Source organism: Myotis daubentonii, chromosome 5 (genome assembly GCF_963259705.1).
Source record: "Myotis daubentonii chromosome 5, mMyoDau2.1, whole genome shotgun sequence".
Lineage (NCBI taxonomy): Eukaryota > Metazoa > Chordata > Mammalia > Chiroptera > Vespertilionidae > Myotis > Myotis daubentonii.
In genome coordinates, this window is record NC_081844.1 from 76758388 (window position 1) to 76990127 (window position 231740).

The 231740-nt window shown below is 45.0% G+C and overlaps 7 protein-coding genes, 1 long non-coding RNA gene and 3 pseudogenes across 24 annotated transcripts; 6 read left to right on the plus strand and 5 right to left on the minus strand.

Moving 5' to 3' along the window:
- The first annotated feature begins 728 nt into the window (after nucleotides 1-728).
- Nucleotides 729-2759, plus strand: LOC132235636 (uncharacterized). The gene is made up of 2 exons (XR_009453067.1): nucleotides 729-867; nucleotides 2479-2759. It is a non-coding gene; the product is annotated as an uncharacterized LOC132235636 (long non-coding RNA).
- Nucleotides 2443-29594, minus strand: SEPTIN8 (septin 8). Of its 8 annotated transcripts, none has more exons than XM_059698361.1 (10): nucleotides 29044-29594; nucleotides 17106-17229; nucleotides 15894-16089; nucleotides 15433-15619; nucleotides 14126-14287; nucleotides 13516-13612; nucleotides 13145-13313; nucleotides 12799-12931; nucleotides 12500-12690; nucleotides 2443-3759 (listed from the first exon to the last, which is right to left on the minus strand). In XM_059698361.1, the coding sequence occupies exons 1-10, from the start codon at nucleotides 29071-29073 to the stop codon at nucleotides 3594-3596; spliced, it is 1455 nt and encodes a 484-aa protein (XP_059554344.1). In that variant the 5' UTR covers nucleotides 29074-29594; the 3' UTR covers nucleotides 2443-3593. The 8 variants fall into 8 exon arrangements, with proteins under 8 accessions (XP_059554344.1, XP_059554343.1, XP_059554341.1 ...); XM_059698360.1 differs by having other exon boundaries at nucleotides 15433-15613; nucleotides 29044-29300; XM_059698358.1 differs by having other exon boundaries at nucleotides 17106-17226; nucleotides 29044-29295.
- Nucleotides 29595-61402: 31808 nt separating this feature from the next.
- Nucleotides 61403-64988, plus strand: SOWAHA (sosondowah ankyrin repeat domain family member A). Its single transcript, XM_059698370.1, has one exon. The coding sequence runs from the start codon at nucleotides 61825-61827 to the stop codon at nucleotides 63451-63453; it is 1629 nt and encodes a 542-aa protein (XP_059554353.1). The 5' UTR covers nucleotides 61403-61824; the 3' UTR covers nucleotides 63454-64988.
- Nucleotides 64989-65615: 627 nt separating this feature from the next.
- SHROOM1 (shroom family member 1) lies at nucleotides 65616-78754 on the minus strand. 3 transcript variants are annotated; one of them, XM_059698369.1, is made up of 8 exons: nucleotides 77015-77110; nucleotides 74220-75219; nucleotides 74074-74126; nucleotides 73627-73836; nucleotides 72891-73430; nucleotides 72664-72790; nucleotides 72285-72557; nucleotides 65616-65785 (listed from the first exon to the last, which is right to left on the minus strand). In XM_059698369.1, the coding sequence occupies exons 1-8, from the start codon at nucleotides 77047-77049 to the stop codon at nucleotides 65660-65662; spliced, it is 2364 nt and encodes a 787-aa protein (XP_059554352.1). In that variant the 5' UTR covers nucleotides 77050-77110; the 3' UTR covers nucleotides 65616-65659. The 3 variants fall into 3 exon arrangements, with proteins under 3 accessions (XP_059554352.1, XP_059554351.1, XP_059554350.1); XM_059698368.1 differs by lacking the exons at nucleotides 65616-65785; nucleotides 77015-77110 and adding exons at nucleotides 71561-72200; nucleotides 78615-78754; XM_059698367.1 differs by lacking the exon at nucleotides 65616-65785 and adding an exon at nucleotides 71561-72200.
- A 16762-nt stretch (nucleotides 78755-95516) lies between these two features.
- Nucleotides 95517-102179, minus strand: GDF9 (growth differentiation factor 9). Of its 5 annotated transcripts, none has more exons than XM_059698376.1 (3): nucleotides 101838-102179; nucleotides 99158-99356; nucleotides 95517-96871 (listed from the first exon to the last, which is right to left on the minus strand). In XM_059698376.1, exons 1-3 carry the CDS (start codon nucleotides 101988-101990, stop codon nucleotides 95907-95909), a joined length of 1317 nt encoding a protein of 438 aa, XP_059554359.1. In that variant the 5' UTR covers nucleotides 101991-102179; the 3' UTR covers nucleotides 95517-95906. The 5 variants fall into 5 exon arrangements, with proteins under 5 accessions (XP_059554359.1, XP_059554362.1, XP_059554361.1 ...); XM_059698379.1 differs by having other exon boundaries at nucleotides 101756-101889; XM_059698378.1 differs by lacking the exon at nucleotides 101838-102179 and adding an exon at nucleotides 100649-100832.
- Nucleotides 102180-102275: 96 nt separating this feature from the next.
- On the plus strand, nucleotides 102276-104161 carry LOC132235642 (cytochrome b-c1 complex subunit 8). 2 transcript variants are annotated; one of them, XM_059698381.1, is made up of 3 exons: nucleotides 102276-102404; nucleotides 102571-102738; nucleotides 103681-104161. In XM_059698381.1, exons 2-3 carry the CDS (start codon nucleotides 102585-102587, stop codon nucleotides 103773-103775), a joined length of 249 nt encoding a protein of 82 aa, XP_059554364.1. In that variant the 5' UTR covers nucleotides 102276-102404; nucleotides 102571-102584; the 3' UTR covers nucleotides 103776-104161. The 2 variants fall into 2 exon arrangements, with proteins under 2 accessions (XP_059554364.1, XP_059554363.1); XM_059698380.1 differs by having other exon boundaries at nucleotides 102277-102413.
- Nucleotides 104162-105025: 864 nt separating this feature from the next.
- LOC132235641 (ubiquitin-conjugating enzyme E2 C-like) lies at nucleotides 105026-110270 on the minus strand (annotated as a pseudogene).
- Nucleotides 110271-110397: 127 nt separating this feature from the next.
- On the plus strand, nucleotides 110398-111874 carry LEAP2 (liver enriched antimicrobial peptide 2). The gene is made up of 3 exons (XM_059698382.1): nucleotides 110398-110547; nucleotides 110735-110874; nucleotides 111180-111874. Exons 1-3 carry the CDS (start codon nucleotides 110491-110493, stop codon nucleotides 111214-111216), a joined length of 234 nt encoding a protein of 77 aa, XP_059554365.1. The 5' UTR covers nucleotides 110398-110490; the 3' UTR covers nucleotides 111217-111874.
- Nucleotides 111875-113277: 1403 nt separating this feature from the next.
- AFF4 (ALF transcription elongation factor 4) lies at nucleotides 113278-202395 on the minus strand. 3 transcript variants are annotated; one of them, XM_059698371.1, is made up of 22 exons: nucleotides 201798-202395; nucleotides 175137-175228; nucleotides 174596-174722; nucleotides 171428-172222; nucleotides 170306-170350; nucleotides 166420-166506; nucleotides 146577-146613; nucleotides 144252-144300; nucleotides 141720-141774; nucleotides 140878-140915; nucleotides 140609-140771; nucleotides 139039-139956; nucleotides 134848-134936; nucleotides 134008-134248; nucleotides 130330-130424; nucleotides 129680-129743; nucleotides 129428-129564; nucleotides 128526-128597; nucleotides 127063-127156; nucleotides 125572-125615; nucleotides 123865-124085; nucleotides 113278-119083 (listed from the first exon to the last, which is right to left on the minus strand). In XM_059698371.1, the coding sequence occupies exons 3-22, from the start codon at nucleotides 174716-174718 to the stop codon at nucleotides 118956-118958; spliced, it is 3495 nt and encodes a 1164-aa protein (XP_059554354.1). In that variant the 5' UTR covers nucleotides 174719-174722; nucleotides 175137-175228; nucleotides 201798-202395; the 3' UTR covers nucleotides 113278-118955. The 3 variants fall into 3 exon arrangements, with proteins under 3 accessions (XP_059554354.1, XP_059554355.1, XP_059554356.1); XM_059698372.1 differs by lacking the exon at nucleotides 175137-175228 and having other exon boundaries at nucleotides 201798-202394; XM_059698373.1 differs by lacking the exon at nucleotides 201798-202395 and having other exon boundaries at nucleotides 175137-175244.
- On the plus strand, nucleotides 186140-187259 carry LOC132236149 (heterogeneous nuclear ribonucleoprotein A1-like; annotated as a pseudogene).
- Nucleotides 202396-203621: 1226 nt separating the features above from the next.
- Nucleotides 203622-212185, plus strand: LOC132236150 (phosphatidylinositol 5-phosphate 4-kinase type-2 beta-like; annotated as a pseudogene).
- Nucleotides 212186-231740: the final 19555 nt, after the last annotated feature.

The following is a 231740-nucleotide window of genomic DNA, read 5'->3' on the forward strand; positions in this document are numbered from 1 at the left end:
GCCACAGGTGGACGGGCCCAGCCGCCACCCACCTTCCCTGCCATCCCCACTGCCCGCTTTGAGCCGGGGGAGCTCCGCGGCGCTTTGCAGGAAGCCGTGCTGCAGCTCGGGAGGCTGCGGGACTTCTTCCCCTTCTCCCACACCACTTCCAACCTGGCGCTCCCCACCTGCCGCCGCCTCCTGGCTTCAGCGACGGTAGGGAGCCCTGGGAGGGATGGTGAGGGGTGTGGGGGAGGGAGCGGACCTCCCCATGCTGGGCTCTAAGTACCTGGCTGCAAGAGGGAGGCCTGGCATCGGACCCTCTCCGCACCCGCCTGTGCCTGCGGCTTAGTGCTGTGTGCTCGTCAGGGGGGCTTGGAGTTGGGAGGACCTCGCTGAGAAGGGACCTGCTGTGCCATAAGGTCGGCTGTGCTTGTCTGGACCTGTCCAGCTCGGGTTCCCTGAGAAGGTGTCCATTCCCCCTTCCAGTCAGTCCCCTAGTGAGGAAAGGAGGACTGACTAGGCATCGGTCCTTACTGATACCAGGAGCAGTTCCACTGGTCAAATCTAAAGCTGCCACTAACTTGTTTATGGAGGAATACAATCAGTCTTTTAAAAAGGGGGTTGGGGGTGGGGGCTTAATTTCTTTAAAAAAAAATCACAAGTGCTTCACAGTTTGTTTCTGACATCCATCTTCTACTCACTGGTTTGTTCCACCCTGCACATACGGGAGAGCTTACTCCCCATTGTCACCATCACCTGCTGGAGACTCGCTGCAATGGTCAGTGAAGAAGAGGAGGTACGCACCCTGGAGTCCACTCTGGACCGCGCTTGGAGGCCTCAGGGTGTAACACTGGGGCACTCAAGTTTCCTGTGTACTTGGGAGTGGTGGGCATTTTGCTTTTGTTTTAAATATATTTTATTGATTACAGAGAGGGAAACGTCAGTGATGAGAGAGAATTATTGATCGGCTTTTCCTGCAGGCCCCACACTGGGGATGGAGCCTGCAACCCCAGGCATATGCCCTGACCAGGAATCGAACTGTGACTTCCTGGTTCATAGGTCGGTGCTCAACCACTGAGCCACACCAGCTGGGCAATGGTGGACATTTTGAAAAAGTTATTAACTCCCCATGATATCTGCTGTCCTTTTTTAAAAAAATATTTTATTTATTTATTTTTAGGTGCCCTCGACGGGAATCGAACGGGTGACCTTTTGGTGCACAGAACGATGCTCAATCAACCGAGCCACACTGGCCAGGGCTCCCCTGTCCTTCTTAGGCTTGTCAGACTCTGGGAGCCCACAAATGGAGAATCAGAACAGCTGCATCTCCTGGCCCCACAAACCTGAGCTCCTGGCAAATAGATCTTGCCTCATTGGTTGATCCAGATGCCACCTCCCACTAAGCAGAGGCTTCTGCTGTTGAGCTAAGAAAATGGCCTCACAAACCATGTGGCCTAATGTCCACGCCTGGACACTACATCTCAGAAAGGTGCTTGAGACTATAAGATGTGGCTGTGCCCATGAAACTGGTCCTCAGGGACTCTTGGACCCCTTCTGGAGAGGGGCTGGGGTGGAGGAGAAGCCTCCACAAGACCTCCAGGCTTGCTTCACTTCTACGTTCCACTGTGGCTTCTCTCAGGAGAAGATCCTCTCCCAGTGCCCCTCCCAGACCTCCCTCCCTCCCTCCCCTTTGGGTATACTGGCACCACTGCCACTTCCACCGGGTCTCCCTTAGCTGATCTCAGGGTCTGAGGGGATAGAAGTCACTTGTGTCCAGTTCCAAACCTTCAATGAAAATACTTTTAATTTTTGTTTAATGTAATTTATGCCCCCAAAAGTTACTTTGCCCAACTAAAAATCAAGTAAGTGACCTTTAAAAGAAAGATTTCTAAAGGTTATAGTAATACTTTATCTAAAAAAGCAGAACCAAGTCTTTAATGTACTTGGTACTTGAATGTTTACATAGAGACAAGCCTTATTAGTCCGGGGGGGGGGGGGGGGGGATCAAAGTCTTTCCAAAACTGAACTGCCTTAAAACAAGGCTAAGGGGAATGTGTTTGCAGCTCTGGTGTTGCCAAAACTGAGGCTGTCTGGTGCAAACCACGGAACGCAAAAGCCTACTTTTTCTCTCTACCACAAGCAATCCTGGTAGGGCTCAGGAACAGGCCCCGGAGAGCTTTGGGTGAGTTCCTACCGCCGAACAGAGAAGATGGCATAGCCCCCGTCTCCAAAGCACCTTTGGGTGTGAGCTGAAGTGCAGGTGGGACTCAAAAGCTGTTTGCAGAGGGTGACCATGTGATATTCACTACACGTTGTAACAGCTACCGAGGGACTGGACAATCTAGATCTGGGTTGGGTTTTCCCTCAGAAGTATTTTCTGTCAGGTCACTTGAAGACAGTGCTATTAGGCTCACGGATGTCCAGCCCCATGGATAAGAAAACAAAAGCTACCATGCCGTGTTACAGGGCTTTGGCCTCTTTATTGTCTTTTTACAGTTAATTCCACACGTAAAGGACTTCATCGAGTACTGTGGCTCTGACTATACCCCAAGTGAGGTGCTAAGGATGGAGCTGGCTATTTTGGACAAACTGCACTGGGATCTCTGTATTGGGACGCCGCTGGACTTCTTGAACATCGTGAGTACAGGGAGTTTGCAGAGTTTACCCTAGACTCCTCTGTGCCTTTGGAACAGCTCACAACAAAGGACGGCCAAGCACATGCGTGCACACGTCCTTGCACATGCACCACAAAAAGGTGACCCACAAGGCTCATGACACATGGAGCAGTGAAAATGTATCTTAAATCCAACACGGTTCCACCAGACTTCCACTTCTAAAGGACGTTAGAGTAACTTTACAAAGAGTTTTAGACGGCACTATTATGGTGAGTTTCTCTTAAATACACATTGCAAAAATATTTAACTTTCCATTCTATGAATACTGTACATAAAAAGCTGTCTGCTCTTGTTACACTTTACACACATTCACTTAGCTGTCTTGATTCACCTACACACAATCCTTATTGAGGCTTTAGACCATATTGATCTGGCACTTAAAAATATCCTATTAGTCGGTATTTGTGTTAGTTAGGGAGTGATGGTCATCTTCAAGGATATGATTCTGTTAGTAAGGCAAAATTATGCAGTGTGGAAATGTCATGGGGTTTTGGTTGGTTATGAGGCATGAAGATTATATCACCAAGGGCTGTTTCATTATGAAAACTGGCCACTGTTGCCAAGTTGCAGTTTCTTCTCATTATCAGGCAGATACACGTAACTTTTCTGCTACTTTTCAGCATCGAAACATTGTTATCTGGGTACTTTGGGCCTCTTAAGGCCACGTGAGAAAGCAGACTGCCTTTTCTCTCCAAGGTTGAAACTCAGCTTGACCACAGAATGGGCATGAAGCCTCGAGCCCCTTGTGGGGCCGTGAACGGAAGTGAAAGGGACTGGGCAACATTTGATGCTCCCTGATGAAAATTTTAAGTTGTTTGCACTTTTGGTCATTGATATATGAAAAGTATGGGGTTTTCTGTTCTAACATTAAAAACCACAATCTCCAGTTCCACGCCTGGTGGTCGTGGGCTGGCCCCACGTGGTGGAGCTGCTGCCTCAGAGGAATCCTTCCCTCCACGTCGCGTCCCTGACCAAGCAGCTGCAGCACTGCATGGCGGGCCACCAACTGCTGCAGTTCAAGGGCTCCACACTGGCCTTGGTCATCATCACCTTAGAGTTGGAGAGGCTCATGCCCGACTGGTGTGCTCCTATATCTGATCTGCTAAAGAAAGCACAGGTAGACATCAACTTTGCGCCCAGACCAAGCTCTCAGTTTTGTTCCCTGAGCTGCCACGCTGTCTCCAAAAGGGGACCCATGGCCCTGCTTGGCCCTCGGCCCAAGAGGCTCTGGCCATGACGACTCTGTGAAGAGTCTGCCGGAGGGCGGGGCTCTCCGCACTCGCATGCCGCCTGGACGTGGGTATGGAATACATGTTCTCCTCACTGGGCCAGTCGGTGGGTTTCTCTGACGGTGAGAAAAGCTTTATCTCGGTGGCAGCCCTTGTAGCCAAGAGGAGGCGGGCCGTGGTGTCCAGTTCAGAAGGAAGCAACCCAGAGCTTAATACTGAGGAGTGTACATTTCAGACCGCTCACCATCTGTATGAGTCTATGATCCCAGGCACTGGCGGGCGGGGGGGGGGGGGGGGCGTCAGAATCTCTCAGGATGGACAGAGTAGGGTGGAATGCATAGTTAGACTCATGACAGTTTTACTGGGGTTGGAGATGGGTGTCCCTGAGGTGGTAAGGTTAATGTGCTGAGGTTTTGTGATTGGACCCCTTTCTGAAATTGCTCCCTGCTAACATCTGGACGCTCACCGCTCATTCCTTAGACTGTAAAGTGGTTCCGCCCCAAGATGACCACTCTGTTTTAATTACAGGTCGGCACTGAGCAGTTTGTCCACTGCAGGATATTGGTAAAGCTGCAGCTGACAGGTGTTTAGTCCTCCTCCCACACAGACAACCTTTCCTTTCACCTGCCGGCCTGCGCTCCTACCCCAGTGCCCTTCAGAGCGTAATGGCAACCTCTGTTGGCCGCCTCTGAATTCTAGGCTGTATGGATTTTGTAACAAGAAAGGGAACAAGTCCTAGAAGAACAACTGAGAAAAAAGTTCCTGGGTCCTTAGAAGAAAATAAAGGGAAAAAAGGTTGGGGTCACTAGAGATAAGGACCTTCTCCCAGGGAGAATGAATGAGCGCTTATGCTGCAGCTTGGTTTTCCTTCCCCAGCAAAGGCTGGTATCAGCCCCAAGCGAGCTGGAGTATGAAGCCAGAGCAAGGCCTTGCTCAGGGCTGAAGGGCTGGGCTGGTTGTTTTCCGTTTGAGGGCCAGGCTGGTTTTGACTGATCAGGTTTTGCTGCTCTACCCCCCAGAGCTGGCCAGGTCCTTCCGGCCTCCCAGGCTCATAGCAAGCACATGTGCAGCACCTCAAGCCCCAGCCAGCCTGCCTGCCACTGCAAAAATAGGACAGTCCCTCCAGATACAGTTACCCTGATTTGGCCATGACTTATGTCTTCTCTTCCCAAGGACTGTATTATAAAGTACGCTTTGTTTAACGTACGATAATTTGATCAAGCTTTAAGAATATTTGCCCTTACTCTTAAGCAATGTCGTTGATCGGCATAACTAGAGAAATTTTTATGCTGAAGAACATTACAAGGTGTGACCCCTGTGATGGGAGGTGCAGCTCCAAGAGCTTTTGTTGAGATGAGCAGGTTCTGAGGCCGAGCCTGCTCCAACCACAGTGCTGCCGGAAGGAGGAAGAGGAGGAGGAGGAGGTGATTGGCATGGCTGTGAGGGAGACGCCAGCTGCCTCTCTGAAGCTGGGACACTATAGAGCCATTTTTTAAGCAGTGGAGTCCAGCTGGCAGAGATGCCAGCTGGAGCTGTGTAAGTAGTGTTGGGATGTGAATGACTGAGCCACACATTTAGAGGTGGTTTGTGAAGTCTTTCCAATGTGAACAGTTTTTGTAAATGTGCTAAGCCATGGGGTGTATGACCTGCTACTGGGTGCAAAGTGGTCAAGGCCCAGATAGTCTATAATAGTTGTCTGCACTGTAGTCAGTACCAATCCTGACCTTTTCTTGAAGAAATGTGCTTGTTGGAGCTTTTGTTAAAATAAACTTTAAGTCCTTGCAACCCTGTCTGAATATTTTACATATAGTGGGTACCATGCACTTAGACTTGCTAGAGTCAGGCACAGTTGGAATACCATCTCCTGGGCCCCATCAATAATTGTCCTCAGCACAGATGGAGATGCCAGGAGCAGCATGTAGCTCATGGTCACAACTCTCATCAGTGGCCAGGACTGCCCTCTGCCTCCTTTCCTCCACTGTCAGTGGGCACCGCAGTGGGTGGAGTGGGGCTCACCATGAGCGCCCACACCAGCTCAGGTTACCTTTGACTTTGGGGAACTGGTGGGAGGTATCTGGACCTCTTAGATGGGTAGCTCTGGATGTAAGCTGAGTCCCTAGAGTGAATCCAACTCTGAATTTCAAAAGAGAAGGTAGATCTGTGAAGCCCAGTATTTGGCTAAAGGACAGCCTTGTGGCTCCATCTTTCTGTAAATAAAATTCCTCTTCTTTGGGGAAGCAAACTTCTGTATTGCCTAAGTACCATTTGTAAGTTAAAAAAATTTTTTTGATGCTATTCAATATTGAGCTGGGGTCCCATCTACTCTCCTCTAACATTTCCTTCTTTTCTTTCTCTCCCTCTTTTTTTTTTTTTTTTTTTTTGAATTAGGAACTCATATTCCACCTCAGATCAGAGATTGGGAATCATTGTGGCGGGAGAAATATGGACACAATCCATCTTCCTTTTTCCATCCAACACAGAAGGACTGTGGCTGCAGAAAATGGAGAGGGGAGAAGGCTCAGGCAGGCTAAGGGAAGTGCAGGGTTGGTGGGCATCATGTACCTATCTTAAACTTGTCCAAATATTTCTTCCCTCTAATGGGTGAGCCGAGTTGTACAGTGCTGTCCCCTTCACCAACAAGGCCCTTCTCCCCTGGCTTCGAGGAGAATCTGTCACTCAAATCTCGGTGAAGACTTTCCTCCCTGCTCCTTGCCTCCCCGGGGGTGGAGTTGAGCTGTACCTTCATTAGGGGTGTCTGCATACCAGTCTCCCTGCTGGGCTGTCAGCTCCCCAGACTTTAGTCCCAACCTCCTCATTTTGGTCTTCACAGAGATTAGTCTAGTGCCCAACAGAGAAAACTCAACAAATGGACCCATGCGCTTGTCATCACTTCCTTCAACCACAAAACTACCTTCCTTAACCAAATACCTGCCTGCCTACCGCGGCATCCCACCTCTACAAAACCATCTCAGGCCCATCCACCCACACTCAGACTGAACACTTTCATACTGGCTGCATTTCCACTGTTCTCCCAGCATTCATAAGGTTGCCAAAGAGCAGCTACAGCTCACGAATTAAGGGTATAGGTTACCAATACTCCAATCCCAATACCTCCAAGTTACTAGCTGTGTGACCTTGGGTAATTAATTAACCTCTCTGTGCTTAGGTATGAAATGGGGGAAATGGTACTTAGTCATAAAATTATAAGTTTAGAGGGATTAAGGCATGTAATGTACTTTGGAGCAACGCCTGGCACACAATAAGAACTCAGGTATTAGTGGTCCCATGTCAAGCCTCTTCCACAAGGGTGTAAACTCTTCAAGGGCAGGGTTTGCCTTCTTCGTGTCCTGCATAATCCCTGTAATTCCTATAGAAGCTGATCCACCCCACAAAGTTCACAGAAAAGACAAGCTGTATTTTACCACAGTGGTAGCAGATTAATAGGCTAGAAAACTTGTTAAATCAGAAAAGCTACAGCCCAAAAAAGACACCACAAAAAAAAACTCAAAATAAATGCAAAATTTAATGGGGGGAGAAAACAAGTACAAAGTGAATGGAAAGGAACAAAACAGTCAATGAATGAAGGAGTAAATGAATTTGACAAGGGGAGCGTTTTAGAAAAGCATGTTAACGTAACAGACTAGGAAGCCACACTTCCCTCAGGCCCCTTATCCAGTAATATGAGCCCCACTTAACAGGGAACCCACACAGAGACATGAAAACATCCATGCAGTCAGTCTGCACCATTACAAACCACCTAGGCTCCAGTTCCCCATAACTGGGGTGACCATACTTCCCGGTTTGCCTGAGATAGTTGTGGCTTACGCCTGTTGAGCTGGAATAATTAACAGCATCTCCTTTCACTCTGGAACCTCTCAGTTTGGACAATAAATTATATGGTGATTCTACCCCAAACCAACTTGATTCTTGAAAGACAAATGCCAGCATGATCCCACTGACAGCCCAAATAATGCCAATCAATGATACTGAGAAACAAGAGGAGAGGGAAACAGACTCTGCGGGCAGGGGCCACATTCCATGAGGGGCAGCCAGTTAAATAATGGCAAGTTTTAAACTCACCTTGTGCACCCAGAATTAATTTGGTCTCAGCTAATGATGACAAAATTCCAAACACACAGCGCAGGGAAAGAAGTGTAGTGAGGTTCGCCAAAGCTAATGAAACCTGTGGAGGCAGCTCAGACCCCAGGAAGTGCAATTGGAACCAGCCACCATCTGGCCTCCCAGCGTGCCCCGGGAGTGGCCCGCCAGCCATGGTGGATGGGTGGCAGAATCTGCCCACTCGAGTCTCCACATGGGCTCATGAACCAGGAGTCCTCATTTCTTATAAAACCAGTGAATCCACTGGGTCACCAAGCCTCTTCCTCAGAAATATATTAGCTGACAGCGGCTATATCTTCAGGTCATACTTCTGCCCAAGTTATACTTTCACATGACTCCAAAGACAAGCCACATCTGCCTTAGATATGCTGACCTTGCCTGTTTGGATACCCACATGATCACAACCAGAGGTGGATGTCCTGGGAGGCTAATGAAGCCCAGTCCTCAAGGCCCCGTACCTAATTGTGTATTCATGTTCTTCTTGAAGAAGGCTTCTCCAATAGTTCCGGTTCCTACCCCTTCAAAATCTGGATCCACCATGGTCATGGCATAACACTGGGAGAACTTACACTTTGAGCATCAATAACACCTGCTCTGCTCCTGGCACGTGGAGCCCCTCAGGTGCAAAGGCTGCCTTTTTCTGGCCATGCCTCAGTGGACACAGGTGGCTCACCCCTCCTCCCCACTCTGAATGGAGCACCATCTCAGAAGGGCAGGAGGAAGCCAAGACATGGTCCTGCAAATCAATAAAGCAGGCAATGGGGGGCTCAGGGGGAGGAAGAGGACATGAAAAACAAACTATCAAACCCCAAATCAATCAGCACGGCTGCCGAAGCTTCCAGCCCGGGAGTGCACTAGGCTGTGATGTCCTCGAGAGGTGGGCTGCGTGTTACTCTGGAGCCCGTGCCCAGCACAGTGCTTCATCAACATTCAACAGAATCCTTCCCTCCTTTCATTCATTTCTTGTCTCCCATTTTATCAGCCATATTGTCAACCCTGATCCTCTGGGTGGCTTGCCAACCAACAGGAACATAGAAGAATCAATGATGCTAGTACTTTCTTAAAGCAACCCCCTTAAGAATGCAGCTGAAAGGGAAAAGCTCTTTGCTGGTAGTTTTTTCTTAAATTGTCCACAGACATCAGACACCTTCATCTTTTGCCCTGTGACTCAGCCAGGAAAAAAGGAAAGAAGGACCTTGAGATAAAAACCTCTTCCCGGCTGAGCACTTTGTGTCTTAGGAACACGCAGGACTGGTTTGGGAGTCTTAGTCCGAATAAAAAACACTTAACACACACGGAGTTGGTCCCTGTTTACAGGTAGCACCTCAGGGGCACGGACAAGGGCTTGGGCTGCTTTTCCATTTACATTCACAGTGAACACTCTGGACGTGGTCCTGTTCATGTTCCGCTTTCATCCGTAAAGAAATTCCAAACACCGTCATTACAGGATGTTTATTACCACCTCTCCCTATATATTATAGGGATACTTTTACATAAAAAAAGGCTGAGATATTTTTAGTTTTTAAAAATCGGGGTATCTGTGTTACGTATGAAAATAATGGGAGAGGATATTATTTGTCTTTACACTTGTGACAAAATAAAAATTTAGAAGTGTTTTAAAAGTTGTTATTGAAATTAAACTCTAGGTTAGAAAAATTAAAACAAAGTGAATCGGGCAAATTTTTGCAGCATGTATACCACACCACACGGCCACACCTAAGGCACCACATGAGTTGCCATCTTGACGCTGAACAATTAGGCCGAGCATCGCCGGTGGGGGCCTTCGCTAGAGCGGCACATAACTGCTCCGTCAAGGAATAGTGACACTGTAAATGGAAGACCAGCCACTGGCTCTGAAAAAAATAAACCTCGTCAGTTTGGGATTCCAGCATTCGTATGGCTTTGTCATGTTTGCATAGAGAGGGGGGTGGCCTGCCAGGCCCAGACAGCCTGGGGCGGGGGTGGGGACAGAGCAAGGCTGTAAACACTGGAGTCTGTACCGGCTCCCAGTCCGTCCTCACACCATGTTATGGGAGAAGGGTCACAAGGTGTAACTCAAGCAACTTAACACATGAAAGTCTAAAGTCCGCTCTTGACATGTAAGTCTGTGCGTGCGTTAACTGAAAAATAAAAATAAAACAAACAGAACAAAAACAGACACATTAAAAGATACGCAGACGACCAAATCAAACAGAATCAAAAGACAGCAAGATGGACACTGGGAAAGGGCAGTCAGTTTGGCATTTGTCACGAGTAAAGCAGAGAATTCGCTTCAGTTTGTGTAGTCCCAGGCTGAGGGTCAAGATCTGATTGGGAAATAATTTTGCAAAATATGGATTAAAATTTAAAGAATAAATACAACCAATCAAAGCCATTTAACTAAATGGTCATAAGTCCCCCCTCCCTCCCCCACAAAGGCACTCCTGACTCACCCCGCTCCCCTGACCAGGGCGGGAGGGAAGGGTGCTCCCAGCCACCCCACCTATACCACTCCTGGCCTCCATAAGGCCAGCCTGGGAGGAGAGCTTTCTCTCCCAGAGGCCAAACTGACTGAAGCTTTCTGGCATGTCCAGTAAACAGAAAAGACTTGTTTTTCAGGCCCAGGCCACACGGGATAAGCAAGGAGACCTGGCACCAGTGTTCAGCCCCCACCCTGAGAGCTGTGCCGGTCCCATGCAGGCAGCCTGCGCCCACTCACTGGTCCTCGACCCTGACCTGGCCACAGGTCCTTGTCTTCGTTTCTGAGTGGTTTCTCCATCACTTATTTTCTAGGGGGACTCTGCCTGACTTTTCTTTATGGCCTGGGCCACGCTAGCAGGGAGCGGGACAAAGTCACTTTGGGTGTCAGCACCTGAGTCATAGACCTGTGTACCCCCTTCCAGGAAAAAACAGATTTCTGAGCCACTAGCTTGTAATCCACACAGATTCCAATTAACAGAGTCCCCACACCCACCAAGCCAAGAGCTGGACAGGGAATGAGGGCTGCAAGCAAAAGCCAAGCAGAGGGGACATCCATGTGGCTGCGGGGAGTGTGGGGCTGTGTGCTCCCTGGGGCCAGGCAGGGGCTCACTAGTCCCAGCAGTTGGGATGGGACCACCAGTCAGCCGGATGGGGAGACAATGGAAGAGAGGAGGGTCCGTTCCAATGCAGAGAGCAGGCCCTAGGAATGAGAACTAGCACCCAATTCCTAAATGCCTGGCTTTGTCCCCCTCGTCTCCCCCAGGGAGAAACTCTCCCAGTTTCATTTCCTTAGATGTGTCTGTGCTTCTGTGCATGCGTGTCTGGGGATGGGGTGTGTTGGCAGGTATGTGCCTGAGCCTGTGTATGTGATGAGGCAGGAGAGAAAGATAGTGTACGCGTACATGTATGTGTGTTCATGGGGGCGTGTTTTGGGGAATGTAATATAGCTATGCACTGCATGGCCTTCATCATGGGGCTCCACTGCCACCAAGAAAGGAAGGGCCTGGTACACACACTCCCAAACATTTCAGGAGGAAACAGGATACCTGCTTAGTTCCTAGGTTGGCAAGGAAGGAAGGTGCCTGACACAGGCCAGGGGCTGGGAGATGCAGGGATGGGCGAGATCCCCACAGTGTGATGTGGTGGGGGGCACTGAGTGAAGTGAGTGGGGGAGGGAGATCCCCAGGAGCCAGGGCATCTGGGCTCCAGCTGAAAGGGTGGAAACAGGCCATGAAAAAAAAATACCAAGGAAAGGGGACTCCGAGATGCCTGCACCTGGCCAACCTGTTGACTGACTCCTGGAGGCTGGGAAAAGTCCCCTCGCCATCCCCCCTTCTTCTCTCCTGAGTCTTCTCTCAGGAGAAAGACCTCCAGCCTCTACTTGAGGGGCAGCCCCTTCCCCACCCGGGAGCTGCTGTCCTTCCTTCAGCCAGGACGTGATCATGGGGTTCAGGGGGGTCAGTGCCGGCTGGGATCAAGTCTCCGCTGTTCTCAGTCACCACCTGCCAGCCAACAGGGATCCCACGTCCACTGCCTCAGGGACAGGGGTGGGGGAAGGGGAAAGCACCACAGCTGTCCAAGCAGAAACCACGGGAGCTTTTGGAATCTGTCAGGAAATGCTGACCTTCCCAGGCCCTGTCTTCTGGCCTGAAAGACCTGCCCTGAGACCCCCACACACTCTCTGGGGCCACTCCCTGCCTGTGTGGCCCAGCCTTCACCACCCCAGCTCTGTGGAGGCTGCAGGAAAATGAGACGAGGGAGGGAGGGAGGGAGGGAGGGAGGGGAGGAGGGAGAGAGAAAGAGAGACATTTGTGCAAGAGTGCGCAAATACCTGATATCTTGAGATATCAAGATCACGAGTGAAAAAGAAAGGTGAGCAAGTAGGAGGTGAAAGGGCAAGTGAAAATGGGAGGAAAATGGTAAAACAAGCAAGAGTAAGTGAGAATGAAAGTCAGCGTGAAGGAGCAGAGGGAGGGACAGGGTGAGAGCCCAGGAGAGAGCAGGAGCCAGGGCAGCGCAGGGGCCCACACCTACTTCTTCTTGTCCTTGTCCTTCCTCAGCGGCTGCTGCAAGGTGGTGTGCAAGGCCTGAGACTGCAGGGCCTCCACGGCAGCCTTCCTGCGGTTGAAGGTGCTGGTCTCCTCCTCCAGCTCCCGGCGCTTTTCCTCCACCTTGCGTTTCTCCTCCTGGTGGACCCGCTTGAGGTGCTCAAACTTCTCGTGGAGCTGGAGCAGAAGCGGGGAGCCGGGCTTCCATGTGGGCCGGGAAGGTGCCAGGCCCTCCGGCCACCCAGCCAGGCCCGGCCTCACCCCGGAACCCAGCCCAACACTCACCTCCCTTTCCTTTTCCTTCAGCTCCAGCTCTGTCTCCTTCACTTTGTTGACGAACATCTGCCTCATCTCCTCCTCCTTCCTCTGCAGCTCACTCAGGAACTCCTTCCTTTTGGCCTCGTATGTTTCCTGCAGGCTGTGGAGACCCAGAGGAAAGAGACCCAGGGTGGGATTACAGCGGGGTGGGGGCGGCAGAGCCCGAGACGCCGAATCATGTGAGCGCTGGGGGCAAGAGGATGCAGGATCCCGACAGCCTCACACCCTGGCTCACAAGGCCCCAGAAGCAGATGCCAGCACGGCAAGTGTGGCTGAGGCTGGGAAGACAGGTCCGCTGTGTTCAGGACATCACCTGAAGGGCTGGCTGTCCCCATCGCTGTCCTGGAAGCCCATCTCCTCCAACTTGCAGCGCCGGTAGAGCTCGTAGTGCCGACTGTGGGTCTGCTCGCGGAGGTCCTCCATGTTCACCCGGATCAGCATCTCCCGCAGCTTCACAAAGTCGCAGTGATTCTCGTTCTCCACTGCAAGCAGAGGGCACACGGGCGTCAGGCTGGCACGCGGATGGGCACAGGAGGACAGGGCACAGGACAGACTCCAGAGGCAGGACAGGCAACAGGGGGGCACAGGGAGGGCGCAGGACGGGAGGGCTACAGGCAGCAAGCAGGACAGGGGACTAAGTTTGGGCCCCCAGCTGGGGATGTGCTCTCCCCCCACAACACTCACCCTGCACCACTCCCCACGGGTACTGCCGTGCTCGGACCAGCTTGTTCCCCACCTTCACCTCCTCGGTGCTGCCCACCACGGCGAAGGGCAGGTGTGCCTGGAAAGGGGCCCAAGGACATGTGAGCTGAACAAGGTCTGGCCAGATGCTCCCTTTCCGGCTATCTTTTTTATAAATATCCTGGGACCTCCAAACAAGGGACCGGGCTAAACCCACAAACCTCCTTCCTCGTGTTCTAGGGTGTTCTTTCAGCCCTTGGGCTCCCCAGGGGCCATTAGAGCTCCCTCAGAGGGCTGTGGGCCTTGCTCTTCCTTAAGTTCCCAGCCCTGGCATCCTGCCTGCTCACTCCTACAGGTTTCAGGTCCCCACCCTGACTCCCTATCTTGTGAAACTCAACTCTGGGGAAGCCCCAGTACCAGCCCAATACCCAACTCCTCCTGTCCCTTGTCCACAGGACACAGGACTTGGCCAGCTCCCAGATGCCCACCCACCTCTCCTGGAGAAGGAGAGGCTGAAACCCTGGGGAAGAAGTCCCCCAGGGCTGTGTCCGAGATCTGTGCTGCCTGCAGGCCCTCTGGCCCCACAGTCCTGAGGCCCTTGCCCAACACTCACATTCATGACTGCATTAATCTCTGCAACTGCCTCGTCATCAGTGGGAAACTGGTAGATCTGGACCCCATTGCTGACCAACTCGCCCATGATCTTGATCTTGAACTTGTGGAGCTCACTCTTGGAGATGGTGTCAGCCTTGGCAATGATGGGAATAATGTTAACCTGCCAGGATCAGGCGAGAGGGGGCAGCATGTTAGTTATTCCCCGACTGTGGACAGCCCTGCCCAGGCCACAACCCTGGGCAGAGGGCAGGAAGCAAGAGAGATAGAGCTGCTCCATGGGGAGGCCCGGCCTGCACCCAGCCACCTGGGGCCATACTGATGGGTTGTAGCAGCACTTCTTAGAGCCCCTATTCCCCCAAACCCACCCCCAAATTAGTCTCCTGGGCATACTCAGCTTTGACCCAGAGTTCTCTGAAGGTCTTAACGGGCCTGGGACATGATACAAGCAGCGGTGGAGGGCTGAGCTCCCACCTAAGCAGGTAAGATGACCCATCAGCAGTAGCCACAGGAAGACCTCAAAATCTCCAGGGCTACCGTTACCCCATTTTCACAGTGAAAATGAACTCCTGAGATGGGAGGGCAGTCATGTTGCTGACAGTGGACGCCTTCAAGGGCCAAAGCCCTTCCCATCGTCCCCATGAAGCTGCCCTCTTAGTCCTCACTCAATTCTGGGCCTTAACTCTCCTCTCCCGAGTGGGCCCAGGAGACCCAAGGGAAATCCATGGCAGGAAAGACAGGGGAAGTGAAGGGAACAGAGGAACTAGGAGTTGAGAGAGAGGAAATGAGCAGAGAATTGGGATGCTCTGGGGAGAGGGTCAGAGGGTCGAGGACGGAGAGGAGGCCAGTAGCCAGCAGGCTGAGAATAAGAATTCAGCCGGCATATAAGCATAACCAATGGACACAAACACTAGGGGAGTAAGGGCCTGTCCTGGGGGGCAGGAGCGGATGGGGAGAGGTCAATGGGGAGAAAAGGGGACATAGGTAATACTTTCAACAATAAAGAATCTAAATTTAAAAAGAAAAAAAGGAATTCAGTTGGAAGGAAGGGGCTGAGGGCCAGACCTGGGGGACAGAGCTCTGGAGAAAAAACCCAAAGCAGGGTGTGCCCACCGGAGGAGTAGGGACAAAGAGAAAAGAGAGAGGACCGAGTCAAGGGGCTATCTTCTGCAGGCCTCCAAGCAGCAGAGCCCTGGGGACCGTAATGGACAGTCACACTGCAGCCAGCACACCCAACCCCAGCGGAGGACTGTGGAGCCCAGGGAACAAGTTGGGGGGTGGGGGCGGGGGGCCAGTGGTGAAGCACACCTTGCTGTCTAGTTTCTTCATGGTCACCAGATCCAGGGACTTGAGGGAGTGGCCGGTGGGCGTGATAAAGTAGAGGCATACGTGGATCCTCGTGTCATGGTAGTCGAAGAGCGAGCGGCGGATCTTCAGCTCCTCTTGCAGGTAATTTTCAAACTGCGCATCGATGTAGTCGACGATGGGCCTGTAACTACAGACAGCTCCATCACCTAGGAGGCAGGCAGCTGAGCCTCACCGCGGGGGCTTGGATCTCCGTCTGGACCCCTTCTCCTGATTCTTAAAGGGTCCCCAGGACTTTAGCGATTCCCCGACAGGCCCTCCCCTGGCCCCCGTGGAGTGTGGGGCTTGGTTTTTCACATGGGGACAGATGGCAGTGAGGAGTGCTCGGGCAGAGGGTTAGAACCACGGCCAACAAGGGTGGGACAGGGGATGAGGTTGGGGGAGCCGCCCTTCCCGCCTCTTGCCTCTCATCCTTATTGATCTGATCCCCGAAGCCCACAGCATCCACGATGGTCAGCTTGAGGTGCACGTTGCTCTCTTGGAGGTCGTAGGTCTGGGGCCGCAGGCGCACACATTCCTCGTGGTGACTGGCTTCCTCGGTCTCAAAGGTCGTGTTGAAGAGCGTGTTCATCAGTGTGGACTTGCCGATGCCGGTCTCCCCTGGGAGTGGGCGGTGGAGGGGAAGGGAGTTCAGAGGCCGGAACTGGGGCTGCCCCTGGCTGTTGGCTAGGCTGGGTGGGGCTCAGGCATCCCCAGCCTCCACAGAAGAGAAAGGGGCTGGCCTCCCACTGCATCCCTCACTGACCCTGTCCCCAGGAACCATCCCTTCTCCGTGGCCTCAGAAATAATGTGTGGAAGGAAGAGTCATAGGCTGACGTGGACATGACATGTGGCTGTGCGGAATGTAAGATGTTTCCTCGGGGAGGGGGAGAGGCAGAGCCAGGCAGCTGTGACGCTGCTGGACACTGACCTTTGCTGGCCTCAAGGGGACCCAATCACCTGCTCTGCATGCCATCCCTTCCAGAGCCAGGATGGTCCTGGGGCCAGCAGGGCCGGGGTCTGAAGCCCAAGGAGACTTGGTCCGGCTGCTCTGGGCGGCCCCGCACTGTTGGCTTTAAGTGGGGTTGAGGAAAGCTGCTTCCCAAGGGGCACCCACAGCCCGGCAGATGCTAAGGCTTAGGCACCGGAGATCTGGCCGAGCGCTTTGTGCCTCTGGGAGTTCCCATGCCCGGAGGTGCGTGGCCTCCCCCAGAGCCTCCCCGTTTGGGGCTGTACTTGTTCAGATGTGTGTGGGAGCTCTTAGTGCATGATGCTAGGATGGGGGAGAGTCTTGTTCGCCATGGAGTCCTAGACACATAGTGGGAACAAGTCAATGTGTTTTAAGTAAACAAACCACCTAAATCTCTGTGATAAATACTCCGTTTACAAAGCACGTTCACATGCCCAATCCTGTTTACTCTTCAAGGCAACTCTGAGTCAGGCCTGGGCTCCAACTCTGTCCTTGATCGTGGCAGAGGCACCAACCAAAACCTCATTCTGAACCCCCAAAGTGTGACTCTGCCTGGGACGTCCCCTTGCAGCTCAACAGGTGGCCAGGGCAGCAGTGCCCATCTCCCAGAAGGCCCTCGTCTGCCCTCTGTCTGAGGCTGCCCCTGGCCAGCCCATGATACACTTACCCACACAGAGGATGTTGAAGCTGAAGCCCTGAGAGACCGACTTGCTGACCAGCTGGTCGGGGAGGCTGTCGAAGCCCACATGGCCGCCCAGGGAGAGGCTCCGGGGCTCTGGCTCTGCGTTCTGCTGAGAGAGAAACAGAGCGAGGCAGTGAGCCCACTGGGGACGTGGGGACATTTGGGTGAGGATAAACCTGAGTCAGAACCCCCATCTGAATGCTCAGCAAATCTCAGGACACAACACAAGTACACCAGAGCTCCGATTCCAGGCCAGGTTCCCACAGAGAGAGCCCAAGGGGCCTCAAGGCCCCTGAATCCGTCTCAGAAAAGGCCCTTAAACCCATGGTTCTGCTCCACCTGGGCTAGCAAGGGGTGCTGCGGCCTAGGGCATCTCCTAGCTACTGCCTCTGAGGGCTTACCCGTCCTTCTGTCCAGAAGGAGGCCCCAGAAGGTCCCTGATTCTTAAATAAAGATTTTAGCCGTAACCGGTTTGGCTCAGTAGACAGAGCGTCGGCCTGCGGACTGAAAGGTCCCAGGTTCGATTCCGGTCAAGGGCATGTATCTTGGTTGCGGGCACATCCCCAGTGGGGGGGGGGGGGGGCGGTGTAGGAGGCAGTGATCGGTGTTTCTCTCTCATCGATGTTTCTGACTCTCTATCCCTCTCCCTTCCTCTCTGTAAAAAATCAATAAAATATATTATTTTTAAAAAAATAAAGGCCGTAACCGGTTTGGCTCAGTGGATAGAGCGTCGGCCTGCGGACTGAAGGGTCCCAGGTTCGATTCCGGTCAAGGGCATGTACCTTGGTTGCGGGCACATCCCTGGCGGGAGGTGTGCAGAAGGCAGCTGATCCATGTTTCTCTCTCATCGATGTTTCTAGCTCTCTATCTCTCTCCCTTCCTCTCTGTAAAAAATCAATAAAATATATTTTAAAAAAGAAAAAAAAAAGATTTTAAGAGGCCAAGACTGAAGAGTATTATGTTCTTGGGGTCCCCTCCCAGACCTTCTAGACCAGCGGTTCTGAACCTTCCTAATGCCGCGACCCTTTAATACAGTTCCTCATGTTGTGGTGACCCCCAAGTTCACTGTTACACATTGAACATAGTTAAAGCATAGTGATTATCACAAAAACAATATGTAATTATATATGTGTTTTCCGATGGCCTTAGGTGACCCCTGTGAAAGGGTCGTTCGACCCCCAAAGGGGTCTCGACCCACAGATTAAGAACCGCTGTTCTAGACCCTCCTACTCAAGTAGGACTCAAGCAGAGGCAGGTCTGGCTCTAACCCTCACTCAAGCTCCATGTAGGGACCTCTACGTACACCCCTTGTTTCTGATACACCCAAGTGTGGAATGCACACATGGGCCCTGCTAAAGGGGCTGGTGCTCACTCGGACCCACCACGGGATCTCAGAGCCAGTCTCCAAGGCATCATGACCCTGAGGCCTCCTCCTCTTGCCTCAGTGGGGTTCTCTAGGGACCCTCAGGCTCTGGTTCATGCCACCCTCTCCCCCACCTCACCCCTGGTTGTTTAGGAAAGGATTCGGATGAGAATGTGGAGACCTGGCCTTAGCAGAGAGGCAGGCGGCAGGTCCCAAGTAGCCTGGGGCCACGAGAGCAGGCCCACAGCACTGTGAAAAGAAACCACCACAACCCGAAGCAGAGAGTCAAGGTCAGACTCCAATTCACATGGCTACCCTGGGAATGGGGGCAAAATGCTGTCTCCCGAGAGGAAGTCCCAGGCTCAGCCTTCCTGGGTTTGGCCCCTCTGGAGGGCAGGCCCCAGACAGCTCCATGGTGGGCAGAAACACGCCTCCTCCATGCCCAGGCGCCCTGCCCTGACCGCCCGCTACAAAGAACAAGACAGGAAAGGGCAGTGGGTCAGAGTCCCATCCTGCCATCCTGCCATCCTGCCCACAATACTAGAGGGGAGGAAACAGGCCCAACTGAGAGCAGCCCCAGGCGCTACTGATTAGGACAATGGCAGCCCTTATGCAAAGCAGATACAGGCACAGTGGCAGAGGGGCCCTGGCTCCCTGCCCTCCCACAGAGGGGTGGCCCCAGCACCTGAGCTCTCCCTGACCTCTCTGCAGCCCTACCTGTTGCCTCAGCCTGAAGCCCTCCAGAGCCCCCTGGCACTCACACCCAACCTTCTCTTCTCCACTAATTATGTCCCCCCACCCCCCAATCTCACCCCAGCTAAGTCACTGTAGCCCTGCATCGATGACTCCCAAGTGTGTGTGGCCAGCCCAAACCCATGTGGCCCCCTCTGGGCAGTTATACTGTCCTCTCTAAAAGTCAGGGTTACCCCTAAACCTGCTCTCTCCAATGACCCCTTCTCAACTAGCCTCTATTCTTGTAGCTGACCCTTTTCCCTATCCCCTGTCCCCAGTGACCATGTCACAACCTCCCCACTCAAGCCCAGGTCCCCAAACATAACCCCACCAAGAGGCCCCAAGGCAGATTCCCATCACTAGTGCCCACATCAAATACAGTAAATGGAGCATGGGACGTGCTGGGTCAGGACCAAACCCCCTAGCATGGCATTCCGGCCCTTCACACAGTCTGAAGCCTTTCTCATGAGCTCAGTTCCGCCCAGCTGGTTACCTCTGAGTTCACTTTCCAAACTCGGCCCCTTCCCTAGGCTCCAGAGTTCACTCTACCTTTTCCCTGGCACGTGCTCTGACCTGGCCCCTAAGAACGTACATTCCTGACCCCTCACTTGGCAGTGACACCATGTCCTTGCACTGTTAGCTGTCCTTTTTCTGTTGGTGTTAATGCATCCTGGTCTTCCATCTCTTCAATAAACTCCCTGAACTTGGCTGCAGGCTGGGGGAGTCAGGTTTTCCATTCCTCCCCCCCCCCCCCCACTATGCCCAGCATACTAGACAACCCGACCATTTATAAATTAGACAACGCAGTCCTCAACCGCTACAACATGAGGTTGTCTGCCCACCTCACACCGAGCTGCACTATCTAGTCTCTGTTCTACCTGCTCGTGGCAGCCTGAGGGTCGAATGGAGGACAGAACAGTTCATCTAGAGCTTTTTTCTTTTCAGGCGAGACTGAAGGCGTGCTGTGCTTGCAGTATTTATTCATCCTTTCATTCCAAGGGTGACACAATCAGGATGCAATCCAACATCCTATAGTCTGCCGTCAAAACTCCCAGTCATGTGTCTGGGAACCACAGGTGTGCGCATACACTCTGGGCCAGGGTGCCTGCACAGAACCAGAGGCCACCCTGTTCCTGGGTGTCCCCTCATTCTCACAGTTCCAGGCTCCAGACGCTAAAAGCAGGGCGGTTACCACATAAGCCATCTCTCCACGCTCAGCAAGCCTGGCTGTCCTCACTCACATAGCGTGGTTCCCTCTGGGGACGCATGTGGAGTGCAGGGAGGTCTTCATCCCCAACTTGTCCCGGCTGCACCCTGTCACTCCAGGGCCCACAGCCCTGGGGCAATCAATGCCTGCCCAGGCGCCTCAGGGACCATGGGAGTGCCCATCTCCAGAGCCTGCATGTACACACACACACACACACACACACACACACAGAGAGAGAGAGAAGAATGGCCACTGGCCCTGACGGAGACTGAGTGCTAATCCCTGGTTTCAGAAGACCGATCTGACCTCCCTGCTCGCTAAGTCGCTAATGCCAACCTCCCTGATCCTATATTTGGCATCAATAACATCTGATCCAAGGTGCCCCGCTTATTCTGACACCCCAGGTGCCTCTGCTCACCTTTGTGGGATCCCAGTCTAGGAGGAGCCAGCAGCTTCCAATGCGTCACTGGCACATCTCAGCTGGCACAACTCAGAAAGAACCTTCATGTCCCCCACTGGCTACCTGGCTATCAGCCCTGCACTCTGGCAGGTAAGACCAGTTCCAACTCTGGGGGTGGGGCCTAACAGTCCTGAGCTAATCAGCATAATTCTACAATTGGTTCAGGAACAGACACATGACCCAAGTTCATGACCATCTTGTGGCCACTAGAGGAGCTAGCCTAAAGCTGAAGCCCACTCAGAGGATGGCAGATTCCAGAAAATCCCAGAGGAGAGAGCTGGTGTCTTCCCTCCCTCTGGGCATGTCCCTTGACCCCTGGCCATATCTCCCCTTAACTGCTTAAGCTAGCTGAGTAGGGCTATCTATGTCTTGCAACTGAAAGCATCTTGACTGCTACAGTCTCCAAATGAAACTCTTTCAATGGCGGAGGGTGGGGGGCAGAGGGTGGGGGGGGGGGGGGCAGAGTGTGAAAAGTAAAATGTCTCAGGGTTTACAACCAAAAGAAGAAACATCAAATGATGACACCACCACCTCGCTGAGGACCACTTGTGAAAATAAGCCAAGCGATCTTACAGTCTCCTACACAGTCCATTCCATCCTGTGTGGCAAACACTTACTATCCCCATTTATAGGTAAGGAAACTGAGGTACACAGAAGCTGGAGAACTAGTCAGGGCAGAGCAGGGGTGTGAGAGCAGCCAAGCCCTTGCCACAAACCACTCTGCGATACTGACTCTCCCAACTCCTTCATTCAGTCACTCAACACACACTCAGTAGGCACATCCGCCGTGTGCCAAACTCCAGGATGGCTGCCAATGAAAAGACGAGGACAGCGGATTCTTGACCTCAGAGGCCCAATCTAAGTCAGTCTAAACTCAAAAGGCTATAGAGGCCACACAGGTGATGTAAATGGGTGAAAGGGAACCGTATAGTAAAAACAACATCAGCTAACAGTTATCGAGTGCTTACCATGCATGACTCTAATCTCTTTTAGTCCACACATCAGCCCGATGAGGTAGGCTGCAATATTATCACCATTGTACAGATGAGACCATTGAGCCACCAAGAGATTAAGCAATTTTCCCAAGACCACACTGCTCAGAGAGGTGCAGCCAGGATCTGAATGGACCCACACCTCCAGCCACATAACTCCAGTGCTGACATAGCAGAGTGTGGGGTCCCCCAGGGAAAGGTGGGAACAGTGGGGAACGGCAGAGCCTCTGCTCAGTCCACACCGGCCATGATTCTGCAACTCCAGCCAAATGTGGGAATGCAGACCTTGTATTGCCATATCTTCCAATTTTCCATGAGAATCCAGATATCTAGATTTTTTTAAAAAACTAATATGACTTTTAGGCCCTCTTAGTTTCTTTTTTAAATATATTTTATTGATTTTTTACAGAGAGGAAGGGAGAGGGATAGAGAGTTAGAAACATCAATGAGAGAGAAACATCGATCAGCTGCCTCCTGCACACCCCCTACTGGGGATGTGCCCGCAACCAAGGTACATGCCCTTGACCGGAATCGAACCTGGGACCCTTCAGTCCTCAGGCCGACACTCTATCCACTGAGCCAAACCGGTTAGGGCCAGAAATCTAGATTTTTAAGTGGAACCTCTAATTTTTATTTTATTATAGTTTCATTTTTAAATTTATTTAAATTCTTTATTGTTTAAAGAATTACATAAGTCTCCTCCCCCCCCCCCCCATTAACCTCTCCCCAGCTGCTCCCTCCCCCTCTAATTTTTAAATTAGTTGAAAACTAATACAAATTGAGAATACCATGAGGGCACAACACAGCATGTCTGGGGGTTGTACCTGGCCCATGGCCTGACAGTCTGCAACCTCATCTACCTGGGTCTCGTAGGGAGGGACAATATACTCAGAGGATATGGAGACCCACAGGAGACTGCTCCACCGGAGGAGCCTTTGGGCTGGACAACTGAGCTTGGCTCCAAGGAGAGGCGGTGCCAGCTGCTTCTGCCACTTTCACACACCTAGCTCCCCGGGGTGCTGGCTCAGGGGGCTCCAACTGTCTCCGCAAAGCTCCAGGACAGAGAGCTGGCTCCATGCACGCAGTGGGAAACCCCACTGGGCCATTATCCCCTCTCTAATCACTCACAAGCTTTTGGCTCCCAGGCCAGGCTCCAGGCTTCTATGTCATCATTTCTTTGGCACATCAAAGACAACAACCAAAATAATAACTGCCCGGGCCAGCTGCGTTCCTCCATGCCCGGCCGTCCAGAACAAAAGTGGAGAATGGCATTTTGTTCTGCAGCCCAAGGGATAACTAGGACATCCTTTTCCTAACCAGGAAGTGCTCTGTCGGGCCTCTGGAGCAGCCCGAATCACCAGCGAGAGAAGCTGCCTCTTGTACCAAGAAGAGAAGTAGAATGCGGGGAGAAGCCATGTCTCACAGCCTGCCCACACAAAAACAGGTTTTTACGCAGAAGGAACTGGAAATCTGCTGAATGTCTGAACCGACAGGATCAAGGAAGCTGTGAGTGAATAAATACCTCGAAGATCAAACCTCCCAAACTAGATGGGTTGTTGGGGTGGGAGAAGAGGTGCTACCGCACCGTAAGTGTACTTGGCTCCTGAATCCAGGACAAAGAGCAGCCCCTACCCCAGGCCTCCCACAGAGGTTTCTTCTCTGGTGCCTTGGACTTCCGACACTTGTCCCCTCTCCACCCCCATCCCCCAGGCTCCCATGCTTGGCACCCACTGGCCTGAGCACCCTGCCAGGCAGGCAGGAAGTCCACTCCCAGGAGAGCTATCAAGTCCTGCAATGGACCCAGGAGTCACTATGCCACTGGGAGCTTCTCCACTCATGTTTCTGGCACAAGCCACCGACCCCCCACTCTAGCTACTCTTAGCAGCCTGGGCCGTAAATAGCCAGAGCAGAGGCCTCTGGCCAGAACCCATGGTCACAGCACAACTGTCCTTGAGTCTGACAGGAATCCTAGGAATTTTCCCAGGAAAGGCTTAGGCTCTGGTCCCAGGATTCCACAGCCAGCCACTAAGCTGAGGTCAAAGGTTACGGGAAATAACCAAGGGGATATATGTGGGAGGAGTCAGGGTGGAAATGCTGCTAACCTGGCCCAGGAAAGAAGAACAGAGGCAGGATATACCTGTCCCAAAGCAAGAGGCCACCTGGGAACCAAAAATGTCAACGAGTAGGGATCAACCTTCATGGCGCCAACACAGACAGCCAGGACTGCGGCTTAGTAATTTGGGGTGGCTTGTTTCACATTTCTCATTTCAAAATCAGGTTTCTAAGAAGCCAAGAGCACAGTTATTGGTTTCTGGGTCCACCCACCCCACTCCAGGCCAAGGACACACTCACATTCCTGGGCTTTGCTGTGTGGCCTGAGAGGGAGTGATCCATCCCACCAGGGAGCTGGCGGGGGGGGGGGGGGGGGGGAGCGTGTGCTTTGGGCCTTGGAAGGTACTGGAACCCCAGACAATCATACTTTCCCACCTGGCTCAGGGACTCCAGTGGCAGCCCTCAAGGCCTTGCAGCAGGGAAAGCCACAAGTGGTCTGGACATTGCTGGAAGGGGGCATCTGTGCTCCACAGTGAATGGGATCCCACCCTTGGAAAGGGGAATGGGGGCAGCAAAGGTGACCCTGACACCTCCAACCCCAGGATGGATGCTGGTGCTGGGAGGGGACAGAGGAATATGGGCACCAATATGGGCCAGGGGCAGCTCGGGTCAGCACTGCTACACTTCTCTATTGCTTGCCCCATTCACCCGAGCACCAGACAGAGTGTTAGACTAACACCCAGGCCCCACAGTCTGGTCTAATAAGTGCACTTGGGTCCATGTCCACAGCCCCTCCTGAACCCTAGGCTCCAGGTTCCCCAAGCCCAGGAGACCCCTCACAGAGTAGCCACTTCCTGAAATCTGAAATAGGCCCTTATTCCCTTCTCCCCTGATTCTGTCCCTCTAATGAGGCCTCCAGGATAGGGACCAAGGACCACCTGGAAGCCATATGTTTTGAGGAAGAGAAGATCTAATTTGGCCCAAGACCACTCAGGGCAACTGACGTTACAGTGAAGATGCCCCTTGCGCTGTGCTCCACCACCTCTTCCCAGCCATGGTTCCTCACACAAGCCACGAGGAAGCACATGGCTCCAGCAAAAAACACCCCAGCTCTGTCACAAGGGCATGCTGACCTTGGGAGGCATCCTTTCCCCAGGCAGATGTGCCTCTCTCCTGCCTGCACAGCTCCACATCTGGTTGTCTGGCAAAGCTCATGCCCTGGGGGCCACGCCTGGGGATCCTGTTCCCTAGCTAGCAGCACAGAGGCAGGAAGGCTGACCTGGCTACAAGGGGCACACGGAGGCCAGCCAGCCCTCAGGCCCTTTGCTCTGTCATCCTGCAGCTACTTGCTTCCAGTAGCTGGACTCAAGCCACAGAGGCATTCATGGTAGGTACCGCCCCAAATAGGGACCTTCACCTAGCCCACCCTGAGGGCTCAAAACTCAGAGGGCCCACCCTCTCTGCCTCTCAAGGGATACCAGTGTGGGCTGGGGTCTCAGTCTCAAACTTGTCCATGACCAGTCTGCATCCTTACCAACTACAGGCCGCTGGTATCAACGCGGTGATGGACACAAAGCACCCAGTGCCCTCCCTGCCATTCAACTTTTGACAAACGTCAGGCCCTGCGGTCCCAGCCTCAATCCATTCTCCCATCGCCTTGGCATTGTGATCAGTCTCCTTCTTGCTACCCTCCCTGTTCCTAGCCTGGTTGGTTCCTTGTCATGTGCTCCTTTGGATCACAAATGCCTCCCACCAGCCTCCCTGCTCTGACGTGTCAAGATCCCAGGCAGAACTTACTAACATGAGCACCCATAGCATGGCACCATGCCCATGAGGGAGGGAGGGCAGGACAGACCCACCTCCCAGGGAAAGGTGGGGCTCATGTATGACCCCTCAACACCATCAGGCACTGAGAGCTACACAGACGTCTCTTGCTCAGCTCTCATTTCTCCTTTGGGACAGCTCAGCAAGGTAACTGGCCATTTTTATAGGACAAGGAGATACCACTCTGTGACAGAGTCCCATGTGGGTGAGAGGGCTGCCTCCCACTGTCCCTTCTCACCAGCTCTAGCTTCAGGGAGGGAATAGGCACTCCCTAGATAGTCTGCTTCTTGGGGAAGTGTCAAGATTACAGGGGTGACAACAGGAAGTGACAGATGGTGCTGGGGATAGAGCTGAGATGGGAGGGGGGAGTGATGGGCTGGGAGGAATGCCAGGTGTGAGGCTGCCATACTGCAGCTTCTTCCCTCTCCCTCTCATATCTCTACTTGCCCCTACCCTACCACCACCTCCCACCCTTCCAACCCCGCCCTGAAGCCTCCCTCACCATAGTGTGGGAACCCTGCCCCATGGGATTCTGACAGGAGATGGCCCTCAAAGGCAAGACAGGGTAAGCCCTGGGACTGGGACCCAGTAAGGAGGAGGAGCAGAGCAAGAGTGGATAGAAATCTGATTGCCTAAGGAAGGCTAGAGGCAACGGAAATCTTCTGATGGCTGCCCCAGACGCACTAGTCCAGGAGATATTGACTGTAACCACGGCTGATCTAGGGTTGAGCAGGACCAAGCCAACATGTCAAGGCTGCTGAGCCTGTGGTGTTTACATCACGCCATGTGGGGAACGGGAACCCAGCACACACTGACCTCAAAGTACAACTGTGCATGCTCATCTAAGCTCCAAGTTTAGAGTTCCCAGCCCTCCAGGGCTGATCTGACCACTGACCCAGCCTGAAAGGCAGTGTAGACCTGCCATAGCCCAATTAGATCAGAGCCTCATGGCCACTGCTTAACACCAAAGTCAACCCTGGGGCTGGAGAGACACCTAAGCATATTTCTGAACATGCCATAGACGGCAATTAACCTTCAATGAATCCTTTGAAGAGTATTGGTAGGGTTGTGCCCATTTTACAGCAAGATAAAGGAAGAAATTATTTTCCCAGGATGACAAGCCAGGAGAGGTGAATGGAGTCCAGACTCCTAAATTCAGTCCCAAACCACACCCAAGGTCTCCACTCAAATTCAACCCTCTCCAAGTCCTCCCAGGAGTCTGATGGCCCGGAGTGTAGAGGGCATGGATGGCATCCATCCATCCAGCTGAACCTGGCAGTCACCCAGGCCCCAGAGCTCATGCTGTACACCCTCACCAGAGCCAGTCCCCTCTCTGTGCCTCAGCTCACCATGGGGGTAACACCCAAGCTCCTGCCAGAGAGCAAACCTAGGAATCTGAAGGAAAGGGCCTTTCCAGCCTCTCAGCTCAGCCCCTGAGGACAATCTCTGGACAGGCAGTGATGGGAGCCCCTCGGAAGGGTGCCATATAACAGCCAATGCGTTCTCTGCTGCCTTCTTACACAGGGCCAGTCTTCACACCCACATGGGCTCTGGGTATCATTTCTCATGTATTGTGACTTACCATGTGCCAGACATCGCTCTGAGCACCTCACCTGGATCCTCTCATTGGATCCTCACAATAACCCTCTGAGGGATGTAATATTTTCATCCTATTATTCAGATGAGAACACTGGGGGGTTAAATAACTTGCCCGACATGGCCAGCAAGTCAGGTGGTCCGACTCTGGTTACTCTACATACCACTCCCACCTGCAAGACCAACTGTTGGAGCAACCTCTGGCCACAGACAGACAAGCCTCAGACATAACTTTCTGGTCAGCTGGGCAGAGAAAATGCACACAGACTCACACACTCCCAGGTCTCCTGCCTCCCGCTAACCCGCAGGTCTGCTAGGACCCAGGCACTGCCCTCCTCGGGGACATAAATTCTGATGTGCAGTGCAGAGGTAAGGAGAATCTCGGATTTATCCAACCTCTGACTCTCTCCTCCTGTACCTACACTTACTTAACTGACACAGTCCCCTCCCCAGTGGAAACAAAACACCCCGGTCTAGAAGTTATGAAACCAAGAGCTCCTGCTTTAGTTATGCCTATTTCCAAAGTAGACCAACAAATGTATTTTCAGGTTAAAGGGAAAATTTACATAGATAAATTCAGATGACTGTATTTATAGCCGTAATTACATAAGTCCTGGCTCCCTTATTTAGCCCTAGGACCGATTCCTTATCAGTCACATATTCAGCATTCCCCCTACTCTCTCCCCACAACCGCCCAGGGCTCTCCCTCCCCCTGCTCCCGCCACCAGGGCTCACAGGCAGGCAAGAGGACACAGCTTCCTCCACTGTCACAGCCCAGCCTCCCAGACACACCCAGATCCAGCCTTAGACACCAGGGCACATGCAGACACAACCGCCAAAAAGGGCCCCTTCCCCCTGCCCCCGCTGAATTAGGAAAACCTTTCGGAAGTTGGCCATTGGAAGGCTCAGGCCCAGAGCCCCCTGCGGAGCCCTGAGTCCTGCAGAAAGCATACCCGAACTGGGGCCCAGACAAACACCCACTGGGCCGAGTTTGGCACCGCTCCAGTTCCTGGGGAACGGCAGCCTCAGACCCGACCACTGAGCCCGATCCAGCCTGGAATCGCACCAGGATTCCGTCGCCTGTTGTGGGGTGGGGGTGTGGAGGGGGGAGGAAAAGCAGGCGCAGGGTCGTCAGGACCCGGTCTGCCACTGCCCTGGGCTCATTTGGGGTCCCCCTGGGATCCCTAGGGCTTCATCCTCACTGGTGGTGCCCATCCAACAGCACCTGCGAGGCCAAGATTCTCCCCAGCAGCGCAGAGAGAAATGCCGAGGCAAACGGGGGTGCGGAGTATCGGGGAGCCCCCCTCCCGCCCCCGGGGTCCCAGTCTGCACTCGCACCTGGCCGGAGCCAGGCGGGTGGGTACAGGCTCCTTCCCGCGAAAGGGGCCTGCCTCTCCTGCGCCCCAGGAGGGCGACCCCCGCAAGCTGCCTGGCGAGGAGCCCCCGCCGACTGCCTGGCGAGGAGCCCCCGCCGACTGCCTGGCGAGGAGCCCCCGCCGACGCCCCAGGACCCCCGGCTGACGCTGCGGAGAGCCCGCTCCGGTGCCCCCAAGCCGGCGGGGCGTCGAGGCCCGCCGCGCGGCGCTGACAGCCCGGCTCGCGCCCGGGCAGCTGCAGGGCGGCCCCTCCTCGCGCCCCGCGCCCCCCGCCCCGCGCCCCCGGCTCCCGCGCGCGCCGCGGCCCAGCCCAGCCCTCACCGAGAAGCGCTCCAGGTCCGTGGCCGCCATGGCGAGCTCCGCGGGGGCGGGCGGGCGGGCGGGAAGAGCAGCCGGGCCGCGACGGGGACGAGCCGGCTGCGGGACGCGCTCCGCCCGGCGGCTGCGGCTGAATGGATCCAATATGGCCACTTCCTGGAAACTCCCCTCGGCGGCGGCGGCGGCGAGAGCAGCGGAGCCGCCCCCACCCCGCCCGCGGGACCGGCCCCCCCGCCCGGCCCCGCCAAGAGCGCAGCCCGAGCCCTGCCGCTGGGACGCCGGGGGTCTCCGCGGCGAGGCGGGAGGTGCCGGCTGCGCGGGCTGCTGGGACTTGTAGTCTGCGAGTTGGGGGGCCGGGGAGGACAGTGCTGGGGGGCCAGTGCCCGCCGGCCTGCCGCGTGTCCCTGGGCCGAGCCCGTGGGAGTGCTGCGCCCGCGCCCTAGGAAGCCGGTTCCGTGGGAGGAGAGTGGGGTGCTGCGTGCGCCCCAGGGGTCTCCCCCACCAAGCCGCCTTCACCACGTCGGAGCCTGCAAAGGCACTGGGACACCAGCCAACGTGTCGGTGCGCTGGGTGCGCCGCCTCCGCCTCTCAGCCGGTGCCCTGACCCCCACCTGATGCTCCGGTCGAAGCCAGGGCGGGACCCAGGGCGGGACCCGCGCGTCCGGCCCGGCCGCCTTCCTGGGCCAGGCACCAGCCTTCAGCGCCTTGCGCAATGGGAATGCGCGGGAGGCACAGGTCAGGCCCGGGATTGGAGCAATAGAGAAGGCGAGCTCGATGGTCAAGACATCAGATGGCAAGTGACCATCACCCCACCTGCCCCCAAGGGCTTAGCCTTAGGGCAACGTCTTCATGGAGTCTGGGCAAAGAGGACCACCGCTCCCAATGCGTGTGCATTCTCTCTGCTAATCTCACTACCCAAATCGTGCACAAAACTCAGAAAGCTAACACCGCTGCCCAAGCGGAAGTGGTCAGGGGGCTCTGATCCTTTTCACTGACTATCCCTATGACATCCAGCTCCCAATCCTCTGAAACCCACCTTTTCTTTTCTCTTCCCTCTGCTTTTCTGTTCAGCCTTTGAGAATGTGGCCAGCTCTGCCTCCTGTTCCTCGTCCGGCCTCATTCACACCACACACACACACACACACACACACACACACACACACACACACGCCTGGCTCCCCAATATCTTCCTGAAAAACAACTGGCCTGCCCTCCTATTCAGAAAGTGTGCTGGCTGGAGATGCCTGAAGACCACATCTGGACTCGGCACACCTGGCTTTCAGAGGGTGTCCTGGTCCTTCCACCGGATGGTGTTTCCACCAGCTTTCAGGCAGTTGGCCTTCTCACCCTGAAATGGCTTTCCTCTCCCTTCTCTCCCAGGCAACGAAAGCTGGTCCCTCAGGTGAACTCACATCCCCCTGGGCCTTTCTGACTCTGTTTTCATTTCGTTCCCCTCGAAATCATGGTGTTCCACGCGCTGCATTATGTATCTGCAAAAAATGGGCAGAGCAGTGGGTAAGGGAGCTGGACTTAACAGCAAACCACCTGGGTTGGAATCCTGTCTCCATCCCTTGCTAGCTTTAACCGTAGCAGTTTAGTTAAGGGTGCCTCCCTTTCCTCCTCCCCAAAATGAGAATAATTATAGTACTTAAGTCACAGGATTAAATGAGATAAAATAAGTAAAGGGCTTAAAACTATACTTGAAATAAAATGTTTAATAAAACCTCCCTCTCTAGACTGCACAGGCCTTACTGTTGAGTTGATCATCTCAGGCCATATCTTTTGTTTCCTTTTCTTTTCATATAACTGGTAAGAAATCTGTCCCAATTGCCATTTTCTGCATCACAAAGCCCTGGGATTTGCCCTAAAGTATCTTTAAAATGGTCTTTTTCCCCCCTAGTTGGGCATATTTCAAAATATCTGCTCCTAGCAGCCCAGCTGATGGCCATGAGTACTAAACACTCAGATTACAGCTGACTTCCTTCCATAGGCTATGTTCACTTTACCACCATAATTTATACCTACTCCCCAAACCCCAAATTTCTTTTTATTTCCCTTCTTTTTCCTCTTTTTCTCCTCCTTCTTCCTCCCCCTCCTCCTGCCTCTTCTACCTTTTCCTCTCCCCGCTACTCCCTCCCCCATTCAATACTACTGCTGATCAGAGCTACTGAAGGAGTGTATCACCTGTGGGGACATAAAGGTAAACGCAACAATCATTTTGCATGAGTCAAAGTGTTATTTCTTATGGCATCATTTCTAAGTGTCCCTTATACACCCAGGAGAAGTTCACAGATGATACATACACACCCAGAGTGGTCCCACAGTTAAATAACTACATGTATGGAATGCTGAGTTCCACACAGAAAAAGATTTCCGTGGAAGGCCTCAGAGATTATCAGAGATTTTGATAAGCTGCTATGCAGTGTCACTGTGTTACAGTGGAAGGGAATATGCAGCTCTCCTCAAACTTAGCTGATCACTCCTCTGACCCCACCCCATACACACCCAGCACTCACTGAGCTTGAATATGACAGGCTTCACTGTTGTTTGTCTTTTACTTTTGGTTATAGCTTCTTTTCATACAAAAGTTTAAAATGTTGATGTAATATTTTTCTGTTATTTCCTTTATGGTTTTCCCTATAATGCCACTTAAATAAAATAAAATAAAAAACCTTTCCCCTATCTCAAACTCATAAAGATATTCTCTTCGTGTTTTCTTATAAACATTAAAAACATTTTTGTCACATTTAGGTCCATCAGTGATTTGTTTATGTGTGTGCCAAGCCAATCGTTCCATTTCCCCCAGCGATCTACAATGCAAATAGTACCACAGACTAAATTTCTAACGTGTGTGGCAGTCTGTAGATGACTTAGGACTATGTCCATTTGCCTCAAGAAGACAGAAATGCCTTTTTTTCTCAGGTTACCCAGACAGGTAGTCCAGGGCATGTGACAGTCCACACACGCCTTCTACATTGCTTTGCTTTGAAAGGGATTGACCTCTTGGTCCAATAGAATGACTTTTGCATTCCAAGCAGCAGGAGGAGGATGATGATGACGCTGATGAAGAGAAAACGAGTAAACACTCTCCAATGATTCCAGAAGCTGCCACATGGCATGTCTGCTTACACCCTCTTGGCCAGGGCCGGGAAACGGGTCTTCATTCTAGCCATCATGTGTGCAGCTAAGAATTCCATACGATGTGAAGCAGGGTCACCGTTGAGAGATAGCAGCCATCTCTGCCAAATCTGTTTCTGGACTATGTATCTGTTCCAATGAGATGCCTGAAAATATTTTTTTCTAATATTTAAAAATCTTTGTTCATTTATTGGAATATTAAAATATTTAAAAATGACAAGCAAAAAAATGTAACCAGCTGTATGCCACCTTTGAGAATCAACTACACAATGACTATTCTATTTTATTTTTAAATCATAAAAGAAAGCTTTCTATGCTTGTTTGCAGATTGGAGGAAATTTCATTAGGGATATATTTATAAGAATTGGACCATAATACATATGCTATTTCAATAAAAAGTATTAAATTTAATTTTACTTGAATTTAAAAGAAGTTGAAGTGAAACTGAAGGAAGAGTTGAACTTCAAATAATGTGTCTTGACCACAAGAGATATTACTTCCTAAAAGATACCTCTGAGGTTAAACAGAAATTGTGAAAACCATTAAAAGATTGGAGTCATTTTTTAAAATATATTTTATTGACTTCAGAGAGGAAAAGAAAGGGAGAGAGAGATAGAAACATCAATGATGAGAATGATTGATCAGTTGCCTCCTGTACGCCCCCTACTGGGGATTGAGCCTGAAACCCAGGCATGTGCCCTGATGGAAATTGAACCGGGACCTACTGGTTCATAGATGCTCAACCATTGAGCCACACAGGCCAGACTGGAGTCATTTTTTAATTACACATTTCAATTATGTGTGTGTATTATTAGCTCCCATGATTCTTCCCATCTTTCCATCTCCTTTGACCCTGCCTCCTAACTTTTATTTCTTATATTATCTATAATAATAAAAGCATAAAATGCTAATTAGACCAGACGACCTTCTGGATGAAGCCAGGGCTGCGAGGGAAGCCTGGGTCCTGGGTGCCAGAGGGAAGCTGGTGCCAGCAGCCAGAGGAAGGAAGGAAGACCTACTCTTGTACGAATTTCATCCATTGGGCCTCTAGTTATCTTTATATTATCCAGGTTAATGATAATCATTTTATGTTCTGTAAAAACAAAATTGCATAGTTATGCAATTGCATTGTAATAATGGGGAAAATGGAATAAGCATTACTAAGAGAGTCACTTAAACTTTAATCAGGCCCTAGCCAGTGTGGTTCAATACACCAGAAGGAGTGTTGTCCTGTACACCAGAAGGTGGCAGGTTTGATTCCCTGTCAGGGCACATACCCAGGTTGCAGGTTTGTTCTCTCTCTCTCTCTCTCTCCCTCTCTCTCCCCCACCCCCTTCCTCTCCTGGAAATCAATGGAAACATGTCCTTGGGTAAGGATTTTTTAAAAATTGAGTCAGGAGGCTGTTAGGTTACTGGGGCCTTGGCAGCCTATGCATGGATTGTGCCTCAGTGGCTAAACTGTTGTTAAACTCAGCGCCAGGCTGAGTCATAAACACTCTGGAACTGCTGCATGGACACTTATGAACTTTACATCCTTCTTGTAGTTTTCACTTCCCTCGTTTGCATATCAGAACTAACCAATCCCTGTTAACCTAGTCAGCAACCCCCATTTGCATGAAATAATTATACTTTGTGATTTTTGCCTTTATAAAACCAGCCCTTCTTTGTTCTCTCCCCAGAGCAGTTTGGATTGTTACCTATATCTGTGTCTCCTGGGCTGCACCTTATTTTTGCTCAAATAACTGCTTTTTATTCCTTATTACAGCCTAAACTTTTTGGGTGACACTTGGAATACAGTGTAGATTTAAATGATGTCAATACTCTCCACTGGTCTTTTGATCGAGGCTTCCCCATTGGCAAGTGGTTTCAATTCATCTCTTAATAGACTGAATTTCCTTCTTAAGCTGTTTTTTGTTTTTGTTTTTGTTTTTGTTTTTTCAAGGAGGGTTTTGGTTATTAAAGAATGTCTTTCTGTTGCCATTACACTAGGACCACCTTGACTGCATGTAATATTGTTTTATCTCAATTTCTTTCCCGTTGAATGTGGTAGGTTTAGCTCCTTTTTCTTCTGGGAAGAGGCCTGAGACCAGCCTGAACTTCCCCCTCGTGGGTGACTTTTCCCCCTGCTTGTATTCCTAAAGACGTCGCTCTTCTTCTTCTTAACTAAGGGATGCCTTGGTGTTAAACATTCTGAGTCAAGCTTCTCTGGGACATTAGATGTCTCTCAATCTGCAGTGTTAGTCTCTTCTTTTTCTGCATTAGACATGCTCTTTTGTCTCAATTTTTGATTTCTCTTCTTTAGGGATAAAATACTCCTTATATGGGGTCATCTTCGCCCGAGTTCCGTTCCTATTCATTCTGATTTCTTAATCTCTTTACCTTGTTTACATGCCCCGACTCGGTAATTTGAGTCTCAGTGGGTCAGTTCTCTTTCCTATTAGTTCTAATGCATTTATTTGTTCTGTAATCATATTTTTTGTTCTCAATGTGTTTCCTTTCCATCAATTTCCTTGCTTTATCATCCAACCTTTCAGCTTCCAATTTATTAATTTCATGTTCTTATTAAGTCATTTTATATGTGAAGCAGTGGTGAAGATTTTCCTTTTGTGGGGTGGGGTGGGGGTGGGGGTGGGGGTGGGGGTGGGTGGAGCCCTTGTCTTTTTCCTACTGTCTTCCCTCTATTTATTTCCCTCTAATAATTTGCTGCCGTGTGTTTGCACCCATTGCTTGTCATCTTGGCTTGGTCGCTCTGTCCAGAACTTTTTGATGCTGTTGTAACACGATAGGAGTGGGGGGCTTGCCGACCATCTCCCCACTGTTGGAGACCAGTGTGTTTTTCCCTTGGAGCAAAGTGAGAGGCTGGGTATTTGGATTCTGTACACTCTTCGGTCGTCTGGAGGGAGGAGGGGAAGGGAGAGCTCAGCAGGAGCAGAGTGCAGTCTCTGCTGGAATCGCGAGCGAGCTCCTGCCCGAGGGTTCTGATTCGTGTCCTGCACAGGCTCGTGCCACCCGATTGGGGCTGGAGAGGAGGACACTATCCCCAAGGAAGGGGGTAACCCAGGCTTTAGCTCCGTTTCTCAAGCCGGAGTGTTGCTCTGGATTCTTTATTTCCATCGGCTGAGTCAGCGCAGATCATGTTCCCTGCTTCCCCTATTCCTCCCCACGCACATTTTAACGCTGCTCATTCAGAAGAGGAAGAATATAAGGGCACAACTCACATCTGTTTCCTTTCCTAGTCGGGCGCTAGGGAAATGTTCAGGATTTTGTCAATGTCTGGGCGTCGAGGGCAGGGTGGGAGCGGAGATATGCTGTGCCACTCCTCACCCCCCAAAGCCTTTTGGATCTTTCTTCGGGGGCCAAGTTTGAAGTTTATTGCATTGGTTGCTCACAGTACGTTTCCCCTGTGTCTTACCTACTTTCCTCTGTTTCGTTGGGAATTGGGAAAGAGCAGCTCTGGGGGACGCTTGAACCCACGGCCTGGGTTGGGTGCTCGCTGTCTCTGCTTTCACGCCTGGCCTGTATCCACGCCTGAGAAACCACACAGAGCAAGAGCAGACCCGCGGAGCCTGCTCGGTCCTAGGCCTGGGTCACACGGCCCTGAGATGCTCCAGCCAGGCAGGCAATCCTGCCCATCTGGCGAGATTTAGGGATTCCAGTGACATGGCGGCCCTGCCAGGCTGAGGCTGAGCCCAGCATCCTGGTCTGGTGGAAAGCTGTTCCAGAGAGAAGCAACCATTGTCTGACTCCTCCTCCAGGACGTCTGGCCAGAGTCTGCACCAAGACTGGATGTGGAGCCCTGGGGGGGCGGGGGCAGCCAGCAGAAAGCAGCCTCCCTGGCCTCCCGGTTTCTGCCTGTCCCCGCCTCAGAGTTCCACAGCAGATACTGCGTGGATGGGCTGGGAAGCCTGTCAAAACGTCGTCCTTGCTGCCTTCCGCCAGAGCATCTGGCATGGACGCCCGGTACACAGAGCACTAGAGATGCCTCGTGAAGTCCTGGGGATGAGAATCTCTGCCTGTTTTCACAGAAGAGGCTCCTTTAACACGCAGATCCCTGGGTCCCCTGGGAGAGCCCCGAGACCAGACTTCCCAGGGACACATCCAGGTTTTGTGGGGCCTGGAGTTTATAGAATCTGGAAGGCTTTCTTTGAGAAAAAGAATACACAATTATACATACAAGATTAGGGATGGAAGTAATTAGTCCTTCAGGATGAGAAAAGAACAGGACCAGGAAGGGACTCCATGCCAGGGAAAACGTGAGCTTCCTCTGTCGCAGGATGCCCTCAGGTAATGGGCCACAGAGACGCTCACGGGTCCTGGTCCTGGAGTCTACAGGGCCTCCTGAGGCAACCCCTGTGGTCCAGAGCAGCCGGCTGGGGAGGGAACCCCACTCCAAACCTGGCGGGGGGCTCGAGGACAGGGGTGGACACCAACTTTACAAGGGACTCCAGGGGACTTGTCAGAAGCTCTTGCTCATGGCTCTGCCCCACCCCCAACAGGCACATTGACACCTGGGCCTCCCTGAGGTGGGAGCGTTTCTGCTCCTCTAAAGTAGCTGTGACCAAAAAGAATTCTCTGGAAAAAATAGGTCAACTGCCCGGTAACCAGAGAGCTCAGCTCTGAGTGGAGAGGCCAAGTGATGTGCAGCTGGCTGGCCAGCCCATTTCAGCATGGCCTCCATCCCTGCAGCCATGAACAGGTGGGACACAAGCAGGTGAGAGGAAGCCCCACATGGCAACACATGAGGCAGAGACGAGGATGTTAAAACGTTGTGCTTTGGGGGTAAATGTGACCTTCAAAGAGCATGAGCCGAGTGAAGAGAGAAAAAAATGCTCATGTTGGCAGAGCCAATAGGAAGAGACAGTTAACTGAGGAGAAGCCAATGGGCAAGGCCAGGCTTCAAGTGGGCAGGGCCTGGCCTTCAAACGGGGCCCAGAGGGGCTCTGGGAAGAGTGGGGCAGCGGAGGGGCCCGGCTGGGGGTGCGGGCTCTACCCCCTCCCCAACGGCTCCATTCCATCTGCTTTATATATTAGGCTTTCATTTCAACCAAGGTTCTTCTGCAGCTAAAAATAAGTCTGAAAACCACATCTCTGCGGGGAATTTATTCAGACAGACAAAACGGGTCTGGAAAAGGCTGCTGCTGGGAGGAATCCAGGGAAACCACTGAGTTGGAGTCAAGATGGCCGAGAGGTAGAGTTTTACCTGGAACCACGGGGTAGGGAGATTGGAAGAAGAAACTCAAGGGAGCTGAGAGAAATTATTCTAACGTGAATTAGGAGCAGAATAAAAGTAAGTTGTCACTATAGGGCGCGCGCGCGTGCACACACACACACACACACACACACACACACACACGGATGGGGCCAGCTGACCGAGGAATGAACAGAGAACTAAGAACCTGAGCAATGTGTACAACCCAATCTAGATGAATGAATGCACACACACCAAGGCCCATAACTCCCCTGTTTGGTTCACACTACTGGTTTGCTAAGTATTCCTCCTCTGCTTGGGGTGGGTGGGGTTGTATGTGGGGGAGGGGAGAACAAGCCAGAAACCCTTAGGAAAGCAGGCAAAGGTCTGAGCAGACAGGCCTCCATTCCTTGGTGTGGGACAGAACTTGGGCCCTGTTGGTCCAGGACCTGGCGAGGTACAGGATACTGGACCGGCACAGGCAGGATGGTGTGGTAGTCAGAATAACGACCTCCCAAGGTGTCCTCGTCCTAATGCCCAGAACCGGCAGACATGTTCCCTTACACAGCAAAAGGGACTGCAGATGTGGTTAAGTTAAGAATCTTGAGATGGAGAAATTACCCTGGATTATCCAGGGGACCCAATGGAAACACACAAGTCTTCATAAGAGGGAAGCCGGAGTGGCAGAGAAGGGAATGTGACAACGGAAGCAGAGCCCAGTGATGCAGGCACAAGGCAAGTGATTCAAAAATAAGAACTGGAGCCCTGGCCAGTGCAGTTGGTTGAGAGTCAGCCTGTGCCCCAAGAGAGATCGCATGCAGGCTTGCAGCCTCAATCCCAGTGGGGGATGGGGGAGGGTGCAAGAGGCAGCCAATCATTGTTTCTCTCTCATCATTGATGTTTCTATCTCTCTCTTCCTCTCCCTCTCTCTCTCTAAAATCAAAGAAAACATGTTCTTAAGAAGAAAGAAAAAAAGGAAGGAAGGAAGGAAGGAAGGAAGGAAGGAAGGAAGGAAGGAAGGAAGGAAGGAAGGAAATGGTGAGGTACAGTGTTCTACCCCACAGCCTGCAGAAGATGGCAGGCCTGCCAACACCTTCATGTTAGCCCTGTGTTGGACTGCTGACCTCCAGAACTGTAAAATAATAAATCTGTGTTGTTTAAAGCTACAGAGTATGTGGTAATTTGTTACAGCAGCAAGAGGAAACTAACAGATGGCATCGTGCCAATGTGGGTGCTCTCTGAGCTCTCATCGTATAGATTCCAATTCCAGGCCACCACTCGCCAGCTGAGTGACTTCAGGTAAACTGCCTGATATTCTGTGCCTCAGTTCCCTCATATGCAAAGTGAGGATAATCACCACTTCCACCTTATACGGTTATTGTGGGAATGAACCATTTCTGACACAGAATGAACTTTCAAGAAATGTCAGCTGTTTATTATTATTATTATTATTATTATTATTATTATTATTATTAAATCATCATCATAAGATTCTTTTCTCCATTCTGCTTTCACTTTCCCAACCCTGGACTTAGAAATGAAGCTTAATTAGAAGAGGAAGCATGACTTGAAGTCACAGATGTAAGGCTGGACACCAGCATTACTCGCTCACTTATTCAACCAACTATTTGTTGGGTGTCGATTACATGCCAGCCATTGTTTCAGTGATGAAGTGATAGGAAGGGAGGAAGGGACAAAGGACTTTTTCCTCCCATTGCTCTTGTCTTTTATCAAGGAGGAAAATCTTTCCCAGATGTCCCCTAAAATCTTCCCCTGGGGTCTCATTGACCAGAAATGAGTCTTAGACCACATAGAAGTTTCAGGATTGCCAAAGGTTGGCCCAGGCTAATGTAATGTGTGTTGCCTATATTATGGGGAATATTTAGATTTGCTGTAGAAGGCAAGAAAAATGAAAAACAGGCAAAATGTCTATGACGTGTTAAGTATAGATAGTAAGTTGGTAACTTGCGAGACATGCTAGATTAGAATAAATGAAACATATGGACGTGGAGCCTAGATAAAAATGATACAGGAAGGAAGACAAGAGTGTTACCTGTAGATAGAAAGGAATGGATAACCCAAGTTATAAGGTAAGGACCATGCTAATTCCAGATTGACAGCTGTCACCCTCAAATCAGCCACCTTGGTGACCCCCATTATGGTCCCATTCTGGCCCCTCATGTGCTCTTCTCTAGCTGTCCATAGGGTCACCCCTGTGCCGTGGCTGTAGCCGGGGCACTTGCCCTGTGTTCTTCCATAGAGTGTGTGTTGGCTCCAGGCAGCATCTGTTTGTTGAGCCTCTTTGTTCTGTCTCGGTTCTGGTTCTCATAATCACACTGTCAGTGTGGAAGGCTGATTGGGGGGGTTGGGGGGGGAGTGCAGGGGGAGTGAGAGAGGGAGGGGGAAAGGGAGGGAGGGGGGAAAGGAGGGAAGAAAGAACACAGATTTCAGCCAGGGTGCTCCTTCCACACTTGCACACCTTACCCTACGAGGGTTCACCTACCCCAATTATTTCCCCTTGCTTCTCACTGCAAGCTTTGAATACATCATTAAGTGGGGTGATCTTAAACTGGCCTGTGAGTCCCTCGGCACATGACCTCTGGCCAGCTTGCTCAGTCAAGTACTTGGAAGTTTACAGATAATTTCCCACACAACAAACAATAATGATTCGGCCCCTCGGGCGGGGCACATTGCTAGAAAGAAGAAGAGAATGGCTGTGGGTAGGTGCCTGAAGTCGGATGAGTTCACTTAGCCTGCTCTTCTGACTACAGGTCAGATACGTTGAGTTCATTTCAGGTAAGAGTTCATTTTTCTGATAACTTGCAGATGTGGGGCCATTAGAATTTGTCTCATCTGTGAAGTCCCTCTTGGAGGGAAGGGAAAGGACAGGCTCACTTCTCAGGACCCTACTGGACCAGGCTATCCTATCTAATAAAAGAAAAAAATGGTAATTGGCGTACGACGATACCCTTTTCATTGGCTAATCAGGGCTATATGCAAATTAACTGCCAACTAAGATTGGCAGTTAACTGCCAACAAGATGGCGGTTAATTTGCATATGTAGGCACAATGCAGGGAGGCGAAAGGGAAAGCAGGAAGAAGCCCCCTGCCACTGACAGTGATCGGAAACCCAGGGGGGAGCTAAGAGCTGGGGGGCAGGGCAAAGGCGGCCCTGGGGCCGCCTTTGCCCTGCCCCCCAGCCATGATCAGAGAATCAGGTGCCTTTTCCGCCCTGGCCAGTGATAGCAGGAAGTAGGGGTGGAGCCAGCGATGGGAGCTGGGCACGGTTGAAGCTGGCAGTCCCGGGAGCTAGGGGTCCCTTGCCTGGGCCTAAAGTGAAGCCCACGATCGCGGGGCCGCTGCAGCTGCGGGTCCCCGCTGTCCGAGCCGGACGCCTAGGCCAGAGGCGTTAGGCCTGGGCAGGGGTGGAGCCTGCAACCGCGGGGAGCTGGGGGTCCCCTGCCCAGGCCTGACACCTCTGCCGGAGGCCTCAGGCCTGGTCAAGGGGCTGATCCGGTGATTGGTGATCGGAGGGTGATGAGGGTCAACTCCTCTGGCCGAGGCATCAGGCCTGGGTAGGGGGCGGAGCCAGGGGTTGGGGGGATATGATGGTCCCCTTGCCCAGGCCTGAAGCCTGGGTCAGAGGCGTCAGGCTTGGGCGGGGGGTGGAGCCAGCGATCAGAGGGAGATGGGGGTCCCTTGCCCAGGCATGATTCCTGGGCCAGAGGCCTCAGGCCTGGGTGGGGGCCAGAGCCAGTGATCAGGGGGAGATGGGGGTCCCCTGTCCAAGCCTGACACCTCTGGTGGAGGCATCAGGCCTGGGCAAGGGGCCAATCAGGCGATAGGAGGGTGATGGGGGTCTATGCCTCTGGCCGAGGCATCAGGCCTGGGCTGGGGGCAGAACCAGTGATGGGGGGAAATGAGGGTCCCCTGCCCAGGCCTGACGCCTCTGTCAGAGGCGTCAGGCCTGGGCAAGGGGCCGATCCTGCGATTGGAGGGTGATGGGGGTCAACGCCTGAGGGCTCCCAGTATGTGAGAGGGGGCAGGCTGGGCTGAGGGACACTCCCCCCCCCCCCACACACACCCAGTGCACGAATTTCGTGCACCGGGCCCCTAGTTATGATAATAAAAGTTCTTGGACTGACGAAACACTGAGGCAATTTGGTCATTCACGCCACAAAGATTCATCGAGCACTTACCGTGTGAAGGGGGACAAAGGACTTTTTTCCCATGGGCATGGGGATGATAAGGCATGGTCACCGCCTCTCAAACTTCAGGGGTCAACAGGAAAGCAACCATAAATATTATTATGCCCGGCTCATATTGCTCAACGGTTGAGTGCCAACCTGTGACCCAGGAGATCACGGTTCAATTCCAGTCAGGGCACATGCCTCAGTTGCAGGTTCCATCCCCAGCAGGAGGCAGCTAATCAATGACTCTCTCTTATCATTGATGTGTTAACGTAAAAAACCATTGAAACCTGTAAAGAATTTTTGTGAGTTTATTTGAGCTAAACTGTCGACATATGCCGGGAAGCAGAACCTCAACGAATTGAGATAGTGCTCCGGAGAATGGCAGGGTTACATCCGTATTTATACATGAAATTCATTGGTGACAGATTTAAGGAGGTGGGATTAAGTGAAGGGGGGGGGAACCTCTGTGATAGGATAAAAAGTAAAATGATGGACACATACTTAGGTGGGTGCAGGATCAATTAACATGATAATGAAGGAATTTGTAGTATCTGTCCTGGCGCCCAGAACATTTGGTTGTGCCCCAGGGGCTCCAGAAAAAGGGAAGTTACGAGTTACCCAGACACTTCAAAGGAATGTTATCATAGATGCAAAAAGGCAAATGGGTTCAGTAAGGATCAAAGTTGATCTTGTCAGTGAAGACACTGGCTTAGGACATAACTGCCCACCATAACTGCTTTTAGTTAAAGTTTAATGTCAGACCATCCTTTGTGGTTATTTTAGGTCTCTGAGTCTGCTAGGCTGCCACGCAGGCCTTCCCTGAGCTTGTCAGGTCAGCGTGTGGCCCCTTTCCTCCACAGATGTTTCTATCCTCTTTGAAATCAAGAAAAATATATTTTAAAAAATTTAAAAATATATTATTAATTATAATCATTTACTTGTCTACTCACCCCCCTTTAAGAACCTTCCCTCAGCAAAGCAACATGTGTTGGGAGTCAAATAGAAGGGCCCGTGCCCCAGCAATACTTAGCACAAGTCCTGAGCCAACTTGTGCCAGAAGCCTGCTCCAGCCTTCACTGCCCGCCTCCACCTGCTCCCCTCACATCTGCCTCCTTCACCGGGCCTGCCCGTGTGCCCTGGACTTTGGTTCTCTATGGGCCTCCAGAACCCCGTGTCCTGACAAGCGCTCTCCTCGGCTCGGCAACCCCACCGGTCCTGCTGGTGGAGCCTGATTGCTCAACCTGGCTTCCGACCACCCAGTATGTGCCCTGTCCTGGCAGCTCCTGTACCCCCAGCCCAGGCTTCCTAGTGGGACTCGCCGCACTCCCTGCCTGGGATCCAGGGGAGGGAGAGGCAGGAGAGGCTTCCCTGGCGGTGACATTTGGACCGAGGCTAACGCACTAATTTGCTCTGGTCACAGCAGCTACCAGCACAAAGGATGAGCCCACCCAAGGCAAGAACACTCTCTAGGAATGAAGCCAGGGCCTCGGGGAGCTACACGAACTCCTCCAGGCCTCCGCTGGGAGGATGACAGCAGGTCAACTCGCAGTACAAAACCCCATCTGCTTTCCCCGGCACGCTCCTGCAGGCCGGCGCTGTGTGAGAGAAAAATACCACCAGCCCCGCTGCCTGACAACATGACCTCCTGACGGAGCCTCGCTCAGGGACAGAGCAGAGCTGAGCCGCTTGGAAATCCTGCACTGGCTCCTAATCACCACCCTGTCCCATTCCCACGGCAGCTGCTCCAGAGTAGTCACTCCCCCGGCTCCATCCCTCTTCACTCTCAGCTGAGGCCTGGGCCTCCTTTTCACAAATAAAATCCGTCCACTCAGCCCGCAAGCATTAACTGAAGGCCTACTGTGTGCTAGAGCCAAGGGGATAGATACATCAGGCCTGGTTCCTGCCCTCACAGTCTAGCAGAGGGTCTGAAAAGTACCGACAGGAGAGCTGTGGGGCAAACAGGCCACACTGTCACTGAAGCTGCTGGGCGTGGGTCAGCTTCTAAAGCCCTTAACCCCACCGTCCACCACTCACCCAGCCCAACACGGTGTCCGAGAGTGCCGCCTGGACCACCCTCCGTCTGGGCTCCGAGAAGGTCGTCCCCCAACTCTTCCCCAGGGCATTTCCTTCCTTTTCTCATAACTTAAATCTCTCCCTCCCTCCTTCCCCTACCCTCTTATCTGGCCAATATCCTCAAGTCTCCTCCATCTAAAAAGCCTTTCTTTTTCTTCTTTTTTTTAAATATATTTTTATTGATTTCAGAGAGGAAGGGAGAGGGAGAGAGAGATAGAAACATCAATGAGGAGAATCATTGATTGGCTGCCTCTTGCACGTCCCTACTGGGGATCGAGCTCACAACCCAGGCATGTGCCCTTGACCAGAATGGAACCTGGGACTCTTCAGTCCACAGGCTGACGCTTTATCCACTGAGCCAAACCGGCTGGGGCTAAAAAGCCTTTCTTGACCCCCTTCCCTCTTGTGCCCCTCCTTATCTCTCTCTCCCTCCCTTTCCTGTCTGACTTCTTGAAAGAGCAGTCTACTTTTTAACTCACTCATGCGTCCTGTCTTTAACAATCTGTCCTTTGTCTCCACAGCTCCAAGGAAATTGTTCTTGTTGACATCGCCTCTTAATGGATCAACCTAGTGGCTTCTTTTTAAAACTGCTTCTATCTGCCCACCCTGCACTAGGCTCCTGTTACTTTCTCTGTGATTTGTGTGTACTCATGGAGAGAAAGAGCCACATATCTCAAAAGGACATAAAAAGAGAGGGAGACCCCTGCCCCAGCCTCCCACTCCACTCCCTGGGTGGATGCATATCTTTTAAAATATTTATCCAGAAATAAACAAAGTAGAATTCATGCAGAGTTTGGATTTCAAAATTTGTTAGAGCACGAAAAACTACAACTCATTCTACAGGCTCCGTCCCACCACCTGATTTCCCCGGTGGGTCTGGCTCCAGGCCCCACCTGGTGAGGAGTATTTTTAGCTCTTGGATAACAAGATCACAGGAGCCCAACTCCAGGATATCTCCACTGTGGCCGAGTCTCTGAATTTACGTTCTGCTCTGGTCCACAGAAATGCCTATCGGGTTTGAGTGTACCGCTGACTTCTGCATGTTCTCCTTCTGTGCTTTGTCTACCAGTGCCTTGGGCCTTCAGAGCATGAACTTTCAATGGCAATTCTCTTGCTCAGTGAGTGATTCTGTTGAAGCATGATCAGCTCCTGTTAGTCCCGTGCTCATAAGCCTGCAATGGCTCCCACCTCCCACAGAGTAAAAACCTCAGTTCTCACCATGGCCTGCAAGGCTGTACATGATAGGAGCCCTCTGACCTCTCTCCTCTCCAGTCACACTGACTCCTTGCCATCCCTTGAGCACTCCTGGCCCGTGCCTTTCCCTTCCGGGCACGCTCCTCCCCCAGATATCCACACGGCTTGCTTCCCCACTCTGCGTCTTTTCTCAAAAGTCATCTCAGTGTGGCCTTCCCTGGGCCACCCTGTATGAAACTGCAACTCTCCTACACTTCCTATCCCTCTCCCCGGCTTTGTTTTTCTCTTTAGCACTTGTCACCTTCTAACACACTGTGTATTTCATTTTCCTTCTTTGTCATCTGTGTTCGCCTCTGTAATGTGAGCTCTATGAGGACAGGGTTAGAGGCTGTTTGGCTCACTAATGAATCCCCAGTGCCTGGACACTTAGTAGGTACTCAATTAATATTGGTTGCATGAATCAAGTTGCTGGGTTCATTTAGCAAATACCATAGCCTGCACTTTGATTCTTGTCAGTACCTACAGCTCTTCTCGTTCATGTTCCAAAGGAATGGCCATGTCACAATTTAGCCATTTCCCTATGTCCTTATTTCTTAACACTCTTTTCTCCCCCGGCTTTCCTGCCTCTCCATGCACTCCTTCCTCTTTCCCTCCATGGCTTATTCCTTCACCTGCCCCTACAGGACTGGGATTCCCCAGGCTCGTACTGCTCCTTCCTGCTCTTCTATACCTTCTTCCTAGATGGGCTCACCTGCACCCTCATGTCCTCCACCATCCAGAAGTTCATAACTCCCATAGCTCCAGCCCTGAGGTCTCTCTTGAGCTCTAGATCCTCAATTGCAGCTACCTCCCTGGTGACCCACCACTTAACTTGTCCAAACTCAACTTGTACCTTTCCTTTCTTCAATCTTTCTACCTCAGCAAACAGCAACACTGTTTTCCTCTTCTCATAAGACAGACACTGTGGAATTATCTTTGAATACTCATATTCCCTCATCACTATATTACTAGTAAAGGTCACCAAATCCTGATTGTGTCCTCAGAGACAGCCAGGCTCTCTTCTCCGCCCTCCTGCCACTGCCCTAGTCCAGGGCCCTCTCACCTCCTGTGGACTCCAGCAATAGCGTCCTCATCAGTCTCCCTGACATAGCTCTCTGCAGCTCATCACCCACATTGCCCCCGCACGGACTGGTGGCTGCTCGCTGAGACGTCTTTGAAGCAGGACGGTAGCCCTGAACAAGGAAGATGAGACCCCGATGTCCAGAAGCTCCAAGTCTGAAAACAGAGACTGAACAAGCAATGGCGGGAGATGGAGACGCGTGGCGACAGGGAAAGCACAGAATGTGAGGGAACAAGTAAAAGGGGACCTGATTTAGTGGAGGATCAGAGACGCCTCAAGGAAGAGGCACAGACTGGAAGATGAGCAGAGCGTGGTGTGGGTGGAGGTAGAGAAGGAGAGAAGTTCCAAGATGAAGAAATTGAATTTAGAGAAAATAAGACCCATTCCAGGAACTGAGAAGAGCTGCAGGGCAGGTGAGAGTGCTGAGGGGCAAGGCCGAGACTCCCAGTTCATGTTTACCTCCTCTCTTTTCAAGATTCCTTTACAAAGATTGTCAGGGAAAATTTTAAAGTACCTTTACTCACAGAGGGGTTGCATCCCCTGTCCAGACACCCCTCCCAGGCTCTGGACTCCTAAGGCCACAAAAGCCATGGAGGCATCAAGACAGGAGCTAAAAGCCAGAGGCCAATCGATCTCTTGTATATGGAATACTTTTCCCCCATCCACCTTCCCAAGCAAATGTGGATCAAGTTAATCTAAAAAGACCCACACCTAGACATGTCATAGTGGGATTTCAGAATGGTAAAGACCAGATCCTAAAAGCTCTCCTAAACTGAAAAGAAAAAAAAAGGCCACATACAAGAAAAATGTTTGAAAGGCACTATACTTCTCATTAGCAACATTGCTTGCTTAGAAGAAAACAGAGCAATGTCTTCAAAGTTTTCAGGGAAAACTGTTTTCAACCCAGAGCTCTCTACACCAAGCCAGGCTGTCAATTCAGTATAAGGGAGACTAAAGAAATGTTCATACATTTATCTCATGTTGGGTGTTGGAGAAAGGAGATACAGGATCTAGGAGGTTAAGTAAAAACCCTTAGTCTTCAACATGATTCAGATGCTTAGCACAAATGTATGATGTATTTCCCCTTTAAAAAATGTATATCTAGCCCAGTCAGCATGGCTCAGCGGTTGAACATCCACCTATGAATGAGGAGGAGATGGTTTGATTCCCAGTCAGGACACATGCTGGGTTGTGGGCTTAATCCCCAGGAGAGGAGTGCAGGAGGCAGCCGATAAGAGATTCTCTCTCATCATTAATGTTTCTATCTCTCTCTCCCACTTCCTTCCTCTCTGAAATCAATAAAAATATATTTTAAAAAAATGTATTTCTAGTTGTCTACTGAAAAGGCCTAGACAAATGATCAAACCAGTATTGAGACATGGCTTATCCCAAGTTCATTATATTACTTTGTCTCCTTTTATACGTGTCTGAAGTCTTTCATAATAAAAAAGGTAAAAAAAATAAATTACCCTCTAAGCATCTTTTCTTAGGCAGTTACTTGATAGCATGCTTCAGCAATTGCCAAGAGAAGGGATAGATAGGACACTCAGACACAGTTCATCCAACCCACGAGAGCAGTAAGGGGAGTGCCCAGAGGCATGCTGGGAGCTGTGCAGCACGCCTGGACAGCCACCAGGACAGACTGACCTGAGGGCTCTTGGAGAGAGTTGGGACCTGGGGGAGGAGGGAAGTCAATAGAAGAGATAGGATGAGTGATGGCTTGGGAAACTCACAGAATGCAAAAGAAGGAGAAGGAGAAGAGAAAGGAAGTTACACTCTCAGACTTTTTTAAAAAAAAGTAGATGAAAAGGCAGGGGTCAAAGGTGCATCAAACTGAAACACAGCACGGAGGTGAACTGCAGTGAACACCTATGGAAAGTTTCACTATGGTTAAATGGAATGCAAACATCATCAAACTGCATAATGTGTACGTCAAGGTGCGGGCAAGGAGTGGTTGGGGTGTGGAGGGTGAATGGCTGGATGGGAGCTCTAACATTCCCTTCTTACAAAGTGGTAAGTTAGTGGTCTGCCCAAGACTGAGGAAGCAAGACATTAAGGTTTAAGTATATATTTTTGTGGTTTCCAAACAGACCTGAGGAGGAACTAGGAATACTCCGAGGCTGGATAAGAGAGATAAAAGGCAATAAAAGCCAACTGGACCCTTATTTATTGCACTAGGATATTCAAGATTGATAAGTCAAGAAACTCCAGTATAAGCATAATACCGGGATGTGGAGGTAACCAGCAGCAGTGCCCAAACCCAGAAGTGGTTCTGCAGGGAGAAAGGCTGCGGATGGGGAATGTCAGGGCACTACTGCTTTCCATATAAGCTCCTCTGTGCTTGTGTTGTTGTTTTTTATCCGAAGCCAAATTATAGAGGGTCTTGTGAGCCATTTAAAATAGAGTTTCACACAGACAGTGATATGAGTAGATCTGAGTTCTAAATGGATCACTGGCTGCAGGTAAGAATGGAGGGGAGGCAGTCACACTGGGACAAGAAGATTGGGTGTGAAGCGGGGGCGGGCAGGGAAGGACCACTGCAGATGTCCAGGCTGGAGATGATGATGGCCTGGCGCAGGGATGGAGAGAGCTGGATGGACTCAGGAGGCAATGAAGAGGGTGAGGAAGGATCACGCCCGGTGCGCAGGCCCCTGCCAGCCGGGTGGGTGCTGATCCCTTTCAGGAGCTGCAGCCCCTGGGGGAGAAGGGGGCGGGGGGCTGGGAAAGACAACCCGTTGAGTTTGGACATGTTCCGTTTGCGTCATCAGGGATGTGTGTGGCCCTTAATAGCCTGGCACCACCCACCTCCTCCAACCTGTTTCTGTACTTACTCCCATCCTCACTCCTGTCTCTCATGACCCTGAACTTCTTGCTGTTCTACAAACCCATTATGTGCCTTTGCTCGTGCTGACGCCTCTGCCAGAAGCCTCTCCCCGCCCTCTTCAGTCATTACTCACCTTGAATATCTTGTCTCAGAAGCTTCCAGTCTCCCAGGGAGAAGTGCTGCCTCCTCTGGGCTCCCCAGCACACAACACATCTGGGTCTAGTCCTAAGCACACCCTCCCATAGCTCTGTTGCTACGTCCAACTTCCCCACCAGGTGACTGCTTTATAGTCTACTACAGAGGACGGGAACAGTCACCTATGGTTCTTTACACTGGAAGTCTGAGATATTTCATCTTGTCTGTCAACTCTCTCGGCCTGGGGATGACCACCTGTAATGCCCTGTTTCGGATGGTTCCAGGGAGATGCAGGCAGTGCAGGTGGTGGTGGGTTCTGGGAAAGTGAGCCTGTCATGGGTGGAGTAGAGGTCAGGGACCTGCAGTTCAGAGAATGAACTAACAAGAAACACTCCCCGCCAGCCGCCCCCCCCCCCCCCCCCCCCCGCCACCAGGCGGAGTACAAGTGCTGGCTGACCTGCCATCTCATCGCATCAAATACCTGCTAGAATGAGGAGCCTGCCTCTGGGTCTAGGCACCTTGACACCAGTGGTTCCCAACCTTTTTTTTGACCAGGCCCCACCTAAGCATCTCTAAAATCCTGATGCCCCCCTCCCGTGACATATAATTCTTATTATTCAAAAAATGACCTCCTATTCATGTGGAGGAAGCCTAAAAGGCCATTAACTTGGTCTAAACAAGCTTCCAAAGAACATGGCATCCATGAAAGAGAAAAATAAAAAAAAAAAAAACACGAAAGGACAGTTGAAGTACTGAGGAAGAAATCACTAAGAAATTGTTAAAAAATAATCTATAATAATAAAAGTGTCACATGCTAATTAGACCAGATAGCCGAACGACCTTCCGGACATCATTCTGGATGTCTTTCCTAATGAAGCTGCGGCGGGGGGGGGGGGGGGCCAAGGCAGAGGCGGTTAGGGGCGAGGAGGCAGGCAGGCAGAGTGGTTAGGGGCGAGGAGGCAGGCAGGCAGAGTGGTTAGGGGCGAGGAGGCAGGCAGGCAGAGTGGTTAGGGGCGATGAGGCAGGCAGGCAGAGTGGTTAGGGGCGAGGAGGCAGGCAGGCAGAGTGGTTAGGGGCGAGGAGGCAGGCAGGCAGAGTGGTTAGGGGCGAGGAGGCAGGCACACAGAGTGGTTAGGGGCGATCAGGCAGGCACACAGAGTGGTTAGGGGCGATCAGGCAGGCAGGCAATTGGTTAGGGGTGATCAGGAAAGTAGGCAAGTGGTTATGGGCAATGAGGCAAGCAGGCAGAGTGGTTAGGGGCGATCAGGCAGGCAGGTAGGCGAGTGGTTATGAGCCAGTGGTCCCATATTGTGAGAGGGATGTCTGACTGCCAGTTTAGGCCCAATCCCGTAGTGGGGTCCTGGATTGCAAGAGGGTGCAGGCTGGGTTGAGGGACACCCACCCTGTGCACCAATTTCGTGCACTGGGCTTCTAGTAATAATATGAAAAAATAGCAAATAAAGTTTCAAATCATACAATAGAGAACTGAAATGCATAAAGTTACTATATTTATATAATGTATATGAGGCCCCTAGAATCATAAGAAATGCAAAAATTTCACTGTTAATAATTCATTCTAGAATTGCTCCCCTTAAAAATCAAATTGCCCCCCTGAGGGGCATGTGCCCCACACTGGGAACCACTGCATTATACCATCAGGGGACTTCTGCTCCTGAAATTTGGCCTACACATCAGGACTCTCCACCATAGTCACACCACGGGTTTGAGTTGAGCTATGCCTGATCTTCACAGCCCTGGGCCATCTAGTCCTAGGACCTCAGGAAAGCCACTTCAGGACGGAATCCTGCAGTTTGGTGAGATTTGGATAAATCCCCCAACATTCTTCATTAGTTTCCTATATCTACCTTAACAAATTACCACAAACTGGGTAGCTTAAAACAACAGAAATTTGTTCTCTCAGAGTTCTGGAGGCCAGAAGTCCAAAATCAAGGTGTCAGCTGACCAAGGGCTCTAGAAGAGAATCCTTCCTTGCTCTTTGGTTTCTGGTGGCTCCAGGGTCTCTTGGCTACCTTGGCAGCATTGCTCCAATCTCTGCCTCCATCTTCACATGGCATTCTCCCTTTCTGTGTCTTATCCTCTCCTGTCTCTCAGAAGGACACCTGTCATTGGATTTATCACCCACCTGGATACTCCAAGCTGGGTTCATCTTAAGACCCTTAATGTAACTATATCTGCAAAGATCCTTTTTCTAGGTAAGGTCACATTCTCGACATAGAGATATCTTGGCGGGGGGGGGGGGGGGCACCATTCAACCCACTACACCTTTTGGAGCAAAATGGTAATAGGACACGGGGTTTGTTACCTTTGAGACATAAACAATTCCTCTTAGTGGAGACATAAGCACTGTTCTTTAAAAATTTAGACTGAACTACCACGAAGAAGCAGCAGGAAAAAACCCCAGCCCTAACCAACAACATTAGCATGATTGTCTTGGTCTTTGCTGTCACAGACACACAGAAGGCTCTGTGCAGACTGTGGTCGTATTGTCTCTCCCCTGGAAAGTTTCTAAGGCCCAGTTATGTTGAGCTCAAAGGACATTAGGACATTGTGACATTTTGACAAAATTTTCCAGTTAAAAAAGAAAGGATTATTTTGCCCAGTAAATTCTGTCATCATTGTGAAAGAAGAGGAAGATTGGGGAAGGAAGAAGAGAGGAAGGAACAGGGTGCCACACATCATGAGCCACCCTGCAGCCTCTATCCTCTTTCCAATAAGACAGAAGCCCTCAGTGGTTTGTGCTTTAGACACGGGGGGGGGGGGGGGGGGGAGCCTTTCCTCTTGTGAGCGCCACAAGCACCTCTGTATTTTTGTTCCTTGCTCTTCCTCCAGCCATTCTATCTGGAATTGATGTCCTGCAGGACTTAGCGCAGATGTTTGCGTTGCTAACTATGCTATGCTCACTTCCATTCAATCAACATCTAAGAAGATAACCAGGAGTTTACAACCAGAAAAGCGGAGAAAAGCAGCCCTCTCCATAGCCACACTCCTGGCTTTAAAAATTCTTGAACTACGTACCCTTATTGTAATATAACCAAGTTGTTCACTGACTCAGATGAGAGGTGTGTAGACAGAAAACTCTGATCCCGTTTTATTTTTTATCTTTTTGGGGTTTTTTCCTGTTTCTTATATTTTTTATGACCCCGTTTTAAAAAAGAACAAAGTGGTGAGACTCACTATCATGTGAAAAATTGTTACTATTTTATCATTATCAATAGTTGCTGAACATACTATATAACTATTGAAGGTATTGACAACAGTGCCCTGTGACCCCATTCTAAAAAAGAAAACTCAAAGCTATGAAAGTCATTCTTATGTAACAAGTTGCCATTTCATCATTATCAATCTTTATTTTTTTAAAATATATTTTTATTGATTTTTTTACAGAGAGGAAGGGAGAGGGACAGAGAGTTAGAAACATCGATGAGAGAGAAACATTGATCAGCTGCCTTCTGCACACTCCCCACCGGGGATATGCCCGCAACCAAGGTACATGCCCTTGACCGGAATCGAACCTGGGACCCTTCAGTCCGCAGGCCGACGCTCTATCCAGTGAGTCAAACTGGTTAGGGCTCATTATCAATCTTTACTGAACATTTAGAACAATATCCCAACTGATGAGGACACAGCACCTTGCTCCTAGGAGCTCGAGCCACCTTGGGGATAGGTACCTGAGAAGAGACCTACATTATCCCTGCTTTCCTTTTGAACTGCTAGTATTTCAATGAAGCTAAGACAAGTAAGTCAAACCAGTACTGTTAGGGACTTCTTCCCCAGACCCCACCGCCTCAGAGGCAGAATTCATCCTCCTGTTTCTTGCTCATTGTTCAATGTCACAAATGATTACTGAGGGCTGTTCCTAAAACTGCTATTTACTTAGCTGATAGTCTCAACGCAGCAAGCAAGTGCTTATCTTCTGAGACTAGCCTTTTGGCTGTCTGCCCACCTCATTCGTTCCCCCAATTACCCCAACTTCAGCTTGACTCCTCCCCCAACCCATCCCATCTAGAAGGGAGGATCTCAATCTACATTCATACAACTTTCAGTCTCTTTCAGTCTTTTAGTCTAACTTATTTTAAATAATTTTATTTTGAGCTCTCTGTTAATGAACTCTAAGAACTATTGACTAGGAAGCTGGAGAATTGATGTGTAAGGATTATTTCTACTTTTACCCATGTTACTAAACAGAAGCTAAACCTACAAGTATACTAGTATAAGAGTTTAGGGAAGAGCTGAGCTATTTCTTAACTATCTGTAAAGCCAGATGCTGTTGGTGGAACTCTATTTCCAGACATTCAGTGCTGTCATCTCCAAGCCCAGCTGAGTGGAATACCCAAATGGGTTCCTGGCTTGTCCATCTTGTCCCAAGCAGGTGCTCCACTCTACAATGAAAGGAATGGTTAAAATAGGACTTTGCAGGCCTTTCAAACTAAGCTCTCCTAATTTAGATACCGACCAATGTGAAAGGAAAATGGAGCCCCAAAATGTCCCTCGTGGGGCAGAAGAAAAAAAACTTTTAAGTCAAAACTCACCTATAAGAGCAAAGCATGCATCACGGAGGGCAGCAAAGGGCAAGGTCTGCTCCTGATCCCCCAGCCAGGACACAGCCTTCCGAGTCTTTGCGGACCGGGCCTACTGGTTCCCTGCCTACCAGCCAAGCAAGTCTGAGGAGTCAGATCAGCGGCCTGAAAAGTCAACCACAGATACAAACACTCAGTTTACAACGGAGGCCAAGGGTCTGACATTTGTCACTGAGGCTTAGAAATAAACTCCCTTTGGCCTCAGAAAAGACTGGGCTTAAAAAGTCGCAGGCGTGAGAAAGAAAAGGCCCGTCTTGTTCCCCTACGCTGGTTAGCTGGAACAAACATGATTCCTTCCGGAAGTCCTGACTGCAAAGCTTGGTTATCTGGGCAAAGTCCCTTTACTGCCACTCTGAGGAGGCCACCCCACCTCATGTCCCTGAAGCTCCTGCCTACTGGGACCCCTGACACTCATGGTGATACTTCGGTGAGACACCAGGGGCCAGAGGAGCCAGACTGTGGTGGACTAAGCCTAATGGAAGAAAGCACCTCATGCTGTCTGAGAGGACAAGACATGACAATCACCCACAGAAAACATCCACTACGGCCCCCTGTGGGGTTCACAGGGTAGTGTGGGTTGGAATAGGCACTGCAATATAACATAACATAGCATAATATAATATAATGCAGGTTATGGATGGTTTTTGATTTCATATTTATTTAATAATGTGATTTTTAAAAATATGAAGTGCTTTATATCCTGACTGCCTCCAAATGTAAGATACTGAACTAGGAACAAATGGCCTCCCACTTGTGTTCACCTATATTCAAGACACATTACAGACTTTCATCCTTGATAGAAATAGACATTAAAAAATATTTTTATTGATTTCAGAGAGGAAGGGAGAGGGAGCGGGAGAGAGAGAAACATCAATGATGACGGGGAATCATTGATTGGCTGCCTCGTGCACACCCCCACTGGGGATTAAGCCTGCAAATAAGGCATGTGCCCTGACCTGGAAATGAACTGGGACCGCCTGGTTCATAGGTCAATGCTCAACCACTGAGACACGCCAGCTGGGCTAGAAATATACATTTTGTATTTGATTTTCCCAGTGTTTCTGGGCAAACGGCTGATCACTGGAAGAATTGATTCCATGGCCTCAATGACAGCAGGGTACTGGAAATTAAAAGCCGCCTGAGGAACTCAATGTCATTGGCATCCTTGCTCTAATGTTTGCTCAAACTAAATATAGACCAATCACTGAAAATACTAAAGCAGAGTATGTTCAGATGCCCACGTACAAAGGTTTAAGCTAGATTTCGACTTGAGGAGTTCCCCCTTATATTTGTTAACAGTCAGAACATTGATTTTAAGTGATCGGTGACCTAATTTTACACAGTAAATGAGCACAAGCTTTGGAATCAGCCTGGGGTCCAAGTTTGGGTTCAGCCAATTAACTGTGACCTTGGGCATGATTCTTTGTATAGCTCAGGGCGTGGAGCCTGTTAAGCACTGTCAATGAACTTGCTTGTACCAGCAATTCCTGTTCAATCAATACTTAATCCCTTGTCTATTCTTAGTGATCACAGTCAAAATGAGTTCAAAATGAGTTCACATAAATCAATAATGATCTTGAACCGGGGACGCTTCTCCCTCCTCCCAGTGGAGAGAGGAGGCAGGAACAAAATTCCAAGTTGACTGAGGCTCCTCTACCAATGAGGTCATGGAAACTATTTTTCCAAGGGAACCGGCAATTAGTCCCAAAAAGGCTAAGAAAAGAAAATATAAAAAGTGGCTATTGAAATGAAGGAAATGTGACTGTGAAAATGAAAACAGCCAATATAATACAAGTTCTGTTTCTGAACTATCTTTGGCATCCATCGCTGTCTTTCTGCCCGGACTGCCCTAGCTTGATGACCCTCAGCAGCTCTCCCAGGGAGCCTGCCATCAGCTCCTGCAGGGCCCCCTCTTCCATCCACACCAGCATTGGTACAGCAGGCAGTAAAGAAGCACGGGTGATGAAACAATGTGCGGTCCCATTCCATCTGTGTAGACTGTACACGTGGCTGTGTTTATATCTCTGGATGTATACAGGAAACCTCCCACAGTAAACCACAAATATTAAGAGTGGTTTTCACCCCAGCTAGTTTGGCTCAGTGGATAGAGCATGGGCCTGCGAACTGAAGGTCCCAGGTTCAATTCCGGTCAAGGGCACATGCCTGGGTTTCGGGCTCAATCCTCAGTGGGGGCATACAAGAGGCAGCCAATCAATGATTCTCTCTCATCATTGATGTTTCTATCTCTCTCTCCCTCTCCCTTCCTCTCTGAAATCAATTTTAAAAAAAAAAAGAGTGGTTCTCTAACATGTGATCTATTCCTTTTATCATTTGGAAACTGTTGAGAATTGGGAAAACAGCATTATTAATTTTATAACAGAACATAATTAAAGCAACATTTTTTAAGAGAAAAAAGAAGAACGCTTACAATGACCAAGCTTTCTATTTCAAACAGGATAAAGTGCAAACTAGCATTTAAGGTCCACCAACCATGACCCCAGATTACTTTTCCAACATGACCTTCTTCGGTATCTCTGACACATACCCTAAACTGAAAACACGTTACACACTGTTTACCCTGAATTCAGCCTTCACAGTCCAACTTCCTTGCCCATCCTGTTCTCACATGCCTCTTGAAGACTTCCCCATGTGCCTCTCTTAGAATTAACCTGGTGTAAGTGCATGGAGCATTCACTTCATTTAGACATGTAAAATAATAGTGTTTTTCACTCCTTCACTAAATGGTAAGCTCTTCAAAGACAGGTGTCTTCCTCCCAGGGTACCTGGCACACTGCCTTGCACACAGATAGTCAATAAATGTTTTTGGAAATAAATTACAGAAGTGAAAAGGATGGTACATTTGGGGCAGGTGCAGAACAGTTTACAGGGGTGGGATCTGAGCTGGGCATAAACAAGCGGTAATATTTACACAGAAATGATAGCTGATTACAGTTATCCTTGTATGTTAAAAACACAAGGACTTCTTCCAAGGCATTGTCATCAATCAGATGCAGATTGCTTAATATCATAAGGTAAATCGATCCTAAAAGTTCTCCTTTAAATGCGAGATGTACCTTCTTACTTTGCCCTTACATACTTCAGCTAAAAGTGTATCAGTATTGACAATTAAAAACTAATTGCCTGAAAATGAAAGCATCATCAGACAACAAAATTAAAAAAACAAATGGTGAATTGGGAAAATATCTACAACATCTTATCCTATATAATAAAAGGCTAATATGCAAATCAACAGAACCACGGAACAACTGGTTGCTATGATGCGCACTGACCACCAGGGGGCAGACACTCAATGCAGGAGCTGCCCCCTGGTGGTCAGTGTGCTCTCATGGCTGGTGAGCACAGCAGCAGTGGCGGAAGCCTCTCCTGCCTCCACGGCAGTTGGACAATCTCTGAGGAATCCTGGACTGAGAGGGCACAGGCCAGACTGAAGGACCCCACCCCCACTCCCAAACGCACAAATTCTGTGCACCAGGCCTCTAGTGTGTAATAAAGGATTAGTAACACATATCAACAAGAAAATATTAATAAATGGACAATTCACAAAAGAACAAATTCAAATAGGCAATAAATAAGTGGGGGAAAGCTTAACTTAGTAGTAATTAAAAAATAGAAATTAAGGAGATAATTTTTTTTTTCAAATGGACAGGTTAAAAGATACTACTCAATGCCAGTGATGAAAGACAAGGAGTTTTCATAGGCCTATAACTTTTCTGGGAAACAATTTAACAATAAGTTTCAAGAGTTTTAAAAAATAATTAATTCCCCTGGACCCAGTAATTCTACTAATAGGATTTTATCCTCAAGAATTAATAAAAAATGAAAACAAAGTTTTATATATAAGCAGCACTATTCATAAGAATTAAAAACCAGAAACACTATAGATTATCAACTACAAAAAAACAAAGTGTGATACTATGTTTACGTGATGCGATCATTAAAAATCATTTGTCAAGCCTAGCTGGCTTGATTAAGTGGCTAGAGCAGCGGCCTGTGGACTGAAGGGGTCCCAGGTTCAATTCTGGTTAAGGGCACATGCTCTGGTTGGGGGCTCAATCCCCAATAGGAGGCGTGCAGGAGGCAGCTGATCAATGATTCTCATCATTGATGTGTCTATCTCTCCCTCTCCCTTCCTCTCTGAAATCAATAAAAATATATATACATATTTAAAAAGACATAAATTGCATGGAAATTTTTATGCATAGAAACTTCCATTCCTCTTCTTTTTTTAAAAAAACACATAAGAATTATTTGATTCGGTTTTTTTAAAATATATTTTTATTGATTTCAGAGAAGAAAGGAGAGGGAGAAATAGAAACATCAGTAATGAGAGAGAATCATTGATTGGCCGCTGCCTTCTGCTCAGTCCCCACATGTCCCCCACGGGGCATGTGCCCTGACTGGAAATTGAACTGTAACCTCCTGGATCATAGGTCGACCCTCAGCCACTGAGCGACACCGCTGTTCTTATGGAAGGTAGCCATAGTGGATGATAAAATTATTCAAATGCTGGTAGAAACTACAAACACCACCCCATCCACAAGTGCACTACTTTTTGAAAACAATAACAGAGTTCAACAATATCAATAATTCCATCTTCTTGTGTTTCTGTATAAAGATTTAGGAACAGGATGGATATGAGAGAGGATTCTCTACTGATGGGCTATCCACTCCCTTCCTCCATAGAAGGGGAATCAGAGGCGAAAGCCACTGCGGTTTTGAGCAAGCCACAGGCTGTGTGCATGTCAGGAGCGGGCAGCAAGACAGCTCAGCAGCCATGGGAGAGCCTGGATCCATCATGAGGACAAACCAGCCTTCTCTGGTGAGTACAGATTTCCTATCAGCAGCCAGACTGTCCATTGTATATTTTTCCTTTTGTGAAACCTCGGGAAATTAGTAGACTGTTGCTGTTAAATCAAGAAAGTGTCTTGCCGAAACCGGTTTGGCTCAGTGGCTAGAGCGTCGGCCTGCGGACTGAAAGGTCCCAGGTTCGATTCCGGTCAAGGGCATGTACCTGGGTTGCGGGCACATCCCCAGTAGGAGATGTGCAGGAGGCGGCTGATCGATGTTTCTCTCTCATCGATGTTTCTAACTCTCTATCTCTCTCCCTTCCTCTCTGTAAAAAATCAATAAAATATATTTAAAAAAAAAAAAAAAAAAAGAAAGTGTCTTAACGCCATTTCTTAGGTGATAACGTTTAAGTAATGTTCAAAGTCTTGTACTTTTTTGTACATAAAACTTCCTTGGGTTAATAGGCCTGATGTATTTGTTTGTTTTGTCCTGGCTTTGTGTTTTATTGGTTGATTTTTTTTTTTTTTTTTTTTTTGAAAGAGAGGAGAGTGAGATCATTTGGTTGCCTCCCATTGCAGGGATTGAATCCACAACCGAGATATGTGTCCTGACCGGGAATGGAACCCACAAACTTTGGTGTATAGGACCATGCTCCACCAACCGGACCACATCAGCCAGGGTGGTTTTGCTTTGCATTTTTTGTTGTTATTATTTTAAATATATATATATTTGTATTGATTTCAGAGAGGAAGGGAGAGGGAGAGTGTTGGCCCAGGTTCCATTCCAGTCAAGGGCACATGCCCGGATTGCGGGCTCGACCCCCAGTAGGGCTAGCAGAAGGCAGCCAATCAATGATTCGCTTTCATAATTGATGTTTCTATCTCTCATTCTGCCTTCCTCTCTGAAATCAATAAAATATGTATTTTTTTAAAAAAAGAAACATTTGACAAATTACCCCACCTATTTTTACCTCTGTAGACCTATTTGTGTAATTAAAATTAAGTATACATAAACGTTTCATTTCACAGAAAACCTCACTATGTATTACAGCAGTTAGAAATATATGCTGAATAGATCTAGTAAATGAATGTCACCTTGAGCATTGGCCTGTAGGCGTTAAAACGGCTGCAGAAAGTCAGTCCAGGGGACAATAGCCCAATTACCTCCCGTGATGCAGTGTGATCACATGCTAATCATTCTCTGAACACTGTTGACCAGCAGTGACTTTTGGATTTAAATATGAAGACTATAGTTGTAGACATGTAATATTTATTAATGTTGGTAAAATTGCTACAGTGTTTTTTCCAACCTTTGGCCTATTCACTAAAATTTTTTAAGACTAACAGTGGCCCAGTCTGCCTGGCTCAGTGGTCGACTTGTGAACCAGGAGGTCACGGTTCGATTCCCAGTTTGGGGCATATGCCTGGGTTGCGGGCTTTATCCCCAGTGTGGGGTGTGCAGGAGGCAGCTGATCAATGATTCTCTCTCATCATTGATGTTTCTATCTCTCTCTCTCCTTCTCCCTTCCTCTCTGAAATCAATAAAAATATATTTTTTAAAAAATCATTTGTAAAGAATATTGTCATTGGGGAAAATACTTGCAATAAAATATAAAGTGAGGGGAAAACAATTAATCATGCATTCTGGAAATCATATGCATTCTAAAGACTGAAATAGGCTTTGGGGATTAGAGAAAGGGGGATCTTTCTCATGTTACTGTTCTCTTTTTCTTTTCAACAAGTAGTAATAATAGTGGCTACACTACTGACAATAATCGGAATGTCTACTGGGGGCCAAGCATTGTTTTATGTTTATTTTCTCACTTACTCTTCACAACAGCCTAATGAGGTAAGCACTATACTATTACTGTCACCCCCCTTTACAGATAAGAAAACTGAGGTCAAGCAAGTAGCTTAAGGTAGAGCTAGGATTCAAGTGTGGAATTTTGACTCCAGAGTCTTGCTCTCTCTAATTATAGTACTAAGGCATGGTGCCTCTGGTTTTATTTGTAGTATTCTTTTTTTTTTAAATATAGTTTGATTTTTTTACAGAGAGGAAGGGAGAGAGAATGAGAAACATCAATGAGAGAGAAACATCGATCAGCTGCCTCCTGCACATGTCCCACTGGGGATGTGCCCGCAACTAAGGTACATGCCCTTGACCGGAATCGAACCTGGGACCCTTCAGTCCACAGGCTGACGCTCTATCCACTGAGCCAAACCGGTGCTGGCTCTTTGTATTCTATTTGTAAATTAAGAAATTGACCCCACCTTTGCCCTGGTGGTTCCTTCTTCTGCCACCTAGCTAGTGAACTTCCCCATCACTTCAAGTCCTTGCTTAATTGCAACCTGCCCCTCCTCTGTTTTACTCCGTTGTTTCCATAGTATTTGTCTCGCATGTTATACAATTTCCAGATTCATCATATGACTTCTGTTCCCCAGCCCCACCACCACCTGAGCTCCACTAGATCAGGGGTTTTTATCTGTCTTGATAACTGAGGTATCACAACCCGAAAAGGTGCTGGCACATACAAGGTGCTCAACAAAGATTTGTGGATTAAATGAAGTTTTTAAAACACAGCATATTTTCAATTTCACATTCTTACTTTAAAGCATAAACATGTATATACGTATATGGGGGAGAATAAAAATATTTCAAAATGTTAATGGTGATTTCGAGGGATATTTTTTACTCGTTATGTTTTCCTGTGGTTTCATTCCCCAAAATCTGATGTGAAAATGTATTATTTCTTCATCAGAAAATTGCTTTTTTTGAAACATCTCCTCTAAACCTCGTGTAACATACATTGCCACGCACAGCGAATTGTCTTTGCTGCAAAGTGCATGAAGCCAGTATGAATGCCATTCGACTACTGGAGAGGCACTGATGGTCTTTGAAGAAAGGGCTGCTTTTGAATCATCGCCCGGCATTTTGTGGTAAATATTCCTTAAAGGAATAACATCCTAAGCTCCTTGTGAGTCGACTGCGGCATTCCTGGGAAACACACCACCTAGCAACCGGAGCCGAGCGGCCGCAGGGCCCTGCGCCTTTAATTTCTGGGGTGTGTGTATGGAATTGGGGGGCGGGGGGTGGAGAATTTCCGCTCCCTGGTGGCAGCTGTCACCTGTAAAGCGAGCACCAAACGCGGGGGATGGAGCCCGGCGCCCATTGGACAGAATATAAAGGCAGAAACCTACCCGAAGACGCGGGGCGCGGCGGGGCGGCGGTGGCGGGCGCGCGCGGGGGCCCCCAGCGCCTGTCTCCCGGAGACACCCGGGCTCTGCGGCGCGGGCGTGGGCGTGGGCGTGGGCGTGACCGCGATCCAGCTTCGGGGCGCGCCCGTTCGGCCTCGGTGGACACGAGCCGGTGAGCCCGGCGAGGCGGACCTGACTCCCGGAACCCCGGCTCCGGCGCGTCCCAGCAGGCGCCGCGACGCCCACCTGCCGCAGCCACCGGGAACCGCGGCCGCCGGACGAGGGCAGCCAGGCTTCCCGGCCGGGCGGGGACCGGCCATGGCGCTCGCTGCGGCCGCGGCCGCTGCCGCTGCGGCCGCCGGGGTGAGCCCGGCGGCGGTGCTGGGCTTCCTGCACGAGCACGGCGGGAAGGTGCGCAACTCCGAGCTGCTGAGCCGCTTCAAGCCGCTGCTGGACGCGGGCGACCCGCGCGGCCGCGCCGCCCGCAGGGACCGCTTCAAGCAGCTCGTCAACGACGTGGCGGTGGTGAAGGAGCTCGACGGCGTCAAGTTCGTGGTGCTGAGGAAGAAGCTGCGGCCCCGGGAGGCGCCGGAGCCCCCGCCCTCCAGCGCCCCCGAGCCCGAGAGCACGTCCATCCCACCGGTGGACACCGCTGCCTCGGGGGCTTCCACCGCCGGCTGCGCGGAGGCCCAGGATGGAGCCCCCGAGGACCCGGACCCGCCGTCAGCGCCCCCGAACACGCCGACTGGGGAGCTGTGGCTAAGCCCCGCGACCCCGCAGTCCGGGGGGCCCTTGGAGCCGGCCCAGCCCTCCGAGGGCCTCTCTGCAGACGTGGCCCCACCGGCTAGGGCACCGTCCGAGGCGGCCTCGCCCCACTCAGAGCCCCCAGACCTGGCACCCGGGCCCGGGGCGACGCTAGGGCCGCCGCCACCGCCTCGGCGCGCGCCTCCCCAGAAGCCCTGCATGTTGCCGGTGCGCTGTGTCCCGGGCCCCACCGCGTTCCGGATCCGAGCCGAAGAGCAGGGCCTGCGCCGGCAGCTGTCGGAGGAGCCGAGCCCGCGGAGCTCCCCGCTGCTGCGGCGGCGGCTGTCGGTGGAGGAGTCTGGCCTGGGCCCCGGCCGCTCCCCGCACCTGCGGCGCCTGTCCCGCGCCGGCCCGCGCCTGCTGAGCCCCGACACGGAGGAGGTGCCCTTCGCGCCGCCGCCGTCGGCCGTGCCCCTGGAGCCGGCCGAGCACGAGTGGCTGGTGCGGGCGGCCGGTGGCCGCTGGAACCACCAGCTGCACGGCCTCCTGCTGCGCGACCGCGGCCTGGCCGCCAAGCGCGACTTCATGTCTGGGTTCACGGCCCTGCATTGGGCCGCCAAGAGCGGCGACCGCGAGATGGTGCTGCAGCTGGTGGAGGTGGCGCGGCTCGGGGGCGCGCCGGTCGACGTGAACGCGCGCTCGCACGGCGGCTACACGGCCCTGCACCTGGCGGCTCTGCACGGCCGCGAGAATGTGGCGGTGCTGCTGGTGGGCCTGGGCGCGCAGGTGCACGTGCGCGACCACAGCGGGCGGCGGGCCCACCAGTACCTGCGGCCGGGCGCCTCCTATGCGCTGCGCCGGCTACTTGGCGACCCTGGCCTGCAAGGCTCTTCGGAACCCGATGGGACCGGTGGTGTGAATGGCAGCCTTGTGGTCCGGCGCCCGGTGCAGATGGCCGCCACCATCCTCAGTTCCACCACCAGCGCGTTTCTGGGCGTCCTGGCCGACGACCTGATGCTCCAGGACCTGGCTCGAGGCTTGAAGAAGTCGGGCTCCTTCAGCAAGTTCTTGGGTGCCTCGCCCATCGCTCCTCGTAAAAAGACAAAGACCCGCAGTGGCCTGCCGGCCTTTTCAGAAATCTCTCGGGGATCCATTCCAGGGCCTTTCGCTGGTCTCATGCCCAGCCTGCCCCCCACAACCTGACAGTCCTGAGGCTACTGCGCTGATCCAATCCGGCCTGCCCCTCCAACTAAGCCTGCGCATGACCGCGGCCCAACACCTTCGGCTCCATCCGGTTTCCAACTTTGTCCACCACAGTGTTTTACCCCGGTGGGCTTATGCCTCCAGCTTCTGTCCGTAGCTTGACCTGCCTTCAGAGATGGGATTCCAGGTCTCAGTGAGAGCTTCCTATGAAAAATGCCAGAAGTCAGGCTTAAACTTTGGAGGAGACTTGAAATTTAGGATCAAAGGTTAAGGGGCAGCAGCTGGTCTGGCCCCTTCATGAGTTAACCCAGTGCCTCTGCATCTATACACTCCCAAGCCAGAACACGTTGCAAGGGTCTCTAAGTGTTGTGCGAGGTGGGGTGGTTTGTCAGCTGTCAGATACTGGTGGTTTTGTAATTTGATGCTTTTAGCCCGTTTTTTTAAATTGAAATGAGGTGAAACAATTTTCATAATAACCTTTTGAAATTGTATTTTTCCATTTTTAGGCAAAATGCTTAAACATTGTTGATCTTTGGTAAAGATTTTGGAATTCTATTTAAAAACGTAATTACCGAGATCTAAAGGAAATTAGTCCCAACCAACAAAAATCTTAAACGTTTATCTACCTCGTTTTAGGCAATCAAGAGTTCAGAGAGTCTTGAACACAGAATATGACCATTGCAAATGTAATTAATTTCACTTGTACTGTGAATGCTAAATATTAGGAAGCAAGTGTGTCTTGGGAGTAAAGGTGATTTACTAATAAGAAAAGAGACTTTTGGACAAATACTTTTAATTTGTGGTTATCTTTATGGTGAAATAAACACATGTCTTTGGCACTGGTGGGTGGCTATTTTGATTTGGCATGAATATTTAATTAAATGTGATTTATGTGAATTGCCCTGTTGTACCATATTTCTCATTCTGTGGTTTTTAAAATCTGGCTGAGACTTTCAGTGCAGTAGGTGACTATTCAAAGTTGGGCTGCCATTCAAAACATATACATATGTATATATACACCAGAAAAATAACTGGTTAAATAGTAATGAATACAATTAAGGACCAACTATTTTACATGAAAGTGCTGTACAAATAGAAAGTATGTGACATCCATTTCTGAAAGCACCTGAGGAAGCAAACAACTTAATCCAAAATAACAAATGTGAAGTCTGCTCAGTAACCTCAGGGGGGTGACTTGATGTCTCTGGACCTTTGCTCCTTTCTATAACTGAGGTTTGTAGGTATAGCCAAGATCTCCCAGGTTCAAGACAGTGTCATTATAATGGCTTTTTGGGTTTGTCTTAAAGATGTGGAATCTATTTGCTCAACCTTTTTTATATCATATGGTGGTAATACTCTGCTTTTGCAAATTGTGTTTGCATGTCATTCGTTGTATCAAATAGCTTTTGTGGCACAAGGTGGGGCTCCTCTCCCACACAGACATATTTCAGTGAGGCTTCTGAAATTATTTAAGGCAGTCCTTCGTGGAATGTTTTGATTTAAGCAATGAAATAAACAGTCTCCTATTTTGTTTCTGCTTGTGTGATGATGTACTTCCCTTAAACCTTTTACAGCTCTTCCCACCGTAGTTTTCTTTCCTTCTCCTTTTATCTACTTAATCTCTCCCTTTTCTCCTCATCCTTCTTCTGCCACTTTATCATTGAAAGAGTTTGAATTGCTCTGCAAAATAAAAGGAGTCAACCCCACATGGTTATGGTAGCCAAAACTGTAGATAAATGTAAGCTCTGATCTGCCCTTCCTACCTTCCTTGCAAGAACTCTAGCTAAGCTGCATAAATTATTTTTAAATGCAGATGAAATCTTCTACCTCTGCAGGAAAATTGTGGGAGGCGATAATTATAGCAATCTGAGTGGCTGAAGGTCTAGAAAGCAATAAAATATTAGAGATTTTCCATGGTCAAAGAGAGGCTTGAGTGGACTAAAATAGGGTAACAAAGGTCACAAACACAACTATGACCCACCTTGAGAAAGATAAAAATCTAAACCAGCAGGGTAGTAATAATAATAACTAATGTTTATTGCACACTCACATTAGAGGAGGGTTACTCAAACTGCCAGGAGAATCTTCATGTTTCAAAAGAGTGTGCTGCAATCTCTCTAAATGAGGTAAAACAGCCCTAGCCAGTTTGGCTCAGTGAATAGAGCTCTGGCCTGCGGACGGACGGACAGACGGAAGGATCCCAGGTTCAATTCTGGTCAAGGGCACATGCCCAGGTTGCGGACTTGATATCCAGTAGGGAGCATGCAGCAGGTAGCCAATCAATGATTCTCATTATTGATGTCTCTATTTTTCTCTCCTTCTCCCTTCCTCTCTGAAATCAATAAAAATATATTTAAAAATAAATAAAAATAAATGAGGTAAAACATTTGACAAGAGTTTAAGATCACTAAGCCTAAAACTCCGGTGTTAGACACCACTCCTTTTCCTTGCAGGCCAACACTTTCTGAAATGATAATCATTAGGAAATTATGGTTTGACGTGCCTATGGAACGTTTTCAAGAACCATATATTGCCTAGCAAGGAGGTACACTGGCGGAAGGGTATTTCCAGCGGACACACAAAAAAATAATTATGTATAAGTTAAGGCAATGTAGCTGGTTAGAATTACCAGAGGGAAGAGAATCACTCCTTTTAAAAGGGAGAATTGTTGATGTAGATGCATGTGAGTCACATCCAGAGCAAGCTTTTTAATAAAGTTTTTATTTCTTTTATAGAAGGTTGGAGGTTGTCTTTGAGCATGCCTCACTCAACCAATGGAGACCAGGGTGAGGGCAATACACATAAGGCCTGTGTTTATTACGTTCCAGGGACATCGCTAAACACTTTGCAGACACTAACTACAACCTTAAAGGTGTGAGCTATTAGTATGCGTTTTTAAAGTGAGGACCTAGAGAAGTTGCAAGTGGCTTGTTCAGGCCCCACAGCCAGGTAAGTATCAGTGGGCTGGCAGCTGTGCTTTTCCCATTACAATATCCTGTTGCAGAAAAGCAAGGTGGCCTCAATCTCAGCTCTTTACCCATTTAGTGACTTTAGGAAAGTCACCCAATTTTCCAAGCTCCATGTCCCTTTTCTGTGGGACATAAGACTGGCAGTATCTACCCTACCAGCTATAGTGGGAAGAGCATAGGAAATGAGAGGGTAGAGTCCTTTGGAACTACAAACCAACCTGGTCCCACAGGGGTATCTAACTGCACTCCCAAATAGCTCTGATTGGTGGCTGTGCTTCACATGATCACCATTGTTTACCCTGTTAGTGATTGTACACATAAATAACAATCAAGCCCCGGCCAGCTTGCTTAGTGGTTAGAGAAGGGGGTCCTCAAACTTTTTAAATAGGGGGCCAGTTCACTGTCCCTCAGACCGTTGGAAGGCCGGACTATAGTTTAAAACAAAACAAAACTATGAACAAATTTCTATGCACACTGCACGTATCTTATTTTGAAGTTAAAAAACAAAACGGGAACAAATACAATATTTGTATTTGCATGTGGCCCGCGGGCCGTAGTTTGAGGACCCCTGGGTTAGAGTGTCAGCCCGAAAACTAGAGGGTCTTGGGGTTCGATTCCCGGTCAAGGGCACATACCTGGATTGCAGGTTTGTCCCCAATCCTGGTCAGGGCATATGCGGGAGGCAACCAATTGATATGTTTTTCTCACATCAATGCTTATCTCTCTCTCTCTCTCTCCCCCACCCCTACTCTTTCCCTCCCTTCCACTCTCTCTAAAAATCAAAGGAAAAAATCCTCTGGTTAGAAATAATAAAAATAAATAAATACCAATGGACTTTGTTAGAAAAAATGTATTCCACAAAAGAGAACTTATTCCATACTCTCTATGTAATATTGATTTAATTAAGAGGCATAACAATGTCTTTCTTAATTCATATTTCTCTAGAATCCCTACCCCCACCTTCCAGAACTAGACAATTGTCATTCAGCCCTCAACACACAGTCATAAAGCTAGGCACAACTAGTGTTATTGTTATATTGTAAATCAGCGAGCTGAACATAAGACACCTTAAGAAGCCAAATTAATTAGGAGTCTTTATTATGCCTTTGGGCTCAGAGGAATATTGTTTCCAGAGTCTGAGCAAAAAACATGGAGGAAGCTCTCCCTTTTTATATTTTCTAGGTCTCTGTATCCCAAATATGGAATGAGACTTCCGGATCTTTCGTAGGTTTTTAAAAAAATAAAATAAAAGAAGCCCTGTGTGCTGGGATGGGAGGACAGTGGGCTTAGTAACTATCTTGCAGGGAGCTTATGGCCTTGGGCACAGCACAATTCAGATATAACCAGAAGATACCTGGCATGGGAGGAACCAGACCCTTACGTTAGCAGAGATTCAAGCAAGCATGTTTAAAGAAGCCAAAATAGCAAAATTAATGAACAGAACAAGGGACCATCTGTTTTTTGTGGAAAATTTTAAACAGCAGTTTTTACAACATAGAGGCTACTGGAACAAGACGGCCCATGCTTCATTGTAGGCAGTTAGACATGAGCAGAGCAAGGACGATGGGCCAGGTACAGGTCACCAGGGCAGAAAGCCCTGGGTGCCTCGCAAGGGGCAAAACTGGGAAAACGAGAACCTCACCGCAGGGTAACATTTCCACACTAGCTAGCGTACTGCTGGTCCTGTGGTTGAGACTACCCCCCAGACCTTCTCCTCCTTAAAGATAACATCTAGGCATCAGCTGTATTTCAGCTCCAGGCCCCAAACAGCAGCAAAACCAGACAAGCGACTCCATGGCTGCCTCAGGACCAGCTGCACTGACTAATGACCCCCTGCCCTGGGCCCAGACCAAGCAGTGGAGACCGTGACCCTGAAAGAACACACCGGAAAAGCTGACGGACATTCTATTGAGACCCTCCCCTGAGGCCTCCCCTGAGCTTCCCACCTGCCAGAGTGAGATAAATACCCTCAACACCAAGGACCCAGCCTGTGCTCTCCTCGGAGGAGCACCCACCCCCCATTCCCTTTCCCACCTTCTCCCCCCACAGGCATGCTAAACTCTAATCTCCTACATTCTAAAGAACCCCATGAGGCTGGCGACCAGGGAGCAATGGGCAGTGGCAGCTCCTCCCAGGCTATTCCCTGAACCTGTCCCCAGGCCTCCTGTTCTCTGACTTCCCAGAGAGCTAAGGCAGCCGGCCTAGGCTCTCCTGGTGCTTCTATGTTAAGCCCTTCCTTGTCTTTCTGTCTCCAGCTTTAATAAATGTCCCCTCAGAGTCACCTGGACTCATGCTGTGAAATACCCCCTCCCCCCCAGCACACTACTGCTGGTCCCCTTTCCAGTAACACCAGGACATGCATTCTCCCCTCGTTTGGGCCTTTTCCTTTAATAAATTATTTGACCTTTTAAAATGTTTGCATAAATAAACAAACTCTATTCCTCTCCAGGTAGCTCTCTCTGCCTTCAACCTCTGCCCTGGCCTCACCATTCCAGAAGTGCCACACCTCTGGACTTGAACCTTGAAGCAGAAGTAGCCTCAGGTGTGGCTACAGGGACGTGGAAAGGAGGGGGAGGGGGGAGAGAGAGAGAGAGAGAGAGAGAGAGAGAGAGAGAGAGAGAGAGAGAGAGAGAGAGAGGACAGACCTCTCCTGCGGGGGGGGGGGGGGTAGTCCTCCTAGTAGGAAGTTGATGCTGATTGAAATTTCAAAGACATCGGGTAAGCACCTGTTGTGATAATGACACTGCAGGGTCGTAGAGAAGATTGCGTTATAACAATTGCCTCCCACCACCCCCACACTCCCCGTTCACCTCCCCTCTCTGCGGTTCTCAACCACAATTGATCTAAATCCCCTTTTAAACTTCTGATTTACAAGCGAGGATTCCCGAGGTTTTCGCCAGCCGCTCGCGGAGGTACGTGGCGTGCGGAGCCGGCTGTGCCAGGCAGATTGGCGCCGCTTTGGGGCACGCGGACACTGCTTCCCTATTCCGTTTCCAATCTGCAGTCTGAAGGTAAAAGTACACGAATAACACCCATATTAGGAGCAGCAGCGAGGGCGGGAGGAGGCGAGCCGGGGAGGCGATCGCTGGGCTGCCTGTTGCTCAGCAACAATCCCAGCTGCAGCCGCCCTGGCAGAGCCCGGAGGCACCACGGCGGGCAGCGGGGGTGGAGGCGGGGGCGGGAAGGCGGGAGGGGGGGAAGTGGGCAACGTCAAGGGATGGGACCAGAAGCCCTCACAGACCTAAGAGACCCTGTTCCACCCTGGGGGACTTTTTTTATACTGATACTCGAGATCAACACCCCCGGCTTCCCTCCTCTTCGCTTCTCATTAACCAACAACTAAGGAAAGCGAGACAGCCTTCCCAAGGGCTGCCTGGCCAGAATTGCTTTCCGACAGAAGCAAAATAGCCTAACCCCAGCCTCCAGGCCCAGCAGGGACGCTGCTCCCCCGCGGCTGGCCCAGAGGGCCTGGTGGCTGGGAGGCTGCAGATGGTCCAGTGCGGGTAGCAGCTTCCATCGCAAGGAGAACAGTGCCCTCTGCTGGCAGCGTCCTGGAGGTGAAAGTCACCCGGCTCCTGGCCCTTCAAGGCTGGGTTTGTGGTACCAACACCGCACGCCCATGGTGAGCTCATTCTTGCTCTGAAAGGATAACGGTGTGGGCGGGAGAATAACTGGGGCAGGAGGGAGACGGGGCCAACATGAAAAGTCGGGCGCTGTTGGTGTCCACCTACTTTGGTGGCTCCCCTGATCTGTGGGGAAAAACAGAGAAGCCTTGTACTGCCCCATGGGGAACCGCAACACAGAACCAAAGTGCAGTTTAACTGGACAATGGCAGACGCTGCTCCCCAGGCCCATTCCACCCATTCCGGTCACTCCGGCCTGGGAGTGCTTTCTCTGAAATACTCAATTATTTTCACTGGTCTAACGGACCCTTTAAGTGTGTTTCTAAGACTGTCACAATGGGATAGTGCAATGGGGCCTGTACAGGGCAAAAGACAGAAATAAGCAGATCCCATCCAGAACGCGTCTAGAAGCCAGCTGCCCTGCTAGGCTGAGCCGGGGCTCCGCAGTGTTCAAAGCATAATGTTAGAACCCGCAACTGCCTCTGCAGGAGCCCCATATGTTTTTTATAAAAAGGCACAATGTGAGCTTTGTTCTGTGCTCAATAGCGCCACTGTTGTCACTAACGCTTCTGCTATGAATGCCACCATTTAAAATTCCCACCCAGTTGCACTCTGTGACAATAGGCATCAGAAAACAAGCCCAGCAGCAGCGATCTCTCACTTTGGGGCCCTTGGCTTTAAATACACATGCTTTTTAATGTGCCCAGCTTCCAAAAATACACAGAGTTTGCATGAACCATGCCCTGAATCTCCCTGGTGTTTGCAGCTACAAAGGCTGAAGCAGACTTTCACAGGTGTATTTGAGAACCTAACACCGATTCTGGGTACACTGGGCCGGTGCACACATGGAGGAGAGTGCCTGTCCTGTTTCAGCCCCTCCAACCCCAGCCCACCCCCAAGTCCGAGTCTCTAGCACACAGATGAGCCGCCTCCCCGGGGCCTCAGCTCTCACAGGTAGGTCTCCAGGTCTCCCCACGCCTCGCCTTCTGCTCCCACCCCCAACTGCCTCCTCAAGCCTGGCTGACCCAGGGGATTCTCGGTAGGAGAGTGGGATAAAGTCAACGTTGATAACATCATTGGAAGAGGAAGAAAGCTCTTGGAATGAATGTCCCCAAATTTCCAAGTGTATTGGGCATTTGTCGGGGTTCTTAGGCAGCAAAACATTGGAAAACATGGGGGACTTTATCCATATCCATGGGGTCTTGAAGGGAGGCAGTACCCCACTTCCACGACTGAGGTTGGGGACTTGGGTAAAACCAGCAAAGGAGACCTGACTCAGGCAGTCAGGCCTCAGCTTTGGTAGTGATACCGTTACCAGAACAGTTAGGGTTTACTGGTCCCTCCTGTTTTCAAACCTGGTTCTCGTCTTCCTGATTCTCAGACCTCCCTGATATCCTCCAACAATTTCCCTCTTCTGCTCTGGTCAGGTAAGGGGCTGTCTGTAATCAGTAAATAAGACCCTTCCCCCAAACCATGCTCAGGTGGCGTCACACTTCTCACATCCATTTTTATTGAGAGGAGAAAAGGGCTGTTTTGCATCGTAAGTTGAGACTCTGACTTGTCTCCTCGCCCTCCACCCAACCCTGACCAAGCCCATCTCTCATCACAGAAAGGGGGAATACTGCAGTTTGTAAAATCCATAAGTTAATTACCACATAATCACACGGCTTGGGTGAGGCCACATGACAATACTCTGAAGTATCCTGGGAGGGCCTGGCTGGGTCACCCCCACCCCACGGGAAAAGCACCGAATAAACCAGCGTCACCCCCGGCCTCGGGAGTGAAAGGCAGGGGCCAAGCTCCCCGCCGCCACCGCTGACAACTAAATAAGCAGAGGGGAGAAGGGAGGCTTATCCGGAGGACGGTTCCCGGGGGAAGAGGCCAGCCTGGGAGATGGGGGTTGGTGCCCTAGGCCGCTCCTGACGGCCTCCAGTTGGTCCTGAAGGAGCCGGACCCGCTCGTCCAAGCTGCGCTGCTGGGCCAAGACGGCGGCCTTGCCGGCCAGGAGGGCGCAGTAGGCGCGCAGCTCCCGGGCGGGCAGCGCCCGCACCAACACTTCCCGGAGGGCCCGCTCGCGCCGCGCCACGTGCTCCTTCAGCTCCCTGGCGTCCTCCTGCTGCCGCTGCAGGAGCCCGAGTCGCTGCAGCAGAGAGGCCTGGGGCCGCAGACAGAGGGTACGGTGAGCGGGGCAAGTGCGCTTCGCCCGCCCCCTGCTCTCCCGCAGCCTGAACCCCTTTACCTGCTCCTCGGGGTCACCGTGTGCTCCCGTTCGAGCCAGGGCACGGCGCACGCGAGCCAGGCGACTGCCCAGTAGCAGCAGGAGGCCAAGCACACGCTCTAGGTCGGCCATGAACCGGCTGAACCGCTCTAGCTCGCGGGGTGCACAGGCCTGGCCTACCGCGGCCTCCAGCGCAGCCCCACGCCTGGCCCAGGTCCGGGCTGCCCCCTGCAGCTGCTCCTGCTCCGCTTGAAGGCTCCGCAGCATCTTTTGCAGGAGGTCCGCGAGCTCCACCTGCAGGGAAGGCGTGGCTACTGAAGGCTGCGGCCAGGCCGGGACATCTCAGGCCAAACTCAGGTCTCTTGTCCCATCCAGCTTCCAGCCACCCCACCACACTCACTTTCTTAGCTTGGATGCTGCTGTTTGGCTCAGGCAGACCCTGGCCGCATGGCTGGTCAGACACAGGGGGAGGGGTAAGGTTTTCAGGCCTTGCTTCCTCCGGAGAAGTTGGCAGGACCTGGGTGGAACTAGATAGATGGCACACGGGGATAAAGGGAGCTCCCTGGGTTGCCCTGCCCCAGACTGCAGGGGCTTAGAATCCCTGAGTCCCTGGTGCCCCTCACTCACCCTGGCTCAGAAATACCAGCAGCCTCCTCTCCAGCCTTGCCACCGGCTGGTCTCATGGCAGCCCAGACCTCAGCTAAAGGAATCAGCCCATCCAGCAGATCCAGAGGTGGCTCTGGGCTGGGATGGGATGTGAGAGTGTCACTCAGAGAGGGATCCAGTCTGGCAAGCTCCTGAACCAGCTGCTCCAGGCGTGGATTTGGCCATGTCGGCTTAGAATCAGGCTGGACAGGGCCCCAAGCCCAGGCAGTGTCATCGGGAGGCCCTTGGGTGTCACTGCCTGGAGGTCCCAGGGCACCGACTGGGAGAGGTTTGAGGGAGTCACGCTCTACAGCTGCAGGGAAGTCTGTCGTCAGCAGTCCAGTGCAGTTGTGGGTTGGGACCTCACCATTTGCAGTCCCAGGGGAACCACAGCATGTGGGCCAGCAGTCACCTGTCCCTGCCGTCTCTAGGCACTCAAGTAGGGGGTGCTCTGGGGACACTGTAGCCCTGCCAGGCCTTGGGCCCAAGCCAGCTCCATGTTGTGGGTCAGAAGCATGGACACTGGAAATGGAAGAAACACTGAATCAGAAAAAGTTATGGCTGAAGACCAGTGGTGGTCTCCAAGGGCCACCTGCCACCACCCCATCACCCAGACTCCCAGGCTCCAGCTAGGGGCGGGTTCCGGGCCCCTCAGGCCTTGTGTAGCTATGTATGTGAAGGGATGTCTCACTCTGCTTAGAAGCGAGAGAGAATTCACCTGGCTGGGAGCCACGGCGGGGCATGGGAGTCTGGAGGTGCTCTCATTCTGACCAGCGGGACTTCTTCCAGGAAGACATCATCATCAGGAAGGGAAGGGAGCCGGGCACACACAATGTGGGTCTCTGGGACTCTGAGCTCACAGTCAATGGGCCTGCTCTGGGGACCCTCTGCAGGACACACCACTGCAGCTTCCTTCTGAGTCAGGAACCTGGAGGCAGAGACCCCACAGTGACCAGGAAGGAAACTCTGGGTCTGCACCAGGGAGACAGTAAAGTGTTGGGGATGGGGATTGGCTGAGGGGGTGAGGGGGGAGGGAGTTGGGGATTTGGTTTGCTAAATACAAGAGCCCCCCAGGCTCAGACTGAGGGTAGGTGGGAGGCCTTCTCTTTTCTGGGGCAAGAGCTATGAGAGCTGCTTCCTCCCAAGAGTGACCCATGTCTCTCACCTGGTATGTGTGGTCTGAAACAAGGGTCTGGGTTCTGCTCCTTGAGGAACAGCCTGGAAAGGCAAACAGGTTAGATGTCATGTGGCTCAAGTTTTCGGCCTCCCAGCTGTGCCCCACCCCGAGCCTGCAGCCCTTCTCTTCCCTACCTGGAGGATGGGCACGGCCCCTCCTGGGCCTCCCCAGGCACCCAAAGCTTCCCCTGCCGCGCTCTGACTCCGAGCAGGCCTGTAGACATCGTCGTGGAGCTTCAAGGACGGGGGTTCGCGGTCCTCTGTGCCTCTCAGCCATCTGATCTGGTGACCTTCCAACGCCGCCACCGCCTGATGCTGCAATTCCTGGGTCTCGGGCCTGGCGAAGCCAAAGCCGGAGCAGGCCCCAGCCGAGCATTCCCCCGCCATCCCGACGCCCCGACCCAGGCCATCCAGCTTCCCTGGCTCCGAGAAGCACCACTGCTGCGGCTGGTTGGCGAGGCGGCCCGGGCCGGCTGTTCCAGGCGCGGGAGCCGCTGAGCGCGCCGGCTCCCCTTCCCCGCCCGGGTGGCCGAGCGAGGCGGAGCGCGGGTGCGCCGCCGGGGGCCGCCCGGGGGTCGCGGGCCGCAGGCGGGCGGGCAGACTCATGCGGAGCTCCTTGCGCTGGAAGGACGTCTCCCGGAGGACTCGCCGCTGAGCGCCTTGCAGCCGCTGTCGGTAGGCGGCCCTCGAGGCCGGCGGGCTGGGCGGTTCGGCGGCCCGCGCTGCGGCCTCCGCCTCGGCCGCCAGCGCGTACAGCAGCGGGGTGGCCTGCCTGCTGAGCGGCCCCGGCGCCCCCTGGACCTGCGGGGCGCGCGGCCCGTTGCGCGCGGCGGCCGCGGGCCGGGGCTGCGGGGAGGCGCGCAGGGCGGCGGCGGCCGAGGTGGGGGCCGGGCCGCCCCACACCACGCGCACGTAGTCCCAGTCTAGGTAGGGAAGGTCGGGCTCCGGGGACGGCGTGCGCGGCTCGGCGCCGCCCGAGGCTGCGGAGAAGGAGCTGTAGGCCGAGTCGGCGCGCACCGACAGCCGCCGCAGGTCCAGGCTGCGCGTGGATGAGGCGGGGGAGACGCGGTCGCCCCCAGGACCCAGGGCCTCCATGGCTGCGCGGATGAGCGCTGGCCAGCTAGCTCCGTAGGGCCTGGAAGAACATAGATGGTGCGTGATGGGGCTTCGGGTGCTTACCAGTCCCCTCTCTAGTCACACTGTCTCAAGCGCTGGCATTACCCCCAGGTTAAGAATGGCATGGGCAGCCCTAGCTGGTTTGGCTCAGTGGGTAAAGCCTTGGCCTGCGGACTCAAGGGTCCCGGGTTCCATCCTGGTCAAGGGCACAGGCCGGGGTTGCAGGCTCCATCCCCAGTGGGGAACTGGGGGAGGCAGCGGAGCAGTGATTCTCTCTCATCATTGATGTCTCTGTCTCTCCCTCTCCCTTCCTCTCTGGAGAAAGAAAAAGAAGAATGGCGTGGGCAGTAGGCCCAGCGCTAGGAAGCAGCTCTGGAGGTTGAGGGTCTCAGCCCAGGGAAAGGAATTGGCCCCTGGCCCATTCCCTGCAGGGGCGCTCCTGGCGGGTACCTCCGGGAGCCCTGAGAATGTACCCATGCTCCTTCCCTCCCCGCCCTGCCCCACCCCACCCGCCTGCTTCCTGGCACTTTGTTAGCTTCTCCACGTGCTCTTTCCCTGATAAACAATGGTCAAGAATGTTCTGGGGGACAAGAAAGAGACTGGAAGGCCCAGGTCAGGTGGCAGGGCAGCTTCACAGCCGTCCTCCCTCCCCCCTGCCAGTTATGTTCCAGGTGCTTTATATAAATATTTATCTTGCTCTTCCCAACTGCTCTCTGCATTTTACAGATGAAGACACTGAGGTTCTGAGGGGGAAATCATTTGCCCAGGGGCACACAGCTGGTAAGAGGCCGAGCCCTGCCTGGAATCTGGGCCTGCCTCCAAGCTTACTGCAGCCAGATCAATTTCCTAGAAGCAAACCCTGCTGAAAGCCAGTTCCCCCCACCCCCCAGCTGCCGGAAGCCTCCAACACAGCTCAGACTCCACCTTCCCTCAAACCACTGGCAGATTCCCTGCTTCTGGAGACTGCCTTGTGTCTAGTAATGACAGGCTCACCCCCTCTTGTCCTGCTATTCTTGTACCTCCAAGGGGGCTCAGCTTAGAGGTCTCCCGGCCTTTTGGGATCTCAGTGTCCTGACCTCCGCCCACTGCAGCACTCATCACCCTGTGTTGTAACTGTTGGCTTGCCTGTGCTTCCTTCTTCCCATCCCCACCCGGCGCTTCCTAAGGACAGGCGCTGTGTGTACACATCTCTGGACCCCCAAACCCAGCATGGAATCGATGTTAAGGAAACATTTGTTGAATGTTACAAGGTAAGGAGCCAACTTGTAAGGAGTAGATGGAGGCGAAGGAAGAGGGCTCCTCCACTTCTGTTCCCTCTTCTTTCCTCCCTAGCAGTCTTTTCTGGGGCACACTGGGTGAGGCAGCTGCCACCATGGACACTGACCAGGTTACTCATGCTTTATGAGGAACCCGAAAAGCAGGCAAGCACAGCTTGGAGCAGAACTGGCCAGAAATCTATACCTCCCAGTGCTGGCGTAGAGGGTGGGGGTGGGGGGTTGGGTGGGTATGCCTTGGTCAGGGGTAAAAGCAGCTTTGAGTCTTGGGAAACTGGGGCTCCTTATGGGCTATGGACTTGGAGGGAGGGCTTGCCTTCCCTGAGCTGCTTGGTGGGGAGTGCAGAAGAGGGTGGCCCCCATCTGGTGTAGGAACTGGAAAGGCAAGCTCATCTGAGCCTCCTAGACACTATTTGGAGCTCAGGCTCACTCTCCCACCCCCCCTCCCTGAGACCCCAGGTGCTACAGAATGCTGGTCAGGGTGGGGAGGGAGGTTAGTGGTGGGAGGATAGGCTGTTTCCTACCAGGGAATGGCAATACCTGCAATAATCCCAGGAAGGGTTCTCAGCTGACATCTTGGGACCAGACCATCTTGATGTCACCCCCCTGTAGGCATCATGCTGCCCACTCAGGCCAGCCCTGAGTGGGGACCTCTTCTGCAAAGGGTTTCCACTCTCTGGACTTCAGGAAGACAAGACACTACTCTGAGCAGCAGCCCTGCCCTGGGAGGACAGTTGCCTCCTCTAGGAAACCCATCCTCGCTGCCCAGACACTAGCCCTCTCTCTTCCTACCCTTTTGGACCCAGCTTGGGAGCACCCTGGCTCATGCCACCCCTGCCTGCCCATGTTGGCTTGCTGAATCTACAGGCATGGTGACTGTTCAAATACAAAGATGTTTCCTCAACAAAGGCCTTGAAAATTCTTATTTGCGAATCACTTTGTTGACAAACTCTGAGTTCACTAAATAAAAACAGCTTGCCTGGATAATAGAAATGTGGGTACAGATCTATTTTCTTATGCTCTTAACTTGTCTCAAGGATGCTTTTGCGGTGGCGGCCCCACAGGCTGATACCCATGCAGGACGCTCACACCTTTGCAGAACCTGCTATGCCAGGAGGGTGCAGCTCCTTTTGCGTGTTTGGGGGCCTCAGCACAAAGAGTACGGACTCCTCACACGTGTCTGGCTGCAGGGAGCCTCTTGCAGTCCCTGTGGCTGGAGGTGGCCCAGCCCAGGAGCCCCAGCGTCAGTGTTAGTGTGAGCTGTGGGCTGGGCTGCAGAGCCAGTGCCTGCAGCGAAGTCCAGGAGCTGTAGCTCAAAGAGCTCCTCCGCCAAGCCTCGCCAGAGCAGGGAGCCGCATGGACTCCCCGCTAGGAAACCCCAGACTGGGGTCCTGTGGCGGGTGGAGGAGGCATTTGCAATGTACTTATCCCCTAAACAAATGAGCAAGAGAGGAAGGAGAGAAAGACGACTTCAGCATGCAGAGCTGGGGGCCTGGAGGTGCAGGTGCCAAGCTCAGAAAGGAGAAAGCTGAGATGGGGCTTGACCAAGGGGTCCAGTGCTCATTCGGTTTGCGGCCTGTGGGCTTTGAAGTGTTTGTGGCAAGTCTGGCAGTTGAGAAGTTGGGGTATGGGTCAGGACCTCAGTGGAGAGGTTGGGCCAGGCCAGCAGGCTGACCCAGGTTTTTGGTTAGAGGTTGTTGGGGAAATAAACGAAGACAGCTTCCAGGGGGTAAAACCATACCGAGCCAATGGGAGCAGATCCAGATCAGGTGACCAGAAAGGCGGACAGGCTCACATGACCAACACTGGTCAGGATTAAGTGGTACCTCTCTCAAAGACCACCTCACCTCGGACCTTGGAGAGGTCTTCCCCCAGTACTAGGCTCACGGAGTGTCACCGAGGGGACACTCCTGCAAGGCAGTCTCCCTGCCAGGCTGAGTTTCTGGGTCCCAGGCATGGTCTTGCATTCAAGCACCCCAGAGTAGGTCTGGCCTGGCAGTCATTCTGGGAAGTCCTAGGGCTCTCCCAGTCCCCAGCGCCCCTCCCCCACTCTCCCCGAGACTCGCCCGGCGCGGCGCAGGAAATGCGGGATGCTGCGGACCCCTGGAGGAGGCGGCGGCGGTGTGGTCGGATCACATACCTGAGTCTTCAAGCTCTGAGAGTCCAGACACGCGAGAGAGGAGAGGCACGGGCCTGCGACCGCAGGGGGCGGCAGAGTCACGTGGCGTGGCAGCAGAGCGGGGTCCCCGGGACGCTGGGGCGGCAGATGGCCGCGGGCCGGCTCATGTCGCGGCCTTTCCTGTTGAATTCGCCGTCAGGGAGGGATGGCTCAGAGCGCAAGCTGGGGGGCAGCGCGATCATGGACGGGAGAAACCTAGACTTTCCCGCGGCGCCGCGGCCGAGGGGCGGGAGCGGGGGGTGGTGGAGTGAGACGCTCTGGGGGCTTTGGCCACCAGATTGCTCCCGCCGCTCCGATCGGCCGGTCTCGCCCCCGCCCCCCAGCCTTCTGCGAAGAGCACCACGACTCGCAGGGCCCCCCTGGACTCGCGCGACCCACACCTCCTTATCCAGGGCGCACCGGCTGCTCCGCGGCCCGCAGACACCCCGCCCCGCCCCCGCCCCTTCCCGCCGTGGGGGCCCCCCACCCGCCTTCTCCCGGGAAGCGCGTGCGGACCCGGCCGCGCGATCGGCCGCCCGGACTCCCGCGGACCTGAGCTCCAGCCGGAGAGGTGCTGGGCGCCCGCGGCGCGCGGTGACCTCAGAGCGCGGGCTCGGGCTCCGGCTCCGGACCCCACCTCCAGGCTCCGGCCGCCGCGGGGGAGGCGCCACGTCCGGCCACCGGGGCGGGAGCGCTGAGCGGTGGCGCTGCCCCGGGAGCTGCCCGCCCCTTCGTAGGTCCGAGTAGTGGCCTAGCCCCAGGCCCGGGGGATGGACGCTAGTTCCCAGTCTGGCCTCTTGCTCTGGGCTGTGTCATATACGGTTTCCAGTGGTTTATTGTAGAGGGCTTGTAAAAACATTTCTTCCCATAGGTACTTTTTCAAGAGGTTCTGCGCCTTATTTTATTTTTTAAAATCCTCATCTGAGAATACATCTTCACTAATTTCAAAGAAAGCGGAAGGGAGGGGGGAGAAGGAAAAGAGTAAGGGAGAGGGAGAAACATTGATTAGCTGCCTCCCATATGCACCCCAATCAAACCCTCAATCTAGGTATGTGCCCTGATGGGGAAGAAAATCCGCAACCCTTGGCGGTACCCGACAATGCTCCAACCAACTGAGCCACCAGCCAGGGTTGATTTTTTTTGTTTGAAATTATATCTTGGGGCTCATTCAATATCAGTTCATAGAACTGTATCATTCTTTTTAACAGGTGCAGTTATTCATTGCATGGACACAGATTGAGTTGTTTCACCCAATCCCCTATTGATGGGCATTTAGGTTAATCTAGTCTTTTTCTATTACTAATTCTGTAATGAATATCCTTGGTCACTATTTTGCTCACATTTGTAGGATAAATTCCTAAAAGATGAATTGGAAGTGAATCCTTCAGTGTCAGCCACCCCAGCTGCCACCATATATGGATCTAAGAAGAACTAGCCTTTCCTCAAGTCCTGGCCCTCAAAGTCATAAGCAAAATCATTGTACATGTGCAAGCCTCTTAGTTTGGGGGTAATTTGTTACACAGTAACAGAGTAGGTAAATTTCCAATTTTGGTTGATATTGTCAAATTTCATACGAAGAAGTTTACCAATTTACATTTCCATTAGTATATGAGAATGCCTATTTTCCTACATCCTCATTAACACAGTACATTATCAAACTTTTTTTAAAATATATTTTATTGATTTTTTACAGAGAGGAAGGGAGAGAGATAGAGAGTTAGAAACATCGATGAGAGAGAAACATCGATCAGCTGCCTCCTGCACATCTCCCACTGGGGATGTGCCCGCAACCAAGGTACATGCCCTTGACCGGAATCAAACCCGGGACCCTTCAGTCTGATGCTCTATCCACTGAGCCAAACCGGTTTCGGCCATTATCAAACTTTTGATCTCTGAAATCTGAAAGGTTAAAATAGTATCTCACTGTTTTAATTTCCTTTTTAAAAAATAAATGAAATTGCACATCATTTTGTACATTTAAAAGCAATTTGTATTACTTTCTGTGATCTCTCCATTTCCTCTGCTCATTTTTCTATTGGATTATTAGTCTTTTTCTTTCTTTTTTTTTTTTTAATTGATGTTTTACAGAGAGGAAGGGAGAGAGATAGTTAGAAACATCGATGAGAGAGAAACATCGATCAGCCGCCTCCTGCACATCTACTGGGGATGTGCCCGCAATCCAGGTACATGCCCTTGACCGGAATCGAACCTAGGACCTTTCAGTCCGCAGGCTGACGCTCTATCCACTGAGCCAAACCGGTTTCGGCAGTCTTTTTCTTATTGATTTGTAAAATCTCTTTATATATTAAGGCAATTAACATTTTTTTCCTACTTGTGGCAAATAATCTTCCCAAGTTTATGCCTTTTAAAAGTACATATGTTTTTATTGATTTCAGAGAGGAAGGGAGAGGGAGAGAGAGATAGAAACATCAATGATGAGAGAGAATCATTGATCGGCTGCCTCCTGCCATCCTGATGGGGAATCAAACTGTAACCTCCTGGTTCATAGGTCGACAATCAACCACTGAGCAACACTGGCCAGACACCAGGTTTATGTCTTTTGAGTTTGTCTGTGGTAGCAGTGAATCTATAATCCATAGTTGAAGTAGATGAATCTCTCTTTTAGATAGCAGCTACTTAGCTGTCTTAATTCAGAGATGGTAATGTATTGGTTAAAGTACATTAGAGGCAGAAATCTCTCAATGCAATCATTTCTGTTTTTAGAAATACAACAAAGCATGAATCATTGCTTATACACAAATGTCTACTTAAATTGTTAAATGTTCCCTTGGAGCAAGTTTGTTTGCTTTTTAATTATGCACTGAATTCACCACATTCGTCCTAAGAAAGGGCTTTACAGAAAGGCAGCCACAGAGGAAAGCACAGGGAGCATGGAGCTCACCCTCTCTGTAGGGGTGGTTGAATAGGGACTGGCTGTCCCAGGGATTGAAACAAAGTTCCCTTTCAGATCAGTAGTTCCTGGAAAGGAATGTTGGGCGGTCACCCTCCTATTGGGTACACATGTATCACCTTTTCCCTACAGACACTGGGTGATACCCCTGCCTCTGTTTTGCTTTGGTCAATAACGCAGCTTTTCTCCTCCAGCCTCTGGCCACAAGGCCCAGGCCCAGGCCCATTCCCTCCGCCGGGTCTACTCACATTCAGATGTGACCCACCCATCTTAGACGAGAGGATAAATGAGATAGATGGATACAGGCTCTCTCCTGCCTACTCCTGCTGTGGACCCAGGACAGATAAGTGGTAGTTAGGTGAGCTTTTCTTTGTTATTCTGGTCTCCTGGTACCCAAATGAAAAGTGTCTCTATGCTTTATTTTGGTCTGAAAGCATATAAATTAACTCAGATTCTGAACTAGACTCCCACCCCCCAACACACACACACACACACACACACACACACACACACACACACACACACACACCATTGTCCAGAGAGGGCAACAGCTGGGCAAGGCCCGGAATGAACAGACTGCCCCTTCATTGTTCAGGCCCGTGCATATGGTCTCCAAAATGCCCTGCTCCTAAAAGTGCCCTTCCGTTTGAGCGAAACCTCCCAGGTCTCTGTTTGCTAAGGAGTCACCTACTTAGCCTTTTCAGTGGGAGAACAATTCAATTCTAGAGCTCCAGGCCCAGGGCTGTGCAAAGAAGCTGTGTACTAGACGTGGGCCGAACTGGCTCACAGCATGCCACGTGCACGTGGGATGAATGTTTTGGCCATTGGCTCTGGAAACAAATAATGCATGTCCTTAATGTTCACCTAGAAAACCTTGGTGATTTTAACCGACCTGTCTGGTCAGGTACTCACATGGAGGAGACTTTGTTCTACAACCTCTGGGTGCGTACGTCTGGTATCCATCATGGTCTGTTTGTTTTTAGGACCCTGCCTAAATGTGACACCCCCCCCCACACACACACACACGCACACACATGCACACACACGTGCACACACACACAATCTAGCTGGCAGTTCTTTGGACTTCAGGGAAGCATCAAGATAAATTAAAATAACAACAAAATAGAAAGTTACTTCTAAAAGAATTATTTGTTGATTGATTTTTAGGGAGAGAGAGAGGAACATCAATTTGTTGTTCCACTTATTAATGCACTCATTGGTTGAATCTTGTATGTGCCCTGACCGGGGATCAAACCCACAACCTTGGCATATCAGGATGGTGCACTAATCAACTGAGCTACCCAACAAGGGCCTTAGAAAATTACTTTTGACTTCCCTAGCAAAGCACATGACAAGAGGAAAGCAGGCTATGTATATTAGCTGGGTGACACCAATGGAATTTGGGGGCAAAGAGCAGCTAGTAGCAATTGCCTGGAAGGGGCAGAGATGGATTCACACAGCCTCGTTGGCCATCCTGTCACTTCTCACCATGGAACGGTATCCCGGGAAAGGGAAACCAGCGTATGGAGAGAGTACGAGCCCAACACCTGGCAGGCCTAAGTGTGAATGCCGGTAGCTGCGGGACCCTGGAGAAAGCCCGCCCTTCCTGACCTCCACTGCCTCATGGGTAAAGCCGCCAGGGTACTACTGATGCTCGCCAGGTAGTCACACGTATTCAGCTCCTGGGAGGCCATCGTAAATGAGGTCAGTTATTATCATTCCTCACCTCAGCATCCCCTGTGGGGAATATAATCTTGACTAAATCTCAGCCCCATTTTATCTCTAAGGATTGCCTGCTCCTAAACTCAGCTCACTCCTCCCACAGACAGGGTGCAGTGGTCATCTGGACACTTCCTTGGGGGGTGGGGGGCTCCCATTCTGTGTGGGAGAGACAGGGCCTTCCTCCCACGTTGAAGGTCAGCTCAGCCCCCGAGCAGGCGTGAGGCCTAGACTTGATGCTTCTGCCAGGGACTGGCACTCTCAAGTGAGGGGCACAGGGGCAGGGCCAGGTGAGAAAGTATCAAGTCCTTACCTCAGTGGTGCTCCTAACACGTGTCCTGCTCTTGCTCTCCAGCCTCCTGCCTATTTTCATAGCCTGGTCCTCCTGCCTTCTAGTCAGTTCTGTGAACCGCCAGACCTCCTTCCAATACATTCCTTTTGGAGTGACTCAGGCACAGCTGATTGCTGTTATTTAAAGCTAAGAAGTTTCATATATAGAACCTATTCATATTGAGATGGCAGTGTGAGGCAGGAGGGAAATCTAGCCAGATTTGGGTTCCAGAGCTACTCTTCCTTAGAGGAAGCAACCGCCAGGCCAGAGGGCAAGAGAGCTCTCCCATAGCTGCCCTGACTTGGATGCGGCTGGCTACCCTCGAACAAGTCTTACACAGTCTCAAAACCAGCGACGCAGGAAACAGGATAAAGCAGTTCAGGGGAACACAAGGAGGCAAGTTCCTGGTTCAAAGTCAGAAACATTGCTATGAAAACAAAAACAAGATTTCCTTAGCTAAACATAAAATCAAACGTTAGACAATTTAGAGATTGGTTGCTTTTTCCTATTCCTGCACCAAAGAGGGTTGGCCGGTTCTACCTGTTTTTTTCACACCAGCATTGGCCAAGAGACTCAGCGGGGGTCAGGCCAAGGGGGGCCGGCCTGCCTGGAGACCCAGAAGCAGAGGCTCCCACCCATTGCTAGCTGCCCCTTGCAGAGGTTGGCCATACGCTGAAGTTGCCTTTTTTCTTCCCTCTCCCACTAGCAGATGTCCTTAGCAAAGGACCCATCGTGGTCCTGTTACACAACCCTGAGCCGAGGATCACCTCCTCGGGGAAGCCTTTCTTGATCTCCCCGGGCAGAGTTTATTTGTTCCCCGTTCTGCCTAATACTACACACTGTACAATACACGGTTATTTACTGTTCTCTGTGCCCCATTAGACACACGGTGAGCTCCTGAAGGAAAGGACCAACCTGGCGGCACCAGGCTCAGGACTCCCATGGGTGCTGTTGAGTGAGGGCAGGTGGGAGCCCTGATCTCGGGGGAACAGCTGTGCATTCCTCCAGCCTGTGAGTTCACCGTTGATAGCAACATTCTAAGGATGGCCTTGGTCTCCCTGTGCCAGTGATGTGTGTGTGTGGGGGGGGGGGTGGCGGGGGGGGGCGGGCGGGTAAGAGGGAGTCTATACGAACAGCATTCTAGACACCAAGTGGCCCTCCTACAGAAGTGCTGTATAAAAGGAATCATGTAATCAGCAAGCAGTTATTGCGTGTCCATGTACCAATCTCCCCACAGCTTAAGATGAGAGACAAAGGACACATATCCTAAAGGCCAAGAGTTGCAGGGAAATCAGCAGCACCCTTCCCTTCCTGCTGCTGCTGGCAGCAGTCGCCTGGAGGGCCTGGTGGCTCTGCCCATGGTCAGACTCCTGTCAGCCTTCACCGGGAAAACAAGTTTAGAGCAATATTAGATCCTGCACTGCTCATCTCCTCCAGGTCTCTACAGTTCTTTTTTCACTTTCTCCTTCGGGTGGTTTTAACAAAAAGGTGTGACTTACCATGCTAGAAGGGGCTACTCTCTTTTCAGAAGAGATGGCTTCAGTCACTTCCCCGGGTACAGCAAACAGAGATCTGGGGAACTGCTGCCGTGGATGCGAGCAAGGATTTCCAAGAGGGTTCATCTGGATTTCCAAATCCTCAGCTTTGGTTCTGAGGAGTAATCGTCTTTATTAGCGATGGCCATAGGTTCTAGTTCATAGTCTGTGACCACGGGTTCTTTTCAAAAGGCTTGTAAGTACTAGAAAAGAACTAAAAGCAAAGTCAGCATTGCCCAGTGAGGCTCGGTTGGTTGGGTGTTGTCCTGTGCACCAAGATGTTGCTGGTTCAATTCCCAGGCAGGGTATATGCCTGGTTTGTGGCTCAGTCCCCGGTAGTGGGTATGTAGGAGGCAGCTGGTTGATGTTCTGCTCTTACATCAGTGTTTCTCTCCCTCTCTCCCTCTCCCTTCCTTTCTCTAAAAATCAAGAAAAAATCTTTAAAAAAACACAACCGAGTCAAACTGCAACCTTCTTATCTTTCTAGAGCAGTGAGTGCTTTATTTAAATTAGATTCAACTTAATATGCTAAATAGCTTACAATAAAAAGGCAAATAATCTATTTTTAATGGTCAAGGGAACTAGAATAGACATTTCTCCTATGAAGATGTACAAATGGCCAATAAGCACATGAGAAGATATTCAATATCAAATGCAAATCAAAACCATTAAGGGGGGGGGTTGTGTGGGAAGAAATTAACCAAAGAACGTATATGAATACTAGTATATGCATAGCCCATGGACACAGACAATAGTATGGAGAAGGCCTGGGGTGGGGTGGAAGCCGGGTTAAGGGGGGAAGAGAGGGAAGTGGGGGACATCTGTAATACTCTCAACAATAAAAATTTTAAATTTAAAAAATAAAAACCACAATAATTGGGGGGTGGTGAGCACACAGTACAATATTCAGATGATATATTATAGAATTGTCCATCTGAAACCTATATATAATTTTGTTAACCAATATCACCCCAATAAAGTCAATAAAAAACCATAATGAGATACTACTTTACACCCACTTGCATGTCTATAATAAAAAGGCAGACAGTGTTTGTAAGGATGTAGAGGAACCAATCTTCATGCACCCCTGGCGGGAATGTAAAATGGAGCAGCTGCTTTGGAAACAGTTTGTCAGTTCATCAAACAATTAAACTGAGTTGCCATGTGGCCTAGCCATCCCATTACCAGATCTCTTAGGTAAATAACCAAGAGAACTGAAAACATATGTTCATGCAAAACTTGTAAGTGCATGCGTATAGCACCGTTATTCATAATGGCCAGAAAGTGGAAACAACCCACAAGGCCATCAACAGATGAATAAACAAAATGTCACATTTCCATACTATGGAATATTATTCAGTCATAAAAAGAAATTAAGTGCGGGGGGGGGGGAAGGATAAATGATGGAAAAAATAAAATAAATTCTTAAAAAGTTAAATACTGATACATGCTACTACAACCTGGACGAATCTTGAAACCAGACAAAAAGACCACATGTCATATGATTTGATTTATATGAAATGTTCAGAATCAGCAAATCCATAGAGACAGAAAGCAGGTTAGTAGTTGCCAGGGGCTGGGAGAAGGGGGGATGGGGAGTGAGTAACTGGTATGAAGTTTCTTTTTGGGATGATGGAAATGTTCTAGAATTACATAGTGGTACACAACTTTGTGATTTGTGCTAAAAATTACTAAATAATCAATGTTTCTCTCTCACACTCTATCTCCCTCTCTCCCTTCCTTCCTTCCACTCTCTCTAAGAATTAATGAAAAAAATATCCCCGGGTGAAGATTAACAAAACAAAACAAACAAAAATTACTAAATACTAAAGATCACTAAGTTGTACATTTTTAAATGGTAAATGTAATGGTGTGCATTTCTCTCTCTGTATGTGTATGATGGAGACACATGCTGACATTGGCCCATTCTTGAAGATCTTCACATACAAAGCAAGAGGTGGCCTCCGAGGACTCTAATCAGCCTGACATTCTAAGTGTATGTTTCTAAATGCAGAGAGACGGCTCACGTAACCTCACACTCATTTACTCATTAGCTTAGAGCACCATGTGCCCACAGACCTAAAAGCATCTTGCAAGCCACATGATGTTTTACCTGTGAGCCGTATTTTTCTGATATGCACATGGGTCACACGACTTTTGAAAAATTATTGAGCTCTGGCCTGTGTGGCTCAGTTGGTCTGAACATCATCCCATGCACTGGAGGGTTGTGGGTTCAATTCCCAGTCGGGGCATATACCTAGGTTTTAGGTTCGATCCCCAGTTGGGGCATGTTTGGGAGACAACCAATAGATGTATCTCTCTTATGTTGATATTTCCCCCCACCCGCCCCCTCTCTCTCTCTCTCCCTTTCCCTCTCTCTTTCTTTCTCTCTCTCTCCCTCTTCCTCCCTCTAAAATCAATTTTAAAAAAATTACTATTGAGGGTGAATTTATGTCTACTAATTATTTTAAAAATAACATTCTTTAGCAGCAATGCAAATGGAGTCCATTCAAAGGTATATAGCATAGTGCTACCTGTTAACCAATTTCGATCTGACTTGAAATCATACGTAGAACACATAAATTATTCTCAGGACCCATCATGTCAAGGCACAGCCAATCCTGACACCACCTGTGTATCTACATGGTAGTTCTCAACTTCATGGGTGTAATTTTGTGAAAGATAAAGAATTGGGGCAGAATTGGGCTGTGTCTTCCTGGTGGGCAGAGTTCTATGTTCTATCAGTTCCTTCCACTTGAGTGAGCAGATAATCTGCAGCGCCCCCGAGAACTACACTCCAAAGGCAGCGACAGCATATCATAGGCTGTTTCACTTATATCTCAGGCTGCGCCTCACTCCTCCAACAGTGCCTGCTCTCTCCAGCGAGAGCCATCAGTGATGCCACGGTGCTTGGACAGTTCAACAGTGGGAAAGAAGTACAGTGGAGTATCACTATTCAGAAGAGAAAGCTACTGCGTCGGAGGAGGGAAATGTATCAGATGAAGTAATAAATATATAATGTGTGTACTTTAGAAGCGTCACGAGCGCTGCCTTGGGGGGGGGCAATATCAGGGTGAAGTTTAGAGTGAACTCATATGAGGAAGAGACATTTATGCTGCCCAGCAGGAGTATAATGTAAGCCACATATGACGTTTTAAATTAGAGACTATATTACATATGTAGTCTCCAATATACCAGAATATTACCACTTCAACATGTAATCAATATGACAAAATGAGATCTTTTATTCTTTTTTTCATACTCAGCCTTTGAGATCTGGTGTATGTTATATTTTACATTCACAGCTCATCCCAATTTTGACCAGCCACATTTTACATGCTCTACATGCTCCTCTTGTAACTAGCGGCTACTTATTGGAGAGCACAGCTTCAGAGAATCTTCGTTAAGGTAATCGTTATAAAAGCAGCACTTACTGAATCTATTTGCTAGACTTTGTTCTAAGCTCTTTACATGTATTAACTCAATCCTCACAACAACCCTAAGAAATAGGTTCTATTGTTAGCCCCATTTTACAGATGAGGAAACTCACTTGCCCAAAGTTACAGACAGGGTGGTTCCTGAGCTCATGCTTTTAGTTATTCTATTCCTTAGGTCAGTGATGGCGAACCTTTTCAGCTCGGCGTGTCAGCATTTTGAAAAACCCTAACCTAACTCTGGTGCCGTGTCACATATAGGAATTTTTTGATATTTGCAACCATAGTAAAACAAAGATTTATATTTTTGATACTTATTTTATATATTTAAATGCCATTTAACAAAGAAAAATCAACCCAAAAAAATGAGTTCGCGTGTCAGAGGTGTCATAGGTTCGCCATCACTGCCTTAGGTTTGCCTACAGTTTCTCTCTCCAGTATGATCTCGATGAGTGGTAATAAGCCAAGTGCTGCTCCATTGGGGATTTCCCCCCACCTCATTTGCATGTAGTTTTGTTGCAAAAGGATCTAAGTGAGCTGAAGCCATGAACCCTTTAGATCCAGGAAGCATCACTGTGTGGCATCAACTCACCTCTCCGAGATCCCTTAACCTCCACGACCCTGCTCTAGCCCTTTACAAATATTTCACAAACTGGTCATGTCAAGGGCACGAACACAATGAAAACCTGTGCTCCTGGTCACTTCTTCTCGAATCATGCAATGATTTGCAAAGTTCATAGCACACACTTTCCTGGCAAATGATGCAATGGAAGCTGGGCACATTAACCTTTATTTTGACTTTAATAAACTGTTAAGCCCGTGTATCCCTTTTCTAAAGGTCACAACTGAACTCAGTTTTCCTACATTGAGGCAAAACTTCAGGTTACTTATTGGCAAGTAGTTTGGTCCTGCTAGTTAAGACTATCTAATGAGGTACTTTCTTATGTTAAATGGTATGCAATCCAGACCCTGGATGTGCTTCTGCCTTGGATAGTTCTGCCTTTCTTACCCCAGACTGATGGGACAAGGATGACACGGAGAAGTTAAGGAAGCTATCAAACAGAGAGCATGTTGAAAGTTCTTTGAGATCACAAAAGGGTTACAATTTGCTATAGGCTTTTCTTACCAATTTTCTCTAAGCAGAGGTTTGAACAAGGACTTTCCATGGTGCTATTAGCAGTACCTCTTTTTGACTCGGAGAACTGAACACAAATTTATCTCTACTTCCTCCCATTAACATTAGAACAAGTGAATTTCAAATATACCCATAGGGGCAAAGAACAGGTGATGAGAGCATAGACTCCTGGGAAAGCTCAGGAAATGAAGATGCCATGTACCTGGGAGGCAGCGGTGCCAGCTAGGACTGGCGGTGGGTACTGGCTGAGTCTGTAGATGAAACCATTGTACCCCAATGCACACTCCCCCATCCCAAGCCGCCGGGTGACCACCCCTCCCCCAGCCCAGCAGGAGACTAGAGGTTGTTTCTGTGGAGAAGTTGGACAGACAAGTGAACTCCAGGTGTGGTGGAGGTTGGGGGAAGAGGTGCAATACTGAGGTCGAAAGGGATGGATTAAGGCAAAGCGCAAGCCCCTGTACTGCTGAGCTCTAAGACCACCAGCAGCTAGTGTGTGTCTTTGCCCCCTCCTCCTCCCACCAGAAGATTGGATAATAGTTCCGTGGAGAAACCTACAGATACTGACAGAAACCTCAAACCAAAGAGCCTGTTAATTAACACATCCCACCCTCTCACGCACAGCTTCCAACAGCTCTGTAGGCCTTACACCTTTAGATGGACAACGAAAGATAATTGAGAAGAGCCTCCAACATGAAAGGCAACGACCAGAAACAAAACAGAAAAGAACAAACAGAACAAAGAAATGTGATGGCCCAGCTTGTGTGGCTCAGTGATTGAGTATGAACCTATGAACCAAGAGATCACCAGTTTGATTACCAGTTCGATGCCTCAGTTGTGGATTCAATCCCCAGTAGGGAATGTGCAGAAAGCAGCCAATCGATGTTTCTCTCTCCCTTCCTCTCTCTAAAAAAAAAAAAAAATCAGTAAAAACATTAAAAAAATAAAAATGATGATTAAGAAGCACCTCACGTAGGTGGAAATATGAAACCAGGAAATGAGATGTTTTATCCTTTCCTTTCACCATAAGAACCTAAGTTTCTTCTCTTAGTAGAAGGTTGCCATTCTACAACCTCAGAGGCACAGGCCAAGTAACAGAGAAGAGCCACAAAAAGAAATCCCAAGTTCACTTCTCTGCATCCCCATCTCCATGTCATCGTCCATGACAGCATCATCTCTTAACTGGACCATGAGAAGAGCCCCCGAAAACAGTCTCCCTGTTTCAGACTAGTCTCTGCCAAACAACTCTACAAAGAACACTCAGAGTGACCTTAAAAAATATCCAATCATTTCAGGCCCCTGATTCAACATTTTCAGTGGCTTCCTATTGATCTTGGCATAAAATCCAATCTCCTCACACTGGCCAATAAGGCCTTGTATCGTCTTGTCTGTCTGCTTCTTCAACTTTATCTCCTCCCGCCCCACTTGCCATTCCACTTATTCCTTCTCCACTTGCCAGTCATACCCAGGACTTCCTGATGTCAGGTGACAAGTTTGTTCTGCCGGGAGGCCCCCGACATGGCTGCTCATGTTGTTGACTTGTTCATTGTTTCTCCCCGCACTGGAACATGAGCTCCATGACAGCAACTGCCTGTCTCCCTTATTTGTCACTATTACACCAGCCTCTAGAGCAGCGGTTCTCAACCTTGGGTCGCGACCCCTTTGGGGGTCGAACGACCCTTTCACAGGGGTCGCCTAAGACCATCGGAAAACACATATATAATTACATATTGTTTTTGTGGTTAATCACTATGCTTTAATTATGTCCAATTTGTAACAATGAAATTGGGGATCACCACAACATGAGGAACTGTATTAAAGGGTTGCGGCATTAGGAAGGTTGAGAACCACTGCTCTAGAGGAATACCTAGCATGTAGTATGTGCCCAATAAACATTTATTGAATAAATAAATTTGTAGTTTCAAAGACTCAAAGTTTCCAGGGTAGAGGTGAAGTGGTAGAAGATGAAAAATACTGAACCATTAATTCCATCAGGAGATATCAAAACTTTATCGATGTTAAGATCAGCATTTCCCGTGACCCAACTGAGTTTCAATGTGAAATATTCTTATCTATTGTATCAATGTCAGTAAAGAGTATGCTATGCTTTTGCACGATGTTATCATTGAGGGGACTGGATAAAGGCTACATGAGATCTATTATTTCTTACAATTGTATGTGAATCTGCAGTTATCTTAAAACATTTAATTAAAAAATTCTAATCTAAAGGTAAAATAATTTAGTATTTATTCAGCCTGCTTATATAGTACTCACCCCAAAATGTATTCCTCCACAGAATACTCTGTGATGATAGATGCTCACAGACAGAACTTAGGCTACCAAAGGAGTCACCATTTCTGGGAGGCGCTATCTCTTTCCTGGAGCCGAGAACATTAGACTCTGTTCTTAACCTCACACGGCACCTGGCCCATAGTCAGTGTTCAATAAATATTTATTCAGTGAGCTAATTATTTCTGAGAAAGCCAAAATGGCATCCAGGTACAGCCTGTGAACTGCCCATCATAGCATTCCAACCTGGCAAGACACCAGCACCAAAGGCAGGTCTATAAATAACTCTGTAAACCACTCACAAAGCATTTAAGATGTCCAAAACGTACAGTTGATCTTGTTCGCACATATCTAATCACTCAATTCTCCCATGAATACCGCATTACACAGTAAGGTAGGACAGAGAAATACTGTTAGGCCACCTATAAAAATCGTTTTTTCTGTTTTTAAGAAAATATATTTCTTGCCAAAACCGGTTTGGCTCAGTGGATAGAGCGTCGGCTTGCGGACTGAAGGGTCCTGGGTTTGATTCCGGTCAAGGGCATGTACCTGGGTTGCGGGCACATCCCCAGTAGGAGATGTGCAGGAGGCAGCTGATCAATGTTTCTCTTTCATCGATGTTTCTGACTCTCTATCTCTCTCCCTTCCTCTCTGTAAAAAAATCAATAAAATATAAAAAAAAATGAAAATATATTTCTTTATTGATTTCGGAGAGGAAGGGAAGAGGGAGAGAAAGAAACATCAATGATCAGAGAGAATCATTGATCAGCTGCCTCCTGCACGCCCCCTACTGGGGACCAAACCCGAAACCCGGCATGTGCTCTTGGCTGGAATAGAACCCGGGACCTTCAGTGTGCAGGCCGGTGCTCTATCCACTGCGCCGAACTGGCTAGGGCTATAAAATCATTTTTTAAATGGATACTGAAATAGTCCTGGTCTAATAAACCGAGACCCCTTCCAAAAATTGAGCAGTAAATCAGTGGTTTGGGGACAGTTACACGTGGAGAACCTATTTGATGTGTCAGTTCTGGTAAAGGATGAAATATCAATCTCCTGGTTGTGGTTGGTTTTTCCTTCTAATTAGACAACAGTTACTGGACAGAAGAGCATACTTTTCTATTGTATCAACCCATTCAGCCAATCTCTATACTTAAGGCATGTTTCCGGGACTAACATCCTCTAAAAGAATATTTACATGTTAACATTCCACTTCACTTATTAGAAGTTACAATCACTCCAAAGTTACAAATTATCATTGACTAAGGTTGGACATAAACTAAGTTCTTCTATCTGAGCACTTTTCTTTGATCACTTATGTAACCAGGAATACTTCCTCCATGAAAGAGCAACTGTATTTCCCCCCAGACTGTCTACACTGAGCTCTAAACAAAGTCCAGGCGGCTACTGCACTTGAAACCGATTAGTAAAACACAAAGTATTCAACGTAACACAGGAGTTGATTTAAACCGATAAAAAGCAGGAAACTCAGAGCTGAAGGTAAAACCAGCTCCTGACACGCCCCATTGTTCCCTGGCACACTAAGACACTCAGCACATTAGGTGGCCTGGTATCTCATCTGGACTAAATACCAAAGCTGAATGCATCTATTTAAGGCAGATGTGGCCTCATCCTTAAATTTCCAGATTCAAATCACTGCTGTCCTTTGTCATTTATTTTCTAAAGTGGCAGCTTTTGTAAGAGTAACCCAAGAAAAAGAGGTTTTATATGGAGGAGGCAGTTGGAAGACTGGTATATGCTCCTCAATTGTGTAGAAGAGAATCTTTGAAGTTTAAATTTAGCAGACACATCAGCCCTGAATATTAACACTGTCTTATGAATGAGAGAAACTAGATTTACAAATAAAACCTAAAAAAAAAAAGTTATTCAAGCTAATTTTTAAGTAAATCCATTTTAGAACTTACCTGTAAGGATGAACTATTTTTTCTGTTCCTAATTCTGGCACTGACCGTGATATTTAATGTCCATCAGAACTATCCTTTCATTTTCTTCTTTTCCAAACCTCTAGATTGCAGAGCACATTCCACACTCTGCCAAAAGAACGAAGCCATGAAAACAAACAAAAAAAACAAACAACAAAACAAAGTTCTGTTTCAGAGAAACAAAAATTAAATTACTTGAAGGTAACTGAGGAACTATAAGGAATTCCTTGAGTTTATATTTCATGTGGTCCATTTGAAAACAGCCATATCTAAGGGAGACTTACTTTCAAATAAGTTCAGTTGTACGTTGCCACCCTTACTCATGGCCTTTCCATTCTAGGTATGTTTTATTCCTAAGAATGACAGAAGTAACCCCTGAAAAACCATTTATCTCTTAGGCTTGCAGCCTCCTTTACCAAAGAATAATAATGCCTTCAAAGTTACACAACAAGATGGTAAAGTTATTTGGAAACTGGGTCACCTAAAATTTCTCCCTCCATTTCAGTACCTCTTTTCTGAAATGTTTTCAAGGGGAAAAATCATGAGCAGAAAACAGAGCATTTATGTCAGTATGTGCAGGTTTGTAATGTGTATGCATGACAGCACCAGGCAACAACCCCAAAATAAAATAAACAATTCCATTCATAACATCAAAAGGAATAAAATTCTTAGAAATAAATTTAACAAAAGATGCAAAACTTACTCAAAAACTACAAAACATTTTTGAGGGGGGGAAAAAAAAGACCTAAATAAAGGGGAAAACATCCCATATTCATGGATAGCATTAAGATGGCAATACTCCCCAATCTGATCTGCAGATTCAACACCATTATATCAAAATCCAAGCTGACTTCTTTAGTCAGACATTATGCACTAAGAAAACATCATTTACAAGAATGGTTAAATACTTCTTGTACCTAGGAATTACTTCTGGTTTGTAGATGAAGGTTTTAGAAACTCTGAAAGAGAAATCAACTGCATCAGCCCTCCATGCCCGTAGGACTCTCTTAAGGTAAATTGATTGAAAACCCACATATAAGCCCTCATATCCAAACAAGGCCCCCTCTGTAATATAACCTCCTCACTGCCAGCTTGGATCAGTGGAACAGTCCAAAGTCCACCTGAAAAAAATATGTGGGGGTGCAGTGATGGGAGCTAAGGGAAACTGGAAACAAACAATCAAAAAATGCTCCTTGACTTCCTCCCATAGCGTCAGAGATCTAAATACATAAAGAAGAAAATGCATTTTAAAAATCTTTAACCCTGCAAATTCTTGGGAAAAAATCTGCAAGGCAATTTCCTTTAAATAAATGGAACACATATTATATTGTTTGATGTGAATCAATTTATACAAGTCATCTAACGAGCAGAGTTAGTATACTGTGTACCCGTCACATTAATGCAATAGAAATGGTGCATACACTCCAGACCTAGTGAACCTCGCTTCATCAGGATTAGGTAACGAAGTTAGCCTCTCTTTTACTCTGAAAGGGATCAAAGGTTGAGCCAAGACTAGCTTTTAGACATGCTTCCTCTGCCTCCCAAATCACCATATAAAAGCAATCTTTATTTAATAAACACACATATAGAAAATTTATGCCACTGACAGGAATTTATTCTTCCATTAAATAAGACTACAACACTCTGAATTGTCTACTTAGAGCTGCAATTCCATTCAAAATTAATGCTCATTAAGTTTTTAACACTAAAAAAAAAGACTTATGGAGAGAAAAAAAATAACTGCTTAGGGGGGAAAAAATGGAAAGCCCACCAAAATAATTACACTCATTTACATTTGTGAATAAAAAAGGCAGATGTCCCTTTACACTCACAGATACCACAGAATGTGCTAATCTACACAGACTCCTCCTTATACAAGACACACTGCATTATATTTAGAGATTCGACACATGAGGGCACAGCTGGGCGCAGGGCATTCACTTTGCCAAAGAGGCTCAAGGTTTTCGTTTAGAAGATCATCTGTTAACGACAGGTGCACTGAGTGGCTATCATATCTTCATATTCTTTATAAGCTATTGAGCCATCAGGCTCAATGGTCAGCACACTCAAAGGGCTGTATTTGGCGGGCACGCACGATGGTCTTGGCACCGAGGAGTCAAGCTGCTTCTCGTAGATGATGTTCTGCACCATGGTGTGAACTGGAGAGCCGTACCGATGCCCAGCTGCCCTTGGACAGTCCCCTTTACAGTACCGGGGGTTATACCTGTGCGGGGCCACAATCCAGTTGTCCCACTTCAGCTGACTAAAGCTAAGTCTAAAGTCATGGAGCTCACACTCGTTTTGGGGGAAAAGGAACTGTTTGAAGTATTCACTCAGGTTGAAAGAAGCTGGAACCAGAGGCCTCTTCAATCCTGAGCTGACAGTTTCCTGTCCTCTCCGGTGACGGTGACGGGAAGATCTCACTCCCTCCGCAGCCTCTTCTCCTATAGGACAGGCAGGCAGACCTCCCCGGTCAGGAACCTGTGAAGGGCTCCCTTTATAGTGGAGGGAATGCCACCTGTGATGAGCCTGCGCACTGGTGTCGTTCAGGTACAGAAGGAGTGAGGGGCGTGCCAGGTTGAGGCGACTGTCCTGCGCTGAGGGGTGCTGCCGCTGGCCTTTCACGCATGTAAAGGTCACAGACACGTGAACACTTCTCTTGTCGGAGGCCACTAGAGGCTGCAGCAGGGCAGTCACATCAACCTCAACCCATTTGTATTTCTTTTTTAATTCAAACTGTGACTTAAAGGTCACGGAGTGTGGAGCTCTAGGGGGTGTCTTGCTGGAACGAGGCGCTGGCTCTTTCAGCACCAGGTGGCACACACAGTTAGCAGCGGAGGGGAAAGAAACTGAGGTGTTCAAAGTATATAGCAAGACTGACTTGAGTAGGCGTTCCACAGCAGTAACTCGATCCAGGTTAAACAGCAGGTCCACTGACGGCACGGCTCCTGGGGAGAAAAAAGTCACCAGTTGTGCCTGAATACGATCGAACAGAACAGGAAGTCAAATCAAGGAATTAGTACTTTTGAATGTGCCTTCTCCCTTCTCTTTTCCCATTTCTTCAAACCTCAAAAAATGGAAAAATGGGGAGGAGGGGGAGGGCGTATATAGAAAATACAGGTAATTGGGGCTATAAGTAATTCCCAGCAATTACAAGTGGATATTTTCTCACCAGAAAGTCAAAACAGCTTTGGTGGTGAATTGAAATAACAGGGAATTATAAGACAGTTTAATTTTTAGAATCTTAATAATTTGTTCCAAACAGAGGACGATAAATAAGGAAAATACTATTTTTCTCTTGGGGAGTCTCTAGAGGGAAAACAATAATAAAAAAATACTAGGTTTGCCGAAACCGGTTTGGCTCAATGGATAGAGCATTGGCCTGCAGACTGAAGGGTCCCAGGTTCGATTCCGGTCGGGGGCATGTCCCTGGGTTGCGGGCGCATCCCCAGTGGGGAGTGTGCAGGAGGCAGCTGATCGATGTTTCTCTCTCATCGATGTTTCTAACTCTCTATCTCTCTCTCTTCCTCTCTGTAAAAAATCAATAAAATATATTAAAAAAAATTACTAGGTTTGGCCCTAGCCGGTTTGGCTCAATGAATAGAGCATCAGCCCGCCGACTGAAGGGTCCTGGCTTCGATTCTAGTCAAGGGCACGTACCCTGGTTGCAGTTTTCCTGGCCCTGGTCTAGGTGCATGCAGGAGGCAACCAATGGATTTTTTCTCTCTCTCTTCCACTCTCTCTAAAAATCAATGGAAAAATATCCTCAGATGAGGATTAACAAAAAAGCAAAAACAAAATAAAAAGCCCCACTAGGTTAGTTAAGTAGACATTCTAAGCCAGTGATGGCGAACCTATGACACACGTGTCAGAGGTGACACGCGAACTCATTTTTTTGGTTGATTTTTCTTTGTTAAATGGCATTTAAATATATAAAATAAATATCAAAAATATAAATCTTTGTTTTACTATGGTTGCAAATATCAAAAAAATTCTATATGTGACAAGGCACCAGAGTTAAGTTAGGGTTTTTCAAAATGCTGACACGCCGAGCTCAAAAGGTTCGCCATCACTGTTCTAAGCCTTAATGCAGTGGTTCTCAACCTTGGCTGCACATTAGAATCACCTGGAAATCTTTTTAAAATCCTGATTTCTGGGCCTCATCCTCCAGAAATTCTGTTTCTTTGTAACTAATGTTGTGGCCCCAACCCATAACAAAGAAACAGAATTTCTGGAGGATGAGGCCCACAAATCAGGATTTTAAAAAGATTCCCAGGTGATTCTAATGTGCAGCCAAGGTTGAGAACTGCTGCCTTAATCAGGGGTCCTCAAACTACGGCCCCGCGGGCCACATGCGGCCCGCCGAAATCATTTATCCGGCCCGCCGGGTGTTTTTGCTGCCGCTGCCTGTTGCTTAGCAGCCGACTACTTTTTTTTTAAAACTATAGTCCGGCCCTCCAACGGTCTGAGGGACAGTGAACTGGCCCCCTGTTTAAAAAGTCTGAGGACCCCTGGACTTAATGGATGGCGTCAATAAAGAAAGCTTAATTATCTATTTGGAACACTTGAGATAGACAACAAATAAATAATCCAAAACCACCAAAATAAAATAGGACAGCAAGAAAGGAGGGTTTGAAACAGCCACCTCTGTCTGGCCTTTTGGGTTAAAACCATGACCTAGTGAATATGGATTTTTTTAAAGCACTGCTCCTTTCACACACATTCACCAAAGTGCTGAGTCAAACTGATGACTGTTCTTGTGAGGACCTACTATTCCACATCGGCACTTACGCTTTCCTCTCACAGAAAGCAACAAACAAGAGGACAACAGCATGTGTGACAAAGCATACCAATAGCTATACGGTATCTTAGGCACATTTTCAGGCCAGTATTGGAGAATGGAAAGAATAAGCAACTGGAAGTCAAAACACCGGGTTTCCCGTCTTGATTTTGTGACCCTGGACGAGATGCTAACCTCCAGCAGCACTTTCCTCGGCCTTCAGAGCCATTACGTCTCTTCTAGCTCTAACATTCTAACATATCAGCCCCCCTAAACCCACGAGGGCACTGGAAGAAACAGTAAGACCAAGTACCAGATTTGTTTGAATTTGGAAACTGAGTATCATGAGAAGTAAAATGCAATTCAAGAAGCAAGGCCCAGCTCTTTCTGTAACTGAGGTGCAGCCCGGCCTCTCATCTTCCCTCCCCCCATTGACCAATCTGCTCCCACACACCTGTCATCTGGTCCACAGAAGCCTGCTTGCCGCGCTGGACATGAGGGGTGAAGAGCCGAACGGTGTTGTAGAGGTGACTTCTGTTGGATTTGGGGATCCCCTCCTTGGTGGCGTAGGCCTTATAGAGCCTCTTCATGTAGCGCAAAGCTCTGGAGTCTGGCTGCAGCCTAGGGGCCCCACCTTGCCCATCACACAGAACCTTGAAGAGAGGGGAAAGGAGGCCAGATCTGTCCCTCCCATCTAGAGGCTGCAGCAAGGACCAAGGCTCAGCCTCAGGTTCCAATTCAGCACTGGCTGCAATCTGAGCCTCTCCCCTAGAAGCCAGAGAACCAAGGCTACTAGGAAAACACAGCCAGGAAAGGCAGCCAAACCATAAAAAGAACGTGCTGGGAAGCGCCATGGCTTGGAAGAACTAGCAAGGAACCCAGCCATACCAGTCTTCTTCCTAAAAGCCAGGAAGAACCTAGGTTGATCTCTTAAATAAATTTTAGGTGTGTAGGCGGGTAGGGTCACTTCTGTAATCAGACCTCAAGGATGCCTAGCTGAAGATAATTTTTATCAGCTGGATGTCAAACAGCTGATAGCATCCTACTTTTATCCTCATTAGACACGGATTTATTTGGGGGTTTTTTGGTTTGTTTGTTTTTTTGCTTTCCTCTTCCTTTCTTCTGGCATTTATTTAAAAACCTCTTGCCCTGACCGGTTTGGCTCAGCGGATAGAGCGTTGGCCTGTGGACTGAAGGGTCCCAGGTTCGATTCCGGTCAAGGGCATGTACCTTGGTTGCGGGCACATCCCCAGTAGGGAGTGTGCAGGAGGCAGCTGATCGATGTTTCTCTCTCATCGATGTTTCTAACTCTCTATCCCTCTTCCTTCCTCTCTGTAAAAAAATCAATAAAATATATAAAAAAAAAAAACCTCTTAAAGTTATTGTTGTACGAATGCACCAGCTATGTAGCTGAAAGGCTAAGAGAAATTGAGAAATGATCTTAAAATAATCCCCCCCCCTTTTTTTTTAAAGCGAATCGGGTTCTTAAAATGTTCCTTAGGTGCTTGCTGAAACTTCCAAGGCACGTGAAAAAACTAACTAATTATTCATGATGATACAAAGATCTGTTGATATGCAATTTATGGTATTAGTTTACTCTTCCTGTCTCTTCATCCTCACCGCTTCTCCACTTTCAGGTGCTTAGGATAATTATTTATCACAGTTGATTTGGAGGGTGAGAGAAAGTCCCAGTCGGTATTGGAATTCTAGAGAGCAGAGAACTGTTAGGCTGCCGACATCTTCCAGGTGGCTTCCATAGAATATGTACTTGGAATACAGCAACATGCTTAAAAAAGGAGGATGTCACCTTTAACCTTGACTCATTTTTAGATATAATGTCCTGATGTCTTTGCTCTGTCTGCACATTCATCGGTACATATTTTGGTTGAAAGGTTTAGAAATGTTTGCAGGTGCTAGAAAATACATGGAAGTTTTATGCACTCACTGTTGCATTCATCACTCAAATGGTGGTAGAATTTCCTAGGCCCTAGGTTATTATGGTTCTTAGCTGTTATGTTCTTGCCTTGGAGCTGAGACCAGGCTAGTGGTCATGTTTTGGGAAAATGAGACAAAGGTGCGCCACGAGTAGCCGAAATGAGGGGCTAGCCAGCCGTGGGCAAACTACGGCCCGCGGGCCGGATCCGGCCTGTTTGAAATGAATAAAACTAAAAAAAAAAAAAAAAAAAAAAGACCGTACCCTTTTATGTAATGATGTTTACTTTGAATTTATATTAGTTCACACAAACACTCCATCCATGCTCTTGTTCCGGCCCTCCGGTCCAGTTTAAGAACCCATTGTGGCCCTCGAGTCAAAAAGTTTGCCCACCCCTGGTCCAGTGCCACTCTTAAGGAGCCTCTGTGCTGGCCAAAAGGCAAACACAGCCCTAACCGGTTTGGCTCAGAGCGTGGGCCTGCGGACTGAAAGGTCCCAGGTTCGATTCTGGTCAAGGGCATGTACCTTGGTTGCGGGCACATCCCCAGTAGGGGGCGTGCAGGAGGCAGCTGATCGATGTTTCTAACTCTCTACCCTCTCCCTTTCTCTCTGTAAAAAATCAATAAAATATATTTTTTTAAAAAGGCAAACACACTCCTGGTACAAGATACAACACCAGTCCGTGCAGTATTCAGGATGATAACACGGAGGTGTTTGCAAATGTAAGTTCCTCGCCTGCCAAGCCTCCCTAGCGTGTGGCTAGGCAGCAGGGTTATAAAACGCACCGAACGGCTGAACGAGGCCTTGGTCTATATATTGACCACATGGCAGCAATCCCAGGAACAGAACATTTGCAGACACCGCAGCCAGGAGAAGCCAGACGGCTGCACAGGGAGCGGCACCCGCCAGAAGAAAGCACCTTCCAAACACACGGCAACGCCTCTCAGCCAACGTCCCTCGCCTCTCCTCCAGGAAAGCGGAGGGGAGGATGTGGGCAACACCATCGTGCCCCACGCCCTACCCCCGCCAGACCTTCTGGGGGGGAGGGAGCGGTGTGTGTGGGGGGGGGGGGGGGGCTGTGCTGGATGCCCTAGGGGTGGCCCCCTCCTTCCCGCTTACCACCACTTAACAGCCCTTGATCAACTGCTTGACAACTATTGGGGGCCCCGTGGCAGCATCTCCGGAATGTTTTTATTCGAACCCAGGAAAGTCTACATCCTGCCAGCAGATTCTCAGGCGGCGGTGGCCGAGAGGAGCCGGGATCTGAGTCCCGGGTTTGGTGCTGGGGCCGAGCCGGTGTCCGCTGCGGCGCCAGGCGGCGTGGGGCCGCGTTCGCTGCCGGCGGCGGCTCCATTGGCTTCGGGGCGCTCTCCACCGGTGCAGGGCGGGCGGGCAGGTCGGCACGCGGCCGGCGCGGCCCTCCAGGTCTCCTGCCCCTTTCTCGTCACCTCCTGGTTCTCCCCGGCACCCGGCCGCTTCCTGCGGCTCCACCCAAGGCGGAGCGCAAAGGGGAAGCGTCAGCGCACGGGGGGCGCCCCGAATCCCGCACGAGGGTCACACGCCCCAACCCCGGCCCAGGCCCCGCCCACCCGCCGGCGCCCGGCCAGGCCACTTCTCTCCAGAACGAAGGGGGGCGACAGAGGCTCCTCCCGAGACAGCGGGAAAATGGTACTCCCCGGAAGTGACTTCAAGGCCTCCTAGACCGGCTTCCGGTCCTACCGGAAGTGGCGGACGTAGACCGGTGGATCCCGCGACTGTGGAGGGCGAGGTGACCCCGGTGCGGGAGTGGGGCCCGGTGGCGGGGTCCTGGTGGCCGCTGGGAGGGTGGGGGCGCCGCCCGGGCGGGGGAGGACGAGGAGCGCCGGGAGGGCCTGCGGGGTGCGGGTGGTGCGGCCCGAGACTGAGCCCGGCGCCTGTCCCCCTCGGCCCCGCAGGCGCCGCCGCCACCATGGGCCGCGAGTTTGGGAAGCTGACCCGGGTGCGGCACGTGATCACCTACAGCTTGTCGCCCTTCGAGCAGCGCGCCTTCCCGCACTACTTCAGCAAGGGCATCCCCAACATGCTGCGCCGCATCCAGGCCTCCATCCTGCGCGTCGCGCCGCGTGAGTGCCCCGGCCCGGGCGGGGGCGGGGGGCGGGGGGCGGACTCCGAGCCCGGCGGGAACGCCCGCGGTCGGCCGGCGCCCTGCAACTCGCCATGCACACCCGTTCTTCTCATTGAAAATACCGCAAGGCCCCTGAACTGTCATACCCTCGTCTCCGTTACGGACGAGGAACCTAAGTCACAGAGAACTTGAATGGGCGGCCCAAGGTCACTTGTGTGACTCCGTCTTCCTCTGAGGTCACTTCGCCCGCTACTTGCTTGGCGGCATCTGCTTTGTGTTACAGCGAAGCAGATAGGATAGTTGCACAACATCGCGAGTTTGGGTAAATGGTGAAGTTTATGCTGTTAATTTTATTGATCTTTTTACAGAGAGGAAGGGAGAGGGATAGAGAGCTAGCAACATCGATGAGAGAGAAACATCGATCAGCTGCCTCTTGCACACCCCCTACTAGGGATGTGCCTGCAACCCAGGTACACGCCCTTGACCGGAATCGAACCTGGGACCCTTGAGTCCGCAGGCCGACGCTCTATCCACTGAGCCAAACCGGTCAGGGCAGACCCTTTTCTTTTGGTCACTTATCCAATGGGTATGTAATGTCCGCCTTCTGTTTAAATTCTCACCTGATGATGTGTTCATTGGTTTTTAGGGAGGGAGAGAAAGAAATATCGATGTGGGAAACATCGGTCGGTTGCCTCCTATAGGTGACCCGACCGGGACTCCAACCGCACCCTTTGGGGGTTCGGGGACTGCGCCCGCCTCCCGATCCGCCGGCCAGGGCTGCCGGCCAGGGCTGGCGTCACCCTGCTGGGCCGTCTGGTTTAAAAGGGTTTGTTGGAAACTAGAAACAGGAGGGCAGAATCTGTTGTGATGCAGAAAAGAGGATGGGGACGCCGTTGTCTCATATGTGCTCACTGCTTTTTCTCTCACTTGATTTTTAAAGCATTTGTCGCATTTTATCTTGTCTACACATGGGGGACTGAGGAGTTTGAGAAATCCAGGAGGAAGAATCCAGCCACCTATGAAAATGACCAATGAGCAGCTCATCTGGAGGATGGTTCCCGGTCTCTGAAAGACCCTTCTCTGGGAGAGGAGTCTGCATTGTGTAGTGTCTTGAGGACACAATAAACTTCTTATGGGCTGCCATGTTGTGATTTTGCATTTTTGTGAGCAGAGTCCTTGGTGTGACTTGATAATCTTCAAGTTAATGAACTCCCTTCCCCAGAAGAGCCCTGAACCGTTTTGGCTAGTCTGGGGATTTGGTGAAGGAGTGGGGCTCACCCCTTGTTCTACAGTATGATCTCCAAGAAAGTAGCTGCAGCTACTCTTGCAGGCTGGCCAGCTGTGGGTGGCATGGACTGTGGGGAGTGTTGGTTCCCCTCCCTCTGATCCTCTAACAATAATAAAACCTAACTATGTCGTAATTTCTATGTGTCAGGCACTCTTCTTAGTCCTTTACACAAATGAGCTTTTAAACCTCACAACTACCTTTGAAATATTATTACACTCATTTTGCAGATGAGGACACAGGCACAGGGAGGGTTAACAATTTGGCCAAAATTATATAGATAGTGAAATGGTGGAGTCTGCACTATAGTTTATGTTCTTAAAGTTACACTGTACTGCCTTTTCTCCTAAGGCAGGCCTTCCGTAGTTAGCCTGAGGGGAAGTCAGCTATAAAAGGAGGGGTGAGGTGACCCTTGACCTCTAGAGCTGGGGCAACACCCTGGCTATTTGTACCAGATTGCTAACAGTGGTTATTAACCATATATGCCCCATAAAGCCTAAAATATTTACTCTCTGGCCTTTTATGGAAAAAGTTTACTCCTGGAGCCTTTGAATATATATTTTGGTAGAAAAGTTTTATTTTTTTAACAAAATGTACTAAATATATTCATCACTGGGGCTAAACCAGAGACAACTGAAACAACAAATATGACACCACAGCTAAAGATGGAGTCCTATACAGAAATAAGTCAAGGACAGAAAATCTGAGGAAAAAGGAAAAAGTACAGGTCCTGGCCAGGTAGCTCAATCGGTTAGAGCAGTGGTTCACATCCTGTGGGTGGCGACCCCTTTGGGGGTCGAATGACCCTTTCACAGGGGTTGCCTAAGACCATTGGAAAACACGTATATAATTACATATTGTTTTTGTGATTAATCACTATGCTTTATGTTCAATTTGTAACAAAATACATCCTGTATATCAGATATTTACATTACGATTCATAACAAAAATTACAGTTATGAAGTAGCAACGAAAATAATTTTATGGTTGGGGGGTCGCCACAACATGAGGAACTATTAAAGGGTTGTGGCATTAGGAAGGTTGAGAAGCACTGGGTTAGAGCAAGCATGTCAAACTCAAAGGCTAACACGGGCCAAATAAACAAGGTTTAAGTTTATGTGGGCTGCAAAAAAATACAAGCTTCAATTTTCATAGAAACGTAGGTTTATTTCAATAGAGACATGCTGAATACAAAGGGCTGAAATGAGTAACAATAATACATTTTGATAAAAATATATATATTTTAAAGATATCTTTATTGATTTCAGAGAGGAAGGGAGAGGGAGATAGAAACATCAATGATGAGAGAATCATGGATCAGCTGCCTCCTGCACACCCCACACTGGGGATCAAGCCCACAACCCGGGCACGTGCCCTTGACTGAAATTGAACCCAGGACCTTTCAGTCCACAGGCCGACACTCTATCCACTGAGCCAAACTGGCCAGGGCAAAATATTTTTTCTTGAACATTAACTTAGCAGACATTGAATAACTGCACAAATTAATAAGCATAACGCAAATAAACCTATTTTGTTCTCCGAAAGCGAAATATTTCCTGTTGCGCATACCAAACAAGTCAGTACAAGACTAATGACGTGGCAATCAGCTGCTAAAACATTCCCAGCTAGTATTAGTGACGTAAAATGGTGTGCCTGCGCATAAGGTGCGTAAGGGAAATGAATGCAACATGATTATACTAATCAGTCATTAGCAAATGTAGCTCAATAGTTATGTATAACAGGATGTTGTAAAAATTATGAGGTTTCTATTAAAATGTTTCTTGCATACCATTATATTGTCTGGGCCGCAAAAATATTCATTGTGGGCCGCATGCAGCCTGCAGGCTGTGAGTTTGACATGCTTGGCTTAGAGCATCCTCCCGATATGCCAGGGTTGTGGGTTCTATCCTCGGACAGGGCACATACAAGAATCAACCAATGAATGCATGAATAAGTGGAATAACATGAATGTTTCTCCCTCTCTAAAATCAATAAAATATTTACAATAATGTTTATTTTAGAAAGCACAAGGAGAGAGACTGGACAGCCAGCTCAGGGCTCTTGACTGGAGACCTGCTTTGCATAGGTTTCTTGCAGGTACTTACAGACTGTGAGGTTTTTCCAGAGCTTGGCCATATGTGTGTTCAACAGGCTGTCCGTGTTGGGTTCTCCTAGCAGGCTCTGGACGGGGAGCAGGATGGTCCTGGTGTCGTACAGGGCAGACCACAGATCCTTCGGGACGTCCAGGCAGATGTTACCCTGGGTGTCCGCATCAGCGTGGTAGCAGGGATAGGAACTTTGCCACAGGTGTGTTGGAAGGGTGGCCACTGGGGAGCTCTAGGGAGAGCTGGTACCTCATGTCTTCATAGACTGTGCCAGCTGCTCCATGGCTGGTCCTCACCCATTTGAAAAGGTGGTCTGATTCAGGGAAGGCAGAAATTCCTTTGTTGCCAGACATCATGGGGTCATCAGCTCCTGTAACCTCCACACCATGCACCTCTTGCCCACGGGGCCCTCCACTGGGCTCACTCCTTCACCGCAGCAGCAAAGCTGGCAGCAGCTGGGTTGCGGTTCTGGGAAGCTCTGGGAGGGACACAGGAACTCGGAGACCACCACTGTAACTCAAAAAGGTACCTTTCTCCTTCCAACAGCAGTTAGTGTGGTAAGGGTTGGCAGTTTTATGCTTATGCTTCCCTGCTCCGCTTCTAGAAATTTCCTAAGTACACTTGTTGCTGATCCAGAACGGCAACTTTCACTGCAGTTCAGCTTCTGTCTCAGGCTGCATCTTTCCTTCTTATTCTCATGATTGTTCTTGCCTTTTAGGAACCAAAGTTAAAATACTTCCAAACCTAAAAATAAAAAATTGGTAAGGTAAGCTGCATTCATTGTGAGGCAGGATAAGGAGGAATGGCTGAGTGACAGACTTGGGCCCATACCCTTTTACTGTTGCTTCCATCCTGTGATATAGGCAAGAAAACTGCATTCCTGAGCTTTGAACTTGCTGCCCATAAAACAGATGTGTTAATAATTTTCCTGTTTGGCTCTTTGTCCAAATTTATTCTCAGGGCTTGCCTGAGATGCAACATATTCGGGTTGTGGACTTTTTTGAGAATGATCAGAGCTGTGGACCTGAAGATGTAAACATACCCATCCATAACTGCATAGTTTCAACAGATGCATGCACCAGGGGAGGACCACTGCCATTCATGAATCTCTCTCCCTCTCTGGTTTTAGCCCCAAGCTTCCTAGGGGAGATGGCCACCCTTTCCCACCTTCTGGGCTTCATTTTTTAAAAATATGTTTTTATTTTAGAGAGAGGAAAGGAGAGGGAGAAGAGAAACATCGATGAGAGAAACAATTGGCTGCCTCCTGCACGCCCCTACCAGGTTTGGAGCCTGCAACCTGGGCATATGCCCCTACTGAGAATCAAACTGGCAACCTCTGGGTGCATGGGACGATGCTCAACCAAGTGAGCCACACCAGTCAAGGCATTCTTGGCTTCATTTTACCCTAAGACTTTCTTCGACTCCTTTGGAGGTACCAGCTCAAAATCAAGCTTGCCCTTTCCCAGCACTGAGCCTGTTGGTCTGGATCCTTTTTATCTCAGGAGTACCCTAAGAAGCCCTTGCTGTAAGCCCTATATAGGCTGAGCTTCTGCTTTTAGATAAAACTGTGAGAGGCTGCTTTTAAGCCCGTCTCTTATTAAAGAGCTGCCTCTCTAAACTTGGAGGCACAAAGCTCTGTAGCAGGGCGCTGGGGTGGTGGTGGCTGAATGTGGTGAGTTGTCATAGCTCAGTGCTCCTGTACATGATTTGGGATCTGGGATCATTTTAAGGACTATTTGTAGAAATCCATAAAGAAAAGGAAAACTTGGGTAAAGTATCTTAAGGAAGAGGGACCACTACTGTGGGCCTCCGTATCTATAATCCACCCACCTGTCCCCTCCAGCCTTCGTGCAGCTCCTTCACCTGCCGCTGGGGGCACAGCCAGTTAGTTGTTCATTTTGCCCTTCTTTCCCCCAGCAGTGCTCCTACCCCCAACAGAGGCATTCATTTCTGGGCAGCAGAATGGGAACTCTTCAGTTGGCCAACAACAGTCCTGGAGATACAGGTTTGCCTAGTGCAGGCACAGAACTCTGCCAATTCCAGCCAGCAAAAAAGCGAATACATTTTGACCCTTTGTTGAAATTTCACCTAGAAAAGTTTTTATGTTTCAGGAAAGTCGTTTTTTATTAGGCCCCTCCTGCTCGGGGACAGCACAAAAGTTTCCAGTTACTGTTAAGCCCTAATGATCTCTCCTCCTAAAATGTTCAAACATCTGTTTGTGTCCTACACCCTCTTCCTCGTTTCATCCCAGGCGCCTACCTCCAAAGCAGGAAATCCCTGGGAGCTGTGTTCAGAGTTATCCATGCTATAAACGATCAATGCTTCAGTCTCAATTTCTTCTTGTAAATTAATCACATGAACCCCCAAATGTCAGTGCCTGAGAGGCCTCAGGGATCTCCTCCCATCTCACGGACAGAACAAGAGACTAAAGCCCAAAGAGGGGCTGGGCTGGCCTGTGGTCAGTTACCCTACTGAGACCCCACTCCTGCCTCCCAGCCAAGCACTCTTCTTACAGCTGAAATGGTTAGAGGCTGCTTAAGCCTTTCCCTGGAGGGAGGAACATGTAGTTATGTACTTTATTCAGCGAAATACTTGATTGCAGGGAGCCTGTGACATTTAAAAATTTTTATTAAAATTTTTTAATTTGATTTTGCTTGGAGTACAGGAAGGCAGAAACGGAGGATTAGGAGAAAGTACCCATCTTTGGAATGAGCAGGTTCCAAATCCCATTTGGCACATCACTCCAGGCTGATAAAGGGGAGGCTGGCACTGAGTCCACAGACCCAACTGGCTCTAGGACATCACGTTGCTCAGTCTTTTGCTTATCTAATCAGATTTGTTCTTACCCAATGTTCACTAGGTCACCACGTAGCCTCTTCCCCACCCTACAAAGTTCCTAGTTAAGCCCCTACCTGAGGTCACCCAGAGTAAAGGGAAGGAGCAGCTAACTGGTCACAAACTCGCAGAACTGGTTAGCTGAGTTTAGCAGAGATCTGCTTCTCAGTGTTTTTGAAAGTACAAGCAGTGGTGTCTCCTTCCAGGCCTGGAACCACGACAGACAGCTGTGGTCACAGCCTGCCCCACCCAGCTTTGAGGTCCACCATACCACCCGCTGCTCCCTTGGCAAGAGGATTGGCGACCTTCTGTTTCACCTTCAGCTGTGCCGTATCTCCTCTTTTCCTCGGAGAACAGGAAGGTTCTTACCAAATATCCAACCTCTGAAGATGAGAAGGGTCTTGGAAACAGATACCAGCAAACTTTTCACAGAGACACCAGGCAGAGAAGAAATCTTATTGCATTTGTCTTGTTGGCTAACCTTCCCAGGTCACATGTAAATCTAAAGTCCTATCAATCTCTTTACTCAGAATTCACATCTTTGCCCCCAAATGTATTAAAATGCCCATGTCATTTAATGAGTACCCATAGCTACTCATGGTTGCCCCGAGAAGCCAGCAGCAGTTCCTACTTTGGGCTTTGGAGACAGCTCAGCTTAGACCTGCTTCCCTGAGGCTGCAAGGAGGACATGCTCTTTAGGAGGCCCCAGTGGCCTCTTGGGAGGGAAGTCCATAACTCAGGGCTTTGCAGTGTGATTTATCACCACCACACAAGTTCAGGAGCCCTCGCTCTCAACTCATTCACAGAATAAACAAGACACCAACCTATACTCATTCATTCGAGTCACCTGTGGTTCACATAAGTCCCACATCAGTCCTGATGGCCTGACCCCTAGGCGAGGGCAGGTAGACAAGATTTTGAACTTTCCACAGCTGGGTCTCTATTCTTCCGGGAAGATGATCTGGAGCAGAGAATTAGGGTGACACTCAATCTACATAAATGAGGGACTGGGGCGTTGTGGACCCTGCTTGCCAAAGCATCCCCCCACAGTAGGGAGATGGGGGCATTATCCAATTGCCTATAACACAATAGCTCAGTGCCTCTTTCCTAGACAAGACTGAAAGGGGTCAGCGCTATTTCTGAAGACCTCATTATTAGAATTCTATTTTGATATAAATGATCTCACTGAGCTATTTTGGAATCAAAATATGGCTAGGTGCCTGGCCTCCCTCAATGTCTTCACGTGGCTTTCACAGGGAAGGGTAGTGCTGACTTTTGCTAAAATGGGTGAAAGGGTCCAAGCAGCCAACATAATCAAAGTCCAGATGAGAGAGCAGTAAATACAACGTGCCTGAAAGGCAGGCCTTGAGCACATTCCTCTGGTAGACATTAACTTATTAAATCGATCCTGATTGCAAAAATAAACTTTGCCCCCATCTCACCTGGCATCCATAAGCGAGGCACATTTCAGTCTATAAAGGTGGGAACTGTCCCTGGCTTTCAGGCTCCAACACTCCGTGTCAAGATGTGGCACCTTAAACTCTTTGCAGTGCTCATGATCTGCCTGTTACTGTTGGGCCAGGTAAGGATACGAGTGTGGGCGTGTGGGGACGGTGGCACTGTAAGCAGGGCCCGAGACCCAGACTCCATCCTGAGGAATGATTCTTCTGCTCTCCGTCTGCAGCATCCTGGGAATGACAGTTCCTCCAAGATGTGCAGCAGGGTGTCAACCCTTCCGCACCTGAGGTGAATCTGTCTCTGCCCCACAGATAGATGGCTCCCCAATATCGGAACTGAGGTCAGCGAAGAGAAGGCTGCGGAGAATGACCCCATTTTGGAGAGGGGTTTCCCTCAGGCCCATTGGAGCCTCCTGCCGGGATGATTCCGAGTGCATCACCAGGCTATGCAGGTACGCCACAAACTTGGGAGCAGGGCTGAGCCGAAGAGGCCTGGGAAGCTGGGCAGAGATCCGCACAATCACAGACCGAAGAATAAAGTTGGGATGGAGGACTTGAGGCTGGGAGCTCCTTGGCGAATCCCTCAGGAGTTAAGAGCCAAGGACAGTTACACAGGTGCCATGAAAGAGCGGTGCCTTTCCTCTCTGCAGTCCTCCCTGAGCTTGGATAGCTCAAACCAGAGGAAGGAAACAGAATTGGCTCTGGGCACTGCTATCTTTATTCTTTATCTTAAAAACCACCGTTTCTTTTCCCTTAGAAAGAGACGCTGTTCCCTAAGTGTGGCCCAGGAATGATGGACATACCAGGGAAAAAGAGGAACAGCACTCACCTACAATGCTCCGTTCTATGGAATATTGATTGACTGCATATTGGCTGGAGACACTTCAGGGAAGCAATCTTGTGTTTTTAATATTTAAAGACAGATTATGCTTTAAATTCGTCTCCGTTTCTTCTTAGAATGTTATTTAGATGAGCATAACTAAACTTGTCAATTTAGAGTTTATTTTTCTATGTATATTATTAAAGGTCTCAAATTTGAAAATTTGGCAGTCTGAAATTTAAGCCTTTGAGTGGAAGAAGGGTCACTTTGTATACTCTAGAAAAAATACCCCAGCATTGCCTAATAATCATGTGTTGTTACTGTTCACACTTGATCTTAGCCAAAAAGCTGAGAAGTGATGATGTGTTACTTCTCAACCCTGAAAGTTAACAGTGAGTAGCAACAAAAGTAGTGAGAGTTAACCTTTTTTTCAAGAAATAAAGAACATGCCTTGGCCAGTGTGGCTCATTGGTTGAGTGTCAACCATGCACTAAAAGGTCACAATTCCTGGTCAGGGCATATGCCCAGGTTGCAGGTTCGATCCCCAGTTGGGGTGCATGCAAGAGACAGCGGAGTGATGTTGTTCTCTCACACTGATGTTTCTTTCTCTCCCTCTAAAAAAAACAAAAACAGCCGAAACCGGTTTGGCTCAATGGATGGAGCGTCGGCCTGCGGACTGGAGGGTCCCGGGTTCGATTCTGGTCGGGGGCATGTGCCTGGGTTGCGGGCACATCCCCAGTGGGAGATGTGCAGGAGGCAGCTGATTGATGTTTCTCTCTCATCGATGTTTCTGGCTCTCTATCTCTCTCCCTTACTCTCTGTAAAAAATCAATAAAATATATTAAAAAAAAAAAATTAAAAAACCAAAAACAAACCAATAAAAAAACCCAAAATGAACAAGGTGGCAAGCTACAGGCACCAGATTAGTAATAGCTATGTGATCAGCAAGTTCCTAAGCTGTGGTCCTGGATCCTAGCCCTTCATTCCCTGTACAAGAACTCTCCAGTAAAGTGCCAAAAATGGGCAATGCTGGCACTGGCTACCTGATGATGTGCCCAAGTTTGTGACTGAACAGAAGGCAGAAATGAAAGAAAATCTAGCTAAATCCTATATAATAAAAGGCTAATATGCAAATAGACCGAACGGTGGAACAATCAAACAATCGGTCACTATGACATGCGCTGACCACCAAGGAGTGTGCGTGGAACATGGCAGGCATTGGCTGTGACGGGATGGTGAGGCAGGTAAGTGAGGGTGCCAGACCAAGGTGGGGTACCAGTCACTGTCATCGGGGAGTGCCTCTGGTGGTTACTGAAAATTCTTTGCTCCCATGTGCCGCAATCCCACCCAACACTCTCACCTGCTGCTGGCAACGGCCCCGCTTGCACTGCAGTAGGCGCCAAAGCTGCCGCTCATACCTGGCACCAGTCCTGATTGCTTGGGGCTATCAGCAGGTGGAAGTGGCGGCTGTTGGCCCTGATCGCCCCTGCGGGCTTCTCCACCTCCCCCTGCTCCTGAGGGGTGATTGGGGCAGCAGCTGCCGCGCTCACCCACTGACAGGGTTGGCCCCCTCCCACCCACTGCTGGCACTGGCCCCAATCACTCGATGCTGTTAGCGGGTGCAAGCCAGGCCGGTGCCATCAGCAAGTGGGAGCTGCGGCAGTGGAAGCAGGACTGTCAGCAGATAGGGGATGAGGGGCCTGGCAAGGGTGTGGAGGATGGGCCAAGACCAGCCCCTGTGCCCACTGCAGCCTCGTGGCCCACAGTTCCTTTCAAGGTGCATGAATTCGTGCACTGGGCCGCTAGTAAAACAATAAAAGCCCAAGGCACAGAAACAGCAAAAAGGGTTTGTCTGAGATTTCTGTTAGTGCAGGGTGAATTCTGATCTATGCAAAGGGACCCATGGCTAGCAAAAGTGCAGAATTTCTGTAATGAGAAAATGAGACCTGGACTAATAGAACCAGACTTTTAAAGAAAAGTAGTACTGGGCCCTAAAACACAAAACAGAAATTACATATAAAGGGTAAACTGAGAATTGACAGTTTATAAACTTTAATACAGAAAATCTATTTGATATTTATTAAACTTAGTTTCTCCAGCTATGGTTTGGCATTATACAAAGCATCTTAATGACACAGTAGAGTTAAAAAGATCTTTACAAATTGAAATGTGATACCCTTGTCTCCAAATATTTTAATTGCCATAAATTTGTTTAAAAATACACATTAAACGCATGTTTGACACTCTAAACTTTCTATAATCTCAATACCACAAAATACATATAATATACTATACAGATGTGGAAAAATCTAGTTAGTATATAATACTTTGCTCACCATTAACAGCTTTATTATGTGAAATGCACATACTGACTTAGAAATCCTAGCTTTTGAACCCCAAAGTACCTCTGAAATTTTGACATATTGCAACAAATAAAAATCACAGTATATAATTGAAATTTTGGTTGAAAATGTCAGATGCCTAAATATTTTGGATAAAAGAAATGTAAAACAAAGATCTGGTTCATGTACAAAACAACGGCATCCAACAGACACTAACAGTACCTTTCTGTAGAATCAACAAGCCTTCTAATTTATCAGCGGCAACTCCTCCCCTCCAAAACCCTCCCTGGATATCAAACCATTATTAGCCAAATAATTTTAATTTCAAATAAGATAAAAGGACTTTCAATAAATATATAAGCATTTCCGTCCTCCATATATAAAATTTCTTAAAACCATTCAAACGGAGGCTAGAGGCTAGATAGAATTTTTCCTAACTGTGCTTACCAACCCCACATCTGGTCAACAGTGGTGCCTTTTCAGGCACTGCCACTTGGGCCAGCTCTGTTGGTGAGCCCCACCCTAACCCAACCCCAGTACTGTTGAATGCTCATGTCAATGATTTGCCAGGTGTGTGCATAAAACTGTAAAACAGGGACACTTCTTGAACAGCTATAACAAACTCAACAGTATGGATAATTATGGCATTGATTTGAAAGGTAGCATTTCCAGAGATATTTTCCTAGAGAGAAATATAAGCAGGTAGAAAATTCCAATGGTTAAAAGCCGAAAAGAAACTCCACGTGGAAGCTGATAGAGGTCAAAACTCAATTATTTCTAGAATTTCTGGGAGTTCCAGCCCCCACTCCCTCCCGGCTTTGCTCATTTGGAGAGCTCTTTTGTTTCTTTTTAAGAATGGCAATGGCAATTTACGCTTAGCTGAGCAATGGTGGCAAGGAGAGGTCAGTGGCAACATTCCCGAAAGTCAACTTCCATTACAGGATGATGATTTAGGCTGCTATTTTATGATGCTGAAGATCTACAAGACTTGGTTCAGATTTGATTCTGATGCCTTATTCTGTGACCAAATCTATCAAAAAGAAGAGACTTAAATATTCTTTCCTTTCCCTTTTCTGGAGACAGTAAGTTCTTTTTAATTAACCACAGGGTTCAACTGAATAGAATCAGCATCTGCTTTACCAACTATTAATAACTTGCTTCCTGTCACTTTCTTACCAGCTTGGTTCTAGGGTCCAGGGTGTCTAAAGTGAATTTCTCCTTCAGTGAGTATGTGAAAGATATACTCACAAACATGACCAATTTGGTCTCTCGTCACTACATATTCCAAGTCATTCCATATTTCTCTCTTCTATTTATCTTATGGAATAGCAACCTTAAATGTGCAATATTATTTATTATTGGAAAAAAATCAGCCTCTCCAACACATTGATATATGACCTGAAATGAAATCTGTGTTCCACATTAATTAGGGAACACGAGTTATAGGAGTCTATATGGATTTGAAATGCTTTCCCAATTTTCTTAGGTTTTGTTGTTTTTAAAAAAACATCACCACAATCTGCCTAAAATCAGTCATTCCAAGTAGATGTTCCTGAGACCCAGAAGCAAACTACTATAATTCAAAATACATGAGGCCATTCTGTCCCATTAGCAACTGGAAAATTAAAATCCTTCCCACCCTGTAAGAGCCCTATTATACTACAAAGGGCTCTCTATATTTTAAAAGTTAATTTACTACAAATCATAGTAATTAAGTTTTAAGATCTAAAAGGAATACACATTGCACCCTTGAACATTATTCAAGGTGTCAACAAGAAAGTGTCTTAGATCAATTTAATAAATAATGTGGAAATAGTTGCACTAAGCTAAAATACTAAACACACAATTTTTGACAAACTAAGTTCATGTTTTCATACATACATACATACATACATATATATAAAGTGTGTATGTGTACATAGTTTTAAAATCCAAAATTGCATACCCTCACACCTAAAAGAGTGCACAGCTACCTCTCCTCTGCACACAGGCATCTCGGACTGGAGAGACCACTGGCCGCTCTGAAACTCTATAGAGTCAAAACATTAATTTAGAACAGGTGCCTTTTGCAAGCACTTGCTTCACAATGCAAGCTCATTCAAAAAAAGGTAACTTCGCAAAGTTTCTGTCATAAAACACAAAATGATGCTATCTGAGCTGACTAAACCTTTCTTTACTCAAAAGAAACAACAATGAAAAACAACAACAGTGAATCTAATAAAGTCACAAGTGTATCAAAGTGCAGCCCAGATGCCTAAGGAGCCATCAGTGCGAAAGCTCCTCAGCGCACAGGCGTGTATGGGCAAGTACACACGTTACTCTAGATTGTTTTTTACTTTGGAGAATTAAATTAGTGATGGTCAACCTTCTCCACTCTTCAGCAACTGTAATTGTAAATTTATTGGAAGTACTCATTACTTTTAAAGTCAGTTCTTGGCTACTTGCCCAGAAAAAGGTGGCACTGAGGCAAGAAGCGGGCAAAATGCTATCCAGCAAGACTGGGCCTAGGCTGGACTGTAGAAGTTTGAGAATCAGCTGGAGGGAAGTGCTCCCCATAGCCCAATCCAGACTGACCAAGACTATTATGTAACAACTTCATCCACTGCAATCTGCTGGTTGGTTGCCTACAGAGAGTCCAATGGTGTAGGCTGCTAACTCATACAAGTGTGGTCATAAAGAGCAGTCAACAGAGTAGTTTTTAAATAGTTGCTATTTCTAGAATTAACTATATATTAAGTACAAGTTTCAGACTACTAAGTAAGTTTTTAGTCACTTGTCAAATACAGTTTTAAGTGGTTGGAGAACACTGAAGACACCTACTGAGGAAGGAGGAATGGTCACCTGTAAAGGAGTCCGAAGTATGTGCTGGAGCAGATGAAGACGCAGACAGAACTTCTGAGATGGGCTCAGGAGAGGAGTGGTGTTTCCAGAGAACATTACCTTAAAGATTCAATTCTTTAGGATAGGATTTTGATCCACTGCCCATTACTACCTGGTGGGAAAAACCCACCACAGTGAAAAGCTTGACAAACTCACTCTCCCAGAATTGACAGTTTTTAGAGAAAGAGTATCTTAGAGCAGCACCATAAAACATGCAGGAAACTCTGCTTTAACCAAACGCTGGTGTGACCCTAGAAACGCTCCTGCTGCCTCTCAGGACACAGAAGAGATTAGAACATACTGGAACTCAGAGGTGCCCACAGGCCCCTATTGCTGACTATCTAAAAGCTCAGAGGATACCTTTTCCATTTCTAGGACATCACTGCAAATAAAGGAATCAGGGTCAGAGAAGTCAGAAGGTCAGGACCTATGTCTACTGGATTAACAGTGGCAAAGTTTCTCACTGAATAACTACCATGCTCGCTGAGACGTTGTCCTCTTAAAGAAAACTGTTCCTAAAACATGAAGATATCAGAGGCAATTTCTCTAAGGGAAAAAGGTGGTCAACGCAATTTATAGATATCATTCTTCAAGGATATGCAGAAACAACTTGAGGTACAAAACAGTTAAGCAGCTCTAGAAATATGAAGCCACAGGACAATGAAAGTTCTCTAGCTTCAAAAATAAGTGTAAAAGAGACTCGAAAACAGAATTCACTGCACCACTGGGCTTGCAGATTTTCTATCCCTTCTTTCCCATTTCAAGCCTTAGCAATTATCTATAAATATCAGGATAATCCTTTTTTTCTGACTGGGTGGATTCATTTTTAGAATGGGGAGAAGGACAAACTATTTTTTGAAACAGCATTACCCAATAGGTTTGACTAAGTCATGTACAAAAGCATTAGCTTTTCTGAAATAATTAATCTTTATGTGACCCTAAAGATGTAAAAGAAGAGAGAATTTAACATTGTTACTGCAGGTGATCAACCATATGGGTGATCTGGTCCTAGTATAAAACTTCATCTGTAAACAGTCCAGAGTCTTCATTTAAAGGTAAGATTTAAGGCACACCAGACATGATAGGGGCACTAAAACAAGATAGAGGAAATATTTCTCACCTTTGACTCTTAAATGCACCTTATAGGAAAAGGTACAACTCTTATAGAGCTGGCTTCTTAAGCAATACCCTTACTCCCCACCCCTTCCCAAGAGCTCACATTGAACCAAGTTAGGTACTTTTCTAGTGTGAATTTTCTGATCCTATCAGAAACATATATAATTGATGAGGGCCTTCATAATACAAAGGGACTAATTACAAAACAGGTTTAAAAGGAGAAATTCATCATCTCTACATCAGGCATTAGAACTCTAAGTTGTATAACAAAAGCACACACACCAAAGCTCTAGCCCATTCCTGTATCAGTCACTGCATGCTCCTATCAGAGCATCACAATCTAGTGTGGAAGAATATTTATATAAGAATTCTGAGAGAGATTTTTACCCTTTAAATATCATTAATGAAAAAGGTATAGGCAGCAACTTTCAGGAGTTGGATCATCCTTTGCTCAACAGTAACTTACACTATTTAAATTTTAATAATTAGCACAAAAAAAAAAAAAAACCCACCACCACCACCACCACCACATGGTTTTAGTAAAATCCATAAAGTTCAAGATTGTCCTTTTATAAAACCCTTCATTTGATATGCTTCTCCTAGAAAGTCTGCCTGCCCTCTTCTGTAATGCATTAAATGCAAGTTGTAGTCACCTTGTGATTATTAGTGTTATCAACACATGTTCACAGTTCTTGAAATAATGCATACCAAATCAGACATATTTTACACCCACGTAGAATGCTATCTTCTCATATTTAAGTGATTTTCATATGTAGAATATCCTTAATATTAAGTATAAATTCTGCATTAATAAAATTGTAGTTAATATTTGAAATATTATCAGGTAGTAGGTATAGAAAGAACATGTCCATATTTTAGATGAACCAACTGTTACTCTTAGAAGAGCGACCACAAAAAGACATTAATTGGTAACAAAGCTCCCAAAGTATATAAATAAAAATGCCTACATTACATTTATGCTAAATATTTAACAGGATAAATTTATAGGCAGAAATAATGAAGTTTTAAACTAGCCCCAATGTGGGATCTTAAATTAAAAAAATTAAAATAAATAAAATTTCGATTACTTAAGAATTGCAATTGGAATTTCAATCTTATTAATAAAGATCACCGAAACCATCTTATCAATATGCTGCAGATTTAAAAGCATTTAAATAATTTTTCATATTGGGAATATTGACAGGGTCAACTGGCATGATGGCTTTGGGCTATAAAAAACAATAACACATGAACAAGGGAGGAGAACACCATTCCTCATTCTTAGTGTTGACTAGGTGGCATGGTATGGCAGTTTTCCTTCATGATGTAACACAGTGTTGTGGAGAGAATCAGAGGCAACAAGAATGTGTTCAGTTCAAGATATCAACTTGGCATCCTGGCGAAGCCAGTGCAGTCCCTGCCGGGTGTAACGAACTAGGTCTGTCATGATGCTTGCGTTAAAGATGAGAGGGCCCATTACTTTATCCAGTTCAGCAAAGAATTCTAGAAAATGAAAAACACTCATTAAATGATGTACATTGCTTTAAAATTTTTAGTCTAGACTGTAAAATAGTATTCATATGAAGTAAAAAAACACACCCTCTTAAACTAAAATAACTCTCCGTGTCTTAGAACAAGCCATCCCATAGTTTCAAGTTATATTTCCCCTAAGTCACAAAATATTTAAAAGAACTGTATGATCAGGAATTAAGTGTTATATAAGTAAGCAGAATTTCACTGATGGAAATTATAAATTGTTAGTATGCAGTAAACATTATTAAAATAGAGACCTAGTACCACAATGTGCTGTTATTACTCAAAAACAATCTCTGTGTACTGCTTTTGTATAAGAAGCATGTTTCCCCGTAAGAGCTCCTGTGAAGCTTATTTATTTTTATTTTTATTTTGTTAATCCTCACCCAAGGAAATTTTTCCATTGATTTTTAGGGAGGGTGGAAGGGAGGGGGAGAGGCAGAGAGAGAGAGATAAACACCAATGTCACATTGATTGGCTACCTCCTAGACTAGGGCCGAGGATCAAGCCTGCAACCGAGGTACGTGACCTTGACTGGAATCAAACCCGGAATCCTTCAGTCCGAAGGCTGATGCTCTATCTCCTGAGCCAAACTGGCTAGGGCGCCCCGTAAGGTTTAGACACTTTTGACACCCTGTATCCAACCTTTCTGCTGTAATCATATGCCATGCAACATCCCATGTTATAGACAGCAGTTTAAAAATATAAGGGACAGCCGAAACCGGTTTGGCTCAGTGGATAGAGCGTTGGCCTGTGGACTGAAGGGTCCCAGGTTCGATTCCGGTCAGGGGCATGTACCTTGGTTGCGGGCACATCCCCAGTGGGAGATGTGCAGGAGGCAGCTGATCGATGTTTCTAACTCTCTATCTCTCTCCCTTCCTCTCTGTAAAAAATCAATAAAATATATTAAAAAATATATATATAAGGGACAGAAATAAAAGGATTCTTCCTATGTGAACAAATACAGGCTGATGTACATGTGAGGTGGGTGTAGAGAGGAGGAAAGTAAAACAGTATCCTAACATTTGATCCCAATGCAATTTTGGGAGAAGATAAAGGGATGTAGGACTCAGACAACAAAGACAGTTGATATACATGCACAGAAAAAGGGGTCATTCTCACGATAAAGCTCTCAGCCTACTTAAATAAGGCAAGAAGTAATTAAATAGTTGAGAAGAAAAGGGTCCTCTTTATAGAATTCCAGCTAATTAATGTAGTAGGAATATCAGAACAGAAAATTCCTGATGCATTTTAATAAATATAAGTAGTGATCATGAATGAGTGCTAAAAGCATGAAGTTAAAGATTAATAGGGAATCTTACATTAAACTGAGTCAGGCTGATACCATATAAATGAATCAATAGTCAGATCTTATTATCACTAGAAAAGAGATAATCATTGCACACCTTATACTATGATGTAATAGAAAATCTAGAGTGCCAACTATGAAACATTCTTATCTAAAATAATAAACTCAAAATAAAATAATAAACTCAAGTCTAACTAATCAAGCCTCAAGATATAACTATCAGCCCTGGCCAATGTGTTGAGCATCATTGGTTGAGCAGCATCCTATGTAGGTCGCAGGTTCAATTCCCTGTGAGGGTACATAGCCAGGTTGTGGATTTGATCCCTGCTTAGGGCACATGCAGGAGGCAACTGATCGATGTTTCTCTCACACCGATGTTTCTCACTCACTCTCTATCTCTCCTACTCCCTTCCACTCTCTTTAAAATCAATGTGAACATATCCTTGGGTGAGGATTAGGAAAAAGAAAAAAAACAGATGTAACTATCAGTATGAAGGAAATAAAGGGGACAGAGAAGAGCAAACGAAATGATACCATAAGAAAGCAATCAGTCAAATCCAGAATATGATATAGTCTATGGCCCAGTTTCTCCTTGACATCAATGACATGACCAAAAACCAAAACAAAATACTTGAGACTGATGATCAATGAATGTTTAGATCCTGTCTAAACCAAATCCCATTGTTAAAAAAGGAGCATATTTGAGATAACAGAAAAATCTGATGGTAGACTAGATAGAAGATGATTTAAAGTAATTATTATTAATTTGGGTGGCTGTGATAAAGGCATGGTGATCATGTTTTTGAAAAGTCTATCACCTAAAGATGTATATAAAAGTATTCAGGTGCAATGTCATAATTGGGTATGCCAGAAACCAATTCCAGCATGACAGCAGGGCTGCATCTGGGAATGGCTGAGGGCATTTCCCCAAACCTAAAAAGGGATTATTGCTTGGCTGCCAGACAGCTAAAGGGCATCTTAATCTACATGTTATTGCCTCCTACTGGCCAAACACCTGAACAGCCGTAGGCTAATTCCCCCATTCTGACAATGGACTCTGTATGAAACCCTGACCTTTTGAAGTGTATATCTCTGCCTCACCTCAGGACAATTTGTGTTAATAAAAAGCATGGGGTCCTGAGACAAGGAGACCTTTTAGACCTTAGACTTTAAGAACTTAGACCTTAGATCTTAGTTTCCTTTAAGCTAAGCTCCTCTGACTCCCAAATGCCTTTCAAAATTATGCTTGTCTCTGGACTCTTGATACTGGAACAAGAACCCCGGCATGGGTATTTGCTTTAAAATACTCCAGGAAAAGAATGAGGGGCAAGGAGAGATGGAACATGGTTAGCAAAATGTTGTGTTGTTGAAGCTGTTTCCTTTAGTCCAGCGGTTCTCAACCTGTGGGTCGCGAGCCCTTTGGGGGTCGAACGACCTTTTCACAGGGGTCACCCATCGGAAAGCACATATATAATTACATATTGTTTTTGTGATTAATCACTATGCTTTAATTATGTTCAATTTGTAACAATGAAATTGGGGTCACCACAACATGAGGAACTGTATTAAAGGGTCGCAGCATTAGGAAGGTTGAGAACCACTGCTTTAGTCAATGGTGGAAAACTACCATGCAAAAAGGGGAAAAAAGAAGAAAAGGAAAGGAAGAAAGAGGCTACAAACTCACATCAGGGAGAAGAACAGAAAGTAAAGCTGGGGTGCCAGCCGGCGTGACTCAGTGGTTGAGTGTTGACCTAAGAACAGGAGGTCACGGTTCAATTACCGGCCAGGGCACATGCCCGGGTTACGGGTTCAATCCCATGCAGAAGGCAGCCGATCCATCATTGATGTTTCTCTCTCTCTCTCCCTCTTCCTTCCTCTCTGTAAAAAAATCAATAAAATATATTTTTTAAAAAAAGTAAAGTAGGGGTGTGACTGAAAAATTTCAGATTTGTAACCTTTCCTGAGCAGTACTGACAATATTTAAAATATTAGAAACACATTAAAAACACAACTTTGTTAAATATTGAGGTTCCCCTTCCATTGATCTGTCACACCCCTCTTTAGGGATAGGAATCTTTCATTTTCATCTGATTATCTGTTCATACTATCAGTATTCAAATGTACTTTGTGACAAAAGGACACCTGATTGACTACTTTAGTATTTCTTTTTTAAAAAAAATATATTTTATTGATTTTTTTACAGAGAGGAAGGAAGAGGGATAGAGAGTTAGAAACATCGATGAGAGAGAAACATCGATCAGCTGCCTCCCGCACACCCCCTACTGGGGATGTGCCCGCAACCAAGGTACATGCCCTTGACTGGAATCGAACCTGGGACCCTTCAGTCCGCAGGCCGACACTCTATCCACTGAGCCAAACCAGTTACGGCTCTTTTTCTTTTTCTTTTTTTTAATATTTTTTATTGATTTCAGAAAGGAAGGGAGAGGGAGAGACAGAAACATCAATGATGAGAGAGAATCATTCACTGGCTGCCTCCTGCATGCCCCCTACTGGGGATTGAGCCTGTAACCTGGGCATGTGCCCTTAACTTGAACCCAGGACCCTTCAGTCCACAGGCCGATGCTCTACCCAATGAGCCAATCCCGCTAGGGCTACTTTAGTGTTTCTTTACAAAGGATCTATCTGAATAGATGCCACACACACATACATACTAATAAAATCTACTAAAATAACATGGTATTTATATAGTACTTTTTCTTAAGGTCTTTAAATTCTTTATAATTCTCATTGTTTTTAATTTGGGAGATAAACTTGAAGTGCAAGCCTCAAATGATCTAATATTATAAAATACTAGATGCCCTGGCTGGGTTGCTCAATAGTTAGAGTGTCGGCCCAAGCACCAAGGGTCTTCGATTCAATTCCCAGTCAAAGGCACATAACCTGGCTTGCAGGTTCAGTCTCTGCCCTGATCGGGGCTCATGCAGGAGGCAACCAATTGATGCATCTCTCTCACATCAATGTTTATTTCTCTCCCCTCCACCCCCCTCCACACTCTCTCTAAAAAAAAAAAAAAATGGGAAAAATATCCTCATGTGAAGACTGAAAATTAAATTCAAAAGAAATGCTAGAAATCTATTCTTTTTGTAGTCTCTTTCATCACATGAAGTTTCTTACAATATACCTAAAAATCTAATGCAAACATGCTTTCTTATAATATCCAATATGTATATGTTGTCTGGATGTGATCCTATCCTATAGCTAATTTTACTGTTAATCATCCTAGAACGGAACATCCTGTTTTATTACTTTTATAGTACGAACGACATTTAATATATCAGAACAAAGGCAAACTGATTATCATTAACTCTACTAATAAACTAGATGATAAGCTAAAAATGCAGACCAGACACTTACTTAACTGGGCCATAAAAGTTCCTTTTAACAATTCCACCCCTCAAAGTTTCTCCAGAGACCATCCTACCTTTTTGTTCTTTGGAAAGCTGCTCAGCTTGGTCCCAAATTTCTGTGGCATAGAGGAAATTAGATGTAACCTGAACATAGCTGGCTGCCATCTGGTGGATCCTGTGTGGAATGGTCACTGAAGAACCACTTGCTGAAGCACTACTGGCCCCAGAAGAATAATTTCCTGAATTGCCTGGCGACAGCTTTGGAGAAACAGGGGAAGGCATCCCAACAGCTTTGCTACACACAAAGAAACAGGAAATTTATTCATATGGTTATAGTGAACGTGACAAAATCAATGTAATACGGGCTTTTAGGAAGAGCCCATATGAAGGTTTTTAAAATTTAAAGATTCTTTCAAACTTGAAGGGTTCCCAGGGAAGTACAATTTCTTTTAAATAAGTACTTCACTCACTAAAGACCACTGTGAATTATCATTTTATCTGGATGCTTTGTTTTAATAAATGGCAACAGAACAAGAGATGGGAAAGAAATGCTAGTACTATAGTTCATAAGTTAGATTGCCTCACTCCCAGTCCAACACTTTCAATGGGATTATAATATTTAGGTACTTTTCAAACTGTTTTGTGAAAAGTTGGGTGGAATGAATAATTTAGCACCCAAAAGAAAAAAATTGCGGTAGTAAATGGGAACATCTTATTTTTAATTCCATAATTTCTGGTACTTTTGTAGTTTAACCAAGTTATTCAGAGCTGACAAAGAGACAGCTTTCCCAATCAACTGTAATCATCTCAAGATTCTGTCAATTAAATATTTTTTAGAAAACACATGTTGAAAGCTGGCAGGTTCATTTTAGTACTAAAATTTGTGAAAATGCCCAAGATCATAAATAAAAAAAGAAAAGTCAAACAAAAGTTGGAGGTGGTGGTGGGGGGAGCTATTTGTTAAGAATATTTTTATCTAGCCCTGGTGTGGCTCAGTTAGTTGAACATCGTTCCGAAACCAATAGGTTGTGGTTCAATTCCCGATTCAGGGCACATATTTGGGTTGTAGGGTCATTCCCCAATTGGGGCACACCCCATATAGAAGACAACAGATAGATGTTTCTCTCTCATCTTGATTCTCTCAGATTGATGTTTCTCTCTCCCTTACCCTCTCTCTCAAATAAATAAAAACATATCCTCAGGTGAGAACTTTAAAAAATTGTTTAAAAAAAAGAAAAATTTTTATCTGCACTTTTGGCACTATAATTTGGTTAAGATAATACATAAGGGCAGAGATAAAATGTCAATTAACATAAACATACTAAGTGAATAAACTTATCCCCCAAAAAGATGATTTATATATTTTTCCCCTTTTGGGGGGAGAGTGGGATAAAGTGATGTGGAGGTGGAGGAGAAACCACAATCATGCCTCGATTATTAAATTCTGGCATTGTTGAGACTTTAGTAAAGATAAACCCACTGTGATATAAACCCAAGTAGTTACAGAAATCAACCTGTGAGAAGAGTTAAAGTGCTGTAAAATAACTCAGATTTCTGCAGGTGAAATGTCCCCTCCTCTCTAATCTTTGTAAGATTATGTTTATTATCCTATTTCAATTTATAAAAAAGATAAAATATTTAAAAGTACTTAATTAGAGATAGTTTTCATTGTTTAAAAGGTTGTCATCTTATCATTTTTGGAAATTAGACCCTAACCATTCCACTTTTATATAAAAATAAACTTGTCACAAATAATATTTTATAGAATAAAATAGACCTACCTTCCCAAGCCAGGTGATGGTGCTTGAGAATTATTATAAGAATTCTGTGGAGAAAATAAAATGTACTTAACAAAAATTTAAAAAACAACACCACTACTTATAAAGTACTAAATATATTCAAGCACTGGGCCAGAACTGATCTTAAGAAGCCTTGGAAATTAAAAACCAAAATGTGTGTGTGTGTGTGTGTGTGTGTGTGTGTAAATGTCAATAGAAAGAAGTTATAGGTAAGAGCTGGAGTGTTCTGCAGGACTTAAGTGAGACACAACGAACGAGTAAGAGACTGACCAAGAAGAAGGGAGAAGGGAGTCATTACACATGCAAAGGCTGCAGAAAAGATAATGTATGAGGCCCATAAAGTTAACCTGGAGCACAGGTTTAGATGAGGAACAAGAGAGAGAAAGATCTTGAGGACCTTATACGTCAGGTGAAAAACTTGGGCTTGATCCTGTAGGCAATGGTAAACTACTGAAGGGTTCCAAATCATAATTAGGGCAGAATTTGAGGAAGATTTATGTGTTTCTATTAACACTAGAAAGACCGAAATTTAGTATATACCTATATTGCCCAAAAGCAATCAAAATGACTGCATTGTGAAAGAATAATATCGGCGCACTCTTCACTTATGTTCCTTAGCTTTTCCAATAACTCACTTCTATTCGACATTTCTTTCATGAATTTAGGGCGCAAAAGAAATAAAATAAACAACTTATTAGAACAAGTATCACTGCATAAAGATTCGAATAACAAGTACTAGTTTAGCTAATTGAGCAACTGCAACTTATCCAGTATCGACAATTTATCATGTACTTGTATGTTATCATGTGACGGTAATAAAAAAAAATGAAAACTGTTATTTCAATACATAGCCGAACTGGTCATATAAGAAATTTACTCAATTTCAATAATAAGAGTCATAATTTCCCCACACAGTCAAAATGACTGCTTTTGGGCAATATAGGTATAACACATATATATCTATATATACCGGAAATGAAGGAGGGGGAGGTAACTACAATTACTAATAAACGCATTTATATGTTATATAAAAAGTCACCAAATTCTAAGAAATTCTGTCATTATATACATCATTGTTTTTCTAATTGAAATTAAAAAGCAGTCAAAATGACTTCCTTGGGCAATCTAGTGTTAAAGGAAATAATGAAGACATTTTAGAAAACTGTAAGTCGTCTAAGGAAAGATGGTAGTAAAAACAAGAGACCATTTTATAAGTATAAATTAGGTTTCATGATAAAAATAGCCTACATGTAATGAAATGTTAAGAGCTACTGAATAATGCTACATAGGTTCTACAATCAGATATATGTGCATTTAAAAACTTACAAGAAACCTCAAACTTATTTGGAAGTTCCCAAACAGTAGCTCCTCCCTTGCCATGGCAGGTAAAACATGAGGGCACTTCTGGAGTAGGGATAGAAGACTATAAATTTTGTCTCCTGGCAAATGGACCCTCCTCTCTGGCACACTTACCTTCAGGTGCTCTGTCAATGTCTTTGAGTACTTCAGAGCATTTTCCTTCTTCAGTTTGAATAGCCTCAGGTACAGCAGAGACTGGCATCTCAGGCTAATCAATGGAAAAGGGCAGTTTATTTACAGGACAATACACTCTGGCCTCATCTGTACAAGCTTTGAATCATGTGCAAGAGTATAGAATTGGCTCATGTGAGCAGACCAAGGCATAAAGTCAAGAGCACTAACTCTTAGGCAAAACCAAAAGATAGTTTTGACACATGCCCTCGAGAGGAGAAGGAACGGAAAGATACCTAGGACTAGCTTCCTATTTGCCGACATTCAAAAATTAAAACCTCACCCACAGGACCCAACATGTCATTGTAACATATGCACTTAAAAATTGAGGGGCAGACTCAATAGATCAAATTATAAGTAATCTAAAATTAAACAACAAAAACTAGGAAACTCAACTATAAATATTCCAACTCTGAGGAAATACATATAAGCCTTAACATAGCTTCAGTCACTTTCACTTCTCACTGGTCTTCTTTTTTGTTTGTTTGTTAATCCTCACCCAAGGATATTTTTCCATTGATTTTTAGAGAGTAGAAGGGAGGGGGAGAGACAGAAAGAGAGAAACATCAATGTGAGAGAGACATATCAATTAGTTGCCTCCCACATGTGCCCCAAACAAGGGCCAGGGAATCGAGCCTGCAACCAAGGTATATGCCCTTGACCGGAATCAAACCCAGGATCCTTCAGTTGCAGGCCTACATTCTATCCACTGAGTGAAACCAGCTAAGGCTCACTGGTCTTCTTTTGCTTCTTCTATAGTTTCCAGTTTCTTTCCACTATTCAGCCCTTACATATGTTCCCTCTACCTAAAGACTAGGTCTCCCTATACTCTACTCTTTCCATTACATATACTTTTCTTTCAAACTACTTAATTCATATAGTTGTGATTATTTGATTAATGTCTGTCTCCTCGCAGTAGACAGACACTATGATAAATAGGACCATGTCAGTTCTATACACAGCTATATTCCCAGCTGTTAAACATAGTGCCAGATAAATAACTATAACAAATGAACTGCTACATCTCCCTGAAATAAAAGCAAACAAACCACTTTCTTTATTCTGAGAAAACTAAACATTTGCTTCCCAAGGAAAGGTATATGTGAATGGAGAGAGAGGATATAAAAAAAAAAGAGCCTGGAAAAGTAACCATTTAAGACAATTATAGTTTGTATTAATCCCACTCTCCCAAGGCTTTTATCAAGAGGGCAATGGATCAGAGACTGACAACTATTAAAACCTTTCAATAGGAATTTTGAGTTATTTTCTACCTTACCCATCAAGAATAGATTTATGACTGGGTTACAGAATGTTGATTCAAGGATAATTTTCAGAAGCACATACACAGCACAAGTTACTAGAGAACTGCCTGACATTCAGCAGAGGTTAGAATACACAACACTTACCAAAGTACTGTGAGTCTTTTATCTGCAGCTGTAGCATCTGGTGCCAAGTAATTCTTTAGCTTCATAGTGTATCTGTGAGTTAAAATAACAAACAAGTGACACAGTATTTTAACTTAATCTTCTGACTACCTTAGTCCTTAAAACATTAGACTCTAACCTACATAAAGGCAAAAATACTCATTGAAGTATCTAATTCTCCTTATCCAAGGACAATAAAGGATTAAGCATCTTCCTTAGCTCTATTATATATAGTCATGCTGCTTAACGACAGGGATTTGTTCACGTTGTTAGGCGATTTCATCATGTGGGAACACCACAGTGCTCACTTACACAAACCTAGATAGTATAGCCTACCACAGACCTAGGCTACATGGTGTAGCCTATTGTTCCTAGGCTACAAGTCTGTACAGCATGTTACTGTACAAAATAACACAAGATTAAATCAAGTGCAAGAGAAAACAATGCAATCAAAAGATGGGGTAAACATAAGACATATAACACGTCATACTGTTTGTTTTACAGTAAATTTTTTTTAATGTAAGTAGAACGAGTATACTTTAAAATAACGATAAGAAGTAAACACATAAACCAGTAACATTGCCATCATTAAGTAATATGTATATGGTATACTTTTATACGAGATGGGCAACTGCAGTAGGTTTGCTTTCACCAGCATCACTATAAACAAATAAGGCATTGTGCTGTGACATTATCACAGATGCACAATGCTAGGTGATAAAAATTTTTCAGTCCCATTATAATCTTATGGGACCATCATACATGTGGTCTATCATTGACCAAAATGTTGGTATGCAGTGCATGACTGTATAGTTATATCAACCCCTTCCTAGATAGACCAGAGAAATAATATTGCCAATGATATGGCAAGTTTTCCCACTTACTTGATGAGCTCCACTGTCTCCGAATACATAGGAAATGGGGATTTGGATTCCTGAGCATTTTTCTCTAATGCATTCCCACATTCAATGAAAGATACCACAGCATCAAGATAGTATACAGCTTTCTCAAACCTGTCAGACTGAAGAAAGAAGAAAAAAATAATGAGAGCAGCACTGATGTGGCATGGAAACAAACAAGTGAAGATTTAATTAAATCTAATTAAATATATAAATGTGAAGAGAATGTTTACATACCAATGCATCTGCATTATGCTTTAGCTTTTTTGCTTCTTGTAAATAATGGTCTGCTGAATAACTTCTGCAATGTAAATTTTTATTGTAAATAATGTGGTAAATTTTTCATAAGATGGCAATAGTTCATTTAAATCTCTAGCATCCCTCAGTTTTCATGTCCTCAAGAAAATGAGCAATTACTAAAACATTTGATTCACTATTTTCCTGATGTTTACATTGAGCATAAATAGTATTGGCCAAGTCATGGCAAAACAGAAATCAAGCTCCCTAATATTAATACTAACTTACCCAAGTTGTTTGAGAACTTTAGAGTAAATAAAAGATTAAATACGAGAAATAATCTCTTATCAAAATGGAGGGGGAAACCCAACATTATTCTTACATATTTAAGAAAGCCCTTATTTTAAACAGTCATATCAGCAGCAATAAGGTTCTACCAGAAGACACATCATTCACATTCCCAACAAGAGTCATAGAGTTAACTCAGAGGAACAATACTTGGGGCTAGTGGATGCCTTTCAAATTAAAAGCCAATTATTCTGTAGATCACAGTATGAATTCTTCTAGTCAATGACAGAAATTAAAATGAATTTCTTATATGCTAACTGGCATAATTTCTTGAATGCATAAAAAATCTTAATTTATCTCACCTGTCATCAAAGGTAAGCTTTGTTCTCCGAGGCTTTGAAGCTTCAGGATTTGGTGTAGATGTCGGACAGTTAGAGGAGCTATTTGAAGCCTTTTCCTGACCAAAAAAATATATAACTTATGTTTTAAATTGTGAGGAGATTGGACAGCTTTTAGATTTATAGTGCCTAACTTCAGATTTATTGAAGGAAAACTGAAGGAAAATTAAAAAAAAAAAATTTCCAGATATTTCAACACTTTCTTTTTTTCTTTTTTAAATATTTTTTACTGATTTTTTTACAGAGAGGAGGGGAGAGAGATAGAGAGTTAGAAACATCGATGAGAGAGAAACATCGATCAGCTGCCTCCTGCACATCTCCCACTGGAGAAGTGCCCGCAACCCAGGTACATGCCCTTGACCAGAATCGAACCTGGGACCTCTGAGTCCGCAAGCCAACGCTCTATCTACTGAGCCAAACCGGTTTCGGCAACACTTTCTTATGTAAAAATTATGTGTGTGTGATATATAAAATCGCTGTGTGGTGACGGATGCTAACTAGACTTACTGTAGTGATCATTTAAAAAAATACACATATATCAAATCATCTAAAACTGATATAATATTATGTATAAAATATATGTAAATTAAAAAAATGATAAAACTGTAAGAAATAGACAAATCCTATATAATTGTAGAAATAACATAAGTAAAACACAACTCTCTCAGTAAACAATAACAGAACTGGTAAAATATCAATCAGCATAGAAAAGGTTTGAAAACATGATTAATCTAATTAAATTATATAGATCCCTGTCCCCAATATATGTAGATGCTTCTTTTTAACCCCTAGAGTGCTGGGGACCGCGATCGCGCTCCTCCTGTCTTTCACCAAAAGTGCTGGGAGCGCTATCAAAGCTTTGAAATGGTGTCCAGTTCTAAATTTGCTTTTACTAGTGATGATGATATTGCTAAATATGTCAATGTAGTAAAGGTTTCCTTAAGTTTTTGAATATGTAACTTCAATTCTTGTGATTCATAATTTTTTTCCTAAACTGCTGTAAAATCAGCAAAAATGCCTTGGCAATTTTAGCATAGTTCCTAGGATATTGGTTGGCACTCAAAGGGTTAAGCAAATATTTAATATTAGAAAAATCTTCCATGTACTTTAGAAATATAAAGCAAATCTTAACAAATTTTAAGATTGCTACCCTGCAGATCACTCTCCAGTTCCAATGCAATTAAGGTAGAAGGACTAACCAAAAGATAACTAGAAAATCTCTGTATGTTTGGAAATTGAGTAATGTACTTTTAAGTAACTCTTTGATCTAAGATGAAATCACAATGGAAATTAGAAAACATTTTATTTTATTTATTTTTTTAAATATATTTTATTAATTTTTTACAGAGAGGAAGGGAGAGAGACAGAAAGTTAGAAACATCAATCAGCTGCCTCCTGCACATCCCCCACTGGGGATGTGCCCGCAACCCAGGTACATGCCCCCGACCGGAATCGAACCTGGGACCCTTCAGTCCGCAGGCCGACGCTCTATCCACTGAGCCAAACCGGTTTCGGCGAAACATTTTAAATTATGTTATAAAAACATTATATACCAAAACTTGTGCAATGCAGCTAAAGCAGTATTTAAAGGGAAATATATAGTCTAACTGCTCATATTGGGGGGGGCTTAAAATAAATTTAAAAATTAATGAAATATTCATCTCTAAAAGTTAGTAAAAAGAATAATAAAACAAACAAAAAGAATAAAAAAGGAAATTATATAGATAAGGGTATGGTGTGACTCAGTGGTTGAGCATCGACCCACGAACCAAGAAGTCCCCAGTTTGATTTCTGGTCAGGGCACATGCCTGGATTGCAGTCTCCATCCCCAATAGCCCTGGGGGCCTGCGAGAGGCAATCAATTAATGTTTCTCTCTCATCAGTTTCTATCTCTCTTTCCCTCTTCCTTCCTCTCTCTCTAAGATCAATTAAAAAACATTTTTTAAAAAAGAGTATAAATTAATGAAATAGAAAACAAAATAAATTACAGAGCATCAACAAAAACAAAGGCTATTTTTTGAAAAGACAAGTAAAATTGATAAGCTTCTGATGAGACTGATCAAGGGAAAAAGAGAGATGGCACACAGCTAATATTAAGAGCATGAGAGGAACCTAAGTAGGGATGTTACAGATATTAAAAACATAAGGAGACACAATTGAATAGCTATATGTCATTTAAAAAATTTGATATGAGCAAAAAATCTCGAAAAAAACAAAATAAAAATTATATGAAATCTTGGTCTGTCATATTAATTTTTCTTTAGTTGATATAAGAAATAGCATGTTTTCTAACTAAATTAAAGATTTTTCTTTCATAAATCTATACATAATTGTTTAAACTGGAAATTGCCAAGACTAACAGTAATTTTAACAACTGCCATAAGATCTTAAAATTAAAGTGATCAGAGCCTCTATTTTATAGTTTGTCGATAACAACAGAGTACCAAATATCCCGATTTGATCCAACAAATATTTCTTGATTACCCAGTAAGTTCAACACTGGATAAAACACAAAACAAATAAGATACAAATCCCTGCTTTCAAGAAGCTAATGAACCAATAAGGAAGAGATAGAGGCAGTGAATTTTACCTATGAGATTAACAGAAGCCAAATGAGCAGGCGAGCTTTTGAGTAAGTGCTTAAAAATAAAAAAATAAAAGATAATAGGTTTCACGAAATAAGCATATAGGCCTCAAATCCTACAATTAAAGGAGAAGAAAACAGAGAAAGAGCCAAAAAGCAGGTTAGTAGAGATCTGGAGCGGTGAAGGAAGCCAACAGGACACTCAGGTTCCAGAGGATACTAGGACCAACTCTAAACTACTACAGAAAGGTGTCCAGCTAGAGAAAAGGCCTTCTGTAAATTTCCATTTGAGACACTTTGTTCACAATTAAAATTACCTCAATTTAAAAGACTTAATTACCACATTTAGTGAACAGGACTAACTGCTTTCATCTAATTTTCAACTCTCAAACCTTTGCTACTTAAGTTACAAATAATCCAGTGAATTATATTCTTAAAAATATAGGTATTTTCTTAATTTTGTCATAGAGTTTGCTCCTGGATCAGAACAATTTAGAAAGCAATGCAAATAAAGATTTTTATTTATTGCATTGAGGGTGATAGATCAAAGAAGCTTTTTCAAAAATGCACTAATTTCCATCCACATACATTAAGAATAGTCCCCTACATACGATCAGGCTTTAGAAATAATTCCAGTGTTAGCTCAAAGAATGTTTTTCTTCTTCACAAATCAAAGCCAAATGGTTGCTTTGTCATTTTATGTAATATGACTTGCTTATGAAATCCAATTTTTAAAAATCTGAAGCCAATTTCAAACCATAGAGAAGCAATTGGAACTATTTATAATTCAATCATAATCAACTGTTCTCCCACAACCAACTCTTCCAATTATGGTTTTCTATCTTAATTACTAGGCATGTAGCCAGCTAACCTGCTGCTTTCATGGTCTTAGATCACTGCATTAGTTTATTATCAAGAACATGACATTTTAAGATTAAAAATGCACAGATTTAGAAATTTAATGAGATGTTTACAAAATTTTCAAAGTACAGCGTCACCTTGGAGAAGTCACATGGCAAGGAAATTGATTTTCAAGACTAAGGCCCCCAGTTTCTTACCTTGGCCTCCTTAGAGCTACTGGAAGTCTTCCCTTCAGTTTTCTTCTGTTTTGACGTGGAGGAACTGTTTTTGCTGCTGCCACTATTCTCCTTGTTGCTGTTATTACTTGACTTTAAGGAAGAAGACTGACTAATGGTCCTCTTCCGAGAGCCATGCTCCGTTTTTGGATCTTTTGAAGGAACAGGCCCAGCAGGAGAAGGCAACAGATCTTTTTCTTTGGCCACACTCTGTTTAGATGACCTGCCAAACCAAACAAATGCCCTCATTTCTCCGCACAGTCATAGGGGCAATGGAGTTTTTTCATTTCTCTTTGCTTTCAAGACAAATTTGCGGTTACCTATGATATAACTAGGACATGGTTTTTGCAAAACAAATCTGTAAATTTCATAATTGCGTGCATCTTGTCAGGCTTTCCCCTGCCATGGTTATACACCAATGCCTAACCCTTGGCCTGCCACACAACAAGTATTCATAAATACTAGTTGAATAACAACAAAAAGATGACGGTGAATGAAGATATTAATGCTCATAAATTAGCAATTAGTCTCCTGCAAGTTACAGATAAACTTATCTAGCCAGAAAGTTGTAAAGTTTTATTTTCTTACCATACTCACCCCTAACTCCACCAAAAAAAGAGCAGAGAAAAAAGGGACTAAACCTTAAATGCTTTCCAACCCTGTTAGCTAAAAGCAAAAGCCCCCACTATTTGGTGTATGTTATGTGTATACATGTATATGATATATACTTGCTAAAAGGAACATTCTAAGATAATGTTAGAAAGCCCAACAGAAAATTACAAACATATAGTAACACATATGTAACATGTTTTAGGTACATACTCTCTGTTGCTGGGTGGCTTGTGGCCTGCTAAGTTCTTTTCCTCTGTTTTGGGTTTCTTGCTGTCATTGGCTCGGTTATCATCTTCATTCTGGATGAAAACAGAAAGAGTTGCTAGGTTTGAACTTTATAAATTCCAGAACCAGTCATCCCCAAACAGTTTATCCCTGAAAAACTTCAGTAAGAGGACAAATGTGAAATAAGAGAATTCATTTAAACAATGCTTAGTGAAGAAAGTTTTAAGGCTGAGTAGAAGTCTCCTATTTTAGATAAACAGAGCCCAAATATTAAAACAAATTTCCTGTAGTCTTTTGGGGTGGGGGGAGGGTGTGTGAAATTAAAATTAAGATATAATTCACATACCATAAAATCCAATCTTTGAAAGCACACAGTTCAATGGCTTTTATTATATTCACAGAGTTGTACAACCAGGGCAACAACCAATTTTAGACCATTTTCATCATCTTAAAAAAGTCACCCTATACCCATTAGTAGTCACTACCTATTGTCTCCACCTCCAGACACTAGCAATCATTTATCTATACATTTTGTCTTTATGAATTTGCATATTCTAGACAGTTCATATAAATGAAACCATATACCGGTGCCATTTTTGTATCTGGCTCCCTTAGCATAACATTTTTATTTTATTTTTATTTATTTTTAAATATATTTTTATTGATTTGAGAGAGGAAGGGGGAGAAAGGGTGAGCTAGAAACATCAATGATGAGAGAGAATAATAATAATAATAATTGATTGGCTGCCTTCTCCACAGCCCTACTGGGGATCAAGCCCACAACCGGGGCATGTGCCCTGACCTGGAATCGAACCAGCAACCCTTTGGTACACAGGACAACACCCTGAGCCACAGTGGCCAGGGCTGACTTACAAGTATTGATATAGAAAACTTGGGAGGAATATGTAAAAGTGAGATTTAAGGGAGGGGAGGAGATATGGGATACTCCTTTAGAGGAAGGGGGTATTTTCTTGTAAATAATACAGCTTTAAGCAAAAGAGTAAAAAAGGCTGATGTGGCTCAGTTGACTGAGTGCCCTCCCATACACCAAAAGGTTTCCAGTTCATCCAATTCCTTATCTGGGCACATACTCAGGTTTTGAGTTCAGTCCCGTCAGCATCCATATGGGAAGCAACTGATGGATGTTACTCTCCGTCTTTCTCTCCCTCCCTTCTCCTTTCTCTCTCTCTCTAAAATCAATAAAAACATATTTAAAAAAAGAATAAAAAGGACCTTCATTTTCTCTACTATATTTTAAACATTTGAAAATCTTATAAAGAACATGTATTATGTGCTAAGCATAAAAGGACCACATTTTTATTCAATGTATTAGCTTTCTAAAAAGTAAAGCCTATCATATACAAGCTCTTATTTCATGTAATTCTATGAATTAAACCCATAATCATATCTAACAATTCAAGGCTATGCACTATAGAGGCCAGTAGCCCTAAACAGCTTACTAGTTGAAAAAGCTTCCCTACACTACAATAAGGGAAATCATTAGCTATACCGTAGTACTGAAATTCAAGTTTTCTAGAAATTTCAATTTTAAAATATCTTAACCTTATGAAGATACAAAAAAAGGAGGCACAAGTATTATTCTAATTTGTCCAAATATATCTCATCATGCACATAGTACTGTGGTTTTTAGAAAAAGAGAGAAAAAAACCTCTAACTCACTTCATTTTAAGAAAATGCGGGGGGTAGGGGAGGCCAGGGGAAGTTCAATGGGGGGGAAAAAGGAGACATACGTACTACTATTTGTAATACTTTAAACAATAAAATTTAAAAAAATATAAAAATTTTTTAAAAAATTAAAAATTGAATGTTGGATTTGGGAGAAAAAAAAGAAAACGCTGTATTCTTCCTATCCTCCTACATGAAATTCTCAAAGTCAAGTGCGAATGGAGTATTGTTCTGAGACCATCTGGTACCTATCTGTTCACCTGTTCACGCGTTCAGTCTTTTGTAATCATACTAGAGGCCCGATGCACAAAAATTTGTGTACTGGGGGGGGGGGGAGGGGGAGTCCCTCAACCTGGCCTTGCCCTCTCACAGTCTGGGACCCCTCAGGGGATGACCACCTGCTGGCTTAGGCCTGCTCCCCAGGGGATTGGGCCTAAGATGGCAATCAGACATCCCTCTGGCAGCCCGGCAGCCCTCAGGGGATGTCCACTTGCCAGGGGGGAGCAGGCCTAAACTGCCGTCGGACATCCTTAGCGCTGCTGAGGAGGCAGGAGAGGCTCCCACCACCACCGCTGTACTGGCAGCCATCAGCCTGGCTTGTGGCTGAGCAGAGCTCCTCCCATGTGAGCGCTCCCTGACCACCAGAGGGCAGCTTCTGCATTGAGCGTCTGCCCCCTGGTGGTCAGTGTGTGTCACAGTGACCAGTCATTCCTAGTCGTTCTGCTGTTAGGGTCAGTTTGCATATTACCCTTTTACTATATAGGATAGAGGCCTGGTGCATGGGTGGGGGCCGGCTGGTTTGCCCCTGAAGGGTATCCTGGATCAGGGTGGGGGTCCCGCTTGGGTGCCTGGCCAGCCTGGATGAGGGGGGATGATGGCTGTTTGCAGCTGGTCACACCCCCTTCAGGGTGGGGGTCCCCACTGAGGTGCCTGGCCAGTCTAGGTGAGGGGCTGAGGGCAGTTTTCAGGCTGGCGGGTGACTGAAGCTCCCAACCTCTCCTTTTTTTCTTTTTTATTCTGAGATTTATTTACCTTCTATGGCTATCACTGGAGCTGAGAGCCGGCTTTAGCTCTGAGGCTCAGCTCCAGCTCTGAGACCTTGGCTGCTGAAAGCAGGTATCTGGGCTTTGTTTAGCTTCTATAATTGAAACACTGTTGCAACTCAAGCTCTGAGGCCCGGCTGGCTGAAAGCAGGTTTCTGGGGATTGTTTAGCTTCTATAATTGCAACATAGTTGTTTAGAGTGCAGCTCAGAGCTAGGCGGCGGCAGGCAGGGAACCTTGGCTTCCTCCATCACTGGAGCAAGCAAGCCTCCTGTTCGCTTCAGCTACGTGGTTGCCAGCCGCCATCTTGGTTGGCAGTTATTTTGCATATTGCCCTGATTAGCCAATGGGAAGCGTGTCGGAGGAACGGTTAATTACCATGTTTGTCTATTATTAGATAGGATTCACATCTATGTTCAAGAAATTACACTATTCTTCAAAACAGATTATTAAAATTTACCTTCCTCTAAAAATTCCTAACTAGAACTGAAAAATTCCTCACAAGAACTGAAAAGATTAGGCTGTTTTTCTCAAAGAACCTCCATTAAATATGTAAGTTGTTCAACTATATGTCTATTATATGTCTACTAGAGGCCCGATGCACGAAATTTGTGCAACAGTAGGCCTTTTTTCCCCGGCTGCTGGCACTGGCTTCCCACTGGCACCTGGGACCCAGGCTTCCCTCCCAGCACCGACTTCGTCTGGAAGGTTGTTCGGAAGGACATCCAGTCTAATTAGCATATTGTGCTTTTATTATTATAGATTATCCTCCCATTATATATCTATTATCCTCCAATCATAGACATTGTGAGCTTTCACATTTCCTGGGTCTAAAAAAAGCTGACCTTAAATATATACACCAAGCTTCATTTCTAAATCCAAATTATCTTGGAAGTATTTAGAGAGCTATGTGCCAGCAGAAGTTTTAGTTCTGAACTTGCAGATATGGGTGTTTGAAAAGAGAAAAGAGCTGGGCAGAGTTATGTACAATGGATTGGTGAAATTCTTAAGGATGTGTCAAAATTGGTGAGATACTTTTTTAGCTGGAATTAGTAATTTAAAAGATGCAACTTGGTTTGCGTATAAAAGAGAAGTGTGACAACCTGGAAAATACATATCCCAACTAAAGACATTTCAAACCAAAATCTGAAGGACCCTGTGAAGGCGTTCACAATCTCTGCTTCTCTCTCACCTCTACACTGTCCAGCACACTCTCTGGACAGAAGCACTGGCTCATTTCTGACCTAATTAGAAACTATGCTGCTTTACAAAAGGAGACAGGCAGAGGTACAGTGGTCTTTAGAAGACTGTTTTATCTGAAGCCACAACTGGGCCTTGGGTTAAGCTCTATTTCTCTCATAGTTATGACTCAACTAGTTATTTTTGGCTGAGATTTCCACTGCATTTCAGATTTTGATGTTGAAAAATAAAAACAACTCTTTACAAACCTTATGTTTCCTCTTGCCTTTATTGGAAACTTTTTCTGAGGCTTGTTTCTGAGCCTCTCTTGTGTGCTTCTCTGGCACATTTTTCTTTTCCCCCTTCGGTGGCTCTGTTTCTTTGTAAGGCTTTCCTGGTATTCTAGTCAAGAGATTCAGGTCAATCTTCACAATAAGTGGATACCTATCATCAGGCTCACTGAGGGGTGAAAGAAGTTCCTTCTCTTCCATAGGAGAGAACATTCGTTGCCGAAAAAAGCTATCTTCTTCCTCCACTGAGGAAGGTTTAACGGGAGTCCTATTACTCTCAGGATACTTAGGAGTTTGTGAGGAAGGAGGAAGGCTCTCGCTTTCATCTGAATCTGAGGATGAGGTATCTGTTTCTATGATTTCCCTTGACTTCTGGGAAGATTTACTTGTTGATTTGTATTTCTTTTTCTCTGCTGAAGGGCGAGGGGAAGATTTGGACTCCTTTTTTATGTTGGGTTTCCTTGAGCCTTTGGTGGCTGCTTTATGTCTGCTGGAGGGCATGCTGGTAGCCATGTCTACGGGAGTTTCACTTTCTATCTTCAAGCCTCCTCGGGGCTCTTCAGCAGCTGTCTTCTCGGTCTTTTTGGGTTGTTTTTTGCCTACAGTTCTCCTCTGTGTTGTACTGTCACTCTGTGCAGGAGACTTCTGCCTCCCACGCCCACTTTCTGATCCCTTTTGAGCAGTTTTAGAGTCTCGTCCAGGAGTAGCAGAACTTGTTTCTTTAGACCCACCTGGGTCAGTGTAGCTATTCCCAGTGCCCTGTTCTCGGCCTTCCTTTTTATAGCCTTGAGATGATGGGATATTACTGTCCACAGAAGAAGCTGGTGACACTTTATGTGGGTTCACTTTATTCAACCAGTTATCAAGTTGCCATTTGTTTGTTGGTGGTGGTTCAGGCTGAAAAACAGAGAAATAAGTATGCTTTTTTTCTACACTGAAGCTTTCTCCCTCCTTTACAATCTCAGGAAGAGGAAAAACACAATGCCTAATGCCTCAAAGGTTATTTGTTTTTTCATAGTTCTGTGTGAACCAAGGTATAGGGCTGAATATTGCCTATCACATCTAAATACCTGAATGAGAAGATATAAGCTGAATTATTAAGTATTCCTATCAGGAATCCATCTTTAAAGGCAAAATTTTAAAAGATCATATAGTAACCAGAAAGTAAACAAATGATGTAGGTACCAACAGAGATTTTTAATCACATTATATCAACCTACAATAAAATTATACTATAAGACTCTTTTTATCTACAATGACTACAATAACATAAATTAACATGTTAAGACACAAAAATAAAGACCAAACCAAAAAAATCCAATATTTTCATGACCTGAAATATGACCTCAAGTAGTTCCTAACTAGACCAAATGTTTGTTCAAATAAAAAGAAAAATGAAGTACTTGGTTTTCCTACAAGATAGTTCAATTTCTTTTTGTCAGAATATGTAACTTACTTTCCGTCAGCTTTTATATTTGAGTCAGGTTTCAACAGGCATCACCAGGGGCCTTGCGAGGGCCTATGGAAAATACCCCTGTCTCCCTCTCACCTCAGGAGATGCACTCTGAGATGGCTCATTTGCCTCACTGTCACTGGAACTACTTTCACTCTCTGAGTCAGATCCAGAGCTGCTTTCAGATCCACTGTGGCTGCTAGAGTCATCCCTGGAGTTATCTGCTCCTTCACTATTATGGTGTGAAGGTTCAGAGTTACTAAAAGAGATAAAACACATAAATGACCAAACATTTATTTTTTACAATGACAACAGGAAAACATTCAAATCTGACAACCAATTTTAAGAAATAAAAGAATGCCTACCTTCCTGGTGTACTCCTTGGCATTGTCTTGTCACAATCCTAAAATTAAAACATGAGAAGAAATCCATGAATGAAAAAAATGGCACTCTATCTACTTAATATGAACAATATCTGAATGTTTCATAAAAAAAAAAACTGGTTGCTCTAATGTATGCATCAATGTTTACTTAACACAACATACTGTTTTAAGTTAAAGAATAACTAATTACAGTGGGGCCTTGACTTAGGAGTGTCCCGACTAACAAGTTTTTTGAGATACCAGCTGTCTCTCTGCGGATTTTTTTGCATTGAGTTGACAGAGTAATTTGAGTTAACGAGCTCTTTAACGAGCTCAGTCTCGGAACGAATTAAACTCGTAAGTCAAAACAAAAGCATATATTCCCTTGCTTTTTGTTAACAAAAGCTTTGTTAACAGTTCTTGTCAGCAATCTCATGCTTCATGAGTATGTTCGTTCTGATCCCTGATAAGTATTAAGAAAAAGCCAAGTTTTTGCCCTGGCCGGGTGGTTCCGTTTGTTGGAACGTGGTCTCACACACCAAAAGGTTTCAGATTTGATTCCCGGTCAGAGCACATGCCTAGGTTTCAGGTTTGATCCCAGGTTGGGGAGCGTATGGGAAGGCAATGGATGGATGTTTCTCTCTCTAAAATCATTAAAAATATATCCTTGGGTGAGAATTAAACAGCAACAAAATTTTTTTAATGGAGGTGTAAAGACAGAGCAGAAAAGTATAACATTCCAATGTTAGAAAGCAGAATGTATTCTTAAATTAGAATTCTTATTAAAAAAACAATGAAAACAAATACTGTATGAGACTGGCAAAATCATGTAGTAGTAGACACACCTGTTCCCCATCACTGTCTTCACTGCTGCTTAGCTTTAAGTCATCTTTTAACATACTAAAGGGAAAAGGCAGAGAGGGTTATTATTTTTTGAACAGTTTATCATGGCATACCAGAGTATTAAATATCTACTAAGAATTCTACAAATAATCACTGTGGTAGCCAAATAGTCAATTGAAAAACAAAGAAAAGAATCAGTAAGTCTTATTCTGTCTGGTTTGGTTCATATTCAGAGTAATAATTGAGAAATAAGTAATTTAAAATTTCAGAAACTCCAACTTTTCCATAAGTAATATATTCATTTTTCTTTTCGAATTAAACAAAAGCCACCTTCTAGAAACTCTTATACTCACTTTTGTTAACTCTAATTTTTCTCTAATTGCATATACACACACACATTATTTATTAAAACAAATTATCATATTCATACCCAACAGTCCACTAGAGAGATATAGCTACTAAAAAGAAGGAAGATAAAATAGAAGCACCAGCAATTCTCTTGCATTGTCCATAATGTTCCATAAAGAGATTTGTACAATTGGGTAATTGTGTAAACCAGAACACAAAAGTCAAAGTTCTAGTTCATAAATGCTTCACTATGAAAGATGAGTGTCCTGTATAAGAAGTAACGATTATGGGTAAGAAACTTGGCTATACCATAAAAATGACCATGTATATGTTAAAAATAAACTCTAGGTTCCAAATCTTCCTTGATCAAAATTCAAATAAATTTAGAAAACAAAAAGACATATTTTTTCTTAAGGCCATAACATCAAAATTAAAATCTGAGCCCAGTTGGCATAATTCAGTGGTTGAGCGTTGACCTATGAACCAGGTCACGGTTTGATTCCCAGTCAGGGCACATGACCGGGTTGCAGGCTTGATCCCTAGTGTGAGGTATGCAATAGTTAGCTGACCTATGATTCTCATCATTGATGTTTCTATCTCTCTCCCTCTCTCTTCCTCTCTGAAATCAATATATTAAAAAAAAATTAAAATGTGAGAAAACTCCTTGTCTTTTTACAGAAGAGGAAAAATTAATACAAAGATTAGGGAGAACTACAACTGGAAAAAAGTTTTAATTTTTCATTACTAGTAGTTCCATTACTTTTCTTAAAATTTTATGGCAGTCTCCAATCAGTGGGAGAAAAATTTTTTACTCTAATAACTACTTATACTTTCCCCTCAAAGCTTAACCTGAGTTTCTAAATCTGACCCCAAATTCTGATTATCACATAAAAAAATAGAAACAAAGTTAGCAGATGATAATAGAATTAAGTGTTTTAAGACTGGCCCAATTAAATGGGACAGAAAAAAAGTTTTCTTTTGGACAAGGGCTTAGTGCATTTCTATGACTGATTTCCTCTAAGCAAATAACTTACTTTGAATTCCCCTCAGCCTTTTATAATTTAATAATGCAGCTCAATGAACCTATTCACATGTGAACATGTCATAGTTTTTACCAGACTACTCAAGGTCCCGCTTTCTTTTCCCTCAGTAACCCAAAGTGACATGCACATATATGGTAAGCCCCCATTAGTTCTTTGCATATAAAAAGGTATGATAAATAGGAATATAATTTGAATTCTTCAGCAGTGAGGTGGGACTTGTTGCATTCATATATTTTCATTCTCACTCAAGTCTCATCATGGTCATCTGAAGAGGCTAAGATTATTAATATAAATTGTGGTTATGGCATAGAGCTGACACTATTTCTGGCCACAGTTTCTTTAGAACTTTTTTTTATTCACACAAATGAATTGTGGTCTCAGGAATTCATTTTTTTCAATTTAAATTCTTTATTGTTTAAAGTAGTACGTAAGTCACCTCCCTCCCCCCCATTGACCTCTACCCAGCCACTCCCATCCCCCAGCACATGCCCTCACCCCCCTACTATCTGCGTCCATTGGAGGAGTTCATTCTGGAATTTATTATCACCTAATACACTACCCTATTAAATTTTGATGTTTTCTCCAGGTTCTGCCTACAAAATGAAAGTAGGGAAACTTAACAGTTCAAACTACGTTGTTTTAATATTCTACATTTAGAGGTTAAATGGAGGGCCTACTAAGAAGAATCCTGTCTTTTTTAATGTCTTCTTTATTAAAAACAAATTATCAGCACACACTCAGCACAATACACACATGCCTAAGAGATGGAAATAAAATCTGTAATCTCAGAGGTGATTAGAGCAGAGGTAAGCAAACTATGGCCCACAAACCAAATCCAGACCACCACCTGTTTATAAAGAAAGGTTTACAGAATGCAGCCATGGACTATGTTCATAAACACCATGATCTGTGGCAACTTTCATGCTATGATGGCAGAGCTGAATAGCTGACATGGAGACCATCTGGACCTTAAAACCTAAATGCCTAAATATTTCACTCTCTGGCGCTTTACATAAAAGTTTGCCAAACCCTGCCTTAAAAGATTAAGTACATATTTCTAAGTATTGTTCTAAATATCCAGATACTACATGCAGACGTTTAGCAAAAAAGACAAACATTAAACTTATTAAGCAATAAACTTACGATTTAGACTGATGCCCATTTGAGGTTTTAGAAGAAGGATTATATCTTTCTAGAATAAAAAGAAGGCAGAAATCAGCAACTGAACTAGGGCTATTCAGATTATAAAGTATCAAAATACCCTCAAGGAAATATAAATCAAAATAACAAGATATAATTCTTCATTCATCAAATCTGTAACACTTTAAAGTCCAATAATATGAGATACTAGTGGAAATAGGCATGCTCATATGCTGTTGGTAGAGCTATAAACTCATGCAATCTTTTTGGAGGGTAATCTGGTAATATTATCTAATCAATACTGTTAAATGCACATATCCACTGACTTAGCAATTATGATAAAAGAAATTTACCTTGCACGTATATCTGGAGGAATACATAAACATAAACACATACATGGATATTTATTACAGTATAGTTTGTAACAGCAAAATCTGGAAACAAATGTCCCTCAAGAAGGGACTAAACAAATTATGGTACTTTCATACAATATAAACACAATTTTAATGCTAAAAAGTATGAACTAGAGCTTTATACTGATACAAAAACAGCTCTAAAATAAATTAAGTGAACAACACAGGTAATAAAGAGTAGGTGCAGCTTATGATCCCATTTGCCAATAGTTAGCTTTGGGGAGAGACAATGGGGGTTGGGGATAGAACTAAGAATGAGATAGTCTTAAAAGATTTTAAGAGAGAAAATGTAAATTCTCTGCTCTATTTTCTATATAATCACAATGTCAGGTCCCTTTTTCCTATAAATACAGCTTTAACACTGAAAAAATAGATAGATAAACTTTGTTAACATTAAAAGGGATATTCTTCTAGTTTTGACTTTAAGATCACTAAAGATAACACAATAAGTATCAAAAGTTCCATATTTTTAGCTCCCAAAATAGCTTATTACTAGTATAAATCTGTCTTACTTAAGAAGGTCTTGTTCTTGACAAAAAGAATCTTTGTTTTGTTACAGAACTATATAATGAAGCCTAGACATGTGCTACAGTTCGTGACTTTACCCTAACCTTATCACCAGCCATCAAATCTTGGGACCATGCTTAAATTCCCGAAGGCAGGGGTGGGCAACCTCTGGCACGCGTGCCAAACATGGCACGCCAGTAACTTTTGCTGGCATACGAAACCCTCTCTTAAAATCTTGTTTATAATTTTTTTCTTAATATCGACTTTTTTATTTTTCAGATAAATTCAGTGTGGGTGCATCTTAGATAAATAAATAATTTTACATAGCAAGTTATCTTAAAGACCATAGACATGGATTGACGAGAGAGAGGGAAGAGCAATTTCTATGCCTCTGCCTTAACTATCCCTGCCTTCCTAATCCGACCAGTGTTTTGGTTTCATCCACATACGCTTGTGAATCTTTGTTCTCAGTGATGAATTTTGTTAAGTTTCGTAATAGGAGTAGCCTGACGGATGAAAGTAGTAGCTCGTGCATATCTCTGAAGTTCACGAAATATATTGTCTACGGCCATACCACCCTGAATGCGCCCGATCTCGTCTGAAGTTCACGAAATATAAACCTGATGAAAAATCTGTCATCAGTGATGCAGCAGCAAACGTCCCACTGATAATATCAAACGGGGTCATAAAGTTTCCTGTCGGACTATCAGTGTACATGTATACATTAAAAAAATAAATGTATTTTTCATCATCATATACTGTGTTTTTGTTGCTCGAATGAATTTTATTATTTCTTCAAGGTTCTTCACATACGTACACTTTAAGAGATATCAAGTAGGCGTAACATGTTCTCAAAAAATTAGGGTTGGCACGCAGAAGAATTTTGAGTCAGAGATTTTGCTGGTTTTGGCACACACTCACAAAAAGGTTGCCCACCCCTGCCCTAAGGCTATCTTCCTCTCAAGTTCCTCTGAGAGGCCAAGAAAGAGTAGGTGGAGGGGGATTGTATAGCAGACCGCAGACTTTATTCCCAGACAAAAAGAATAAATAAAAATACAAATAGGAGAAGAGCCATTATAAGCTACAGTGACCCTATGGAATTTTGCTATCATAGAACCAAGTATCTTCATGAAGAAAATGGAAAGATAGAATGGCTCTTGGTTTTATAAGGTGTCAATCAAATTGAATTCATGAACTTTGTAGTTCAAGTACTTAGTAATAAAAAGTTTTGATCTCCAATGAGCCATAATGCTTCATTTTTTTAAGCATATCAAGATTCAGTTGAACCCATTACTAATCATCAGATGATAAAATTGGGATAAGATATGCAAAAAATTATTAAAGCAATATATGCTGTACCATGAGAAAGGAAAAGTTCAAGAAAACCAAAAGTAAAAGAAATACTCACTTTGTTCTCCAGGGCCAAAGTTGGATTGCTGAGTCTCCTATAATGGGATATAAATTATATAGTAACATTATATGAAAAAGTTTCGTTAGTGAAAAATGCTTCAAATTAAATTATTCAATTCCAGCTAATTCAATGAAAAAGTATGTTGAGTTCCTAAGAATACATAAAAGAAACACAAAAGAATTTGATTCCACCTGATCAGCCTCAGCAATTTTGTAGTCAATAATGAACTTGCCCAGAGCTTAATACAGAAAGCAACCTAATAGTGTTTCTTTAGCATTCATTTCTTTTCAGCAGCATCCATGATACCCATATCCTAATTTAGAGGCCTGGAAAAGCAAATGATTTAAATTTAAGATTCTTGATCTTAAGAAAGTGTTTATTTCTTTTTCTTTTTAAAAGGTAATACCAAATACTGTATACTAGGGTGAAAATAGCTATACAACCTATACAATCTCAAAATATACCACTTTTACAGACTAAAACACCCTACATGGTATTCCCATGTAATTTTACTCCCTTCCCCTCTCTGCTTCCAGAATCTTACAATTAGCAACTTGAAGAAACTGTCACATACTTATTTATATGCCCTATACTCACACAGTACCAAGTATTCAGGATGCACCAGTAAAAAGGAAGCCAAAATGTCACTGTCATTGAAACACAAGTTTTCAAACTCAACTTTCACAATCAGAATAGCTGTCTCACATGTGTAAATTATCCATTTTTCTAGGTTAAGTCTGGGGTACACCATATAGTGCTGAAATCACATAAACATCCCTAAATGCCTATTTAAAATAAGCACAATTGCCCGGCTGGTGTGGCTAAGTGGTTGAACATCAACTTATGAGCCAGGAGATCACAGCTCGATTCCTGGTTGGAGCACACAGGTTGTGGGCTCAATCCCCAATAGGGGGGTGTGTAGGAGGCAGCTGATCAATGATTCTCTCTCATCATTGATGTTTCTATATCTCTCTCTGCCTCCCTGCCTATCTCTGAAATCAATAAAAACATATCTTTAAAAAAATAAATTAAATAAGCACAATCTTCCTTTAATGACATAATTATCTGTGAAATAAAAATCTAAACGGTATGAAACCTAAAATATAGTTTTGCTATTAAAAAAAGTTATAAACCTACATCTGTGGTCAACTGATAGTCAAGAAGGGTACCAAGACCACCTAATAGTGAAAGAAGAATCTTTTCAACAAATGGTACTGGGACAACTCAACAGTCATATGCAAAAGAATGAAGTAGGATGCTTACTTCAGATAATATTTTAAAAAAATAAATTAAATCAAAGATCTAAATTTAAAAGCTAAAACTACAAAACTCTTAGAAGATAATGTAGTGCCAAATCTTAATGGCTTCAGACTTGGCAAAGAATTCTTACACATGATACCAAAAGCACAAGACACAAACCAGATAAATTAGACTTCATCAAAATTAAGAACTTTTGTGCTTCAAAAGACACTATCAAGAAAGTACAAGACAACTCACAGAATGGGGAGAAAAGATTTGCAAATCATATTATCTGATGAGACTGACATCTACAATATATAAAGAGCTCTTACCACTTAATGGTAAAAATACAAATAATCTAACTCTCTTGGGTCCTCACTTCCAAGATGACCAAGAATAGAAGGAACAACAGTCATGCCAAAAAAAGGACATAGGCATGTGCAGCCTATTCATGGCATTAACTGCACCTGATACATGCCTAAGGACCAGGCCATTAAGAAGTTCGTCATTCAGTCAGGATGACTCAACAGTTGAGCATCAACCTATGAACCAAGAGGTCATGGTTCGATTCCCAGTCAGGGAATATGCCCGAGTTGTGGGCTTGATCTCCAGTGTGGGTGTGCAGGAGGGAGCTGATCAATGATTCTCTATCACGGATGTATTCTCTCTCTCTTCCTCTCTGAAATCAAAAATATATTTTAAAAATTAATTAAATTTAAAAGAAGTTAGTCATTCAAAATACAGTAGAGGCCATAGCTGTTAGGGACATTTCCAAAGTGAATGTCTTTGATGCCTAGTAGTATGTGCTTCCCAAGCTGTATGTAAAACTACATTACTGTGTGAATTATGCCATTCACAGCAAGGTAATCAGAAATCAGTCTCATGAAACCCAGAAGAACCAAACACCCTCACCCCAATTTAGACTTGCGAGTGCTGCCCCGCGACCTCCACCAAGGCCCACATATGGAGCTAAGCCCTTAAGGAATAAAGAAAAGTTATCTAGGAAAAAATAAAATGGAAATTATATGTAAAAAAAAAAAAAAGGACAACTCAATTGAAAAATGGGCAAAGGATCTGAATATATATTTCCCCAAGAAAGATACACAGATGGCCAGTAAGCACATGAAAAGATGTTGTTTGACATCATTTCTCATCAGGAGAAATACAAATCAAACCCACAATGCGATAGATACCACTTCATACTCAGTAGGATGACTAGAATAATAAAGACAGATAAGTGTTGTCAAGGATATGGAGAAATTGAAAGCCTAGTGGGAATGTAAAACGGTGTAGCTAGCTGCTTTGGGTAACATTCTGGCAGTTCCTTATATGATTAAATATAGAGTTACTATATGAGCAAGCAAAATGAAAACATGACCACGCAAAAACTTGTACCCAAATGTTTACAGTAACATTATTCATAATAGCCTAAAGCTTGAAACAACCCAGATGTCCTTCAACTGATGAATGTATACAAATCGTGATATATATTATACAATAAAATATTATTTGGCCATAAAAAGGAATGAAGTACTGATACAAGTTACAACTTGGAAGAACTTTGAAAACATTTTGCTAGGTGAAAGAATCCAGGTGCAAAAGACCACATATGGTATAATTCCATTTATATGAAATGTCCAGAAAAGGAAAATCTTGAGGTAGAGTAGATTAGTGCTTGTGTAGGGCTGGCAGGGGACAGAAGAAAAGGAGGTAATAGCTAAAGAGTAGAGAATTTCTTTTTTGGGTGATAAAAATGTTCTGAAATTGTAGTGATGGCTGTAGCACATGTCTATAAATATACTCAAAACCATTTAATTGTATACTTCAAACGGGCGAATTGCATGGTATGTGAATTATATCTCAATAAAGTTATAAAAACTTATAAATAAAGCAGTGTCCAGAAGGTTACTCCTGTGAACTGCGTCAAAAATGAAAAGAATTGTCCAACCAGTGTGGCTAAGTGGTTGAGTGTTAACCTATGAACCAGGAGGTCACGGTTCAATTCAATTCCTAGTGAGGGCACAAGTCCAGGTTGTGGGCTTGGTCCCTGGAGATGTGCATGCAGGAGGCAGCTGATCAATGATTTTCTCTCACCATTGATGTTTCTATCTCTCCCTCTCACTTCCTCTCTGAAATCAATAAAAATATACATTTTAAAAAATGACAAGAATCCTCCATTCCCTTGAACTGTTAATTTACCTAAGTGGTCTAAAAATTAATAGCCCAAGCTTTTAAGTAATTTCTGACTCCTTTTCCTCACTCCCACAATAGCTAGTCAGTTACCAAGTGCTACTAGATTCTATCTTCAAAACATCTACTAAGTGTAACACTATCTCCGCTTCATGCAAAGATTTCATTCAGGTCCTCACCTCCAATGGCTACCTAATGCACCTACCTGACTCCGGTCTGTCTTTTCTTCTTCAGTCAACTACAGCCTCTAGCTAACCTTTCTCAAGTTCAAGTCTTAGTATGTGACATCATTACTCTCCTATTTTTCCTTTTTTTAAAAATTGATTTGAGGGACGGAGAGGAGAGAGGGAGGGAGGTAAGGAGGGAGGGAGGGAAGAGGGGGAAAGGAAGGGAGGGAGGGAAGATCTGTTGCTCCACTCATTCATGCATTTACTGGTGGATTCCTGCACATGCCCTGACCAGGGATAGAACTCGCAACCCTGACACAGAGGGATGAGGTTTCACCCGAGCCACTCAGCCAAGGCTCTCCTATTTTTCATAGAGCCTCTAATGCAAAAGTGAGGAATCTATTCTTTGCCAAGGGCCATTTGGATATTTATAACATCATCTGCAAGCCATACAAAATTATTAACTTAAAAATTAGCCTGCTGTATTTGGTCCAACATTTAATTAACTCACCCCTAATGCCTTGGCAGGTCCAGATCAAATGATTTCGTGGGCCTTATACGGTCTGCAGGCAGGATGTTCCCCACCCCTGCTCTAATGGATGAAACACAAACTCTCTGGCACGACATTCACTCACATCTAAGTACTGGAAAAATAGAATGATAAGCAAAAACAAACAAGGGCCTTGTTCTCATGGAGCTTAACACCCATCTGAATAATGTCAATGACTATCTTTGCAACTACTCGTGAAAATATAGGTAAATTAGAAATTATGAAAGCATAAGGAAGGGCAAATACAAACACATTATTAGTCCAGAAGGAAGAGTGGTGAGAAATGAGACTCAAGACCCGAGAAGCTGGATTATATAGCTTGTAGATGTTACAGATCAAATTGAAGATTTGTGTGTGTGCATTTTCTAATAAGCAGAAGAATTATACCATGACAAATGCATGCTGTGAAGATCAGTCTTGCTATTAAGAAGTGGAGAATAGCTTTGGAAAAACTAGAATTAAGTAATGATATTAGGAGATTACTCCAGTGGTCCAAGTAGATGATTACAACTTAAACAAATTGGTATTCAAGCTTTTTTGTTTATGCACTCCCCATCACTAAGAAATTTTTGCATTTTTATCTCCAAAATATGTACAGTTGATCCTTGAATAACATGGGTTTGAAGTACATGCATCCACTTAATAGGCAGATTGAAAAAAAATCCTCATATAAGGATCAACTGTACATTTTATTATTAATTTTGATATATATAACTAAAATATTGAAATTTTAAAGGGCTCAGAAAAAAATGATATTTTAGATTAACTTTAAAATTATACTTATTAATGGCAATAATACTTTTCCTACACACACAAAATAGTACTTCAAAGGTGTAACACTAACATTGGCTTATTGAGGGGTGGAGGTAGGTAGATAGGTAAAAGAGGATAAAAGGTGGATAAATGGTGATTGATGGAAGGAGACCTGACTTTGGGTGTTGAACACGCAATACAATGATGTATTATAGAAACCCACACTTGAAACCTGTAGGAAGCGGCTATAGGGTTAAGCCTCGGACAGGCTTGACCTTATGACTCTCCCTAGATCTTATCTGGGTAGCTAATGGGCTGAGGGAGATATAGCAAGTGCTGCAAAAACAAGTGAAACTCACAAGAACATTAAAACTAAGGTGACCACTACCTTGTTTACCTCTGGCTATAAAAAAAGGGCTCAGCTTGCTGTCTGGATCTCTCTCTGTTGCCTCAGCCAGGCAGAGGAAAATCCACCAGACCCAGGTTATTCTCTTTGTCTGTTTTTTCTACATCCTTCACCGCCGCCCCTCAGGCTCACCAAACCCTTGGCTGTGCTGGCCTGGCACAGAAACCTATGTAATTTTATTAATCAATGTAACTTTAATAAACATTTTTAAATGGCTTATTTTGATGTTTGGCTTCATTGGATATTGCAAAGACACTGTACACAAATAAAAGAATTGCAAAAGTAAAATAAACTAATTGCTACACTTACTAAGTCATGATACCAAATTTCAATCCTATACCTTAATTATGCAAAAGTTTCTATTGAAATTAAGCATCAGATTACCAATGTTCACTGATATAAATACTTTTAGAGAAAATAAAAAGATTCCATTTTAATATTTTTAGCAAATTGGTTCAAAATCCACTGAAATTAGAAAATTGTGTTTCCAAGTCTTGAAAGTTTGCACATATGAAGTCATAATAGTTTCTGTCAACAATAAAAAATACATAGTAATGACATTCATTGTTAAAACATCATCTCTACCCTGAAAGGACAAGAGGGTTTATTATTTTTTAAAAATGTTATGAAAAGATTTAGCATATTTGGGACTTCTGTGTGAGGGAAAGAAGAGAAAGGGGGGTAGAAGGGGGAGGCAGGGAAGGTAGGGAGAGGGAGAAGGGGAGAGAAAAAGTGAGATAACTAGGGTAAAAAATAACCAGTGAACTTCTTCCTCTTCTAAAAAATATTCAGAAGTGTCACATAGATTCTCCATGAAAAAAGGAGACAGGAGTGGGTAGGAAGGAAAAGGAATTATACTTTAGGATTTGTTTTTCTAATATATATATATATATATATATTTGATTTCAGAGGGGAAGGGAGGAGAGAGATAGAAACATTAATGAGAGAAAAATCACTGACCAGCTGCAACTTGCATGGCCCCTACTGGTGATCAATCCTGCAACCCGAACATATGCCATTCATAGGTGGATGCTAAATCTCTAAGCCATGCGGGCCGGGCTATTTTTCTGTTTTATCTTTCCTTGAGTGATGCACAAAATAGTACCTGGCTCTTCAAGTATTTTATAACTGAAAAAAATCTAACAAATATCATAAAGAGACTAACATAAGCACCTGTATTGCCATCCATTATAGCTAACTGTACACTGCATAATTTATTTCAATATATGTGTCCTGAAGCTTCAGCTCTGCTTTTTTTCTTTTTTTTTAATATATTTTATTTTTTACAGAGAGGAAGGGAGAGGGATAGAGAGTTAGAAACATCAATGAGAGAGAAACATCAATCAGCTGCCTCCTGCACACCTCCCACTGGGGATGTGCCCGCAACCAAGGTACATGCCCTTGACCGGAATTGAACCTAGGGCCTTTCAGTCTGCAGGCTGATGCTCTATCCACTGAACCAAACCGGTTAGGGCTCAGCTCTGCTTATTAAGCTTGTTTCAATAGTTTCCTGACAAAGAAATGCATTTTAGTATATTCTGTTTTCTCTCTGAACATGATTTCAGTCATTTTCACAGAAGCAGAAAGACCAAATTTTTGGACAAAGGTATAGACAGTGGCTCTCAACCTTCCTAATGCCGCCACCCTTTAATTCAGTTCCTCATGTTGTGGTGACCCCCAACTATAAAATTATTTTCGTTGCTACTTCATAACTGTATTTTGCTACTGTAAACAATATGTAATTATATATGTGTTTTCCGATGGTCTTTAGGCGACCCCTGTGAAAGGGTCGTTCGACCCCCAAAGGGGTCGCGACCCACAGGTTGAGAACTGCTGGTATAGAACATTGGGGGCAACCTCAAAAGAGATTTTAATAAAATTTTACTAAACTTTGATGTATAAGAACAGAACTGAATTATCACATAACTCAAAATATCACTGAGTATAAATTGTGATGCCTGCATAATTTCATTACAATTTTGTAAGTACATTATACACAAAAAGCAAGGTTAGAGATATAAATGCATATTCATATTGATAATATAGGTCTGTTTATGGCATACTTGTTTCTGCTTTGTACCATAGCAGATAAAGAGTTCATAGTAGGAGAAAGAAAATAAAAACACTGCCATTTTCTTGTTTGCATTTTTCATTCAGTTATTTCACTGTAGTTATTTTTTAAGCCATGTGTGCATTAGTGAAGATTGTTGAATTAAGACCAGTTAATGTAATTTGTAAATAATCTTAACCAAGCCACACTTAAAATTGCAATATGCCACAGCTAATAGCAAATGAATGTGAGCAATTCTATCAACTTTTCCATATTGAGAAGACCTAAACTCTTGGAATACCTCACATGCCAGAAATAACACAACACATACTAAACACTTTGTGAGTTGCAGATAAAACATTATTTAGGAAGAAAATTATAACACTAAAAGCATATATTAGGAAGTGAGAAAGATCTCAAATCAATGACGTTAGTTTCTGCTTTAAGAATTTTTTTTAATACAGCACACTGAACCAAAAGAAAACAAAACAAAAAGATGATAAATATCAGAGTGGAAATCAATGCAATAAAAGAGAAAAACAATGGAGATAAAAAAAAAAAAGAAAAGTTTTTAAAGGTCTATAAAACTGACAAATCCCTAACCAGAGGAAAAAGAGAGAAGAAATAAATTACCAATAACCAGAATAAGAAATATAAAAAGTATAAGGGAATATTTTAAAAACCTACACCAATAAATTTGATGTCTTTGACAATCAGTAGATAAAATGGACAAATTCCTTGAAAGACAGAAACTACCAAAGCACATTCAAGGAGAAGTAGATAACATGACTAGCTCTACATCTATCAAATAAATGTAATTTTTACTTAAAAACTGTCCTAGAAAGAAAGCTCAACAGTCAAAGGGTTTCACTGGTGAATTTTAATAAATGGTCAAGGAAGAAGTAATATCAATTTTATACAAACTATTCCAGAAAATTGAGGAGAAAGTTATGTCCCAACTCACTCTATGACATCAGAATTACTCTGATACCAAAACCAGACACAGATATAACTACAACAAATTACAGACCAATATCCCTCAGGAATACAGATATAAAAATTCTTTTAAAAAAAAGTTTTTGAAAATCAAATTCAAAACTACATAAGGCAGAGTGAACTTTTTTAACCAGAAATGTAATATTGATTTAAAATTTTTAAATAACTGAGGTAGCTCACGTTACAGATCAAAAATGGGAAACTCCTGCCCTAGCTGGTTTGGCTTAGTGGATAGAACGTTGACCTGCGGACTAAAGGGTCACAGGTTCAATTCCAGTCAAGGGCTTGATCCCCAGGGGGAGCGTGCAGGAGGCAGCCAATCAATGATTTTCTCTCATCATTGATGTTTCTATCTCTCTCTCCCTCTTTCTTCCTCTCTGAAATTAAATATTTTAAAAAATGGGAAAATCCTTTTATGTCAATAGAGTCAACAAAACATTCAACAGACTCCAAAATTCATTCTTTTTAAAAAATAAGTTTTTATTGATTTTCAGAGAGAGGGAGGGAGAGGGATAGACAGAAACAGCCATGACAGAGAATCATCTATCGGCTGCTTCCTACACGCCCCCTACTGGGGATCAAGCCGGAACCTGAGCATGTGCCCTGACCAGGAATTAATTATTCAACAAAGAACAAGTGTTGGCAAGAATGTGGAGAAAAGGGAAACATCATGCACTGTTGGTGGGAATGCAGATCCGTACAGCCACTATGAAAAACAGTATGTAGGTCCTAAAAAATTTTTTAAATGGGACTGCCTTATGATCCAGCAATTCCACTTCTGGGTATATATCTGAAGAAACCAAAACACTAACTGGAAAGAGTACATGTACCCCTATGTTCATTACAGTTTTATTTACAGCCAAGATATGAAAGCAACCCAAGTGCCCATCAATAGACAAGTGGATATAAAAGCTGTGGTACATATATAACAATGGAATATTACTCGGGCATATGAAAGAATGAAATCTTAGCATTTTTGAGAGCATGAATGGACCCACAGAGCATTATGCTAAGTGAAATAAATCAGACATTGAAAGACAAATACATTGAAAGACACTGAAGTACAATATGGTAGTCAGTGGGTGCAATATGGTAGTAAAGTACAGCATAGGGAATATAGTCAATAATAGTGTAATAACTATGTAGATGGGCATATGAAATGCCAAGAGATCACTTTGTAAAGTGTATGATTGTCTAACCACTATGCTCTGTACATCTAAAACTAATCTACACTAATAAAAAAGAAAGATGCAAATCGACCATACCTTCGCAACGCCCCATAGCTAATCAGGAGTGAGTATGTAAATTAACACAACAAAGATGGCGGGTTAATCTGCATATGCAGGTGCCGAGTGGCCGGGGGCAGGGTGGCCGCTTGCGTGCACGTCGGCACCAAGCGGCCTGGGTCCCGGGGACAGGCGTCCTCGGGACCCAGGCTGCTCTGAGCCTGTAGGCCCACACATAGGCCCGGAGCACCCAGGGTCCCAGAACGACCCCTGCCACTCTGGGCCTACGTGCGCAGGCACTGAACAGCTGGGGGTGGGACAGGAACGTCCCCTGCAGTGAGTGAGCAGACAACAGGGCCCTGCTTGCCCCTGGCCGTGGCAGCAAGGGGCAAGCAGTCCCTCGCAGTGAGCGAGCTGACAGCAGGGACCTGCTTGCCCCAGGCTGTGGCAGCAAGGGGCAAAGCAGTTCCCCACAGGGCCCCCACAAAGAGCAGACACCAGGGCCTGTGGTGGCATCAAGCAGGCAGGTCCGCAGAGAGCAGAGAACCACAGAAAGCAGGCCTAAGCCGTCAGTAGGACATCCCCTGAGGGCTCCCAGATTGGAGAGGGTGCAGTTCAGGCTGAGGGACCCTCCCCTCCCCCCGTGCATGAATTTCGTGCATCGGACCCCTAGTATAAAATAATACTGAATGTAAACTACAATTGAAAAATAAAAAAGGAAAATACAATTTTTTTTTAAATATAGGAAATAATGTATTGTGAGGTTTATGACATATAATTAAGTAGCATGTATGATAAAAGCACAGGTAATAAAAGGAGGAAATTCAAGTTATACTGTTGTAAGGCATTAGGCTATATGTGAAATGACGCATTACTGAAAAGTAACTGTGGGTACTGTGGCCATGCAGCCTATGGTACTGGATAGTAATTGTGATATGGTAAACCATAGAGCGATCACACAAAACAATTCTGGAAGGCTCACATTTTCTGATTTCAAACTTACTACAAAGATGTAGTAATCAAGACAACAGTATTGGCATATAGACAAACAGATCAATGAAACAAAATTGAGAGTCCACAAAAACACACATTATGGTCAACTGATTATCCACAAGAGTGTAAAGATAATTCAATGGGGAAAGAATAGTGTTTTCAGCAAATGGTGGAGAGACAACTGGACATGCCCATGTAAAAGAATGAAGTTGGATCCCTGACACTAAACACTAAAACTAACTCAAAATGGATCGAAGACCTAAATGTAAGATTTAAAACTATAAAACTCTTAGAAGAAAATATGTGTAAATATTTGTTACCTTGGATCATACAATGGTTTCTTAGCTCTGACACCAAAAACACAAACAAAAAATTGATAAACTGGACTTCATCAAAATTAACAATTTTTGTGCTTTAAAGAATATCATCAAGAAAGTAAAAAAAGCCGAAACCGGTTTGGCTCAGTGGATAGAGCGTCGGCCTGCGGACTGAAGGGTCCCAGGTTCGATTCCAGTCAAGGGCATGTACCTGGGTTGCAGGCACATCCCCAGTAGGAGATGTGCAGGAGGCAGCTGATCGATGTTTCTCTCTCATCGATGTTTCTAACTCTCTATCTCTCTCCCTTCCTCTCTGTAAGAAATCAATAAAATATATATTAAAAAAAAAAAAAAGAAAGTAAAAAAAAAAAAAAAAAAGGAGAAAAGAAAGTAAAAATATCCCAAAGCATGGGAGAAAAACTTTGCAAATCATATGTATGATAAGGGACTGACTCTAAAATATATAAAGAAAAAATAAATAAATATGTATATAAAGAACTCCTACAACTTAATAATAAAAAGACAACCCAATTTAAAAATCAGCAAAATATCTGGATACATCTCCAAATAAGATATACAAAGGGCAATAAGGCCATGAAAATATTTTCAGCATCATTAATCATCAGAGAAATAAATATTAATACCACAGTGACATACCAATTCTCACCTACTAAAATAGCTATAATCAAAAAGAAAGTAACAAGCTAGCTGGCCAGGATGTGGAGAAATTCAAACTCTCATCAACTGCTGGTGGGTTATGTAAAATGGACCAGCCACTTTGGAAAAATATCAGACAGTTCCTCATATATTAAACACAGAGTTACCATATGACCTAGCATTTCTACTCCCGGGTATATAAACAAGGGAATTAAAAACATGTCTACAAAAATATTTACAGCAGTATTTGCCTTAATAGCAAAAAACTGAAAACAACCCAAATGTCAATTGAACAGTTAAACAAAATATGATATAGCCATACAATAAAATATACTCAGCCATAAAAAGAATGAAGTACTGACACATGCTATAACATACATGAGCCTTGAAAATATCGTGCTAGGTGAAAGATCCAGTCACAAGACTATATATTGTATGATTTCATTTACATAAAATACCCAGAATAGATGAATCTATAGAACTATAATTTAAGATTAGTGGTTGCCTAGGGTTGGGGGATGAAGAATGGTTGGAGGCTATAGAAGGGTAACTGCTAACTCCCTTTAGTAGGGTTTCTTTTTGGGGTGATGAAAATGTTCTGAAATAATTGTCTTGATGGTTGCACAACTCTGAATATACTAAAAAACAGTAAATAGGACATCTTAAATGGATGAACTGCCCTCCTGCAGTGGTTGAGCGCCGACCTATGAACCAGGAGGTCACTTTTTGATTCCCGGTTAGGGCACATGCCCAGATTGCAGGCTTGATCCCCAGCAGGGGGGCGTGCAGGAGGCAGGCGATCAATGATTCTCATCATTGATGTTTCTATCTCTCCCTCTCCCTTCCTCTTTGAAATCAATAAAAATATATTTAAATGGATGAACTGAATGGCATGTATACTGTATCTCAATAAAACTGTTATCCTCAAAAAAGAAAAACTAGGAATTAACTATAACTATGAACTTATATTCAAAATCTTCTAATAAACTCAAGCTGTAATTTTATAATGAAAAGGAGGCATAGCTATTAAATAACACAAGAAATAGAATAAAAGAAAGCTGTAGTATCTATATGAATATTAAAATAGACTTTGAAACAAGCATTAATACCAAATATAAAGAGGCACATCTCATAATGTAAAAAAAGGATCAATTCATCAGAAAGACACAGCAATTCTAAATGTTACGTACTACTTGACAAAGCTGCAAAATACATGAACTAAAAACAGACAAAACAGAAAGAGGAAACAGATCAGCAAAAACAGATGAAGATGTCAACACTCTCCTTTCAGTAAAGAGTAGACAATAGTTAAATATAGATTACTTTATCTGATATATATAACCATATTGTATCTAGTGCACATGAAACAGTCACCAAGAGAGATCATATACTTGGCCATAAACATTTAAATTTAAAAGGACTGAAATTATACAGCATATATTGTCTGAAAAGAATGTAAATAAATTATAAATCAATGAATAAAATGATATCTGGAAAATTCTTAAGTATTTGAAAATAAAACCACATATTTCTGAATAACCCATGGGTCAGAAAAGTCACATAGGAAATATTTTGCAATGAATAATTAAAACGTAATATATCATAATTTGTGAGATACAACTAAAGCAGACCAGGAAAATTGGTAGTTTTAAATACTTAAAACAAGAAATGTTTACAATCAATGATCTAAGTTTCTACCTTAAGAAGTTAGAAGTGGCTCTCCCTCCTGGAGCATGCCCTTCCCCCGACCCCCCAGGCATGTTACCATTAGCTTCCAAACTCTCAAACTCCAAGGGCCCTGCCTTTACCTCCATAATTTGTCTCCTAAGCCCATTTCTTCTAGAAATTACATCTTCTACCTCTGCAATTTACCAAATAAATGTTCTCTTACAGTTTGGGTCTTGGCTCTGAATTCTTTCCTAGTCAGAACTCAATTACCAAGGTTGCTGAACCCAGGTTTGGTCTGACCCCACCAGTTCCTGTCGCTCTGCACGGTTCCTGTTGCTCTGCACGTAACATAATGGTGTCTACTTGGATTGTTCTTACAGTGACTCAGATGGTTTCATCACTGTTGTATTTCAGCTCCAGGCCCAGATAAGCAACAAAACCAGCAACTGCTGACGTTAGGACCAGCTACTTTGAATAATTAACTCTTGACCTGGTGGCGGCCAATCAATCAGTGGAGACCACAACCCTGTCAGGACACACCTGGAAAGCTGCTTAATAGTCTATTAAGATCGTCCCTTAGAACAGTGGTTCTTAACCTTGGCTGCACATTAGAATCACCTGGGAATCTTTTTAAAATCCTGATTTCCGGGCCTCATCCTCTGCAAATTCTGTTTCTTTGTTATGGGGTGGGGCCACAACATTAGTAACAAAGAAACAATTTCCGGGGGATGAGGCCTAGAAATCAGGATTTTAAAAAGATTCCCAGGTGATTCTAATGTGCAGCCAAGGTTGAGAACCACTGCCTTAGGACTTCCTATAAAATCTTGACCTTAAAACCTTTAGGAGGACCCAGAGGCGTGTTACCATTAACTTCCTCACTCTCAAGCTTCAAGGGCCCTTCTTTTACCTCCATACTTGTTTTCTAAGCCCATTTCTTCTAGAAATTACTTATTTTACCTCTGTGATTTACCAAAAAAAAGTCCTCCTAAAAAAAGTTAAAAGAAAAACAAATAAAACCCATCATAAGTAGAAAGAATCACCATAAAAGCAAAATAAAAGAAATAGAAAACTGAAAGAACCTAAGATGATTCTTGGAAATGATTGATAAAAACTGATAAACCTCTAGCTAGAACAGGGGTGGGCAAACTTTTTGACTCGAGGGCCACAATGGGTTCTTAAACTGGACCGGAGGGCCGGAACAAAAGCATGGATGGAGTGTTTGTGTGAACTAATATAAATTCAAAGTAAACATCATTACATAAAAGGGTACGGACTTTTTTTTTTTTTTTTTTAGTTTTATTCAAACGGGCCAAATCAGGCCCGCGGGCCGTAGTTTGCCCACGGCTGACCTAGAATGATCAAAGAAAACAGAAAGAGAGAAAATACAAATCACTAATATCAGGGGGGAAAAGGACTTCACTACAGATCCCATAGGCACTTAAAGAATATATATATATAAAACCCTAATATGCAAATAGACCAAATGGCAGAACAACCAACCAACCAGTAGCTATGACGTGCACTGACCACCCGGGGGCGCACATGGAACATGGCGGGCATCGGCCATGGGGGGATGGTGTAGCAGGTGAGCAGGGGTGCCAGACCAAGGTGGGGCGCCAGTCGCTGTCATCGGGGCGAGCCTCTGGTGGTTACTGAAAATTCTTTGTTCCCACATGCTGCAGTCCCACCCGGTGTTCGCACCTGCTGCTGGTGCCTGTCCTGATCACTAGACGCTGTCAGTGGTTGCCCCTGAGGGCTTCTCCTCTTCCCACTGCTCCTAAAGGGCAGCGGCCGCTGCTCGCACCCACTGCTGGCACCGGCCCCAATCGCTCTGCACCGTCAGTGGGTGTAAGTGGGGCGGCACTGTCAGCATGTGGGAGCGGCAGCAGCAGGAGTGGGGCTGCTGGCAGACAGGGGGACAAGGGGTCGTGGTAGGAGGCGCTGGGTGGGGGCACGGAGGACAGACTGAGATCCACCTCTGTGCCCACCACAGCCTCATGGCCCACAGTTCCTTTCAAGGTGTGCGAATTACTGCACTGGGCCCCTAGTCATCATATCTAATAAAGCAGGAATATGCTAACTGACCCTCACACCATCACAAAGATGGCAGTGCCCACAGCCAATAAGGAGGGAATATGCTAATTGACTGCTACTCCCTCAAAGATGGCAGTGCCCACAGCCACAAGATGGTGGGACTCAGTCTCCTCAGCCCTGCCACACGCCTGCCTCCAGAGTCTCCCAGTCCCCTCAAACCCCCCAGCCGCCAAGGTATGACCCAAGGCATAGGCAAGCCTCAGATGGTGGCTGCCCAGCTGACCAGGGCCGACCCAAGGCGCAGGCAAGCGTCGGATAGCAGCTGCCCAGCCGCCTAGGGCCAGCCTGAGGCTCAGGTAACCAGGGCCAGCCGAGGCTTGCGCTGCCAGCAGTGGCAGAAGTAGAGGTGTGATGGGGCGTTGCCTTCCCCTGATTGCCAGGTCACCTCCCACCCCTGAGGGCTTCCGGACTGTGAGGGGGGCAGGCCAGGCTGAGAGACCCCCCCTTCAGTGCATGAATTTTCATGCACCGGGCCTCTAGTTATCAATAAATCTATGCCAATAAATTTGACTACTTAGGTAAAATAAAATTACCAAAACTCACATAAGAAAAAAACTCTGACTAGTTCTATATCTAACAAAAAAATTGAATTTGTAATTTATAAACTTCCAATAAAGAACTCTCCAGGTCAAGATAGTATCACTGTTGAACTATATTAAACATTCAAGGAAGAATTAATAATATTCCAAAATCTATTTAAGTAAAGATAAGGGAATACTTCCTTGCTCCTTTTAGGAAGCCAGTACTACCCTGATACCAAAACCAAAGACATTATAAGAAAAAAAAAACTACAAACATCTCCAACCCTGCCACCACCACCACACACCTAAAAGACAAATGATTTGAACTGACACTTCAAAAAAAAAGAATGGTTAGTTCACTCGTGAAAAGAAGTTCAACATCATTCACCATTGGGGTAATACAAATTAAAACAAAAATGAGATATCTCTACATGCCCAGTAAAATGGTTAAACAGACTGACAATACCATATGTAGGCAAGGATGGAGAACAAAAACTACCATACACTGTTGGGGAATGGATGTGGGGAAAAATAGGAGTGTAATACGATCACTTTTGAAAATAGTTTTCAGTTTAGTATTAATTTAACATGCAATCATCAGATGACCCAGTAATTCTATTTTTTACCATATGACCCAGTATTTATCCATACAAAGAGTTGTAAATGAATGTTTATACTTAATTCTTAATAGCCCAAATCTGGAAAATGCTCAATTGTTTACCAAGAAGTGAATGGATAAGTTTTAGTATTTTCATACAACAGAAATAAAAAGTCAAAAATAAAAAGGAACAAATCACTGATATATTCAAGAACATGGAAGCATTCCAAAAGTATATGCTGACCAAAAGTAGGTAACCCTATATACAAAATAAGTAAACAATGAATGGATTCCATTTAAATGAAATTCTAGAAACAGTAAAACTTATCTATAATTACATAAAACAAATCAGCAATTGTGTGGGGCCAGTTGTAGGAGTGCAGTGGACTGCAAAGGAACATGAGGAAACTTTGGGGGTGATGGAAATGTTCTAATTATTTTTCTTAAATATATTTTTATCGATTTCAGAGATGAAGGAAGAAAAAGGGAGGGAGATAGAAACTTCAGTGATGAGAGAGAATCATTGACTGGTTGCCACCTGGAAGCCCCCCACTGGGGATGGAGCCCAAAACCCAGGCATGTGCCCTGACCAGAATCAAAACGGGACCTCCTTGCCCATAGGTCTATGCTCAACCACTGAGTCACACAAGCCAGGCTTATTCTTGATTAGGGTGGTGGTTACAAAGGTGCATACATCTATCCAAACTCAAACTGTATATTAAAAACATGTGCAGATTTTTATGTAAAAGCTGATTTAAAAAGTGAAAGAGTGGCCCTAGCCAGTCTTGCTCAGTGGAGAGAGCATCAGTCTGTGGACTGAAGGATTCCAGTCAAGGGCACATGGCCAGGTTGCGGGCTTAGTCCCTGGTAAGAGGCATGCAGAAGGCAGCCAATCAATGATTCGCTCTCATCATTGATGTTTCTATCGCTCTCTCCCTCTCCTTTTATCTCTGAAATCAATCAATAAATATATATGTACACACAGATATATGTGTGTGTGTGTGTGTGTGTGTGTGGAGAGGGAGGGAGGGAGGGAGGGAGGGAGGGGGAGAGAGAGAGAGAGAGAGAGAGAGAGAGAGAGAGAGAGAGAGAGAGAGAAAGAGAGAACCTTTCTTAAAAAAAAAAAAAAAAAAAAGGAAAAGGAAAAAGAGTGCCCTGGCTCTAGCCAGTATTGCTCAGTGAATACAGCAATGGCCTGCGGACCAAAGGGTCCCAGGTTCAATTTCAGTCCAGGGCACATACCACAGTTGCAGACTCCTCCCTGACCTGGGCACATGCAGGAGGCAACCAATCAATGTGTTTCTCTCACATCGGTGTTTCTCTCCAGTCTTTCCCTCTCCCACTCTCTCTAAAAGATCAATGGAAAAATATCCTCGGGTGAGGATTATCTAAGAAAAAAAAAAGAGTGCCCTGACATTCAGTGGTTAGAATGTCAGCCCTCAGACCCAAGGATTGTGGGTTAGATTCCCGGTCAAGATTCCCTAGCCCCAGGAGAGCCATGTGTGGGAAGAAACCAATCTATGTGTCTGTCTCACATCAATGTTTCTCTCTCTCTCTCTCTCTCTCTCTCTCTCTCTCTCTCTCTCTCTCTCTCTCTCTCTCCCCCTCTCCCTCTCCCTCTCCCTCTCCCTCTCCCTCTCTTCGCTTCCTTACACTCTCTCTAGAAATCAATGGGAAAAATATCGAGTGAAGATTAAAAAAAAAAAAAAAAGAGTGGTATGGCACATATATGGGCAGAAAGTTATATCTCTATGTAACATCATTCACAAAAATAAACTGGGCTAAATATAAACATAGAAAACAAAATTGCAATCACATTAAAAGAAAAATAAGAGGATATATTTATAATTCTAGGGAATGAATAGTGTTCTTTAAAAAGACATTAACAAGCAAAAGCTATAAGAAAGGTATATTTATTCATCAAAATTAAAACTTCTAGACCATAAAACTTAAAAGGACTCTGGGAAATATATCTGCAACATGTAGTAGTAGTAAAAGGAAATATTAGATTCCATAATTCAAACAAAACAACATAAAATAAAAAAAGAAATACTCCTAAAACTCATAGGTGAAAGATGCAACCCTAAGGGTAGAGGATGTGGGCAAATTCATCCATACAGAAATCAAATGGATGACAAATTTATAAAGATGAACTTTACTAGCAATCTAGGAAACGGAATGTCATTTTTCACCCAAAAGACTGGTGGTTAAAGTAACAAATGGGAGTGTGCATATGAGGAAAAATAGGGAATACAAGTGGGAGCACTGACTGATACAATCACTTCAGAGGGAATTTGAGAGTATATATTAATCATATACTTTCAATACTCAGTAATTCTACTTCTTGCTTTTTATCCAAAAGAAACTTGCATGCACAAAGATAGCCACTATAGCAGTGGTTCTCAACCTTCTGGCCCTTTAAATACAGTTCCTCATGTTGTGACCCAACCATAAAATAATTTTCGTTGCTACTTCATAACTGTAATGTTGCTACTGTTATGAATCGTAATGTAAATATCTGATATGCAGGATGGTCTTAGGCGACCCCTGTGAAAGGGTCGTTCGACCGCCAAAGGGATCGCGACCCACAGGTTGAGAACCGCTGCACTATAGCAATGTTTATAGAAATGAAAACTTGCCAACAACTTAAATAATAAAGGGAAATGGCTAAATAATAAGGTACATTTACACTATGGATGCAATTTTAAAAAGTGAAATACATCTATATGTAACATGTTATCTATTTATAATCTATAGATAATACATATGTGTAATAACAAGGAAAAGTCTCTAAGACCTATTTCTGAGTGATTCTGTAAAGAAATAATGAGAAAATGCTTATATGTAATATGATTACTAATATGCATGTGAATGCATATGAAAAGTCTTACAAAGCTATGTATGAAAGGAGCTCAAGTGAGATGGAGGAGGCAGAACTGAGGAAGGCTATTATTAGAAGTCCTAATGAAACTATACTAGGAGAATGTATTCTTGTATAATTTGTATAAGTTAGATTTTAGTTGAGCTTGGGATTTTTGTCTGAGGAGCCTTTTTCCATACAACATAAATATGGTTTCTATGTCGTATGGAAAGGAGTTTCTCAGACAATAGTTTAAGAAGACCTTACCGCCTATAGCCTAGAATGCCAAAAGAGTTTGCCAACAAACTTAATAGTTTCTTCCTCATATTGCCTTCAAAGCCTTTCAAGTACCTCTCAATTTAAATCACTCTTGATTCTACTATCTGGTTTTATTTCTTCATAGCAGTTATCACTAGCTGAACTTATCTGTTTATTCTTGTTTATTGTCTGACTCCCACTAGAATGGGAATGGCAAGACAATTTTGAATTCATATGATTTTAGTCAAGCCATTAAGAGTTTTCTTACAGTATCAAAGATACATTTTATTTACTTACCTTAGTTGGAAAAGGAAATTTGGAAGGTTCTGTTTTGCATGGTGTATGAATAGCCGTTAGAGGGGGAGGCCATGAATGCGTCATCTCCTGAAATGTAATTATTACAGTTTGTTTTCAACCAGGTCAAGGATAAAAATTACACAGCTAAAATCCAGATCTGTATTATAAAATGCTGGTTTCATGATTGTTCCTCCAAAGGTATACATATTTAATCAATAAATATTAATTAAGCACAACTGTGTGCAAGGCACTATCAGGTAGGTAATATGAAAATAAATAATATACACTCTCTGGCGTCAAGGAGCTTGGAGTTAAGATGATATAACCTTGTGAATAGTTACAGAAATTAGCCCTGTAGTCAAATGCAAGGCACACAGTAAAATGCTGCTGAGGAAGAGCTTGCTGCGGGAGTGGGAGGAGGGCGATAATAATAAAAGTGGCTAACATTGTGTACCTGTAATGAGCCAGACATTTTGCTAAGTGTTTTACATGTCTATTACTCATATAGTGCTCACAATCACATTATGAGGTAGATACCATTATTATCCTAAGTCTATGTAGGAAGAAATTGAAGCACAAAGATTAAGTTATTTATTCAAGATCACACATTTAGTAAGTAATGAACACAGAATTTCATCCTAGGATGTCTGGCCACAGAGCCTATTCATTGATAGGAAATATTGGTCAGGAAAATCAGAAAAGAGATATCAAAAGCACATGAGCAAGAAGACAAACAAGCAAGGCCATAAGTCTGATTTTGTCCAATACCTGCTGTCTAATCATGTGCCAAGTATGTCCAAGTGGAGGTTTGGATAAGATCACAATGTGAATGTTAGGGGACCAGGGGAGAGAGAGGTATCAGACATGGAATAAGGAGGGAGTGTTTTATTCTGGCATTTAGCCCAAACTAAACCATCAGCTATACAGAGAAAATATAAAGGTGGTATACGTTTTAAGAATTTACCTTATAGCTTATACCCACATAGTTATGTAAAGACACATGTTCAAGCAGCTCACACTAAAAAAATGGAAGCAACCTAAATGTCCAATAACACAGGAATAATTAAATAAATTACCAGACATCAATACAATGGAACACCAAGCAGACAGTAAAATGAGAAATTTAAGTACTGACATGAAATGATGTCCACAGTATATTTCTAAGTAACAAACACAAATCATAGTCTATGTCCTATTAAATGTTTATATATGAAAAAAATCTCTGGAAGATAGTTAACAATAGCTACCTTAGGGCAACAGAATGACAGAAGGGACAAAAGACAAGGGAATTTGATACAGTCTTTACTACTTGAACCTCTAGAATCACCACCTGCCCTGTAATTGCTCTTTACCTTCTTACAATGCTTTATTTTTTAATAGCATTTCACTTACTGAAATATTATATAGTTGATTTCTTACATCCTGCTCTAGAATGTCAGCTCAAAGGGTGCAACAGTATCATTATTATCACCACTATATCCCCAGTGTTTGATACATAGTAAGTGTTCAATTAGTAAGACTTGAATTAATAAATCCTTTTTTTATAGTGAACACATATTGCTTTTAGATTACATTTTTTTTCTTTAAGTTTGTTCCTAGAAACAAACAGCATGATTACAAATATCAAGAAAACATGAAGGAAATTCAGACCTGAAGTTCCTTGCCCACTGCACATAGGGAAGGGGAAAGAAAACAGAAAATCATATACCCCAGGTTTTCAGTGTTGGCATTTTACACCTCAACTACCAAAATACCCTCAATAGAAAATCCACCATCAAATGACTGAGCACTTATTACACCCAAGGCCATATGCCACCCTGAATATATAAAAATGCAGAATGAATTGTCAATATGAAAAGAATAATTAAATATAAAAAATCTAAGATTTCTTCTAGGTATTAGAATGCCATACATTTTTGAGGATCTGGGGAAAGGATATATGCTCCCTTAGACTTTGGCAACTGAAAAATGAACGCTATGTGAGAAGCAAAGAAAAAAGCTTATTACTGTGGTCTCTGTTGGTCTGATAAAGGGGGAAGAAGAATTTCATTAGGATTCTAATAAAAAACAAGAATCTATATATAACTTAAGAGGAAGGAGAGACACATTCCATGAAAGTTTTCTTTAAAAAAGGTAAAAGAAAGAGAACATGTATGGCTTAGGGAAACCAGTTTGGTAAATCTGTAGTGGGAGAGGTTAGGACTGGCCTATGGAAGGTCTGGAATGTTAAATTTGGGCACTATTCTTTGTATGGGCCTTAGAGAGCCACTGAAAATTTCTAGGAAGTATATTAATTTATGAAGATAAAAGGATTGAGGCAAAGAACCTGGTAGCAATACAGAAGACAGATGAGCAGGGAGACTGAAGGCAGAAAGGCAGAGTGAGGACTGTACATTGCAATTATTGAAGCTCAAGGTGGCAGAAATGGAAATAAAGGAAATGAACATTTTCAATGAATTTTCAAAGTCTACATGTAGTTTGTGATTAAATAGAACATGAGAGAAAGAAATGAGAGGTTATTAGAATGCTATACTTATAAGCATGGGAGAATGGTGGTACTATTAATGGAAGGAAATCTAATAAATTTAGACATGTTGCATCTGAAGCAGGGAGAAATCTATATGGAGACCCTGCTAAAAAAAAAAAACAATTAAGAAACATAAACCAAAACCTAAAGGAGACCAACGCAGAAGAGAAAGACTGAATAGCTGTCTAATATATAAAGCCAAAAAAAAGGAGAAAAGGACAACTAAATGAGCAAAATGAAGAGGAGAGGCTAGAAAATGCACCCATACTTAAAAGGTACGAGAGGACACAGGGTTCCCCAAAGGCAGAGAATGAGAGACAAGAAAAGTGTATGGGAAATAAAAACAAGGAAGCATAACAACAGTCAAGGAAGAAAAAAAAATTCTTTAAAACAGCTGAAAGAGCAGAGAACTCAAATGAAGTCCCCAATGACATTACAGAACAGATTCAGCAAAATGATAGAGATAAAAGAGAGATTATAGTGGACTAAAGGAAAGAAAGAGGGAATAAAGTGAAAGTGACCAATGCAAGTAATCTTTCAAAAGTATCCATATTGAAATGCTACTATACACATAAAAATTTAGGAGCTTTTGCAAAAAGTACAAGTAATATGATTCTGACGGTTTTTCTCTACTGAGTCAAAAGCAGTCATTTTGTCACTCATAAGTATGAGTGACAAATAACTTTATATTTTTCAAAAGCTTTAAAATATCTTTCTGATACTTAGGTTAGAAATAATTTTTAAATCTAATTATTCAGGTGACCAGCTTGTCAAAAAATTCAAATATTTATATACAAAATATACCATGATACTGAGATACATCACTGGACTTCCTCTTTTTCTTTTCTCCATGGAGAAATATACTTTTTGGTCATATGTCACTTTTAAACATTCTATTAAACACTCAAAATATGCAGTATTCAGAGGAGGTCTCTCAGTGTAGGATTTGATCAGTGTGTACAGATGAATTACAAAGCAAGCTATTTTCAATGTGATGGTTTGACTGATAACTATCGAGTTTTTTTAGTACTTCAAATTATTAACAGATAAACCAAAAAAGTACAGTTATATTTGGTTCCTTCCTCTTTTTAAGGCCAACAGTTAAGACTGAAATTTGTTTTACTTAAAAACAAAAACTGCTCTTTGAGGACAAATAGTAAACAAACCAAGTGATTTAGAACCTAAGTATGAATATAAGCATAATAAATAGAGTCAATTATTTTTTATGGACATAATCAAATCACATATGTGCAATCTGTTGCTTCAGATCCTTTGTGAAATAGAGGGGTAAATAGGGTAGGAGAGTGGCAGAGCGTAATAAGAGAGCTGAGCCTATTAAAAAGAAAACATACAACTTACTTTAAGAATTTCATCCACACAGCTCACATCACCAGAAGCAGATGCCTTAGGAAAGAAGAAATACACATTAGATTTTAAGTCATGTACTATTAGAATTTTATCATTTGTTGTACAAATTCAATAACATTATTGGAGACAAACCTTAAAGAAGTACTTATGCTCCCTCTACTCCACATCAGAACACTTATTAGAATAGTTGGACTACTTTTCTTAAATACAAAATTTCTCAAAAACTAAAAATATCTTAATCACCAAACTGTCATGACTTTAAAAACTTTTTATTTTTCAAAAACTTTAGAATATCTTTCTCATACTTAGATTAGAAATTATTTTTAAATGTAATTTTTCAGATAAACAATTTGCCAAAATATTTAAAACTCTAAGGATCATATTGTTTGAAGAAAGAACAAATTACCACTTTTTTTCTCTCCAGAGGAGTAATTAGAATGGCAACTGTCAAGAACAATGAATTTTTTTAAGGCTACAGGAAAAATTTTTGAATGTTCTCGACATAGCATTTTACCTATACCTGACCCCCACCCCACTGTTTTAAGCTATGAGCTGTCATTTTTAGCTACAAACATTATCTTTATTTTTCTTTCTTTTTTATCCTCACCCAAGGATATGTTTATTGATTTGAGGGAGAGAAGAGAGGGAGAAAGGAAGAGAGGGAGAGAGAAGGGAGAATAGGGGGAGAGGGGGAGAAAGAGAGAGAAACATCAATGTGAGAGAGATCTGTGTGCCCCGATCAGGGATGGAACCTCCAATTTAGGTATGTGCCCTGACCAGGAATGGAACCCACAACATTTTGGTGTATGGGAAGATACTCCAACCAACCAGGCCACCTGGCCAGTAGGAAATCGAAAATATTCATAGATCATACTTTTATTCTATAACCAACTCATCATTTTAATGTTTGAAACATGAATGATATTTTCTCTACTGCACAAGAGGGCGAAGCTAACAGCTCATTGGATCTACTTGGAAGTCAATCACAAGTCTTCTTTTAAACTTTTACATTCCTTACTATTAAAACAAAGAAACAGTTCAAGGTCAACCATAATTTCATGGTAAACTGTTTCACATAGTCACAATGTTAAAAGCTCTAAATGTGTGACTTACATCCAGTGGTTGGGAAGGTATTTTCAGCTTGGTGAGATGTGCTTTGCTGCTAGACTTCAATTCAGCCATGCTGTTGCCATGGGATTGACTGCTGTAGTGCTCAGAGGACAGCTTTGGTTCCATGGACTCCTGTCCGTCCATAGGCCGTACATAGGCAGTGGGTTTCTGTAACATTGAACTGGACTTTGACATCAATGAAGGTGGGAAAGACTGATTTGAGTGCTGCCCACTTGAAAAAGGTACACGGGAAGGAGAATCCCAATTTGCATCGGGGTCCCGAGGTGATTTGGAACGCTGATGTTCCTTGCTATGGTGATCATTCCCGTGAGACCTGGAATGACTGGAGCTTAATGAAGAAACAGCCTGGGGTTTTCCAGGGCTGGAAGAGCGTGATTTGGAGTGTTCTGATCCATGCTGGCCTTTTTTCCGGCTACTGCTCCCACTACTGCTATATGAATCACGGTCATGCCTCTGGCTACTACTATTAGTGCCACCACTGCCACCTGCACTGGTCCGCTGGCTACTGTGTCCACTCTGTAAGCCTGAGGACCGTTTCTGAGACTGAGAAGTGCTGGGTGCAGGTCCTACAGGAGTCCATTTGCTACTCTGATGAGAGCTCCCATGTCTCTGTTCAAAGAAATTTGGGTTAGATTTTTCATCTGCTGTCGGTGGTGCTGCAGGCTTGGGAATTGCAACAAGCTTTGGTATAGATCTGTCTCCTATGAAATCCTTCATTTCATCGTAGTTTCCAAGCATACTCTGAATACGACTTGATAGCTTATCTTCTTTACTAGTCTACAAAGAAATGTAAAATATAATTATACAATTAGCATAACTTGAAATAAGAGATGCTTCTAAAGTGACTTTCCAAACTTCAAATGGAAAAGGTCTTTCATCATATCTTAAGGTTAACAACTCAAAGCAAACTCCAAATATATAACTTTTAAGTGAAAACAATGCACTGAAAGTGAAAAACATTCATGCTAAAACACTAATATATTCTATAGGACACTGAGGAGTATATATAATAGGTTCAAGGAGGGGAAAAATACAAGTTTCACCAATAAATATACTGACACAGTACTGAAAATTTTTTCAAGAACAGGAAAAGTAATCTGCCTTTATGTAATTAAATTCCAGGTCATCAGATTAGTCATACACTGGCAGTCTAGAAAAACATTATATTCCTAATAATTCAAAAATTTAGTGAAACAAGTTATACCCAACTACTGTTTTTTAAATTTTAATTCCTCTGTTACTCTGACTCATCAAATTAAGAAAAGTAAAAAAAAAGAAAGAAAAGAAAAGTACCAGCAACAAATTAAGCATAGAAAATCCATTGGTAAAAGTTTTAAATTCTCCCCAATAAATTTAATTTAAATGAATAAATAAGTAAGTTTTAAATCCTAACTACTAATTCTGACCAATAAATGCTCCACTATTTGAAGTCAATAGTACATACTTTAAACTTCAAGAATTATTCTTGGATAATAAGAAAGTCCAAGATATATCCAAGCTTTAGGACTCTTTCACATTCATACACATGGAAGAAAGAAAGTCTACCAATTACATCACTACTATTTTATTTTGTGGTTGGCATGAATCAATAAGGACTTCAAATCTTTGAAAATCAGTATGATCCCTGCTAAACAAGAGAGTTAAATATACAGCAACTTATAGACAATATCAAGATTAGAAAATCCAATTCATTATAGCGTAATTACAAAATAAATGGTAGTATGATTTTCATTACTAATTCAAATCTCAGGTTTTGTGTTAACTCATATAAATCATGTCAGTGTAACTGCCTTTATTAGAAAATCCTTAAAAGCTCTGAATGCATGGCTTTTATAGATCTCATATAATTTCCATAAACATTAAATGTTCTAAGGGTAAATCCAGGATATGCTGTTACATTTATTTATTTATTTATTTGTTTATTTTTATTTTTTGCTGTTACATTTATATTTCATCAGAAAAAAGTCTAGCACACTTCTCAATCTCATACTATGACAATAATGGTCATTTCTGCTCCTATACATTGTATTATAGCTATTATATAAAATATGTAATTAAAATGTAAAAATAGTTCAAATGAAACCCAAAGCCAAATCAAATATTAGTGGCCACTACAGCTACATTAGAGTCATCAGAAGTGGTACCATTCAGTGTTTTATGTCATCCCAAATCAAGCACAATGGTAGTTATAAAAATAGCAATTGGTTCCATTTATTGAACAACTCTGACAATGTGCTTTACTCTAAATCTGATATTGTTAATTAAGCATTAATACATTAGAAAGAATCAGAGAATTTAGTATGTGACAATAGCAAAAGAAACAGATTGATACTGAAAACACATTTATTCAAACATACTAGTAAGTCACTGAAACTTAGTTAACCAAGTAACGGAATAGGCAGAAACAAAGAATCTATGAAATATACTCATTTTGATTGATGTTATACCCAAAGAACCTAGGAAACAGCAGACAATGAAGATTGATTCACAAAATTTTAACTTAATTTAAGGCTTAAAAAGGTGAAACACCTGCCCAAAGTTAGTAGTAGAGCCAGGAATACAGACATGAATATTTGAGCTAATCCAGATCACATTTTCAAAATTATAGGATAGCAATTGGGGGGGAGATGGGCAATGACAATGACTTTAGGGCCCTCATAATACTCCATTTATTGATCTAGATAGTGATTATTATTAGGTTGTTCATGCTATGAAAATTCTTTTAGCTGTAACACAATTTGTATACTTTTCTGTATGCATGTTATACTCCAATAAAAGTACCCCAACAAAATACATTCCACTCAGAGGAAATGGTATACATGGTAACTCTTACCTAATACAAAAATTCAAGCTTAAACATTTTAAAAACAAAAATGTCATAGTATCACCCTAGCCGGTTTGGCTCAGTGAATAGAGCATCAGCCTGCAGACTGAAAGATCCCAGGTTCAATTCCCGTCAAGGGCACATGCCCAGGTTGCGGGCTTGATCCTCAGTGGGGAGCATGCAGGAGGCAGCCAATCAATGATTCTCTCATCATTGATGTTTTTCTCTCTCTCTCCCTCTCCCTTCCTCTCTGATTAAAAAATAATAATAAATTTTTTAAAATGTCATAGTATTGGGGGAAAAACATTCAGAGAAGGACAACTTACAACTTTGTATGGCTCAGCAAAGAGAGGAGAGCTAGGTGGGAAGGCGTCTTCACCCTGCTGAATTTCCTGATTCCGCCTTTCCCGTTCTTTCATACGCAGCACATTCCGGTCTTCACGGTTCATGTTGCTATGAGGAAAAAACACAATCTTTATATCACAAAAAGGAAAAGGAAAAATTAAAACTTCTCTACTGATTTTGTCAGTTTAATGCTTCAAACGTAGATTCCCTTTCACCTTCCAAATAATAATAGGCATTAGTGCTGAAGCTGGGTTTTGGCAATGATTTTATCAATTAATACCACCCCACTGAAACACTTAACCTTATCAACTTTTAACGTATTCTGCTAGCTAAAAGTCAGCTAAAACTTACACATTCAGAGGGAAGGTAATACTTAAACCCAAATCCTTAATGTTTCCTATAAGCCTTCCATGGCTTCCTCTTCAGAACTCTTAACTATTCTGTCATTAGAGGCATACAACCCACTCCCACCTACCACCCTCTCTCCCCAAGGTCCAGTGCTTGTCTCTACTTTACATCTACCTTATCTTGATTTCTTTTTGTCCCAAACACAGCTTCCTTGGTGTCCATCCTTATGGCAGTTTGACCTCAGCTTTGCTGTTGCTCTAGATTCCCTAAAAAACGACATTTCTGCTCTAAATACATTAATATTTCAATTAACACCTCAATAAATGGCAAAACTGAGGCTTTCAGCAATAGAATCTAAAATTAACTTGGGTTAGTAACAGTAGTTGAAATTGTGTTGGAAAAGAAAAAGACTTTTATGATGAAGGGAAAAACAAGGGTGTCATTTCTATAATCATGACAGTACGGTGTCTTTTCACTAAGAATAGACTAAGGAAAGTGGTTTATTTATAGCAGCAGGGATTTTGGTTAAATAGATAATGACTTTTTCAAACCCTGGGACAAGGAATTACCAGAGACTCTGCAACACTCTTCCCTGGAGTTAGATTAAACCACCTGTCCTAGTTTTACTTATTTTTTAATTTTTATTGATTTCAGAGAGGAAGGGAGAGGGAGAGAGAGAAAGAAACATCAATGATGAGAGAGAATCACTTGACTGGCTGCCTCCTGCATGTCCCCTACTGGGGATCAAGCCCGAAACCCAGGCATGTGCAGCACTGACTGGTATCGAACCCAGGACCCTTCACTCCACCGACTGACGTGCTATGCACTGAGTCAAATCAGCTAGGGCTATCCTGGTTTTGATTAAGAAAAAGAAAAAAAAAAAAAGTCCTGTTGGAAGCCAAAGGTAAAAATCAAGTTATACTATGTGCAGGATTTTTAGACTTATGATTTATAAATCAAACCTAATCGGAAAATTAAAGTCCATAAAGATTGGGGGAAATTTAATTGTAAAATTAGAATGGACATACTCTTGAGGACTTGGTTAGAACAATACAATATTCAAAGATAAACCTTTCTGATCTGCATAATTAGTACCTTACATTTAATATTTTAAAAAGTATTCTAAGTGTTCCAAATGTATATTTAAGTTGTTTCTTATTTGTACAATTTTCTAATAAACTTAGAAAAGAATATAAGTTTTTTGAGGTATGGAAATAGTGTGTGCTTTGTTCGGTCTCCCTAGTATTTAGCACCATACAGAACCACAAAAAGTTTATAAATACCATGCAACATTTACACTTCAGTATTCAGAGGATAAAACCAATGACCATATATTATCCTTCAGCTCACTTGAAACAACTAATAATTGTATATCACTAACAATCAAGTTTGAAATAGTTGTAGACCTCTTAACCTATGGTGCTGGAACATACAAAGTTATTTGTATCTGAGAATTTAAGGGGCATGTTAACTAATGATTTCCTTACATTTTATAAATTCAATTCCTGAAAGATCAGAGAACAGAAATGCTTTCTTTAAACTATGATTTAATTTTATGTATTCAACAGCACTGAAATAATCATGCAAGAAATACTTGTACATTTATGGCAAAAATAGGTACGATTTCCTAAATAAAATCCCTCCTATAGTTACAAAAATATTTGTTTTCTTTTCTTAAACAATGAAAGTCATCCAACTGAATATTTCCTCTTTTAACAAAATGCCAAGAAGCTCAGAACTGCCCAGCCGGTGTGGCTCAGTGGCTGAACACTGACCTATGAACCAGGAGGTTATGGTTCAATCCCCAGTGTGGGGCATGCAGGAGGCAATCAATCAATGATTCTCTCATCATTGATGTTTCTATCTCTCTCTCCCTCTCCCTTAACTCTCTGAAATCAATAAAAATACATATTTTTTTAAAATAAGCTCAGAACTAAATTAACTGATTATTTAAAAGAACTAATATCCCAGTTGTAGTTCTTCTTTTCTATTTTTTTCTGATTTGACTTATTTTCGCATCTAATTTATAGCCTCCATTTTTTCTCTCCTGTATTTTCACATCAATATCTCTGCCTAAGATAAAATAAAGTTTTCCTAAAGCAATCATTCCAGTAATCTGAGCTCTCCTAAAAGTAACATAAAATTTAAATGAGTTAATTTAAAATATATCTTTGCAGTACAAAAACTATTTTATCGCATATCCCTCAGGATACATGCCAACTATTGTACTAAAATAGGATTGTTGTTGTTTTTTAATTAGCAAATTGCTATATCACAACGAAACCTATGGGACTTCCAGATAAAAGAATTTTGAAAAGAAAACTTGTCAGGCACAGGCACGCAGGTGGGAAGATTGCTGGGTTCAGAACTGTGGAACCTCTGGAGTATTACATCAGATTTTTAAAAGAGAATTCTCATCCTGATGGAAGAGAACTAGGCGAATTGAGAACCACAACTGTCAACATGAGTTCAGTTAGTACTGCAGATGGTTCTGTTTCAGTGAAGCTGGAAAATACTACAGAAATTTTCAGTATTTGCAGCACTACAAACAGATGCCCCTGATAAAGGGTATGCTATTCCTAATGTGGATCTACCACCTCTGTGTTCGAGATTTCGATCTGGACCTCCTCAAGTCAAAGGTAATTCAGGTGGTTTAGTTATAAGCAAGGACTATTTGATAAGCTACATGGAGAGTGACAACCTTGCTAGTAAAAATTCTCAAACATAAAACATCTAGTAATCAAAAACCAACACAGGCAATTCTCTCTTAATTAACTTCTTAAATATCATAACAAAGTAATGTAAGTTCTAAACTTCAATTGAATTATAAATAGTCGAGGTTCCAATTTAGAAAATGGGACAATTAAGGATAACTGACCTTTATTTGGGGTTATATAACACTAGTGGCCCAGTGCACGAATTCGTGCACATTGAAAGGAAACTAACTAGAAGAAATATTTTAATATCACTATTCGCCCTTTTTCTATAATTGAAGTGTCAACCAAATTCACGATCAACGACAGATCGAAATACACGTGTGCAACTGGCACCAGCAAGAGCTTTATATGTATTGTGCATGCGTGAGTCAACTTAGCCTTTTATAGATAGAGAATAAACTTGCTTAATTAGACCTGCTTTCTGATGTAGCCAAACTTTTTCCAACCCAGTGAAGCACCCCAACTTCTCTTTCAGGTAATTGTCAGCAACACAGCAGTAAATATCAACAAGAAGCAGGTTATTATTGTAAATCATGCAGGGAGAACAAAGGGTAAAATATTTAACTGCAGCAGTTTGACTATATACTGCACAGTGAGAAAACCTGAAGTCATTTTCAAGGTCCACCATTTCTTACTTCTTTTCAGTTGGGTCAAGTTTCTAAGCTTTCTAAATCTCCATTTTCTGGCTAATGAAAAGAAAATAGGATTCCACTGAGTCTCCTATCTATCTACTCCAGGACTTCTGTGAGGATCAAATGAGATGAAGCACGGGAAAATGCTTCATAGACATTTGGTTAAAGTGTGAAATGTTCGAACTCAAGATGGCGGTGGAATAGGCAGATGCATCCCAAGGCTTGTCCCGGAGCAAATAGAATGAGCAGCTGAAACTAATAACACCCATCCGAATTGGTGAAGTATACTCAGCTGGTGAGACAGTTTGCAGCTGGGAAGGGCAGAATTCCCCTGGAAACCAGACACGTGAGCAGCACGCTCTTGTCCAAGGAGCATCAGACCCGTGAGCAGCCTGTCTCAGGCCTAAGAGCAGCAGCCTCATGTGGCCTGCCCCTGTCCAAGGAGCAGCAGCTGTGTGAACGGCCAGCTTCCCTGTCCGAGGAGCAACAACCACGTAAGCAGTCCGACCTGTCTGAGAAGCAGCAGTCACACGAGCAGTCTACCTACGTCTGAGGAGCAGCAGCCCTGCGCAGCCCGCCCCCATCCGAGGAGCAGCAGCTGCGCACAGCCTGCACCCTGCACTAGTCCGAGGAGCAGCAGCTGCGCAAGCATCTTGCCCTCGTCTAAGCAGCAGCAGCCGCACGAGCAACCTGCCCAATCCGAGGAACAGCAGCTGTGTGAGCAGCCTGCCCCCCATCCGAGGAGCAGCAGTTCTGCGAGCAGCCGGTCCCCATTCGAGGAGCAGCAGCAGCCCACCCCAGTCCGAGGAGCAGCAGCCATACGAGCAGCAGCCATACGAGCAGACCGCCCACGTCCGAGGAGCGGCAGCCCTGCATAGCACTCACCGGTCCGAGGAGCAGAGCCATACACAGCCTGCACCTGTCCGACGAGCAGCAGCCGGGTGAGTGGCCTGTCCCCGTCCGAGGAGGAGCAGCCACGCGTGCAGCTCACTCCTGTCCAAAGAGCAGCAGCCATGCAAGCAGCCCACCCCAGTCCGAAGAGCAGCAGACTTGCAATCAACCTGTCCAAGTCCCCTCAAGCAGCCCACCACATCAGAGGAACAACATCAGCGTGCAGCCAGCCCCCCATTCAAGGAACAGCAGCCACGTGAGCAGTCCGCCCCAGTTCAAGGAGTAGCAGCTGTGTGTGTAGCCCGCCCCCATCCAAGGAACAGCAGCCTCGTGATCAGCACACCCTCTGTCTGAGGAACAGCAGCTGTATGTGAAGCCTCCCCCCACCAGCCAGAGAAGCCACCACAGCTGTGAACAGCACCCACCAGAGGAGCTGCTGCCAACTGAGGAGCAGCTGCTACCACAACTGCCCGGTGAGCAACCACAGCCCGAGGAGCCACTGCCACCCAAGGAGCAGCCCTGAATGACTCAACATCTAGATATGTCGGTGAGATCAAACATGGGTAGACAAAGAAACCCTCAAAGGAAAGAAAAGGAGGACTCGCCAGAAAAGCAGTTAAGTGAAACAGAGGCATGCAACATGACAGAAAAAGAATTCAGATTAAGGGCCTTAGAATGCATAAACCGGATGGAAAAATCAAGAACTTATGCAAGAATCAAGAAGAAACGGATGAAAAAATCAACAACTTACGTAAGAATCAAAAAGAAATGAATGAAAAAAATCAATAAATTATGTAAGAACCAAGAAGAAATGAAGAGTGATATAGCTGCAATAAAAAATACCATTGAAAGTTTCAACAGTAGACTAGGAGAAGCGGAGGAACAAATTAGCGAATTAGAAGACAAGGAAGCAAAACACACCCAAACTGAACTGCAATTGGAGAAAAAAATTAAAAAACAGGAGAAGAGCCTAAGGGAGCTATGGGACAACATGAAACGAAACAATATACGAATAATAGGGGTGCCAGAACAACAGAAAGAGGAACAAGGGTTAGAAAACCTATTTGAAGAAACAATATCAAAAAACTTCCCTGAGGTGGGGAAGAAAAAAGTCACACAAGCACAAAGTGTGAAATGTTTCCACCTGGCTATAAAGCAAGTTGTGTTCCTGGGCTGAAGAAACTGCAAGGAGGCTAGTCGTCACTAGGGAAAGGAAGCTGGGCGTTGCTACATGACGTCATTACCCGGACGGTTAGACACTTAGCATATTAGCCTTTTATATAGACTAGAGGCCCGGTGCACAAAAATTTGTGCACTCGGGGGGGGAAGGGGGGGTCCCGCAGCCCGGCCTGTGACCTCTTGCAGTCTGGGACCCCTCGGGAGATAATGCCCTGCTGGCTTAGGCCTGCTCCCAGGTGGCAGAGGGCAGGCCTAATCCCTAGGTGCAGCCCCTGGTCGGGCTCAGAGTAGGGCCAATTGGGGAATTGGGGTGCTGCCTGCTGTCATGCACAGAGCAGGGCGGATTGGGAGGTTGCGATGCCACCCTCAGTCACACTCAGGGTAGGGCCAATTGGGGGGTTGGGGCACCGCCCCGTCACACTCAAGGCAGGGTCGATGGGGAGGTTGCGGCGCCACACCCTGTCACGCACAGAGCAGGGCCAATCAGGGTTGGGGCGCTGCCCCCTGTCACGCACAGAGCAGGGCCGATCAGGGGGTTGGGGAGCTCCCCCCTGTCATGCACAGAGCAGGGTCAATCAGGGGGTTGGGGAGCTCTCCCCTGTCACGCACAGAGCAGGGCCCATCAGGGGGTTGGGGCGCCGCCACTGTCACACTCAGGGCAGGGCCAATGGGGAGGTTATGGCTCTACCCCATCACACACAGAGCAGGGCCCGTGGGATGGGGGGGTTGGGGCGCCGCCCTCTATCATCCACAGAGCAGGGCCGATCAGGGGGTTGGGGCGCCACCACTGTCACACTCAGGGCAGGGCCAATGGGGAGGTTATGGCTCTACCCCGTCACACACAGAGCAGGGCCTGTGGGGTGGGGGGGTTGGGGCGCCGCACCCTGTCACACATAGAGCCGCAGGGAGATCAGGAGGTTGGGGAGCTCCCCCCTATCAGGCACAGAGCAGGGCCGATCAGGGGGTTGGGCGCCTTCCCCTGTCACGAACAGAGCAGGGCCGATAGGGAGGTTGTGGCCCCGCCCCCTGTCACACACAAAGCCACAGGGCGATCAGGGGGTTTGGGCGCTGCCCCGTCATGCTGATCCCGGTGCCGGGAGACCTCGCGGCTCCGCTGATCACGGTGCTGGGAAGCATATTACCCTTTTACTATACAGAATAGAGGCCTGGTGCATGGGCGGGGGCTGGCAGGTTTGCCCTGAAGGGTGTCCAGGATCAGGGTGGGGATCCCCACTGGGGTGCCTGGCCAGCCTGGATGAGGGGATGATGGCTGTTTGCAGCTGGTCACACACCCTTCAGGGTGGGGGTCCCCACTGGGGTGCCTGGCCAGTCTGGGTGAGGGGCTGAGGGCTGTTTTCAGGCTGGGACTGAAGCTCCCAACTGCTCCTTTTTTTCTTTTTTCTTTTTTTATTCTGAGCCAGCTTTAGCTCTGAGGCTCCAGCTCTTAGGCCTCCGCTCCTGAAAGCAGGTATCTGGTTTGTTTAGGTTCTATAATCAAAACTCTGTATCAACTCCAGGTCTGAGATCCCAGCTAGCTGAAAGCTGGTTTCTGGGGTTTTGTTTAGCTTCTATTTTTGTAACTATGTTTCAAACTGCCAGCTCAGAGGCCTGCAGCGGCAGGTGGGGAACGTTGGAGTCCTCCGTCACTGAAGCAAGCAAGCCTCATGTTCAGTTTAAGCTGCCTGGCTGCCGGCTGCCATCTTGGCTGGCAGTTAATTTGCATATCGCCCTGATTAGCCAATGGGAAGGGTAGCGGTCGTACGCCAATTACCATGTTTCTCTTTTATTAGATAGGATGGGAGATGGCGACGTAACCACAAAACGATGTACATCGAGTCCAACATAACCCGAGGAGTGTCTGTATACAAGATTAAAGTGTAAAACAAAATGACTGCAAATGACACAAATCATTTTGGGGTGATGAAAATGTTCTACAATTAAAAGTGTGGTGTTAGCCGAAACCGGTTTGGCTCAGTGGATAGAGCGTCGGCCTGCGGACTGAGGGGTCCCAGGTTCGATTCCGGTCAAGGGCATGTACCTGGGTTGCAGGCACATCCCCAGTGGGGGATGTGCAGGAGGCGGCTGATCGATGTTTCTCTCTCATCGATGTTTCTGACTCTCTATCTCTATCCCTTCCTCTCTGTAAAAAATCAATAAAATATATTTAAAAAAATAAAAAAATAAAAGTGTTGTGTTAAGTTGCATTACTCTATAAACTGATAAAAATCATTGAATTATACACTTAAAACAAGTGCACTTTATGGGCTGCAAATTATATCTCAATCAAGCTGTTTTTTTCAACGGAATATTATCAACCTGAAAAGGATCCTTGATTACTATCATTTGTTAACTCTTCCTCTACATCCTGACCTTCCTGATGGGCTTCACACCCTTAAATAACTGTAATACTCCCCACTTTCTGCTTAAACCACCTGTTTCCCTATCAGAAACAACTGGGGGGAAAAGAAAATTGAGGTCTCACATCGTCCTCTTATACAATAAAAGCCTTAGATGAAAACTGTCCCCTCGACCGGGAGTTTGACCAATGCTATGATGTGCACTGACCACCGGGGACGGCGCAGAACATGGCGGGTGTCGGTAATGCAGAGCTGACAGCGACGACAGTGGAGGCACTGCCAGCCCTGATGGGCCCTGATGACAGCAGGACTGTGGCGGGATGGTGAAGTGGGTGAGCGGGCGGTGCCAGGCCAAGGCAGATGCGAGCGGGGGCCCGATCGCCCCATCGATGGCCCCACAAATGGCAACCAGCGGTGGCAACAGGTGGCCGGGAGGGAGCCGGGTGGGGGCCCAGCCCCAACCAATTGCCCCGCAGATGGTGACCATCAGCCAGCAGGCCCTGATTTGCCTAATTGGGGTTGGGCCCTGGGCTGGGATGGGGACCTGGGGGTGGGTGGTGGCGACCAACCTCCTGCAGCGCCCAGGCAGGGGGCTGCGACCTCTCGCCGGCTACCTGGGGACACGGATGACAGAGACATAAGTGTGGTGGAAAGGTGGGGTGTCCGCAGAGCTCGCTCTCACTCCCCCTGCTACTCTCCTTGGCACACCAGAGCTCGCGCAGTGGGGAAGCTCCCAAGCTCAGGTGCCAGGCGCCCGTGAGGAGCCCGCCCCGCACCGGTATGGCCTCTTCCAGGTGAGCCGGGCCGCAGCTGCCAGGACAGCAGGCGCCGGTTGGGCTCCCCGTGGGTTTGCGTAGGAGCCAGTCTAGAGTGCACTGCCCACCCGGCTTCCATGCAGCGCTGCTGGGTGGCCCAGAGGCCCACACTGCGCCCTGGCCCATAACATCTGGCCGTGCTCACCGCATCTCCAGGTGTGGACTCTGGCGCCATGACTCAGGCAGAGGGAGGTGCGCGGGGTCTGGGGGCCCAGAGGTCAGCTGGGACCTGCCCTTCCACGCCAGACACTCGTGCTTTGATTGGCAGCCAGGCCTAGGGACTGCACCTGTGCACGGATTTTGTGCACCGGGTCTCTAGTTTAAATAATATGGTGCTATTCAAAAGATAAAAGATACGGCTGGAACAAATATTAGAGTCTATCAGGATCTCATACAATGAATTTGAACAACACTATAATAAACTAAACCTAACAGTTAAGTATAGAACACTCCACTCATCAACAGCGGAATATACATTCTTCTCAAGTGCACGTGTAACATTCTCCAGGAAAAATTATTTGTTAGGCCCTAAAACAAGTCTAAATAAGTTTAAAAGGATTGAAATCATAAAAAATATGTTCTCAGATCACAATGGGATAAAATTAGAAAAGAAGAAAAATTGGGAAATTCACAAATATGTGGAAATTAAACTATACACTCCTAAATAACCAACTGGTCAAAGAAAAAATCACAAGGGAAATTAGGAAGTCCTATCAAATAATAAAAACAAAACCCTATACTAAACCTTATCAGATCAATTAAAGCAGTAAAGAAAAACTTCCTATTAATAAAACCCTAGTATGCTAAGTATCCAGTCGGCCATTCAACCAAAGTGTAATATGCTAATGATATGCTAAGGCCACTCAACCGCTAGCTATGATGTGCACTGACCACCAGGGAGCAAATAGTCGACCAGCCGCTATGACGTGCACTGACCACCAGGGAGCAGACGCTTCTACCGGTAGATTAGCTTGCTGCTGGGGTCCAGCAGATCGGAACTGAGTGAAATGGGCCAGACATGCCCTTGAGCCCTCCCATGGTCCCTCCCCAGCTGGCCAACCCCCTGCATCCCTCCTCAGTCCCAATCAGGCACCGGTGGGGTCCCTCAGCCTAGCCTGTGCCCTCTCGCAACCCGGGATCCCTCGGGGGATGTCAGAGAGCAGTTTTAGCCCGATCCCGCAGGCCAGGCCAAGGGACCCCACTGGTACACGAATGCATGCACCAGGCCTCTAGTATAACTTCTAGTATAAACACTGATATTAAACAAGGGGAAAGATTTGAAATAATAAAGATTAGAATAGAAATAAGTAAAATAAATAGAAATAAATAAAAGAGAATCTATATAAAAACCTAAGCGACCGGCCAAGTGGCCAGTGCCCATAATGTGCAATGACCACCAGGGGACAGACACTCAATGCACAGACATGGAAACATGGAACAGACTGATGAATCTCAGAGGGAAGGGAGGAGGGGGAGGGCGGGAAGAGATTAACCAAAGATCTGATATGCATACTAGAGCCCTGGTGCACAAATCTGTGCATCAGTGGGATCCCTCAGCCTGGCCTGCGGGGATTGGTGGAAACTGGTTCTCCGACATCCCCCGAGGGGTCCCAGATTGTGAGAGGGCGCAGGCCAGGCTGAGGGATCAGGACCTCTAGTAGAAAAATAATAGAGAAAATAAACAAACCCAAAAATTGGTTCTTAGAAAAGACAAGAAAATTGACAAACCTTTAGTTACAATGACCAAGGAAGACTCAAATTACTGGGAACAACATTACCAACCTTACAGAAATAAAATTGGTTATAAGAGAATACAATTAAAAAAAAAACTTGTACACCAACAAGTTAAATAATCGAGATGAACAGAATTCCTAAAAACACACAAAATCATGTAATTTTAAATTTTAAAACAGTTTAAAGTGGTGTTCAGAGCCTGTTAACAAGGTTTTCTTCAATGAGAAAGTCTGAAGAGGTCACAAGGCAGGGAAACAAAAATGTACATCTGGAAATCAAAACCAATAGTGAAACATCAGGTCCCAATACATGATTTTGCACAGAAAGACCTTTGCCCCAAAGTTTGTCATGAGACTTCTATGGCCTTCAGATTTAAAATGGTGTAGTAAGAAACATGAAAGCAAAGGTAATTCCACACTATTTTTGCTTTTTTCATCATCTTTATATTATTTCAATTTCTCATAATCATGTTTCATAATTGCTCTAGGCCCTCAAAAGTTTCCCAGAAAGTTTACTATCTTTTTCTTATTTCTCACATGTATTTCATGGAGTCTATGACTCTCCCTCCTAATTTCCATTCCAAAAATGACTTGTCTTACTAGATAAAGATTAAAAACGAGACTAAAAATCAGAGAGAAATTGAGATATGTTGGTTAGATCATTTCTTTCTGCTGGTGGACACCACCGAGTAAGCAGCGTTGACGTCTCCCCTCCCAAAGTCATCATGTCTAAGTCATTCTTCCAAAGAGCTGGAACAGCTGGGGAAGCTCTCTATTGGAGGTTTGAGCTTTGAAACAACAGATGGGAGTCTGAGGAGCCATCTTGAGCAAGGGGAACACTCGCTATGTGGTGATGAGTGACCCAAACACCAAGCACTCCAGAGGCTTTGGGTTTGTCACGTGTGCCACTGTGGAGGAGGTGGCTGCAGCCATGAATGCAAGGCCACACAAAGTGGATGGAAGTGCTGTGAAACCAAAGAGGGCTGTCTTAAAAGAAGATTCTCAAAGACATGATGCCCACTTAACCGTGAAAAAGACTTGTCGGTGGTATTAAAGAAGACACTGAAGAACATCACCTAAGACAGTGGTTCTCAACCTTCTGGCCCTTTAAATACAGTTCCTCATGTTGTGACCCAACCATAACATTATTTTCGTTGCTACTTCATAACTGTAATGTTGCTATTGTTATGAATCGTAATGTAAATATCTGATATGCAGGATGGTGTAAGGCGACCCCTGTGAAAGGGTCGTTCGACCGCCAAAGGGGTCGCGACCCACAGGTTGAGAACCGCTGACCTAAGAGATTATTTTGAACAGTATGTGAAAAGCAAAGTGGCTGAAATCATGACTAATTGAGGCAAAAAAAGAGAGGCTTTGCTTTTGTAATCTTTGATGACCATGCCTCTGTAGACAAGACTGTCATTCAGAAATACTATACTGTATCGGGGGGTGGGGAGGAAGAGAACGTATGTAATACTTTCAACAATAAAGATTTAATATTTTTAAAAGAAATACCATACTGTGCATAGCCACAACTGTGAAGTAAGGAAAGTCCTATTTAAGCAAGAGATGGCCAGAGCTTCATTCAGCTAAAGAGGCTGAGTGGTTCTGGAAACTTCGGAGGTGATCATGGGAGAGGTTTTGGTGGAAATGACTACTTTGATCATGGAGGAAACTTCAGTGGTCAAGATGGCTTTGGTAGTAGCCATGGTGGTGGTGGATATGGTGGCAGTGGGCATGGCTACAATGGTTTTGGTAATGATGGAAGCAATTTTGGAGCTGACATAAGCTACAATGATTTTGGCAATTACAACAATCACAAATTTTGGACCTATGAGAGGAGGAAACTTTGGAGGCAGAAGCTCTGGCCCCTATGGTAGTGGAGGCCAATGCTTTGCCAAACCATAAAACTACGATGGCGATGGCAGTTCCAGCAGCAGCAGTAGCTATATGGCAGTGGCAGGAGGTTTTAATTACTTCCAGGAAACAAAGCTTAGCAGGAGAGGAAAGCCAGAAAAGTGATAGGGAAGCTACAGGTTACAACAGATTTGTGAACTCAGCCTAGCACAATGGTGACAGGATCTAGCTGCTACAAAGACATCCTATATAATAAAAGGCTAATATGCAAATTGACTGAGCGACGAAATGACCAATTGCTATGATGCGCACTGACCACCAGGGGGCAGATGCTCAATGCAGGAGCTGCCGCCTGGTGGTCAGTGCACTCCTACAGGGGGAGCACCAGTCAGAAGCCCTGAGCCGGTGGCAGCACTAAGGATGCCCAGGGGAGCAGGCCTAAGCTGTCAGTTGGACATTCCCTGAGGGCTACTGGACTGCAAGAGGGCGCAGGTGAGGCTGAGGGACTCACCCCCACACTCGAGTGCACGAATTTCATGCACCAGGCCACTAGTGATTTAGGTAATACTCATGTGAATGTGTAAAAAAAAACTTGAGGACTGTATTTGTGACTAACTGTATAACAGGTTATTTTACTTTCTGTTCTGTGGAAAGTGAAAAGAATTCCAAAAAGGTTTTTAATGTAGATTTTTTTTGTACCCATGCTGTTGACTACGAAATATAATAGTCTGATCATGACACTGAATAAATGTATCTTTTTAAAAAAAAGAAAGAAATCCTCTCATCAACCAACCATCTATTTTCAAAGTACTAGCATCTGCATCCATTCTCTTCTTTATCCTGCTAGGTTGCAGGGTAGGAGCATCTTCAATTTTAGTAGATATAGACAAACTGTTTTCCAAAATGGATCCAATCACTATTCAACACTCTACTGTTTTCAACTTCCTACACTCCACCCCTTTGCCAAGATCTCTAGTGATTTGCAAGTTGCTAAAGCCAACAGACATTCTATCATTTTGGAGGTGACATAAGCTACCATTCAACACATTCAGCCACTGAGTTCCTTAATACAGTACTTCTGAGTTCTGTAACCCTGGTCTTCCCAATTTTCCCAGTAATTCTGGCTCCTTCCCTTCAACCTATCAGACTTCTTAAAAGTTGATGCTCCTCTGTACTCAGCCATGGGTCTTATTCTGATTCAGTCTACATTCTCTCCCACAATTTCATTGCTTGAAATATCTATATGCCTAGAATCCAAATACCTAAATATTCTCCACATCAGATCTTTCTCTTCTGAGATACAGACCACATATCTAAGGACGTTGATCATGTTCTTTGAGGAATCTCAATCTTATTACTTCCAAAAACTGATTTCTTGATCTGTTTTCCCCTGCCTCTACCAACTCCTAATCCAGTGATCCTCTCCTACCAAGCAACTGCTCTTGGTGAATCCTCCCTTCAACCTCTCTCCATATCCAATCCATAATTACAGCCTCCAACATATATTTTTAATTAAACTGTTCACTTATTTCTCCACAGCCATTGTTCAAAACAAGCCATCATTTTATCTCCAACTTGGGAATGCTACAGCCTTCTAATTAAGGCTCCTAGTTCCCCTGGTCTCTCTCTACTCCACATTTCTTACTACAGCCAAAGTGATGTCTTTAAAACACAAACCAGATCATGTCATCAAACCCCTGCTTTAAATTTTTAAATAAGCTTTCCACTTACCTTAGGATAAACCTTCAGGTCCTTAACATGGCTACAGAGCCCTGACCTGACTTTCTACCTGATCTGATTCCTGCCCATTTCATCAGATTCAAATTATACCTTACAACTCTTCCCTCCCAGCTCCCCACCAGGGGCCTTTTAGGGGGCTTCTTGAACTTGTGCTGCTATTTCTGGCTTCAGAAAATTGATGCATACATTCCCTTTTCCTTCAGAATACTTGATCACAATTAAGTATATATTTATTTTTATGTTCATTAATATTTCCTCTCTCACTAAACAATAATCAGGGAATGTGTTTGTTTTGTTCAGCATTGCATATCTATACAATAACCTAGTAGACAATCACCTGAATGAGTAAACTAATGAATTTCACAGCATGGTTAGAAAGAAGACATTATCGCACTTACTAGAAAATAATACACAGAGATCATGTAACATTTGCATTTAATGGTTTCAGATAGGCCAGAACTGAAATATTTACTTGTCAAGCTCTACAACTCTTTTCCTTTAACTATAATTCAATTCACTTCCTCCATGAAGCTTCTTGGATAAAGCAAAACTTTATTTCCTCATCTTAGAAGCCAAACAGTATCATAGGTAGTGCTTATTATGTAGTTAAGCAGTTATTCCATTGTTCAATAAATAATTTGAAACAGTATTTGCCAGACTGATTACTGATAAACTGGTATGTTCTTTTAAAAATACTAGACAATGTAAAACCTCAATTCAAGAAATGTTTATTACATACACAAATGCTCACACTTAAGGGTAAGTCTAAGAATATATGAATATTCATATTACACGTAACCAGCTGCCTCCCTTTAGACAATGTTTCTCTCAGTAATACTAAATACTCTTTCCTCTTGTTGTCCTACAATTATACACCATGTACCTATTTCAGAACCAAAACCAAATCATACTTCTTTCATTAATATTTAGAAATGTGTAAACCAAATTTAACTAGTGTAAACTTACCTCAAAAATTGTTGCTACCATACCCTAAAAGCATATGAACAAAAAAAAAATCAGAGAAGCCTATTTTCACCTTCAAAGATAAATAAATGAGCATAGAAAATGGTTAAAAGTAAAAATTTACAGTTCTTTTTATAGAAAAAAATCAATCTTTTGATTCAGAGTATTTTAAAGCATACAAATATCTAAAACCCAAAAAGGCATCTTATTGGAAACTTCTGTAATGTATGCACTAGTAATTACTTTTACATCTTTATAAAACAGAGCTAAGAGATTCTTATGCAATAAAAGGATTTCAAGCTGTGTACAGTTCAATTCTTACCTATTTTTATAAAGCCTTCAGATTTTATCTGAGCCTGAAAATAACCTACATACATTCAGATCCAGATTTTTACTCAAATTGGCCTCTCTTAGTAGTCCCTTACTTCTCCCCATTTCTAAATTCATCTATTTCAAAGCTAACCACATATACCTTCTTCCAAAAAACCCTCCAAGCTTCCTCTGACTTTTTACTATAATGTTAATAAAAATATGTAAATATAAAATTAGGTATGAACTCATATTTAAAGCTCTTACATAACAGTAAAACTAAAACAACTTTAGAATCTAAATATAAAACAAAATTTCAAGTAACATGAATGTAACAGATTGTGTTGGTTTACAGAAACCATACCAATGACATATTCAATCCTGGAAATATGTAGTCTCAAATCTGGTTCTATATTTTTAAACTACTTCTGAAACTTGACTTCAATAATACTAATACAGAAAATGCTTATAAATATGTTATACAAAATGGACTTAATAACTGTGTTTATTTGTTGGTTTGGGAAATACAACTTTATACACCAGACCAACTAGTAGTCCTTAAATGTCCACTTTAAAGAGGTCTCACTTGCTAACTCTGGCAATCTTGTTCATTTGTGTTTCCTACCTTATCAAAATCTACATTAAATATATATAAAGTATATAAACCACTGCTGAAGTTGGAAACACAACACCTACACTGCAAACTGTTTTGTGTTCATTAATTACAAAGATGGGGTCCACCAGAAACATCTCAAGGTGAAAATATGACACCACCTACTATGCCAGAGTTCTTTCAGATTTGGCCTGCCAATACTAGCACATACTATGACATGGTCCAATTTTACTCTCCAACTTTCCCTTCTGAGCCATTCACTGCAGTATCATCTTAGTACAAGGGACTATAGCTTGGCACAAACACAATAGTAAACAAAATCTAAACACAGCAACAAACTCCCAAGGGAGTATTTGGCTATAAAGCAGTCCTTCAGAAGTTAACATAAAACTCATTAATGTCTAAGTATCCCGGGGTAGAAGAAAACTACAGAAAATGGAACACTACTAAGGAGTTTAAAGTAACAAAATCAGATTTGCAGTTTCGAGGGAAAAATCATTCTGGTACAGGGTATATAGTAGATCAGACTGGCAATAAGGAAACAAGTGAGAAGACTGTTGCAATAATCCAGGTGAGAGTTGAAAGCTTTCAATTAAGGCAGCAAATGCAGAGAAAGGGTTTGGATTCAAAGATGTTAAGGAAGTAGAATCTTGGGAAAGCCAGGTGTGAGAAGTAAAATAGAGGAGTCAAGGACAACTTGCATGTTTCTAGGAAAAGTGATGATAGTGGTACATCCTCCAAGACAAGAAAAAGAGGAGAATTGGAGGTGAGGGGATTGAGAAGTGGCAGAATAGTTAATCTGTACATAATGAACACTTATAGGGACTATCTGACCAGCTTCTAGCTTCACTTCACCCCAGATTTTCTGGAAATTCTCCCCCCCATTTACATAGTTGTACTAAAGGCAACCATGTTACAATGTAACCGATAGTGTAATCCTCCTTTCGGGGTATAGAAAACCCCTCAAGTCTGATTCCCTAACTAAAGCTAGGCTAATGCCCAAATCCCACTTGTTTGTATATGTGTATTTGTATTTGTGTGTATACATGTATGTGTAATCTACAATAAAACAAAAACCCGTAACAACTACCACGGTAAATAGGGACATTATAACTAACTGTTCAACCCTAAGGCAATCCTCAGACCCAAATGTCCACTAAGGCCCATTTGATCTGCTAAAACAGGAGTTAACAAACTTTTTAAAAGCCTCCTAGTGAATATTTTAGGCTTTGTAGGCCATACAGTCACAACTACTTAACTCTGCCTTTGCAGCAGCAAAAGCAGCTACAGATAACATATAAACAAATAGATGTATTTATGAACATTGAAATTTGAGCTTCCAAAAAAAATTTCCATTTCCTATAATTTTCACATGCCACAAAATATTCTTTTGATTTCCCCCACCATTTAAAAATGTAAAACCATTCTTAGCTCACAGACCACACAAAAGCACACAGCACTATGTCGACTAACCATAGTCTGCTGACCCTTGTAGTAGGCGACATAGATCTGTCCTCCCCTAACACTACTTCCAAATGTCCTCTTAGTGGTAATCTTAACCTAAGACAAAAATCTTCCTAGTGGACAGAACTGAAAAATCTTCATTTGGCTAAAAAACTCACTCCATTTTCAAGGAAGACAACAAATGAAAGCCCCTATAATTTGCTGGTTCTATCATTTACCTTATACCATACCTGTCCAGCAAGATATGATGTTAAGTTTTGCAACAATATCTTCCTCTGCCCTCCTCTCATAAGAGTTTTAGTTATTTTGTTTCCCAACCACTGTGTATCAGTTATGTTAAGGATGATTAAATTTAGTTTTTAGCCACAATTTTCAGACATGTGACAAAGCATATCTAGGCCTGATTAACAAGAGATCTCACCTTTAGAACCTGAACTCGGAGAACAATGACCTATGGGTGCTGTAGCCAGATGTGAATTTGGGTAGTCTCCATAAAAGAGATAAGGTTGTTTGCTGATATATATAAATTATGTTTATAAAATATTTAATATACATAAGGGAAAAAGTAGGACTAAATAGCCATGGGATGAATGAGGTGGCCCAACTAAGTTTATCTCTTCTTTTTTATTATTGATTTTAGAGAGAGAAGGAGGGAAGGAGGGAGGGAGGGAGGGAGGGAGGGAGGGAGAGAACATTATTGATTTGTTCTACTTATTTATGCATTCACTGATTGATTCTTGTATGTGCCCTCACCAGGGATGGAACCCACAACCTTGGTGTTATCAAGATGACACTCTAATCAACTGAGCCTACCCAGCCAGGGCCCCAAATATTTTTTGTTTGCTTTTTAATATATTTTTATTGATTTCAGAGGGGAAGGGAGAAGGAGAGGGAGAGATAGAAACATCAATGATGAGAGAGAATCATTGATCGGCTGCCTCCTGCATGCCCATTGCGCCAGCAACCCTGACATGTGTCCTTTACCGGAATCGAACCCGAGATCTTAGTCCACTGAGCCAAACCCGCTAAGGGCCCAACTATGTTTTAAGAGTACCCTTTACTGCACTTCTCTCTGGGATAGTGCAGCTAGAGCATCTTATTACAATGTAGCCCCTCAGCCAAAGTTATGGTCTAGAGGTGGACACATAATCTAATGAGTCCCCTTTCCTAGCTAGGATTTGGGATTGAGACTCAGGTCAGTCTCTCTCTGATAGCAGAAGATACAAGATCTCAAATTCAGAAGATATTAATTAGTAAGTGTTAAAGTTGGTCTGCAGCAAGAGAACTAGCTGAATATGCAAAGAGCCCCTTGATACAGCTGTTCCTGAGTTCTATCTTCCTGCCTTTCTTGGAATTTGTGGGATACCCAATATGTTCCCAATAAATTCTTTTGGCTTAAGGTAAGTATATGCTACTTTCCTAAATAAAATAAAGTGCCTATTAGACAAACTAAAGGGGGATATTCAGTTGGATGAAAGAGTTCTGGTGCCCACAAAAATACTTAGAGTGAAGGAATGACAAGGCTAAAATCCAGAATATCAATCTCAAAGGATTACCAAGAATTAAAACTCTGCAAAAAAGCAGTTAGTAGGTAGAAAGGTAGTAAATGAACAGTCATCAAAGTAAGGAAGAAAACAATATCAAGGATAAAATGATTAACTATCAAGTACAAAAAGAGGTAGTAAGCAATGATTACACAAGTTGGCAATATAAAAGACACAAGTGGCCTTGGTAAGAGCAATTTCACTGGCATGGTAGGATGAGAAGTCAAGCTGAAGGTGCACACTACCTATAAAGTATTCTTGCCATTAAAAAAGTGTCTAGCATGATAGTCTAGCCCAGGGGTGGGCAAACTTTTTGACTCGAGGGCCACAATGGGTTCTTAAACTGGACTGGAGGGCCGGAACAAAAGCATGGATGGAGTGTTTGTGTGAACTAATATAAATTCAAAGTAAACATCATTACATAAAAGGGTACGGTCTTTTTTTTTTAGTTTTATTCATTTCAAACGGGCCAAATCCGGCCCGCGGGCCGTAGTTTGCCCACGGCTGGTCTAGCCAGTGTGCTAAGTGGTTAGAGCCTCAGTCAGAGCACTTGGGTTCCATTCCTGGTCAAGAGCGTGTACCTCAGTTGGAGGTTTGATCCCTGGCCCTAGTCGGGGCAAGTTCGGGAGGCAACCAATCAATGTAGCTCTCTCACATCTCTCTCTCTCTTCTTCCCCATCCATCCCTTTCTTCCACTCTCTCTAAAAAGCAATGGAAAAAATAGCCTCAGGTGAGGAGGAAAAAAAATTTCAAACCTGAATCAAATAAAGCTCCAAAATGTAACTACTAAAGGAAAAATAGGGGCAAAGGAACATCTATAATAATAAAAGCGTAATATACTAATTAGACCGGACAGCCGGATGACCTTCCAGACAAAGCCGGGGCTGCAAGGGCCAAGCCCCTTGCATGAATTTCATGCATCAGGCCTCTAGATAAGTGTCTCTCCAACTGATAGCTATGACGCGCACTGAGCACCAGAGGGCAGATGTTCAATGCAGGAACTGCCAAGCTGCAGTGACTTGGCAGCGGCAGTTCTCGGGTGACGTACCCGGAACCAGAGAGGAGGGAGCCCGATTCCTCGCAGGGCTACGCGATTCCACCTTTGGCCGTGGGTAATGTTATTTCTCGGGCACTGTCAGCCACGAATCTGGTTTACTGCACACTTGTGTTTGCATTCCACATCCTGTACAACAGCAACTCTTTAGAGTGCCCTCTCACACTCCGGGACCCCCCAAGGGATGTTGGAGAGCTGGTTTCAGCCCGATCCCTGCAGGCCAGGCCGAGGGACCCCACCTTTCAGAGGGACCCCGCTCACTCCACAGACGCCCTTTGAGCCACAGCACCACTCCAGGTGCAGCCGGCTAGGGAGGGACCCCGGGAGGTTGGCTCCAGGGCGGGTTCAGCCCATCTCGTTCAGTCCCGCCCTGCCAGCCACCTTCTAATTAATTTTCTTTCAATGTGCACGAATCTGTGCACCAGGTCACTAGTATTACATGAAACCACAGCAATGCAATCAGCACAATCCAGACTGTGAGAAATCCCATAGGGCAAAAACCTGGTTTCTTTAACAAACCAAATGTATGGGAACAAGAACAAAAAGACAGCAACCAATAGAAGGAAGGGGGTAAAAAAGGAGGGTTGAGACACATACCCAATGTAATATATGTCCCTTTATCTGGATTCTAACTCAAACTGTTAAAACAAAGTAAAGCCCAGCTGGTGTGGCTCAGTGATTGAGTGCTGACCTATGAACCAGGAGGTCACAGTTCGATTCCCAGTCAGGGCATATGCCTGGGTTTCAGGCTCAGTCCCCGGTGGCAGCCTATCAATGAGTCTCTCTCATCACTGATGTTTCTATCTCACTCTCCCTCTCCCTTCCTCTCTAAAATCAATAAAAACACACTTTTTTTAAAAAAGCAGAAACTGTAATCAAAGAAATCTGAACACTGACTGGGTATGCAATGATAATAAAAAATTAGTGTTAATTTTTTAGTAAAATTTTATATTGGATTATTGTTTTAATCCTTATTTTTCAGGGATACAGAATGTAATAGTGTCACAATTTTTATTTTACTAGTGTGTCTTCCCTAATACATTGTGTTCCATGTCACCCAGAGTTAGCTGCCTAACAATTAAGGGAGATACAAAGTGATAAAGGATTCCAAGGAGGTAGGTCACAATTGGAGTAGAGTGAAGAATTAAGCAAAACTTTAGGAATGCAATGGTATTTGCACTGGGCCTTAAAAGATGGTAAATTTTTTTTTTCACCACAATCCAATTTTATTTTATTTTTTTAAATATATTTTTTATTGATTAAGATATTACATATGTGTCCTTATCCCCACGTTACCCCCTACCCCCCCCTCCCGTTGTCCGTGTCCATTGGTTAGGCCTAAATGCTTGCATATAAGTCCTTTGGTTGATCTTTCGCCCTTACCCCCACCCTCCCCTACCTTCCCTCCAAGGCCCGACGGTCCAATCAATGCCTCTCCGTCTCTGGATCAGTCCTTGTTCATCAGTTTATGTTGTTCATTGTATTCCACAAATGAGTGAGATCATGTGGTATTTATCCGCTCTCCAGTTCCATCCATGCTGTGGCAAATGGTAAGAGTTCCTTTTTCTTCTTCCTCTTCTTAAAGAATACCTTTCAGCATTTCATATAATGCTGGTTTGGTGGTAATGAACTCCTTTAGCTTTTTCTTATCTGTGAAGCTCTTTATCTGACCTTCTATTCTGAATGATAGCTTTGCTGGATAAAGTAATCTTGGTTGTAGGTTCTTGCTATTCATCACTTTGAGTATTTCTTGCCACTCTCTTCTGGCCTGCATGGTTTCTGTTGAGAAATCAGCTGACAGTCGTATGGGTACTCCCTTGTAGGTAACTAACTGTCTTTCTCTTGCTGCTTTTAAGATTCTCTCTTTGTCTTTTGCTCTTGGCATTTTAATTATGATGTGTCATGGTGTGGTCCTCTTTGGGTTCCTTTTGTTTGGGGTTCTCTGCGCTTCCTGGACTTGTAAGTCTATTTCTTTCACCAGGTAGGGGAAGTTTTCTGTCATTATTTCTTCAAATAGGTTTTCAATATCTTGCCCTCTCTCTTCTTCTGGTATCCCTATAATTCTGATGTTGGTATGCTTGAAGCTGTCTCAGAGGCTCCTTACACTATCTTCATATTTTTGGAATTTTTTTCTTTTTTCTTTTTCGGTTGGGTATTTTTTGTTTCTTTGTATTTCAAATCTTTGACTTGATTCTTGGGATCCTCTTGTCTGCTGTTGGATCTCTGTATATTATTCTTTATTTCAGTCAGTGTATGCTTAATTTCTAGTTGGTCCTTTTTCATATCCTCGAGGGTCTCACTAGATTTCTTGAGGGTCTCACTAAATTTATCGGCGGTTTCCATAAAATTCTTGAAAACCTTATAAACGTGGTTTTGAACTCTATATCCAGCCGTTTGCTTTCCTCCATTTCTGTCATTTGTGACCTGTTTCTTTGTCTCCGCATTTTTTATGCTTCCCTGTGTTGGTAGAGTGGTTTTGTGTGCTAGGTGTCCTGTAGGGCCCAGTGGCTCAGCCTCCCCCGTTACCTGAGGTGTACACTCTTGGTGCACCCCCTTGTGGGCTTTGTGCCCAGTCTTGTTGTAGTTATGCCTTGATTGTTGTAGGATCACTGGGAGGAATTGACCTCCAGGCCAACTGGCATTGAGAATCGGCTGTGTCTGCAGTGGGAGAACTTCTGTGCTGAAGACACCCTTCTGGGGCAAGACTTGCTTCAGTGGGGCTTTGGTGCTCACTGAGTCTGCCCCCTGGGTGTGTCCCTTATGGATCTGAGGAGTTGTAATCCAGATGGTCCCCCTCTGACCACTGGGTACACTGGCTCTTGGAGGTTACCCAGCAGGAGCTATGAAGAGAACTGCAGATTCGCCTTCCTTTTTTGGAGTTTGGAGGTGCCCTGATGAGGCCCAGCTGTGAAGCAATGCAAGCTGCTGTGGGGCCTTGGGCCTTCTCTTGTAAGTTCTGGGTCTGTGGCCCAGCTGCAGTTTGTTAGGTAATTTTCAGGTTGCAAAGGGCCAGGGCATTCATATGCAAAAGCCTCTGCTACAGCCTGCAGCCTGGGTGGGGCGGGGTCTCAGGGAATCAAAGGGCAGAGCAAGGAACTATGGCGGATTCTCAGCCCTGCCCTAAGGGGCCGTGCCTGTCTCAGTGTCCTGATAATTTAATTGCTGCAAGCACCTCTGAGGGAAAGCCGCCCTCGAGTTCCAAATTCTGCCCGCTGCCAGACAGTCCAGTTTCTCCCCGTATGAGTCCTGGGTCCCCAGAGACTTCCCGGAACCGGAGTTCAGAGCAGTCGGGAGCTTGTGACTCCCTCCCGATTCAAAAAGACAGCCGCATCCTCAGGTACCAGCCCCTTTCCGAGCACTCTCGAGCCTCCGTGCCTTTGCACTTTACTTCCGCAGCTCCTGACCCTCAATGTGCTTTTCTCTTTCCTTCTAGCTGTAGAATTTCCACTCCGCCAGCCCTCCTGTAAGTTCTGGACGATGTCCGTTCTGTCCTTTTATTGTGTTTTGAAGTTGTTGTAGGAGGCAGCAATTTCGGTGTTTCCCTATGCCGCCATCTTAGTTTCTCCCAAAAGATGGTGAAATTTTAACAGGTAAGGAACAAGAGAGAAAAGTGATATTCCTGATGGAAAAAATGAAAGCAAATGCAAAGAGGTGGGAAGGTCTTTCTATGCAGAGTATTCACCTGTACTCACCTCTCCATAAAACTATCCCTACCCTGATGAGACGAAAACAAAAACTTGAAGTGAAAAGTCGTAACTCACTAGGCAGCTCCAAATTGATAAAATCATGGGAGACCCATTCAGGCTCCAAGCAGCCCCAGGGGGAGTTCTTGTCCAGTCCCAGGACAGATCAAGACAATATCTGGATAGCCAAACCATATTGGCTGTCCAGGGCAATCTATTCTGTCAATCAATAACTGATTCCCACTCCCCCTCCCCGCTTGCTGCCCCTCCCCCGCCTCCCCCCCGCCCCCCCACACACACTTTGGGAAAAGAAGCCTGGAGTTCTTTTACCTATCCTAGGAAATAATGATCAAAATGAGTAATTTAAAACAGGACCCACTAAAAGTCACCACCATGGCTCATTAGAGAGATAAAAGTTATATGAAATGCCTTTCCTCAGGTTACAGATTTTTTTTTAATCATAGCTGATGAAGCAAATATATTTTAAATAAGATTTTTTTCCTTCAAAAATAGAACAAGTAGTCCCCTAATTGAAATGTTTTTGGAATATTTTTGAAATGGATTCAGTGGTTCTAACATTTTCTACATGCCAGTATCATTAAAATTCTCAGGATATGATGCCTGTGAAAATGAACATTAAGACAAATAGGAATGCACATGATAAGCAAAACTCAGTAATTGGAATGCTTATTACTGCCCTCTTCTATGTACTGGAGTATCACTTCAAATAACCAATATAAGTGGGCATAAGAGATACTAGAAGTAGGGATACTTTTCTTAAACCAAAGTAAAAAGCAGCAAGGTAACAGGTCAGATTAGCTTTAAGCAGTTTTAAGTCATGACTACACCTTATTTCACAATAACTGAGACTGGTATACATCCTCCCAGAAATCATATGTAATTATTCCAACTTATCAGAAGAAATAAAAAAAGAAATGAGTAAAACATAATAATTGGGGGTTCAAAAACTGGGAAACCTTTATATTATATAGGAAAGATTGTGGTAAGGTATCTGTAGAATGGAGCTAAAATAAATAAAATTTAAGTCAATTTTTATAATTCACACTGGGTCATTGCACAGGTGTGCCTTAAAAAATGCCTCTTTGATTTTCTGAAAAATACTACAAAGAGGACTCATATATTTTGGACTCCATTCTAAACCAGTAGATGGCCACAAAAGGAGAAATACCTGTTTTCTTTGTTCCTCTCAGGTACACATTAAACCATTACAGTTACCTTAACTCTACAAAAAAGGTAAGATACATAATTTTTAGATGGCTTCATCTTCTGTAGCTGGCAGTCACTTTTTCCTCTACAAATACTGATCACTTGCTCATATAGCTTTCTTTACCTTTTTGTGAAATCACATTCAAATTCAATTTGAATTCAATCTACTAATTGTATAAAATATTGGGGAGGATAGAGAGAGGTGTAAGTAAAGTTCCTGCTCTAAAGACACTACAACAGACCTATAAGAAAATTGCAATGCAAAGCAGAAAGTATCAACTGTTACAAAGGCGATACAATAACTCAAGGAGCACAGAAAAGAGAATGTATGTCATCTGACAAGTAGAAAGTGAATCTGAATGAAAATATTTTTTTCTTTAAGAATTCTTAAGTACAAAGCTTCACCAAAAGCACTGTAATCACCTTTAATACCCCAGAATTGTAGACACTTTCCAATTAACACAGCTAAGCTCCTTTTTTTTTTTTAATCAAACAGTAAAAGCTGGGTCATTCACAGACATCCTATCTTGTCCCCATTTGACACAAAATTTTATTTAAAGTAAAATCTGCCTACTGCTCCTGTAGAGCTAACAAACACCAGTCCTCAGCCTGCAAGCCACCACAGACTGAATGAAACTGCTGGTATTAAAAAAATAAAAATAAAAATACATTGATTGCTTCCAGTAAGTTAACTCTCAAATATAATTAAAAACAAGTTACTGAGAATTTTTTTGTGTTTGGAAACTGAAAAACGCCATTGAATAAGAAAAATTAACCTGAGAAATTTAAGAAGCCAGCTCTGTTAAAAACCAAGGGGCCACTTGCCAATCCTTCTTTATGCACATATTGACCAAAGATGAGTCTAGGCAGATGCAGAGACCACAAAGGATCTTCACCAAATGCCAAGTTCAGACATTTCTCATAAATATTGCAATTCTTGTAATCTCATAAATACTGCAATTTTCGTAAGTTAAAGGCCAGTTGAATAAAAAGAAGCACTTCACAAAGCTTCGCAGGACGAAGATGGAAACAAAGCTTTGCGCTTTGAACACCGACGTCCTAAAAAAAAAAAACACCACACACCACCACACATTTCAAACGTGACGTTTACAAATATCCTATCCACACGGGCGCCTACAGCTGAGATGCCTCCCGGAAAACTCCGGCCACGGGGCCAGGGGACGCCCCGCAGGACAGAAACCCCCGACCCCGCACTGCAACTCGGCGCAGGAACCCTCCGCGAGCCCGTCGTCTCGGCGTGAACTCCACACACCGGCGCCTCGATCTGTCCTTTCAGCTCGATACAAATAACATCGTCGGCGAAGAGCCGGCCGTCGGGATCCTCCGCCGGCTCCTCGGCCCCGCGACCCATCCTCGGGGAGTGGAAGGAGCAGCAAAGTGGCAGGAACAAAGCACTGACGTCAATTACGAGATGAACCCCGGGCACCGGCAGCTGGAGCCCGAGGCCTCCACATCCACAGCCAGCCGCCAGCCGCCGGGGACCCGCCGAGGGGCAGGCTCAGGAGTTCAGGGGGGGCTCGAGCACTGCGCCCCCACATTCCCATGTTTAGTTAACCCCCTCCGCTGCCCGAAGGCGGAGTGTTTTCCGCCCCCCCCCCTTTTTTTTTTTTTTGCAGAGGAGGAGGGTGACGGTGAGCAGGATCGCGAGAAGGAAAGCGAGAACTAGTTGGGTTCTGATCGCCAGAACCCAGGCCTATTTTCTCTTTGACTAGAAATGGCTGGGAATCGGAGATTCAAAAGTCACCCAACAGCCGGCGGGGTTTCTGAGGGAAGGGGCGGGCTGAGGAACGACAGGGGCCGGAGGACACGGCGAGAGGATGGGTTTCTGGGGATTTTTGTTAGGATTAGGTTAGTGGATGTCTCTACGTGGGGGGAAGGGAGTGGAACGCGGGGGTGAGAGACGAAGGCGGATGGAGCAGCCCGGGCCCGGAGGGTGTCCCCGAGGCCCCCGGGGGACCCCGCGCCCCCGCGCCCGCCCCTCCCCTCCCCCGCGGCGCGGCCCGGCCCGGCCCTCGGGCAGCCCCGCGGCTTCTCACCTCCAGTCCCGGCTCCGCTAGGCCCGAACCATCTCCCGGCGGCGGCGGCGGGACCGGGCCTGCACCTTCACCCGACGCGCATTCGAGCCCAGCCGGGGGGCGGCGACAGGCTGCCAAGGACGAGGGGCTCCCGGGGCGCCGAGGGCTCGCAAGGTCTCGAAAAGCGCCGGCGGAGGCGACGCGCCTCACACGGAACAGGCGGAGGTCCCGACCCGGCCCATGACGGTCGGGCCCAGCCTGGGACGGCCGACGGCGGCGGCGGGGGCGGGCTGACGAGGACCTGGCGCCCGGATCTCCGCCCCGTCAGCTGGCGGCGGCGGAGACGACGGAGGCTCGACTCCCGCAGCCAGGATGACTGACGCAGCGGCCGTGCCACCATGTGACCAGGGCCGGCGGGCGAGGCGTCACGTGACGACGACGCGCCCCTCCCCGCCGGGGACGCGGGGGGCTGCGGGTAGTGGGGGCTGCGGTGCCGGTGCTGAGGGCGGGGACGTGCGCCGCGGGCGGGCCCGACGACCTCGGACGGGCCCAGCGCCGGCCCCGGTGGCGGAGGCCCGAGCCCGGAGCCCGGGCCGGGCGGCCGCGTTCGGAGGGCGGGGCGGGCAGGACCCGACCGGCACCCGCCGACGCGCACCCTCCTGCGCGTAGCCGCTAGCGAGGTGCGGAGGGCGGCGCCGGGCCCGGCCGGATCTACCGGTTCTGGGGTTCAGGTGGAGGGCTCAGGCCATCGTCGCCCCCAAAGCCCCCAGGCCGGCTTCCCGTGCCGAGTCCGGGGCCTCAACAGGTCCCGCCGGAAAGGCGGTCTGCGGGACTGTCCGCGGGGGTGCTCGCCGCCTCGCTTCAACTTCTCCGGAAGCCGAGACGCACCCCACTTTGTTTTCGTCATCTAAACATTTTCTGCCACTAAACCTGTTCAGAATATCATTTTAAACCCTTTCCTTCACCTCAACATCCTGCCAGTCAGGGCAAACTATCATGTAATTGGGAGTCAAATAATAGTTATGGACCAGACGGACTTTTCAAAGGGTCTCATGGAAGCCAGTGCAGTAATTGTCCAGAGATCCTACCTCTGGCGCATCATTTGGAAAACACTTGGTAATCTGCCTCTCACTTGTTTTCTTGCCATGAAGGAACCCTTGGAGCTGTTGTGTGTGTGTGTGTGTGTGTGTGTGTAACTTTCTACTAATTTTGAAACATTTTAAAGATTGTTTTTAATAAAAGTCAGAGTTTTGTAATAAATTATTGTAAAGACTGTGCATATGAAAATGTTTCTATTAGCCCTAAAAGCTGGTAACTCGCCAGCATCTATAAGTACATATTTTTCCTTTCTAAGTTATTTAGCTGACTACCTATTATTTCTTTTAAGCTTCACTCTTTTTATCTATACCTACATAGATTTCATCTATATATCTGTGTATAAAGAAATGTATTAATGCAAACTCAAAATAGAATCCTGTATAATAAAAAGCTAATATGCAAATACAGTGGGGCCTTGACTTACGAGTGTCCCGACTAACGAATTTTTCGTGTCTAGGCCGATTTTTTGCTTTGAGTTGCGAGCTAAAATTCGGGTTACGAGCCAGCTTCAGATACCCCACCGCTAGTTGGCGCAGCAAACGTCACAGTGAACGCCACAACATCAGCCCAGCATCACGTGTCTCACTCGTTCACTTTATGATTTACATACGAGTAATTTGAGTTACGAGCTCCGTCATGGAACAAATTAAACTCGTAAGTCAAGGCCCCACTGTAGACTGAAAGGGAGACCAACAGAACAACCAATTGCTATGACATGCACTGACCACCAGGGGGCGTGCACAGAATATGGCAGACATCGGCAGCAGACAGCAGAGCACGGAATATGGCTGGTGTCAGCCGGGGCGGGATGGTGGAGCAGGTGAGCAGGGGTGCCAGACCAAGGCGGGATGCCAGTCGCTGTCATCAGGGCGAACCTCTGGTAGTTACTGAACATTCTTTGCTCCCACGTGCCACGGTCCCACCTGGCATTCAAACCTGTTGCCAGTGCTGGAGCTGCCACTTGCACCTGCTGCTGGCGCCCAGCGCTGGTCCTGATTGCTTGGCACCATCAGCAGGTGTGAGTGGGGCCAGCAAGGCTGCTGGCAGACAGGGGGCCTGGGGCCACGGTGGGAGGGGCTGGGTGGGGGTATGGAGGATGGGCTGAGACCTGCTCCTGTGCCCACCACAGCCTCACAGCCCACAGTTCCTTTCAAGGTGCACAAATTCGTGCACTGGGCCCATAGTCTATAATAATAAAAGCGTAATATGCTAATTAGACCAGACAGCCAAATGACCTTCCAAATATCCTTCCGGATGACAGTCTGGACGAAGCCGCAGCTGCGAGGGCCAAGCCCCTTGCACAATTTCATGCATCAGGCCTCTAGTCCTATATAATAAAAGGCTAATATGCAAATCGACTGAATGGCAGAATGACCAGCCACTATCATGTGCACTGACCAGCAGGGGGCAGATGCTCAATGCAGGAGCTGCCCCCTGGTGGTCAGTGCGCTCCCACAGGGGGAGCGCTGCTCAGCCAGAAGCTCATGGCTGGTGAGCACAACTGCAATGGCAGGAGCCTTTCCCACCTCTGCGGCAGCACTAAGGATGTCCGACTGCCCAGGGGAGCAAGCCTAAGCCAGCAGTCAGACATCTCCCAAGTGCCGGGAGCCGGTCCATCCTTGCTGTTTCAAGGGACCTGGCATATATGGCATACTGTTCTTAATATGTTTGCTCACCTTCTTGGCGCTGTGTTTTAACCAAGGTCACCTCTGAGAAAGGTTGAATCCCCAGGTAGGGATTTTCCCCTGAAGTTAGGGAGGGAATAAAACCCCTCAACTAAGTGCCAGGCGGGTAATTAATCACTTTAACTATGAACAATCATGCTTAAGCTACATAATCTTTACTCCCTGGAATGGAGATAAGAAACGCCCTAACCTTTGTAATAGAGATTGATAGGATTGAATCAACTGGTATAAATACAGATGTAACAAGACAGAAAGAGACAGAACTTAGGAGACAGGACTAAGAAGACAGAACCAAGAGAGACAGAACTCAGAACACAGAACCTACAAAGAACGTTCTCTAGAGACAGAAGAACTTCGCTGGAGAGAACATGGCAAAAGATCTTGGACAGAAACTGGCCTCAGAACCTAGAGACAGAACCTAGCGAGAGAACATGGCAAAAGATCCTGGACTGAACCTGACTACAGAAATTGGCAAGAGAACCTGACTAGAACCTGGTGACTGAACATGGCTGGAGAACCTAGCAAGAGAACATGGACACAGAACCTGGCTGGAGATCCTAAGCAGAACCTCTCTGAAGATCCAGACCAGAACTTGGCTGGAGATCTTGGCTGGAGATCCTGGCTAGGCTGCTGATCAACTGAACACTGTCTCCCTGTCCTTCCTTCTTCGCCGACTCCGTCTACGCCTTTGGGAACCCCTGGACCTGCTGGGGTTGGACCCCGGCACCCAAGGGCTCCTGGACTGTGAGAGGGCGCAGGCCGGGCTGAGGGAACCTCCAGCATACATGAATTTTGTGCACTGGACCTCTAGTGAAAAAATAATTGCTGCTCCTATCCCTAACCCTGTTCAGCTGCCTGGCTGTCTATAGGCCTCACCCACTTCTCCCTCACTCATCCTCCCTTCTCCCCAAGAGATATATAGCATGGATTTTGAGCTGTGGATTTGAGAATTAGTTCTCCCATCTTCTCAAGGTAGGCCTTCTAGATCAATAAACCTTTCCTTGCTCTAAAGTCTGATCTATTGAATATTGGCCTTTCTTTTGGGGCATTGGGCACACAAACTTTGTGCCTGTGACTTTGGAGAGTATATTAGCGTCCTATTGCTCCTGTACCAAATTGTCACAAATTTAGGGGTTTAAAACAACACAAATTTATCATCTTTCAATTCTGTAAGTCAGAAGTCTAAGCAAGTCTTCCTGGGTAAAGATCAAGGTGTGGGCAAGGCTACTCCTTTCTGGAGGCACTAGGGAGAAATCCCTTTCCTTGCCTCTTCCATTTTCTAGAACATTGGTTCTCAACCTTGGCTGCACATTAGAATCACCTGGGAATCTTTAAAATCCTGATTTCTGGGCCTCATCCTCTGGAAATTCTGTTTCTTTGTTACTAATGTTGTGGCCCCACCCCATAACAAAGAAACAGAATTTCTGGAAGATGAGGCCCAGAAATCAGGATTTTAAAAAGACTCCCAGGTGATTCTAATGTGCAGCCAAGGTTGAGAACCACTGTTCTAGAGACTCCCCACATGCCTAGGCTGTGCCACCATCTTCCATCTTCCAAGTCAGAAACAGCTGGTTGAGTCCCTCTTAAATCACATTACTATGACCTTCTATTCTGCCTCCCTCTTCTAATTCTGAGTACCCTAGTAATCATTGTGTGCCATTTTAGATAATCCAGAATAATCTCCCTATTTTAAGGTCAAATAAATTAACAACCTTAATTCTATCTGCCACTTTAATTCCCCTTTGCCATATACCAGTAACAGCATATTCAGAAGTTCCAAGGATTAGTACATGGGCATCTTTGGGGGGCCATTATTGTGCTTACCACACAGCATAAGCAGTCATTTAAAGTCATCTACTGAAAAGTTGAGTTCAATGTTCATTTAAATGGGATTTTGAGAAATTCCTGAAATGAACAATAAAGCTATTTATAATTTTTCTCTTTGTGGTCAAAATGTTCCTGGAATAGTAGTTATGTTGAAGATGACAATGAATTAATAAAATTATGTTAATGTTGACTGAAGGAACCAAAATTCTGCCACCCTGAAGCTGCTTTGGGAATATATATATATATATTCACCCGAGGACATTTTTTCCATTTATTTTTAGAGAGCGTAGAAAGGAGGAGGAGAGACAGAGAGATATATCATGTGAGAGAGACACATTGACTGCTTGCGATTTGTTGCCTCCTACACGCACCCCAACCAGGGCTGGGTATTGAGCCTACAATGGGCGTATGTGCCCTTGACCAGAATCGAATCCGAGACCCTTCAGTCCAAGGGCTAACACTCTAACCACTGAGCTACTGGGATATTAATTTTAAGCTGTTTATTAAGAAAACAGAGACTCAGAAAGAATCATTAACCCTCCCCCTTTTCCCAAAAGATTCAGACAGAGAAACTTGCTTCAGGAAGATCTTAGGAGGCAGCCTTAGTCTAATTTGAATTAAGTGTGGTAAACAAGAGGCTTCCAGGCCTCCTGTTAGCTAGCTACCCCCGGGGCCCATTGTGTCTGAGTAGCCTAGCAAGGATTTTCCTGCCATGTGTGTTCCGTTCTTCCTCAGCTACCTATAAATCAACGTCCCCATTTCTGAAAACTACTACCACATTCTCCCCTTTCTCCTTTGTCCAAATTTGTCTTATATAATCAATGTTGCCTCACTAATTTTGGAATTTTCATGGAATTACGATGCCTATGTGAATTCCCCGTGCACATGTATTAAACTTTAATTTTCTCCTGTTAACCTGTCTCTGTTAATTTGGTTATTAGCCCAGCCAGAAGAATTTAGAAGGTGGGAGGAAAAGTATTAATATGTTCTTAGCTCCCATAATTGTAATCTGTGTGGATGTAGATGGTTTCAAGTCTCAGTGTTTCCTCTTAGTCATTCTTCAGCCTGAGCTAGGGACCATTTACACTTGGGGCCATGATCAATCCAAATCTTCACTGTTATTAGAAGAGGGAGGCAGAATAGGAGGTCATAGGAATGTGATTTAAGAGGAAGGGAGAGAGAGGAAAAAAAACTTCGATCTGTTGACTTCCACACATGCCCCACCAGAGATTGCACCCCCAACCTGGGTATGTGCCCTGACTGGCACCTTTTGTTGTATAGGACGGCACTTCAACCAACTGAGCCACACCCGCCAGTACAGGTTTTTCCATTCTTAATCCTACTAGGGAACTCTGCAGAATAGATACTTTAGAGTAGGGGTGAGGAATATCCAGCCTGAGGGCAGTATAAGGCCCATGAAATCAGTTAGTCTGGCCCTGCCAAGGCATTGGGGTGAGTTAAGGAAATGTTTGACCAAATACAGCAGGCCAAGATTTAAGCTGATAATTTCGTATGGCCCTCGAATGATGTGATAAGTGTCTAATGGCCCTTGGCAGAAAAAAAGGTTCCCCACCCCTGCTTTAGAGATAAGAGCAAGGGACTGGTGTATTTATGCAACTACTATGGTGAGAGGCCTGCTCCTGGGGATATTAATTCCTCAGCAGCTCCAGCCTGTTGCCTGTGAACAGAGCAGACTCCAGCAGCCAGAGAAGGTTCTCAGGCAAATAAAATCAGGAACATCTGCACAGTTAAAAGTCAGGCTGATATTCCTGAAATGGTAGCAATGAGGGATATGAACGGGCACCAACAGTGGCAGCTTCAGTGATAATTACTGTACACAACGGTGTGCTAAGCACAGTACTAACCACTTTAGATGTGTTATTTGAATCTTCTCACCTTTTGGCCTTTTCCTCTCTGTCCTGTCCTCTTCCACCATGCTGCTGAGACCGCTCACGGAGATCACCAACAAGTCCCATGCTACCAAGTCCAAAAGCTGGATCTTTATTTCTACCTGAGTGGCATTTAGCACAGTTGACCATTGTCTCTTGTTTGAAACACTTTCTTCTCTTTGTTTTGGAGATGCCGCTCTCTTGGAGTTTCCCTCCTACCTCCCCGGCGGCTGCTTTTCCGCCTCAGTTGCAGGAGGTCCTTTATCTTTTCCTGACTCCTGTCCTTAGACTTGGTCTTCAGCTCTTTTCTCTTTTTCTCTCTGGGTTTGGCAAACTTTTGCTGTAAAGACCAAATAGTAAATATTTTAGGTTTTGTAGGACAAGTGGCAAAATCAAAGATTTTTTGTAGGTACATAGTATTAAATTTTACCTTTTTTGAATAATTTTTAAATATATTTCTTTATTGATTTCAGAGAGGAAGAGAGAAGAGAGAGAGATAGAAACATCAATGATGAGAGAGAATCATTGATCATCTGCCTCCTGCACACCCCCTACTGGGGATCAAGCCCGCAACCCAGGCATGTGCCTTTGGCCGGAATTGAACCTGGGACCCCTCAGTCCGCAGGCCAACACTCTATCCACTGAGCCAAGCTGGCTAGGGCATATAATTTTTTTTTTAAAATATATTTTATTGATCTTTTACAGAGAGGAAGGGAGAGAGAGATAGAGAGTCAGAAACATCGATGAGAGAGAAACATCGATTAGCTGCCTCTTGCACATCTCCTATTGGGGATGTGCCCGCAACCCAGGTACATGCCCTTGACCGGAATCGAACCTGGGACCTTTCAGTCCACAGGCCGACGCTCTATCCACTGAGCCAAACCGGTTTCGGCATATAATTTTTTTTTTATGAAATCCAAAATATAGTAATTGAGTAAGTTTTATAATTCAAGTCCACTAACAAGAATAATAAATTTGTGTTTTTGGTGGGGAATGGGGACATTTCACTTAACTGGGATTCCACATTAGTGTTTCCCATCATCAAAAGTGATTTCAGCCCTGGATGGTGTGGCTCAGTTGATTGAACGTGGTCCTATGAAGTGAAAGTTTGCCAGTTGGATTCCCAGTCAGGGCACATGCCCAAGGTTGTGGGATCCATGCCCAGACAGGTGCATACCAGAGGCAAATCGGTCAATCTTTCTCTCTCACTCTAATGTTTCTCTCTCCTTTCCTTTCCTCTCTCTCTATAAAAAAAAATAAAATCAATAAAAACATTTTTAAAATATGTTTTTATTTGAGAGAGAGAGAGAGGAAGGGAAGAGAGACACAAAAACATCAATGAGAGAGAAACATCAATTGGCTGCCTCTTGCATGCCCCCTACTCAGGACCCAGCCCACAACCTGGGCATGTTGAACTGGTGACCTCCTGGTTCATGGGTCGATGCTCAACCATTGAGCCCCACCAGCTGGGCAATAAAATCATTTAAAAAATGTATTTTTTAAAAAGTGATTTCAAATATTCCTCTGTTAATGCTGACCTATAATGAAACGTTATATATTCCACTTTTGAAAACATCTTTTCACACAGATAGGTACTGGGAAACACTGCTATCTTTCCACTGGCATGTGATATTAATATTATTCATTGCAAAGAGGATGGGCGCAACCATGGCACAGTGAGGCAGTGGGGGTGGGGATTGATCAGGGGAAGTCCTGGGCTTGTGGGTGGTCTCGGCCACCCCTCCTTTAGCCACTACTGCCACCACCCGGAGCACATCGTCCAATTGCAGCAGCACCGATGCTGCTCAGCTCCAGCAAGACCAAGACCAAGGAGAAGCATGCGAGCCAGAAGCTGAAGCTATTCTGGCCCGTGAGCAGTTCCTCAGCATCCTGATGTGGGGGTGATCTACACAGTCAATGAGTTGAGCAATGTCCCTGTCCCTGTCCCTGTCCCTGTCATGTGAATGCCAAATTGTTAGTTATTAATAAAGGAAGGGAGCAAATGGAATCAGATTAAGTCTAATAAACCAGGGCACCGAATTGGACATTACGCCTGATTCACTAGGAAGCCATAGCATTCATAGTCTCCCCAGGGAACAGCCACATCCTCTGTTGAGGGGACTGAACCCCCGAAGTGGGCAGGGAGAATCAGCTTTCCAATCCCCCCAGGGGGACAACCAGCCACTAGCTAGATAGAGGGATAAAAGGGGAGAGGTTAGCGCCTACAGTTGAAGCCCAATGAAGAGGCAAGACTCTGAGGCATGCACAGTTGGAGCCAAAATGGCAACATAAAGGGGTGGAATCTAGCCTGGGAAAAGGATGAGGTTAGATAAGGGACACCAAACCCAGAAGATCAGAAAAGGGATTGGTCAGGGGGAGGGCCCAGTATAAACCCAGGAGATTAGGAAAGAGATTGGTTAGTTTGAAAGAAAGCCTGCTCTCTCCCAAGCCCGAGATAACATAATCAAAGCTAACAAAGGCCCGTCATCTGGGAAGCACATGTGTGTTTGCCTGTTCCTTCCCTTGCCCTCTCTCTCTCTGTGGCAGCTGCACAGCTCCAAGCATGGGCCTGCGTGCGGCAGTGCAGTGCCAGCTGGAACACAGCCAGAGCAGAGCCTACGCTGGACTTGAGGAGCCCAGGGCGATAGCATCACAGTGCTGGGTCCTGACCCTCCTGGTGGGCACCAGGCCCAGGACTTCTTCCTCAGTGAGACGAAGCTAAACCACCTGGTCGTGGATGAGACAGTGGGCACCGGGGGGCAGTCCTTTGTTTTTACTCCAATAAATCTTACCACTACGTCGCATCTTCCATTGTGTCGATCCCTGAAATGCTTTTCTCGTGACTGTGTGGAAGAGCTCTATTTCCACCGGCAACAAGATGACCTCAAAGCGTACAGCAAGACCCAGGTGGACAATCATCTCTTCACAAGGGAGAACCTTCCCAGGATCTTGAAGTTCAAGGAGTACTGTCCCATGTTGTTTCGAAATCTTCAGGAGAGATTTGGGATTGACGATCAGGATTACCAGAATACAGTGATACGCCCCTCTCAATAGTGACAGCCGGGGCCAACGCGGCACACGTTTCCTCACCACCTATGACCGGCACTTTGTCATTAAGACTGTGTTAAGTGAGGATGTGTCTGAGACGCACATCTTAAGCACCACCCATTCATAGCGAGCGTCACGGCAACACCCTTTTGCCATAGTTCTTGAGCATGTGCTGCCTGACTATAGACGGTAGGGAAACCTACATGGTGGTCACTAGAAACATGTCCAGCCATCAGCTCACTATGCACTGCAAGTATGACCTCAAGGGTTCTACTGTTGCCAGAGAAGCGAGTGACAAGGAGAAGGGGTAAGAACTTGCCAACATTTAAAGACAAGGATTTCCTCAGTGAAGGGCAGCAATGCAGACAGGAGAGGAGGGTAAAAAGAACTTCCTAGAAAAACTGAAATGGGACATGGAGTTTTTGGCTCAGCTAAAGATCATGGACTGTAGTTTGCTGCTGGGCATCTACAATGTGGACCAGGCAGAGCAGGAAAAGGTGGAGGTGGAGGAGCGGGTAGAGGATGAGGAGTGTGAGGATAATGGAATGAGCGGCAACCTGCTCTGTTCCTACGGCACACCTCCAGACAGCCCGGCAGCCTCCTCAGCTTCCCTCGGTTCTTCGGTCCTGGAGAATTTGATCCCTCTGTTGAAGTTTATGCCATGAAAAGCCATGAAAGTGCCCCCAAGAAGGAGGTCTATTTCGTGGCTGTCGATGATATATTCACACTATCTGATGCTAAGAAGAAAGCTGCACATGCTGCCAAGACGCTGAAAAATGGGGCAGGGTCCGAGATCTAGACTGTGAATCCTGAGCAGTACTCCAAACACTTGAACAAGGTCATGTCCAACATCTTGAGGTAGAGCCAGAGAATGAGATCTGGGGACAGGGACAGGAAGAGGGAGAGGGTGTATTTCGGCTAGATGGGAGGAAAGGGAGCAGAGTGAGGGATCAGGGAGGGCTTTAGCAGTGAGGCTGCAGCCAGTGACACTGAAAGAGATTCTAGGGAGGGGAGGATGTGCTGTGTGTGTACCTGCTCTCCGGGTGTAGCCTCACCTCCCGCTCTCTTTGATTTATTTTCCCCATTTGACCCAGGTTTAAAGTGGTTTCCTTTTTGCTACCTTGCAATCTTTTAAAATACCTTGGAGGTAGAGGTGACTGTGGGTTTATTTGGGTTTTTCTGAAATTCCGTTGCTCCAGGTTTGCTACTTATAATGATGTGTCATCACCCTAGTCACCTTTCCCATCCCTGTCCTGAGTTTCCTTGTATGACAGGGGCACCCCATAGACTCAGCCAAGGGTCCTCTCAGAGCCAAGTGCTCTGGTGCCAGAGGAGAGGAGGTCAGATGCCTCATCCCTCCTGGATTAACTTTTCAATTTTATGAAGTATTGTGCACAACTTCCTTCCCTTCCCCTTTCCTCCTTGGATCCAAGTGATTCTTCCATCTAAATGCTCTCCTCCTGAAGGAACACTCCAGACCAACATCAGTCATTTTGGATCAGAATCAAATATCTCCGAGGGGAGTGAGTTCATCCTCATGAAGTGGTGAGGGGTGGGGGTTGCCGCTGGGCTCTCAGACAGCTGGTTCTCTGAGAACCCCGTGACCATCATTCATACCCCTGGGCGCTCTCAGCTACAGGAGTTCTGATGTCTTCTCTATAAGGCCTGCCTCCCACTCGGTCAAGATGAACTAGAAAGGACCCTTGTGTTTAAGTGGTTTTCCCCCCTTGCAGAAACCCCAGAGTGGATGAGCATCAAATGAGGGTTGTGCCCTCCATCCATTTACTTTCTTCTAATCTTCTCCCAGGCACCCCACCTGAAGGTGAGCTTTTAGTTGGGAGCAGATCTCCCGGCACCTGGGGTACTCCTTGCAGAGACTCTTCTTTGAACCCCAGGACGACCATGTAGGTCATCTGACTCCCTGTGCCTGTGGCTTGTCACCTAGACCTTATGACCAGTGGGGAGTGGTACCTCCCACCTTGGAGTGTGGTGCCCCAGCCTGATCTTGGTTCTGGATCACTTGAGGATGTGACCCAGGAAATCCACGTTGGAGGCTTGATGTGGGATTGGACCGGGCCCCAGCCTCGGGGCTGTTTTTCCTAAAAGCCCACGTCTAGGCTTTTAGCAGATCTGACACCCACAGGCTTCCTCAGCAGCGATCCTGCAGCTTCCTTCAGGATCTCCACCCACCTCTGAGCCTCGCTCTCCAGGCCTCGGAATTGAGCTGTGAGTCATTCTGTGATGACATCAGAGCAGTCTGGTCTGGCTGGGAGAGAAAACAGACACCTCACAGGAACTGGGGATTTGGGATGAGACATGATAAACCGTGTACAACATACAAAATCAAGTTTGTGGAAGTGCTTTGGGTGAATGGATTAGCTTTCTATGGCTCCCTCCAAACCTGGCCAAGCTCAGCTTCTGAAGCAGGAACCAGTACATGAAGGAATGGAGGCAGCATTCTTGGACTCCTCTTGGGATGCTGGGACCCTTCAGGGAGAGGCAGATGGGTCACACAACCGCCCTGGTCCCAGGAAGGGGCCATCGGTAGCTCTGAACATCAGCAGGAAGACCACAGCTGAAGAATTTGAAACCAAGTGGCTCATGGAGAAAAAAAGATTGACTTAGGAAGGGATTATATCAGCATAATGTTTGGACTTGATTTCCCTGCCTTCTGATCAAGTATGAAAATTTGAATCTGCTCATAGTCAGGCCCAGCATCTCCCAAGCTCGGCCGGCTGTGTCCTCAAGCTGCCTCCACAGCCTCAGGCTCCCTGCATTTACTTGGTCTGCTGGTCATGTTGCCATAGTGTGTGTGAAACATGTAACATCAGTTAAAGATGAGCTCCCAGGCATCTAACTTCTTTAACATTGAGTTTTTATATTTTTGTGCATTTGTGTGTGTGTGTGTGTGTGTATTGATTACAGTTTAAAAGATAGTATCCTGTTTTAAATACTCTTGTGTTTCTGACAGTGTTGTTGATTGGGTCAGAACATTTGAGCTGTGGTTTGGTGAATTTTAGATTTTTTAAAATATATTTTTATTGATTTCAGAGAGGAAGGGAAAGGGAGAGAGAGATAGAAATATCAATGATGAGAGAGATTCATTGATCGGCTGCCTCCTGCATGCCCCCTACTGGGGATCAAGCCTGCAACCCGGACATGTGCTCTTGTCCAAACCAGAATCCAACCCAGGACCCTTCAGTCCACAGGCCGATGCTCTATCCATTGAGCCAAACCAGCTGGGGCTTAGTTTTTTTTTTTTTTTTTTTTTTTTTTTTTTTTTTAAAGGTAATTCTCTCCTGCCCTAGCCGGTTTGGCCCAGTGGATAGAGCATAGTCCCATGGACTGAAAGGTCCTGAGTTTGATTCCCATCAAGAGCAGGTGTAGGCTGGATCCATGCCTCCCCCCCGCTTTGGGGCATGGGCGGGAGGCAATCAATTGGTGTCTCAAATCGATGTTTCTCTTTCTGTCTCTCCCCTTCCCTTCCATTCTCTCTAAAAAAAAAAAAAAAAAAAATCAATGGAAAAATATCCTCGGGTGAGGATTAACCATCAAACAAAAGAAGGTCATTCTCCTCCTGGCTGGTGTGGTTCAATTGGTTGGGCGTCGTCCCGTGCACCAAAGGGTTCCTGGATTCCCAGTCGGGGCACATGTCTGGGTTGTGGGCTTAAACATACAGGAGGCAGCTGTCTCCCTCTTCCTTCCTCTCTCTAAAAATCTATTTTTTAAAAATCTTAAAAGTTCATTATATATATATTGATTTCAGAGAGGAAGGGGAAGAGAGAGAGAGAGAGAGAGAGAGAGAGAGAAACATCAATGATGAGAGAGAATCACTGATTGGCTGCCTCCTGCACACCCCCTACCAGGCACTAAGCCTGAAACCGTGCCCTTGACTGGAATGGAACCTGGGACCCTTCAGTCCGCTGCTCTCTATCCACTGAGCCAAACTAGCTAGGGCTTAAAAGGTCATTTTCTGTGCTATTTTCAAAACCTTGGCTTTGGCCTTCTAATTCTTTTGTCATTCAAATGTTTGAAAGCTATTTATCTTGCTTTATACAAGTTTTCTTTTTATAATGATGAAGATATATTTGGTTTACAGTCTGAATGCGGAGAAAGTGAACGGATTTCAAGTTTTTGTCCGCCCCCCCCAGAATACCACATTCCCTTTCTGAGCAGTAGAAGGCATCCAAGGGGAAGTAACTACCCTCAACCTTACTCTTTGGAGCCATGACACCCAACAGCCTATGTCATTCTAGAATAATTTTGGATGTCTCAAGAACAAAGGGCCCAGCCAGTGTGGCTCAATCTATGAACCAGGAGATCACGGTTTGATTCCCGGTCAGGGCACATGCCTGGGTTGTGGGCTCAATTCCCAGTGTGGGACATGCGGGAGACAGCCAATCATTGATTCTCTCTCATCATTAATGTTTCTCTCTCTCTTTCCCTTCCTTTATGAAATCAACGAAAATATATTTTTTAAAAATAATAATCAAGAACAATGGCATAAGAATAGGACATGGCTGACTGGGTGAGGTCTAGAACGGGATAAGGGCAGGATTCACCTCCATCCACCAACTAACCAGTCACAGCTTCTCTCATTACATCCCTTTTCTTTTCTTTTCTTTTCTTTTTTTAAATATTTTATTGATATTTTACAGAGAGGAAGGGAGAGAGATAGAGAGTTAGAAACATCGATGAGAGAGAAATATCGATCAGCTCCCTCCTACACATCTCCCACTGGGGGTGTGCCCACAACCCAGGTACATGCCCTTGACCGGAATCGAACCTGGGATCCTTCAGTCCGCAGGCCGACGCTCTGTCCACTGAGCCAAACCGGTTTCGGCGTCCATCCCTTTTCTAAATCTACAACTAAGAGACTATAGTCGCCCAGGTTTTCCAGCTAAGGCGGAGGGGTTGCCTGAAAACCCCACTGAGACCACTAGATGAAGGCCTCTGGTCCTTGTTCCTGTCCATGAACCACTGGGTCTTATCCGTCTAGTCTGGGCGCCGCCCTGTGCCAGCAGTTCCAGGAGCATACACTGAAGCAGTGCTCCATCCTTCCTCATCATGCTCAGGGGTTTCTGGCCTGTAACAGGTGCCACAAGTTGTCCCTGTGGTTATTCTCAGTGGCATTCTCTAAACTCCCACCACGGGCAGCTCTTCCTGCTTCCCTTGTTTCCCCTGTCTGTGTTTTAGGCCTTGAGCAGGTCCCCTGGTAGTACTCAGGGATTGGAACTGAGTACTACCCGTCCCTAGTGACTTTGGCAGACTCCTCCCTAGTGACTTTCCCTTCTTCACAGTCTGCCAGGGCTGCCCTAGGGAGGTGGGCCAAAGACCCAGGACTTTTCTCGGTAGTCAGCCCTACCCCACAATTAACTTTTTACCCGTTCAATTTGGGAGAGAGAGAAAGCCTCAGCGCTCCCCAGCATTTGAGCTTCTCAAGTGTTAGGGGCTGGAAGTGTTTAAAACCTTAAGCTCTGGCCTTAGACCTGTGGCTCCAAGTCTAGGGACTCAACCCTTTCTGGTAGACATGTGCCGGGAGCCGGTCCATCCTTGCTGTTTCAAGGGACCTGGCATATATGGCATACGGTTCTTAATATGTTTGCTCACCTTCTTGGCGCTGTGTTTTAACCAAAGTCACCTCTCCGAGAAAGGTTGAATCCCCAGGTAGGGCTTTTCCCCTGAAGTTAGGGAGGGAATAAAACCCCTCAACTAAGTGCCAGGCGGGTAATTAATCCCTTTAACTACGAACAATCATGCTTAAACTACATAATCTTTTCTCCCTGGAATGGAGATAAGAAACGCCCTAACCTTTGTAATAGAGATTGATAGGATTGAATCAACTGGTATAAATACAGTTGTAACAAGACAGAAACACTCAGAACTTAGAACAGAATCAAGAAGACAGAACCTACACGGAGCCTAGAGACAGAAGAACTTCGCTGGAGAGAGCATGCCGGAGGATCCTGGAGAGGGACTGGCCTCGGAGCCTAGAGACAGAGCCTAGCGGGAGAACATGGCAAGGGATCCTGGACTGAACCTGACTACAGAGATTGGCAGGAGAACCTGACTGGAACCTGGACACTGAACCTGACTGGAGAGCCTGGACAGAACCTGGCTGGAGAACCTAGCGAGGGAACATGGCTACAGAACCTCGCTGGAAATCCGAAGCAGAACCTCACTGGAGATCCGGGCTAGAGGTCCTGGCTAGGTTGCTGATCAACTGAACGCTGTCTCCGTGTCATTCCTTCTTCGCCGACTCCGTCCACACCTTTGGGGACCCCTGGACCCGCTGGGGTTGGACCCCGGCATCTGGCGCCCGAACAGGGACCCCTAGGTAAGCGCCCCGCAATCGGGACGGATAGGACTCCACCATAGGAAAAGGGTGGATAGTCTTTGCTGACTCCGTCCACACCTTTGGGAACCCCTGGAAAAGGATTCCCATAGGTAAGCCCCCACCCCATTGAGAACCCCCACATTCGGGACGGATAGGACTCCACCAGGGTGCTACAGACCCCCCTATAGAGGATAAGTAGGGTAAGAAGGTGGATAGTACAGAACTTAGATTGAGAAGATGTGCCATACTGAGTCCAAAGAAAGAAGACTCTGTATTGATCTTTAGATTAAGAAGATGTGCCATACTGAGTCTAAAGAAAAAAGACTCCGTATTGATCTTTTAACATATATGCTTGTTAGCAGAGGAATTAAGGTTACTCCCAGTCAGACAGAACGTTTTATACAAGAAGTATATCCATGCTTTTCTGAGGAAGGAAAGGTGCCGGAAAGGTAAATGTAGAGGCATGGGAGAAGGTAGGCCCAAGGAGCCTTATCCTTAACCCCACTGCAGCCTTTCCACCCCGGGAAAGTGCAGGATTGGCAAGCTCTCCCTGGGGTGATAGATCAGGACTCAGGTAATAGCGGAAAGCGCCAATCCAACTCTTAAAATGGATATAAGAGAGCATTTCAGGTTTTTCTTTTTAATGCTTGCTTTTAAAAAATAAAAAAGGGGGAATTTGCCGGGAGCCGGTCCATCCTTGCTGTTTCAAGGGACCTGGCATATATGGCATACGGTTCTTAATATGTTTGCTCACCTTCTTGGCGCTGTGTTTTAACCAAAGTCACCTCTCTGAGAAAGGTTGAATCCCCAGGTAGGGCTTTTCCCCTGAAGTTAGGGAGGGAATAAAACCCCTCAACTAAGTGCCAGGCGGGTAATTAATCCCTTTAACTACGAACAATCATGCTTAAACTACATAATCTTTTCTCCCTGGAATGGAGATAAGAAACGCCCTAACCTTTGTAATAGAGATTGATAGGATTGAATCAACTGGTATAAATACAGTTGTAACAAGACAGAAACACTCAGAACTTAGAACAGAATCAAGAAGACAGAACCTACACGGAGCCTAGAGACAGAAGAACTTCGCTGGAGAGAGCATGCCGGAGGATCCTGGAGAGGGACTGGCCTCGGAGCCTAGAGACAGAGCCTAGCGGGAGAACATGGCAAGGGATCCTGGACTGAACCTGACTACAGAGATTGGCAGGAGAACCTGACTGGAACCTGGACACTGAACCTGACTGGAGAGCCTGGACAGAACCTGGCTGGAGAACCTAGCGAGGGAACATGGCTACAGAACCTCGCTGGAAATCCGAAGCAGAACCTCACTGGAGATCCGGGCTAGAGGTCCTGGCTAGGTTGCTGATCAACTGAACGCTGTCTCCGTGTCATTCCTTCTTCGCCGACTCCGTCCACACCTTTGGGGACCCCTGGACCCGCTGGGGTTGGACCCCGGCAGACATGTGTGCAGGGGAAGTCCGCTCTGAGCACAGGAATCAAAGGGAAAACACGTTTAAATAAGTGCCCCCAAATGTACCAGCCAGCTGCAGAGGGCAGTGACACGGCCCTCGCCTTCCTCTGAGACGTGCCACACATTCAGAGTGAGACTCAGCTTTCCCCAGAGGGTTGTGCCAAGACCCTTCAGAGGCTGCGTAGGAATCTGCCACAGGAGCCCCTTCCCCTTGCTCAGAGCCATTGAGTGAGGAAGTAGGAACCTTTAGGGCAGTGGTTCTCAACCTTCTGGCCCTTTAAATACAGTTCCTCATGTTGGGACCCAACCATAAAATGATTTTCGTGGCTACTTCATAACTGTAATGTTGCTACTGTTATGAATCGTCATGTAAATATCTGATATGCAGGATGGTCTTAGGCGACCCCTGTGAAAGGGTCGTTCGACTGCCAAAGGGGTCGCGACCCACAGGTTGAGAACCACTGCTTTAGGGGACGGCCTGGTGCTGCTTAGCTCACCCAGGTATCAGGTTAGATCATTGTGATAAAAAAAAATGTGAATTAAGTATAGATTCAGTTTTGGGGGGAGCAGGATAAACTATCACCCCACCATATGTGTGACTTCTCCATTACCCACCGCTATTTCCATTTTTTAAATAGGAATTTCCAGCCCCCTGAACTTGTCTTTGTCTGCTGGGAACAGTTCAAGACCCTGCTGCTGTCTTAAAATGCATGCACGTTAAGATGAATCTCCAACCCAAGGGAAATAAACTCAAAAAGCTTTGTGTAAAACAAAATTATTGCTTTAAAGAAATTTATACAATTTATTAAATTATTCTCTTGATGTATGCCTTAGAACATATTACTTTGAAGATTAATAATCTCCAATTGAAGATGGAATGAGAGGTCCTCAGTTGTACAGTTAAATGGATTTTGAAATATGAAAATTTTTCTTTACATAGGAAGTAAAGTCCAAAAAACACTGTAGTTTGAGCTCAGAAAAGATATACACTGCAAGTTTGTGTCCTAATTGATGTTTTGCTTTTTCTTGTGATATTTAACAGCACAGGAAGTATTTAAAGCAACTTAACATTGTGATTCAAAAAAGTTATTGTTGCTAAAATGACTTTACTGCAGTAAAAGTTTCACATATAAACAGCTTGCCTTGTAATTTTAGGTTGGACACATTAAGAAGCATTATTGAGTGTTCAGTAAAAGTTAATTTCCAAACCATTTAGTGTTCAACAGTGGTTGAGGGAAGTTCTCACTCATAAAAAGTCCGCTTTTCGACATTATTCATTACAGCAAAAAGGTGGAAGCAACCCAGTGTCCATCAATGGATGAATGAATAAGCAAAACGTACTATATCCATACAACAGAATATTATATAACCACTAGTACCCTGGTGCATGGATTCGTACACATTGAAAGGAAATTAATTAGAAGGTGGCCGGCGGGGCAAGACTGGGTGAGATGGGCTGGACACACCCTGTAGCCAAGCTCCCTCGGTCCCTCCCTGGTCTGCTGCCCTAGGTGAGGCACCGTGGCTCGAAGGGAGTCTGTGGAGTGAGCAGGGTCCCTCTGGCAGGTGGGGTCCCTGGGCCTGGCCTGCAGGGATAGGGCCAAAATTGGCTCTCCGACATCCCGAGGGGTCCCAGATTGGAAGAGGGCGGTTCTCAGGTAACACACCCGGAATTGGGCTCCTTCCTCTCTGGTTCGGGGTGCATCACTCGAGAACCACAGTTGCCAAGTCCCCGCAGCTTGGCAGCTCCTGCGTTGAGCATCTGGCCCCTGGTGGTCAGTGCACATTATAACTACTGGTCGGAACGTCTGCCCCCTGGTGGTCATTGCACGTCCTACCGGTCGGCCAGTTGGATGGTCACTTAGCCTTTTATATATATAGATAAAAGGAAGAAAATTTTGATACATTCTATATTATGGATGAAGCTTGGGGACATAATGCCAGTCACAAAGATACTGTACTGTATAATTCCACTTATATGAGTAGTCAAATGTTTCTAGGAGCTGAGGGAGGGGAGCAATTATTGTTTAATTGAGTATAATGTTTGTTTGTTTTAAAGATTTTTTATTGATTTTTATTTTTATTTTTATTTATTTATTTATTTTTAATATATTTTACTGATTTCTCACAGAGAGGAAGGGAGAGAGATAGAGAGCTAGAAACATCGATGAGAGAGAAACATCGATCAGCTGCCTCCTGCACACCCCCCACTGGGGATGTGCCCGCAACCCAGGTACATGCCCTTGATCGGAATCGAACCGGGGACCCTTCAGTTCGCAGGCCAACGCTCTATCCACTGAGCCAAACCGGTTTCGGCAAGATTTTTTACTGATTTTTAGAGTGAGAGAGAGATCCATGTGAGAGCAAAACATCGATCGACTGCCTCCTGCATGCCTCCATCAGGAATGGAACCTGAAAACTGGGCATGTGCCCTGACCAGGAATCGAATCAGAAACCTTCTGGTGCATGGGACGATGCCCAACCAACTGAGCCACACTGGCCAGAGCTAGTGTTTCAGTTTTGCAAGATGAAACAAGATTTGGAAATGAATAGATAATTGTTGAAAGAATGAATAAATGAATGATAAATAAAACCTTTAATATTCACATTTGCCTTAATAGTATACTTGGATTTTAGTTGTGTGTGTGTGTGTGTGTGTGTGTGTGTGTGTGTGAGTGTCTGCGCGTGCGCACATGAATACTGTGAGCCATGTGTGAAATTGTACTACTTAATGTTTGCATTAGAATAATTACAAAACATTCTTTTTAATTAAATTTTTATTACAACAAAAACCTTTTAAAAGAAAGAATAATGTTCACACTTGCATTTTTTGTTGATTTATTTTACTTAAACGGGCATTGTGGCAGGCAGCCTCTAAAATGGCCCCCATGCCCTGGCAGGTATGGTTCATTTGGTGGAGCGCATCACATACACCGAAAGGTGGCAGGTTTGATTCCCCTTTAGGGCACATACCCAAGTTGGTGGTTTGATCCCCAGTCAGGGCAGGTGCGGGAGGCAACCTATTGATGCTTCTCTCTCACATGGATGTTCTCTCTCTCTCTCTTTCTCCCCCCCGCCCACTTCCTTTCTCTGAAATCAATTTTAAAAAGAAAATAAAATGGCCCCCATTGATTCTTGACTCCTGTCATTCATGTTCTTGCACAGTCCCCTCCCACATTAAAAAGAGCTGACTTGTGCAGCCAATAGTATATTACAGAAATGAATGTGACTTCTGAGGCTAGATCATAAAAGACATTGAAAAATTTAAATGGCATATCTCCTTACAGCTTAATTTCTTCACAACAATAAAAAGTGAAAATGAGCCCTGGCCAGTTTTGCTCAGTGGATAGAGCGTTGGCCTGTGGACTGAAGGGTCCCACGTTCGATTCTGGTCAGGGGCACATGCACGGGTTGCGGGCTTGATCCCCAGTGTGGGGTGTGCAGGAGGCAGCCTATCCATGATTCTCTCTCATCATGGATGTTTCTATCTCTCTCTCCCTCTTCCTTCCTCTCTCTGCAATCAATAAAAATATATTTAAAAACACACACACACAAAAATGAGGCTGCAATCAAAGTTTCTGAGTAAATCTTTTGTGATCCAAGCAAGGAAAGCCACTTACTACAAGGCTGCTTGAATATCCCCATGACACAGAGGCTCATTTCCCCCACAGTGAGTGCTTCAAGAAACAAGGCAGAAACTGTCCTGCCTTTTATGACCTGGCCTCTGAAGTCACACACTGTCACTTTTGTACTATTCTACTGGTCACAGAGATTAGCCCAGGTTCAGTGTGGGGAGGGACTACACAAAGGCACATAACAGGGGATGAAGGTCCTTAGGAATCATCTTGTAGGCTGGTGGTATAACCATAATAACAATCCAAACCATAATTTTCTCTCATATGTTTGTAATGATTTTAAGCATTTTATACAGGGAACCCTCCCCCCCCCTAATTAACACTAAAGTCTAATTTTTTTATATTGGCTCAATTTCATTCCAGTCCTTATCCACATGATTAACCTGTGTACATTAACATTTATAGAGCATTCCACCCAACAATAGCAAAATACACATTCCTTTCAAAGGGCACCCAGAACATTTACTAAGGTATATTTACCAAAGTAGCCCATATTCCAGATCATAAAACAAGTATCTTCAAATATAAAAGAATTCAAGCCAAAACCGGTTTGGCTCAGTGGATAGAGCGTCGGCCTGCGGACTGAAGGGTCCTGGGTTTGATTCCGGTCAAGGGCATGTGCCTGGGTTGCGGGCACATCCCCAGTGGGAGATGTGCAAGAGGCAGCTGATCGATGTTTCTCTCTCATCGATGTTTCTAACTCTCTATCTCTCTCCCTTCCTCTCTGTAAAAAATCAATAAAATATTAAAAAAAAAAAAAAAGAATTCAAGTCATACAAGGTATATACTAGGTATACCTGATGACAATGGATTAAATTAGGAAATACTAACATAAACATCTCCAGAAAATCCCCAATATATGGAAACTAAATAATACATTTTTATATAACCCATGGGTCAAAGAAGAACTCAAAAGAAAAATTAAAAAGTATTTTTAACTAAACAAAGATGAAAACAAAACTTATTAGTATTTGTGTGATACTTCTATAACAATGAATAGAGAAAATTTATACCACTGAAATTGGGGGGGAGGAGGGAAGAAATGTCTCAAATCAATAACTTCAGCTTGCATCTTAAGAAACTAGAAAAAGAATAGCAAATAAATCCAAAAATATAGCAAAAGAAAGGAAATAATAAAGATCAGAGAAGAGATCACTGAAATAGAAAATGAACAAAAAACCGAGAAAGTCAATGAATCCAAAAGGTAGTTCTATGAGAAGATTAATAAAATTGATCCAGACTGCTCAGGATAAAAAGAGAGAAAATACAAATTACCAATATGAGGAATGAGAGACATGACATCACTACAGACTCCACAGATATTTTAAAAACCAAGGGAATAATTGGACAACTTTACACATTCAATAAATTAGATAAAATGTAAAAATTCCTTGAAAGCCAAATTAACAAGTTTCATCAAGAATAGATGACCTTTGCTCTACTGGTTTGGCTCAGTGGATAGAGTGTTGGCCTGCGGACTGAAACGTTCCAGGTTCGATTCCGGTCAGGGGTATGTGCCTTGGTTGCGGACACATCCCCAGTAGGGGGTGTGCAGAAGGCGGCTGATCAATGTCTCTCTCTCTCATCAATGTTTCTAGCTCTCTATCACTCTCTCTTCCTCTCTGTAAAAAGTCAATAAAAATATATTTAAAAAAAAATAGATGACCATTGACATGGTACTGGAAGTGCTAGCCATAGCGATTAGACAAGAAGAAGAAATAAAAGGTATCCAAATTGGAAAGGAAGAAGTAAAACTGTCATTATTTGCAGATGACATGATACTGTATATGGAAAACCCTAAAGACTCCATAAAAAATTATTAGACTTAATAAATGAATTCGGCAATGTAGCAGGATACAAAATTAGCACCCAGAAATCTATGGCATTTTTATACACCAATAGTGAACTTACAGAAAGAGAGATTTAAAAACAATCCCATTTACCATTGCACAAAAAAAATATTAAGATACCTAGGAATATACTTAACTAAGGAGATAAAAGACCTGTACTCAGAAAACTACAGGACACTGAAAAAAAGAGATAGAGGAAGACATAAACAGATGGAAGAACATACTGTGTTCATGGATTGGTAGAATCAACATCATTAAAATGTCCATACTACCCAAAGCAATCTATAAATTCAATGCACTCCCCATTAAAATACCAATGGCATATTTCACAGACCTAGAATGAACTCTCCAAAAATTCATCAGGAATAAAAAAAGACCCCGAATAGCTGCAGCAATCCTGAGAAAGAAGAACAAAGTAGGAGGGATCTCAATACCAGACATCAAGCTATATTATAAAGTCACTTTTCTCAAAACTTCCTGGTCCTGGCACAAGAACAGACATACAGATCAATGGAATAGGATAGAGAACCCAGAAATCAACCCAAACCACTATGCTCAATTAATATTTGACAAAGGAGGCAAGAGCATACAATGGAGTCAATAAATGGTGTTGGGAAAATTGGACAGATACATGCAAAAAAGAAAAGAAAAGAAAAGAAACTAGACCACCAACATACACCATACACAAAAATAAACTCAAAATGGATAAAGGACTTAAATGTAAGACGGGAAACCACAAAAATCTTAGAGGAATCCACAGGCAGCAAAATCTCAGACACATGCCAAAGCAATATCTTCACTGATACAGCTCCTACGGCATTGGAAACTAAAGAGAAAATAAACAAATGGGACTACATCAAAATAAAAAGCTTCTGCACAGCAAAAGAAACCATCAACAAAACAACAAGAAAACCCACTGCATGGGAAAACATATTTGCCAATGTTATCACCGATAAGGGTTTAATCTCCAACATTTACAGGGAACTCATAGGACTTAACAAAAGGAAGATGAACAATCCAATAAAAAAAAATGGGCAAAGGACCTAAATAGATACTTTTCAAAAGAGGACATAGAGAAGGCCAAGAGACATATGAAAACATGCTCGAAGTCACTAATCATCTGAGAGATGCAAATCAAAATGACAATGATGCACCATCTCACACCTGTCAGAATAGCTATCATCAACAAACCAACAAATGACAAGTGCTGGAGAGGATGTGGAGAAAAAGGAACCCTTGTGCACTGCTGGTGGGAATGCAGACTGGTGCAGCCACTGTGGAGAACAGTATGGAGTTTCCTCAAAAAACTAAAAATGGAACTCCCATTTGACCCAGTGATCCCACTTTTGAGAATATATCCCAAGAAACTAGAAACACTAATCAGAAAGGATATATGAACCCCTATGTTCATAGTAGCACAACTTACAATAGCTAAGATTTGGAAACAGCCTAAGTGCCGATCAGCAGATGAGTGGATTAGAAAACTGTGGTACATCTACACGATGGAATACTATGCTGCTGTAAAAAGGAAGGAACTCCTACCATTTGCAACAGCATGAATGGACCCAGAGAGCATTATGCTAAGTGAAATAAGCCAGTCAGAGAAAGATAAATATCACATGATCTCACTCATTTGTGGAATATAATGAACAACATAAACTGATGAACAAAAATAGATCCAGAGACATAGAAGCATCAATCAGACCATCAGATCTCAGAGGGAAGGCAGGGGAGGGTGGGGGTAAGGGGGGAAGATCAACCAAAGTATTTGTATGCATGCATACAAGCATAACCAATGGACACAGACACTTGTCAGGTGAGAGCCCAAGCTGGGGGGCGGGGCAATGGGGGGGGGATAAGGACACATAGGTAATGCTTAATAAAGAAAAAAAGAATAGATGATCTAAAAGAGAAAAAAAAAGATGTCCTGAATACTATATATATATATATAGACAGATATATTTTTATTGATCTCAGGAAGGAAGGGAGAGGGAGAGCGATAGAAGCATCAGTGATAAGAGAGAATCATTGATTGGCTGCCTCCTGCAGGCCACCTACTAGGCACAGAGCCTGCAACCTGGGCATGTGCCCTTGACCGGAATCGAACCTAGGACCCTTCAGTCTGCAGGCCGACGCTCTATCCACTGAACCAAACCGGCTAGGGCATATATATATTTTGTAAAGAAATTGAATTTGTACTTAAAAACCCTCCTACAAAGAGAACTCCATTTTTTAAAATGTATTTTATACTTTTTATAAACATTTAATTTTATAAAATAAAGGGAATAAAATTTAAACACGGAATAATTCCAAAGGGAATAAAATTCAATTTCCATATGTTGTGGGATTTTCAAGAGGTTTCTGTTAGTGACTCCTAATTTGATTTCACTGTGGTCACATATACCTTGCATACACCTTGTATGATTTGAATCCTTTTACAATTATTAAGACTGTTTTATGATTTGAAATATGAGCTACCTTAGTATATATACCTTGGTAAATGTTCTGGGTACAGTTTTATTTATTTCGCTTTATTTTTAAAATATATTTTTATTGATTTCATAGAGAGGAGGGGGGAGAGGGAGAGAGAGATAGAAACATCAATGATGAGAGAGAATCATTGATCAGCTGCCTCCTGCATGCCCCACACTGGGGATAGAGCCTGAAACCTGGGCATGTGCCCTGATGGGGAATTGAACTGTGACCTCTTGGTTGATGCTCAACCACTGAGCCACGCCAGCTGGGCATTCCTCACAACTTCTTAAGGAAAGGAATCATTTTATCAAGTGTACAGAACAAAGTCCACATTAAAAAAAAAAAAAAAGGAGGGGGCCTGGCCGGTGTGGGTTAACGGTTGAGCATCGACCCATGCACCACGAGATCGGTGGTTTAATTCTGGATCAGGGCACATGCCTGGGCTTCAGGCTCTATCCCCAGTAGGGGTGTGCAAGAGGCAGTCGATGGATGTTTCTCTCAGTCTCACTTCCTCTATCTAAAAATCAATAAAGTATCCAGAAGTTCCATATTTTTTCAAGTTTTAAAAAAATGTTTTTATTGATTGGAGAGAAAGAAACATCTATAAATTGCCTCCTGCACGCACCCCAACTGGGCATCGGACTGCAACCTGTGTTTGTGCCCTCACCGGGAATCAAACCAGCGACCTTTCAGTGCCTAAACGGATGCCCAACCAACTGAGCCACACCAGTCAGGGCTCCAAGATTTTCACTCTTGACTTCATCCAGAATTTTTGGAAGAGTAAAATCTAGTACTGGGGATTTATCTTTGTGGCATAATAACATGTATTGTCAGTATCCCTAGTGGTTCTTAGCATATGGTAACTTCCATTGTGTCTTATTTGATTTGATTTGCTTTTTTAAATGTTTTTATTGATTTTTTTTTTTTACAGGAGGAAGGGAGAGGGATAGAGGAATAGAAACATCGATGAGAGAGAAACATCATCGATCAGCTGCCTCCTGCACGCCCCCCACAGTGGATTAAGACCCCAACCTGAACATGTGCCCTGACTGGGAATTGAACCAGTGGCCTCTTGGTTCCTGGGTCGACACTCAGCCACTGTGCCACACTGGCTGGACTTATGTGATTTTAAATTAACGTAATACTCATTAATCATGGCCAGTTGAATGCAGGAGTTTACTACTGCTCACTCACAAAATGTCACAGTAAAGGGATAAAAATAATAAAAATAAACTCACAACACAGCATGAACTGAAGATGGGTACACAGGGACACAGCTTCTTACATGAACTTTCCATTAGCTGTCTGTCTTCAAGTTCCTCTTGTATCTTGGCTGACAAGTGTATGGTGCCATGAAGTTTGGAGCCTCTCCAGAGTTCTGTGGCATGAACTGGCTTGTTTTTGTTGGCATTTCCTCACTGCAGGCCTATGCTTTGGCCTTGTTTATTCCATCAACTTTCCAGCTTTCAAAAGAATTGTCACTTCTCATTTGTTTCATCTCCTCTCTTCTTCTCTTTGCCTTATGGGCTTATGCTTTTTGCTTCTTTTCTGACGTTTTAGATAGATTTCTGGATGAATGGTAATAAAAACATGGGTTCAGTTTGCCAAGTTTAACTGAAAGTCTTCTTTTTCGTCCTCTTTTTGTTTCTATGTGTGTCTGGTCTACCCAACTAGATTGCAAATGAATACCGAGAAAATCACTGTTGAAGTGTTATTTCTACATTGGTATAGCACCCTTTTACTAGTAAACAGGAGTTATACTAAAGTTTGTGGCTATTACTGAATACCTTGACTAGCACACACAGAAACTCTTGGGGGTACACAAAAGACTTTTCAAGAACATTGGCAATCTCCAGGTCTTCTGCTTCTATCAATACCCTCTTCTTAAATTCAACTGAGAACGTCTGCAACACACACTGGCTTTCCTTTCTCTCATGTTCTTTCATAAGGCCTTTCTCAATCTTTACTATGTACACATATACATACACATCTAGTCCTTCTATAGTACAATTTTTCCAGGGTGAAAAAATCTGCAGGGCAGCATACAAAAATACAATTTGAGATACTGGTTTAGGTCAACTTTTTTCAATTAAGGTAACATAATCCAAGGTCTGGCTTCTCTCTCTCTCTCTCTCTCTCTCTCTCTCTCTCTCTCTATATATATATATATATATATATATATAATCAGAAAATGGATATATGTCCTATGTCTGATTTTACATATATTGTAGAGTGAGGGAAGGAGGCATAATGACCATTTTTAATTGAAGACTTTCCCTCTTCCATCATTTGTCAAAGAAAGCATTGCTCCTGAGGAAGAGCCCAGTGATATGAAAGCAAAGAGGAGAAATGCTGAAGGGATGACACCTGATTTCTTACAGCTAATGCTAAAATTCTACATCTTATTTAATTATCTTAGAACACTATCAGTCAGATGTGTAAAAAACATACTAAGGCCCAGCCAGCATGGCTCAGTGGTTGAGCATTGACCTATGAACTAGGAAGTCACAGTTAGATTCCTGTCAGGGCACATACCGTGGGTTGCGGGCTCAATCCCCAGGGGGGGCTTGCAGGAGGCAGCCAATGGATGATTCTTTCTCGTCATTGATGTTTTTCTCTCTCTCTCCCTCTCCCTTCCTCTCTGAAATCAATTAAAATATATATTTTTAAAAAACATACTAAGACAGCACTCATATCTTAGATTCTAAATACTATTCTTCAATTTAAAATCAGGGCAGGTCCCTTGGAGAAGTGGTTGGTTCAAAAAATGGGGCAGGGAGGCAAAATGAATCTGGGACACCTTGTTATCTCAGAAAGTAAGAAAATGTTTTTTTGTATTTGTTTTTGTTTGTTTTTTTTTTTAAAAAAAGAGAGGATGTGCTGAAAGAACACAGGAGCCAACCTGAAGGAACTCTCCTGGTGGCCAAAGGTGGGACAATTTGAGCAACAAAATAAATAATGGTATTACTGGATTCGAAGCCACATAACAAATAAAATCCATGTGTCCATACTGTAAATAATTAAATAAACATGGGGGAGGTGAGACAGCTCTTCTGTATAAAATTCCAATTAGTGTAGAAGGAAATAGAAAATCACCATTGGCAAAACATCACAATAATAACTGTCATACTCATGGATACAGAGAACATTTTGACAGTTGCTGGAGGGGAGAGCGGTTGGGGGGCTGGAGGTTAAGAAGCACAAATTGGTGGTCACAAAATAGTCATGGGGATAAGTACAGCATAGGGAATATAGTCAATAATATTGTAATTACTATGTATGGTGCCATATGGGTACTAAATTTATCAAGGTGATTACTTCATAGGTTATAGAAATGTCTAATCACTGGGTTGTACACCTGAAACTAATATAATGTATGTCAACTGTAATTGAAAAATAAACTATTTAAAAAATTAACAACCCCTCTCCCCCAAATAACTGTCATAGACAACATCCACTAAAACCAAGTGGATGAGTGTGAGGAGAAACAATTTGCATAATCTCAAAGTATCTCCCCCAAGGTATTTATTAACTAACTTTACTATGGAGGAACCTGACAGAAGCCACCTTAACCAAGTGTTCAAGGTCAACATCACCAATAATCTATTGACATTAGGAATCTTGTGATATGATGGGCTGAGGACACAATTGCATTTCTGTGATCGTCTTCCAAAAAGCATAACTTCAGTTCAATGAGAAAACGACAAACCCAAATTGAGGAACTTTAGACGAAATAACCGATAAATATTCTTCAAAAGTGATAAGGCCTCAAAGACAAAGACTGAGGAACTGCTAGACAGTAGTAGACTTAGAAGTCAGTAAATATATTTTCTGGGTAATATTGTGGAACAGGAAAAGGACATTAGTGGGAAAACTGGTGAAATATGAATAAGGTTTTTGGTGTTTTTTTTCACATTAATTTCTTGGCTATCATTGTATTATGGTTATATAAATGCTAACAGGGGAAGCTAGATGAAGTATATATGAAAATTGTAATATTTTTACAACTTTTCTACAATTGGCTCAAAATAAAAATTAAAAGAATACATAAAACCATGAGTATGAAGTACACCTTCTGTGCACTTTTTTCCATATCCAGTACTAACCTGTGGCCTAGTGCCATTTTGATTCCAGGACAGAATTTCAATATTGTACAGTTATACTAACAAAATGTTTGAGCATGAAAACCTATGATCTAATGACTCCTTTTGAAATGGTTGTGGTTGAGACATAATACATTTACTAAAGACTGGCATTAAATAAAAGCAAAAAGATAACAGAAGCGTAAACTTGTGAGCACAAACTCTGAGTTTTATTTCATTGCAAGTAATGTTACCTATGTACAAATTTTTTTTCTCTTTCAAGTTAACTGCTGAAATTGCCCTTAAAGAGACCACATTGTAAAATATGTTTAATTACTAATTTATTAAATTTTCCTGTCAATTGAGACATTCTGTATGGAGCCTTTCAAGGAAGTTCTGAGAGTTTATTTACAATCACCGAAAGCAGGTGGTTCTGTAAAACTTACAGGTGATTGCATGCTCCTAAAACACAACATACATATTTCAACATTTATACAGAAGCTCATTTTCTTCCAAAGTAATTTTCTCCCGCTTTCTCATAAAAATATAAAAAAGACAACATTCATAGTT

Excerpts from the sequence above, each read along its gene's own strand:
- SEPTIN8 (XM_059698361.1), bottom strand. The coding sequence starts at position 29,073 with ATGGCGGCCACGGACCTGGAGCGCTTCTCG. Across the intron at positions 17,230-29,043 it reads CGGACCTGGAGCGCTTCTCG|CAGAACGCAGAGCCAGAGCC; the intron begins GTGAGGGCTGGG and ends TTTCTCTCTCAG. Across the intron at positions 13,613-14,125 it reads AGATTAATGCAGTCATGAAT|GCACACCTGCCCTTCGCCGT; the intron begins GTGAGTGTTGGG and ends GCCCCTTTCCAG.
- SOWAHA (XM_059698370.1), top strand. The coding sequence starts at position 61,825 with ATGGCGCTCGCTGCGGCCGCGGCCGCTGCCGCTGCGGCCGCCGGGGTG.
- SHROOM1 (XM_059698367.1), bottom strand. The coding sequence starts at position 77,049 with ATGTCAGCTGAGAACCCTTCCTGGGATTATTGCAG. Across the intron at positions 73,431-73,626 it reads CCGCCGTGGCTCCCAGCCAG|TGTCCATGCTTCTGACCCAC; the intron begins GTGAATTCTCTC and ends TTCCATTTCCAG. Across the intron at positions 72,201-72,284 it reads ACGGTGACCCCGAGGAGCAG|GCCTCTCTGCTGCAGCGACT; the intron begins GTAAAGGGGTTC and ends CTGCGGCCCCAG.
- GDF9 (XM_059698374.1), bottom strand. The coding sequence starts at position 99,557 with ATGGCGCTTCCCAGCACGTTCTTTTTATGGTTTGGCTGCCTTTCCTGG. Across the intron at positions 96,872-99,157 it reads TTCTGTGGACCAGATGACAG|GAGCCGTGCCGTCAGTGGAC; the intron begins GTGTGTGGGAGC and ends TTTTCTCCCCAG.
- LOC132235642 (XM_059698381.1), top strand. The coding sequence starts at position 102,585 with ATGGGCCGCGAGTTTGGGAAGCTGACCCGGGTGCGGCACGTGATCACC. Across the intron at positions 102,739-103,680 it reads CATCCTGCGCGTCGCGCCGC|CATTTGTCGCATTTTATCTT; the intron begins GTGAGTGCCCCG and ends TGATTTTTAAAG.
- LEAP2 (XM_059698382.1), top strand. The coding sequence starts at position 110,491 with ATGTGGCACCTTAAACTCTTTGCAGTGCTCATGATCTGCCTGTTACTG. Across the intron at positions 110,548-110,734 it reads GCCTGTTACTGTTGGGCCAG|ATAGATGGCTCCCCAATATC; the intron begins GTAAGGATACGA and ends TCTGCCCCACAG. Across the intron at positions 110,875-111,179 it reads TGCATCACCAGGCTATGCAG|AAAGAGACGCTGTTCCCTAA; the intron begins GTACGCCACAAA and ends CTTTTCCCTTAG.
- AFF4 (XM_059698371.1), bottom strand. The coding sequence starts at position 174,718 with ATGAACCGTGAAGACCGGAATGTGCTGCGTATGAAAGAACGGGAAAGG. Across the intron at positions 141,775-144,251 it reads AATGGGCATCAGTCTAAATC|TATGTTAAAAGATGACTTAA; the intron begins GTAAGTTTATTG and ends TTTTCCCTTTAG. Across the intron at positions 124,086-125,571 it reads CCATCACCTGGCTTGGGAAG|CAAAGCTGTTGGGATGCCTT; the intron begins GTAGGTCTATTT and ends CTTTGTGTGTAG.